We start from the raw sequence: 288358 nt of genomic DNA, 5'->3' as shown, positions 1-288358 counted from the left end.
TTCAGGATCTTGGCAATAAATCATGGGAGCTCCTGCTGATGGACTGAAGAATGTAATTAGAGGAAACAGAGTGCATTAGATCAAATTAGACTTTACGCCGGGTCAACAGGCATTCACATCGCACATATAATTTGTTGACAGATAATTTGTTTTACAGTTTCTCATCTGTCAGGTGTGATAAGTGTTGTGGACGGTCTCCTTCGGAAGTGATTAATACAGCGAGTTAATCCTTGCACTCAATAATCCTGATTTATTTCGAAAAGCTTGTTAGAGCCATTTACATTTCTAGCCTAAAAATGTTGCTGTCAGGAATTAGTTTTCCAGTCCCTCAGTACTATGATTATTAATATAAACACGAAGAAGTAAAGGTTTTTTTTAAATGTCAGTGGTGGTTTCTGCTGTTGCTGTCCAATCAGAGGCCCCTTCCTCAAACATATCAGACTGCTGGTGACATAATTAGAGAGAATAAGATTCAGAAAGCAACAAAAATGACGATTCAGGTGTTACAACCCCCACTGCCTGTCAGCCATGACATGTCAGGTGGAGATCCTCTTTGGTTTTTGAGGGCTGTCACTGGCTGTATCCTCCGGGGAGGTCCTGCCCAGCATGGCGCCATGGATGCTGGCCTTCCCCGGCCCAGCCGACCAAACTAGGGTTAAATTAGGAAAGGCCAACCCCAGAGCTGCGGCGGAGACGAGGGCGAGGTCAGACACTTTGGTCTGCTTTGATGATGGTGGAGGTTAGAGAGCTCAGCAGACAGATGCTCCTAATGTGGAGCACGGCAGATCCCGGGAGGATGGATCGAGTACCGCTCATCACTGATCCCGCTAACTCCGACTCAAAGAAAAACTGATGTACGTGTAACCGAGAAGGACTTCACATGTAAATATCTGCCTCTCCTGTTACTCTGGCATATGGCAGCATGGATGGACATAAAAGTTAACGGCTCTGAGGCCATTTGGTTTTTATTTAAGAGCATTTCACATGCACTTGTTTTAAAACTCATCCACGTGCGACATTGAAAAGTCAGCTGGAGGCAGATTTTCTCAGCCAAGTCACACACGTCGCATCAACGAACTCGCCAGCAGAAAATCTACTCGTGACAATCTTTAGTTTCAGACATCGTGGGGTTACAGCCTCTAGCAGAGATGGCTCAAATAGAACTGCACGGACAGAAACCGTTCGACTTTTCCCCCGACATTTTACTGCACATATGAAAATTTCACATTTTCAGTTGTACTTTACAATCGGGACAATTTCTCACCAGTCTGGTGCCTCTTACACCAATAAATAGGTTTAGCCCGCCGAGTTAGCGGTCTGTTGTGTAAGTAGGCAGTGTTGCCTTTGAGTGAAATCGGTCTAAATCACTGTCTGAGTCTCACCCTGTGTACGTTTGCTGTGGCAGAGGGCTTCATTTGTCAGAATCTACACCTGTACATATTATTCCTGTATGAAACATTGCTGCTTCTTGCAAACTTCCACATTGTTGTCCTGAAGGTAGGACTAGAAGTTCAGAGGACTCAGCCATCATCAAAGTTTTAAGTTGCAGATGATATGTTTTTTTTTTTTTTTTTTTAAATACACTTTTTCTCAAACCGTGGATCACATCAAACCCAGCGTCAAAAAAAAAAAAAGGTGGGGTGGGGGGGGGCGTCTCATTGGTTCCACCCGGACCATATTGTGAACATATGGTCCCAGGAGATGCTTCTACCCTGTTTGGTGAAAACATCGAGAACTGAAAGTGAGAGGGAGTACCTGAAAACCATCGGGGTGCAATAAACCGCCCAGTAAAATACTGTACCGGCGTGTTTTGAACTGTGTCACCTAACTGGAGTCGAATATCAGAGCTGGAGAACTGTACATGAATGTTTTCGTGGATAAGGAGAAGGGAGGGCCAGCAGTCGACCCGGTGTTGTTCCCACAGGACCGTGAATAGCTCTGCCTGTGTGATTAGGCCGGTTCTCACCATCATGGCCGAAGATGAACTCGCAGCAAAGAGCACATTACAAATTGTAACTGTAACTGATACAGGAGAGATTCAGATACACAACGTTTTGGAATTACTGTAATTTTTTTCCACTTAATAATTTCACAAGTGGAGAACACACTAATCTTCGGACTGTCTTAGCATGGCAGGGTGGTAATCAGCAAGTCTGTCTGCTCCTTCACAGCATTTCGAATCCTCACTAGTTATTAGTCTATAATCATCAGCTTGGTCTTCGGGTCTTTGAGCAAGACTGCTTAGACACGTTAGGCAATATTTGCATCAAAATCCGCAATATGTGTCAGAGTTAATTAGCCATGTTCAGAAATGATATTGGGAGGTGGGAGATTGGATGAAATTGCAATTAAGATAATAGTCTGAAATTCACATGGTGTTTCCCAACAATAATCCTAAAAAAGGATATAAGGAAGCTTGAACACATCAAATTTCATTAATTTGGTGTTTATTGTCGCAGTCAAAATGTCGGTTTGAGACCAAAATGTAGCCAGCTTTGATCGCTGAGCTGCTCACCACGTTGTTGCCCAACATCATCTGCAACTGGTCAGAGATGTCATGTGGGAAACCAAATATTTTTTTATAAACCACCCAGAGTTTTATTATAAACTTGTTTACTTCCTGTTTTGAGGAACATCTGCTCTCAGTACAGTGACTCGCAAATGTTTGACAGTAGAAGCTTCATTTGAATTTAACTTGGAATATATTCTAGTGTTGCTGGTTTATTTGGTTCTATTTGACAGCGAGAGGAAAAAGATCTGATGTGTCGTGTCTGTTTGTAGCTGCTCGCCATTTATAGCACAACTAATAGCGTTATGGGGATTAATAAACGTGCAACTTTCCTGCAGGGTAGCACATAATCAGCTCTTTCTCATCCTCCACAAGGAGGAAAGGATTTTAGCGTGGAGAAAGGCCACGGCGTTTGAATGTCCACGGTGAGAATTTCCCTCTTTCTCACAACAAAACTAATCTGCACCGCCAGCAGGTGAAAACAAAAACACGGAGGATTATTTGCTGCTAATGTTCAGCTCAACCCCGCTGAACTCTCGACCACACAGCCGCTATCAAAAACACTGTACTTGTCACAACAAAACACTCAATTCTCTATTTCCTGCCAAAACAAATACGAGTCTTAGTGTAATCATGCTGGCACGCTAAACAGAAAAAACTTCCCCAGAGGTGCTGATGGAGGAGTAAGGCACATTTCTGTGTTTTTTTTTTTTTTTTTTTATGGGTGGCAGAACAGTCAGTACAGCAACGAGAGGGATTTAATGCAGTAATGTGACTTTTGTTTTAGGGTTCATTTCATTTGGGCAGTTTATAACAGCAGCAAATTTTAATGAGGCAGATATTGTGTCTGAAAAACAGTTTTTTATATACAAACTATGTTCCGGAGGGGAGAAGTGCTGTTATAGCTATTTTAATATTAATGTAGCAGACACACATACTAGTCTTGCTATAATAATAACAGTAGAAATATAACAAGTGGAGGGAAATGTGAAACAGTAGGACAACAAAGCCAAGGATAAGGCAAGGTGTGTTTTTATATTATAATACCCAGAAATATATTGGGTGTTTTTCTCCTATAAATACAGTTAAATTGAGAAAGTATATAATGAATCTAGATTTGACAATACAGATAAACGTCTCTGAGTAAGACTTACCCAACCTGATCATCATATATCATTATCAATCATTATTTTTTCATACCCATAATGATGAAAAATAGTTAATTAACCTGTATATATGATAATATATCTGTTAAGGTTTGTTTCTTCACGCGGGCTTTTCTTGCACATGGTGAAGTTTATGGAACGATTGCTCTGGTTTAAAGAAAAAAAAGTGACAAAATGTTTTTCTAACATTTTCCAATTTCCAGATCTTTCTGTGGCCTGAACCAAAGAGCTTTTATCTTTCTACACCACCGCTACACTTTGTTCAGGTTAATAAAGTCGACTCAAAGAGAAAGGAAACAGCTTTCCACACCAACATGGACTCTTGAACAATGTGCCAAACGAACTGAAAGCTCAACCAGGAAACTTCTTGTTCTAAAAGCTGAGAATAGCTTTATTACTCCCCGAACAGAACAATAAGTGTTCAATATTCAGTTTCGGTTTAACCCGGCTGCGACAAAAAGGGTCAACCGACCTCCCCGCACGCTGAAAAGAAAACACATAAAACTCCTGTCTCCTCTTCCTGTAAGTTTCAGTGCGGCTTCACTCTGCGCCCCTCCGGCAGTGCCACCGTTGTTCTGCTGCAGTCTCTCCTGACGTCAGACGGTTATTTGAAAAGGGTCCGTGGCTCCTGGTCATGTTTCCCACAGGGCCGGGGCTCAGCCCATCTCCCTGACCCCCCGGGAAGCAGAGGTCATGCATGAGAGAGGGGACTGAAAAGGGCCACTCCTCTGATTTACGGCCTGACGCAGCTACAGGATACCTTCTGCTCAGGGATGGTTTTTGTTACAGAGGTGGAGGTAGACCAAAGCAGATTCCCCCACCACCTCCTGGCAGCGTTGGTGTAAGATTTCAGCCGTCCAGACGGAGAAGGCTGGTCCTCTCCGTCGAAGAGCAGCGGCTTAGAGGTGGAACCGGGAATTAAAACGGCCCTGTGGTGTGAAAGGACGACAGGGAGCTGCAACAACAGTTGTCATTTCATTTTCAATAGGTTACGTTTCCAGATGTAAGCCAGCTGTTGGATCTTGGAGCGACGTTACATAAGTGATTCCACTGCTGCAGTGTTCCAGTCATTTTTTTGGACTCGGATAAGAAGATTTTATTTTATTCAGACGTGAGCCAGTCTGTGTTGATATCGAATCAAACTGTGGGGTCGAGTCCCAGTGACCCCTGGCTCTCAGCTCAGAACCTTAACTGAGTATTACACATGAGGGCGGCAGCTTTAACTGTCTTTCCATCTCTGGTGATAAACTTTTCTGATGGTTCGGTGACATGACTTTTTTTTTTTTTTTTTTTTTAGTTGTCAAAAGAGAAAGAAAGAAACGGCAACGTGGTTCATAGATAAAGCAACGTGGCAGCTTTGGGTCAAAAGGATAGCGCACTTCAGCAGCACTTCCCACTGGAGTATAAAGTACAGTCTCTTGCTTTCATACTGTAAATTTTGAATTGTAAGAAGTCAGACATTAACATGACAGAATATATATTGAAGTTTTTTCCTCACTGGTGATTTCTTCAAAACTACTTCAAAGAATAAACATATGAGATTTCAGTAAAGAGGAGAAAACTTTAAGGAGTTTTTTTTCACACATGAAATATTAATTTGTTATTTCCTGTTTCTATTTCACATCTTTACATTTACGGCTCAGAGTGGAGCTGCTCATATGATACTTTTGGGTTTAGGGTACATTATAAAACACTATACAATGAAGCTAATGCTGCCCTGCATGCACAATGTCATCTGTGATTACGCTTGAAATGGTGATAATCAGTCGTAAGGGATCGTGACACTGCAGTTAGGTTCAGAGCCTGTAATGTTTCGGCTCCCTCTCTCAGCTCTTCCCCCAACACGACTGTTTTCAGCAACACAACTATAAAAACTACGCTCGTCACCAAATGATAGACCGAGTTATCAACTGGCTGGTGAACAGTGGAGCATTTTCTCATCATTGAACCACATAGTTCAGAAAAGTGGAGTGAAAAGGAGATTATATACTGTTATCAATGCTTTATGTAAACAGTCAGGCAGCCAGAGACACGACTCAAAAGCAAATGTTCTATCTATTTGTTCAATAGATTCACTCAGAACACGATATATCAGTGTTATAGCTTATCGGACTTCTTTTTTTCCCCACTGCTTCACATTGCTCAAAGTATTTTGACTGAAGCTTTTTTATTTTAGCTGCTTATCCACTGTGAAAGAAATCCTGTCGGAGTCGGTATGCAATCTGAAACTGGGACACAGCTCTTGCACCAGTATTCCCAGTTTCAGACCGCCGCTGTTACAACGTCCCCCGTGCTATTATCTTTTGGATATTTTCAGTTTCTGGTGAAAATGTGCCTTAGTAACAGCTGCTTATTGGCCACGATGTTTTATTCTTGTCCTGGTGGATCTGTGAGACCTGTGTGTGTGATGTGTGATGCGTGTGTGTGTGTGTGTGTGTGTGTGTGTTCAGTCTCCCTGGCCCTGAGTCATGAACCCAGCTTCTCTCATGCGTAGACATCCGCAGTCTGCTGAAGCTGCTGGCGCAGAAGAACTAGGCCAGATTTGACACACTTCACAACCCATGCTAACGCTGGCACACATTATTGCTTCTCGGAGCACAGGAAAAAAAAATAAAAAATCAAAACATTGATGCAAATGCAACGCAGTTTGAGGCCACACAAACACACAATGATATTGCCTGAGATAAGTCAATTTTAGCTGGACTTGACGTCTTATCCCAAAAGACATAAGGCAGAAACACTTTGGTTGTGACAGTCACTGCAAGTATTCTGGACCAGAATGACTTGAAAACTCTGTTATACAACATTAAATAAACCCACAAAAGCTTGTGTAAATAATACAGTGTGACTTCTCACATGTATGGCTTTTTAACTGGCTAAGAATAGTTTTGTGACGTTTGCGGAGATGCTCTATGCTTTTAAAAACTACGCACTAGCTTGTGAAGCCATAACCGGGTCAGAACTTTGCGGGATAGAAGTGTAAAACAGGCGATCCTCAGACCCCCTGTGGTAGCTTTTCTTTTTTTTTTTTAAACCACATCAGCAGCATCAAAGCCCAAAGTGGTGGACCCCTGCCCGTTTATCATCCACATTTCTAACTACCAGACGCTTTCTGGGAGCATAATGAAGCATTAAACAGGTAAACCAGCTCCACTTGTCTTCTCAAAATTTCGCTTGCTCAGCACCAGACAGGCCTAAACGTTAACCGTCAGCCCTGTAATAATAAGATCTAAGTCGTCCTCTACCAGCTGTTGTCTGTTTATTTCAAAACACGACCATATGTCTAAACCTTGTCCTATGAACCCCAAACAGGATGTCACAGCAGGCCCTCCGGTCGGACAGACTGACATAGACACAGCCACACAGGAGAGCTATTGTTTCCCTCTGCTTTGGGAAAGACAGAGAGAGGGAAGGGGAAGTTCGCTGTGGGAGAAAGAAATCAGCTGTGTGTATTTGTGTAGAGTATTGTGTGTAGTTATTATGCTCTCTGTCTGTTGCTATTTGAAACTTATTTTGACTTTAGGGCTTAAATCTGTTCTGCACTTCGTAACACAGCCCAGAAAATGTGTCAGACGTTTGTGTCCTAAATGTCCTCGAGGTTTGGGTTGTTGTTTTTTTTTTTTTTTTTTAATCTTTCCTCTGAATAAGTCATTTCATCAGCCAAACCTCAGCACTGCAGTCAGGGACAGTGAATAATGGAACAACAGCATACGCAAAGGTATGGCCACATTTTGAAACTCACTGGCCTCCTGTTTTCATTTACTTAGAGATACTTTGACATCTTGAGAAATAAAATGTCAAAGACTCAGACTCAATGCAAAACAAACCAATATCTGGTAACTAGTGAGGTTTAAAGGTGCTGGTAGGTGGACTTGGTCACCTTGGGACAGAGCCACTCCAGACCTGCTGGCTTCTGCTCTATATTTTGAGTTCTAACTTTCATCTAACTTTTCTAACTTCTTTCCCCAAACTTGAAATAGTCTTTAAAATGACTTCGGGGAGTCGGACACCAATTTTCTGGTGATAGAACAACTTGAAAATGTCTCACTTTTATATATATATATATATATTTTTTTTTTTTAGTTTTTTTTCTAGTTTAGGTTTTCTGCTCCAACATCCAGCCTGAAGGAGATGGTTGTCAGCATGAAAAGAAAAAAAAAAAGTTCTGACTTTCCCTTAACTGTTTGACTCAGTCGTGAGCTGAAGCATGAGAAAATAAGAAAGCTGACTCAGGGTTCAGGAAAAAAGAAAAGAAAAAAGAAGAGACACAGCGTGTCAGAATGAGTCTGCAGACAGGGTGGAGGATTCGCTCCTAAGACGGCGTAGACATAGCATCAGGCCGCACAGAGGATTCCTTGTCTACAAACACAACCTGTTGCAGCTCTCTGAAGAGCGTAGTATTCAGGGAATGCTAAAAGGATTAACGCTTAGCCACTTGAGATAATGTGAAAATGAGAACCGATGGGGTGAAGGCAAACAACAAAAAGTCAAGGACGAGGCGCCGTCACAACACTGACTCATTACCCTCTAAGAAGATTAGACACAGTCACGGTCGCTTCCTTTCGCCCCCCTCCCAAACATAATATTTTTATTTTAAGTGATTGCTGAATGCTACAACATTTCTGACAATTATTTATGATAGGAATATTTTTTCTTTTATTATAGGTGCTTAACAAATGTCAATACTAAAGAAAGAGTTCATATATCACACACAGAAAAGAAACCACCTTCACGTTGATATTTCTTCATTTCTGTTTATTTGTGTAAGTTATACACAAACCTCTTTGGAATAAAGTCAACATCTCTCATATGAAATAAAAAAAAATGGATTCAGAAGTTACAGAGCATGTAAACATGCAACCAAACGGTCTTTGATGGGGAGCTATAAAAGAAAACCAAACAAAAGGTCCAGTCTGAAGGATTCTCAGGAGTGTGCCATGCTCATGATAAATACAGGGAGAAAAAACAAAAACAACAAGGCTACAAATAATTGTGTTCATTAATCACATATACAAATATAGCGTGGCCTTGGGTTCAGTAATACTCAGTCTAACCTCTGCATACCTTCGCAGACCCCCCAGTTCATATTTCAGCGGTGTCCTCCGGGCCAAGCAATGGAAATGACCTTTCAGTGAGATAAAGTGACCATCACTGAAGGATGGATGAAGTGAGGTAGGATCTGTGGTTATCAGAGAGAGGAGGGCCGACTCAGCCTCCCCAGCTTGTTTTGATGGGAAACAGGCCGGGGGAGCCAGCTGGGGAGGTTAAACATCTGCACACTGCCAGATGCTAAAAGTGACACCACAGCTCTCTGTGACCACTTTCACTAGTTTATTTTTAGAGATGAATATATTCATTTAAGTTTGTCTTTATTCGTGAAGATTTTTATTTTATTTATTTTTATTTTTTTGGGGAGATTTTATACTCCGTGTGAACATATTGGCCTGCATCAGAGAGTAGCTGTACACTACACCGCTTTGAGCACAGAACAGGCATTAGCTGTGATAATCAATGAGTGTGTCACAAGTGATTATTGGACAGTGTTTACTTAATGAGCGTTGTCTCTCTGCAGAGATTTGAAAACGAGCTGGCAATGATACAATTAACAGGCCAGGCATGGCTCCTTGTCCTCCATGATGCAGATTGCTCCTTTGAATCCAGCTCAGTGTTTAAGGTTATAGGAGATGAATCTCTGTAGGAACTCAAAGCTATACCTCTATCTTTCATTTCCTCTCTCCGTGTCCAGTTCAGTGCATTAACAACCCCATAGGGGCGCCTTGCATGTTTGTTCCAACGCCTGCGTTTAAGGAGTAAAAAAAAAAAAAGCTAAACAAACAAATAAAAAAAAAAAAAAAAAACAGAAACGCACACACACGCAAACTAAACTGGGACAGAATCGAATGAGGTACTCATGGTTCACTTCACACTCACACCACAGTTTTCCAGTTCGGAAAAAAACAAACAAAACATAGCTTAGTGGTTTTCCATTTTAAATTAGTCATTAAGGGAGAGTGTTCGTGTCAAGGACGCTAAACTGTGTCCCATGACAGACATCCGCTTATGTGCCTTATCAGGCTGATTTCAGATCAGTCGTGATTCTTTATTTCTTTCTTTTTAATGATCAAAAACTGAATAGAAGCTACACATGAAGAAGACGGATGCTCCACACGCGCATACACTCAGATTCAAAACCATTTTGTGGGGAGAAATGGTTCCATTCACCAGAAAAGTCAATCAACACCCACACAATACTTTTATAGGCTCCATAAATACAACATATTAGTTTGACAGGTGATTGCTAATAGCAGTCATTAAAACTCTCACTTGAAGAAACAGTCTCTTTGGAGTCTGAAAGAACAAGGTAACTATGTGCCACGGATGCTAAGTGCAGACGTTAGCAGCTGAATCAAAACCTAAGTCACTTGTCGTCGACTCTGCACCTTTTGGCTCAAAAGTGTTCTTTGTTGCATTTGTATAAATGTGGCTGGTCAAAAACAACTTGTTCTGAAAGTTGTTCTTGAGGTTCAGTTATGATTCAATACTGGTTTATGGTTTGGAGTATATTTCAGCAGCAAATTTCTTCACAAAAAGTAAATCTCTGCAGAACTAAATGCCACACAACATGATTACAGTAAGCTGCTCCGGTACAAAGTAACAGCTGCAGATTCAAAGCTCTCCTTGACACATGGTCCCTTGTCCTTATATCAAACCGTGGACTCTTTGGGTCCCTCTCGAGCAGCGTTCTTACAACCATAAAGCCACTTGATGACGCGGGCATTTCTCTCAATGATCGACACCCCAGTAGGAAGCTGCTCGGCCAGCTCCTCTTCAAACAGGCCGTCTCCTGAGTGTCGGGAAAACTCGCTGGGCTCTGAGCCGCCACAGCCGTCCCCGCCCACGCTGCGGAGGGCCAATGAGAGTGTGTCTATGGAGCTGGCTCCGGAGAGGAAATTCTCCCGACCCAGACGCTCTATCATGTCCATATCTAGCCCGCAGAAGTCAAAGAAATGCTCCTGCTCTGATAAAGCAACAGAGCAGCGCAGGCACAGGTCTGACTTGGAGCGATGAAGCTCCCCAAACTGCCTTCTGGACACTGGCAGTGGCGACGCCCTCTTCCACGGGTCATTCTCGTCATCTTGGTTACTCGAATAGTTTCCGTTGGTGATACCATTGTTAACGCGATCACTGGTACCATTTGTTAATCCATCCTTAGTCCGTTCGAGTGTGCAGCTAAATCCAGGACTTGTGAAAGACCTCGGGCTGCGCTCTTGGTCAGTTTTACTCGATCTCCTGCTCCCTGGTCCGCCATCCACAACGTCTTTGTCATTGGTCCAGGACATGCGGGAGTCTCCATCCCGCGATGGTGCTTTTTCTTCACCGATCACCATTTTCTGAATCCTGCCTTCACCGCTGCACTTTTCTCTCATGGAGCCTTGAAAGAGGCGACGGACAAAACTGTATCCCTTTACTTCCATGTTATTGTTCTCTCCCACGGCCGCACCACCGGGGCTTTTGCACTCTTTCTTCTGTCTGTAGATGACAAGGGAGTCTGGTCTCAGCATCCGTTTCCCGGTGCTTCTTCTGAGTACTGGAGCGCTGTGCGGCGCTACCAAGGTGTTAATCCCAGGTGTCCTGGGGCTCGGAGGCGATACACTCTTCACATTGCTCCTGTTATGCGCCTCAATATCAACAGAAGTCCGTCTATTCTCCTTTCTGGAGTCGTCATTTTCATTCTCATCTCGTGATGTGAAGGAGCCAGAGAGTGTAGAGAAGGGGGTGTTTGATGAATAACGTGGGGCAAGACGAGGCGTCAGGCTCCCGGCGAGGGGAACGGCGCGCCGGGGCTGTGGCGGCGGGGTGGCACACGGCACCAGTACAGGCTCCTGTTTGGTGTTGATCACCTGCTGACTCTTAACATATTTGGCTTTATCTGCCTCCAGCCTCTCCACTGCACTGATTGAGCGTCCGTGCCCACCACCATCTATCTGCCTGCGCAGGTAGTCCGGACCCTTGTTGAGCAGCCTCAGAGGCGAGGGGGATCCAATTGGTGTTAGGGGCTTCATGTTGACTCACAGGGCTCGGAAAGACATCAAAACTGCATCCCCCTCAACGGCTCACAGTTTCCCCAGGAGAGCTGTTAAGATTTCAAACGGAGTGAAGCTGTCTGGCAGCTCTCATTCCAGTTCTTACAGCTTTTGAAACTTCCTTTTAAGGGTAATAGATAAGTAGAAATTCAAGAGACCACGGATTCAAAGTTTGTTGTTTCGTTCTCTAAAGATAGCATACAGTGTCTTTGTTGGGCAGTGTTAGTGCAAATTGATATCTCTATCCAGTATTTACTCAGGCATTCGGATCGGAAGGCAGGGCACAGGGAAGTGCTTTTTTTTGTCAGCCAAAAGCACTCCCAAATGAGACGCTCCCTGCCCACAGCGCAGCAGAAATAGCTTGCAGAGTGCACTTTGAAAGGGTTACTTTTTCCCTCCCCCACTTTTCTTCTCTCTCCACTCTTTTTTTTTTTTTTTTATTTCCCAACAACACCCTCCGCCGTTGATCTTCTATGTGACGGCTGCGTAGAGAAATGAGATATAATGGCCTCAAATATTTGCTTTGTGCGAGCTGTCGAGGGGACTCCGGGTCGGGACTTTTATTGTTTGGCGCCAGTCGTGGTTGAGGTGACCTGTGGGTGGCCGGCACCGAGGCACTTGGGTAGCTGATGGACAGATAGGGGGAGAGCTTGCAGATCTTGTCTTTGTCCTCACCTCACCTGGGTTGACCTCTGAAAAGAGACAGAGACAGAAATTGGCTTTAGTTGGAAGTGCTGGTCTCCAGAGTCGGCAGCAGAGACAGATGGCAGGAAGAACAGTGGGCCCTGCAGCTCAGCTCAGACTCTACTTATATAAAGCTGGAGGGAGTTGCATGTCTGGAATGGGCAGCAATGCAGACCTGACATCTATGTGCATTTAATGACCCTGTATCCTGCATATATATCAAGTAAAATGCGTGTGGCTATTTCTAGCCATGGCAGTCCTACCTAAGGCAAGAGTCAATGAGTTCAGCGTAGAAATAGAGAAAATTCATTAAAAAACCAGATTCTCTTTCAACATTTAACATGTGTGCTGTTGCAAGAAATTCATACAACTTAGGAAGCACACTGTTGTCGTGTTTTCAAGTGCAACGACTGCGTTTTCTTTTTCTTTCTTTCCTAAACTATTTCTGTATAATTTAATGTGAGATAAATGTTGTCTAGCCTCCATCACAGCACTCTGAAAGTAGTGGATGAAAGAACAACAGTGTTTACTCTTCAGAAAGAACGATGACAAATTGTCTTGATCCATTTTCTGTCCAGGAAGTTGGACAGACAATATCGATTTGGCTGGGCCGGGTTTGCTTGGAAAGAAATGGGAGCAGATACGACAACCTGTGTGACTGATTATCGAGAAAAACTAGCAAGGAGAGAAAGTACACGCTTCAGTGTAGCTGACCTCTTTAAAGTTTTAAACACGGCTCCACTGAAAACTGAGGCTGTCGTAATTCCACCAGCCTGTGCTGCTAAAGTAAACCAATCCACTTCTACTCTAATAACTTTTTCATAGTTGCAGTTAAACATCTTGTTTCAAATTAACAAGCCTCTACAAAAGCTTAAATGACACTATAAGGCATAAAACTGTAAAACTGATTCACCCCTTTCCCACTTATGTCTCCTCTTCTGTGCAGAAACGTTACGGATAATTTAAACTTTCATGCTATATGAAGATTTGGCGGGGGGAGCAGTTGTGCACGTGCCCATAACTGGATGAGCTCCACCAGAGAACTATTTATAGCTTAGAAGCGATCATGTGTCTGTGTACTTGTATGTGTGTGTGTGTCCATATGGTCATGGGTGTATTTGTGTGTCTGCTCGACATGTATGTATGCAGCATGAGGCAATAAGAGGGCTCGAAGCAGAGTTAGGTCACAGACAGTCAAGCTTCGGTTACTCTGTGCAGACAATGAATGCATCCATACAACCTGAAACTGTTATAAATAGCTGCAGGCACAGGTGGTGTCTGTTTTTTATTCCCTTCCCTTCAAAATGTATCAACTCCATCTGGAGAGAGAAATGCTTTTTATTCTGCGCTCAACAGGAGGATGGTGTTATTTTGTTGTGTTCAACGTTTCCTTCAGGTCTACCTCAAGTATTATCGACTGCTATTTTAGCCTTTCCTTTGCACGAGGCCAAAACAATGAGCAACCTCTTTTGGCAGGAAAAAGGATTCATGTTTCATCAGTCAGGACAAATGCTATGAACCCCTGTGTGCATGACTTCCGTCTTATATGCTCACCTGCTCTCGGTGTAGAAGACATGCAGCGTAAATCTGGTACTCGCGACAGAAAAAAAAAAAAACAAAAAAAACTTTGATCTTATTTTATCAGTGCTTGAAATATCCTGTATCCTATAACATCACATGGTCCAAGAGGCTGAAAATTTTGGCACATTTTTTTTTGTATATGTGCACAGTAGAGACAAGTCGGAGCAGTCAGCTGCACTAACGCTCTCCGTTTTCCTGCTGCGTTCACCGTAGCTAAATATATTCAACTCCTACTGCTAAACATTTCTTCTGTACGACTGTCATTTCAAAAAGTGGCCTAACATTCCTCGTTGCTCTTGATTTCAGTCAGCCGCTGCACCCCTCACACAGAACAGGCCTGTCAAATGGTATCGGACTATAAATCCACTCAGAAACAACCAGCCTGTTAGTTTTTCCAGATGTCAGAGCTCGGGAAAGTGGAACATTGTTTAGGGAGCATTCCGAGAAAAACGTCTCACAACAGGTGCGGGGGGAGGGGGGTGCGCTCACGGTGGGTATAAAACAAGAAAAATGGGTAGGGAATGAGGAGGAAGTTAGAAGAGGGGCTGCGGTGTATGGGCCGGGGGTTATAGGGTATTTATTAGACACCTTTCTTCCGGGACAATCTGTTCCCCATCTGGGCTCAGAATGGAAAAGTGGCAGGGTAATGCTATTGAAGCGTTTTTGCCGTGGGAGCCTAAACAAAGCCATTAATCCTGACGTTGGCTTTCCACTGAGGGGGATGGAGGTAAAGCGTGTTAATCATGTGATGAAAACAGGGGAGAATATCTCTGGATACAGCTCCTGTTCACCCCCGATCACCTAACCGTCATTTTGTTATTTCTGGTGCCGTCCTTCTAATACTTCTAGTGTATTTCCTTCATGCTGCTCTCAATGCGAATCTGACATTAAAATAATAATAATAATAATAATAAATAAAGGAAAACCAGCCACTTTCAAAGGTTATCTCAGAAATGTCACATGTGAAAATACTCACACACACTGAGACTGAACTGCTGACTCATTTGGAACTTGTGTGAGAACAATAGACACCATTAGGGCCGTTGACCATAATGAGCCAAATTAGTGGCCAGCACCTTCTCCTGTGATCTGCCGGCTTGTGAAAAGCGTGAGACAGCTTGAGAGTCTCTCTTGTTTTGCAAGACCGCCTTTGTTTCTCACTGCAGTTTGTCATTAACCTCTACAACCTTTCCTTCTTTCTCATCTCCATATTGAACCTACACACACACCTTCTCCTTCCTAACGCTACTTAACCTTGCGTCTCCCTCCCCTTCACTCCCCTTCTCTCTCTTCATCTCTCCACCTTGTATATGCCACAGGGCCTTCTTACCCTCTCATTTCCCTCCCTCCTCTGTCGCTCTCTTCCTGTGTACACCCTGCATCTCTTCCCTGCTCTTTGTTTCGTTTGCTCCAGTTACTGTTACTCCCTGTGTCTGACAGCAATCTTGAAAGGTTTTGTCTAGCTAGAAACAGCGCACGTTCATCCAAACACAATGTTTTATTCATGTGAATCATCTGTGCGCTCGCGCTCTTTGTCACCAACGTTTTCGTAGAAATATGTCTCGGACAGACCTGTTTCAAATTCCTGTGAAACAGACGGATGCTTTTCTACCAATATTTACTGCGTAGCTTGATGTGAGTTGCGTTACACAGAGAGTTCACGGTCAGTTTGTGGCTTTTGATGTGTGAAACCAGGTTGGGCTGACATTTGATGACATCGAATATGTTGATATTTCAGATAATGTGAAAAAAAAAAAAAGGTTTCTGTTGCAGTTTTGAAAGTTTTACATCGATGCCCAGTGTGACGTCCATTTTCACAGCTTTGCTTACTGTACATTGCACCACGGCATGTGGCAAAAATTAGTACCCACAACAACAACAACAACAACAGACCAAAAGTGATGCCAAAGCGTGCCAAGATATAGAATTTTGTACTCCTAATCAACTAAACACAGTACAGATGTAATGTATTTGAGCTGATTAACCTTCAAAGTAACTTGCTAATTCCTTCAAGATCTATGTTGCAAAAGCACCATAAATACCAAATACCAAAACACAAAGACCTAGGTTTACCAGATCACTGTGTTATGTGTGACCTCTCACACACCTTCGCTCTCTCTGCTCTTTGATAAAACCCGCCGGTCTCTCTGCGCTCCGTCTTCCTTCTCTCCCTCCCTCGTGTCCTCTCTGTGAAGCGGACGACCCAGCCTGCAGGGGAGGCTTAACAAGGCGCCCCCATACAGCTAAAGAGGAACCAGATGTTTTGTGTCATGCTACATCAAGATGCTCAGACAGGCCTGACACATGACACAAACCTGCCATGGGAAGAGACCATGTACTTCATTTTCTTCTTTTGATCATTATCACTGTTCAATCTGGTTGCATTTGACTGTGCAACTACAAGCACATCATGTTCAAGTGGAGTTTACAGACAAAAAAAATAAATAAAAATAAAAGCAGGAAGTCCTTGTTTTCTTCAGCAAAGGCCGCAGCAGAATAACTTCATCTAGACACTTCTTGCCTTGGAAGTTAAAGGAAGTTCTTCTGTGAACAAAGGACTCAGTGAGGTAAACAAAAGATAAGAGGTTCATACATTTACAAGGACCACCTTTGAAGCTCTTGGGAGCGCATTCAGTGTTTTTACCTGTCACATTAATCTGCGGACAGATGAGCGGCATCTGCTGCCATCAAGGAACCAACTGGCCACCTTTAATGTCTTTCCTCTCCCTCGCGCTGTCATCCTGCATTTCCCGCTTTCTACGCTTTAACATCTGGCACCACCACTAAGGACGACGCAGACTACCAATCATTGCTAATGGACTGCAGTGTCTACATGTTAAAACGTTAACCAAGGCTCATTCAAAGGTGTCCCGGCGAAGCATCTGTACACATCGATTCTCTACAGAGTGAATACAAAGCATCTGCTACTAATGAGCCACGTGTCAGGACTTTTTGTCACAGACACAGACCTCAAGAAGTCTGTTAGGGGGCTGGGCGAAGAAAAGGAGGTGTCTTCTTCTATTCCTCCGAACAAAGGAGGAACCGGCCTTTCTTTGCATTATTAATGGGTCAGAACAATGGCCCTCGTCCAGGTCTACAGAGATATCTTGACCCGGCTACTCTGGCTCATTAGTCAGGGAGGGAAAGGGACAAACAACATGATGACAGTAAAATGTAAGAGCTGCATCCACGGGACACGTAAACTATGACAAAGACAAAGCCTGGTAGAGAATTGTAAATCCTGTCACTATTGTGAGGCGTTCAGCACCATTAGCTGCTTGAGCTCCAGTTAAAAGGGGCTACCTAGGGGCTTTCTCCGCATTCATTTGGGGCAGCAGTGGCAGAGCTCCACCCAAACCGTAAAATGGACAAGAAGGGCTCTTAATCTGCTGACGCTCCTTTTGTCATTCAAAGCAAATGATTGCACGAACAGCTGAGGACTGGAGCCACAAACCAAAGCAGCCAGGTCTGTGCAGACTTTGAGGTGGCAGAGATAAGAAGCGTGTTAAACCACTCAGGGACACGCAGAGTGTAAGCGTGGGCACATGTCAATATTAGATGAAGGCCAAGAGTGAAATGAGGCAAATCCAAAAAGGCAGCAAGAAGCCAACGAGTTCATTCCACTTACAATAACAGAAAAACAGATTAATTCAGGCCAACTGGCTCATTAGATGACTGCAGTTAATGAAGTATTAACTAGAGTGTACCTTAACTTGTAAAGTTAAAAAAAAAGTTTCCATCATGACTGATAATAAAACACATATTAATAGGCTTTAAACAAATAAATGGAGGAAATTAGTTAAACAAATATTGCCAAGTGATTTAGTGCTATAACAATTATTGCAGTGCATGCCAGGTCTTTATCAACACTGTAACGCCAGTACAGTGCTAACACAGATAAAGTCTCCTGAGATAACATCGTCACATTTATTTTTGCTTTCATTTATCAAAAGGGTGGTCAAGTTCCTTTTTGTTCTCGGCTAATGACTCAGGAAGAGAGCTGCTACAGCCGATAAGACAGCAGTTCTGACCTATAAAGTTTTTTATCAGTCGCTGTTTCTTTTGTAAAAGCCAAACCTACCGTGGACAACCTTTGTTTAAGAAGGTCTAAGCTGAAGCAGCCAAAGTGAAACTTTACATTCAGTTTGGTTTTTCGATCATAATTGCAAAGACAAATTGAACTTAAATTTCTAAGTGAGATGATCAGAACCGCCGGGAGCTCAGCAGGAGTGATAGCAGAGAGAACACACCGTGAGCGGGCCTCCATGTCCAGGAATGTTAAGCCCGCCTGCAATACCTCAGTGAACTATGGACGGCTGAACACTTATAAGGGGGATGACGCACACCTGGATCCGTGTGTAAGCTTTATCAAAGCCAAACACCTGAGACGATCCAGCCGGTGATCCAACAGCACTGCTGCTCATTTCTCTCCTGGCCCACTTCTTTGTCACGTTTTTGATTGGTTTATAAACGCTTCCTCATGTTTGTCCTGACCAGCTAGTGATTACACGCTGGCATCACAGAAACACTGACCAAATCTCTTCCTTATCTTCCGAGGTCTCTACAACTGTACGGTGTTGTATCATCATGTGCGTATAAAATAATTAAAAATGTGGCCCCAAGTAGAAGCTCCCCATTAGAATTAAAGCTGATCATTTATATGAGCATGTGCCAAAGTGTGTCATGATTTTATTTTTAGCTAAGGCCCCTTAAATTCAAAGGTTTTTAAATTGTCTTAGTTAATTGTTTTCTCCTTAGTCATTATTCAGACGAATGCCAACTTGGGCTTTGCGATGGACGTTCTTCTGTTCGTGTCTCACATTTTATAGACAAAACAGTTTGTAGTTAATAAAATAATCACGGTTCTGTTATAAACATAAGTGTGCTGGTTGTATTGAAGTATCACAGTAGCTCGTTCTTGAGCGAAAAATAAAAGGACAGCCTGGTTGAGAACAGCCTTACTGTGCACAGTGTGCTATTTGGATGCGTGTGTGGGAGGAGGCACTGTGGTGAAAGAGGGTGTATGCAAGAGAAAGAGAGTCAGGATTGTGCACTGAGTGTTCAGATCTGAGTTACATCAGACAGACATCCCAGCTCTGGACAGCACAGTTTTGTAAATTACGGCCGCCGCTGCTGCTCCCTAAACATGCCAGCCTGGCTTATGTGACCAGCAGTGCAAACCGCAGTGACCTACTGAGCTTCTGCTACGCTGCTGGGGACCGGGAATGCACGAAACAACTCAGGACAACACAGATCACCCTCTTTCCTCCCTTCAAAAACAAAAAGGCCCGTCCTGAGGCTGTTTATACGGTATGGTACAGGGAATCTGGGCACATCCCTCAGTCTCAGAGTCTTAAATTATGAAGGCCCGTTCTCACACCGCGAACCCTCATTAAGCTCTCTGCTGGTGTGAATGCTCCGAGAGACAGCTCGGTCTGGCGAGCTGCCACATGTTTTATTTCACCAAGTCGGCACATTTTTCCCCTCTGCCAGGCATATGTCTGCTTCGACAAAGTGATGAAAGACACTTCAGTGAGCGATGCTGGTTAGACCTGCAAAGAGTAACTAAAATGTCAAAACACAGTCAGTGATGATAAATTATATACCTGCGTATCTGCATTTCAGGAGGCGGTCACACCAGTGTAGCAATAAAAAGGATGTTATAATGACGGATAAAGGCAGCAGAGAGGAGAGTTAAAATCAACTGCTAGATTAAGTCTTGAGAATGAGGACCATGAATGAAAAGCTGGCCATCTAACAGGAGATGTGGGACGTAGCCACATGTGCTCACATGTGAGTAAAGGGAGCCTCAACACAAAACAAAAGACAGACAGAGAAAGAAAACATCTGTACAGCCCCACCCTCCTCTCACTGAGACATTATTATTACTTTATTCCAAACACATGTTGCTGATGTTGGCAGTAAACAGCTCACACTAACTTGTGAGGACTTGTGACAGGGGCTGTTTGAGGTTGGTTAGGGCTTAAAGCTGCCTCCAGCTGTGCTGCGTCCCCGAACACCGGGTCATCTGTGACTGTAGTGCCCCCTCCCCAGACAAAAAGCAAACAAACAAACAAACTAACAAACCCTGCTGTATTATCACACGCTCACCAACGCTGAAGAAAGAAACCCTGACTTATTATTTATTTGAAGTCGCAGATTCACCAAATCTGCGAATCACAGGCTCATCCATTGAATATTGACTAGAACTACACAAATATGTGCGTAATCCTCTTTTATACAATTTAATCTTGCCCACTTCAAGTCAGAAACATAAGTTGGAACAAAAACGGGAACACAATACTTGAGGAATACCAAGAAAATGTCAGATGAGTCTTAAGTTTACTTTAAGCCAGAGACGCCAGAAATCAAAACACAACACTGATTTATTTTTTTTGTTGTAACATTCACAAAAACTTCAACAAAAATAAATGCCAACTTCTCCCCCCAAAAATGTAAAAATCTCCCACACAGAGACCATCAACTGAGCTCCTGTTTTTCCTTGCTGCCATCTAAGCTTAGCTGTTAACCTCCGCTGAACCTGCCAGCTGTCTGCTCTCATTACCGATCAACCGACCTGCTTCCCCGCAAACTGCCCCCCGAGTGCCACGGAAAGAGACCCTTGCGTTTCCCCTTCTTCTTGCCCCCGACCCCACTCCCTCCCCTCCCCCTCTCTCCTGTCAGAATCAGAGAACATCTGGAGGAGCCCGAAGAGTTTGTGGCGCTGGATCGACGGTCTCTCCCTCTGTCGCCTGTGTCGTCTTCCTCGGGGTTGGGCGGACACAGCGTGCCGCGGTTGAGCGTGATGGGATGTGGCAAAGCTACAGAGGCGCCCGGTCGGACTATGAACAATTACAGGGATGTAAGAGCAACGGGGAGAAGGGCTGCCCTCACAGCTGTCACCAACACACGGGGGACTGTCGGAAGATGGAGATCTGTCAGATGATGTTTCGTGATTCCACTGCCCGCAATGAATTATGAATTAAATTATGAGTCTGTGGAGACTGAAGCGATGTAACAGCAGAAACTGACTCAGAGTTTAGACAACGGCAGGGCTGATTGGGCCTGAAACTGATGTGATCATTATCTCAGAGTTGAACGTAAACATTTACTGCAATTTTTAATTTCTAAGAAAGACAAAGCATCGAGTTACGGTTTCACTTCAGAGAGCTGCGTAGCCACATCCATTTTGAAAAATACGTCTTTGCAAATTATCACTTCAGTGAATGTGATTCAACACTACTGTTTACAAAGAAGAAACGCCAGCCTGGTATATAAATGTGGGGTTTTCTCCTCGCATAAGTTTCTCCTTTGATGGAGCGTATTACTGGATTATAGATAGCCTTTCTGAAAACGCTGTTTTGTTGCCGGATGTAACTGAGAAGCGGAGACTTTTTGACAAGTTCTTCCTCTTTTTCAAACTTTTTCAAACAACTTCCTGAAAGCGGCAGACGAGGAAGTTCCCAGAGACGACTGGCACAAAGGCCCAAACAAGGCGAGAAGGAGCAATAAAGCCAAATTATAAGGCTGACGGTTTGTGAGCGTTTGAAGTCTCGCGCTGTTGTGAACGTCAAATATCAAAAACCAGCTGCTGCTCACCAACACAGTCACTCCTTCAACCGACGCCAGGGGGAAGATGATGTCATTGGCAGGGTACGTATCCCCCCTCTAATTAGAAACTTGAGCCTCCTGCCATAACTTAGGGGGTCTTTACATGCAACCATGCAACAAAATGGTGATTTAACCGAACAAATGTCCCTCTTTTTTTTTTTTTTCTCAAGTCCGTGCCCTGCAGGAAAACAATACCAGGCCTTGGGTGAGACTGTGGTACAGCCAAACTTTTAAGTGATAAGAAACACATGAGGGGTACATTGTGAACTAAAACCATTAAATATTCGGCGGTTTCTGCTCCATCTCCGCAGTCAGCACTCATGTGGCTCAAAAAAATCAGATTAGACGTATTTTGGAGCCCCAAGCAAACAAACAAACAAAAATACAGAAAAGGGAGAAGATTGGAAAATAAAAGACGAGGAGAAATCGTGATGCCCTTTAGGATATTTGTCACTTTGCGCTATGCCAGACCACAGACAGGTCAGTGATATGGCGGCCTCTTGGCTTCTGTTTAAATGGACACAGTGTGGCGAGTTTGTGAGTCCCTTTGAGTCAGTTTCGGCCATAAAACCAAACTGTCTCAGAAGTCATAAAGCGATTCTGCAGGCTCTGTCTGCAAACGGCCCCCAAGCTCTCTGAAGTGTTGCACCCACCACAAACACCTTCACCGTCGGTTTCGCTGCTGGTGCTACGAGGCACGCAGGAAGGCGAGGATGCACATTACATTAGATTTAGTCACATTAATGATGTCAGGCCTCCTGTCAACACCCCAGATAGAGACTGTAGCAGGCAGCTCTGCGCCTCTGGGCTCTCTGCTCTGTAACAGGAGGAGGCACTCTCTTCTGATCTGCCGGGATCAGCATCAAACACAGATGCAACCGTATTACCGCTGGAAAATTAGCACGCTGCCACATGAATCAGGAGAGCGAATGAGCGACTGTTTACAACTATGCCACACTGCAATTTTGCAGGTCGGTATTCGGGTGGAAAGACATTTTTCTCCTGTGTTTGAATGTGCTTAATATGAAGGATTGGTGTTGCGGCCGTGGGTGTTTTTAAAATGATCTTCTGAGTCACTGTAGCTTTTACGTAAAGACGCAGGTCAGGTCAGATTTGAAGGATTCAACTTTACGGATAAACAAAAGATGAATCAAAGAAAGGCAGGGAGGAGAACAAGCTAAAACTACCTCCTAATGATTCATAATACGTCATTCGTAGCCCTCAATAATAAAAGCTGTGAAAGTGATTGCACCCAGAACTTTGTAGGTAGGAGGTAATTAATTTCCATTACAGCAGTTTATCTTTTATATTAACATTTGCATCCTTGATGTGCTCCTAAACAAGCTTATCTTCTTTTCATCGCAGCCATTCCTTCTGCGGGGAACTGAAGGATTGCCTCTGCCGCTGGAAAAGTAAAAGTGCCAGTTCAGGGTATGCATGAAAAAGCGTGATTTAAATCTCCTGCCGCTACAAACAGGCCAAACCGACACAAGCTCACCTATGAATCTGAGGGTGAATCTGTTTGGAGGACATGTGTGGTCTGTTTAGTCTGGCTGCTTAAATTGTTTATGCTCCTGACCCCACACTGGCCAAAACAACTCTAGATGCACGAGCCCTGGATGTGCGTGCAGAAAGTAAAGTAAGGGGGCGGGAGGGTGGGTCAAGGTGGAGTTGACCCTGAGGCCATGTGATTGCCTCTTTGGAAGAAACAGCCATTACAGTCTTTTCAGCTTTAGAGTGGGTGGATTGCATAATGACCCTCTCCAGCTTACTCTTGTCCCGTCGTCAGTGTTCTCAGGTGACACCGTCTCAGAATCTGCAGTGAATATTTCATTCGTCTCTATTAATATGACTGACCACAAACGAGACACAGGTTGGCTGTAATCGAACTGACCGGTAGGCAAATGTTTGATTTTACTTTGAGATTATGAAACATTTCGTCCTTGATTAGATGTTTGGAAGCCTCATTTGTGCCTTTCCCGTGATTTCAACCAGATGTAAATATTTAGTGCTGGGCAGAGTTAAGATGGATAAACCTGCAATCCTCAGGTCAGCTGCATCTGCTTTAATCATGGCACGGTGGTCAGTCGTCTCTCATTCCTCTCTCTCCCTCTTTTTCTCTTTGCCAATCTTTCCATAGTTAAACCTGTGAGTCCACATGTGGGTTTACTGGGCAGGTGATTTATGAATTGCTGCAGTTGCCAGCTTCCCAGAAAAACATCCTTTACAGCCGTACTGCCCAGGAGAGGTTCTCTTACCGGGCAGTGGCCATAAACAGAACATAAAGAGCTCATGCTCAACTCTCAAAAAGACTACCTGGAATAATCCTGCAGTAAATTTTCCAAAGGCAGACACGTACAGCTGTATATGGCAGAGACCTGTGAACCAACTCGTGGTTAATAATAGATATTGATGGATTTTAACGCACTTTTAAGTTTGGAAAAATCCCACTGGAACTTTAAATGACAATATTCAGGTGAGACGGACGAGAGTTTATTTCCAAAGCGGTTTAAAAAGGTCATTTCAGCCCAACAGATCGCAGCAGGTCCCGTTAATACGTCAGCGATTCGTGTCAATCTTTCACTCATATAAAGCTGCAAAATAGTCTGTCCGCTTCATGAGAGCAGAGAAGGGAAAGGTAGAAAAGACGAATTCAAAACGATCAAACCCGAATCAACAAATCCAGCTAAACTTCACCCCCCCCCCCCCAAAGAAATGTGCCGAACTCCGCCAACATAAGACGAATAATAATCATTAGAATAAAATCTAGTTCCTGCTCACCTCGGTCTGTCGGTTTATCCACAATCTGATGGTCTGACAAAATCCAGTGAAGCTGGAAGTCCTCCGTCTGACAGCGGGGTCCGGATCAGCGTGCCGCCGCGCTGTGCGCTCCGAGCGGACTGACGGAGGAGCAGCAGAGGCGGAGAGGAGGGAGCCCGGCCCGAAGGGGGGGGGGGCAGAGGGGGGCAGGTATGAGCCTGTGTAAACTGACTCTTGTGTAGCCTACAGGGAGCTGAGTGGAGCTGCAGGGGGCCTGTGGATTTGGCCTGGGGAGTCCACAATGACAAACACTGCACCACAAGTAATTCATAAATGCTGCAGCAGCATATTAGTATCAGTGTTTTATCCAAATCAGGGACATATAGTTCAGCTAGAACAGCTATCTTTAAGATGTGAGCTGGAAGTAGCTGAAAATGTGGTGGAACTATCGATGTAACTGTGCTGCACATTGAAAATCTGTTACTAAACACAACTGAGCCTTGGACAACAACAGTCTGCTGGTCAGGAAGTAACACGAGCAGCTATGACCGTTTGAGATAAATACAGGTGGACCAATTTTTGTTTCCAAAGTGGAGTGGACTGGAGGCATTTAGGCTCATCCTGTGGGGAGTGCGGAAAAAAGAAATTCAAAAATCTGTTGAGGTATTTCACCCACTGAGATGTTTCAGCGAGCGGGCTGAGCTTTTTCCCTGATTTGTGGCGGCAGATGAAAAGTCAGCAGGTCACTGAAATCGCTGGGGTTCATCCTGCTTACACTTCGATTATCTGCATTACATTTCGTGGCAGTGCGTCCAAAAGACTGACTGATATTGAACGACGGCTACAAATGATCTCATCAGGGCGACAGATTTCAAATGAATTACCACATTAATGAGCCGTTAATCCAGTTAAGCAGTTTGAAAGAACTTTCATTCATTCTGATTGGTTAAGAAAATACAGTGTGTGACTGACTGATTGATTGACTGTGGTTTAATCTCTATTGTACTCTGGTTGTTGATAAACAGATCTTAATCGGTCCTCACGTTATCTCAGTGGACTTTTGACAGTTGCCACATATCACTCATAATCTGAGCAGTTAAGGATGGTTATCACCTCTGATGCTGTTAAAGTCACATGTGATGAATTAGACTAAAATAACACCAGAAAACTCTTGTGATCCGCGGAGATGATAGACTCCTCCAAAGGCTCCTGGCAGCGCTTTTTGCTGTGACTTTTTGTGATGCTTTTGTGCTTTGTTTTGTTTTTTTGCTCTTTATTTATTGCTTTCACTGTCACCACGCTGAATACCGGACTCACAGAAAAATATTTAAGCGCAGAATAAACAGCTAACTTTGCGGCTATGTGTTTCTCTTTCTCGGTCGGCCCCTGTGTTTTCTCCGCCTGCCCTTCTCCCTTAACCCTTTTTTGTCTTTAAAGGCAGCTAAACACAACTTGGCTCAGAAAGGTCTGGAGATGGGGGAGGAAGGGAGTGTATAAGTGGGATGAAGGAGTGATCCACTCATTTCAAACACACCTGTTTTTCATTGCAAAGATCATCGCTCTTGACAGGGCAGACAGGCCGGTGAGGAAGAACGGCACACCGAGAGTCACTGGAAATATTTCACAGAGAATATAAACATGTGCCATGCTGAGGTTCACATGATCCATACATGCGCACGTCATACAAACAGACACGCTCTTGTGTCCTTCTTAAGTTGTAGTTCCCCCCGCTCCGGAGAGGTGAGCTCGGCAGGTCACAGGAGGAGCGTTAAACTGATGCTTCAGCAAAGCAAAGTGTGTAAATGTGAAGCGTAAAAATAGCGAGCATGCTGAAAAAAAAAAGCCTTGAAAGAGTGCAGCTTTAGAAAAAGAGATCAGTACGCTCGATAGAGGACTTGACATTTCTCAGAATAGAAGTTCTTGTTTCTCCGAAGCTGAGCTCCAGCAGGGAGCCTCGCTGCATTCAGAGGACCTACAGACTGGAGCCGTGGTTGTCTTCTGCCACATCTGGGGGCAGTAATGTGATCTCCTGATGCTCTTCCCCCCGACCTCTGCCCTCACAGCTCCGACACACTCACACTTCCTGCTGAGCACTGTGTGCGAGGTGGCGAGCGACCTCAGGCCCGTTTCATGCCATCTTTGCCTCCGGTGGGATATTTCCTGCAAAGGTCTGCAGAGTCTCCCCGCGCTGCTATGCTGTTGGGAATCTTCAGTGGAGCAGGTGGCTAATTCCCAGCACAGCTCCTGGTGCCAGTCAGCTTTTTAAGACCCTGTTAACTTGGAGTGATAATCCTGTAAAAGCTGTCACAGATCACATACTGAGAGTTTGATGGAGACAACAGGGTTACATCAAGGATCCAAAAGGATCTATAATGTTTCCACTGTTAAGGGGCAGACTGGGAGATGTTTGGAATCCACCCTCACCCCCCTCCTAACCATCACAAGGCTTTAAGTAAACAGAAAGAAATGCAATTTCATCAGTAATTTCTCTTTTACTGAACTTGTTTCCTTAAAAAAAAAAAAAAAAGTGAAGCATCTGAAAGTGAAGAACATTTCAAAGTCTGCTTACAACATAAATGAACTTTTTAAATAAATAAATATATACAGAATATCATATTTAAATACCTCAGATTGTTCCCAGGATGGACATGATGGGGCACAAAACTGCTTTAAAAACACATTTGATTTGAAACAGATGCCATCCCATATTTTATTTTAAACACTTTGAAGCTTAAATAAAACTGAAATATGACTCTCTGAGATTTTGCCATGTACATCAGGAGTCCCTCTCAGGTTTCTAATCATTCGTCGCTTTTCCTCGAACAGTAATAACTCTGTGAGATGGCTCATAAAAGCATCAGCAGCAGTCAGTTATCCAGATTACGCGAGCGCATATCATGAGGGATTGACTGTCAGAGCGATGTCCAGTTTAAATAGATCTTCTTATTGAAATAGCACCACTTCTTTCCATAAACCAGCTCTCAACTAGTTTCCTCACGGTCCCTCCTTCCAGCTCCTGTTTACACAGCTTATTGAACAGGGTGTCACTGGATACCCATGAAAAAACAAACAAATATTACAAGTCCTGCCTGTCTGTAAAGCAGAAAGACTGACACACATACATGGTCACCGTCAGATGTGCTTGCTTGAGAATGAGATTATTGTAAAGGGTTACTTTCAGTTCCACGGACACCACAAAATTGAATTTCTTCAGCTCACTGAATAATGACATCTCAAAACCTGGGCAATCTGGAGAAGGGCCATGTGCGCCGAATTTGTGAATGAGAAAATGAACTTTTTGTAATTTTTAAATCAACTCTTCTGAAAATATGTCAAAATGTCTCCCCACAAAGATGGAAGCACCACAGCGTACATGCACACGGACCCAAAATGGAGGATTAATGGCACTTCAAAGGGATGGTGGACGGCTTCCTGTCCCGGCCCAGCTTGGACCATTTGCTGGCATCTATTTGGCCGCTGAAGGCCTTGTGAGCCATGTGGTGGCTATTTGGATCCACAGAGATAATCATCCGTGGTACCTTGTAATGTACTAGCACTTTGTCCTCTGTAAGTTAAGTTCAACAACAAGGACCTGCTGTGGTAATCCTCACACTTAATGGAGTCCATTTGTCTGAGAATAAGAATGCCTCTTGGGTTGGATTATTTACTTTTTTAATTTAATTTAATTTTTTTTTGATTTTTCACGTGGTCCCCGGAGAGATATTCCTCTTAGGCTTCTTTTTGTCACAGCCAATGTACTGTAGATTGTGGCTGTTCTTATTGCCGCCGCTTTCCTATCTGTCTGTCCCACGAAATATGTTCATATATCACAAACTCCCTGTGCCAAATTTCTGTTGGGGCAAATATAATTGCTACTCAGATTAAGTTATGTTTCTCCAAGTAGGCAGAAGATGGTCGCAGCAGATATATGAGAAGAGAAAATACGTTTTATACAAGAGACAGGGATTTGAGTCATCCGTCCTACATGTAAGGAAACCTTGCTGGTTAAATACAAACTAATCAAGACACCAATCTTTCTCTAGCGTACTTTGACTTACCTAAACACGAACATTTTTATCTTGCTTTTGGTGAAGAGATATAGTAGAGGAGGAGTCAATGAGACGGCAGCACTTTGAGCTGAATACTAACATCGGTATGATAACATGATCACTGTGACGATGCTACCATGCTCGTGCTTGGCAGGTATCTTTACCATCATTAGCATTTTAGTTTATAATGCTAATTACCATGAACCCACAGCAGGCTGAAATACGAAAATGTGAGGATAGTTAATCTAAAAATTTGTTTTTTTTTATATAAATACAATATTGTTTTTTCATAAAATACATTCTGCATATGCGTTTATATTGTATTCTATGTGTTTTCATATTTGGTATCAATATTTAGCCATGAATCTTCATTTTCCTAAAAGTTCAGGTACTCCTGACATAGTTCTGATTCACATCACAAACAGGAATCGCCTTCTTTCCTCCTGCTTACACGAGAGCAGTGACTTTAGACCTGTAACTGCTGGTTGACCTCAGCATTACACCGAAGGGCCCTTCGCCCCCTTTGCCCTCTGGTCTGACCTTTAATCACTCACACAAACCCCCTCCAAGTTACGACGCCTTTTGTTTAGAGTTTACATCTGGTAAGGAAGCGCATGTCTCTGTCTTTTTCCCCCCCTGCTCACAGTCTTTCTCAGCAAAGAACAGGTAAAGAGAAATTAAAAAAAAAAAAAAAAAAAGGTGGGGTGGGGCGTCGGCATTCAGTTAGTCCTGAACATGTCAGAACTGTTGAGCTAGCACCACAGTTGTTTGGATATACATGACGCCTTGTTTTGTTTACAGTCCAACGTGCCATGCATTTGTTTGAAGTCTGGGCTGTGTCCAAATCCCAGCGAGGTGTGAAGCCCTCTGTTGTGGATCAGAGCCAACTGCTGAGATCCCTCTACAGAGCTCGCAGTTGTATCTTACTGTCTGGTGAAGAAGGCCTCCTTCGTGAAGGGGAGCCGAAGTGTATGACAAGAATGGCAGGAATGTCATATTGTCCGATATTAAACATCAATATTGGTCCGAATACAGAGACACACAGTTATCTCGCCTCTCAGGGAGACATCGTCTGGGTATTTCCACTTGGCTTGGGGACTCATAGCCTTTGGCCAGACATCTTTCCTGTGGTGAAAGAATACTAGACATTGAAGGGCCTGGCCAGAGAAGGAGCTGGCATGACAAGAAGAAAAGCACAGTGCAGTCAAGACTCGGAGGTCAGTGAGCCAAAAGGTCTCCACAAAAACAACCAAAACCAACACATTCAGGACTGCTATGAAAACAAACGCTGGAAAGTGTGGGATTAGCTTTTTGTATGTCGGTCAGTGTCTTTCAGCTGGATGAGTGGAGAAGGTCTCGTGTCTAAATGGCAGCTTTTCCACCTGCAACAATACTCACACTGTAAAAGTTTAGTTGTTTTGAAAAAAACTGAAAATGAGGACACTGAGTGTTTGATGGTGGAAACTTAGACATTATCAAACGTAAATGTCCTACAGATCGTACACCATAATTCACGCCAGTCGTTATGAATTCTGATAAGTGTTATCACTTTTATTACTTAGATGATCTAATATAAAAAAAATCACGACTTGGCCTCAAATTATTTTACAATTCTCTATCAAACGATCCTTCAAAGATATCCAGAGAAACTCCTGACACCTCTCAGTTGTGGTTTTGCTGATATATCTGAACAGAGTGAGGAGTGATAACATGATGTACAGATAGTGTTTTTCAGCCAGATTTGAGCTTACAGGTGAGAGAGGTTTGTGTTTGGATACCCCCCCCCGCTGCAATAACGTGTCATTAATTGAATGTGGTGAAACCAACATACTAATTCAAGCTAAGCACAGATTCGGGTGCTTAGAGAGAAGAACAAACTCTGAAAACCACCGATCAACCCATCATGGGGCGAATAGTAGATTCTTGAGGCCCTTTAAATTACTTAAATTATAATTTGTTTTGCTCGTGGTGGTTTGAATGTATATGAATTATAACGTCATGTTTTCTCTTGTCGTGATTTCATCTTCAGTGAATATGCTGCGGTAGGATTTTATTTTCTGGATTGTGAAGGACATTTTTTTTTGTGAGTTTAGTTTTAAGGTGCCCAGCCCTGCTTGGAAGGATGAATTTGGACAGTCAGCGCTTACTGGAAGCAAGACAGACTTCAAAGGTCTCAATCGCAGAAGGAAGAGTCTGCCGAGCAGCCTTCGCATACGCACCAAAGGAATCTGTCAGACAGCTGGCACAGTTAACATGTGGATCTAGATCTAATCGACTCAATCGGGACCAGATACAACTCCTCTCGCATGACAGAGCGGTTCACTTGTATAAACCTGGTGAATTGAGCCACACCACCAATCGGTAGCATCATGGAGTGCTCCACATGCTAAGCATGCCACTGCCATCTCAAATGTTCCCCAACAGCAGAGCAAGCAGGTGAAATCAAAATGGTTTCCACATGTAATCCTGTTGCCTGGTGATGTATGGGTCCTGTGTGTGAGGTAACGAGCTGCACAAAGGCATTAAATGGTTTGCAGGCTGCGGCTGAATCCAACAGTTAGCTAACGAATTCAACAAAGCTCCATCTGAAGAGCGTAATGTTGTCGTTATCCACCCTCAGAAGGAGTCAGCTGAAAGAGGATGTTGTCCATCTCTCTGCCGTCCGACAGCTCTCTCTGATTTTTGCTTGTTCTACCGCAGGAAGACAAAGGTCTCATCGCCTGACCAGCTGCAGAGATGTTGAGGAGGGTAAGTGGCCCAGTGACAGGCACTATTGTCCCTCAGGCGGGGAAGTCTGGCCTTCCTTTGTGCTTGTCGCTGGAGACACAGCTCTTTTACCACGTCGGGTTTCCAGCCCGTAGGGACATGCATGGGTTCACTCTTACCTTCCACGGTGGCCTGCTTTTTGAAGAGGAAGGTGGTCGGATGTGGTTGTCAACACTTATCTTGTCCCAAAACATGAGCCTGAGTGGATGTGCCTTCTGGAGACATGAAGCGTGGTAACGTGGTGCAGTTTGCTCGGCACTTGTTTGTTCTTAATTAGAGTCTCGCATGGAGATCTATCACACATTTGATTTAAACTTTCACAGATAATTTGGAGCAGAACTCTGCATGCTCAAACGGTCTTTGGTATTAAAAGCAAGCGAGCATTATGATATAATTTGAAATGTATGGTATAGTTAAACATGGTTCAGGGTTTAAATGAATGGAATTTGGCAACTGGTTGGATCAGCCATGTGTTAAAGCCTCAGTTAATTAGCGTTGGAGTGCAGCAGCTTATTACCAAGCCAAAGACTTTGCACCCACGTGCCAAAGTGCTTGTTTTCTTTTTGACGTAGATATCAGCAGGCAAAAGGCATCTGTGCCAACATTCTTCATTCATTCATTCATCCTGTACTGCTTATCTGTTTCTGGGTCGCAGGAGGTGCTGCAGCCAATCCCAGCTCACACTGGGCGGGGGCAGGGTGCACCATGGACAGGTTGCCAGTCCATCGCAGGGCCCTGTGCCAAGATGTGAGTTGTAATTTTACCAGAGCCCAGATGACTGTGAAGCCATAAGGCCCGGATCAAAACCAAAGGTTACATACGACTCTTTAAGGCAATACTGTTCCATTTGAAATGTAATATCCACTTATCAAACAAGAAAATCTGAATTCAGAATTTTTATGATATTAGTTCCATTGGGGGTTGTCTGCTCACTACAAATGGGACACAGATTTACAGTCACTTGAAAGCTGTGTCCTCACCCAAACAAATGGTTCATGTTAACTTGTTAAGTTCAAACATGTGAGTACGGAGAAAGAAACGTTCACAGGGTCGTTGCCAGCACTGTGTGCAACTCTGCAAGAGCTCACCGAGCGCACAAATCTTTGATTCCACTCTTTGGCAAATGTCGCCTTGATGCTGGCAGACTGTGAGCTCCTACGTTTCATGGCTGTCAGTGACAGAGGTGCTCTTAGTTTTTAACCCTGAGGAGGTTTAAAGATAATGGGTTTCCCCAGTGGCATAAACCTTAATTGAAATCACATTGTCTACGGCGATTGGTCCATAGTGAAACTTGGAGTCTTATCCTGAATTTTACTTTAATTAGCCAGAGTCCTTGGATTGTGTTCCCTGCCGTCCTGCACTCTTTGATCTGCCTGAGCTCTTGCAGGAAGTTTTAATACCCCCTAATCAGCAGTTTGTGGACCAGTCCAGGCTTCCCTGAGGGGTGCAGGGTGAAGAGTGACCCACAACTTGAGCAGTAAGACTCAGACTGAGTGGTAAAAACAGGACCGCATTGGCAGACACAGTCTGGCTCCAGCCATGGATAACCTGAGGGTAGTCCCATGCCTAATGTCACACGGTCATTAAATCAGGGAGCCTCCATTAAACAGCTTTTGACACCAGCGTCTGACTCACTGACACTGGTCATTTCACCGTTACAGGGACCATTAACCAATACACAGTTGTTGACACAAAGGAGAAAGTTGACAAACCTTTAGGGTGGCGATAAATTCACATAACCAAAGCTGCTAGTGGCTTCATTTTGTAGACTGTGTGGTTGAGTGATTAGAAGAGCTGTGTCTCCTAATTATAGATTACACATAATTAAAGACGGCGCTTCTCCAAGCAGTAAATTGTACTTTCAAATTTGAAGGAACTAAATAAAGAACCAAATTAAGAACTATTCTTCATTATTATCCATCTTTTGATAAACAGATCCCTTTAAATAAGGAAACATTTAAGGACTGACAGATCCCAGTGAGGTGTAGGGATCAACACTGCCATCTCTTCCTGTGTGGCGTTTTCATGTTCTCCATGTTCCTTCTGGCTACTCTGGCATCCTTCCACTCTGTAGTCCAAAGATAACCACATTTGGTCACCCGGTGGCTCCAACGTGGCAAAAAGGTTTGATTGTGAGTGGAAATGGTTACTCTTCTCTGTGTGTCAGTTGAGTGATAGACTGTTGACCTGTCTAGTTGTGCAGCCTGCCGTCTCCATAGTGTCAATTGGGATTAGCGTCAGGCTTTCCCCGGTCATAGTAAATGGATAGCCGGGTTGCAGGGGTTAATTGGACAAAAACAATCACAGCCATTAGACTGACTTCACTGGGGATTGATGTGTGCTGATCCGAACCTTGATCTTCTGTTCCTGCAAAATCCAACGGCAAATGATTGTCTCTGAAGCAGCCTTCATGTGCTCAGAGGGACTAAATAGTCCAGGTTAGGCCTGACGCCCCTCTGCCCTCAAAACAATGGCAAATGGAGCTTGACCTCCGTTGCTGCCTTTTGGCTCAGACCTCCCACTCAGAGGTTGTTTTCAAAGGTCACAAGTCTGCTTTGTTCAGTGTCTTCTGTCATTTCATTGAGGAAGCCTTGCTCTGGTTGACCCTCCTTGTATGTCGAGCCAGAGAGGATCCTCTTTTTCTTGTTTAACGCCTTTTGAAAATATGAACATACTGTAGGGAGAAGTACAAGAGCGATATTATTAACAGTTGTGGCCATATTTCCCTGTTTTTGTTGAACCCCTCCTTGTCAGTATTTTATTGTTTTGTTATTGCTGAAAAGAGAAAACTCAAATCAAGAACACCAAACAAAACAGACACACAAACCTTTAAAAGCTGCTATTAGACAAGTAGCACCATGTTTACAGATAGTGCTACAAGATTACTGTTCTGATATCACAGCTAAAAGATTACCTGTGGCCCAAAAACCACCACTGTAACTTCAAATCAGTTTGTCCTTTTGTTATTCTTAAACCCTTTTCTGCCACTTTTATCAGCTGAAGGTTTCTGTGTTGTCTCCCGGGACAAAGCATTAACAACGAAGATGCTATAAACAGGAAAGAGGGGACCTCTCTGGTTTCGTCTCATTGCCCCCAGGAATAGACAACCCCATTTTACTGAGTGACGCAAACCAGAGCACACACAGTGACACACACACACACACACACACACGCATAACACAAACCAAAAGTCCTCAGCATCTATCAAGCACCAGGCTTTATTTACCTACTTGACACCTTAATCCTCGACGTGTCAGCACAGTGATTGGAAACTTACCTCCAGTCTCACAGTAACAGGGAATACTGAGCATGCCTGAAAAAGTCCAAGAATTCATAATCGTATTTGACAGACAGACAGACAAGCACATGAGAAGCATTTCCTGCCGTGATTGAAATTCAGAGATGTGTCAAGGAGGGGAAGAACATTGGTGGAAATATTGTGATTCCCGGGGTTGTAGCATTGCTTCACTTCCTTCAAGTTCTGATTCATGTTTGCTTTTGATTCCCTGGATCCGGGATTTTGGTACCAGGAGTAACCTGACTTTGAACAATGCCGATGAATCAATGGGAAAAACATTGTTGAAAGTACAGAAGGATTTAGGATATTTTAAGTCCTCGGTTTTGGGAAATAAACGTCACAGATTCTGGGAATGCACTTGACATGAGTAAACTTCCCACTGAATTATAACAAACGGCAGATTGAATGGCTTTCAAGCTCCTTCTCCAAAGCTTCTACCACTTGGACAAACACCCACCCACATACAGATGAGGATGATTGGAGTGGGAGTCCAACCTGACTGACTTGCAGCTGTGTCAGCAGGAGTTGAAAAAATCCAGAAAGAAGAAAAAAAAAAGGTTGAAAAGGAGATAAGAGGAGCGGAAAGTGTTTGTGTTGGCCCACCTCCTGCTCCATTCGCAGGGAATTTGCTTGTTATATGTATGTAAATTGGATATTTTTTTTGCGTTGAATGTGTTGGTGAATTCATTCATTGCTCTCTGTAACGGCACTCTGCTCTTTAATGGTCAGCTTTTGCAGGTCAGTGTTGATGAGACTGGTAATATTGAATGATGGAGAGCCTCTAACTGACTCCGGTGGGCTGATGTGAACTGGACCATCAGGCTTCGGTAAATGATGACTCGTAACTTCTCTGATCGGGTCTGACTGAAGAAAGTCTTGTGTTGGCTCTTTATCTTGCTTTTAATTTAACAAGAAAGAGTGAAAACTAGGCCAGCATTTTGAACATGGGCCTGACTTCATCACAGTTCATCACAATCACGGTGTCTGTCTGGTTTTAGCTCCGTGAGTGTTATTCATCTCTAACAGAAATGTTAGATGAATAATTAATGCTGCAAATTTGCAATTCTACATTACACAGAAAGCAAAAGCAAGACTAGAAAATAACTGAACTGCAGCTAGCTGAAAGGTGGAGAAAATATGCCGTATCTGTTTTATGTCTGGGTTAAAAAGTACCACAAACAGAAGATGCTAAATGCTACAGTTAAAATATTAAAAAGAAGCTGAGCAGCCATGAAATCTGATCATGGGACGAAATCTGGGATTTCTGTTATGTTATGCCAATAACTGCCCAGAAGACAGGTCAATAATAGTTACCTGGATCTGATCTGTATGGCCAAGCAGAGTTGGTTGGTTGGTATAAACCGGGGAAGGTTTAAAAAAAAAAAAAATCTTGTGCCAGTGATAAAACTGTAACTTTGTTTTCCAATTCAACTCAATGATCACGTGTGTTGCTATTAACCAGTTATCTGAGCTGTGTAGCTTTCAAGATACATTATGTATAGAACTGAAAGTCTTCATGATTCACTCCATTGACTAATATCCTATTTTCATTCTTCGGAGCAGATCAATATCATCATCAGTGATTATGAATCTTATACGCCTTGTGTGTTAGGGTTATAGTCTGTGTTCACACTCTGGAGGGTTCAGTGGAAAAGTTGAGAAGGTTATCATTCATTCCTGCAGGTCTAAATCAACATGGACCTGGGACTTGTTCCTGGAAGCAGGTTTACTAAATTATCATGGTACATTTGCTGAGTTCCCAGGTTTTACTCCCATGGCATGCAAACATTAACCATGTATATGGTGCCTAGTACTGACAGTATTTATTTTCAACGTTTCCAAGATGGGGTTTATATTAATATTATTATTACTATTTATTTGTATAATTTTCATATGTGGAAAAAAATATTTCTAGTTCCAAATTTAAACCCAAATAGTCAGCCTACTTTTTGTATTAAAGTTGGGTTAAAAAGTAAAACAAACAAAGAAGGAAATGCTACCTTCATTTACTTTTACTGCATCAGTTTTGATTTATCTGGTGGGAAATAGAAGCACAAGGAAATTTAATGGGGATTTTACTTTTTAAACAGGCTGATTGGGATCTTCCACAACGTCATGTATTTTATCATTCAGATCTGTGCATTGCATGTTTCATTTGTACTTTAATTTGCACGCATATTTTCTATGCTGCGATCTTAGCCAAAGGGCCTGACCCTAAATGAGTCCTTATGAATAAATGATTACTCATAGAGCTTCAATCTGGATTCAGAGCACAGCAGAACCACGCCATACACAGTATGCACCGAGGTTAGTCCATCCTTGAGTCTCAGAGACATGCAGATATTTTCTGTCTCTCACCCCTTACGTAATGCAAACATAGGCCCGTTAAAATGTGTAATTGCTGCCTTTTTTTGTCATTACTTGGCTGATATTTGTGTGTAAATGTCTGCAAGTTATCACACTCAGCCACTCCACCCAGAGATACACACACACACACACACACACACACACCACATCACAGCCCCCTTGCCTTCTTCATTATTGGGCCCTGCAGTTCAAGTTTTACCTCAAACAAGGACTATGACATGTGTCTTTGTTTCTTCATCTCAGCCCCCCGCTCCCCCATCCTGCCTTTCCTTATGATCACTGATGTGGAGACAGTCCACAATCTCTCGCTGTCTTTTTCCTCCCTTCCAAAAGCAGCACAATTGTTATTTGTTTCTGTCATATTCCTTTGTTGTTATTGTTGCTGTCGGCCAAGGCTGAGGACAATGGTTGATTCAGAAGAGGCCCTGTGAGTGTATCTTCTTGTACCAGACATAGACGATGTGGTCAAGACAAAAGAGGGGTGCCTGTGTTGCTGCAGCGGAGATTGACCACATCTGGATGAGCCGTCTAAAAAGCCTTTTTTCATTTTGTAAAACCTTTCTGAGCACCCATCCTTACTGAAATAACTTTCACACGTAGTTTGGTGATCAAGCACTTTCCACAGATTGCTGGAACTGCTGAGGAAACAAGTGTTAATCATCTACTTTCCCTATCTGGACTGAGTCAGGTGGGATCCAGTAAGTAACCTGTTTCTCCTCCGACCTTTAGGAAAAACATTTCCTCTAATTTGTACCAGACTAAGTTCCTGTCGACATTGTTTTCCACACAGATTTGCTGTAGTAGATGACATCTTTATTTGGAATCCATCAGTGGGCAGGGCTGACTACAGAGCCGTGTTTGTCTATTGTATTGTTCCCCCTGGTTGCCAACACGTCTGGCTTTCCAGTGGGCATTGTTAATGGATGTGACTCAACACTGAACTCAACACTCAACACAATGTTGTAAAAAAACAAAACAAAAACAACAACAACAACAACAAAAAAAAACAAACAGGTTTGTCATGTGCAAGTGTAGCACTTCACAATTCCTGTTGTGGTTAACAGTTGAATTTTCTGTAGTTTGGGCTTTGTATTCATGCTATCTGACTTTTTTTTTTCTTCTTCTTGTCAGTTTGTGGTAAAATAAGCCGCCGGATGTGCATCTCTCTTTTCTCATGGCTGAGGTGATGAACCTGGCAGTCTATTTTCATGTGCCCTAGTGTTATATTGGGTTTATATTTCATTTTATGAAGAATTTCAAGTTTAGTTTTTCATAGTCATTCATAGTTTTTCATTTCTGTCTTCTTTGTAATTCAGTCGCTTCTGTGTCTGAAAATCTTGTGCTGATGTTGTGTTCCCTGAAGAATTCCTAACATCTTCCTGGTTTTAATATGCAGCTCCTTATCCGGTCTCCACAATACTGCAGAGTTTAGCCCATGCCTGTTCGCTCACACCCTCCTGTTCTCTAAACACCCTGGGCTTTGTGGTTTTGGGTTCGGTCCAGAACGCTCCTCTGTGGTCAGCCGCTGCTTAGACAGGTTGAATGAAACAGGAACTCGGCTTCCGTCTTCTCAGGTTAGGTAACAGCTAACTAACGTGTTATCACATTTACACAGACTGACACACGTTGGAAAACTATGGCTCGCACTCAGCCAGGAGAAACGCTTATTAAAAATACACAGAGGAACATTCTGGTCTAACTCCATCCGCTCCACAGTGGAGCCAAGTTAAGCCGAGGAGCCGTGGTGCTTTCCCCAAGAACAAGGGGTTTGGGTGGGGCCAGAGCTGCACAGAGCCTGGGGGGTTCAGGGAGACAGCTCCAGTGACTTAATGCAATATTCAAATCAAGCCTGTGTCTGTTGTTGCAAAATGCCCCCCTGCTATAAAGCTGTCCTGTCTCATCAGCGTCCACGCTGAGTCACGCTCCCCACAGCCTCTTGACATTCTCTCTGTTTCCTCAGGGCATCAGTCACATGCGTGTGCTTCTAGACTACCATAAGCAAACATGCGCCTACCTCACGAACCAACGTTCACACACATTGAAGCACAATGCGTACGCTTCTATCACATGTATCATATATGTGCGCATTGTCATTATAAATATCTGAATAAATATATGGTAGTATGATATGATAGTAGAGTAAAAAATAGTTCCCTACTTTTCTGACCCATTTCACTGGATGTTGTCACAATGAGAGTAAAGTGTGAGTGTAGAAACACTTAATGTCATTATTTATTGTCATTGTCGTTATCACAAAGACAACCTCCACATGAAACTATCTGCTGTCACATGACAGAGGTCCTGCACACAGGTCCTGTCTGGACGCCTGAGCCATTCTGTGTGAGATGTGACCAAAGATGTCAGGGACAGCTTAGTGAGGTGATACACCAACTGCATCAGGACCTTCGTGCCCTCAAGAAACGGTAGAAAGAGTTCTACTGATGAGGAGAGGCAGTCATTGGCAGAACTGCAGAAGAATCTCATGGTGCTTCGCAGAGCAGAACGGCACAGGGGGTGGGGAAGAGAGCAGCCTTCATTTCTGACCCCTTTGGCTTTCTGAAACGACTGCTTGGAGACAGGTGCAGTGGTCATCTTGAGAGCACAACAGACAACGTGAATCGCTTTCTCTGAGACACCTTGAGTGATCCGGTGTGGGAACTAGACCTAGGCGCCAATACAGCCCCCATCAACCCCATTCCCCCAAACAGCAGAGTTCAATCAGAAGAGACCAAGTCTGAAGAAGGTCGAAGAGGTCATCAAGGCACCCCAGGCCCCAGTGGTGCATCCTACTTCGTCTATAAGTTGCTCAGAGCTTTTTCCGGCACCTATTGAAGATCTGGAAGGTCATCTGGCGAAGAGGGAGAGTTGCTGAGCAGTGAAGGTGCGCTGAGGGAGTTTTGATCCCCAAAGAGGAGAACACAAGAAACATCGACCAGATCCGGACAATCTCACTGCCGAGTGTGGAAAGGAAGGTGTTTTTCACAATCATCTTTCTGAGGACCTCAGATGACAGAAGGGCGGGATCCCTGGACCCCCGGCTGTTTGGAACACACAGGTAGTCAGGCAGCTCATATGAGAAGCAAGTCGGGGCCTGACTGGCCCTGGCTGGGTGGCCTGGACGAGGGTGTATGTTGTGAGACCCACAACACCTTATGACTCCAGGCCACAACACTGCTGATGCGTCCCAGTGCATCCTGGAGATGCTTCTTGAATGATACTCTGCTTCTCATGTAGCAACAACAGTAGATGTTTTTCTGCCTTGTACATTAAATCGACGTAATATTTTATTTAGTTTTATTCCTTAGATTTTTCCATGAAGAATTTCCAACTTTTACTGAATTCAAATGTCTGAAAACGTTTCCCGCTCTTGTTTCTCATTTGAATTTATGACCCACGTCTCTCTTCAGATCACCCCTCTCTGTCTGCTCTGTCTTAGCTTTTTTCAGCCCTTCCTCCAACCTACAAATAAGCAAACAATGTGCATTAATTGCTCCGTGGCTACTCCCGCAGAATATCTACTCAGGAAGTATAATTCCAATGCACAGTATGGATGACAGATACAGAGAGAACCAGGAAGGATGTGGCCTGCACTGTACAATGCTGGCTCACTCTTCCTGCCTCTGTTCATGTACTATATATGCTCACAGGCAAGGCAATGCCATTTTGCGTTCTCTCTATCTCATAAAACAAGCCATGATGTTGTAGCAGCTAGTCTATAAACAGTTTTCAGTCCCAATAGGTCCCATAAGTGTCTTTAGTATAAACAAGCTGTCTCCCAGGAATAGTGCCCTGCATATTTTATGAGGACCTATAGACCTATTTCTGTTGTCCCTGTGCGGAAACGGGTCGAAGACGGAGCTCTGTGGTTCTTTCTTTGCAGCGGGCTGCTCCTTTTATAGACTCACTGGTCACTGTGCTCCACTCATGTGGCTTGTCGACGGCGCACAGTGGCAGTGAACTCTGGAATTGACTCGTCACCCCAAGCTGACACAGTGGCAGTGGTTACGTGACACAAAAGTGAGAAAAGCCGGACTGATTAAAGAGAGTGACAGATTTAGCAAAGTAAATGACAGTTTATCTAAGAGGAACAGCGTTGACACAGTGATCCGAAACTGTTTGCGTAAAGGATGCACATATTGTCTCAGGAAAAGTTTCAAAACTATGGAGATTACAGCTTCCCCGCTCAGTAAGAACGCATTTCATGTTGGGCAGGACAAAAATTAAAAACAGATACAACAATAATCCAAAAACAAGCGAATACACCATCTCAGTATTTTTTTCTTTTTTTCCAAAGTAAATGTCTTCATTCGGTAAGTTGTTTGTAGTATTTTTTTTATTTGCCAGTTACTTGTTTGAACATTTCATTTGTGACAAATGACATAAAATACCATAGACTATAGTGTATTTACATTGGTCCATTCGTACTACAACTACTAGTCCAAATACAATAAATTGCACTTGAAGCATTTATTGATAATTCATTCCATCAGTGTTGGGGTCAAAGTTGTATCTATTTAGGAAAATGACTTAATTATTTAACAAAGACATATCGACACAATAACTTTAATTAAAGTATTAAAGTAACCTTTTTTTACTAAACAAATGTGTTGCAACATCAAATCAAGTTACACTTTATTTATATAGCACATTTACAGCAATCCAAGTTGACCAAAGTTCTTCAAAGGCTAAAACACAATATGATGATAACGCAGTGAAACACCAACCTAACGGTACAACAGCAAGAGCACAATGGATAAAAAAGACAAATAAAAACAAAAGGCAAATATCACGACTCATCTTGTGTTAAAGGTCGGTGCAAAGAGGTGACTTTTTAAGAGAGATTTAAAATCATCAGTGAACTGGGCAGATCTGATTTTTAAAAGTAGACTGTTCCACAGGTTGGGAACAATAGCAGCAAAGAGTGCATCTCCTCGACGTTTTATCTCCACCGTGGGGCGTCTAAAAGCATCTGGTATGTTTACCACAACACTCTGTCAGGAGTATCTGGGCACAAGAGCTGAGATAAATATGATGATTTTATTAATTATTCATCAAGTCAGAAAAACAGCATTTAATGGTGTAGTCAGTTGTCGCTGACCGATATATATTTCTAAACTAACTCTCTGAGATTTATGGTCATTTGCTTTTGATTTTGAAACCTGAATAGGCAACTAGACAGGACACACTGACTGTGTAAGTTGAGACTTTCTGCATTGTAACATTATTAGTGTATTTATCCTGTTTCACTATTCACCAACCAGAAAAGTCAACCCTGTGTGGTCATAATTGCACAGCAAACAGAGTCCAAATGATGGGTTATTCCGTTTAATAATACATGAAAGAGGAATTTCTTGCGGTGGTAAATTATACATGAATCCTGTGGTGGTGAATTACAGAGCCGCCATGTCAAGGTACATGCTGGAACATCTCCTCCTGGCTGGCTGCACCTAGCTGAGAGGATGATTTGTGTTCACGCTCAGAGATTGTGTGAGCAAAGGTTGAGTCAGAACATTGTTAAATGCTAAAAACTTACGTGAGTGGTGTAATGTGTGTGTGCGTGTTTGTGGGCAGAGTGCGGACCCGGGGAATTTGAGTAAAGCAGCAGATAATGTTCAGTTTGCATGATGATTGATCCTCATATTTGTCTTGCACTATTTATGTTCATAATTTCTGTTTCTCAGCTTGCACAGGTGCTGATATACAGCTCATATCACAAGTGGCCTTGGAAAGTGCGGTCTGAGGTAATTCACTGTCTTCTCATCCTTGGCTTTGGAGGTGAGGTCATAACTCTGGCAGACGTTTACGAGCAGATATTACTTTGAGACTAGCAGGGCCCTCTACAGGCTAAGTTATAAAAATACAAATAAAATGTTGTCAAGAGGTGGAATAAAAAAATACTATTAGCTCAAATATAGGCCCATCAATGGAATAAGTTCATATGCTCTAAATTTCGTGAAAAAATTATGGAAACACACGTAGATCACACATGTGAAATGCCTTATACCTCTCAGGTGTTCAGAGTGTGCTGATTATAATGTCATTTGTGTATACAGTGGAATACCTCATTTTCCATCCCGCTTTGAAGTTCAAAGTTACCCCCTTCCCCGACCCCTCATCTATTCTGGGTGGTGCCAGATGTGACCTGAGCAGAACCGCTGACGCGAGCGCACCTTTCACAGTAATGAGGTAAGAGTTACAGTCTGCCTCAAAGCCAAAAGGCTTGCTGGGAACACAACGAGAAGAAAACCTCTGAAACTTTGACCTGAAAGCACAGAGCAAAGTCTGGCTTTGGTGCACTGGAAGACTTTTATTAAAACAATGTGTGTGATTGAAGGGGTGGAGTAAAGCAACAGGAGATGTTCAACATGGCTGCCACCTGAAACTGATTTCAGCTGCATCCTTCCCCTGGGATTTAAACTTGTCCTGTGTGAAGTTATCACTTTTTTTTACCACCATGACGATGAAGGCTATCACTCTGAAGAGTGATTTTTGTTTTTTTTTGGGGGGGGTCAGTCTGAATAGCCCATCTATTTTTTTTTTACCATACTGTGTCCTTATGTCCCCCCGATGGACAAGTGAAGAGCTGAGCGGCTTTCAACAGCATTCTTGAAATCATGGCTCCACCTTCAGGGAGAGTCCTGTACTTGCACCTTCTTCACAGAAGCAAACAATGACATCTGGTTGACTTTGGGAGGTGGTGCTGTATTGTCTGAAGGCAGTTTGGGGCCTTCTTCCTTTTTCGGTTTTGTGACACCAAAATCTCCTTTGTCACGTATTGTGCCTTAAGGCATTAGTCACTGGAAGAAGACAAAGAAGACGGAAAAGACTAAAAGGAAATGCTTGCTGTCTACTGAATGACTTTCTGAATGACTGTTGCAGTGAGCAGGCAGCGGGTGTTAACTTAGAGTAAATAAAACAAAAAACAACGATATCACTTTCAGCACATTCATTTGGTTAATTTTGTAACTTCCTTATCAGTTTGATTTCCATATTTCCTGTCAACCGTTTTCTTCAACTTGGAATTTCACAAAACATTTCTTCATCTTTGAAAGACAAGAGTGAGGCCAATACAAATAAAAAAAAAAAAAGAAATCAATCATTTTCATCATGCAAACAAATGTTCAGAGGATACCCTTTTAGTGTCCAAATTTGCCTTTATCCAACAGAGATTAGATTTGAACATTGAATACGAAAACCAGCTGAGCGAATAAGAATTTTATTTTTTAGTGCTTCACCTAAAACTTGCTATTGAACCTCCTCCCAGCTTTTACTTGCTCTTATAGCACAGCACTACTCTGCAGAAGAGTCTCTGCTGTCTGTGGCTCCACATTATAATAACTCCTGGTTGTTTAATGATGATGATGATCGGCTACAGTATGCTGTCAGCCACAGTAAGCTTCTGAAAACACGGTACTGGTCATGCCACCGAATTACAACAGAGACATTACCGTATGTGGATTGCTGTCTGGCCCTCAGAGGTCCATGACCGCCACATGGCCATAATTATGAAAATATGCCTTTGCCTTAATCTAAGATGATTGAAATGATACCCTAAGGACACCAGTGCTCTGCAGGAGCCAATTTATGTGTGTTAAGGACGATGTGATCTGGCAGCAGTTAGAGCAGTGATATTAGCAATGGCTGACGGAAAATAGGGGTGAAGAGGTTTACAGCAAGAAATTCAATCCTGTTTAGAGAAAGAAAGAGAAACAGGCAGACAGGGGGAAAGAAAAAGAGAGAAATAAAGCTGGATATTGTCCAGATGTCAGAAATGACTGTTGGCCCAGAGAATCCTCAAATAACCACCTCTGGCCAACAGAGTGTCTTGAGTGCGATTAAAAGTGTGAAAAGTGTGAAATGTTTTTCTTCTGTCCGCGCTGACAGACATGCTGTCAGAGCTCGTCATCATTTGCAGAGCTTATACAAGGTGGCATCATGTCACCATGTGTTTTTCCAAGCCTCATCCCAGATTCATCATCACAAACCCAAGAGGTGACAGCACTGGAGTTTGTGGCAAGAGTAAAAGCCAAGTTGATACAATTCAGCGAGGGACACATCAGCAGATAAACTGCTCCTTAAATTTTGGAGGATTATTTGTGAGTTTGCTTTGAGTGTATATAACCATAACCTGACTCTGCACACTTTTAATATTAAAGGAACTTCTTTTCAGACACAAACACCAACAAAAGAAGGAGAAGAAGAAGGAGAAGAAGAAGAAGAAGAAGAAGAAGAAGAAGAAAGAAACTATAGAACTGCCAGTTGACCAGAACAGTAATATTTAAAACCAGCCTTTTTTTTGTGTAAATTCAAAGCTTTTTGGAAACAACAAATGTTTTGCTCAACATTGTGTGGTTTGTGGGAGAAGACAGTGATTAAGTCCGTGCAGATAAACACGGAAAATAGAAACTTAACTGTTTTAGGGTGGGGGAGCTGGTAGGGTTGTAAGATTTGAAATTGTGTAATTGCATAGTTTGAAAGGAAAAATGAACTTTTATCATTGAGGCCCTGCTTTCTTTAGCTTCAAGAATATGAAGGAAAGCCGCTGCAGCAGTATGAGCAAATACATTTTGGGCTGCAGACCGGGTCACTGGGGCTATATAAAACAGTTTTGGCCCAATCTTGGATGAATACAAAGCTTTCAACAAGCAGATCTTTCCCTTGAAGCTGGGGATTTATTTTGGTATAGTACAGTTTATCTTTGACCAAAGATAAATTTCAGAATTTCTGGCTTCTGCTGTAAGGAGGAGATTGGCCTTGTGTACTGCACAGAACTCACTGGGCTTTTGGTTCATGTGGCCTTCAACCACATCGTCTATTGCTATAAGTAGTCTTTGCATAAATACGTTAGCACACCATGTGCTTAGCTCTGTCCTCCTGAGTAATTTCCCTCGTGTCTGCTAACCACAGCAGCATGCCTCTTATTATTTTCTCGAAGGGCTTGATGATGTTTGGAATCACTTTGTAGAAATATGGGTACATGCAGCAAAGCTTTTGGCATCACATTTCAGACCACAACACAGCTGACGAGGTAGATGGACTGGCAAAGAACAAGAGGTTCTATGGGGTTCATTTACAAATTGTTTGGTAAACTCATGGTATAGTTCTGTGGCAAAATATGGGAAATTCAATGCAAACACTGCTGATAAATAAGCTGAACTCATATGCACCTCTGAGATAGCTAGTCTGAATCTGCACAAAAGATAAAGAACGAGAAATGTATAACAAATAAGATTAATATCAGCAACAGTGAAGACTAACATAGAGACTTCTGGATATGTTAGAAAGCCTTTTTTTTTTCTGTCTGACTTTCAGCCTTTCAGTCAGGCCAATCATATTGAATCACGAATTGTATTGATAACATAAAAGCAATATTAAAATAATATATTATAAGGATCGCTGTGCATTACACGCAATATGCATGCAAGAAAATAAAATGAGTTGTCTCTGACATCTGTTTATACCCACCACAGGAAGTAGCAAGAACCACAGTAAAGAGGCGTCGAGTTTTACCTCCAGTTGTGTTTCTGCTCACCAGTTTCTTATTTACCGTCAGGGGGGAACACTAGGGGTTTCGGGCCCCATGAAAAGAATCTTTACAATTTATAATTTATATGAGTTAGAATTTCATAAGGGCCTTCTCCTTTTTCCCCCTATTTTCTGTGCCCCAGTTTACCGTTGCTTCGATAACCCAACAGTAATTAGGGCTGTAAAGCACAAAGCACCTCCTAATCATAAAGAGTGATAAAGGCATGGTGAGAGACAGAAATGAGTAATGGTGTAGACACTTTACCGCCTGAACTCTGACTGTGATAGGGTTTTAGGTGTGTGTGTGTGTGTTGTGCACCACACTGTTGTCAGCATTGACAATACCTTATTAATGCTGACAGACTAGACATTATCTAATCTATTTTTGTTTAGCAGTTTCACCTCTGAACAATTCAGGTCTCTATAGTGTCGTATTTACTGGTTAATTTCTTGTCTAAAAGGCAAGAAAGTAGCTATTGAAACAAAAAACTATAATCAACCCATGTCTTTACATTTGTTGGTGACATGGTTTCTAAGCCCTTAAGAATACATAGCTGAAAACACGTGTCAGCATATATGATTGTAATTTCTTGCTCTTGAATCAAATCAATGGCAGGAACAAGCTGCTCATATAATATGGCATGCTGAACACTTGAATGCCCATGCATCCACTTATTTATGGTATTGTCCAATCATGTAGCAGCAGTGTTGTTCATATCAGAATGGCTAAAAAAAAACTCTGATCTCAGAGACTTTGACTGTGCCATGGTCAGCCAGACAGGCTGGTTTGAGTGTTTCTGATATTGCTCCTCTCCTGACCTGTCTCGATAGGTGTTTTTCTTTTTTTTTCTCTTCTACTGAATAGAGTGGAAAACAAGAAAAACGCCAATGAGCAGCAGCCTTTTTAATGACAACAGTCCAGTCTGCAGCTGCTGGTCTGAGGTTCTCGGATCTGTTTGCTTGGGTCTCTCAATCACTTGATTCTTCGTGGCCTTAATGGTGTGTGCATTTTGGCAGTTAATTGTTTAGTCTAGAAAATGTCAAAATTCTTCAAAATTTAAGGGAGTTTAATTTTCTATCATACGTGACAAAGAGTAGGAAAAAATCCTGACATAAGAGAAGCCGGAACGTGCAAACGTTTCCCACTTTTGTTGAAAGGATTGAAAATAGTTGCGGCTAAAAAAAAATAAAAAAAATCAAAAGGTCATTTTTTGTTCCAGATCTGGATTCTGGGTTGCCCTTTTTGACTCCAGGGTAAAGTACCAAATTGCTGGTTTGGTAAACAAGCAGGCCTGCTTAATAGGTGAATCACATGTCACCAAACCTAGAAAAAAAGGTTTGAAAAAGCTCTTGTAAACTGTTATAATTTTAGAACTTCCCCTGAGGGTCCTGGGTGGAAGCTGAAATTAACCTGGGCTATCTTAAACAATTGCTATGTCCTTAAATGACATTTAGAGTTGACTGACTGCAAATGTATTCTACCCCGTTCTTTAATCAGCATTTGTGAAAATCACAGATTATAATGCTGGGTGACACCCTGCTTGGTAAGTACTCAGATGATGGAGTGAACCAATGTCCCCTGGCACAACTCGTATCATCTGAGATTAAGAGAAAGGCATGGGCGTGATTATATTTACGTGATCGCAGTTGACTTGGGGCTTGATAGCCATTCTTAGGAAGATGTGTATAACAGGTTGCCTACAGTCTGCAAGATAACACATGATACAGGTTTTCAGTGGAGGATTCATGCCAGCAAAAGCAATCAGCGGGAGGGGGGGGGCTGGAGTTATTTAAAGCTGATGTGACAGCATAATGACAGCAAGCATCCTTGAAGGAAAGTATACCTCAAAAGGTTTGAGCAGCATGCACACTTAGTGCTTGTAAGTTGTGGAAGTGTCATCACCTCACCGTTACAAATAATTTTCCTGTGATTCTTTCAGACTGTCTTGCGACAAAGCATGTTTAAGAGCCACCCATAGATTTTCAGTGGCATTCAACTCGGGGGATTGCTCGGGCAATTCTAAAAGCTTCAATTTGTATCTCTTAAATTAGCTCATGGTGGATTTTGAGGTTTGCTTTGGATCACGTTTGTGTTATGGGTTTTCAGTTTCATGACTGACTGCAGGGCATTTACATCCAAAATGTGCTATTTTCTCCAACTCCATTCTGCTCTATCTACAGTACCAGGCGGTTGGCCACATAACGCCAAAGAAGAATATTTCCACCCGTATGGTGAACAGCTGGCAAAGTGGTGGGAGTTACAGAGTACTGCGTTATTTTGGGGCCTAAACTTCTGTTTGTACCTGACTACGGATGTTTTTTCTCCTTTATGCACAACAAGTGTGAGGTCTGTCGGTGACCTCTGACCTCCCTGACATGCAGCAGCCCTCATGGGATCAAAACAGCACCAGTCTCAACATGTGCTGTTCACCAATTGAATCGATGCTTGAGGTGGAGAAGTTGAGAAGCTACACCTCAAACCTCCGTTCCTATAGGTGTCACTGCAGTCGGCCGTCCTCCTCCTCCTGCCCCCCCCCCCCCCCCCACCTTCCACTCTCCTCCCATCCACCAAACCTCCGCGAAAGGGAGTGCGTTTTGAAGGCTGTATGAGGCTGGATCCCTCTGCAGACGGCGGAACAGTCTCCACTTGGCTGACAACCGGGAAGAGCCCCCTTTCAATCCGGAGGATCACCACATCCAGAGTCTCTGAGCTGACCCCCCCCACCACCACCACCACCCCACTCCCATCCCCCGACCAAGGCTCCTCTCCTCTCTGGAGGGAAGAAAATGCCGCATACACGGACAGTGGTGTGAAAAAAGAAAAGAAAGTTGAAATATAAGGTGGAGGAGGAGGAGGAGAGGGGCATACGGCACCATGCGATGTGTCCGCCGTGCGGCTTCTCCTCAAGGTCAGTATCAGAGCAGCGCCGCCGCCTCACCGGACGACTCAGCCCGGCTCGTCGGAGTGGGGAAGCCGCCGTGTCCTGCTGTCCTCCGGCATCAGCCGTGACTTCTTCTCCTTCCGCCGACGGCTCTGTCCGGTACTGACTCAGACACGGGGCGTCATTAGGAAGGGAACTCTTTTTAACATCACCTTGGCATTTCCTGTCCGTTTACCTGTCGACGAGCACCGGCGGCGCTAGCTAACATTAACGGTCAGAATGAGCTCCCGGCTCGGTTGAAGCTAGTCGGACCGGCCGTTGAAGTCCAGCCTGATGTCCGACCATCCGGAGCCGGTTAACCTTCACCAAGTTCTGGCTTATTCAACTTATTTGGTTCTGACGCGGACTATCTTGGACTAGTACTGTACTTTTTCCCCTTCCTTCCTCTTCCTCTACTTATTTTTTTTTTTAACTTCCCTCCCTTTAATAAAAAAAAAAAAAAAACAAAAAAACAAAAAAACGAAATGCCCACGGGGAGCGGTTGGCTCAGCCCGGCCGGCTCCGGGAGGAGTTTGCCGGGGCGGGGGCTGCTCCTCCTGACGGTCCTGGTGCTCCTGGAGGGCACCGTGTTCCGCCTCGGAGCGGCCAGCACTCCCGACGTGAGCGGCCACGACACCAAGGACCACCACAAAGCGACGGCCATCGGCCATAACAGCACCAAAAAGGCTTTTCCTGTGCTCGACCTCGACTACGGCCACATCCAGACGCCCTTTGAGATCTCACTATGGGTCCTCCTGGCCTCTCTGATGAAACTGGGTGAGCCATGCTAACCAAACACACCGCAGCTCGACACGTCAAGTTTCAGCCTCTCCAGGAAATGCTAGCGTTAGTTAGAGCGATCCGGCAGCAACACAAACAAATTATCATTTCTATTATTATTATTATTTTTTTTTTTTTTTTTTTTTGCCACTAGAAATAAATACAGAAAAGCGTCTGTCGGTCTGAATGCCCCTTTTCCAATCAAAACCCACTGATCGAATAATCGATGGTCGATAACGCAGCTGAGGCTGTGTTTACAGCCAGAAACTCACACCTGTCATTTTACAGTCACAAGATAATCCCTGACCAGCAGGCCCACCTGTCTCCCAGTGTCCTGGACAGCAATTAAGCATGCTGACATGAGTTTGTCCAGAGCAGCTCATCGCTGGTCAAGCTGGTTACTCATCAGATCTGTAAGGATCTCCTGCTGTATACATGTACTGACTTCTTGATACGGTGATGACTAAGCAGCTTGATGCAGGAGTCTGGATTTTGTATAGCAACTACTTGGCAAGTTTTCAGCTCAGAGGGACCTCCTGAAACATATTTGCACGCCAAAGCCTTGTAACCTTGTCACCAGACGCGTCTCAACAATTTCACTCGACAGTGAAATTAGAGAGGGGGCATGTAATGATTTTTAGAGTTTAATCCCAAATATAATCAGCATCATGACGCTGTCCTGCTTGGAACTTGTCTCTGCTGTTTCTGTGCCTTTCTCTTTTCTCACTTGTTAGCAGTGCCCCCCTCCACACTGCTTTGTATATCCTGATTTTGTCTATGTGATGTCCTCTGTCTTTAACGCTGTCATCTGTCCATCTGTCCTCTCCTGGTTCTGCTTTCCATATAACACTGCATTGTGCCCTGCCAGCAGTTTGCCAGTTGCCTGTGACCTCAGGGGACTGACTGAGCACCAGTCTGCAGCTAAAGAAGATACTGCCTGGGCGAGACGCCCAGTGTCTCTGCGGAGAGGGCACGCCGAGACACTGGGCTTCTTGGCTTGGATGGACTGTTCACTGTTAGGACACAGATCAAGAGTGTGGAGTGTGAATGACAGTTGAGCACAAGAAGAGAAATGAAGTTGGAGGAATTATGAAAGCAGAAGGGAGGCTTGGACCTTAAGACACAGGCTATTATAAAACAGCTGGGAAGAGGATGTGGGTAAATGCTTGTGATTGCGGCACTGCAGCACTGAGTGTAGCATTCTATCTTTTTGTACGTAATGTCATACAGGCCTAAAAGCACCAACCTAAATCCCTTTATTTCATAAGCAGCCCCACCTATGTGCTTGATATTTTTCTTAAATTGATTATACCCAGTGCAAAAGCTCATAAAACCCAAGGGATGCAATTTTACTGAGAAAATACCTGATCAGTGTTAAGATAAATGTCAAAATCGTCACCTTAATACTACATATACATACATATTGAGAAATCCTCTATTTTGGCTAATGTAATCGGTTTGTAAAAATAACTTCTTTTTTTTTTTTTAATTTATTAATTTTTTTATCAACCTCTGAACTCAAAGCTATAAATGGCACTGGAAGCCTACCATATAATTCTCCATAAACCTTTTTTTTTTCTCTTGAAGTTAATGTTTGAAAGCATCTATTATCGTGAAGAATGCATGCTTACAATGTATTATCAAAATGACCTTGTTCCACATATATAATATGTAACATGAAAGCAAGATATATTCGCCAGCAGCTATAAACAATGGAGAGCGTGCTACGATCCATACAATAGCATGCCCTCATGAAACATTCACCAGTGTCTGACTTGAACTTTAATGAGGTTAGATATGATAGCATTCACTCATTATATATGTGTGGGTAGTGGGACACACCCTTTGGTAATTGTCTTAGTGGGTGTGATCTTACTGGCTTCCCTCCTTCCTTGGAACATGTCTTACAAGTCAAGTTAGTCTCACCTTCCATTTCTAAGTAAGAGCTAATAGTTTGAGGAGAAGGCATGTGATACTTTGAAAGTCACACAGTGTTGCATACAAAGTTGTTGTTATCTTAGTATAGCATTGGTTGAAACAGGAATTGGACTGTCTTTAGATGTTGATCTCTTTTGCAGAAGTGAATGCATAATTTTGCACACTCAGAGTCTTCATTGATTGTTATTATAAACCATAGGGGTTTTGGATGTTGCTCTTATCTGATAGAATGAAAATCTCATATATGGAGTTCATGCTGAGTAGATGGCTTTATGCTGTGCAGCGCGGCAGTTTTATGTTTTCTTTTTTTTTTTTTTTTGTCTTTTTTAAACCATGGTTCCATGTCACAAAGAATTTCAACTTCAGCAGACCTGGAGAGATAATTGATTGTTAATTGTTTTACAGATCCCCACTTTTTCCTGAGAATAATGTTAAGCATTTCTATCATCTGGTTTTACTGCGGAAACCCACAGTCATATTTTGAAAGTTGTTTCAGAATTAGACATTTTCATATTTTGCCATTTCTTTTGGTTCCATCTGATTTAGCCCCAAGTAATATGCAATACTATTGTTGTATTGTTTTGTATGCATTATGCATTGACATGCATACAATTTGAGTAGTCACATAATTGCAAAAGGAGTGCAGTTGTTTAGATTGCTAAGTAAAGGGTTGTGTAAAAGCCCTGCCCATATTTAAAAGATTGCTTATCTATAGTAAACAATTGCTGAAAACGAAGTTTGGATACATTATCGGTATCACTGGATTGACCTTTGAAACACCTGCATAATCATCTTTGGAGCATATTTGTGCCTCCTAGCACCTCCTGTTACCTCCTGCTACTACAGTTCTAGCTATAATTTTAAAACCTAGGTGCTATGTTTTGTTGATGAAATTTAAAAACTGCAGCAGTCTGTCAGAAATGCCCAAGTACTGACATGTTTCCATCTTGCACTACATTTTACAACTTTGTAAAGGTTCAATTATCAAATTTTTTTCCAAAATAACAAAATATGGCAAATCTATTAAGGAAATAAGTGCTGCGATATTGTCCTTATCTGTAGCCCTTTGTGGGAAAGAGTCCTGATACATCATTATAAACCACACCTTTACCACAGCTTCAGCCAATGTGTCACAGATTATACACTGCTTATCTTCACTGTGCCATTTAGGTTATGACTTGGCCCTGAAATGTTATAACAAAGAAACGTTCCTTGTGCCTTTAATGTAGGAAATCATTTCCTTAGCAGTTAGCAAGATTCTTTGATCTCGAGGCAATATTCAGAACATTCTCATCAACAGCCATAAGAAGAGTAATGATATTGCTTGCTTTGATAGCTTGCCATTCTGTACTTGTGTCACATGGTCAAAATAGGTTATCTGTATTTTAAGGCTAAGATCATTTTAATGATTAGGCTGACTACAGGTATTGTTGTGAAAGGAGGCTTATGAAGACACTGTTTAAACTCTTTCCTTGCTTTGTCTGCATTTAAGACACCCGTCAGTGAGATTAGTAGAACCTGCAGTACAGTACAGTGTTGAAACAGACATTCGATACTATCACTGAACTGTTCTCCACTCAGTAGTTACAACACATAGTAAGGATCCAACAGAAGTGTTGCGTCGATAAGCCATCAGTTGTTCCCATAGCTTAGCTAAGCTTTTGTTTTTGTGCAGATATGGCATCAAGACATCATCCTGAAATATAAGAGCAGCAGCCCGTTATTAATAATTTACACCAACACTCGTCTTGCACATGGAACTTGAAGAGCACAATGTGCTGCATCAAACGTTGGCTCACTAAAGCTGATCTTGCTCACTGCTCTGTTTTCAGCAGCAGTGCATGCATCTCTCTGAAATAGAAATGTTTCTGGACCTCCCTGTGAACATCAAAACATTGCACTGTTTAAAAAAAAGTGGACCTGTCACTTCTAGATAATTTCAGCCAAATAAATCAAATAATCATTAAACAAAACGGTTGTTCAAATGCCTTCTTTTTAGTTAGCTCAGTTCAACAGATTTCATTGTCAGAAGTGCATGATTAGTCACCTGGCAACAGGAAACAGGCCCTGGCTTTGGAAACTTTAATGTGTAGCAAGCACCAAGCTGTGGTGACACTGAATGCACTGCACACACACATAAAAGTGTAGTTACTCATTACTGGCTTTCTATAGCCTTGTTTCCTGGAGGATCTCAGGAGAGACAAGGGTAAGGAGATAGTGTCTGCTATTATTGGGAAGTAGTCAGAATGAAAAAGTTCAAATATGTAATAATGAACACTACACAAGGATAACAAAATATCCTTGTGTAGTGTTCACCAGTGAGATAAGTGGTAATGTATCTCTCATACATGTGTATGACAACACTTAAGATGTGTGCCATGAGTGATTCTTTAATGTTCACTGCCCTCCCTCTCACTATCTTATCCCTGAGTGTATGGTTCTTTACTGCAGGAGCACTTAAGGCTGTAGATGGGGTTATGCAGTAGCAATCTAAGAATGTGTGAACTGTCACCGCTTTGTCTGGGTTGAGCGCTTCAGATCCTCTTGACCAAGTACTGACTTTCCTAGGTTTTTTCCATTTAGACGGGCCAGTATTGATGCTGAAAAGTCTATATGTCTCCTGCTGGTTCTGCAGCATGCAGTCGCCACTTTTCCCCCCTGGTCATCCATGAATGATAATGGGCCATTAGGAGTGTAATTCTTGGATCCACAATTGAGTTATGTCACTGTCACTTTAGTCTGCCCAGCCATAACCCGGCTTTTCATTAAGGAATGCCCTGCCCAGCTTTTCTGTGAAGCTTTCTTTGTGCTGCCTGAGCATAAGAAAACTTTGGAAATGTTTGCTTGAGGCATTTTGCTCCCTTGAGAATTTGGAAATGTTCCCATGAATCAGTGTGGCCTATCTATGGCCTATCTAAGCTGTAAGCTACAAGTTGGCTTAGCTTCATTTCTTAATGTGATTAATAAGAACCCTTGAAATGACGGCTAATGGGACTCTATCTTCTAATAATAGTCCAACTTGGTTTCCAAAGCCACCATCAGGGTTCAGCTATGAATTAGTTCTTTTTAGTAATGTTTTGAAGTATGGACTGCACCTTCATTGCAGCCAAACTGTTCTGTTCTTAATAGCCATTTAATACATTCTGGTGTCCCCCACACTGAACAGAGATCTTTGTAGTGCTGATGTCTCAAACACATTTAGACACACGATTCTTAATTATGTAGCAGTACCTACACAGGGTTGAGAGGTCGGGAGCATTAACATGCTAAATTATGCAGCTTATTTGGCTTTAATAGTGGTGTCTTTTTCTGCAAGCTTTGAATAGTCTCAGACCTAAGTGTGGAATTTACATCCTGCTTGCTACATCAGCCTTTACAGAGAGAGAGACACGGTTTCTGGCAGTTATCAAAGGATGTCTTTGTTAATTCGCATGGTTACTAAGCCTCTACAGAGATGTGAGTGGTGCTTGGTTTTTATTAAAGTTCATTGAAGAGAGAAGAGCACTCATTTCGCTGTGGGCAAGTGAGGCCTCCTTAGACCATTTAGAATAAAGGCTTCCTAACTTTCCTCCAACCTCCAAACCTACAGCTGCATACAACTGTGAACTCCATAGACATGTTCTTGTTCAGATTTTGTGCTGAAACACTATAAGTGTTGTCCTCAAGCTTCCCAAGTGTAAACACAAAGGGAATTCAGCTGGTCAATGTTCAGATACTTGTGAGGAAGCCATGCAACACTGAAATGATAGAAGTCCAAATATGAACCCAGCTCCTAATGTGTTGTTTATAAATCACCCATTTTCTTGTCATTATTGCATGTTAAGACCTGTCTGTTTATAAAAAAAAAAGATTAAAAAAAAAAAAAAAAAGCGATATTTCATTGATTAAATATTCCACAATGTCAATTTAAAATCGGATATTGATCAACATGACATCCTGATTTTGGCCATTGAAATTAAAGGTAGAATTGAGGATGTAGCCACGCCCCCTAATGTCACATCCCCCTGGTGTGTCAGGAGGGGTAAAAACACACACATGGTGAAGCGTGACGAATCAGTATGGTCTACTCTAACCAAATGTGCAGCCAGTTAAAGACACCATGACATCTGCTGATAAAGAAGGCACATTAACTGAACCAAGCCACTTCCTGAGATCACTGGTGTGGAAATATTTTTGCTTTCCCTCACAGTTATGTAAACAACGTATACTTCGTCAATAAGAAAACTCCAATTTGTAAGCTTTGTTGCATGGCAACACGACAAACATGGCAGACGATCTCCAATGGCATCGTGAAGATTGAGCTACTCATGAAGAACAACAGTTAGTGCAGCCAACTCTTCTGTCATCATTTATAGTTGAACTACCCCAAAATTTAACTCACACTAAAGCAATAGATCACGGAGTATTCGGAGTATTTGTAGCATCAGGCATGTCACCTCATTCAGTGGTGGAAAACCCTTTAAGGAATTAAACATTTAATTATAGTACTGGACTCACACAAAGAAATGCTAACCAGTTTGCATTTTACCACAAAGGTGTTGCCCTCTATGTACGGTAAGTTTACTAGTTAGACACGTTATTGTTACATTGTATTGTTCATAGATTATTAAAATTTCTCAATACAGCGCTTATGTGGTAAATTGCAAACAATTATTTGGTTTTATATCACTGATGACACCATGCAAACTCTCTTATAAAATAAGATTTAAAAAAATTAACTGACTTTCCATGGCATAAAACCAACGCGACTATGCTCGATTAGACTAGTCCAGTCTAAAAAAAGCTATTGTCATATGTGCTGAAAGGACAGGGAAAAACTTTTCAAAAGATTTAGAACCACATTTTCACCATAAAAATTAAACTTGAATCAAACTGAGGATTTGGAGAATGACACCCCGATTGAATGTTCACTTGGTGCCCCACCATTCCTGTTGTGCAATTGTATGCGCACTGGAACAGGCCTGAGTTGTTCACCTGCTGGCCGCTCCCATGTTTGTTGAGGAACAGTCATACTCTGCAAAACACCTGATGGAAATGCAGTGAGATTGCAAGCTGGATATCTTATTCTGGCATTCAGAAGACCTTCGTCATGACTTTTTTCAAGACCTATCAGGGATCTTATTCTTACAAAACTCTATGAAATAGCTAAGACATATTTTGTTCAAGTGGCATCATTAATTGCAGCACCTCTGGGTCGTATTTCACCCTGATCAGGGCTGTTTAATAATAAACACTGTAAAATTATCTACCCCTATAAGATTGTTTCACCTGTGTATGAGCATGTAGCCTCACCTGGTTCATATTTCTTTGTTGTCAATGCACCATTTTGTCTGCTGGTACACTGCCAGCTGGAAAAGGGCACAGCGCTGTGCCGTGTTAGTATACAGTAAATATAGCTGGGCAAAGGCGTATCATCATCATCCCTTTTTGTTCACTAGTCAAGCAGACGCTGCTTTTTTCTTGTTGCCTGAGTTTGTATGTCACCTTAAAGTTGATGAATTGATATGAAACCAGCAGTACAGGTTGATGGTTAGTTTGCCTGTTTGAGTCAGGCTTTTAGAGCCAAAAGACAGCTTTTGCTATTCATCAGAGTGTCAGTGTTAGAAAAGCCAGTCTTCAGGCTCACTGCCGAGAGAAAATGAAATCAAAAACTACAGGGAAAGAAAAGACAAATGAAAGCTGGGAGATTTTATTACCACCTTTGTTAGTCTCACCTCCTCAATATGGACTCATGGCAAATGTACTCTATTTAAATTGCTGTCTGGATTTGTTGAGTTGTTTCATGAGAACTGTCCATAATAAATGCTTATTACCCTTTTTCCTTAACCATTGTTTTAAAACCAGCAGCCACAAAGCACATGGTGCACTTGTCATGTTCAGTTTCAAGAGCTGGCTCTTTTCTGACATATTAAACACGTACGGCATGCTGAACGAATCAATAATTGTAGACAGGAAGTTGAAATAGGGAAATTAAAGGCAGCCTCTGATATTTCTGTACTATTTACATAAAAATCTTTTCCATATGGACTCATAAACCATGCAGACCATTTATTTCATTTTCACATTGATATGTCCAAGCTGTACATGCAGTAGTTGTGGGTTGTTTCTTTTTTCGTCTGTTTGTTTCTGTTTTATAATCTTGAACATAGCAGCACAGCTGCCAAATCTAAAGATGCCGTTAAAATTTGTTGTCTGGTTGGTTCTAGTTCTTAGGAAAGTGTGGCATGTAGCAGCAGATTTTCATTCCTGGAAAGATTTGGATCACATTTTGAAGTGTTTCTTTTTTATGAAGTAATACAACTTTGTGGGAATTCAAGTTGGAGTTACAAACATCTTCACTAACTTATCACTCAGACACAAACACTTAGAATTTGTGAATCCTGAAGTAAACATCCAGACTTCTTTTTCCAGTGCCATTTGATTTTATTCTTACTATGTCATCTATTTTCTCAGGCTTCCACCTGATCCCTCGTCTGTCTGGCATTGTACCAGAAAGCTGCCTGTTGATTGTGGTGGGCCTACTGGTGGGGGGGCTTATCAAAATAGCCGGAGAAAAGGTCCCACCAGTGCTCGACTCAAGATTGTTCTTCCTCTGCTTGCTGCCCCCCATCATCCTGGATGCTGGCTACTTCCTGCCCATTCGTCCTTTCATGGAGAATCTGGGCACAATCCTGATATTTGCTGTTGTGGGGACTCTGTGGAATGCCTTCTTCATCGGGGGCCTGCTGTATGCTGTGTGTCAAATCCAGACCGGCAACTCATCAGAACTCAATGGACTGGGGCTCCTGCCTTGCCTGCTCTTCGGCTCAATCATTTCAGCTGTGGATCCAGTCGCTGTGCTTGCAGTGTTCGAAGAGATCCACATCAATGAACTTTTGCACATCCTGGTGTTTGGTGAATCACTGCTTAACGACGCCGTCACTGTGGTGAGTGACATAACAAAAACAGTGCACTGTATGGTTGATACTGTATCAGACTTTATTCCTTCATTCATTGTTTTATCAATGCTTCAATTATGGTAGACTTGGAGATACGCAGCGCAGTCCTAGCTGCTAGGAGATAAGAGGAGGAGATAAATTCTTTAGTAAGAATACTGAGGATGTACCAGTACAAGGTGAACTCATAGTTGTATCCCTAAGAATTTCCTATATCATCGGTGAGGCTGATCTCCAGAAAAACAGTATTATTTCTTCATATGTACAGCATCATCAAGTCATGTCCAACTCTTTTCAGTGACACAAAGTATGGAGTTTAGCTCATCAGTCAAAACCTTAAACCTCTATCACTGGATGTTATCAGATCAGGTTGAAGAATAGCATTGTCACATTAACCTTTAACTGCATATTCATACAAAATGACCAGCACTGTGTCATCGTTGGGCACAGATTGTGTTGCGTGAAAGCTTGGGTGCGAGCCAAAGCTCATCAGCTTAGGGGCGGTTGGCAGTCGATCTGCATGAGTAGCTTGACTGGTATTGCAGGGTTGCCCATAGTGAAATTCAGAACTTCTTGGGATGTTTTTATCCATTTGGCACAAGCAAAGTTTGCTGGCCTAAATAGGTTATGAAAGAACAAATCGATTATCTTACTCTTCAAAAGCAAATCTTTGAAAATGATGTTCCACCAACATGGAACAAAAAGAACTAACAACCATTGTCACAAATTTTCAAACCAATGAAGCTCTAGTCCTTTTTTCACAAATTTTTTTTCCCTTGTCATTTTCTCCCATTCCTGCCTCTCGCAGGTGCTGTACCATCTTTTTGAGGAGTATTCAGGAGTTGGCACAGTTACGGTGATGGATGGCTTTCTTGGGATCATCTCCTTCCTGGTGGTTGCTTTAGGTGGCGTTCTAGTGGGAGCCATCTATGGTATCCTGGCTGCCTTCACATCACGCTTCACCTCCCACACACGGGTCATTGAGCCACTTTTTGTCTTTGTGTACAGCTACATAGCGTATCTGTCAGCTGAGATGTTCCACCTCTCTGGCATCATGGCGTAAGTTATTTGGATTTTATATGGATAGGCAGAGTCAGAGAACTGCAGAATAGCGCATTAACTGCTAATTCGGAAGTACTAGCATGCTAACATTGTAACCAGAGACATTTTTTGACTTGTAAACATCACAATTTTTAATGTGCATATTTTAATGCATGTTAGCATTTTGAAAATGAGCTCGTTGACTTTCTAATGTGAGCATTTAGCTCAAAACTTCAGTCTTTGTTTTACTTGTACAATATACCCACTCAGTCCTAGAATCCAAGGTTAGCTGCTTTGGTGCCTTCTTTTACCCCATGAGCAATGTATGTATGGTTTCTCTGTGGAGATTTGTTGTCACGATCTATACACAACCTTGTCACAGTGTGACCCTAACCCTGTACATCATGGTAGATTAGTCCATACAACCAGTGGGAGAATTCATTTATATGACTGAATGTCTGCTAAACCAAGATACAATGTCCCATCAGCTCCTCCAGTATTTATCAATCCATTCTCTGCCCAAGGTACTATGAATTATTCATTTTGGGATGGGAGGTGATGCTATATTAACTCCACAAACAGACTGTTGGTGCCAAGTTATAAGGGCAATCACTTTGAGCCATTTTGAGCATCACATGACAACTGACAAACGGGTTTTTCATATAATTGTTTTGAAGAAGTGAAAGAACTTCTGTCGCTGAATTGTTAATCTCTTTTTCTCTTTTTCTCTAAAACACTGAAATTTAAACCAATATTGACTTGGAGGAAATATAAGGTGTTCATCAGCTGTTGTGGTTCATGTAACTTGGATGGCCTTCGTTTTTGACAGACATACTGCATGACACAAGAATGAAAAAGAGAAGTGATTACCAGACCAGAATGGAGATATCTTTGTTTGTCTGCCATGTTTACACAATCAGTGTGGAATACAGTCTGAATGACTGAAGCACTTTTTCCATAACTCTGACATTGTTGTTGTCTCGTGGCAAGACCACCCATTCTTCTAAATTAGTTATGCCTTTCAAATGTCTAAAATAAATGTAATTTGTTTCATTTAATCACTTGTTCAACTGCTTTTTTCTTTCTTTTTTCCTCAATCTCTTCTCCTTCTAGACTCATAGCGTGTGGTGCAGTAATGCGGCCCTATGTGGAGGCCAACATTTCCCACAAATCCCACACCACCATCAAGTACTTCCTGAAAATGTGGAGCAGCGTCAGTGAGACATTAATTTTCATATTTCTGGGGGTGGCCACAGTGGATGGACCTCACTTTTGGAACTGGACCTTCGTGACTGTCACTGTCATTCTGTGTCTGGTGGCACGAGTCATAGGTTAGCTCTACTGTAGTATTTCTCTCATCATATAATTGTTAAGATTTATTATTATTGTTACATTTATTATAGTATACTTTGAAGTGCATAACAGTAACTGAGAGTTCTGTCAGGAGTAAGTGTTACCATCATGTTTCATCACAGAGCTGTTGTGTGAGATGAAAGTGCCACTGAGAATTTCTATGTTGACTTCAGGCTGTCAGAAGTCCCTCCGCTGATAATTTGTCATGGTAGTTATTCGTTTTGTTGAAGAGACTCAAAGTGAAAGACTGATGGGTTTGTTCAGTCATGCGGTCCCGAGTTGTCTTTATCTAGCTCGCTGTTCCTCAGGAACTGATGAGGCTGTCAGCAGACAAATCTGCTCAATCACTGCATTGTTGCAAATAATAATCATTACTTCCACAAAAAGTTATCATTTCTTGTGATGGAAAAACACTTTTTTTTTTTTTCCCCCTATCTTGACCTAGTTTCTAACCCTATACCTAACACAAAACACCTGAGCTTTTCACTATGTTGCCATTTCTAGGTGTGGTTGGCCTGACCTATATCATCAACAAGTTCCGAATTGTCAAGCTGACCACCAAGGACCAGTTCATCATAGCCTACGGTGGCCTGCGAGGTGCCATCGCCTTTTCCCTTGGCTTCCTGCTGAAAGAGGATCATTTTCCCGAGAGAAATATGTTCCTCACTGCAATCATCACTGTTATCTTCTTCACAGTCTTTGTTCAGGTACCACTACACTATACAGTTTGTCATAAAGTGTGTCCTGTTTTAGCCTGCATCAAATATTTGCCTTGTTGGATTTTAATATGACTGAAATTGTGTTTGCCTTTAGAGGCCTTTTAAACTTTGCAAAGAGTTTCTGCATTTTGACTCTTTGCTTAAAATCTAAATATTAAACATTAGATATTGTATTCTAGTGTGGATTTTGTTCATCTCCTCTCTACATTACCAACTCGTCTACCACCAACTACATTGGTTTGCAAATGAGTGCCTTTTTGGTGTAGTATATTTGCCTTGTAAATCTAGTTTGAATTTTCACTCACGTCTTTGTTTTAGACATATTCAGTGAAGTGTAATGAATCTTGCTGTACCTGAAGGTGCCGAGGATTGAAAATCAAAGATTAATGTTTATATACTTGTTCATGAAGGTTAGTCATCTACTTTTTGTCAAAATGGCCCTGCTTGATGTCACATCATTCCTCACCCCCAAGAAGTCATATTTTTAGTCTCCACTTTTTAGTTTGAGAAAATTTAACTCAGTGGTGTCACTTTGAAGTCTTGTGACGGGCAGGCACCTGAGATAATTCATATGGGGGAAAAAAAGCAGAGGGAACACTACACTATTAAGCACTATGCACTGTATCTGCCCAGTACTGTCAGGAGAACTAGTCTCATAACAACAGTAGAAAGATTCTTGTGAACTGGCCCCAGAATGGCAAAGAAGAGCCCTCCCTGCAGAGGCTATAATATCAACATGTTTTATTCATGCTGCTGGAAGGCGCACTGGCAGCCTGATGCTGAGGCAGATGGAGAGGAAAGTAGGAGGAGGTCCCTTTCACCTGTAATGGGGAGTAGCCAGTTGATTTCCTTCAGCAATATTTTTTGTTGTTTATTGAGAATAAGATGTATGTGATGAAACTTGCATTTGCATTCATGCCTCATAGAAATCTTTTGACATCACGTTAGAGATATTAGAGTTGACGAGATGACAAATTTAATCTCTTTAAGAAGTCGAGTTGAATGCTCTAGTCTCTAGGTGCTGCAAGGCACAAGTGTACATTCACAGATATAATAGTTATGATCCATATGTTGGGTCTCTTTAACAACTCCATAAAGACTTTGCTCTTCATAAAATGGCTTGAGGTAACTTGATTATGATTTGGTGCTTTCAAATAACTTTGATTTGATTTTAATCCAACCATAGCTGGACACCACACTGATGTTCGGGCTTGCATCTATTAAGGTCGATGCAAACTCTACCAAGATACGTTTATGTTTTGTCACAAACAGAAAGATAGCAGTGTTAAAGCTCTCATCCAAATCCATAACTGAGCTTCTCATTTTTGACGGGGTCATAAGTCTCATTGTTCTTGCAGGGCATGACCATCAAGCCTCTGGTGGAGCTGCTGGCGGTGAAGAAGAAACAGGAAGCAAAGCGCTCAATTAATGAGGAAATCCACACCCAGGTAAAATCTCTGCCTTTCAACCATCCTAAGGCTTCATCAATGGAGGCTGAAGATGTCTTGATGGGTTATACTTCTGAATGAACCAGAGTTTTTTTGTATAGAGCTGATAAATCACATATTAAAATTGTTGAAGATACTTAAAGGCCGCTCTGATCTTATTAAACTATTGTTGAGCAGTGCCTCCTTACTTCCTGGCATGTTCATATATATATATATCCTCAGCAAACCCTGAACACAAGAAGAAAAATAATAATATCCCAGTTTTAAGGAATTTACTAGACTGAAATTCAGCTGCACTTGGAACATCTCTGACAGCAATAAGCCTCTGATGCCAGTTAGTTTAACAAATTTGGATGGCTGCTTCCACCTACTGGCCATGTTATGGTACTTCACCATATATGCTGTGCAATACACTGCATGAGAACAACATAGTGTCAGTGCACAGATTTCCATCATAAAACGATCATTTCTACGACTCTGCTTTTTATTTCATTTATTTTTTCATGCAGCTGACAAAGATAATATGTGCAACAGACAGCGAAATTGGCTCTAACCCGTTATTTGCACTCAACAAGCCACCAATACACTTGTACCTTTTAATCCAATCTCAAACAGACATAAACTAGTGAAAGTAGAAACTCTCAGACGTTTGGATACTTGTATTGAAAGAAAGCATGCATCTATTACCAGGATCAACTCTATCTCTGCATTTGTTATTGAACCTTTTATCTACGTTATTTACATCTTCCAGCAGATGCTTTTTAAATGAGACTTTTTATCGCAGCACCTGCACAGTTGAAGTGTGCTTAAATGAATCAGTCACCTCTTAAAAAAAAAAAAAAAAAAAGTAAATTCTGTGGCTCTGCTTAATGACGTGTTCCCATAACAACACCGTCTGCCAGGCTGTCATTGGCAGGCTTAGTCAGAACACCAGGGCAACCTATGGGCCGGCTGCAGCGTGAACAATAAATGTAGCACAACATATCTCTGGTTCTGGGAGCAGGCGTGCTGCCACTATTAATAAATGCTCTGCAATCAATCACATGGCTGCTGCTGCTGTTACATCTGCCTCTGCTGCTGCTGCTGTTGTTGGTTTTCACCACATCTTAAAGCGTGTTGCCTGCTGATGTTGATAATGGTGTTGGCAGTCTTACCTGGGAGCTTTGTTTTAACTGTGAGGAACAGTAACAGGGAGACAAATGGTACAAGATGATGCTGAGTAATATGTGTGGGATGCGACTCCCAGTAATTGCCGTGAATAACATTGTTAATCACACTTTGTTGGTTTTTGCACGCAAAATGTATTAATCCTTCAAGAGGCATGCTGCAATACAGACATTAGAAAAAATGGAAATAGCAAGTGTTCCAAAGAAAAGAATATTTTTTTAAAGAACTAAATTCACCCTCGCCAAAAGCATTGGCTGGGATTGGCTCCAGCATCCCCCATGACCCTTACGGATAAATGGTGTAAAATGAGTGCAAGATTGAAAACTAACCAAATAGCTTTTTATGGCTTTATATCACATCAGACACGACATTAGGGAGAGTCGTTGATACTCAATTTGGGTTTGACATTTTTTTTAGAGCTTTCCTCAAGCTTTGAAATAAATGGAAACACTAATCAGTAGAGGCTGGTGCACTGGTGTAAAGTGTGTGTTTTCCATCTGTCCAACAACGTCCAAAGGGGAATCTCTGTTTTCTTATTAATCCTCAGTTCCTCGACCACCTGCTGACTGGCATCGAGGACATCTGTGGACACTATGGACACCACCACTGGAAGGACAAGTATGGATTTGACAGGGAATATCACAGCTTGTAGTCAGAGGAGGATTAGGGCGGCATTATAATTCCTTCAGTTGTTTGATTATGAAATGTCAAACAAACTGACAAATGCTCATTATAATTTACCCAGTCAAAAGTGATATCTCTTAATTAGGACCAGAAAACCAAACAAATATCTGTTATTTTTATCATTTATAAAATAATTTCTATAAAATTTTCCTTTTTTAACTCACTGAGTGAGTGAAATAATGAAATAATAACAGTCAGTGATTCATTCCCCCTTTCAGTCTGTTTTTATTTTCCAATGTAATCTAAAAGCTCCCCCCAACCTCCCTCTAGTCTCTGTGCTGTCTTTAACCTCCATGTTTCTGCTATAATATCTCTATCATGTTTTCATTTGTAATTGCTTTCCTCCCCAAGACTGAACCGCTTCAACAAGAAGTATGTGAAGAAGTGCCTAATAGCTGGTGAGCGCTCCAAGGAACCACAGCTCATTGCCTTCTATCACAAGATGGAGATGAAGCAGGCCATTCAGCTGGTGGAGAGTGGAGGGGGGGTCAAGATGCCTTCTGCTATGCCCTCCACCGTTTCCATGCAGTGAGTGATGAGCAGCCCCATACTGTACCTTTTCATCAGAAGCCCAGAGGAATTTAATTCAGCTAAAAATTAGTTTTCCACTTTGCTGTGCACATTTACGTAAATTGACTTTTGATTCAGAATACGTCAGTCCAAATAAACTTTAGCACTGACGTATTCTGTTGAATTTGAATTGAATTGAAAAAGTTTCCCTTGAGTAAGAAGCAAACAATGATGTCAAGGACCTATGCAGGCCAACGCAACAAAAACAGGTCCCATGAGCCAGAGTAGTTTCTATGAAGCAGAGAATAAACTGTAAATAAAGTGTTAACAATCAAGGTTTTCCTTTATACGTGTAGGAATATTTTGTGTTCAGAATTTAATTGGTTACCAGTGTCATCACAGCAGAAAACAAAATTTCTCTCTCCAGTCTGCAGCATCCAAACTCAAGTTTGACACAATGTGATCTGAATAAATCAGAATTTCAGCCACCCAGTTTCAGCTGGGATTGGCTCCAGCCGCCCCCACAGTAATAGCATTGACAAGGTGGTGTCTATGGATAGATATGGGATGGATGGGCAATAGCTACTCATGTGTTGATGAAAGTAAACATGTTGCCATGCCTGTAAATAATTGCCACTTCTATGATACAGAAACTCAGACATTTCTATTCCTCAGGAACATTCAGCCCAAGAAGCTTCCTCCTCCCAAGACTGTAGAGAGAGCTCTGCCTCAGCTGCCTAAAGGCCGAGAGGAGGAGATCAGGAAGATCCTGAGGAGTAACCTTCAGAGAACTCGACAGAGGGTAAAGCCAACGCTATGTGAATAGTTTGGAAGATTATCTGTGTGTCTGAGTGTTTTTACTATGTGCTTTGCATTATCTGTAAATGTCATTGAGGTACCTCTTAAAGCCACTTTACCTTATAGTGTATTGATTGTTGCTCTAGTTGTACATTAACTCATACATGTACTACTGAATTTAAACTTTAGGGAGAGTGTGAATCAATTAGAAGGGTACTTCCTTATGACTTGCACTGAAAAGAAGATTTGGTCCCTTGAAGGGATCGTTACTTAATGAACAGTGCTGCCAACCTCTTCAACAGAGTGATGCTTCTTGTCGTGTCTTTTTTACTTCTCTTTGTCTTTGGGATAAACAGAAACAAACATTCACCAAATATTTTCACATACTTAAACTTTTATTCAACAATTAAACTGTGTCCTCCATTTTCAGCTGCACTCCTACAACAGACACACTCTGGTAGCTGATCCATATGAAGATGGATTTGATAAATTCATTCTTAAGAAGCAAAAAATAATTGAGCTGGAGAATAAGGTATGAACTAATAATCATTTTTTGTTGATTATTCAAGAGAAATGTTAATATTTTATTGTACATCATAGCTGTGTGCCACAGTGGCTGTGCTGCTGTACAGGTCTAGGTCTCTTTTACATTGAAAATTGGTCTCTGACTTTTGGAGCCCCACTTTATATCGCAGCTTGTGGTAACAACTTTTCTCCACCTTCAGTCTCTTAAATAAATTTTTTTCAACACAAACAGTGACTGATTGTTTTTGCACTGTTGAGTGGCCCGAATACAAACTTCTATTTCATCAGCCTGTAATTGCATCATGAAAATGGACTCTTTTTTGGTTAAATTGAATGTGCTAGAAGCGACTGCAAGGTTGAGATGATTTCCACAGAGACCAACAAAACAACGCATCATTTCAATGAAGCTTCTCCAAGTTATTTTTTTAATGTGGAATTGCTGAGTCGTTTGTGTTTGGCTGCTGTAATCCCTAAACAAGAGAATGGGACAGAAAATATATTTCTTATCTTTTATGTCAATCCAACTCTGCATATTGGTGATAGTAAATGTTTATGGAAGGTTTTTTTTTTCCTAGATAAAAGAAATGAATAACTACCTAACTGTGCCTGCTGCTCCGACTGACTCCCCGACCATGTCTAGAGCCCGACTGGCCTCAGGTAAACGCATATTTCTCAGCTGCAGCCAAATCAAATCTTTTTAATGTCTGTCACCATTTTATTGTCAGGTGCTGTCTAAAACAATGGGAGACAGTCACTGTGTCACAGATGCTACCCACAGAAATATTTCTCACACAGCCACGTTCAGATAACAATAAACACAGTGGAAAGCACTGCCGGTGTTCACGGCTGCAGGAACAGATAATTCCCCCCTGATGGAAATATGTTTGCATGTGCAGCATGTAAACCAGTGTTTGGTTTCATTTTAGGCAAAGAAACTGATTTCAAACCTGCTCAGCAACAAAAAGAGAGCAAAATCTGTCCAGGTATGTAGTGAGTGTAGCAAAGATTTATTTTAAGTTGTGGTAACCCAGCAGCGATCCTAACATGCATGCTCCAATTATCCTGCTTGTTAACATCTTTAAAATATTCATTACTAATGAGGGAATGTCATGACATGATTGACAAAGATGCATTTAGATGATTGATTGTAGCCAAAGAACTAAGTCCTGCTGTTGACAGATTGTAGGTAAGCATGTATCTCACACAGGGGATCCTTAACTTTGTGTTTCTCATTTTCAATTTGAGCTAGAGGTGGAATTATTCCATTCTCTTCTTTCACGCTGATGAAATGAAAGATTGATAGTTGATCCACTTTTTTAAGTCCTGTGAAATCTAATGCCTTAATAATGTTCTATCCCTGTCCTGACCATAGACCCCCAAGCCTTCAGTGTGAAGCCAGATTCGGACAGTGTGCCGATCATTCAGGTAGACCTGGCCTCTCCTCAGTCTCCAGACACTGTCAATGTAATGGATGAGTTCAGACGGGCCGACCAGGAGGAGAACCAGGGCCTGATGATGAGGTGTCCCAGGGGGCCAAGTGAACCTAAAAAGTCAGAGGACACTGAAGGAGCCAGAGATCAACAGAAGCTGATGAGGTGTCTCAGTGATCCTGGTCCCAGTGCAGACGAGGATGAGGATGAACCCTTCCTGCCTTAGTGTGGAAGACCAGGCTGCATGCCCGCCTTCATTGTTTAGACAAATGCAGCCTGTTCTAAATGATCTCTTTGGTTCAACCAAACAAGCCAAAACTGCTAATACTGTACAAACCACAAACTAAAAGCAAATGCTTAGGAGGGTTGCCTAAGAAGAGAAAAAAAGAGCCATTAGTTTGTTGTTGTCATTGCTAATTATTTTTTCAGACAGGATTGGAACAGCAGCAGCAGCTGTTCTCTGGGAGATCTGGGAGAGTTTATGAATGATAGTCTGAGACATTCAGGAAAGAAATGTCAGACTGTGTCAGACTGTTGTTCTCCCTCCGTAGTTAGTAATTCCATTTTTGTTTGTGATTTTACAAGTTCTTTTCTTTTAAATTAAATGTTCTGAGAAATGCTGGTCTTTTACTCCTAAATGTAATCAGATTTGCATAGCACTTAAGTTTGTTTTTTTTGTTTTTTTTTTTTTTCGTTTTTTTATTCTGTCACTTGAATATAATTGGTATCAAACAGAGTAGCTATTTGAAAATAGTTGAATTCTTTTCTCTTGGTGCATTTTATCTTTGTCTCTTTCTTTTTTTCTTTTTTCTTTTTTTTTTTTATTTTCAGGGGTACTAGCATAGGTTTGTAATTACAATTAATTCCAGTTTTTGTTAAAGCTGGTTTTAGCTAGTCACTGTGTAAAAGAACCAATTCTTTATGGTCATGCTCACAGACCGGCAGCCTTGTCCTTTGGCTATGAAGGGAAAAAAGTTTTTGGTCTACAGATGTGGACAAGGCTGAGTGTTTGGGGAAACTTGTGATACAGGCAGTGATGCAGCACAGATGTGTCGATGTCAGCCATCATGCGTGAGTCTCCATCGAAGTCCGGTGAAGTTGAATTTGATGTTGTCATGTTTTATGTTTTTCCTCAGTTTAAAACTAACCCAGACATGGAAGAGCAGATTTATTTTGCTGTAATGAGTCTCACACTCATGCTACCCTCCGATTTTTAACAGACCACAGGAACTGCTTTTACCATATCAGATCAAAGTGCTCAGTTCTCATTATCTTGTTTTATTGGCCTTTCCAGAAAACATTTTTTCTGTTGTATACCGATGAGCATCTCACAGAAATGACAAGCAAAGGTTAGTTTGTAAATGAATCCATCTTCGCTTCCTAACCTTCGTCAAATCTAAGACTGAGGGAATATCATGGCAAAAAGGAAAGCAAGAAATTGAATTCTATGCAGCATAGATGTGTAAAATATGTAAATTAATAATATATTATGAACACCCTTTAAAACTCAAGTCTTAATCTTGTAAACATGCAAAACATTGAGACAAACTAATACTAAAGTCAAAGCTAAAATCAAATGCGGGCATTAAGAAAAACAGACATAAAAAACTGTTCACTAGAATGGTTGTATATCTGTGCAAGACTGAAAAGGTCTGCAGTTTTTTTTTCTTGTGCCTGTGTCAGTGCATGTTAGTGCTTTATTGACACTGTAAGTCCTTCTCTGCCATACTTGTACAGTCTGTGTAAAATAACATTGCATGTCTTTTTTACGCAGCTGTTCAGTCAATTGTAATACAACACACATTTACACACACAAGTTCTTGATTGTATAAGAAACATGCACTGTGCCACAACAAATAGGAAACAGCTTTTCAGCTGACAGGAAATGTCTTTTTTCTTCTCCCACACTGTTAACCTAAGCCTAATACTGCAAAAAGAGCGGAGTAAATACTCCATAAATACCCAGAGCAGCTTCTGGCTTTGAAATATTATCTCAATGATGTAGCTTGAGCGAGACACTGTTCTACTTTCTTGCCTGTTTTCTAGGTGTTAGTGACCACTGAGTTCTTCCTGATGCTCTTACATGCAGAAGGCTCACATTACAGCTGAGGGCAGACAGCAGAGGAACCTGGCAGCTTTCTTCACTTTCAGCATCTGTAGTTGCTCTGCTGTAGTTAAGAACAGTGAGTGAAACGAGATATTTTGTCTCCACACATTTGCACTCATGTCTATCTTTGTATATGCACATGAAAATCTAATCCTACCTACAATGTAGCTGAGCTTGTTTGGCTCCATTTCTTTGCCCCTGACACTTTTACCGCTTCCCAAATACTAAAAGGATCATTTCAGCTGAGACATGGGAGGGTTAAAGTTGGTTAAAGCATCTGTCTCAACTAAAGTGAATTTCCCTTTAGAAGTGTCTACGTGTGCGGTAAAGTGCTGCAAATGTCAACAAGGACAAGGTCACAGACACAAGGGTTGTTGAAAAATCCTGGAATGACTAGAGAGTGACAGGTGGTACCTTCTCCCCAACCTCAAATCTTCCTTTTATCGGTGCTTAAGGCACAGTAATGTTTATGTCGTTCTAACGTGGGGGATAAATTCAAGCTACAAAACTGTTTCCAACAAGATTTGGCCTCCATTTGAAGATAGTTTATTTTTTTATTTTTTTATTTTAACTTTCATTCTGCAGAGACCTTTCAGAAAGGTCACAACCAGTAATGCATTTCTAAACACTGTCCCACTCGGGACTTTGTGTAACTGAGAAAAAGGCAACTCCTAGACTATATTTACTTGAGAAGGGGGTTGTACTGTATTTTTCATATCAATGGATACATGAGCAACTTAATTTAACAATATTATCAAAGAGAAGGGAACCAAAAACCTCCATTTTAGATCTAAACAATCATTAATTCAAGACATATCACTAAGTACATTATTTTACTCCAAAGAAAAGAACCAATATTTTCATGCTTTCCTTTTTTTTCCTTTTTTTTATTTATTTTTTTTTAAAGACCAAATGCATCTTTTTCAGGCCAAAATTGTCACACTGCTTGGAAACAAAAACCTTAATCTGAAGCCATACAGCCTATAGAAGGAACTTATTTTGTTCTCTTCATGTATTAATGTCAAACACATTGTTACGCCTTTGTTTTGCTCAAGGCACAGAGCAAACAAATGTCTTCACATGTGTCTTCTCTTATTCTTCTTTAAATCTCAGTGGTGGTGAGTTGTTTTAAGTTGTGGCAGTTGTTTTCATTGAATGTGTTGGACTGAATTACAATGTTAACACTGTTGCCTCACCAGCATTCACTTCAGCTTTGTGATGCTCTGTTCTTTGTATTTCTGTGTGCTTTAGAAATGCTTTATGTGCTTTATTGTACATTTCAAAGACCTTTTTTTCCTTTGGCTTTATGGGGGCATGGGTTCCTTTGTTGTTGTTGTTGTTATTATTGTGATTGTTATTATAGTGTGGATGACAGAGGTGTCATGTCTGCCTGTAACAGCACTCCAGGAGCATTGTCACCCAAATTTATACTACCAGCTCAACAGAGTAGAAACAAACTGAATTTAGAGGTCTGAACTAAAATCACAAGTTATATGCTCAATTTCAGTGCTACCAAAGTCTGAGAAAAGAAAATGTAGATATTGAATACAATCTCTTGTACCAGCTGGTAAATAGTTCTTTAGCTTAAGGACCCATTGGTCTCTTTGAATGTGGTTGATTTTTGTTTTTGTGGGTTTTTCTTCACAGTCCAGGGAGCCAGTAGTTTATTTCCTCCAACATAGGACAGCTCTGTAAAGATTTAAAACCTGCTTCGTATACATCGTGAACTACAACTATTATGCCGCGCACATTTTTCTTGTATAGTAATTACAGTGTATTTTTGTGTGCACAATTTAATCCTGCAGTGCCATGCAACATTTAAGTAAATATATGCTAATGGCTGTATGAAAGGTAAAAGAAACACCCACTTTTAAACACTACAGTGCCCTTTGAAAATATTTAGTGTCGTGTTATTATGGACTAAAATATGCAGAAACGCTGGTGTGTTTTAAAGTACTGTGAATTCGGACCAACTAACATTTACAAGGCAGAAGATTACTCGACAATTATAAACGGCTGTAATCACAGTATGACGCACATGCAAGTCATCGACATGACAACGCTGTGGTAACATTACTCGATCATCCAAAGACTTATTTACCTCACCGTTTTCCAGTTTCCCTGACGCAGCCTCGTTTCACACCACACCAGGCACTTTAACAAAGCTGTACATTTATCTCCAAACACTGATGTTAGAGCAATAAGTGGCTTTACTGTAGTCCACACATCGTGTGTGGCTATCAGGTGACACACCACAGGGAAAAGGAATGTACTGTATGGTTTGGTGGGCCTTACAAGGTGACAGATTTTGTGTCTTAGTCCTCAAGTACAGAAGCTAAAATCTTTAATCCAGGTGACAGCTGTGCTACGACCAGAGGATGGATTATATTTTCTTTTCACTCATGTTTTCTTTTGTTTTTCCTTTACATTTGTTGAATTTGCCAGTCAATTAATTGCAGTTTGCAAAGTTCAACATTGCAATAATTAAATTATTATTTTTTTTAGTTTTATATACACATAACTGAGAGGATATAGAATTATATAGATATATAAATAATGAAAAAAATATTAGAAATTTATTCTAAAAATGTTCTATTCAGAATTTTTTAAATCACGTGTGCGCACTTTCTTGTTAATTAATCTTTAGCATTCCATTCCTGTATTGAACTGTAAAAACTAATAACCAGAGATGAAACTATGTCAGAAACTATATACCAAATTAAAGTTCTACTTTATAGCACTGCTGTGTCGATGTATCATGATTCCAAAAGATTTCATTTTCACAAAAGCATGTTGAACCTCGTGTGTGAAGGTGCTCATTCATCCAGATCATCTTTGTCTTGGTGTTTAGCTGGAAGCTGCTGAACTCCTCGTTTGAAGACGTTTCTCACCCAAAAGGCTTCTTCAGCACGTTGTTCTGAACGTTCTTCAGTGTGTTGAACCTCTGACGAAAATATATACAAAAAAAAAAAAAACAACTGGTCAGCACTTCAGGACCTTGTTTGACTTGTTTTCTTTACATAATAGCTCTACTTAACTCAGTGTATCAGCTGGATATGGGTGAAAAAGCTAGTGCACAGTGTAACTGAAATAAAATCATCCAGCAATGTGAAAACGGGATGAGAGCCAAAATTCAAATGTAGACATGACGATTTGAATTTGAATATCTGGACGACGTTTTGTAGCTGAATAATTCGTTGAGCCCAATGAGCTCAGGATGAGTCTTCTGCCTGGTTATCCTGTGATGGCATTACTCAGCTTGGCAGCGGTGCAGTTTGCATGGAGGATGAGAGCTATCCAGAGACAAAGCTGTGGGCCCTCTGGCTGCACTGGTTAATTTATTTCGCCTCTGTTCGCATTAAATGGAAAATTGCAGTGGTTTGTGTTTTCTTAACCAGCTTGGCCTGTTATCCGCATTCACTGTGGAATATTTTTTGGAACAGATAAGCCCTATATACGACAATCAGTTATTTCAATTGTTGCCAGTTGTTGCCTTCTATAATTCTCTAGCAGAGCCTCTGGGCGGCCAAGTTCATTTTAAAACTGAAGAGTCTCATTTGGGACTCCAATGTTGTTGAATTGTTGTTGGCTTGACGATCCTCTTTATAAGTTTAATAGCTGACACATAGCTGATACCGATCCGGTGGAATTAACAGGAAGTAAGTAAACAGCTAAATAAGATTAAATCCCCAGATCACCAACATGATGTGAAACATGTTGTGCTTGGGGTGAAGGGTTTATCTTTCCCTGATGAGTGTTTAACTGATAGTATAGATAGGATAGATGTGACATAAACTGATCCTCAAATGTTGCATTTTCAAGCAACAACAAAACCAATTCGTCGAATTTCTGGCTCTTGAGTCAAGTTGTAAATTTCATGAAAAGAGAAGTGGTTTTGTTGTTTTGTTTTTTTCCCTTCCGCAGAAAGTCATTATGACTGCACAATGTTTTGAATATGCTGCAGTTGGATGGAGTTATTTCTCACCATTGTGCAGCGTTACAGAGCTGTTTCCTGTTTTTATGCAGAACTGAGCCATCCACCTGCAGTTTGTGTGTATAAGAGTGGTATCTCTTGTGGGGGCGTGGGTTCCCTTTTTGTGATTTTCATCAACCTTATAGCAAGACAAGGAAAAAGTGTTTCTTTCAATGCAGAATTATTCCAGTGGTTCTTATCATTTTTGGTGTGTGACTCAAACAAACAAACAAACTAGCCTCCACTTCTGACCGGTTGCATGTCCAACCAAAGAGGGATGATATCTTCTTTTTTTTTTTGTGTGTGTGTTATCATCCATTTTGTTGTTACCTGACAGTTAAATTGACAGAGTGTTCAAGTTCAACCTAACACAACAGCTCTGCAGTGATGAGTTTGAATTTTACAAATCTTCTAATGTACGAGAGAAGATTTACATCATGTACCTTGTGGTTGTTGAATTTATATCGTAACGCACCATAGGTGGTGTTTCTATTTTACTGTTTACTGAGTTTAAAAAAAATTTACTTTGGACTGAAATAATTTCTCTTTTCATATTTTATCTTTTATCTTTTCTACCTTACCACTTTAGCTTTTTTTGGCAGTAAGAAATATTGCAATGTATCGTCTCCGAGGCTGCTGCAAACAAAATTTACATAATGAATACATTTTGTAAGTCATTGTGACTTTCCTGATCTGTTTTTCTCTTCTCAATAGCAAAGTAAACACACAGTAAACTCATGCCAAATATTTAATAGCCTTCCTGGGTGCTTCAAATTTACACGTGGAGTGGAAATGGGCCTGAAAGCTCTTTCAATAAATCGGTCAGAGTGTTTGTTTAGTTTTATTTAGCTGTATTTGTGTATCTCCGTCCCTCACACTGCCAACAGGGCTCCCATCACACTGGAGGGTAAATGGGTCGTATTTGCGTGAGGGCTCTTCTGTTTATTTCTCCTGATCACTCCTTTATTGTTTAGAGCAGCTGCCCTTTTTCATATAATGCTTTTTGTTTGATAAACCGGAGCAGTCTGTCCCTCAGCTGGCTCTGAAAACACGAATCGAGGATGTTGTGGTTTTTTTGGTTTTCTTTTAGCACTGCCCAGTCCAACATTTTAACCAATTTAGTGATTGAGGCCACGCTGGCTGAAATTTGAGTGCCATTCACCCTTCACCCGCTTTCTCAAAGTTGTACTTGTAATATACAAAGTGAGCAGCAGATGACGCTGTGTTGCCATAAAATTATCCAGCTCCTGAAAACAAAGTGCCATCACTGTACAAGGTTCTACTTTCTGGCCTTTAATTTCACTGTAGGACTGGTTAGTGCACTGAAAGCATGTTTAATTGCTGTGTTGGGGAGGGAGCCAGGCTGTCTGTGGCCTTGTTCCATCAGCTTAATGGTGTGTTTTGCTTTTCGCATTCACACGTTTACATGGTCTATACACCGTCTCCAATGTACGCAATAAACACCCTGAACCTCTGCGTCCATGTACCTCACAAGTGACTGGTCTGATTTCCGCTGACAGCTAATATACTGCGGAAATTTTTTGTTGCTTGTTTTGATTATTCATGTAGTGGCGTCAGGTCACCAGAGGGCCACGTATATATGGCAGTTTGCTGTTTGTCTTGTCTATAAAAGGAACAGACAAATATAACTGCAGCGAGGCAATAATGCTGAGATTATTGTTCCGCCGGTGCTATTTGCACTGATGGCTGGTCTGAGCTGTACTCTATTTATGTTGAGGAGAGAGACGAGGGTAACATGCCCATTCAGAGTCAATACTTTAAAAAAGACATTTCAGCGTGATAAAGAAAGGTAGTGAAGACGCAGCAGTGGCAATGTTGAGAAATCTGTATTTTATGTTTTATATCTCCGTTGCATTCAGACAGAAAAAGAAACGTTGTAGTTTTTACTCCACTGTATTTATTCAGCTCCCAGTTACTTTCTGATTCAGAGCTCAGAAACCAATAATTATATTATCAGGCCACTTAACTGTATATTTAAGTACAGTACATAAAGTGATTCCACCTAAACTGTGTTATTTCATTTGTTGAGGCATCTGCGACAACGGAGGCAAAATTTGCATGTTCAAGTTTGTCAAACATTTGTGGATTACACAAAAATAATAAAAAGGTTTGGAATCCAGGACTGAAAAGCAGTTTGTACACTCTGAGCACTGCAATCATTTTAGCTTTACTGAAGAAGCTTGACACTTTTTATGGCACTATAGGACGCACACAGCTCGGACAATAAAACACTAAACAGAAGTGATCCAGGCCTATCAGTATTTGGCTGCCTTGCTTGTCAGATGACCCAGAATTCATGAAGGGTTATGGCAAGGTCCCAGGCTGCAGTATGCTTTGTCAGGCCTTGTATATCTCTACCATCATGTGCCAGGGTCAGAACCCCGTCCCAAAAGGCTATCCTTGATATTTATGGCTCAACATCAAGCGTCTAGCCTAGCCATGATTTTCCAATGTCGGGGAATGCTCTGCAGCGGTGCTTAAAGAAACAAATAGCGGGCACCATGACATTATTAATCTGGACACACTGGCATGAGCCAATACATCTCTGCCAGGCGATTTGATGTATTGAAATGAGAAGAACACAGAATTGGACATCTCATTTGATGGAAAACATCAGAATGGTTTGGGACAGAAGGGAATTGTTGAACAGAAGAGGAAAAATGGTTATGGATCACAGGATATATTACAGTCTGCGAGCCTCTGCAGAAAATGTTTCAGAGATGCTTCAAGGCGTGTCACACGTGCAGAAACTTGGCGGTCATTATGGGAGTGTCTGGCGTATCGTCATTACCAGTGATTATACTGTCCTTTTCTTCTTGAGCAAAATAGTGCCTAACAGTCAATCTCTCCTCTGATCTTTATCAATTCCAATTAAGAGCAGAAGAGAGGGCACAAAATCATTGCTTCTGTTTGCTAATGTATTCTGTACATGGAACTGCCTCCCAGCTGATGAACTGTGAGTCGGTCTGATAACAAAAGCCCGAGCTGAGGGATGCGAACTACTGAACCACATGCAAAATACTTCAAATGCATTGCCCGTCGTCAACTCCATGCTTATGAATTAATGTTTGTACATGAGGGAACAGGGGCGACCTGCGTGGGAGCTCTCCGGCTTCCTCCCACAGGCCGAAGACAGGTCCGTTCAGGCTGCTCAAAGGCTCTAAATTACCTGCAGCCTTGAGTCTGAGTGCAAACTGTTGTTTTTCTCCGTACGTTCCCATATCGGCCTGGTTATAGACTGCTGACCAACCCCCTCTGACCTTGGTGGATAAACACTATAGATGGACGGATGGATGAAGTAATAGAACACCAGGCCCCTCAGGACTAAGTCAATGATGATATTATGAGAATGTTTGCATCATTGGAAATTAAATTCCTGCTGTTAAATCATTTTTTTTTTTTTTTTTTTGCGTCTAGGCAGCAGTAGTCAGCTTTAATGCAAATTATAGGAGAAATGGCCTTTTGCGGCAGCCATTTACTCATAAAACCATTTATTTTTGATGAAAAATGTCCAGGCCTTGATTTCACCTTTGCCTGTTAGTAGTGGTGAGACTGCATTGCCTTGCTCATCTATCCTGATGATAAACTGGGCTGTCACTTGCTGGTGCAGTTGCATGTCAACTCAACGACCAGACTCATGTATAACTTGGCCTTTTGAGAAACACTGACTTGATGTGTCTATTAAGTTGCTTTAAAAAAAGGCAGCACTTGGTATTTTATATAATCCACAAGAGGGAATTTATCTAATTAATTCAAAACATTAATGACTTGATATATTCAGGAGCTGTGCAACGCGTACACTCACTTTATTTGGTGCAACTCGCTGCAACAGCTCTACAATTAATCCGCCCTTCATTGTCTAAAACGTTCGATTTTTGTTTAAAATCAACAATGTGTTCATCGCTGAGTTTCAGATAAATGTGGTGTTATACTACAGATTACGTTGAGTAGTGAAGTACATAAAGTAGTTCACTGAATTAACATCTCAATGGCCACATAAATTGCAGTACATGGTGACAAAAACAACACAGTTCAAGCTTCATTGTAGACAGACGCTGAGTTTCTGACTTCAAATGTCCATCTGTCAGTGATAGAGCTCAGAAAATGCTTCATAGGTTTACCTACTCTCAGAGGAAGTGCTCTTGGATCACAAAATAAAAAGACTAATTCAACACTTCTGCCTTCTTCTCCCCCTCTGTTCTTTAAAATACAGACGACCAGTCTGATACAATTAGGGCTGCAGGGGGAGATGACTTAGCAGTGAAAACGTCGGGTCAAAGTACCTTAAAATTAGCTCATCCAATCATACGCAACTGTCACTGACAAAAAAAAAAAAAAAAAAAAAAAAAAGCTAGGAGAGTTTCATGTGTCAGATGTTAAAAAGTGCTTTTTTTCCTATGCATGCAGGGATTTTCACAGGAAATGTTAAAATCCTTGTCTACTTTTTTTCCCTTCTCCCTTTTTCCCAGAAGGAAGAGGAGGAGCCACTTTTATGTTGAAATGATCGCTCCAAAAACAGAGAAGGAGAGAAGACCGGTGCTTCAGGTGCATGGCATAAACACAACTGACATCCTGGAGGTATCACACTGACAATGACCCGCCTGACCTCTAAGGACCAGCAGGGGCCTTTTGAGGAGAAATGGTGTTGGCTACCAATTAAAGTCCAATATTGAAACAAATCAGACCTTTGTTTTCTCATTCTCGCTTTCATTAGCTGAATAGTGCTGTTCAGGCATTTCAGTAATGGCCAGCTCATGGACCCATCTGTCTTATTTAATCCTGAGAAAACACTGTGTTTACAGTTTGGCTTCCATCTTGCTTATGTAAACATTATGTACACATACTTTTCTAAAGTCCCTATTTACCAGCAAACTACAGCGAAAGTACTGATGCAACACCTTCATTCGAAGTTCTAATCTCGTGGAAAGCAAAACCTAAAATCTAAATTATGCAAATTATATGCGCCATTGACCTTCGGGAGAAAAAGTGGTTTGACATCAAGGGCTTTCAACCACATCACAGAGTCTTCAGCACCAGATGGAGTTTGCTCAGTCATGGAGACCAATATGAACAGACACTAATCTTATATGTCAACAGTGCTGTTTCCACGACAACTGAGCAAACACTTCACGGATGAAGACCACGTGATATGGATATGGTTGAAAAGGCTGATAAGTGGACTCGTAGTCTGTTCATTATTCAGTATATATTCCATATTTGAGCAGAATTGGTATTTGCAGTAATTTCTCCTTAAATTAAACGATAAGCGACAGCAGCGATGCCGGACGCATCTAAGGCGTTTAAATTGTGGTTGATTCCAATGTCCAGGACAAAAACAGGGAGAGACATTAGATAAGTGCTTCGAGTTTGAAATTTAGCATTTACTTGGATGAAAATGGATGAAGTTGAATCAGCAATGCAGCGACTCCGGCCCCTGAACCGGGCGATCCAAACCCCCCTCTGATGTCCTTTATGAACATCCAGCTGGTTCGCGCCGCTCATGAATCATCATTTTTCACAATTGAGATTTTGACATTGAAGGTTAAGTGAAAGTTAAGCAGGGGACCACAAAAAAGTCAAACTTTGACAACACTTCCCAGAGACCATGTTAACCAAACGGGGTGAAAAATGGCCTCTGTGGTGCAGAATGACAAGTGATTCTTCACCAACGTTGAACGAGGCGACTGTTTTTCTCCAGCCGTGATGGTCGTTGATATTCTATTAAAACAAATATTAAAATACAAAACCATGAAAGGCTGCTTCAGAGGGCCACACCTTTCCCCGGGAAAACGTTTGACGTCACATCCGGTGCTAAAAAAAACAAAAAACAAACATGGCTGCTCAACAGATTGATCTTGGGAGACCACTTTAGTTTGACAGGGAGGTTTTCAAGGACTCAAAGAGAGGTCTTCAAAACAAAAGTCACAGGAGGAGCTCCTTAATGTTTTTGATTTATGCTTTCTAATCTTTGACAGTTTATAGAGAACAGTGTTACTTTCAGTCAGATGAGTTGGTCCCAAACAAACAAACAAACAGACAGACGGAAACAATAAGTGTTTTATTTGTCTCCGTCTTTAACTCCGTCAGGCTGTACTCACGGTCTTTCAAAGGCTTTTTTTAGGATTAAACAAACTCCATTTCCCGGGAGGAAGAGGAGGAAAGGGGGGGGGGGGGGGCTTTCTACCGTACGGACCCATTCAGACTTCTCCGCCTTTGTCCGAGCGGCTCAAACGGCTTAACGGTGTTTTGATAAGCCGCCCTGAATATCCATCAAGAGATCCGACCAGCCCACAGACTGGATGGTGGGGCGGTGGGCCTGCCCCCCTCCCATCCATCCTCCCTCCCTCCCTCCCTCCCTGCACTATATGTTACATTTCCAGCCCCTCTCCTCTCGCCTTTTTACGCAGGCGGACGTCCGCGGCACAGCGACACCAACGCGCACTGCAGGCGGGAGGGAGCGGGGCTCGGACGGCAGGCAGGCGGGCTGGAGGACCGACGGCGGCGGCTACCGGACTGACGACACGGCGGTCTCTCCCTCTCTCCGTCTCTCTCTGTGTGTGTGTGTTTGTGTGTGTTTGTGTGTTTGTGTGTGTGTGTGTGTGTGTAGTCTTTGTCGGAGACCCGGCGGACTGGATGGTGGATTTGTTTATTCCACGGATTTGGATCGGGGGGGGGGGGGGGGCAGCTAGGATAACTTCACACGGGACAAAACCCGCCTTCTTTTTCATGCCGTCCATCGATTTGTTTCAGCCGGCGTGTTGACGCCGGTGGAGAAAAAAAAAAAAAAAAAAAAAACGGAGGCTGCCGGAGAGGAGCGCAATTGACAAACCGGGAGACATGAACACACACGCGTTTCCGTCCACCAGCTGTACTGGATAGATGCAAAACAAACAAACCAAACCAAACCAAACCAAACCAAACAAACAAACAAACAAACAAAAAAACGGCTTATGGTTTTTAAACGCGATCTCCGGAGCTGGCTGTGCAGCAGCGCGGGTCGGTGCGAACGGAGACCGGGGGAAGATGCTCTGCTGCCGCTGCTGCACGCCGGAGGTTTGTGCACCGTAGGGCAGCGTGTTATTGACGATCTGCACGGCGTGTGGATGATGCACCGAGACACAACTTTGTTCACACGGCTGACAGACTGCGAGGTGTTTGTTTGATCGACCCCCCCCCCCCCCCCCCCCTTCCCTCCTTCTCTCTCTCTTTCTCTGAAAAGTGCATTTATTATCCTCCGGTCGGACCGGAGTGCGCCGCCACAGTCATCCTGTTCTTCTTTTCTCCAATCATCAGCCCTGTGATGGTTTTAATGATAGACATTTTTAAACCCACATCCTGCAGTCTGTTGATGTCAGTGATTGTGTTATGCAGATAACACCCCCCCCCCCAGGAGTTTGTGTTTCCAGATGATTGGTAAACTGTACGTGTAGGCAGGCCTAACTCTGCCCATGCAGGTCCGATCGATGAGCAGATAAAGACGGCTCCGCTTCTGCACATCTGTGGCCACATCTAGTTTTTTCTTCTTCTTTTTTTTTTTCTTTTATTTTGTTTATTTTTTTATTTTTTTAATTTTTTTTAAATCCCACATACACCCAGCGGTTCGTATTTTTTGCCTGAAGGCAGTAGAGAGCAGACACTGTCAAACCAAAAGATACTGCAAGGGAGCGTGTCCAGAAAAAAAGTTTCAATGGTTTTCCGAAAGTTGCCCGGTGTGTCGGCGTCGGGCATGGGCCTGCGTCTGTCCCAGAAGTTCGTCTTTCTCATCTTCCTCTCCGGTTTGGTGACGCTCTGCTTCGGGGCCCTTTTCTTTTTGCCGGACTCCGTCCGACTGAAGCGCATTTTTCTGTCCAAGACGGAGACCCAGCCGGTGACGGTCGGCTCCGGGTCCGGGTCCGAGAACGATGCCCGGGAGCATTTAAAAAGACCCAAGGAGCAGGATCACCCGAGGGCCATGACCTCCACCAAGGGGGACACCAGCACCAAGCTGAAGAGCCTGAGCCGCAAGCCGGCCGTCTCCCGTGAGGCGACGGAGGAGCGGCTGGCCGGGGGCAGAGCTCAGGAGGACCTGACCCTGTCCAGGTCCAAAACGGAGTCCGCCACCGTCCCGGACAGCGATGCCAACTGGGATACTTTCAGCTACGACAAGTTCAGGCGGTGTCTGCTCAAACCCCCGCTGGGCAGAGACGGAGGGAGACCCAGCGACCCCAAGACCACCGAGCGACGGGACAAAGTCAAGGAGGTAAGGGTGTGTGTGTGTGTGTGTGTGTGTGTGTTGACATGTGTCAGCCTCCCTGATTCTGTTGTGTTAAGGGAACCAAAGGTTGGAGATTTACAGGAAAAGAAACAGGAAGTGTAGACTTTGGTGTGTTTGTCCAAAAAAAGATAAATATATCACAATAACCACATCAGCTGGTCAGGCATCGGACCAAAGACAGCCACCTTTCACATTTCTGACTTTTCAATACACATGTAAGCAAGTGTTGGCTGCACAGAAAGGCACAGCAGATGAGCAGCTGCCCTTCCTGTTCAGATGTGTGAAACAAAAATAGGAAGACGCTCTTGAAAGAAGTTATATCATCTCTTTGGTTGAATTAGTTTGTCTCAACAAAACAAGACCATCTCTCCATCCTAGCGGCAGGACAGTTGTTTGCCACGCTGCCAAAATAAATTTCATCAGCTCAGTCGCATTGCTGTCTACATTTGCACAGCTCCTTTGCCTTTTCATAGATGAACTCCTGTTAATGAAGACGACAAACAGACGACCGGAGTGTTTCAGGTGTCTGGAGCTGAAGTTTAATGCTTTTATAAAGAATATGAGGGGAGTCAGAGGAGACGCTGAGATAAAACTGTCAGTGATCTATCCGTGGGAGAATTTTACTGCTGCGGCTCAAATGCATAAACTGCACTCTTAACTGCGTCCCACTGTGTCAGTCTGAGTGATAAAATATTTTCCCTTTAAGCGGCGGCACATCTATCTCCCTCTCACATGATGTGACTGTGTGCAGTGACACTTAGGCCAGCAGCTCTTCAAGCTGTCTGCCATCCTTTGTTGAGCCCTGTGGGTCCAATAAGGGCTCCGGAGTGGGAGCTTCTGTGGATCACACATCTGTACCCACTCCAGGCAAGTGAGGCTGGTGGGGAGGAAGGGGGGGAGGGCAGGCCAGTGGCCAGCATGTGCAGATGGGTTTCATCCTCGGTGTGTGACACGGATAAGTCCTGTTGTCACTCTCACGCTGCTCACATGCCTTCCATACCTGGAGGTGAAGTGCTGCATGATAACTGAGGCATCGGAGGACGGCGGCGGTTGTTTGCCCTCCTGCACCGGCTGCTCTGACTGACTCATAGCTTCTCCTGTGACGCTCTTTCAAGTGGATGTCAATGTGACTTTGCTTGCGTGGCCTGTTCAGCTGAGCTCGGCAGAGTTCTAGCCTCGGGGGTCATGGGTGTCTGAGGGGGAAAGTCATTTTCCACCACGCCCCCTTTTTGCCTCATTATCCCTGCAGAATAATAATTCTTTCCTCGAGTGAAGGTCTCTATGAAGGCGTAAGGGAACACGCAGTCCCTGCTTACATGATTGCATGCTGCTGTTTTTGTGGCCACAGCCTATTGTGTGTTTTTGTGCGTTCTACGACTGTTGTTGCCACTGCTCCCACTGTCTCAAGCCTGTTGGCAGCACTCCAGATGGCTTGTCTTTTTTTTTTTTTTTTTTTTTTTTTATTCAGGAGCTTTGCATTCATGCTGATAATGGCGAGCCTGTGCTTTGTCCAGGAAGATGCATGCAAAACAAGAAGAGTAACCATAACAGTAAAACCGACAATACTAGCATGTTTTAATGTATGTTTCTGTCGCGTGACATTTACAGAGCAGAATTTATAGTTTGTGTTGGGGTGTACAGACACAGCAGCCCTGTAAAGTGTGTGAGGGAATGCGGGGAGAGGGTGTCATCTCCCAAAGCCAACAAAAAGGGGTCTGGTCCAGCCTGCACAGTGCCTCAATCTCCCGCCTCTGAACTGCCGTCGTTTTCCTCAACTGCCAGCAGCTAAAAAAGCAGACTCCCCACCTTGCTTGGGAACCCAGCTTGTGGTTCCCCAGAATTGCCAGCAAATACTGCCAAAGTCACCAAAATGCTGTTTACCTGTTCCAGCATCTCCCCGCTGGTAGATAGTTCATTCTCCTCCAAAAGTCCTCAGCGGGATGAAGATGGTAATTTCCTAACAGCTTTCTATTTGTAATTCTGTGATGTCATGGCTCACTGAGTTGCCTGCAATGCTATGTTGCTGCCTCATTGGCTCCAGCATAAGAGGCTGCAGGGAAGAGGGAGCAGGTGGCACGCCGCAAAAAAGTGCAACAGGAGAGGGCCATTTTTTTTGCATGCACATTGTGTTGCTGATGCCCTTTTACATGCAGGAAGGAACTTGATGTGCAGTGATTAAGTACTAATATGGAGCGCAGAAGCAGCACATCCCAGCCAACGCAACTGCAGAGCAACAAGGACACCGGAGAGCGGTGGGAGCTCTGTAGCAACCGCAGGGCTAGGCCTCCAGATCTCTCTCCTCCGTCAGTCTCTTCAGCATCACTTTAGTCAATATGAAGAGTGAGTTAAATGACGGCCTCTGTAAAACTGCTCTCTTTCATTTGCTGGATGTTGAACATAGATGTGGCGGTGTGGCTAAATGAGGTCCTTTGCTTCAGGAAATTGAAGTACAGTGTATAGTGCGACCTGTAATGCGTTCACAAGGGGAGACGGTATAGCACAGGGAGGAGATGGAGCTGACAGCTACGAGTGCTGCAGTAAGAGGACACACACACTGCAGCCTCTCGTGACAGAGCCTCCTCCAGCGGAGCAGTAAAAGTCTTCAGGGCTTCCTTGTCCTGCTTGTGTGTCTGTGTGTTGTCGTGCGTCCACTCGCCGGCCTCTCCAGACCATCAAGTGCTGGAGAGTGACTGTGGCGTTTGACTTGAAATTGGAAACGTTGTCACTGTGTTTATCTGTCCTTTTCCAGGCCTACCTGCATCACCGTGTATACTCACAACAATCAAACGCACCGCGTCTGTTATGCTTCAAACAAAGTCTATTAACCGGTCAGTGGGGTGTGTGTGTGTGTGTGTGTGTGTGTGTGTGTGTGAATGTGTGAATGTGTGTAATTCAGAATCATAAGCAGTGTTTCTTATGTATTTCCAAGGAGATCATAAAGTAGTCTAATCCATGAAGTCAATAAAACGGCATCAAAAAGTCCATAACAGTGACGAGCTTGCTTCGACCAGTCTTTGTTCGCTTCACTGACTGACTATCCACACCTCATTATCTTCGAGCTAACTGAGCAGCTGCGGGCACATTTTGCCAAAAATTGACTTCATGGTTGACAAATTTCAACTGAAATCATCTTCTTAAAAAAATATGCCACCCCCCCCCCCCCCTTTTTTTTTTTTTTTCATTTTTCCTTTTGAGGTGTCCTCCAAAAACATTCTTAGATTAATGAAAAATATCTCCGTGAAGAAATTAGACTTTATTTGGTTTGCATTTCTGACTTTGGCGGCCAATTTCCGAAGATAATTGGAGGTAAAGTTCATTCACAATAACACCGCAGGCACTGAGCAGATGTATGTGAAATACATATGTGCGTTTTGGTGACAATACCCTTCAATTTCAAGTCTGGCATTTATGAAGACTGTACCATAATTATAGGTGTTTAATGGGACAACAGTGAAATGACAGCTTTTAAAACCTTTTTCATTGTGTTGTTGAGACAGCTAGAAATTTAGTTTTTTCGAAACAGTAGAAGAGCCATTTATTTAAGTGTTCAACTCAAACATAGAAGGCTGGATAAACTAAACTCATTAACTGTGGAAAATAACAAACATGTATACACACACACACACACACACTGAACACAAAGCTTCAGAAAGGGTGATCTTGTAGCTGAACCTGAAATCCCCTTATAGCGGTAATGGCCGGTGAGCCTGGTGTCTGTGTGAATAAAATGCTGCCGTTAAGCTGGCGCTTCCTGGCTGCCTCTGAGCACCGTGACCTCTCTCTACCCCTCACTCCCCCTCCCCCACCCCTCCCCGCTTTCTCCTGCTCCAAACTAGGTATGCCAAAACAACCTTCATGTCGAGCCAGGAAAATGGCCGTTTCGCTGAGCAACAAGAAAGAATCGGAAGATGAACAAGGTCTTAAGAAAAAACAAACAAAAAAAGGCTTACACCCTCCAAGCAGTACTACAGAGCTGGAGCATTTGTGCTTTCCCTCTCCTCTGGAAGCTGGGCTAATGTCAGCGTCCGGTGTTTGGTTTGTGAATCCATAATTGTCTTTGGTCTTGTTTATGCTGAGGAATCAGGAGTGAGGCCTCCCTGATATTTGTATTCCGTGGAAGACAATGCTACCCGAGGCAGATATAATCAGCCTGTCAATGCTGCGGAGCCATGATGGAGGCCATGTCTTCGACACGATGCAGTTTACCCTTCTGATCTAATTTTTTTAAACGTTTGAGCTAATTTGTCATCGACGTGGTTGCCGTAGTAGGTTTTACTCGAGGCCAGGCACAGTAACTTCCAGTTTCCCAGCTTGTTAACGTTGCGAGAAGTCGATCCAAATAACTGAAAAGAAGGGCAGACTTTCACACCCTGTTACTGCTTTTAACACGAATAACTTGCAGACATGTAAGCTTTTTTCTCCTTCCACTTTCTCCCACTCACATTAACCAATTTTTGCTCATCCTTTTAAAGCACTTAAAATAATGCATTCCTCTCCATACTGGTAACATCTAGAGTGAACATTAAGGTACATTTTAATGTTCCCGTCATACTAAAGTATGCAGGTGGGATTCCACTTATAGACCTTTCTGTTCGACAGGAGGTGAGCTGTAACATATGGAGGCCTATGATGTAATGAAATCAACGAAAAGTCTTTCATGTGAGTGCAGTACATTTAAAGGAACTTATTGTACCTTGAAAAAGCACAGCATTAATGTACATAATTGAATTTAATGCATTATGGATGGAAACAAGTTTACTTAGTAAGCTCTCCTCACACAAACATAAGATATTTATTGTCTAATAGTTTTTAAAGTCACAGTTATTATCTTCCTTCACTGATCAGCAAGTCTCATGGGTAGATCTGTTTTTGAATCTCTTTAAGAAGAAGGACGAGTTACACAACCCCTGACTTTTTTTTTTTTTTTTTTTCACATTTGGTATTAACATTCAATACCAATTTGATGTGTTGCATGTATCAAAGCTAACCTGCCATACTATCATGCTAAAAGAGAGCTTTAGAAAAGAGAAGATCTTTTGGCTTGTTATTGACTGCTGTTATCAAAACAAAGCACTTCAGAAGGACAACACACGAAATGTGCACACACCAAACACGTCTATCTACGGTAATTGCGGTATTATACAACAGACTGACTTTTAAAACCCACACACTGTTGCTGAACATTTGAACCATTAATGGTGTTTATGGTGAGGAGTTAAAAGACAGATTCTGAGTGTTTGTCTGTTGCACGATGCTCATAGATAGTGCTCATGAGAATGATTGACACCTCAGTTACGCTCAATGTAATTGATCTTTTTATAAAATGTTCAACCTTCAAAGCTGATCTTTGGAGTCGTCTTGCAAACAGCATATGTTTATTCCTTTTTCTCAGAGGTCTAATGAACCTGCTGAGTGCAATCCACCAATCTTTGATAGGCGACTTTCATTTTCACTTCTTCTGTCCTTTCCATGAAGGGTTAGGGTTAGGGTTCTTCTCTACAATTTCTTTGCGTGATTGTGCCTCATGTTGGTGGCGGGAATGATGTGATACCTCTGGCAGGAACGTGTGTCACCTCGCTCTTGTGCGTGTGACAGGCAACAAACAAAACAACCACCCTCCTTTTAAATCGCTGATCTATAGTGTCACGACGTGTCAAAAGTTCTTCAGGGTGCCCTTGCCTCAATGCTCGCTGTCCAAACCGGTAAATGTCAGCAGGCCGGGTCCTACAGTTCTACAACCAGACAGCCTGCTGCAATGCTTGAGTGACACTCTGCTGACGTGGTGTTGACCAGTGAAAAGTTTGCTTGCTAGAAATTGCAATATTGATTTACCTCCTTTCTTTACACTCTTTGTCCCCTAAAGTCAACACACGTGCCTGATTTTGCATGGACACAGAAAAAATAAAGAAAAAAACATGGGACAGTGGGGCATTGAGGCGCTGACAGATGACCCCCCCCGAAGGTCAAAGCAGCTGCATGAAGGGAAACCTGTTTTTTCCTTTCCTGTAGAATAATACAAGCAGAAATATCAGGTAAAAACATCACAGAAAGCAGAGAAGTTTCTTCCTGAGTGGGTGATAAAAGCTGATTAAGCTATAGCATATCAGGTCCTTTCCCTCAGGCGCTGACTGCAGGAAGAAAGTGATCGGGTGAAATGGATAGAGGAAAAGGAAGGATGTGAGGTAAAAAGGAGAGATGTTAGCGAACATCCTTTTTGCACTCACGGCAGATTTCTGCCCCCATTCCCTTTGTGGTAGGACCACTAGCTTCGGGGGAAGTCTCTGTTGAGGCATGCATTTCTAGAGGTGTTGCTGTGTGCTTAAATTCCTCCTGTGCAAGTGCTTTCATAGGTCTATGTAGATATCTTCACGATGCATTTATGCATCGTTGTACAAAACAATTTTGTTTATTTTGGTGTGTGTGTGTGTGTGCAGGAGGTCAGGGTCGGAGGTGGAGGATTATATCCCATCTTGAATGAATAAACAGCTTTTCTCCCTTCAGAGGCCGTTCTCTCTGAATCTAAGGTTTATTATTGTGTGTGTGTGTGTGTGTGTGTGTGTGTGTGTGTGTGTGTGTGTGTGTGTGATGGGGCCTGTGAACAATGTAAATGTTCCTCAGCAGGTTTGAAGTCACTGGCAGCTCATAGCTTTTTCTTTTCCGGATGATGTGGCACACTCAACCATTCACAGATGTTTTTCTTTGTCATACAATAAAAATCCAGATTTTCCCTGAAACACCCTCTTGTTTGCGCATCCATCTCCATATTTGTGGACGGGTCTCGCTACTCTATTGGTTTGCTGTATTTGCTCTCCACCCTCCCTTTTCTATTTACTGTAGCCTGCAGGCATTGCCAGTAAAAGCAGTGGGTCATGTCCGGGACCACGATTTGTCCACATTTTGACCTCCTTGTCGAACAGAGAGTTTCAAAGAGCTGTGAGTGGGCAACTGTTTTTTTTTTTTGGTAAGGCGGTTGGCAGTGGTGGTGTGTTTTTTCCTTAAACGTTAGATTTCCGCTTGTCTCAGATTTCATCACCCAGACTCTCAAAAATCTTTTTCACACCGTCAGTCCCTGTTTCCACTGCTCTGATGTTGCAATATGTTCCATGGAAACCCATTTATCTGGAGTTAACAGCACTGCTGACATAATGGGGTCACTGTGTGTATACCTCTTAATCCTGGCTGCTTCTGCAGGCCTGTGATTACTGGAAAACACTCGTTCATTCCTGACTGGATCCTCTCAACTTTTTATGTTGTTGCCTCGTCGGGCGATGACTTTAATAAGGCCCGACTTACGTAGCTTTTCTCTGCCTTTTTTCTCTGGTGTGGTCATTGCCATCAGGCACAACTAAACAAGGACTAATAGGCATGTTTTCACACCATTAGCTCAACTTCTCACTGCTCTTGCTCACATTATTAGCTCCATAAAAACAAGGAAGAGAGAGGAGATAAGCAGCCGACTGTCTGCTGCTCTGTGAATGTATGTGGAAGTCCAGCATCCTACAGCAGTTTTGCCCCGCAGCACAGATTTTCACAGTTCGCAGGCTTCAGCGAGTGTATCATTGAGTGTGTGTGTGTGTGTGTGTGTGTGTTTATATACAAGAGTGTGGGCATGTGTTTGCTACACATCGAGAAAATGGAAAAGATGAAAAGGTCCAGGCATGGTCTTGTTTACTTTAGGCTCTGCTCGGACGTCCTTTGGTAGGTGCCAAATGAAATCGTCCCCATCTCTTCTACCCCCCGCCTCCTCTGTTTGGCCTCTCTGCTCGGGCAGATTCAACAAATAGGAGAGAAGAAGGGAGAGTGGCCTAGATGTAACCAGCAGTCTATCAGAGCCCCCAGCTGAGTTCCAGCCCTCCTGCCTTTGTGCCTGTCTAATTGGTCAGAAACATGCGTAGCTGTGCTCACAGGGTACTGGCAGTACATTAGTGTGGACCTGGGGGGGTCCACATGTGTTTTCTTTCGACTGTTACTGCCTGCTTTCTTTTTCTTCACTCCTTGTGACTTTTATTAAACAATTTTTTTTTTTTTTTAGGGAAAGCAATGTTGCTGACTCTGTAACTCTGCGACTCCTTCTGCTTTCGGTCTTCTGTTTGTCTTCGCCCCCATCTCGGTGATGTGTGTCCTGGGCCATGTTTATTGCCACTGCTTGGACAATTATGCTCTCCCAAGCATCACTAGAGAGCCAGCGTGAGCTGCTGTGAGATGCGATTGTGATTGGCCTGTCTGCGCTGCGGTTGTTCTCATGTTGTGACATGATTTCAGCCTCCTTCCTAGATGGATGAATAATCCTGTCAAGACTTTGACCCACAATTTGAGCAGCTCCCCAAAAGGCATCATCTTTTATGTAGTGGCCTTTGTTGGCCAGCATTGGGCTTTTCCTGAGGGTGAGACAGTGGCTTCACATGGAAAGCTTAGCAGACCGTTTTTCATGCTCCGCTCAGTGCTGTCTAGTGCTCCGTGGGTTGAGAGGAAAATGTGTCTCCCTAGTGATTTTCTCTTTCATCGGCATCAGTGGGCAAATAGCCATTAATTAGTTAAATGCTTACAAATCCATTTTAGCCAGAGCTGGGTGTATTTGTTCATTATTATCACAATTAAGTCCCTAATCAAATGGCAGCAAGGGTGCTCAGTGCTCATTAGGGAGCCATATAGATTTCTCTTTTTCCCGTCAAGGTTGGATGATGGGCTAACTAGATAATTGCGATTTTCATTCATCCACAGGCAGACGGATGTAGATGATGTCGAAAAAAAAACCCAAATAATCTGATCTGATGGTTACCCAAGTCCTGCGTGTGTTTGGAAGAAGTTTGCTGATCATTAATTTGGATTTGTTCAAAAAAGAAGCGCCTTTAAAAAACTTCTGACAGCAGCAACAAGAGCTTTAAAAATGCTGCCAAATCCTTACCTTAGTTTAGAAGGAGGATCAAATCTCTCTCAGCCTCTTTGAATATCTTGTCAACTAAAATCCCATTAATTTAAATTGCCGTCTTTACTTTAATGTCATCTCTGAACTGTGACATCAGTTTTTATTTGTAGATGTTAACAGGGAAAGGTTTGTGGTGATGGTGTGTCTCAGCAACAGGAAATGGGTGGATCTAACTGTCCACTTTCAGAAGTATGCTGTTAACCCTGAATTAAAGCTGAATTAAAGCTGAATTAAAGCTAATGAAATGTGGAAATGTGGCATCTCACTGTGTTCATGCTGAAACTGCTAATAACAGAGCTTGTAAACTTTGCTGGGTGAGAATCCAAAGAACACCCCTCCCGGCTCTTAGATTGACACTTTAGGTGTCAGTTTTACTAATCAAATAAATTGCAAGCAAATGAAACTCCAGCTAACAGATACTGATGTTATATTGGGTTTGAAAGAGACTGAAAAAAGGGGAGTGGTTTATTTCTGAATTTCAGCTCTTTCACATGGTGGTATTCTTAAAAGCAGAACTAAAAGTTTTGTTGTTTTTTTTTTTTTTCTGTCTTATGTACATGTAGATTGCTGATGCTTTTTTTTATTGTTATTAGTCATTGTTTTCAGGAAAATTGACTCTGCAGCCAACAGCTGCTTGCATTATGAATTGATAGACTGAATATTGGAAGGCGTTGTGAAGGGAAATGTTGACCTTTTAATGCAGTGTATGTGAACATGAATATAGCTGGTTGCTTGGAGCGGGCTGCTTGGTATTGCCGCTTGACTTCCTGCTAATCAAAAATGGTCGGGGAGATGAGGCGTGTGAGGAGCGGAGACCTCAGATTGGTGGTTTGCAGCATCCGTGCCCAAACCTGTCACTCAGATTAAATAAGCCTTCATAAAACATACCAAACTATGTGGATAATATGAAAAGTCACCCCCTGTCCTGAAGAGAAAATTAACTGTCCAGACTAAAATAGTTTTTCCGACTGTAAACATGTTTGATGTGTGATGTTTAGTTTCAGCACTGGAGTCGAAGTGGATTGATTAATTTTTGGACCAGTGAACTGCAGATTTTAGTATTTAAGTGACAGCTTCACTCTTCATCCCTCGTGTTACACATTTGGTAGTCTTGTTAGAAATGAATGGAAGAGTAGAAAAGGTCATTTTCATCATATTAAATCAAATATTTTTAAATTTGCTAAGGCCATATTACCAGCTTTGGCAGGTGTATCTGGTTAATATAAGAAATATTACGGACAATAGTGTCATAAAATCTGACACTAGGTTGCAGAGTCTGTACCTTTTCTGAAACAAGTCCTTTCCTTCATCCCTTGTGTTGGAACCAATGTGCTTCTGGGTCATGCAAATGATCTAATTAGGCTTTTTATGGTTCAATCCTAGTAAACGTGATCCATCTCTGAGTTAATTTGGTCCACCATTAGAGTGGAAACCGGCTGCTATCTAAAACTCCCCCAGAAGCTTTGTGGAGGGTCATCTGCTCCCTCATAATGATGTCCGCTGTGGTCCTGCGAACAACACGAGAGCCATGAAATTCACAATGGCTAACTCGTTTTTAGATGACCCAGGTCAAAGATTTTTGTCTTGTTCCTGCAATAATAAGCGTGATTGCATCAGTGATTGAGATCATGCCACTTTTAATTATCCCAGCTAGAAAGGCAAATTGAAAATGACCGAAAATTCCAACAGTATAATCGCCATTTCGTAAAAGTACCTTGAATATGACAAAGTACAGATTGTATGACCTTTGATGTTACAATGAAACACTCAACTGGACCCCAACCTGAATGTAAATAGTCCAATTAGTCTGGATGTAGGAACATTAGATTTTATTATTGCTTCCAGGAAATCTGAAAGCATAGGCGTGAAGAGGCGAGCAAAACATTACGTCACTGTACGTCACTGTAATTTATATATATAAATATATATAAGCTGCAATGGGGAAAAAGGGATGTCAATACTGTCTGAATCCCCTGTAACACTGAAGTTTCCAAGTAAAATGAGATGGATGGTTTCAATTAATTCAGAGCCCAGCAGAATCAAGCAGCGGGGGTCTGGAACATGAGAGCAATGCAGTGTGCATGTTTCTGTACGTGTGTCTGTGTGTGTCTAATGTTTTAAAGTTTGCTTGGGGACCTTTGAGTCTTCAAACAGCATGACTGTATGCTGACTAAAGTGAATGAATACTCGGAGGTCCATTCCACATCTGTTCTAGCTTCTTCCTCCTGTGTTGTATATTTTGCCTTTGTGCAAGCCATAAATGTATTATTTTAGTTTGTGGACTCATCTCCAACACAAAACACAGACATTTTGACATCTTGTTGCTTGGAACTTTTTCAGGGTAAGAAAATACAGTTATGTGGAGGCAGAGGCAATTAGGCTGTCAACCTTTGAAGACACAAAAGCTCCTGAAGCTTTTTCCTCAGGAAAACATTTCAACATGAAAATGCATTAAAATACGAAACCAATCTTGAGTTTTGTTTGATCATGTAGCATTGCTGGCTTCTTTTTTGTTGAGTGCTTCAGAGTGACACAAAAATTTGACTGGGCCTTTAAGTGCGTCTTCATTGTGGCTTTGTCGAATTCATGAATGCTGCTGGAATTGTTAACTTTTCTGCACTAATGTTATCCTCCTGGATCCGCTGGCCATACTGCTGTCTGCTTCTTTTTCTGTACATCACCCCGAATGCCACTGTAATGTATGCAGATCTTAAATCACTGATATCATTTTTGCAAATGGTTTTCTCTTTGACCCCCAGTTTGTCAGACTTGGACCATCTTCCTGTAATTGAATTAGATAGTGAGAGATTTGCTGGGGGAGGAGAGGACACGGAAATCAGCTGTACAATGGAGATTCAGGGCAAAACTCATATGTCCGTTCAAGAGTTGATACAGAAAGCCTGCTAAAAATTTCTATATTGTTTTAATAGATTTAAGGAGCAGAAAAGATATTGGACTTAAAGGATACACAGCTTTGATTGGCATGGGCATCCAATTATTTTCTGTTATCTACAGTATAGCTGGATGTCTGTGATGAAAGTGCTTTAATTACTTTAGTAAATTAAAAGCTTCCCTATCAGATTTTCTAAGCTGCCCTTTGTATGGATTGGCAACGGTGCCAGTGTGAGAGTTGAAACTAGTGAAAGACAGTGAGTTATTAGCTAATTGGGAATAGTATTTATGTATAGCCCAGGCCATTAGCAGGGTGAACACTGTCCTTCCCTCCATTATCCATACCACAGGTCCCATGTACAGAGACATATTACCACCAATTTACACTCTGCCTTCAGCCTATGGGCAGTTTATAGTCCTTGTGGGGGGGGGGGGCACAGAGGCACAGGGACAACATGCAAACTGAACCCACAACCTTTATGCATTTTTAATAGCACATCATCTGCTGCAAAGTACATAAAATTGTGAATCACAGATTCTTGTCGGCTGGGCTGATTTTGGTCTCAGGAAAAGAAAAGTAAAAAAAAAAAAAAAAAGACTAGAAGAAGGCTTGTGTCATGAAGTTTGGGCTATAATGTTACATTTTGACCTCTGTGCTCTCCAGTGGACGTTTAATGAGGAGCACCGGGATGAAAAAGCACCAAGCTTGAGGTTGTGCATTCATAAATGATAATGAATTTCTTCACCACAAGAGGAGCTTTCTTTGTGCTGAATTGACTCATCTGTGTTTTGTATTCCTTCCAGCAGCTGGCCAATATTTGAACGCATTTTTTTCCTCCACTTGGGTCTGAAGCAATGTCTGCATCTGCAGCGCTATCACACATGCAGGGGTCTGCTCGCCGCGGGGAACAGACTTATTTTAGCAGGGAAGTCGACACATGAGTGAACTTACAATGCTAACATAGCTAAAGGAGCTATCAGAGCAGAAAAGCCCCAACCAAAACAAACAAAGGGCTCTTGTTAGACACAGGCTGCCACAGGCAGACCAGGCTGACAGCGGAGGACTTGGCATTCTGACAAGAAGCACCATTCATTCATTTTAATGCAAAAACGTTTTCTTCCAAGGTTTGGTGTTATTCGCTCGCTCCCTCTAGCATCACATGCCAATCTGGCAGCCACATCCCATCAGAGCGTTTGAAAGGATGGGTGCTGCTTGAAACTCTCGAGGAGATGTTGACTCAAGTTGACATGTAGCAGGAAGTCGAACCCAAACAACTGCTCTGAGGAGGAGGTGCCACCACAGAGTTCGACACTGTTAAACAGTTATTCTAATCTGAGATCTGATTATGTCCTTAATTTATTGTTTCATTAATAAAAAAAAGGCAGGGTGACAGTTGCAAACTGATAAAACAAACTTCAGGGATTTTATTCACTGATATGTAAAACAGGGAAGCGATGAATCATCCCAACTGGGAAGAGCGTTTGGCCCAAAAAAAAGCCAAAAACCCAGAAAGCGTCATTGATTGCGATAAGCCATGAGCCTCGGCTGAACTGTGGTTTTTATCAGTGCCTGCCCACTTGGGACCAGTCCATTTTTGGAGGTTATCTGGAGGGACTAACACTGAGCATTTTATCTCCCCCTCCCCGTGCTCTGAACTCATTTGTTCAGTGCAGACATTAATAATTTATAGAGAGCGGGAACGAGGGGGAGCCTCGGCTTTCTGGCTGTCGGGCTGCTCTTCTTCAATCTCCTCCTTCAGCCTTCCAGCTCGGTTGCATTTCTACTCTATCACTGTTTTATATGAATTTCACATTGTGCGCTCTCTCTCTCACTCTCCCTCCGTCTCTCACTTTCTTACCCTCCTCATCTGTCTTTTTCAATCTCACTCTGTTGCTCCGGTTTCGTCATGTTGTTTAGACGGTCCTACTGTATTGGAAACACTGAGCTCCTGAAACACAGCACTTGACCTGGCGAGAGAGAGGGATAATTTTCTTTCATTTCTGCCCGAATCCCGCCATCCTGCCATGGGAAACAAATGGATCCCCTGGCAAACGGTGCTCATTTTAGGATATACTATTGGCCTTACAGGTTAGAGGCCTCATTGATTCACTCACTGTCTTCTGTGGATTTTATTAAAAGTGCCTTTAATACTGCAGTAATTCAGTTGGGGACTGAAGGGAGTCCAACATTCAGCGGCCGTAAATTATAAAATCCTGAAGGTGAAATATTGAATGAGCTACATCAATACCTCAATAAAAACCTCAGAAATATATTAAACCCATAATATACCGTAGAGAAAAAACAAAAGGGGGATTGCAGCATATACTGAGCTGAGACATTACCCCCGCCTGAAATGCTGCAAGAAATGTTCTCACCTGACGTAGCATGGACGCTACATGACCTCTTAAGGTGTCTTTTGGAATCTGGGACTAAGACGTAAGCAGCAGATCCTTTAAGTTGGAGGTAGAGCTGCTGCAGGTCAGACTTGGTCCTGCAGATCCCCCCAAAATCCTGTTTTTATCAGTTGTCTGGACGTAATGATCGGGCTGCTGCATCCCACAGACTGTGTTAATGCACCACAGACCTTGATTTATAATTACTTGGTTTATCTGTGAGTGGTAATAATGTGTTGGCTCACTGGTGTATTTTCAACGGCACCTTCTTCCACTTCATAAATTTGTGTCTGTGCCATCTGCTTGCAGCAGTTTTTATTCTATTCTATTTTTTGTCTCACCACTCTCGGCCCAGCCGCAGCGGCGTGAGCAGAGCCCATCTTGTACTGAAACCGCACTTTCTTTCTGCCTGCCAACACCGTACAATTCAATAACTTCCTCAACCCGAAATTCGCAGGTTTTAACTCCATCTGTAATCCCATGCCAACAAGTAGGAAGCTGCACAACGGCTCGGAGAAGGTAGCTGGCTGCTGATTAGTAAGCTCTTCCACTCCCACGCCATTGAAGGCTGAAATATACAGACTGAGAATTACTGAATAAAAACCTGGTCTAAACATAGGCCCCCCCAAGTCCTTGTTGCCATGGGCTTTGCACATATTCTTCTTCTTTTTTTTTTTTTTTCCCCCCAAGAAATAGCTATATCTAATTAAGTGTCCCTAACACTTAAGCCCTTACAATATATCACAAGCTATCCTTTCTTTACAACCTCTTTAGATTGTCCCGCTCTTAATATAGTGTAGCATACCGCCCCATGTGATTAAAATAATGGTAAAAGGTCAAGTGTGCCTGCAGCCTTCAGAGGCGCCACAAAGATTAAATACTTATTAACTGTTGTCAAGATCATGACGAGGCTAAAGGTAGAAAAGCACCCATCCTGATTTTATATTTACTTATTCATTCACTGTTTTAGAACAGAGATGGTGCAAAGTAATAAATATCAGTGTATATTTTCAAGCTTTCTGCAGATGTAGTTAAAAGGAAATGGAAAACATTTGCAAATGTGGAAATATAAAAATGATGCCACCTTCTTCTTTTGCGTTTCCAATTTCATCTAGTTAAAATGGATGAATGAGATGGTGCATGAGAATTACACCACTGAGCTGCTGGGACAAGAATTTTAAGTAACTAGAGAGGCAATCCAGTGTTTTACCAAAAAAACAAAAAACAAAACAAATAACAAAAAAAAAAAATATATAGAATCCTCCAAATGGATAAATCTCTTCAGGATCCAGGTATCATGAAAATACAGCAATGAAGTACTGCAACACAGGAATATTTTTACTATTAACAACACTCCTGTCTTTACCAAGCCAAGAGTCGGGCATACTGCTCAGACCAAGCCAATCATCTCTTTGTCAAATCAGGCAGGTGGGGAGCAGCCTGAGATATGATGGCAGGTACAGGCAGGCAGAGCGGACCTGACGCAGGAATAATAAAGTCTCCGTTAAAGACGTGGCACGCTCTAACTGATTCCTACCATCTCTGTATGCCGTGTATTAGGAATGAATTAGGAATGAGCAGCAGCCAGCTGGGCCGACGGCCGGTCAGTCTTCACTGCTGATGGGCAAAAAAAAGTTTAGAAGTGTGTGCACAATGCAGTTTCATTAGATAGACTTGAGTTTGTGTGGAGAAAGACGGAGCAGCTGTCTCCACCGCGGGCGCACTTATTTATAATCTTTTTCTTCCCCCCTTTCATGGCTTCGGCCTTATTCTGAGGTAGATGCACGTAGGTGAGATTATTCCGTATTTATTTTTCTCTGACTACTTCTCAAATATCTCCTTTCCACTTCTGCCCCCTCCAGTACTATTAATGCTGAATCATCCCTTTTTTTTCATCCACTTAACATTTGAACATGGATGTTATTGCCACCGCCTCAGGGTGCCCGCAGTCTCCTGACGTGCATTAGCATAAACTGAGTAGCTTCTATAATTCTCCTGTGGCCCGGAGACAGCCTTGTGTTTTGTTTTGTTTTTTCTGTCTTTCTTTTTTTAGTGTTTAAATCGGTTCATTTCTCATGTGACTTTGATTCTACATTTCTACATGCACGTTGTAGCGCCCAGCTCGTCCTCTGCACACACACACACGCTGACTGAAGAAGTTCATTAACCCCCCTCCTTCCCCAAGTTAATGTGCTCATGTTTTGGCTTTTTGCTTGATCTGCACTATTGCACAGTATATGTTTCTTTATATCTCATATCAGAACACATGTTTTGTCCTAGCTCATGGCCCACCTCCCTGCAGACTTAATATGAATAATTACATGCCTGTCCAGAATATATTTGCACCCCACAGTGTCGTACATCAGATTCCACTTCATCATGCTATTTCTGATTGGTCTTAGTGATTCATCTGCCTGACATATGGGGGGCCATCAGTGAATCTTGGTGCTTTTAACTCCTGACTGACAGTTAAAAGTGTCTGAACAGCAGGAAACAATGCTTGAAGAGCATTCACAGGCCTGAAGCAGGAAACAGGAAGATGACGCCTCAGAAACTGTGTGGTCTTAATGAGATAAGATCACTTTCAGTTGGCTGTCTGTCCTCTTTTTTTTGTCTTCTGCTTGTTCATACATATCAGGGTCTGAGGTCCCCTTGCACTCATCCACACCAACAAAACCAGTGCAGGAATCAGGGATAAGAATTTCCTGCAGTCCGTTATTGACGCCTAAAAGGTCCAGGAGAGCAGCTTTTGGAAAGTGCCCTTTCAGCACTTTGTAGTCAGCAGCCCCCGGCCTGCCAGGAGTGCTGCCTTATTTTATTGGACAACACAAGGAAAACAACTGAGATTTATGAGTCATGTGGTCGGGTGCACTAACATTCTGCTTTCCCAGCTAAAGGCGAGCCGTAAGTTGCCGTTCTTTCACTCCTCCCTTCATCATTCACTCTTACCTCATAATCCCTCAGCCCTCATCCTCTGTCCCCCCCATGTACCTCCTTCTGGCTTTCTGTCGATCGTTTGAGGTGCTTCGGAGGTCTTATTGGTCCTCGGGGGTCAACTATTGCCTGACAATCCCACAAGGTGCCTGGTTTTATTTTAGTTTCTGTCAGTCAAAGGATGTGTGTATGTTTTAAAATGAAAACAAACAAACAAACAAACCCAAAACTTAAATCGAGGCAACCATTTTGTTCCATACCTCTGAACCACTTTAGGTTATTTAGTTCGCATTTAACAAGAATTACGATAATTTCTTTCTTTAAAATTAAAAATTACACGACTCCCAATTCTTATATTTATGACAGCCACTTGGCTAGGTTATAAATATTAGGTCTTTGTGCCGTAGTAACATCACAGCTCTGCAGAGAAGCTGAAGCAATACAAACTTACCAAGCCAACCCTCAGTTTTGTATTTACACCTTTTCTTGGCACAGCCAAGGATAAAAGGGCAAAGTCACAGCACTTTCATACACAGCCCCCTTTAACCGCCCTCATTTCCAACTCTGGTGTTTTCCCCTCGACATGTGTTAAAATGGTTGTTCTTTCTTTCCCGCTGAGCCAAAACTTGAGCTCTGTTATCCCAAACACGCCAATGAGCACCGCTCAACCTTTTCCTCAAACATTTAGAGATGAAAAAGAGAAATGGGCTGTAATTTTTAGGCGGACAGGAGCGCAACAGTCAGCACCCACAACTCATTCCTCTCTCTGACGCGCTGACACTTAGGCCTCATAAACAGGAGCTTATGCTGCAAAAAAAGAAAAAGGGCAGGGCAGGAAGAAAAGATTTTTCAACGAGGAAGTTAGTGGTGAAGGAGAGCAAAGCAAAGAAGCTGAAGCAGGGATTTGTGTTGTATGCTATGACGCTCTTCCTCTGAGGTGTGTTGAACAGTGCCCCGGAGCTAACAGCGTTAGGAGAGGACTGAAGAGTTTTTCTGTTGTTTTTCCTCCCCCCTGGGGGTCTCCTCTACATTCCAGCTAAACATGCTAAACGGAAAAGGAAGAAAGTGCATGTCTGCTTTTGTTTAGGATGGATCTGATTTGGGTAGAGGAATGTATTTCCCAGAGACAGCTCACTAAGTCATGCGTGCTCTTTCCCCATTTTCACTTCCATGGGAAGCGAGTATTTGGCAGAAACAATTTCCCATGTGCCCCAGCAGTATCGAAGGAAAGTGACTCAACATAACCATGTAATCTTCCTCTTCCCAGTGAAGCTTTTTGGCCAAACACAAGCACCCATATAGACACACATGCAAAGACTTATTCCGGTACAGTTTCCCCTACAGTACCTCTGGAAAGCCCGATGCTATGGGTCCCAGGTAGAAAAGGCCAGGCTGGAAAATCACTGTGGGGATCAATAAGGCAATTTGCTGTCAGGTCAGCGACTGCCACTTAGGTTATTTACTCTGTGGGGGCAGTGCCGGGGATAGGTAGTGGCAGCGTGCGCATTGGTCGACATATTGCCTTGCTTACCTAATCTCTCTCTGAACACTTTGATCATGACAAACAGCTCCTGCAACGTCCTCGAACAGTCAGGAGATACAACCCATCACGCTTTCGCTCAGCATTCGGCCTGTTTTCTGTTACTGGGCAGCCAAGATAAATTTCCGTTGCATGTGTTTTAGTTCCGTATATTTATAAGGAGAATATCAGCGAGATTTTTGGTGGATCCCTGAATGTATTTCAATTTGTTTTTGTTTGAATTTTTCTAACTCATCAAGGGACACTTTTTAGCAAGGTTGCACAACTCCATTTTGACAACGCACCAGCATGAAAAAGAATTGATTCTTCTGGTTTCCGGTTACTTTTCCTGCGGCATCATGAGCCAGATGTGGGTACCAATACTGGCACTTGACACAGCCTCAGCGTTACGCCTGCTTGCAAAGTAAAGCTAACTGCATTACCTCATGTAAGAGAAATGCAAAGTGTCCTGAGATGATTTGTGACCATTTATAATAAATAATGAATGAAACTTGACTTGGCCGGACCAGAGCTGAAATAATAAGTAAAATTAATAAGTCAATCTGCAATCATTTGTAATGGAAAATGGCACATTTCTAAGGGTTTTTGTTTGTTTGTTTGTTTTTGTTTGTCTCTTTGGATTTAAGACCATAATGTGGACAAAACAGATGATTCGTGCATGAAAACTTTGGCTCTTGCAAGTAATGCTGTTCATGTTGTCCGAGGTGCAGCCCTATATGGATGGGTGGGATACATGATAGATGGACGTTCCACTTTTTTGGAATGTTTTTGAAACCATTTGAGTAAAAAAAAAAAAAATATCTGCAGATTAAGCCATGATGAAACAGTGTATTGAATATGATCCTGACTGATTCAATCTGACATCCATATTTTTCCATTCGGTCGAAAAAATGTTGATCAGTAGCGAAAAATGTCCCATAGCCTGAAGTATCGTTTGTCAGATGTCTGATCAATGGACCAAAAACTAAACATACTGAGTTTGATATCACGTCAGTAATGAAAAACATAAATTCCTCCCATCCGAAAAAGTAGAACCTGCCAATATTTTTGTTCAGTAAATGACTGGAATGATAATTCAGATCCATTTTCTGAATCGATCAGTGAATCGTTCCACCTTCAATGGAACCATAACAGCGTCCAAACAGCGTTTGAGCAATCTTGCACTTTGCGCAATCCATTTTTAAATCTTTTTATATTTTTCTTGACTTGCATCTTCGTCTTCAGTAGTTAATCTCCAATCAACATGTAAGAGACAGCCTCAGCGCCACAAAGGCCGTCCATTTCACACGTACATTTATTGAAAGATTTCCATTTTCGGTTAGCATATTAATGAAGAGATTCCTGTAGACAAGCCTTGAGCAGGATGAGGCAGCTGGCGAGGGGGGTCAGCCAGAGGAATCTTAACAACGCAAACACGATGTGGCTGAAACTGAAAATTCCTCTGTGTGCTGTCTGAAAGTCTCCAGGGATTAGCCAAGGAATTCACAGCTATGATCTATGAGGGGGTCTAACGTTGCTGAAGTGGCTGCAGCATCTGCGATGAAAACCATGCACTTTCTCACTTCCTGCATTTTTCTAATGACACCCCTGAACCCGAACCCTACCCCCCCCCCCCCCCCCCCACACACACACACACACACACACACACACACACACACAAGTGGAATAACAGAAATCCCAGAGGAGATGGGAGTTCAGAAGATTTATGAACAGATCCTATATTTTCAGACCCTAAGATTGATTACTTTTGAATCTTAGCAGCAAAAGACATGGCAGAATATCTCTATCACAGAGATCTGTGGTGAAACATTGAGGTTTAAATTTCCACAAAAAGGTCCATCATGCAAATGAGTGACATTAGTGGCCTTTTTATTCTCGCAGAATTAAATGGGTTTTTATTTTATACATATGTCTTCGTAACAAATTATGATGATGTATTCAAGGTAAAATGGAAACCTGAGATATTCACACTAAAGACAAGAATCAAATCTGTTACACTGGTGGACATTTTCCAAAACTGCTTAGTCACTCTTGCTGTCTCATGAAAGATGGTTACACGCAAAGAGAAACAAATGCACACAACAATTACAGCATTCAGATATGTTGATTATTTATGTGAATTATATGAAGGTCTATACGTTTGGTTGCAGTTTGTCACAGCCTGCCAAACATCAGGGACTATTTTCTCCAAGAGCTGATAGCTGGGACTGCAGATGAGCTGAGAGCGCCCTGAGGAGGGTTCACGTACATCATCTCACTTCAGGGACTTGAGCTGAACCAGCAGCAGCAGGTGCCAAATAGGAGGCTGCATGTAAATTGTCTGCAGAATAGACTCCGGATATATCAGTAAACCATCCAATTTGACTGCCATGCCTAGGCGACATGTTCGCAGAGCACAGGTCCATCTTCTTTCCAATTACAGCAGCAGTGCTGGTAGAGTGGCCTATTTCCCAGTCAAACAGCGAGCAGGCCATGCTTGGCTAGCTGAGGTGCCTGGCAGCGAGGACGGAGGAGATGGAAAGACAGCTTTACATCGATGCAGATGCTCCGTCTGGTCGCATGGCAAGCACAGTCAAATTCACTAATGGATGCTGTCGGTCTCAGTTCATGCTGGTTAGCCAAAGTTATCGCTCCCCGCCCCAACAGAGTCAGCTGACTGAAATACTGAGCACGTTTGGCTCATTAAGTGTAACAGCAGACGTTTATAAACCTACTTCGACTGAGTGGAAGCTGGCCTTATTTCTTTTTTTTTTTTTTTTTTTTTTTGCTGTCTGTTTGGTTTAGTTTGCATTTGCATGTACAACACCAACTGTGCCATTTCCCCTCCATCTTTTTTTCCCTTTTCTTTTGAGGCCTTGGCACTAAAAAGCACAGTGAGTAATGGTGCATTTCTGAGTGTAATTAGGTTTTTGATGAGTTGGTTTTATCGTTTCATTCTTAATAATGCACATAGCCTCTTTTGGTGTAATTTTTACTTAGACAGTGTTGTATTGGGACAAAAGTAGCTCAACTCTCTGTGGATTTGATCGCGTTTATGGGCGCTTGTATGAACCGCTCATAATAATCTGGATCCCTCAAAAGCAGGGAGTCTAATTCATGTGCGAGTGCATTTGTTCCGTTTACAGTATGTCTTCCATAAATAACAGCCCTGTGTTTTTTCCGGCAGGGATGAGGTCACTAAAAATACCCTACTCAGAATAAATGATGGAAAACTAGATTACCAGCCAATCATGTTCAAGGAATCATTAGTTCTGTTATGTATGCCCAGTAAACAGGAGTTTTACTCAAGCGCTGTGTCCATATTTTCTAAAATATAAAAAGGGACCCTGGTATTAGAAAACGCGTTTCCATTCATATGTTGTGATTTTCATTTACATACAGATTTAAGTTCAAGATAAATCCAAAACTAACCATCCTTGCTTGTCTAGCATCCCCAATCCCTTGTTAATTCACGAGCACACAGTATAATAAACACCTTCAGCCTTCAAGGCTGCACAATCCACTATCATATTACCACCAATGTTTATTTTCTGTGTGTGTAAATCTTCTAAGAGTGTTTTATATTCGTTGCTTAACCCCTAACCTCCGTGCCAAAGTAAGATAGAGAGGCCAAATTGCTTTAATGGAAAAGGCATCTTTCTGAGAGAGAGATAAACGTACTCGTATCAAGAGACGGAGCGATAATAGGGACTTGAGCGGATAAGAAAACGTTTGTGAGCCAACAGAAGACTTTGGTGGTCAGGGGAGGGAGGAACAGGCGGCGATACCCAGCCCTGTCTGTGTCTTTCACAAAGCACAGCATTGCTTTGCCTGCTTTGTGCCACTCCAAAGACATCCCTAGCTGGCACAGACGTGAATGAGGAGAGGCTGCACTTGTTCCTGTCCAACTGCGAGACAGAGTCCTCGCCTCCTCCAGCTCACGCCCCGGTACCCAACCCCCTGTTGATGAAAAGTGGAGAGAGAAAACAAAGAGCAGCATTGTTTCCACCGTCTGGTTTGTGTGCGCGTGTAAAAAGGAGGAGGAGTGGGGGGGGGGGCACTAACATGGCATGTACCTCAAAAACAGAGGGAGGCCCCTGCATAGTCCTAACACCTAATGTGGTGAGTGACAACCCACTTATTACAGCCAGGAATTTTGGGGATTGGGGGAATGAGAGCAATTTATGGACAGCCTTGACCAGAGAGCCTCTTAAAATGGGGACATTGTCATTCTTTGTCCCAGCTGAGGTTGTGGACGCATTCAGGGCTTCACTTGCTGCTGAGACATTGTATTGAAAGATAAGGAGGGGGCCGGTATACTTGCACTTGCTTATCCAGGGTTGGGCCCCCCCCCCCGGACCGCCACGGAGCCCCCCGTGGCCTTGGAGTGACATCACCGCAGCTTTTGTCTCTCTCCCCGCTGAGCACCAATTAGCCTGTCGCTGCCTGATAGTGGAGAGAAGGATTTTGTGCTCCACAGACGAGCAGCCGCCACATTTTTCCTCGTTGGTCTGTGGTTTGCTCTGCTTGTCATCCAGTCAGGAAACAGGATGCCGTGGTGGCCAGTGATAGCATGCCTAAGCTGTCACATGTTATTGACTATATATAAGTGACATCTTGTGCTTAGTGTGCTGTGTCCATACTGAGACCGGCCGTGTTCCTGCTAGCTCCTCCCGTTCTTCCTGTTGGTGTTCGGTGGGACAGAAAGGCAGATATAGTGGGGATCAATAAATGGCATTTGCTAAGAAGTGAAAATACAGCTGAATATCTTTTAATCCTACTTTTTTAAACTTACACATGTAAATTAAGGTGGTAGGCTTAATTCGGGAAGGTTTGGGATTTTGTAACCATTCATTTTTTATCAAGTTTGTGTGTTTAGGATCCTGGCTTGCCAGCTTACTTTTACAAGTTGTGACAGGTAGGATTTTTTTCAAGGTGAGATTTGGTGCTTTTTCAAGAAAACAAAGGATTTACGAGAGAGGATTCCGGACGTTTGACTTTTGACAAAGCACTTTGCTTGGGCGTGCAATGAGGGTGTAATTAAATAATGGCTCAATCGAACCGGGTGAAAGCACATCAATATATAATGTGAAAATCTGTACAAACTCAAATCAGAGTTTATTGGTTGGAAACCTGTTCAAGCAACACCACTGTAAGATCGCATTTAGAAACCTGGATTTTTGAGCACACTTTTTAACTGATATTACAACATAATGACATTGTGGAGTACATGGAAACCAAAGTATGTGTTTGCTCTTGTGAATGAGTAACTTACGCAGTCTGATCCTTCATTGTCGTTTCTAGTCACATCTGACTTTGGCAAATCTGGGGATTGACGGTGACTCATTCAAAGGACTTTTACAATGCCAGCTCTTGGCAGGATTATGAAGGATGTGAGAGCACACAGCTGAATAAGGGCTGGCTGTAGATGTTGATCCAGCTCCCTTCCTTTAGCTTGTCAAGTCTTCCGATCACTGTCAGTACGTGGCATCTCTGGTTTTTGTCATGGCATGGCTGTGACACCCGACACAAGAACAACTTTGTTTGTACTTTGCATCTGTATCTCCTTTCACCTTTGCTCCATTACCTCAGAATGTGCCTCTTACTGCGGATAAAGACAAAAGCCATTTAGCTGATTAACTGTGTCATTCTACAGTGTTGTAATTGGCTTCCTTCTCTTACCTTAGCCTTGATGACAGTACTAAAATTGAGGTTCAGTGGCCTCGTACCACCCGTGGCAACTGTGAATCATTCACAGAGCTTAAACTTAACCTCTTCACCCTGCTCGGAGTTTGATCGTCGGAAGTTTTACCACGTTGGCGTGAAACAAGGGTCAAAAGGAAGCCGGGCCTTTGGAGTTTCCAGTTATTTTTCTTATTCCCAAAGAGCGTGTGGGTTTAAAACACCATGTGAAATGACGTGCACATGAGTCAGGAAACTTGCTGCCCAACCTCTTGCTTTTCAGAAAGAGAATCTAAAAACATCTCTGCTATCACTTGACTGACTGTATATTCTGCTCGTCTTGTGTTGTATCCTTGACCTACTTGCACAGTCAACTTTTATTCATGACTAGCTTTACTAACCACTTAGAGCTCAGCTCAAGGCTAAATCCCTTTCTTTGGGGGTGCTCATGAAAACTTAAAGTAATAGTTGCATGTTTGTTTTATATCTCCACGCGAAAGCTTGCGTGTTTATTTTTTTTCCCAGAGTGCTTTTTCAAGCTGCTCCCCCTTTGTAACGTTTTCTAGCTGTGCTGCATCTGAACATAAAAGATGATAATAGTGTGGGAAAGTCTTTGTGTCATGAATTTATACCCCCCCCCACAAAAAAAAAACAGAACATTGGAGATAAAAGCAAGAAGGAAAAAAAAAATGCTTTGCTGTAAAGTATCAGTATAACTAGCAGCACAATCTATCTCATCTGTCTTACACAGTCCTGCTTTTGTCTGATTGCACGCTGCAGTTTTTAACAACAGTCTGTTGTGTGTGGCATAGTGCAGCTATCGGTTACAAGTCTACTTTATAAGACTGAGTAGTACGATTTGCTTATAGGGGGATTTTCCGCTTGTCCCTATCCTCGAATGCGCTCTGCGTTGGCAGTATTGGAGCTCCAAATTTTGTGATCTGTCGTGAAATGACATTTATAGCAGACACGCTTTGCATGCAGCGTCAGTAGAAGCTCCCGTATCTACAATATAATTGCTGATCGTAGCAGTTTGATTTGTTATGCCATCTCACTGGTGCAGTAACACCTCCAGCCTACAGCCAGCCACGACTAACAATCTTCATTTTCACTTAGCACTTCACCCTCATGTCACATTTTTCCTGAGAGCGCTTCGCTCGTGCGCCCAGATGCCGTTGTGCTGCTGAGTGGCGCACTCTGGGATCAGTAGATGACTGCTCCCATGGTGGAGCAAAGTTTGACTATCGATTGAGATCTTATTATTATAGGGAGCTGCTATGGTCTGACAGGCCAAGTAATTAATCAAGGCAACACATCTGAAAGTTTGTTATAGTGTCGAGGGTTATGGTCAGTTTCGTGGAGACCAGACTTTGAGACTGAGGTAAACAGACTGTGATTTCTCTTGCTTATGACAGGACAGAATTCAAGTCTTCTGCATTAATGATTGTTAATCAGACACGTCACATGAGATTAAATCATCCCACTGCAACTGTCAGATAAGACAAAATTCACTTTTTGAGGAGAGGATACTCGCCTTAACTGTTAGTCCGCCGGGGGTTCTCCCTGGCCACAGGCCTTTTTTCTGCATGATGTGATAACAGTTGTTTTCTGGTTTAACTGCCATCCTCCAGCTACCTTTTCTTCTTTTTTTTTTTTTTTTGTTTTGTTTTACAGCCGTGTAATTCAGTTTGCTTTTTACTTTCCTAGCATGTCTCATACACCCCAACTCCAAGCCCTAATTACGAAGTGGAGGTTTTCCTCCGAGGCAGAAATATATGTATGTTGGTCTGATCGAGTGTGTGTGTGTGTGTGTGTGTGTGTGTGTGTGTGTGAGAATGTATGTATTAGGGATTCTGAGAAAGCAGCAGAGGAGTCGGGGCCTGTGCTCCAGGAACAGAATACGGAAACTGTCTGAGCAACAAGGGTTTAAATAGGACCTGACACATAATCTCCGATCCTCGTGTTGCCCCTTCTTTTTGCTTATGATGAAGCGCAGTCAAGATGTTACACTGAATTTACTGCACATGCACAGTGACCATCTTAATGGGAGTGATGCTGCTTTATTTGACAATCTGATTGTCACGTGTGATGAAATATTCACTGACGTACAGAAACACTTCTCACCCATCACTGAGCGTCAACCACCTGAGCAAGTTTAAATAATGTTGGTCATTCCTCACTGTATCGTCAGCATTTCTTCATCACTCTGCTGATTATTGTCCTTATGGTTGTTTTTGTTTTATTTTTTTGTTTTTTTAATTGTCTGTTAGGACGACAGAAAAATCTGAAAGGTAATAAGACGCATCTAAAGTGGCATCGAATGTCTGCCTTGTTTGCTAACCCAAGTAAAAGATACGTTTGGCATACATGACGAATAAAAGTCTTTCTTTTTGGATCAAGCTAATATTCACACGTTTATATGTAATAGCCCCCCCCTCCCACTCACTCACACACACCACCCTTTATCATTCTATTACCCCAATTAACTGCAGCCTGCAGCTTCAGTGGTATTGTGTCTGTGATGAGACGACTCTATCTGTCTTGCTTGGCCACAGCTCCGCACACAAAGCATGACAAATGAGTGAGGCCTCTACCTCATTACCTGAACTGTAATCACTGTGTTGCCTGATAAGATAACTGTCACACTGCATGCTCGGCTATTGACAACATTAGCAATCCCAATCAACTATCTGTGCCATCTATACATGTGTGGTGAAATGGAACAAATGGCAAATGTGATTGATCGCTGCACTTTTGCCCTTTGCTGAATTTTGATCGACTGTGCGAGCTGTTGGCCTTGGAAAAGGTTAGCCAGCAAAAAAAAAAAAAAAAAAAAAGTGACACAGGCGCACGTAGTGGTTATGTGCATGCAAATGTACACAAATGCCCCATGTTTCCCCTCACTCTGTAGTCATCAATCACATTTCTACCAGACCAGCTGGCATGCACCGCAGCCAACATGGTAAAAGTGACTTTTCTGGTAATCATGCCAATTCATAGAAAGGGGGCCAGTCCTCCCCTCTCAGCCCAGGCTTCCCAGGGGGAGCCCCGGGCTACAGTGAGATAAGATGACTACTGAGGAGGCAGTTCTGGCCTTGGCTCACTGGTTTTGTCCCCTGCGCTCCCCCCACAGGTCTGTTTGAGTCCGGCTGCTTGAATGAGCCTCAGTGGGATCAGACGGAGAGAGGACGAATGAAATTGGACACAAATCTGAATGAAAGCAGCTATGAGCGACTTAGCAACCACTGTATTTGGCCAAAATAGGCTAATTGCCATGATTTGGACTTTTGAAGCTCTCTCTGGAAGTCCGTTTTAACCACATCAGGAAACGTCATACGTCAAAAAAATAGGCATTTGGCTTTCAACTGACCACTCGTGGAACAGATAAATGTTCCCTTGATCTTTTAAGTGTTTGCCGTATAATTGTAACTGCATCCTGGGCAGCGATCAGAGGAGAACATGTACTTTTCTGTTCCTGAGCGTGCCTTTGTTCACTGTCGTGTGCAGGTATTGAGCTGTGTTGGTTGGAGGCTTGCCCACTTACAGTTATTAGTCATACTGACAGATGTGGTCTGCAGGCCACATTGCGTAATTTGGCCCAGATGTAGGTGGGAACTTTGCAGCCAAATGCTGAGCTTGAGGCTTTTACTCCCTGATTCCCTCACCGCCATTGTCTTTCCTTTGTCCTCAGCTCAGCGATTTCCCATTAAAAAATGTTTTTCAAATGATTAGTGGTCTGGAGTGTTTTCGTAGACCTGTCCAAACCAGAGAGACTTGTAGGACGGTCCAGAGACGTGCATACTGTTTGGCCTTTTAATTCCCTTGATGTCATCCTCTAGTCTGTGTTTTCCAGTTTACCTCAGATTTTTTATTATCATTATTATTATCATTATTATTATTATTACATCCATTTCCATCCGGTTAATAATGCACAGTGCCTGCAAAAACACACACGCACACACAAAAAAAAAGTGGAACAAAATGATAAAGGAGAACCTAAATGATGAACATGGCTTCAAACTGTGACTCAACTGTGCTGGGGCTTTGAAAAACAACAGTCCCAGGTTTTGACATTGTCGTTATCATCTGAGTGCCGTCTCACCCTGCCTCTCACTGCTTTAAAAAGCTGCTTTTCTTTGCTTCTCCTCTCCCCCTTGTGAAGCTAAACGTGTTTGGCGGGAGCAAAAGGCAGGCGAGCGTGAATGTCAACAACCGATTAAGTGCAGTTCGGTTTGCGGAGACTGAATCACCTATTCTGTTCATTTGTGTTGCCGGTTTATGTACTTGTGTTGACTGAAAAAAATGCATAAGCACTTTTAATTGCACATTATCGACCACATCTAATTTGTGTCATTTCTTGAGAAAGGAGTTGATTGAGGTCACTCTTCACATTTGAACACCAACCTTGCTGCAGTGTTTGTCCTTACTCTTTAGAAAAGAACAAGGCCCTGCACAGAATTTTGCTTAGTTTATTGCTAGAATATGTCTCTTTCCTTTGTGAATATTTAATAGGAAAATACTCAGGAAAGCAAGTTGATTTGCATATATGCATTGATATGCAATTCCCTTGAAACTTTTGCCTTTCATGTGACCTACTTGTGTTACACCGGCGAGGTATGATCCTCTGCTGGTATAACTTGCATACTGCCTGCTCTTTTCTGATAAAAGCTTATCGTCAATTGATTTGTACGCTCCGTACGTGACTGGTCAGCTGCAATCTTAATCTACCACACCAAGTGTTTCCCAGTCTCAGTGTTGGCAAAACGGTGTGGTATTTGTCACCCATGGGCCATCAGTTGTGTGCAGAAATTAAGAGCTAGCCTGAGAGATGGGTACAAAATTGGAGCAGATATGATGCAGGCAGGAAAATGAAGGTGCAATCCTGAGCATCCTGGAGGATGAAGGCCGGTGCAGATGATTAAGTATCTACCAACAGCTCTGTAAACAAACTTAAACTGCAGCCACACTCCAGTAGCCGCAGCAGCATCATTTTAATCACCGTTTTATATCAGCCATATGTCTGAATTAACATGTATTAAGTGTTGGCCATCAATTAGCATGGGCTGCAGCTGACTCACATTACCCAGCCGCCGTCTTTACTTCACATCAGTGCCACAAACCTGCAGAGAGTGACCAATAACGTATGGCTCACTGGTGTATATAAGGGGTGGCAAACCCTCTTTGCTTCAGTGGCACTTTTAGTGTAGAGCCGAGCCTCTGTGTATTGGAGATGAGCAGATGCTAACAATAATTTGTGGCTGTCTCATTGCAATAAATGAGCTGTGCCCTGCGCTGAAGTTCAAATTACTGCCACACAGCTACGAATTTGTGTCCTGTCTAAAAATCAGTGGCCACACACAGCAACCTCTCCTGTAGTAATCATTATCATCTCTGTCAGGTTCTTGTTAAAGGTGAGCTCGTAGCCTGAGCTCTCTGTCTTTGAGGCAACCACTGTGCCGCCTGTCAGCCTCAGACAGATCATTTAACACTGGAATCAAAACGCCTTTTAGCCTGCTCAGGACAAACGGACCAGTCAAAGGTCCAAAAACTGAGTTACTTAATTCACACACATTCATAGGACACACATGCATAGGATACACAACCACAACAACAAGGTAAGGATGGTTTATCTGAAGACGCACTTTTTCAAATTTCACGAATAAATCTTTAATTTAGCAGACAAGCTAAGTCCAAAAACACAACCCAGTTCCCACTCTGCTTCACGCCAGAACCTTGTTTTGACAGGGAGCCTGGCTGGATCAGATATTTCGGGGAGAAGACGCAGTCCACAGAGGTTTTAAGCTTTAAACTAAAACATCACTGCATCAAAAAACAACTCAGAAACACAACAGAGCGCACACACACGCTCAAACTCATTCCACACTCAATTTGATCAGTTTAGGCCTTTTTCGTTTTCCACAGGTAGCAGACACAATAACACATATAATTTATTGCAATACAACAACAACATTGCAGAAAACGTTTCATCAAGTAGGAGGCTGGTGTAGCCTGAGGATACCAAAACATTCAGACTTCTTCACTTTGCACAACACCAGCAGCAAAGTAATGGGGTGTGTGGAAGAGGAAGTGGAGTGGAGAGGAAACGGTCACGCTGCCGGTGCGGTAAACCTTGAAATGATTAACCTCTTCCCTGGAGGGACTGAAGGTCGACCTCTGACCCACCAACACCCGACCTCTGGCTCCACACTTGATGCCTTCAATGACTCAAAACACAACAAACTAGATTTCTGCTAGAGTGTCATCCTCCCGTGGCGTGAGCCGCTTGCCTTGAGGCGGGAACGATAACATGTTTGTGTGACTTTTAAGATATGTATGGATTTGAGTGAGCGTGTGCGCATATTTTCTGGCTGCTGCCTGACTCTGCATCAGTATTTCAGTCCATCTGTACCTCAGTATGTGTTCTACCCCACGACTCTCCGTTCCACTTCTCTCCCTTTCCCTCTCCTCCGTTCCCCAGAGGGGATATGTGTGCGTTTTTTAGGGAGTGTGCCTTTCTTTCTTCGACGTGCAAAAATAAGGGAACAGTCTTCTTGTCTTTCTCAGATCATATTCTCAAGCAGTTTGATAAGATGAGATAAATGAATAGCTTAAAAGATTGGAGACAAGCAGATGCTGCTGATGTCTGTAGAAATGTGGCCGTTGCCTTAACATAAAAACAGTAATTCAAAAGCATCTTCGAAGCTTGCAAACAATGCAAAAGCCTGGAAAGCAAGTATTTTACGCTTGTCAGATTTTGTTATTCTTTGACAAAGCAACCTGTTTTCCTCATTCTACATTCCTTATGTTAAGCTAAGCTAACCAGCGGCAGCCTTCAGCCATAGAGAACATCTTGCAGATGTGAGCGTGGTATAAATCTTCTCCTCTGCTCTTTGCCAGCAAACAAATACGCAGGGTTACCGAAATGCTTCCTTTGAACTGCGGCTTCAGATGCAGTTGTTACTTCTAAGAAACACTTAGTAAGACCACATGATTGTGTCCTCTGCAAAGCATTACTCATAAGTAAGAGATCCAGCAAATATGGAAACCCTTAATGAAACAGTGGCATCAGTTAAAAACCCTTCGTGTCTACCAGCAGTCTGACTGGTTGAGAAATGTGAACTGAAGAGCAGTTGGCAAATCTGATTAACAAGGACCTAACGAAAGTCCCTATGATGTCAGTGTGGGATGACTCTGTGTGTGTGTGTGTGTGTGTGTGTGTGCGTGTCATGACAACTAATCATCTGTTGGCTGTGGTATCTTAGACCAGCGTGCTGAGCTTGGTCATATGTCTCGCAGCTATGAGTCAGAGATGGCAGTGTGAGTCCTGCTGCCTGTCTGAACCTTCTCGGTCCAGCTCCAGGGCAGCGCTGAGCTCCCGCTGTGCCAAGTCTCCGCCGATCTCTGAAGGTGCTCTCCCATGAGCTGGAGTGGGTCAGACCTCCCTCTCACCCAGCAGCTTTAATAGCGTAATGGAGGTCCTCGTTGGGGGTAATTTTGTGTGCGTGCTGGCAGATTTTTTATGTATGGAAGGAGCATATGTGCTTGTTTGTGTGTGTGTTTGCACCATCTAATGTACATAGACATTTTGGAACCGTTGCCTCAAATAATTAAGACACAAAGCGGTTAGATAGAACAGGACTGAGCCTCGTGATCGCTGTAGCAGCATGTACATTACTATTATTAAAAGGAGTGTTTTCATTACATTGATTATGGTCCACATGATCTTGCATGATCTGTCCAATTAGTCATTGATCTTACATAAAGTAAAATGTAAAATTTCAAAGCGAGTGTTGTGCGTTACGATGCAGCCAATATGTACACATACAGATATACAGCAGCAATAGTACAAATTAATTTCTAATGTTTGGACCCCGCTGTATCTAATTCAAATTCCTTTATTTGTCTCACAGTGGGGAAACTGCAAAGAGGTAATCTAGATGCCCTCATTTAATTGGATACTGTGACACGATTTTATTGCATCTTTCAGCACGACAGCGCCACACAGGAGGTGGTGTGCTGTTTGTCTGTAATGGACTCCGGCCTCCTGGCTGGCTTCCTGCCTTTTGTTCCTAAAGGAGCTTTAAAATGGGATATTCGAAAGCAGACAGTAAATAACGGGAAGATTTCCAATTTAAGATATGAAAAGATTTCCCACGCAGACTTCCACAGTCCGCGCCCGTGTCTGCTCCTGCAGCGAGATTTCTAGGAGGTAAAGAGCCGAGTCGATAACTGGAGGAGGGTTGCTGGTACAATTGCAGGCTGTTATTACATCAGTGGTCCATTAGATTCCCGGCCGAACTTCCCTTGAGTGAGGTATTGAATCTTAACATGCTCCAAGGGTGTTTCATTGTAGAAGATCTTCTGCTCTTAACTCTTAACTCTTAACTCTAAATCAACGGGGAGCGTGCCGTTAGTGTATCACTTCGTCAGATATGCAGGAATAAAGTGTATGAAAATATCTGTTGGATTAGGTCTATTTTTTCTCGTCAGTCTAAGTGGAAATATTATCACATACTTTTGCGTTTGAGGAAATCTCTGCTTTTAAGGCGTCCTTCTGGCAGAGGATAGATATAGCTTTCCACTCTGCCAGTCACTCTGTCACACGGCTGCCATTTTCTCCTCAGGGTCTCCTCTCTTGAGAGCCGACCTGTCAGCCGGAGACTGTCTGGTGTTGAAGGGTTAGAGGTGTCAGATTTGACTGGGATATGGAGGAGATGGAGGTGAGAGAAAGGGCCATTCAGAGGTTATCAGCTAAAATGAGAAATGATTACCCTGCTGTGGGACATGAGGTTATTTTTCTTTTTGTTTTGTTTTGTTTTTCTTTTTTTCTTTAATATCTCTGGGCAGCTTGGAATGAATTGTTTTTGTTAATGGAAGTCTGCTGGCCTTTATTGTGAGCGGAGCATACTATGGAAGTCCGCCTATTTAACTTGTGCCAGCTGTGAGTCTGCGTGATGAACCCTGAAGTTGTGCGGCGGCAGCTCTCTGGAGCATTATCGTTATTGTCCTCACACAACGTATCGACTCCTGCTGGGATGGGAAGAACGTGTTTTGCACGACTTGAGCTCTCTTTAGCCCGAACTCACACATTCACACTCTGCCTGCTCCGCCCACGCCACTATAAACAATCATGACTGTGGCAGTCTATTTAGCTGATGGATACGGTATTGACTTTATGGCCTCTTGCTCCATCTGCAAGGAGACTGACATAGTAGGTTTCCTGCATTTGGAGTGAGTAAGCTGATGTGGATGGATTGACTTGCGTATCAATAACTCTCTCTTCGCGTCTTTGGGCGGATGTTTTATGGCTGCAGGAGGTTAGAGAGGAGAGGACCTGGCACGGATATCGAGGGCTTTATTGGTTTGAGAAGTTTCCTCTCTTAGTGGAAGATGATGAGCAGACTTCGCGAGTTGGAAAAAGGAACCAGAAACAAATCAGTCATCTTGGTGGCGTGTTTTTCACATCTCTCACTTTTTACAGGTGCTCTGAATATTCACATGGAGATGAGATTAAGCTAAAATGAAACTTCAATGATGTTTTCGAGCAGTTTTGGTGATGCTAACTTATGAATACTCATCAGTGTGTTTCTGGCCAGTGTCTTCTGTTTTCCTGTCATCACTTAAAATTGTGCTTTTATGGTAACAGTTTGAATCTTTAATGGCTGATGGCTTCCTTGATTCAGGCTGTGCAGGCTTTCCAGACACTCCACCCCCTGCTATCTGTTTTGAAATATAATTGGGTGGAGAGAAAGAAGAAGAAACAGAAGATGACGTGACACTGACAGCGCGTCTGTTGGCTTCAGGAGGTTGTGCAACAGACAAGCTGTATTGCTTTTGAACTAATCCTGTTTGAGAAAACGTCCCACTTTTTTTGTACTTTTTGGACTCAACTTTTGGCTGAAAAGTGGAGCCGTTTTTCTCATCATCATTTTTTGCTTCTGTTGTTGATTTTTTTTGGTCTCGCTTTGCTAAAAACTTCACTAGTCGGTGCTTTTGTGAAAACGCTCCAGTGCTGGCTAAGGACTGTTTTAATGGCGCGATCAGTGGCTATGCATTTATCTGAATTCCACGTTGTCTCTTAGTGCAGGTTATTGATGAACACAGGGTGAGTCGCTGCAGTGTTGGCTTTTGTTTTCCCATTTCACACAAACTCTTAATAGCCTTATTGGATCAATTAGAGCCCCTTCTATAAAGGTGCTCAGTAACTCATGATTTAGCCAGCCCTCATTAGCTTATTGGTGTTGTTAATAGGCTTAGTCTGTGGCTGTGTATGGGCTTACTGGGATTAAATGTGACATTTCTTATCTTTTCTGCTGTTTATCTTATTGACCTTTTAGTTTCCTGCGATTGACTTAAACTTAAAGTTTGGACAAGGGGGAAATACTTCTTCCGTGATGGGAAAATATGGAAATCTACTCTGTGAGTTTGCAAAGACCGAGTTACTGTTTCTCAAGTCATCAATGTAATAATTTTAACATAAAAAAGGTATCAGCAATGTCAAATCTATTCTGCAGGTGAAATGATAGTATAGCATAGTGGTTATCGTTGTTGCCCCACAACAGGCCTGGGGCCTTTCTGTGCGGCGCGTACATGTTCTCTCCGTGCCTGCGGTTTCCGGTTTCCTCCCACCATACTAAGACATCATGTTTGGGTAAATTATTGACAGTAAATTGTCCATAGGTCTGAGTGTGAGTGTCAGTGGTTGTTGGTCTCTGTTTGTCTCTGTGTGTTGGACTGGTGACCTGTCCAGGGCGAGCTGGGATTGGCTCCAGCAACCCCGCGACCTGGAAACAGATAAGCGGAAGAAGATGAATGAATGAATGTGGCCACGTAGAATCATCCACCGACTTTGATAGCCATCTGGGCTCAGATGTACACACACAGCACACACATAAGCACAACCTCACATGAAAGAAGCCGGGACAGAAACACATGTACAACACACTGCACATGCTCACACACTTGGAAAAAGAAACAGAGCGTGAAGCAATCTCTGTGTGCTCACACGCAGAACGGTTTACTGATGGGAACCTTTTTCCAAATGATGCTCTGCTCTTATCCTCACTTCCTCACCTCCCTCTACAGAATGAAAGGCTTTTATAAAATAAAAAATATGTGGACCATTATGACCTGGAAATTGATGAGTTGCAGCAAAAAAACATTTTATTGAAAGAGTAGTGAAAAAGAGAAGGAGACCTTCATCTACTTATCTAATAATAACTTATGAGTGTTTCATTATGAACATCAAATTGATTTGTCCAGAAAAGTTACAAAATTATTACGAAGCTGTCAATACAGTATAATTCTCAGAAAGAAATCAGGAGATAAGACTTTTTATTGAAAAGTAAAAAATTCTAATCAGCTAAGAAATTTGCCATTGGTATTTTGGCATGTCGAAATAAACCAAGCTAAGCTAGCTAACTGTTTATCTTACTGCACAGAGTTGATGGAGTTTGTTTCTATCTTCAATCTTTGGCTCATAGAAATTCTTTTCACAATTTTTTTTATTCTGCCAGTTCTTTCTTCAATTATTTATTTATTTATTTTTTTTTCTGTAAAATGTGGTACGGTGTTCTCAACCACATGTAAATTAATGTCATATTTATGAATATGGTATCTTTCACGGGCATAGAGGTCTGCTGCACACATTTTTTTAATTTATCGGTCATTATGGTCTCCACCAAATACTTTGTTTGGGTTAACTAGTCTCTGGTTGTTTTTCCTTGCTGTCAGGAACAGCAGGCTAATGAAATAAGATATGCATTATCATATAACCAATGTTTTGTTATTTTCCTCGTCACTGTTTAGAAACAGCAGGTTTTGGCTCCAGAAATACCTTTGAGGTTATTATGAGCATGGGCTCAAACGAGTAAAAGTCATGGCAAACAAGTGGTCTGCGATAATGAACTAGAGAACCGAAGACATCTGTTTCTTTTCCATTTTAAACACGAAACAGGCATTTCCTTACAGCTAAAGATGTTACAGTGAGGATTAAATCAAATCTCTGTCTGAAGCTGGTTGCTCACTCAGAGTGTCTCTACTAATTTGCAAAGACTTTTTTCATTATGTATGCAGTCTCAAGCACTACCATCAGGTGCTCACATCATGCTTCTCATCACCAGCTTTCATCAAAAACCCTTCTCCATGACAGCTGGGTGCGTTTGTTGCCTGTACTTCATTTAATCTGAGAGCACACTTTTGGCACCATGCAGAATGACAAAACTTTTAACAGTAATTTTCACACGATTTGTCGAAAATTGTTGCACAATTGAACGGCATTAACCAGCTTAGGCTCCTTGATTGGGTTCTTCGGTACAGTGCGGTACTTTGCAGTGATTGTCACGTCTTGGAGCTGCGTTTATCTCATCTCTCTGCACTAAAAGAGTTAGCTTGAATTTGCCAGATCTAAGATGACAGGCCTATTATCAGACTCAAGCTTCTCTGCTCCTGCTGTAAAAAAAAAAAAAAGAAAAGAAAAGAAGAAATCCCAGATATTGTTGGAGGCGTATTTGGGCAGCCTTTCTGCGTCTAGTTTATACAGCAGTAAAAAAAACATAAAACAAAAAACACAGAAGCTGCCCAGCCCCTCATGTCAATCACATCTGCACTCTTTGACTGGCTTTCATCTGAATCTTTTATAGCACAGCCAACATCAAAGATTCACACGAATGGTAAGTGCTGCTGTGGCCGTTCAGGTCCGCAGGAGAGTGAAACATTTGTGACAGTCAGGGAGTCGTTCATACAACCAGCTTACATGTGTCCCTTCGCCGATACATCTGCAGTTCAGTCAAGGTAAAACGAGGCTAGAGGGAAGAGGCATGTATCTGTGCAACAACACGAAGAGACATCAGTTTTATGCAGAGGCTGAGAGTGTCTGTATGTTTGGAGTTGGTTGTAAAGGCTGCTGAGTTGGTGTGCATGTGTCATACTAGCGGGGAAAATGAGATGAAGACAATTCGAAAAGAGCTTGTTTTATTGTGTGTAACCTCCAAACCACGCCACCCCTGCACCTCGTAGCATAGAGGCTTTTCATATCCATTTGTAGGATTTGTAGTATGAAATTGTACTGAGAATTAGCACTCTTTCAGTTATTGCATAAAACACTCATTTACTGGGATCTTGCCTTTTTTTTTTTCTCATTTGCCTTTTATTTGAAAAGTTCCACCACTTTTTTTTTGTAAAAGGGAGTAATTTCCTGTCTGAGTGTTTTGGCATAAAGAAACAGAAGCAACACGCAAACAAAGTGCAGCCGGATTAGACATTGATGTCAAAGCGCCCAGTTACTTACTGCATTTGGGTTATTGCTGTTCTTCCATACTTCCATCCTCTACCACTTCCATCACTCTCCAAATGTTGGCAATTTGTCCAGGGCTGCCTCTCCGATTCAGAAAAGCCTCCATCCCACTCTGTTTACCTTCAGCCAAATCAGTCTCTGATGGAGAGAAAGAGAGGCCTGAGACAAACAGTTTGCAGTTTGTTAGTTTGAGGGCACTCACGTTCGCCCAGGCAGGAGCTTTGAGAGATGTCCAGCCCTCTGCAAAAGCACCGGCACCGAAACATTTTGATGAGCAGCAGAGTCGAAGGCACGAGGGCGCTCATGTGTTTTCATCTCTCATCAGGCCTTCAGGCCCTACAATCCAGGACAAACACACATCCAGCAAGAGACCAAGGGATTGGAATTAATATGACTCATCAACAACATTTGCGAATCTACCTATTGGCCCAAGTCTTTATCGGGTTCTTCATCGATTCCTGATTAGTTTTCTGTGTGGGGGTGGGGGTGGGGGGGGGGCAGGGGATGTAGGCATAAACAGGCATTAACCATCAGCACAACAGTTTGCTTACCATTTTTTGTCTGAACACAGTGTAAAAAAAAAAAAAAAAAAAACTCCACAGTTAAGCTGCTGTAATATGACACCGTTAAAAGTCTTCAGTGGCTGGAAGCTGATAAGTGAGCCGAGCTGGCTGCAGCCTGAGGACTAGCTGCAGCAACAGTATGTCTGTCATCATCTGAAATAGATGGAAATGAGAGAATGTACAGTGTTCACTTTCATTTAGATTTTCTTAGTCAAAGGGGGAAAAAATACTGCTCAGCCTACACACATTAATATTTAGCAGTAACGGATATGCTGCTGTGTTGGGGAGCAGCGCCGCTGTTTCCACCTTTGCTTTAAATTACAGACATTAGAAATAGCACAGTTGTAATCTTCCTTCCTCTGCACAATGACTCTGTTTCTGTAGCAGAGACGCACGCGTTTCATGTTTTGCAATGTGCAACTGGCAGGACAAAAAAAAAAAAAAAAAAAAGACATGCCAGCATTAATAAAAGGAATTGATGAGCTCGGAGCCATGTGTCAGATGATTTGGACGACCCCACCCCTGCAAGAGACAAGCCCCCAAGCTCAATTTAGTATCCATGGTGCGCTTTATTTTTACACATGCAGGCTTTTGCTCAGAGTCTCAATGTGTGATCACGTGTGTATGTTTTTAATGTATTTTCTTTTAAAGTTCTGAGGCTGCACGTGTCCAATCACGCCCAAAGTCACAGGAAGGAGTCTATTTGATGTGTTCAAACCAGCAACACATTCATGCACTGTGTTTGAATTAGCAGAGCCCTTTTAGAGCAGAGAAACAGAAATGCATTGAAATGCATCCTGCTATGGTCCTTTGGTATTTCCCTCTGATCTGGGGCCTGTGTTGACTTTGCAAACAGCAGGTATCAGCCCGTGTGTTTGTGCGACACCTTTCCGGACTGTATACTCCATGAGTGCAAACAACTTCGATGTGCTTCAGAAGAAGAGAAAGCTGAGTGAATGGAGAAGCTGATAGGGACAGAGAAGGAGAAGCACATACCGTTAGAGCTCATTAAGCGAATGGTCCATTAATCTTGACCTGCATGGAAAATATGAATCTCATATTTCGAATAATAAAGAGTTGAGTTGTGAGTAAAAATTCCCTTCAAGGAATTTAGATTAACGGACGAGAAGAAGAAGCATGTGTTTATTTCATCGATAGGCCATATCAACATGGTGCGTCCATATTCATCCATGTCAATATGATTTCACACCACATAACTCTGCTGGCAGCCGCCAATAAAACAAAGCACCTCCAGCTGAATAATCAATAATATGCTAATTAATGCTATATCAAGCGATCTGCTATGCCCCTCTAATGTTTTTAATGCATGCCTGTGTATAAATTAGATGGGTGATATATCTGCTATTTACTGAAGAATGGCATTTGGAGCCATGCAGCAGCACAACAATGCATCTCAGGAGAAATGGAAATGCGCAGTTTTGGTTTCAAGTACCACTTGCTTTTAATTGTGAATAAGTGCTAACCTGTGCTTTTTTTTTTCTCTCTCTCTCTCTTCTCTGTTTCTCCACATTTGCTGTTGCGGGGATTGCTCGTTCTGCGGTGCCTTTTCAACAGGTAATGTGCCCCTCCCCCACATCCCCTCTCTCCTCTCTCTTTTCTTATCAGTCTTATCTGTGTAATTCCTTGCTGCTCTGGCCTGCAAATAACAGTATCAGAGACATCAGTAATGGCAGTTATTTAATAAATATGACCTAACTAAGGCTGGAAAAATATGGGTCTTATTCCGCATAATGTCCAGCTGGAGAGCTGCACTTCAATTGGCTCCTGCTTTCCACAGACCAAGGGGAAGAAACATTGGAGAATATCCTTGTGGCTTTCTGTTTTTATTTGGGGGTGGATTTGAAACAACAGAAATGCGACTCTGTGACACTGGAGTGGTATAAACTCAGCATTACTGAGGCATACTTTCGGAGTGACCGTTCTGAAACCAAGCATTAAAATAAAAAAAGAATACGATAAAGCAAAAAACATCTGACTGGGAATACAACAGTAGCTTGGAGTTGAGGAGAGGCTCTGGGGGTGGATCTGCCTGGTTCAGTGAGGACGAATAACCTCTCATTAATCCCTGGAGGCCCATCTGGTGTGTGTGTGTGTGTGTGTGTGTGTATATCTCCATGAGCGTATGTGCGTAGATGCCACGCTGCCCTCATTCACAACTGTCCATATTTCAAATCCTCTGCAGGGCTTCTGTGCCAGCTTGCCCCCAGTGCTCAACCCCAGCGTCGTTGCTTGATGTTTTCCTCGCTCTCCCTTGCCCTCGCTCCTCCTCCACTGACATTTTCTAATCCGCCAATTTCATTGTCTTAAAGCCGAGCGCTTGTAAGTTGTCCTTCTACTATAACACTTGTTTCTCTTGACCCTGTTTCTGTTCTACCACATCCCCCCCCCCCCCCCCCCCCCACCTCCCTGCTGCTCTGGTCCCACCTCTCCACCTGACGCTCAGTTTTTTTCCCATAATGCTCCTTTTGCGTCACAGTGAAAAAAACTGAAAAGATCGTCCAGATTTTTTTTTTTTTTCACTCTGTCAGGTGGCGTTGTTGAGGGGTGTGGTACGTAACTGTGTCAAAGGTCATGACATGATGGCGACATCATATGGAGGGTAGTGCCAGATGATACGCCGCCGCCAAAGGCTGCCTTCCAGCTTGTCCATCTGTCTGTACAGTGTGTGTATGTGTGTTACTAACACAGTGCGTGTGTGTCTGCTGTTTGGTGTCTAAATCATGGCTCCTTTGTCATGACTGACATTCATTCTTATTGTAGTTGTGTACTGGTTATTTAGACATTAGATTTGTATAGTTTCTGCACATTTTTATGTCTCATGTCTTTTTCCCCCATGTCTGCTCTCAGCCATCATTTTTGTCCTGTGCTCATGTTTTTGTTGTTACTGCGCCACAAATGCCCTCAGGAGACTGTTAATGCACTCCAAATGTCATAGTGCGTCAGACCCTGTTATCCAAAATGACTATCTGGTGCTAATGTCTAATGCATTACAAAGTAGATGTGCGCTCAGGGATATTGTGTTTGTGTTTATTTCTGTCTGTGTTGTCTTAACGTACAAACGTCATCTGGATCAGGGTTCCGTCCTCGCACCAAGTCCGACCAAGTGGTAGCTGGTTTCTGTCACGACTGAGTGTTTAAACGGAGGGTGGAGATTATGAACTGATTAATTTGCAGGGGAAGATTTCGGGGGGCCAAAGGAGACATGATGGCAGTGATCTAAGCATCTGGGATTATCCAGATTTAATGGGGGGAATAAAGCAGCCTATGGGTGGCAATCCGCTTTCTCTCCGCGCAGATTTCCGTCACATTGACGTGTGATGTCGTGCTGGAAAAACCCCGCAGCGCAGACGGAGGCACTTTGCTCGCCGCGCCACTAGACGGCCACGTCCTCGGTTTCAGTTGTTTACTTAGAGAAGCAATAGACTTTTTTTGTTGAATTCCCTTGAAACTCACCAGAAGATATTGGAATTCTCAGCTATGACTTTAACTTTAAAAACATCGCAGTCGGCTTGTGAAACCTTCAGGGGCAGAGCTGTATTTGCTAGACGGTCGCATTTTAGCTTGAAAAGGGAACCCATCAGAGAAAGGCCGGACAATTCATTGCTACAAAATGATGTGAGAGGAATCTGTTGTTGTATTTAATATTTCACATTTTAAAAAATTGTTTTAACATGTCCAGCAAAAATAATAGCAATTGATAGAGTTTCCTTACGTAAATTTAACAATGTGAAAATGTTTTATTTTATTCGAACTGGAATTTTTTTAACACAGAAATCGAGTTGGACAATGTTTTTGTGTAGGATTTCATAGAAGACTCCATTAACTACTTGGTTAGCGTTAGGATGTGAGAGAAAAAGGGGACACAGTATCTTTCAGCAGCGCTTATCTGGTATTTTAATTCATTATGTGTCTTCCACTGAGGAGTGTCACCGGCAACTGTCACTATTCATTTTTATAAACCTAATCCACGCAGACTGCCTCACTGCAGATATGCCATATCAGAAAAAAAGTTTTTGAAGTGAACTGGAAGACAGCAGGGTCTGATGAAACTTTTCAGATGTGTGTGGAGCAGGAGATGGAGCTTCAGTCTGGAGAAAATTGACTGTCCCATCAGGGTTGTGCATTGGGTTCAGTGATAAGCCGCCTTTGCTATACACAACACAATGTTCGCAGCATAAAGTAAATAATAAAAAACACATAGGAGGAATTCAGTCAGAGCAATAGTCAGACCAAGTTTGGTTTGAGCTTATCGTCCGGATCTTGTAGTTGCCGATTCTGCTCTGCGACAGTTATTTTTTGGCAAAGCCCTCTGTGCTGACAAGGTCTCGGTGACTGGTGGAAGAGCGGAGTGTGTCAGGATGATTAGTGTTTATATCCGAGTGACTCAGTCACACATTTCAGCCTCAGTCACACCCAAGACTGAGAAGCAGTTTGTTTTACACAAAAACTGGCAATTAGCAGAACGGTCAGCATCTTTTGCTCCTGTTGTTTGTTATCTTGTTACTGGCAGTGGCATAGTGACATAATATCAGCGCTTGTGTGCAAACTCTGGCTCTCTGCTGCACCGAGAAGGTTTACAGCTTTATTTTACCCCACAAGTTGGTGGAGTCTGTCCCTCCCCTTTCATGCACGAATCCCAGATTGAGTCCAGTTTTATGTGACTGTCACAGTGGAAACACTGACATTTTATTTCAGACATATTTAGACTTATGATTTATTACATTTAAAAAATCATATTAACATGTTAACAATGTTAAAACCTCAATTTTCGTTGTGTGGGGGGGTTTAAATTTACTAAAATTTTACATTTGGAAACAATTTCAAGTGACAAGTAACTTTTGTTGTGTAATGTGTTACCAGGCCAAACATCAGGCCCATAAATCACTCCCAATCATCAGTCAAATTAGACAGAGGTCATCCTGTGCGTTGTCTTTATTATACAACAGGAAGACACCTTGATGAATGGACTTGGACTCCAGATTGATAGGTGCTAATAAGTCAAAGTAGATTGCTGACCTCATCCTCCAACGTCACTGCCATGCTTTGTGTGTGTCCTGAGATCAGAATATACGAACAATTGATGGGTGGTTTATGTTAAATTTTCTCTTTTTTTTTCTGAAGATGTCTGTGGGTGATTTTAACTTTTGTGTTTGTGAGCATGTGAGTGTGGGTGGCTTTTTTTTTTTTTTTATATCCATATTGCACAACACTGTGTGTGTGTGTGTGTCATCTGATAAGCAGCTGGCTCATGCATGGACACCCCTAGGCCAAGGAATCCAAAGCAATCCATCGTTTTAATCCACAGTACGCTGTATGCTCTGCTAAATCCACTATTGAAAGATTTATGATATTTACGCTCCACCTATAGATAATGATGGATACCCTGAAGGCACAATGCAGCAAGCGGTTGCCCACATCCTTACTTGGTGCAGCATCAAGCAAAACATGTTGTTGAGTGTCTCAGGTGAGGAGCAATCCAGATGTGCTGCCCAATTACTGTATGTCAAGCATCACCTTTTTGTCACTGATGTCATGTCCGCTCATCTGTTATATAAATGTGTGTGTGTGTGTGCGTGTGTGTGTGTGTGTGTGTGTGTGTGTGTGTGTGTGTGTGTATAACAGAGGTGGACAGAGTACACAACTTCACTACTTGAGTAAAAGTACAGCTACTCCTTGTCAAATATTACTCCAATACAAGCAAAAGTAGCTTTGTCAAAATATTACTGAAGTAAAAGTATAAAAAAAAATACCTCCTGAAATACAGGAAAGTAGCTTTAGTGTCATTATACAACACACTGATGTGATTCTGCTACAGACATGTTTATAGCTCAAGAATACCTTCAGTTAAAGAGACCCTACAAGAACCGGTCTGTGGAGGGATCCGGTCCAGTCTCTGTCTCTGGAGTGGTTTGGTTCGGTCTCTGTCTCTGGTGGGGTTTGGTCCGGTCTCTGTCTCTGGAGTGATTTGATTCGGTCTCTGTCTCTGGAGGGGTTTGGTCCGGTCTCTAGTCTCTGGAGGGGTTTGGTCCGGTCTCTGTCTCTGGTGGGGTTTGGTGCAGTCTCTAGTCTCTGGAGTGGTTTGGTCCGGTCTCTGTGTCTGGAGGGGTCCAGTCCAGTCCAGAGGTCTCCAGCTCCGGTCCTGGAGGGCCACTGTCCTGCATGTTTTAGCTGTTTCTGCTCCAACACACCTGATTTAAATGATCAGCTCAGCATCAAGCTCTCCAGTCCGTGGGGGTCTGTGGGGGTCCGGTCTCTGCTGGCTGTGCTGTGTTACCTCCTGTTGCTGTCTCTGCTGTTCACCTTGATTAATAGACTGTCCTGTGTACATGTCTAGTTCCTCCTCTGCCTCCTTTTATGATCGTACTTCTTGTCATAGATTCAGGATGACGGCAGAAATGAAGCTGAGAATTAGTGAGTTAGAGTTGCAGCACTTTAGCTAGCTCATCTTATGCTAGTGTAGCTAGCTATAAAGCTGAGTCTGTTTGACCTTAGCTTGGCTCGTTGATGCTGGTAACCATGGTAACTAACACACATAGAAGAGGAGCGATGGAGTAGTTGGACACACGTACCGGCTTTATTCAAACATCACAACACAGGACTTTTATGAGTTTCGTCACACTGACTGAGCTTACAGCGGCTACAGCTGGCATTACTTCTCACACCATTCACCGGAGAGAGGGACACACAACACAACACAACAACGTGGCTACGTGCTGACTACGTCACACATTACACACAAGCCCACCTGCTTAAAGGGGAACGCTCTGGCCGGTCGCACTGCTCAGCGGCTATGAGAAAAGTGAACGAGAGACTCAGGACCAAAGACCTGGAGTCGGATCCCCTGAAGTGGAGCTGTGTGGATATTAACCAGCTGTGCCACAAGTATCAACGTACATTTCTATATAGTTCCCCATTGCTGAGTCTGTTTTGTGTATGCAAATCTTTCATTGTCTAATCTCTACAAAAACAAGCTGTGTGTCTGTCATGTTGGGAAGTTAAGCACATTGCAGCGTGAAGGTGAGGCAGCATGTCTCTGTATGTCTTAGTGTTGGTCTGTTGTGTGCATGCACCCAGCATGTTAGGTAGAAAATGTGACCCAGCACACTTGGTCAATGTTTTTACTCAACAATGGGTAGAAACTACCCATGAAAATAGAATACTGCACCTGTAAATGAACTGGGATTTAAATGAAAAATACAGAAAAATACAGATGGAGGATGCTGATCTATCGAGTTTTTTCATTTAAAACTTGAGCAGCACGGAGGCAAAGTGGTTAGCTGAGGCCCCGCAGGAGGGCAGGGTTCAATTCCCGGTGTGGGCACCTGAACATCTCTAGGTTAATTGGTTAATAGGTTACGAGTAATGGACTGGGCTAATGGAAGATACACCCCCCCCCGGGACCAGACCGGACCAGACCAGACTGGTGACGGCACCCTTACAGAGACCGGACCAGACCAGAGAATATGTGCACATGCACAGACCAGGTTAAAAAACTGGTTCAGTTCCCGGTGTGGGCACCTGAACAAGTCCAGGTGGGGGGCTCCAGCTGCAGACAGGTAACAGAGAGAGTGACACGGGAGGGCAGAGGAATTTTTTTTAAGTTGTTGGCGTTATTTTCGCACAAATTTAGAAGAAGTACTCCACCGCTGATGAGGAGTTGGACCGCGTTGTCAGTGATGTCCGCAGAAGACATCCAAACTCCGGCTACAAGCTAATGTGTGTTCCAGTTCCAATTCCAAACAATTACAATTAAAAACAATGAAGAGTAATGTTAGACTAGTGCAAAAGGAGCAAGTAAGGAGAGCATCAATAGAAATGTAGTGGAGTAAAAAGGGCAATATTTGTCCTTCCAATGTAGTGAAGTGAAGGTAAAAGTATCCTCAAAAATAATACAAGTACAAGTACAAGTACACAAACTCAAAAATGTACTTGTCCACCCCTGGTGTATATACACACACACACACACACTGCGCTCAGCATTTTTCCAAGAAGCCGTGGACACCAAACAGCTGGCTGGGGAGGAAAGTGCAGACTACATTTCCCAGGTGTCTCTTTGTTTCCACAAAGAGCAACCTGATCTTTCAGAGAGGAGGAGAGCTGCTCTGTCTTTCACTGCTCACTACCTGCAATTATTTTTAGTCTATCATTTCCTTTCTTTTACTTTTTTTATGTTTTTGACCTCGGATACAGAACATGCTCTGAATTCTTTCAATATCATTTGTGTTTTGATGGCCTAGATTTATGACTGCACACAAAGATGTCCAATTTCAGCTTGAATCGTTTCGCCGGAGTTCAGCCTGAGTTAGCACGATCCTTTACTTTTGGCTTGGATTTTATTCGTCGCTGTTTTCCAAACGCTCTTTTCCGAAGAACACTTTACCACATGAATAAGTTTTTCACTAATCCTTACAATAAGTTTTCCACTAATCCTTTTAAAAGGTTCCCCTCCTTTCACTACCCCACACAAGCTTCCTCTAATGTGAGGACTTTCAAAAATTCCTTTTCTTTAATGAAGCTCAATAATCTTGGCAGAAACAATGGCGGTGTTGGTGGGATCATATCCCTCCGCCTTCTCCTCTCCCTCGACAATCAGTTAACAGTCTTATCACGATGACTGCCCTCTCAAAAAATCACTGTGGTCTTTCACTTCACAGCCCCTCTTCGCCTCAGAGCTTCTTTTTTTTCCGTACAAAAAGGGATTGTCATCTTTGGGGAATTCGCTTCAACAGCAGGCGGAAAACTTTCCACAAGCACAACTCTCCTTGACTATAGTTGATTAGGAAGAGGGAGATTACATGGCAAATTTAATGAAGTGAAGTGTGTAATCTTGGTGTGTGTGTGTGTGTGTGTGTGTGTTGTTTTGGAGATATGAGAACAATCCCCAGCGTAAGTGTTGATAACTATACCTGAGCACCTTCCACACAGTCAGGTTTTCAGAACATATTTATCAGGTTTATGGCGGAGGTATTGTGATTATCACATGCTGCTGAAATTCAGTATCTCCCTGCTTATTTGGCATTTTCTGCTCTAACTTATGATTATTTTTGCTATCATTTAATTGTTTCCTTGAGTAATTGTTTGGTCTATGAAATGTCAGAAGGGGGGGAAAAAAAAAAGGTTGTGAGTTTGCTTGAGAACAGAGAACAGCGGCACATTTTTAAAGATGGAACAAGAAAATGTTTGAGCTTTGGAAGTTGCTGATTCTATTCCTGTCAATCAACTAATCAGTTAATTAAGTCATAATTCAAGCTTGATTCTTGGCATTCAACTGAATCTTTTCTTCTGCAAGGTGAACTCCAAACCACAGCAGATTGACACGTGGCGTGGGGAAAAAAATAATAATTGAATTGCCTGATACAGCACAATGTTAAAAGGAGACATTATCCTGCTTTGCACTGGTAATAACCCTTTTCATTATTTGCTGTGGCTGCCAAAATAATTAGTCTTACTTGGTCATCCAATAAGGAATGACATGCTCTTTTAAATAAATTTGTGAGTTGAATTCGGTGCACAGGAAAAGCTTGCTGCAGCCACATTTGAAATACATATAATTGTTTTTGTTTTATTTTGAAACACCGTGAGACATCTTATTTCTTAAGTTCAAGATCCAAATCGAACAAATAGATTTACATGGCATTATTTAATGTAGTCATTAAATGTAGGCAAAGTATATAAAAGTAGCGAGTGCTGTTGTCGTCTTTGCTTTGTGTTGGCACTGTCGTGTTGCGTGGTGTGATGGAGCAGTAAATGATGCTGCAGAGTGGCGTCTGCATTGGGGGTTGCAGGGGTTAAGAACCAATGAGCTCAAGTCAGTAATGGGATTGGCCTGCTGGGGGTGGGTTGGCGTAGGGGTTTATGTGTGTGTGTGTGTGTGTGTGTGTTTGTAGGCACGTACAGTTTGTCACAAAAAGTGATTGCAGAGGCTGACTGATGAGGTTTTGGAGGCTGTGTGTGTGTGTGTGTGTGTGTCATGATGAAAGATGATGACAGGGGGAGGCCATGACATGCACACCGAGGTTTGCTGCGAAAGAATCAATACAGTGATTGAATGACTGACTGTCATCTCTCCCTGTCCCTCCTGAGGTGTAATTACTGAGGTGGAATATCCGTGTTCCTACAGGTCATAGATCCCAATCGCACTGCCCAGTGACAGCGATGGTGACTAAAGCCACTGGAGCATGTCCTCTCCGCCGCACACTGCAGCTCATGGAGCAACTTTCATGAATTTAAATGAAATCCTGATCCCTTCCTGCCTTCTATTTGTGACTTGTGTTTGGTTGATTTAAAACAGGATGGATAATTGCAGCGACTTTATTGTGCAGCTATAATAATGGAGTCGAGCACACGGAAAGTGTCCTCATTAACTGAAACCAGTGTGTCATGTTATCACCTTTAGCCGTTCACTGCTCCTGTCACATTAGCTGGAAGTTGCTTGGCATGAAATGGATGAGTCAACCAAATCAATGCAATATACAGTTTTATTCAACTTCCGGAGAATCTTATCTCATATGAAGTCTCGTGCTTGAGTCACACTTTAATGCTCTAAGGTGTTTAAAACATCATGTTTGTGATCGTATATATTCCACATTAGGCATACCACAGCGCAAATACATGCCACCGCGGCCGTTATCAAAGCTTTAGTGCTGTCAGACTGTCTCAGGCTGTGTTCATCTGGAGAGGATTTGAAGATAAGAGATAAGCCCTTATTGTTATTATACAGGCGTCTCCACAACCAAACTGGAGTAGACACATCTGAAGGTGCATTGCTGTATACACACACTTCTCTTTTTTATTGCTGTTGACAATTGAGAGAGCATTACCTCACCAGCAAAGGACAAATAAGTTATCCTCGCTGTGTGAAGTTTTCATAAGGGTCAGATTCGTCTGCGTTTTCGAACTGCTCTTTTTCTCGCCAGTAGTTTCTTTGTACGATTATTCAAAGACTACCTCTGCTGGCCTACAGAGGCTGCGTGTTGTTGTTGTTGTTTGTTTGCTGCACGCTCTGCCCAAGGTCTCGAATGAAGGAGATGCTTTACCTTGAGCCGCCATACATAAGGAACTGTGGTAGCAGTGACACGAACACGAACCGGCTGGCGTGTCGTGAAGTCACGGCTTGGATTTGCATTTAATACAGCGATTCTCTCCACGACGTTCGGGTGGAGCAGGTGGGATTCTTGTCGAGTCAACGTGGCTTCAACCACCATCTACAGCAGTATTGCGTTATAAGATCCCTGCTGTGTCCCTTCTTACTGTTTGTTTTCGATCAGCGCATAATGCATTTAGATCAGCGTGAGTCTACGCTCTCTTGAGACTCTCTGCATATGTATGAGTGGGAAGCTAAGCAGAGGCGACCCTGTGTTTGCATACGGTTTCCTGTAGCTCACTTGTACACTCTCCTCACCCTGTTTACAGTACGCACCGCTCTCTTTTCCTTACTCCCTCCATCTCCCTCCTCTTGAGCGTGATCAGTATTCAGCCTGTGGAGGAGAAAATGTCATAGATTGTCTCGGAGCTCAGTTTGGTTTACGACGACGAGTGGCTTGTTTCCCCTGACTTAAAAATCTGTGTGCATTGACACTGCCAGAGCTCTACCAGTGTATGTAAAATACATATAAATATGTCTGTGTGGGTGTGTGCGTGTGTTTACTGGTTGCTCTGACACGTGTCCTGTCATCGCAACCTATTTTGCTGTGCCTCCGTGTGTGTGTGTGTGTTTGAAGATTACGGCAACACCACATGTCTTTATATCCCATTGATTCTGCTGCTGGAGCGCTAAAGTAGGCAGCAGGGGACATCAGTGACCTGCTTCGTTTCAAAAACTCGCACCGTCAGTCAAAGCTTGTCTACCTCAAATGGCACCTGGGTATTGCAGAAACTGAATTGGTTTGACTTTTACAGCTCGAGCCAGTATTTGGACCATTTGAGGAGTTATCTTTACACAATACGTATGTCTGCCATTTGATGTGAGGAAAAAAGTAGAGTAAAGGACAGCAAGGATTTCTTCCAGATACAACATTTTCTGTGTTCTGCCTTCAAGTCTGGAGCGAAACATCCCACTGCTGGATAAATATCCTGAGGAGGATAATTATTAGTAATTACAATTACAATTACATTACTCTCAAAAACAAACATTAGAAGGTGATATTTGGGGTTTATTTACATGCGGCTATATGAGCTACTTCTCTGCCGTCAGTGTATTTCCTGCAGTAGATTTGGATCAGGCTGCTTCCAGTTTGGAGGAGCAGCTGGAAGCATCTGCTCAGAGGCCATGGCCAATCTTAAACTCCATTTAAAAATGTCCACATTTTGAAAGACTAACATCAGTTTAAGTGTACTTTACAAGACAAAACATAAATGTACTTCTGCTAGTTCAACTGGTGAAAAATGTAGTTTTGAGAGAAGACTGCTTCTGCTGCTTCAAAATGGGCAGCAGGCAGACTCTACTGTAGGAAAAGCACCGACTATACATCGATGCCTCACACAACCTTACGTTAAATGTCCAATAATAATCAATTTAAAATATGAGTCCCACCACTCTTGTCCTCGTCAGGAGAGTGACACCCTCTTGTTCTTCTTGACTTTGAATTAGCTTATAGTCACTCTGACAATCAGAGGACAATCAGATTGTGTAGTTGGGCTGATACTGAACCCACATCACATTTACATTTACATTACATTACTGCATATTTATTCATAAAGCACTGTCATGGTGGGGCCTGAGTGGAATGACAGATTGACCTAATGCATTTTACTCAGAGATGGATGGAGGTGCAGAATCAATAGGATCTGCCGGGCTTTCACTTCGTGCAAAGGAGGTATCGGGATGCGAAAGGCATGGTGGAAGAAAGGGCTTCAAAGTCAGAAGGAGCCGAAATGTCTTCTGTTGGCCTTTGATTGAATAATTGACAGTCACACACTGATATGCTTTGACCGTATGTTGGATGACGGATCGTGCTTGATGCATATTTGATAAGTATTGTCACTGTCAGTCAGAGCCTCCATGTCCTGCTCGATGAGTAAAGGGCAGCAGCAGGCATGTGTGGGCTTATTGCTCAGACAGGCGTGATGTTCTCTGATGTTCCCTCCTGTCACTTCACCAGACTGGGTCATCGAGGGCTGATGTGGATTCTGCCAAAAGCTATAAGGGGCATGATTCCGGTTGCAGAAAAGCAGAGCTCCTATAGATTTCTATCAAAATGAAAATAAGAAGGGGGACTGCTGGGTTATCGCTCCTTCAGGTCAAATTGTTCCAGCAATTAAGGAACTTGGGGATCTAAATTCAGAAAGAAAAAGTGTTTTAAATGCAACTGAAGACCAATAAAAGAGCTTTTTGGTTGAGATATAACTAGTATGCCTGTTTGGGGATGGAGCTACGCAGATGTGAAAAGGCAGCTTTTTAAAAAGCATAAAAAGGCCAGACTCCCCCCCCCCTCCTTCACTACAGCAGTGATGATCTGCCTTTTTTTCCTGCTTCATCACATAACATAACAGTATCGATTGATTTCTCAATGCAATCATTCTCATTAGTTCAGTCTCTCTTTATATTTGTTCTACTCTTGTGTTCGCTTCATCTGTTCCAAACTTACCTGAATGTCAGAGAGTTTACAGTAGTTTTACTTGCATCCATTCCCAGGTTATGGTAAAGAGACTAGTAGAGATCTGAAAACTTTGACCAATCAAGCTATATAACATGATGCATAAAGAAAGCAGTGTAATGTGATATGATGGAGAGTCTCACATGGCCATACTCCATCATTCATTTTCACTTTTGACCTTCATGGGGAAATGGTTTTCCCTCCCCTCTAACAACTAGTGTGGCCACTCAGGCTTTTGCACCTCTTGTCAGTTTATGGTCTCGCTGCAGGCTATGTGCAGTGGCTTAGCTGACCCCCACTGTGATAGAGGTCTTTTCATGCCTTAAGCATCCCTTTGCCAGCCATAAAGACAACACAAAAACTCAGAAATACAGACGTGATCTTGTATGTGCTCATCACTCATCGGACTGCAAGTCATAGTGGTGGACAAGTGTGGGAGGGCAGAGCTGTAAGCACCTTATGCATTAAAGATGGATTGTGTTTTCGAAGCAGGTATTTATTTTGCCTCTTTTTATGGCACTGTGGAGACTTTTGGTCTCTGCTTGGGTGTTTGTTCATCAGCCTCAGGGTTAAAGTGGTAGATATATGTGTGTATTCTTATATTTATGAGTCATGAAATGCGTTGCCCCTCGCCCTCACTCCCCCCTTCAAACCCCACAACAGGTAGCCTGCACATAACATCCACATACAGTCTGTATTTAAATTCTGTAGCGTATCCACAGAGCATATTAATGAAGAAATGAAGGATGTAATATAACAATGATTACAAAAAATATAAAGATGATATAGGAAGCCCACTTTTGTCTTCCCCCTTAATATTTTTCCTTGTGGTGCCAAATCCACGTCCATCCACTGCAGCCCATTAAATATGCCTTTAGTCTATTAAATATGCCTTTCATTGACTTTCTCGACTCTTTAACAAACTGAGGTCCCCAGGGCACAATTTAATCTAGCCTCCTCCACAATTTTCTCTCTTCCTTTCCTTAAATTACCTCGAGTGCCCAGAACAGTACGTGTACAGGTGAGACACCCTCCCTTCCCTGTTGATGAGAGCCGCCCCCCCACAAATACAGTCTTGCTGTATGACTCTTTCCGACTTCTTTATCGCACTCACATCAAATTGTCACAAAATCAAATTCTGTCATCATTTTATGCGCTTTCTTTATTCTATTCAAGCAGTTCATTTATAGGTGTTATATGGATTTTTCCACCTGGCATTACGTTCACTTTTTACTCTGGTTGTGTTAAGTCAGTGTTTTCTGTAATAATAATAGCACATTTTTACACGTGTCTGTTGTTCCACAATACTACCTACCTTTTTTTTTTTTTTTTTTTTTGAGAACAACACATTTATAGTACTTTCAGATTTTAGCCACATTTAGATTTTATTCATGCTCAAGATCCTTCTGTTTTCAAGGACCACCCTGTTGGGGGAAAAAGAAAGTGTTTCCCTTCGATATTTGGGTTATTTTTCTTCCGAGGATCTGTGGAAGTTTCCCCGGTATCATCCTGTTGCCTCTGCAGTCTGCTCTAATCTCTCTCTCTAAATAAAAGTAACAGAAAAGGCTAAGGAAAACAGCCCGGGTATGCAAAGAAGAAAAAAAAAAGATGAATGGGAAGCAGACAGAGAAGCTCCGAGCTTCCATCCTTCGCTAACACATCTTACCCCATCTTAACACTAGAAGCTAACAGCGATAAACACTCCTTTCAGGCTTTAGTTTGGATTCAGAGAGCATTTGTGTTCAAAGCAACCGGGGCCCCTGAGGATTTCTCTTTCACTCTCTCTCTCTTTCCTGCCTCTCCTATTTCCTCTTTTGTCCTTTTCCTGTTACTGTGTATCCTCTGCACTCTCCTCCAGTTTCTCTTGATATTCAGGCCTTCTTTTGACTCCTTCCCCTGTTGTCCATTAACCCATCTTTGTCTTTATTCTCTCTGCCTATCTGTTTTTTCCTGGGGTAACTATTAGTTCGGGAAAAAAAAAAATAATAATTGTTCAGTGTTACTCCTTGTGGACACCTGTTAAAAAACAAAGGGATGACTTTGTACCAGGACAAAATCCTCTCAGGCCTTTGTCAGTATGTTTCTTCAGAGGATGAGATCAATGCTAACGTCATCCCCCCACCCGCGCCAAAGAGAGTCTGATAGGAATCAAGATGCTCTCATATGACTGAAGGCGAGGAAGGACAAATGAAGCAACCTCAGCCATGGGTTAAGATGGCGATTCGTTTTGCCATTATGAACCACCGTAATTGGCTGGAAATACACAGCAGTGGTCGGGTTACTCTTGTGACCAAGACCAAGACCAAGATAACAACCATTTGTAGACAACTGCTGTTTAAAGGTTTAAGTAGACATGCTGAACTGACAAAGCAGGCAAATGCTGCGGAGCTCCAGTGCCTAATGTGGGTCATTTAATCATAGTAACGGTATAAATGCCTGTTGAGCTTATTTAATGTGTTTAAGAGAAGAGCACTTTGTCTTTATCGTTTTTATTTAGATAAGACAAACATAATATGTTAATCGCTGAGCTTCAGCGCTGCTTTCAGGTAGATTTGTTACCTTTTGCTGACAACCAGACTGGTAGGTTCCTAAAAAGGCAGTATTCTACCTGCGGGTCGGAAAAATGTCTAAAGCACACTCTATTATGTAATTTTATAAAGATGGCATGTACAAACATGATGAACAGTTGGGGGTAAATTGGAGCTCGGAGCTCACTTTTTGCCCCGGCACTCGTACTGAGCCCTGAACATTTTGAAAACAAGAGGTGGAGGGGGTGCAACGGCAGAGATTGAGGTTTAAAGGTTTTCAGCTACATTGAAAGGACGGTGCCACTGTAGTCTTCAGGCTGAAACCACATATTGACCAGTTCTGGATCAGGCTTCTAATCAATGTCTGCTCAGTGATAACCAACTCTCTGGAACAGTGTGTCCACTAGGTTTGTATTTGACCCTAATAACCATTGATAAACATGGGGCAAGAAGCTAAATCACAAGGGAGGGATGTGGGAAATGAAAATTCTAATAGAATTTGAATGTATGTGTGTGTGTGTGTGTGTGTGTGTGTGCGTGTTTGTGTGTAATGGCATGTTGCCACATCTGCATGTTTGCTTGCATCATCCTGCTAACATCCGTTTCAAGCTCATTTTAGGAAACTGGCTTTCAGGCATTTATTGTTCATATCTCCCTCAGTGCTGCTGATAGTCAGGAGCTAATACACTTTATCATCTCTGCCGCATACATTCACAGCACACGGCAAGGGATATAACAGGGTAAATATTTATCAGGCCCATATTTACAATCTCCAATAAACTGTGTTACTTTAGCATCAGCTACCTGCAGCTGTCACCGCCTCACTCAGCCGCCAGAGTAAATAGTGCGAGCGGAGAAGCGGACACCTGCCTTAAACAACCTCAGAGCAGATTAGCAACAGGCACTCCTGAAACCTTCCCACCATTTCCTCACATTTCCAATGAGATTTGGGACTTCCTCTCCTTCTCTTTGGTTTCTTTCTGTGTCTGTCATCAGACACACGCGTGTACTTACATGCAAACGTACACACACACCACTGTAATAAAACAATAAAAGCCCCAGGGTATGATCACAAAAGGTGTGAAAGAGAAAGCAGGGTGTAATAGTGTGAGTCTTTCTGGGGCTTATCAGCGTTTTACACAGACAGTGAAACAGGAGGGGAAAAGAAACTTGAATCCTAGCATGCTGGCCAATTATCAGACTCAACAGTATCTGTTGATTAAAGAAGCTAGTAGTAGCTGAAAAATCCCCCATTAATCCTGTGGTACTCTTGCTATACAAACCACTGAATGGCCATATGTGGTTTATACAACCACAGCAAGTGTTTGTCTTCCTGAGTCAGAGCAACTGCCCATCTGTAGTAAGTCATTCATGCAGACGACAGATGGCGAGTTACAGGTCTCTGGTGGGGAGTTTATATGGACAACTATTACCGACCTAATGAAAATTTATTTTCCATTTTCTGTACAGTGTAACCACTTCACCAGCTATTCAGATAAACCAAAATAGAAGTTGGGAGAGCGGAGATGAGATGAGTGGGGGAGAGTGAGGCACAAAATGGAAGAGGAGGTGGAAAAAACGGACGGTGAGAATAAAAAATAAAAAAAAGTCGGCACAGGCTGGTACAGGCAAGTTAAGGGAAAACGAGTGAAAGAATAGAAAACAATAAAAATAGAAAGGATCAAGAGGTGAGACTATAATGTCCAACAAAAAAGCCAGTTCATTTGAGTTGCTCGCTCCGTCTCTGTGGTCTGTCTGTAATGGCCATGCTCAGAAAAGCAAGACATTGCACAGACTTGTTTCTCTCACTCCCAGGACACATTTTAAGGGGTAAAATGGATTTAAACTTGACCACAGAAAACTTTTAGGAGCCACAGAACTACTTTAAAACCGTGTGGTGGTGGTGGTGGAATAACTCAGGGGACCAGCAACCCCTGAATGTGGCAGAAACTCTCTCTGGGCTTGCTCAACAGAAAGATTAGGCTGATTTAAATCATGATTCTGCTGTGTAAAATATGTGTGGCAATTGAAATCACATTAAATATACGACAGCTATGCATGAACAGGCTTTTAATTCAGTCCTTACTCTGCATCCACTTCCTGGCCTGGTTGGTTCAGAGGGAGTGGAGCTGCTTTATACACAGACACACATTTCACATTCAATTATTTATGCATCTTTTCTGCCACATTATGGCGCCATAAGTTACATACTTCCATCTGGTTCAAGTATTTCTATTTGTTAGATGTGGAATGCATCTTCGTCGAGCTGCATTAACAGCGGTTTCGCAGTCAAACAACTGTATGACTGCCACCTCCCTGGGATTGAGTAGGTGTGAGAAGCACAGCAGGGGGTTTCTGAGCTCATGAATAACCATATATTTTCTGACTTTAGAAGACGATGGCTCGAACTTGAAACTGAATTATGTGATGATTTGAATGGATGTAATTCAGTGCAGAAAATTCTTACAGATGTCTTTCCATGCATGTTATCCAGTATATTTGTTATCATAATATAATTACAATGGCTTACATTTCGTAGGAAAAAAAAAAGAAAGGATATTTTTTGGTAAAGGTGCCATTGACACATAGTTTGCGTGGGAGTATCTAGATTTAAAAAAAATGAAAGCAGCAGTTGCTACAGCAATTACTTGTAGCGCTTTGTAAAAATTTCACAACAAATTTTCCCATTTTCAAGTCAAGTGTAGAAACACCTGGAAGAGGAAGGAGAGGTTGCGTATGATTGCAGAGTTGTTAGCAACAGGTGGCTTGCTGTGTCAAAGGAAAGAGGTAAAATCATAATGGAACTGCAGTTTTCTCTTACGGAGTAAAAATATCATTCTTTGTAGCTGTGAACACATTATTCTTGAGGTCTCTTATAATATGTAGTACACGTGTGTGTGTTTTTATCTTCTCTCTTTGAGGCTCTTAGTTTTCTGAACTGGAAGAGAAACTTTATCTCTACTGTTTCAACAGGCTCCCTCCGATATTGTGTCTATTTTAACTTTGTGTTTTGATTTTTTTTATATCTATGCTTGCTTTTTTATGGCAGTCGTTTGGTCTCTACTTTGGTTTTGTGCTTAATTAATTTGCTCTGACATGTGTTACGTATGTTGAGCTGTGCTTCGTACTGAATGAGCTGCAGTCCTCTTTATCTGTTAAAGAAAATAATCCCCGCATGCTCCAGAGAATAGTTTAATCCCAGTTTATACAAAAGGATGTTTGTTTATGCCTTTTGCACTCGGTAAAAGCACTGGGTGATAGAAAATCCCCCTGCCATGCTCGCCAGGGCAATGCTGGAGAATTGTGACTCTTCACTTTGTGTTGAAATTGCTGTCCTCGATAAAATATAAAAACAAACACAAACCTATCAGGTCTAGAATGAGATCTCTATGACACCGTGTCCCTTTAAATCGCCAGAAATCTCTGTTCAAATATTTCAACAATGACCTTTTTGGATTTTATCGCCATCTTCACATTGCTCCACTTCTGTGCGTGTTGTGTGTACATGATGTTTACTCAAACATCACAAGATGACCAGAGCACACCACCGCACTCAAGAATCAGGTAGCACTTATTAGAAAACATGCTCCCCATAACCTTTGTCACCTCATCTCTCAACACCATCCCAGAGTCTTCTCTGACATCTGTGGCGGAGTAATAGGTGTTATCTGAGGGGCCGGGGGGTGATGGGATTGGGCGCGGCTTTCACTATAAGGAAAATTGGACTATTCCAGGGGCTCCAAAGCTGCTTATGATCGCCTGCTGGGTCACCTTCAGCGGCTGTGCTCACTGTCTATATTTTAAACTTGAGATGTAATTGTTCTGCAGCTGAACTGCTTCTTGCCTCTTAGCTATGAGCTCTCTCAAACCAAGGATACCCAAGCACAATGTGGCTTATCTATAGAGCAGCTGGACCTGGCTCATGTATGATTGCTAATCAATTTGAAGTGGATCGACAGCTTAGCTATTGTTGTTATTCCGTCACACCAATGCCCCTCCGCTTGCAGCATTAGAGCGCCTCAGACGACAGTCTGATAGAGCTCTTGGACATTTCTGTGGAGTGGATCAGAATGTTTATTTGATATTTGGTTGACTCTACAAAGAACTTGAATGCTTTGATGTTACATCATTTTAGAATTTCTCCTCTTTAAGGATATTATTCATATTCAAAGTTCATTTCACTACAAAAGGTGATGTAGATGATATCTGGATACACATGCAGCATTAAATCATGTCAGTCTTTATATATTTACCCAAAATGTCATGACTCCAGATGTCTAAGCAGTCGCAAGCCTGGGTTGAAATTAGCTCGAATCACTGATATCAGGGGGGAAACAGTTATGCTGGGTGGGTTTGTCTTAACTGTTTACTCTGTGGCAAAGCCACAGTGACCGAGAAAAATAAGTCTGAACAAACTGGGAGAAAAAGAAGCTTAAAAAAAAAAAAAAGCTTGTGTTTATAAAATCCTGATATTTACTGTGTCCATTGCGCCGTCAAGTTCAAAAGTCCCAGCATCAGTTATGCTATAGTCTCAGCGGAGGTGGTTTAATAGCCGTCAGTGACAGAATCGTCATCATTATCACACATTTGCATGTCAAAAGGACACCTGTACATGTATTGTATTGCACATGGAAAGCTCATAATATCTAAAAAATGTCCTGCTTTCCTATATTAGCAATACAATGTGTTTTTATTCTGACCTTAATCTCTTATAACGTATTCACAAAGTGATTATCGGTTTCTTTAGCCGGATGTCAGCGAGCCATACGTCACTGTGGGCTTTCTCAATATTCCACAGAGATCTATTGATGTGTTAATATTGCCATGATCCGCTCAAAAGCTTATGCGTCCATTGTTTTTAATTGAAGATGATATTTTAGGGATTTACTGGGTGCACGTGGAGGCAGGGACATGCTTAGTCTGCTGTGTGTAAACGTGGTGGAGGATCAGGTATTGGCAGGTTTATTGTCTGAGTATTGAAATTGGCTCCTTTCTAAGGTGGGATTTCATTAAAGTTAGAAAATAGGGCTGTCAAACAGTTCTGCCAAGGTGACTGATGTCTCCCTGCCAGCGCAAAGGCAAAGTAAAGGAATATATAACTTTCCACAATCTGCATTCATAGCTCAGCGGAAATGCATCGTGCATTTTAAATTGCTGGTTTCTGAAAGTGGTAATAAATTAGAGAACTGTTCCTCCAAGAGGTTACTCTGCTTGTGTGCACATGTAGGTACCATCTGCAGGCCTGTTATTAAATTAGAATTTAGGGAGTCTGTTGGTTTCTTTTCTTCTTAATGGAAGGGAGAGCCTGGTTCTTTTATTAAGTGCTTCTTTTATGATTTATGATTTAAATGAGGTCAGGAAAGCATTGGTGTCGGTTTATGGTTTCACTTCAGGAAATAGACAGCCGGCACTTTTTTGTTTGGGAAATAATGAATTTCAGCAACGAATTATCAAATTACAAATGTTACAAATGTTTGTAAGATTTACTGCAACAAATAGATCTGCTGGTTTCGCTGCGGTTTACTCTGGTGAAAACATGCCTGAAGTCTAACTCCCCACTGACATTTTGTATCCAAATACTTTTTTCTTTCTCGTTCTGAGACGTCAAATTTAGGATGAAAGCATTTCCTGGGTCAGAATTACTCCTGCCACCTAGGAGTTAAAAGCTTCCTCTGAATATTTGAAGAATCATATGGGAAAGGAAATGGGTTTCCAAAGCTGCCAAACTGTATAGAAACTGAGTTTCAAACTTTGTCTCAGGCTCTGTAAGCATGATGAGCCGTTATACAGTCTGTTTTGGGAATAATTATTTCCATTTTTAACAAGGCAAAGAGAGATTTTACACTTGCGACTCATTTCTAATTAGAATTTTAATTTTATTACATATTAATTTTTTTACCGAAGGAGTTTTAAATTGGTACTACTAGCCAGTGTGAAATGTAGAAATTATATTATTATTATCCGCTGCTGTAAAAGTCTGCAGGATGATATTCTGTGTCCATATTAGTATTGCCAACAATTTTCTTGAAAAATAAACAAAAGCTCCTCACCATTTCCTTACCTCCTAAAGTACCTGCACTTCCTGTCATTTCAATCCTAAAGATACAAATACACAATACAAAAAAACAAACAAAAATCTCTTGCAGCCCAAAATTTACTTTTAACATTGTTAAATTTGTCCAATTTCCCTGAAGTAGCCAATGTTATCTCCATTTCCAAAGAGATTTACTTCTTGTTTGATTTGTTGGCCAAATGAAGAGCTGCCGCTCATCAGTTTCATTCATCACCTTGAGGGTGTTGTTTGATCAATTCCTTTTCAAGCACAAATTCCCTTCATCTTCATCTCCTACCGCTTATCTGTTTCCGGGTCGCAGGGGGGGTGCTGGAGCTGATCCCAGCTCCCATTTGGTGAGGGCGGTGTCACCCTGGACAGGTGACCAGTCTACCACAGGGCCAACACACAGAGACAGGCAGAGACCAACAACCACCCACGCTCACACTCAGACCTACAGACAGTTTAGAGTCACCAGTTAACCCAAACATGATGACGGTGGGAGGAAACCCACACAGACATGGGGAGAACAAACGCAAATGCAAACATGCAAACCAGGAACCGAACCCGCAACCTTCTTGTTGTGGGGCAGCAGCGCTAACCACTATACAAATTCCTATTCAAGCAAATCATTGAGAAGTCAGGTCTGGTTCTGTTGTCTTCTCTCCGCAGCAGTGGTGGAGACTTTTCTCTGATCAAGTGTAGCACTGCTGCGAAATCTCACGATAACAGTAGAACACAGCACTGTCCATCACTATTCACCACTGCCAGACATTTTCAGGAGATACTGTGTTATCTTTGTTCGTGCAAGCAGATTTTACCTCCATCTAACACACTCTGTGCTCCTATCTGCCGGTTGTGGAAACAGTCATTTCTCATTTGTACGTAATGATGGTTGATAGGTTTTCCCTATCAGGAAGAAAAAGTGATCTGAAGATGGCGTCTGGGAGTTAAACACCATTATAAAAAAACAAAAAAAAACAAAAAACAGGCCTGAGCTCTCACTTCATCAGAGACTTTTGTCAAAATCCAGCTCGCCTCATCTTACCTTGATAAATTAATGGTGCTCCCTTTTTGTCTCCCTGGTGTATTAGGCCTCGACCTGATGTGCTTGTCTTACCTTCGTCTCAAAATAACTCCCGGTGAAAGTCTTCCACCTTCGCTGGAGCTCATCAAAAACACCTGCAGAGGCGTTCTTTGAAGTTTCCTACGGGGGAGACCTCGTGGATTTATTTCTAATAAGAATACCAGACTCACCAACGTGAGCCTCACAAGTTACTGAGTGGTTCCCAAAGAGAAAGGCAGCCCACTCAAATTAGCAATTTCTTGCAGACAGATTACTTCCTACTCTTCAGCGTGTCCTCCCCTCTCTACCCTTTCTCTTATTCTTCCATCTGTGCCCTTGCTGTTTCTAATGATACTGTAAAAGCCCGACCAACCTCTCATTTCCTGCTGCATCCCTGCCATTTCACCACTACCTCGTCCCCTTTTCTTTTTTTTCTTTTTTGTTTTCCTTAAGAGAGAGCTGCTGTTTGTATGTTAGCTTGGAATCTCTGGGATTTCACTGTGCACATTATCTGTTGTGAAAGTTAACTGTCGCTCAGCTGAATTCGGAGACCACGTGGTGCTCGACTCCTTCAGATTCCATCAACTCTTTGGGCAATGTGTATCGATTGGGCCAGCTTGTTCATCTGAGGACTGTTAAGGGATGGAAAGCTGTTTGACTGGAGTCTTGGTTGCTCTTGGTAGCTCTCTGCAAAAAAAAAAAAAAAAAAAAAAAACTAAACTAAAAGAAAAACTGCAGAATACTTGACTGAAAAAGCAGTTGAGTTGAAACAAGTTTTAATTCAGTGTTTCAGTCAAGTTTAGACTGAACACTTATTGCTGTTGAGACTCCGACTAGGTAGCCATTTTCTTCACAACATGCACACCGTTTGCGGCTACACATTGTTATCTAATGTTGACATCTTTTCTTTACACTAAGATAACTTTGCATTGAATTTTTTCATAAAACATGCTGTAAAACCTGCTGGAAAATTTGTGTTCTTGCACTTTCTGCTTTGGCTTTCATCCATGTTCATACTAGAAACAGCCATCACAGCTTTATGCTTAAACCTGCTGACAATGAAACAGCTTGACAGGATCACAACATTTTGACAAGAACACAAACAAACAGCCTTTTTACATATCAAACGGGCACACAGCAACACTCAAATACATTTGAACTTGCGTATGCATCCACAGAGGGACTATAAATCCAATAGCCATCCTTCTTTTCTCTCAATCTACTCTCCCAGGAGGAGGTGGAGCTACCGAGTTAATGAGAGTAAACAAAACATCGTGTTTTCAGCGTATGAGGCTGTAAAAACACAACAATTAGGTGAAATGCTGACAGAGTAGGGGGAATCATTTTCTGCAGGTTTATTAACCCAATCCAACACATTTAATATCATAATGCTGTGAATAAAAAAAACTTACCATTTTCCCTGCTGTGATGTTAGCGAGTATATTTATTTATTTTTTGTATTCTTTTCGCTCCAGCTTGGTGCTCCGAGTTGTCAGTCAGCCACGCTGTGCCTCTCATTGTTGCACTGTGCCACCGCACTCACATCCCTTCCTCTTCTAAGCTGGTTTATTGTTGGTGTTGCCACATGCTTGTTTACCAGCCGGCAGCTTTAACAACAGCTACTGGACTTTTCAGGGTTGTGTTGCCTTCGTCCTCACGGCTTGACTCCGAGGGACAGAAGGTCACCCCAACAGCACGCAGACACTACTGCTTTTTTAAAATGTGAATGCATGCCGTGAACATTCAAAACTCAGAGACAACTCTGACTTTAACTTTCTTGAGGGTCACTCTAAAGCCAGAGTTTGATTTATTAGTGGCTCTTTTCCTCCTCACTGCTCGTCATCTGCAGGCTCTGTTGGGGCCGTTTACACACATTAATACTTCAGCCCCCCCCCCCAACAATTCAGAACCCGAATCCAGACGTTTTAATGAGCTCCTTGTGGTGATCGTCTCTCTCTCTTGGCTTGAATCTTTTATGCCACTTTGGATTTCGCAACCCACTGGAAGGAAACACTCAGGAGAGGACTTGGCACTGACCACCTAACTCTCCTAATGATCAGTTTGGGAAAACCTGCCAGCTGCCAGAGACAGAGACAGAGAGGGATACAGACAAATACATATGTACAAACAGTCAGGTGGAGTTACTGTGTGAAGATGTTGATTAACCCCAACTCCATTGGGATTTACCTCCACCAAAAGTTCTGCATATACTTTGACAATTTTTTTATTTATTTTTTCCTTCTTTGTCTTTGCCTTTAAAATAATCCACCAAAATTCACATTAAGCAAAAACCGCGGAAACTAATTTTCCTGGTGTTATCTGCCAAAAGTGTAGATCTGAAGCTTACAGTTGAAACTCAGGTTTTTGCATCAGCTGTAACAGCGATTTGCTCAAATGATGGCTCTTGCCTGTGGGTGTGCACATTTATTAGTGCACCAAGACATTCTCCCTCAATTATTCTCAATTACAAGGACATATTCTGATCAGTAATCTGTAGTTGGTTCTGACACGCAGTTGCTTTGCATATTTTGTAACTTTTGTAAATGAGCTTCCAAAGTGACTAAGCTGTGACTCTTTGAGCAAACGAAGGAGCTTTATTTCGAGCTAATAACTCGTGTTTTCGCAACACCTTTCCTTGAAATATGTACAATCAGCTGATGTTGATGCCAGACATTCATTAATTCCACACGTGAATGGTCTGCGGCTCAGTCTTGCCATCCAGCTTCCTTTGTAATTGACCACAGCGGTGTGCTGACTCAGTATGAGACCTCATCGGTCTTCTGAGACCCACAAGGCTCCATCTCTGCTTGCTATGAATGTGGCTTTAATAGGCAGGAAATGGCTGCACTCCAGAACGGGTTTAATACTGAAACTAGGAGGAAGTGTGTGCGTGCGTGTGTTAAGGTGGAAGTTCTGCAGGAAATAGTGGGGGAAAGCTGATTCTGAGTTTTCTCTGCCAAAGGTCCCCTGGGTTTCAGGTGATGATGACACAGCATCTTGTTAACGCAGCACTGTCTTGGAGGTGCCACGCCACGGTGCAGGGGTGATTGATTATCCCCGATGCACCCAAAGCCACCTCAGATTAAAGGGGAACCTCGCTGGAGGAACCAAAATATCTACACATTAGAGAAACATGCATGGTGGAAAAGTGTCGGGCAAGTCAAACATATTCAGAGGATCCTCGTTCATTGTTGTCCGAAATGATCCGTGCTGTTGTAGCTCAGAGGGAGATGCAGCCGTCAGCACAGTTTTCATTGGGCTCTGTCAGTTTTCTGCAGTCATTTGTATTCCAGGAAGTGAATCACAGTCACAGCGATTAAAAGACGTTGAAGAATGGACTGCCATAATTGTTCTCATGGCTCATTAACAAACAAACATGAGTTGCCTGCCGTCTCGTCCGTCTTGAGCTGTGCTTCTTTCATTGTTTTTCTTCTCCGTTTGCTCTTATGGATTGCAGCTTGCTGGCATATGAGAGAGATGTCATTCTCTTCTCTCCTACCTTTAAGGTGGATGAGCTCTGTCCCTGTCAAGTAAGAAACAAATATTCTCACCCAAGTGTCTGAGTTTGAGAGCAACTAGAAACCAAACTGACTGACTGAAAGCACCACACAAATGCGAATCTCACCACTGATGACAGATGCTTTCATTCAGTGATATCATCAGACTGGATGTGACTGGGACTGTTTCTAAGTAACTGTCTCGCTGTGTTGTAGTAGAGTTTGTTCGCGGCGTTACAATGTGCCGATAAAATTAGATTTCTTCTGCTTTTGCTGTTGGCACGTAGAGATGCTCTGTGCTGCCAACTTTTTCCCCTCACTTTACTTTTCAGCGTTTATCAACAGGGATATTTTATAATTTTTCAGTATTTGTTAAAAAAAGAAAACATACATGATATATACCTATCTGATAAAGCTATTGTTCTTTTGTTAACCACTTAATTATATTGTAAATGAATACTTTAATACTAAAGGTAACCTAATATTTAACATTTTTGTATATATTGATTTACATCAGTGCATTAGCACATTAGCAAACAATTGAAATGTTTAATTATGCTTAGTTGCATTGAAGCTGTGGATTAATCACAATTAATCACCACTCCTAACTATGGCTGAAAGATACACATAGGGGCACAATAACAATGTAAAGCTGTTCTCTGACAAAATTGGAGCATGCAATCAATTTTTACATTTTAAAACATGCATAACACGTTCATTCCTCCCTTTTAACTGATTGCTACTCCCCTAATTTAAACACATTAGGACTGAACTGATTTAAGATTGCAAAATAAAATTAATGTGACACATATTTGTCATTCAATCATAAATGAATCATGTAAAAATTTAAGAGTACTTTTCATGTCAGTGTGTTTATAAATACTTAATAACCAGTTTTATGCCACATAAACCTACTCACTTGTTTTATTCATTAGATTTACCGGTTTATTGAGTGGACAGACAGCTTATATGTAATTAAAATGCACACAAATCAAACGGTGAGTTCAATATTTTCACGAGTGTACTCTCCGTGAGGGCCCCAGCAGAGTTCTTTAAAGAAACCCACAGAGCTCCAGATTGCGACGAAGTCAGCGGGGAAGAGGGAACGACTGCTGCTGTGCCTCCAGCAGAAGATCGGCTCTAATTAGGTGTCCAGAATAAGCTCCAAATTGTGCAGCTCACGAGTTAATCTACTTCTCCTGGGTGACGTCGGGGCCTGTCAGTGCAATGTTTACTATGAGGCAGCGTGGTGATCTTCAGCAGTGGAGCTCCAGCGTCTGCCCACATTGTTAGCTAATTAGCCATCACCATGGTTAACGTGGGTTGTCATGGAAATATACCATAGCAACACAAGTTCATTAAATGTAGTCATTTTCTTCTCTTTTTCCTGCAAAAAATATATTCTGCTCTTAGCCGTAAACCAATTTATCCACAATATTGCAAAGCTCATGAAAACCGCAGCTGAAAGAAACGATACGACAGTACAAAGCAGTTTCAACATAAAAGCTTGAGGAGATCGAGCTTTAAGCGATGACCTTGATGGTCATCACAGGAAGCCCATCCTGATTGGCCAGTGGAACACATGCTGAGATGTTGTCTTTACAGTAATTTCATTTAGTTAGCAGATACTTTAAGCTATTTTTAGCACAGCTATTTAAATATTAGCACAGAGCTACCATAAAATTTATTATTTGCTCGTCTAAACTCCAAAATAAGACCTTGCTATGTGGCAACAGCTCATTATAGCATCCATCCTCCTGGAACTGAGAATATATATATATATATATATATATATATATATATATATTGTTCAGAGAAACCTCAGTTCACACTGTCTGTCATGTGTGCCAAATGGTTCTTTACCTCTGTGTTTGCTTTTGAATCCTTTAAACATGGACCTCATGTGAGCGCTTTTATCTTTGCAGCGAGACCCCCCAGTGTCTGTGCAGTCTGTTACTGTGAATCCAGAGTCATCATTTAAGTGATTTGAACTCAACCAAAATCGAACAACTGCCCCCCTCCCGCACACCTCCACCCATTCTTCCATGACTTTTCAGACTCCCAAATTTGCATATCACCCCCTTTCCAGTCATTTGCAATCTGTGATTATGCACCTTTGGAGAGTTTCTGTTTGTGCTAATAGGAGGTAGCAGATGTGCATCCATCAGACTGAGAAATACAAAGACTGCTTGATGGTAGCCTTGAGTTTTGAAAATGCACGGACATTTTGTCCTCAGAGTCAACAAAAGGCAGAATCACACATTCAGCCAAATAAAACCATGCTGTGCAAAGCCGATGCAGAAGACTGTTAAAATGTTCCTGTTGTCTGAAGAACATATACAGATTTAATGTTTCTTCTTCTTTCTTTTTTTTTCTTTCTTGTGTGCTGTTCCTGCCTGTGTGACATGAATCAGGACTTTTAAACATTAAGTTACTCCTCTGGTCTTTCATGTTGGTGCAACAGATGGTCAAGGTCGTTTTTCCTGCGGCTTTGAGTTCATTGAGCCTTACTGTTGCTCTGAACAGTGTGGGGGCAACAAGAGCACTTTGGGGTAGATGCCGGTGAGGATAGAGGAAACTACCAACTTCTGGGAGTGTAATGACCTACGGAGGAAAACGACAGGATAGTTTTCCGAATGACCAATGAGTCACTAATATCTAATAAGTCTTTTTACCTGTTAGACACCAGACAGATTTTCTCAGGCCCTTCCTTCATTTCGTCGTAGACATGTTGAAAATTGTCATCTTAAATCTGTATTATTGATAACCATATGTGTCACTTTTATAATCCGGTTGATATTGTGTGACCAACAGTGCAGGACTCTCACTGCATCTCTGGTCAATCCCCCATTCATTTTAATCTCGGGCCCCGTGTTCAGTTATCGATCTCCTCTGCCAAACAACCAACCAATTAGTTTTACCAGAGAGCGATCAGTAGCCTGTCAGATTGCGTCTGCTTCTTGTGCCCCTGGAAACAAATCATTCATCCGTTTTCCCTCTTGGAGAAGCCGCTTTGAGGGTGGCATGCTTGGCTACAGCTGCACCTATTGATTAACGCTGTGTGCGTTGTGGTGATGGGTTGTTACACCAGCAATCCTATGGCTTTATGAAGCTCGGTCCTCCCACGCTTTGACCCTCCTTGGTGTGCGCACACACAGCAGTGACGTGAAAACACAATGCGAGCTGCCTGTTTCCCTCCGGTGGAATGAAACATCCTCTGGTTTTCATGGCAGGAAAGTGAGCCAAATGATCTCATGTTGTGTGAGTTTCATTCTGTCTGCTTCTTGGCAAGAAACAACAAAGCTTTTTCTTGGAGTGGACTTATTTGTAGACCATGTAAATTGCTCTGTCGTGATATATTTTTTGTTTGACAACTTGTGAAATTGAATTATCATGCCATTTATTTGTTTATTTGACCATCAGAATTTACTCTTTCACCAGCACATTATAGAATGAAATACACACAAAAAAACTACTTCCAGTGACAAAGAAATAGAAATTGATTAGCAAATTTATTTTCAGTGATTTGTATTTATTTATTTTGTTTTTTTTACTAATTAATAAGTGCCATACTCTTTTTTTCATCAGTAGTTCCTTCATTTGTGTTCAGTGTAGTCAAAAACACCTTTTTGGTGACTCCTGGGTTTAATGAAAAATTCACTGTTTTCAGCTTTTCAGATGTGAAGAGTTAATGTTTTGGGGGCTTATTTGGTGGGCGGTGGGTTAACAGACGTGGTGGCAGCATACTGTTTTTAACGTCCCTCAAGAGGAAAACCGAATCCCAACATTTACCAAAAATCTCATGTTTAGTGAAAAGCCTTTTTCTTATTACTTCTGTTCTTTGGCTTGTAAAGCCACCAGAGGAGAGAGACAGGCTGACAATATAAAAGATGGAGGGCGTTTCAAATAAAACTTGAGATATTAGCTGGTTTTCATTCTGAGAGGCAGAATGTTCCGTCAGGACGGAGGGCGGCAGTGACTATTTTTGTTCTTTCAACACTTCCTGAGGAAAACGATTGCCTTTGTGAACATATTTCATTCATAAGATTCAGCACTGTGATTCCCTTTAATCGTACCTTGTGATTGTTTTTCACAGTCTCTGAGATTTCTTCCGCATACCCGGTTAGTATTTGTTCGTCTAAAGGGATAAAAGCACTGTTTGAAATACTGCAGTCTCAGATTTGATGCCGTATTTCAGTTAAAAAAACAACAAAGAAAACAACAAAGATGACCCTGATGCAGATTAGTTGTCTCTTCTGATCTCCAGAGCTTTAATATATATTGTAGCACAAATCTCAAATTAAACTGGCCTCAAAATAATTTAATGGCACATAATTCACCTGAAATCGATCTCAGCTTCCTGACACAGAGTCGCTAGATATGACGGCTTAAACATTTTTTTAAACAAAAGAGTCTTTCAAGGGAGCGGGGGTTGTTTTGGAGAGTGAAATGGCTGGAGCAAGGTATTCTTCAAGGGGTCTATAATGAGCTTTTTGGTGGTGGGGGGGGATTTTCAGCCGGAGGCCTTGTCGGAGGTTACTGAATTCATGTTGCATGTTTCTCACGGGCTTATCTGAGCCCGCCCTGCAGAGCCAAGAGTCTTTTGTAGTATTGATAAAGAGATGGCATCGTGTCAGTGCGGAATCAAGGGACAGGAAAAATCTAGTTCTGATCTTGGATTGCACAGAGAGGATCAACTTCGACAGTGATTGTTAAAGATAAAGTGCAGATGGTGGCGTCTCTTTGTGTCTTTTTTGTCTCAAATAAAATCGCCAAATTTTCCCATTCTTGGTCAAAAAGAGACACAGTTGATGTGACAGCTGTATGTGCTCTGTTATTTAGCCAATTCAGGCGTAACAGTTTTAGTTCATCCACCACTTTGTACAGATATTCATGGTCCCCAGAGATTTATTTCATTACATGTACATTAGGAATCATAAATGAGGCTGATTTGAAACCCTGAAGACAGAAGTAGTGCTTTTACTCCCATTCTCAGAAAATCAGCGTTGTGCATTAATCAAAATGATAATCCATTAACACTGTAGTTCCATCCATCCACTCAGAGCGCCATGTGGGGAGGAAGCAAAGCATAATAATGGAACATAAAATGTTATATGTAAATTATATGACATGCGATTGCCTGACTTTCAGCAGACTGGCTAATGCAGTGCTTGATGGTGCTGTTTCCTGACAGTGGCTGTTAAAGGCTAAAGTGCTGCAGGAAGCACTCATCTCTGGATGAAGCCTTTTTCTGCCTTCTAATTCGTAGTTATGAATTGATCGGATTAATATAAACAAACTTGACTGTACATGCTGCAGAGTTAATTGTCCCTACAGGCAGAGATGCATCACTTAGGTCTTGATGTTGCAGCTTTTCTTCCTCCTGCACTTCCTGTCTTGTTCTCTTGTCTTTTGTGTGTGTGTGTGTGTGTGTGTGTGTGTGTGTGTATCCAAGCCAATTTCCTTCTTTGCACATCACTTTTTTTTTTCTCTAGCATGCGGGGAGGAGTACAAGGCATCAATGTCAAAAACCCTTTCTTCTTTATGATGTGTTTGCATCTATTAAACTCGCCTTTCATCTTCTGAAATCATTAAATTTTTACTTTAGGAGGAGGAGAAGGTGCAGGGGAAATGTAAGTCTTTTTGTTTATGTGTGATAATTGTATGCTTCTCCTTAATTCTGTCATGATCAATAAGATATCGCTCCCTTCGCTTTGAGCTTTAATTAGGTGTGGGCATGGAGGAGTGCTGGGGTGCTGTCAGTCCAGTGACCGGGACGTCTTTCTTTTGTTTATGCTGCAGATGATGAAGTTTGCCTGGGACAACTACAAGCGTTACGCCTGGGGCAAGAACGAGCTGCGGCCTCTGACGAGAAACGGGCATATCGGCAACATGTTTGGTGAGTGTCGCTTTAATGCCAAGATGGTTATCCAGCATATTTAGTTTTTCTTGTGTTTTGTTTTTTTTTTTTTGTTTTGTTTTGTTTTTTTTGGTGTGTGTGTGGGCCACACCACTTTGTTATTGAGTCACCCCGTTATATACAAATCTATGTACTTTTACTCTTTACCTTCTGTGTACATATTTCAGAGAAGTTCCTTTGTTGAGGAAATAGTTTGACAGGAATTTGACAACTGCAGCTTTTTCCAAATAACTCAAAAGGAAGGAAACAAGGAAACAAACAAGGAAGAAGCTGAGAGAAAGTTGGGAACATTTGACACACAAAAACTAAATTGAGGCTGAGGATAGATCTGACATAAAGTAAGCCTCCCCCCTCAAGGTGAACATAAAGATGCTGTCTTCCTTATTACTTTGAATCTTTATTTATTTGAGATGGTTTTGCACCAAAAGCAACAGAGAGGCCGCGCGGCAGACAAGAATATGGTTAGCCACATATTGTGTCCTACTTGCACTCAGTAGAATTTATATTTTCTCGAAAATACTTAATTATCTCGGTTTCACCCTTTTGTGCAGTTGTTTTAAATTTGAGCTTGTTTTGGCCCACTTGGCTCTGTTGGCTTACAACAGAACTATTTTGATATCAAATAATCACACATATATATATATTTTGGCTTTTCCTTTCCTTTTTTTTGTCCTAACAGCCCAACTGAAAATGCACCATAATGAAATTTTACGTGCTTTGGGCTTGCCATGTGATAGGTAACAGGAAGTACCATTCTGTGCCTGAGTGAGCTTTTGTCACAATATCTTTCTTACCGCTCACTCTGTGCAGGAAACCTTACAACCTGCCAGGGGTGTCACATTTTCCGACATCCTCTAATTGGAACCAGATCTGGAGGGGTCCTCGGGTCCTCTCCAGTGGAGCATATCAGTCACTTCACACTGCTGAGCCAGAGGGAAAAGCCACAATAAAGCACTACATAAAAGGCAGATCAGCTTTTAATAAGCCTTGGATGGTAATGCCTGACTCGGTACTGTCTTTCTTACCTGAGGTCCATCACATCTGTCGTGAATGGCTATAATCAAGGTGATGATGCAAGCTTTGGTGAAATACTTTGCGTTCCCTTTACTGCTGCCCTTCTCCCGTGGCTGCTGAGTTCATATTTAAGAGGAGTTCCTTTCGAACACAGTGTATCGGCGTTATATTTCAAAGCAATCTCGGCAGGGTTAACAGCAGATCTGCTAGTTTTACCTCAGGCAATATGAGTCGTTGAGTCAGTTTCTGCTTACTACATTTGTGATTTGAAGCATTCTTAGGAGTAAATAACAGTCAAGGACACAGGAGGCTAATGGACTCCTGTACCGCTGTCAATATTAAATCTGGCCTGTGATAGAGATGTTGATTTTTTTCAGTTAAAGCGGCATTAGGTTCTATCTGTCTTCTGAAGGAAATAAAGTAGACTCATAATAAGCCTTGATATCAACTCATCAAACTATTATGTCACATTATAATATTAGCAAAGCATCACTGTCTATTACATACCGATCAAGCTCCAACAGCTTGTGTGTTAGCTTTGCTCTGAACCATTAAAACTGGATTTATCTAAGGCCAAGAGGTAAATGGCTGTTGTGCCACACGCACTCCAACTGAAGGTTTTGATTTATAGATCAGTGTCAGATTTCAGCTGCTGATATCGCCACCGTGGCTCCCGACAGATGCAGCGTACGTGATCAGGCTGTGTCCTGCTTTAATCATGTTTTTCATAGTAATCGCATTCTTTCATTAACTTCAGGATTTGGAGTGATGATAGGATTTTTCTTGTCCCATCAACGAAGCTGAGAGACGGAGAGGAGCTTTTCCTCAGCTTTCTTGATGACTTTTAGGAGAAATCAGAAACCCTGTGTGTAGCCAAATCACATTTTCTTTACTTTTCCCTGGCTCTTGGGGTAAAGCGAATTGAGGTTGTGTGTGTCAGGATGGGATCTAATGTAAATTTTAAAGCCATATGTCACACTTTTTGATGTTTTATTCATATGTCATTATTCATTTAAAGATACATTTGAGTTGCAAGTGACAAAGACCATCTCAAAGGAGTATTACACTTCATCACACAAGTCAGTATCTAATCCTCTCTGATGACTAACTGACTGATTACTGACTGTAATCTGTAATCTGACTGACTGTTTCAAGTGATAATACAAAGGTGTAGAAGATAGAAGATATATATTCAGATATTCACGTGTCCTGGGGGTGGGGGGTGCATGCTGTGGGTACATATACTGACCTCACAAAGTTATGGAAGATCTGACGGCTCATTTCAAGATTCAGTTTTTAACCGCAGGCTCCATTTTCTTCATGGAGTGCGCACTTTGATACTTTTGCAGTATGTATATATATACGACCTCAGCCTGCCTTATAAAATAAAACTTTCTACATTTAACAGTGTTACTTGGTGGTGTGCCAAAGCTTTGCAATGCGTTACCCCAGAGAACAGGTTGATCTGTTTTTTTTCTGGAGGCTTCGTGGCCTCAGAGAAAGCTTCAACAGTTTAGCTACTTTCTATGTGCATGTATTTGCGTTCATGAATGAATTTGTAACATAAAGTGTTGCGCCCCCCCACCCCCCACCGTGAATGTCTCACATTGAGGCCACCCTTCTCTGCTGTTGGGGGCAAATGGTTTCTCATAATGGATAATGTGGTCTTCTATTGCTGGCAGATAATTGCCATTTTTATCCTGTGCAATGCAGCTACCCACTAAGCAGTGCATCTTAATGTAGATCAAACCGATGAGCAAAGAAACAACAAAAAAAAAAAAAAACTTGGAAAGAAATTGCTATTAGTCTCTGGCAGTGAGGCAGACGAAAAGTTGTCTCTCCAAAGTGACAGGGGAGGGGGACAACTTCCTTTAAATCAATATGGTTAATCCCATAAGCAAATATATATCCATTTTGTGTAAATCAGGCATAATTGCCCTACTTTCATCCTTGTTTGCGAGACGGCGTGTTGTCTAAAAGCAGTGAGAGAGAAAGATGGAGTCAGGGAGAGGAGGCGAGAAAGGGCATCATGGTTGCGTGTAAATGTCACATCGTGAAGAGTGGTGCGGGAAGCCAGGTATGAAATTGGATGCTGTGTTCTTTAATTTAATCCCCAGAGTAAACAAAGATGTGATAAGATTGGATCTACGTCAAAAGCTTGTCAATGTGCCGAGAGTCGCCAGAACATCCCTGCTGCACTCCGCTCAAAAAAAAACAAAAAGAAAAGCTCAAGCTCAACCACAGAGAGGCAGAGCAAGCCATTTTCCTCCCCGCACAGCTTCTCTGGCACACTTTCACTTTACTATAATCTTCCTCTGAGTCTTTCTCTCAACCCCCCATTCCTTTCTATTTTTACTGTAATCCCTCTCCTCTTTCTTTTGTCATGACCCTCAAGGCTGTAAGCAGCTCTCTCTCCTCTAAACCATAGTTTGTTCTGACACCGTTTTTCTTCATATTATCCTTTTGTCATTTCAAATCCAGCATGTATTTAGACCTTTTGTAAAAGTATCTTTTGCCTCTGGCAATTAGAAAGAGAAAATTAAGGCAATTAACCGAAATCCTTGTAAGGTCAGGTGGAAGTTCCTACATCCAATCCATGTGAAATTGTGAATATGTGCATTACTCTTCTATTTTCCTCAAGAGAAACAGGTAAATAAGGTAAATAATTGTTGCCTGAAGGTGAAGTCTTGTTTTTTAATTAATGTTATCTTTTCAGAAGAACAAAGTGATGGCATCAAAGTCAGACTTTAGTTAAGTCCGACGGATGAAAACATTTGTACGATTTGCTTTATCCCATTTTAACGTATGCTCATTAATATTAATATAAAATATTGTGGAAATACATTAATTCAAAGCCAAAGATGAACAATGATGTTTTTGCTGTCCAAAATATCCCAAGAGGTGCCTTGTGGAGGTTTTGTGTTGGGGAAGTTAAACTGTGCGACTTACATTGTACCTGCAGATGAATGCGGATGTAATTTATTATGTATTTATTATATATTATATATAAAGATTACAAAGCAGAAGGAAATCGGATCAAACAATCAGAACGCACTAATTCCTAATGAAAATAATTGCACTCAGGCACATTACAATTTAAAGGTTTTAAAAGCATATTCCAAAAATGTCCTGGTGTTTTCAGTCACTTTGTTAAGTTACTGGGTTCATCCGGAGGGTTTTCATCAATTTATTCAGATTTGAGATTGGAGGTGAACTCGACAGTGACCCAGATGGATTTTGTCTCTGCACAGTCCAGGATTCATTATTTTATACTTACATGTGTAAATAAATCCAGGGATTATCTTTAATATTCAGTGCTGATATTATCAACTGTTTCCAGCATGACTGACAGAAATCACTGGCGAAGGTCAATTGGATGATCTTGTGTGCGGCAACCGACTCTCAGCAAGGAGCAAATCTCTGAGCTTAAGGTGTTCAGTAGTGTTAAAGCTGTGATGGTTTTCTTGTTTGTCTTGAAGCGTAGGGGCTCTAATGCAGCCTTAGATCTCAAATGCCCTCATGAAAGGGTCAAGTATTTTATTTAATTTTATTTATTTATTTATTTATTTTTTGAAGCCAAATTTGTTTTAGTTAGCAGAGTTCCTTCAGTCATTACAGTCCGTCCAACATCACTAATTGGAAATTGTGTTTCTATTCTAACCCCATATTCATGACTTTTTAGTTCTTCTTTTGTCCAACTCCAGGGGGAGATACAGTATCTGGCCCTGAAAATAAATGCTCCACCTGCTGGTCACTGTCTGTGTGTGTTTGTTGTTGGGCCCTGTGCAGGTGGTTTACAGAGAGAGTGAACCTAAACAGCAGGTTTTAGCTCTCCAGGTGTCCCCTCTCACATTGTCCCACGATACATCAATATGAAAATATTGATTATGGCAGTTTAAACTATAAGAGCTTTGGTGCTGTGAAGATGATGGGCATAAATCTGGATGGTAAAGTTTCCATGAAAGCAATTCTGTAAAACTTACCAACTAAACAGTTGTACTTCATTTTTCATTTTATGTATTTATTTTTTTTTTTTTGTTCAACCCGTCATCCTGCTTCTTTATGAAATGTATTTTCTATTATTGTTTTCACTCCCCCTTTTTTTCCCGCTCTACTGAAAAATTCTCTGCCAACAAGATAAAGAGAGGTGAGCTTTTGCCATCATGGATCAGCTCATATGGCGACAGATGATAAGCAGTGGGGTGTAACGGAGTCAGGAAAGGCCCCTTTAGGAGGAAGAGTCAGCTACCTTAGAGCAAAGGAAGAGGTGATGATAGTTAGCAGCTTTTTCAGACTTTAGGCTTTTGCAAAAGACTTAACTCCCATATGTATGAACAGATTCACAGATTTAAAGGAGTGTGGGAAAGTGGTGCTGAGTCATTTTGGGACACTTGTTAAATGTGGAAGTCTTGCAAACCAAAAAGCCTCGGTGGAGTGAATTATTTTCAGTGTTTGGCTCCCAGAGCTCTTGTGACCTACTTTTATGTTGGAGAGCTTTAACCGAAAGTGTCAGCTGTGATGGTGCTGTGTTTCCAACTCGTCTCAGAGCAGGACCGGCTGAAGCCCTCAGCCATGCCCCGACTTCCTTTAAATGGCATTAAACACAAACAGGGCAGCTAATATGTGCCATGTGGTGATAATATCTGTAAACCTTTTACTCCAGGCCCAGCGAAGAAGTAGAAGACCAAAAACAGATCTGCTGTTTTGTGGTTGTGAGTCACTACTACACTTGTGAGATGATGACATTATTCGCTCGTTCCTGGTGCACGGCGGCATTGTGGTTAGAACTGCCGACCCACAACAAGAAGGTCGTAGGTTCGGTTCCGGGCCTGGGGCCTTTCTGTGTGGAGGGTTAACTGGTGACTCTAAATGTCCATAGGTGTGCGTGTGAGTGGTTGTTGGTCTCTGTGTGTCTCTGTGTGTCAGCCCTGTATTGGACTGGTGACCTGTCCAGCGTGACCCCGCCCCTCACCCAGAGCGAGCTGGGATTGGCTCCAGCAGCCCCCGTAGCGGTAGAAGCTCTTTCTTTTAGTGTACATGTAATTGAGTCCTTTTTTTGTTTTCATGGATTTACATGCGTTATTCCCCAGCAGATATTAACATTCACCACTCATCAGACTGGACAGATTGTTTATCTTATACATTTTTCATCGACGGAGCCCGATAAACGAGGCTCTTCTGATTTCAGGAGAAAGACGATTCAGGAGAGCCCTGCTGTGTCGGAAGAGGAGCGTCTACAGCTCCTGGAAAGTGTCTCGGACACATAACTCTTCTTCTTGGTCCTTTGTCACCAGTGTGAGAAAGAAAATCTTGTGAAAGGGTCCCTCAGGTCCATTCTGTCAGCCATTTCGAGTCCTTGAGAACTTAGATGTATTTTCTCTTTTGGCTGCAACAGAGATGGTGGACGGGGATTAATTTCTTTTCTATGCTAACCTCCTCTAAAGTGGATAGTTAGGAATGAGTCTATGAGTATGAGTAGCACCACAAAAAAAAAAATAAATAAAAGAAGAAGAAGAAGACGAAATTAGGCAAATAGACCAAAAAACATCATAGCTGTTAATTTTTAGAAAATGCTGTTTACTTTGAACGGAGATTACATTTTTCTTCAAGTGTTAAATGAGACAATTGGTCTGTTGAATAGGAAGCTACAGCCAAAGACAAAGCATCCACCAGATAAACCCCACAGACCAGACTGTTCGAGTCTGGTAGGTGGATTTTGTTTCAGCCTGTTCACATCTGTTTTCTGTCATTTTGCTAAGCTAACAGTTTACTGGTGGTGTTTCATATTTAGCACTCCTCTCCAACCCATTGTTGAGAGAGTACTCACCAAATCACTTCTATAAGCAGATTACCAACCTCAGTAGAATGAGTAAGCTGCAGTTTTTGTCAATCACATGCTTTTTATCATTTTGACCTTGAGACCAAAATGATAGAAATCAAAGTCATCGCTACTGTTTCAGTTTTAGTAAAAGCACTGAGGCATCTCACGCTCATTTCTCCCTTCAGCTAACTAGTTCTCCTGATAGCTTCTTAGAGGTCTCATGTGCTATATCCCTTTCTCCAGCTGCTGGGGGATCTCACCCGATCTCAAATAAAGAATTACAGAGATATTCATCCTTCTGTGAGCGTCATTACTCCCGTGCCCACACACGTGGGTCACTAACTGTAGCGTACGCCACATTAAATGCCAACCCAAGACCGTAGCCGAACAGATGCTGTGGACAAGGCTTTTGGTTGTAATTAAAAAAGAGAGAACATTTAATTTGGCGATACAGCTGCCCGTCCCTCACTCCAGAGATTTTTCATCAACAATAGATGCCCGATTGTTGTTAAAGGAATCGGCTGCGACGAATGAAGGAGTCCCTTTTACACGGATATTTTTGCCTACCTTTATCTTATCTTTGTGTAATCTGCTCCTTCTGCCTTTTTGGATCCATCTCCGCCAGTTTGCCCTCATTTCTTCCTTTTCTCACTTTCATCCCAAGAGGGGCAATTAAAGAGCATAAGGTCATTGGTTTTTGCTGAGAGTTGTCCTGGAATACGAAATTAGCTCTTTCCAGCAGTACAGTCTGAACCCATCACCTTTCCTCTCATGGTATGCCTGGGGACCATTTAAAACTAGTGGTGTGTATTAGAAAATCCCGAGGGCTCTTCAGATGATGTTAAGTGCTGCCAGTTGCTCTTACATGATGGAGAACAGAGGAGGAGCGAAGAGATGATATTAAAACTTGATTTAGCTTGGATCGATGGCCAAAGTGAAAACTTTTATATGTTATTTATTTATTTATTTATTTATTTGCCTTCTGGCTGGAGGGACAATTGAACAGCAAAATAAATTCTTGATAGCGCGCTGGGGCACTTGGAGCCGCTTCGATTTTCAGCAGTTGTGATCATTAGTATTATAATCTTGAAGATCGAGCAACGCATTGACCGATCTTCCGAAGATCTCCACTGATAGTGGACTCAGACATGCAAACATGCATGCGTGTAGACAAACAAACTTGCATACTGGGGTTTTGACTGAGTGAGACTCAAGCTTGAGCAGCTCTCATGGGTAAACACTTCGTTTTCCTTTCAAAAGAATATGATTATGAAAATAACATTCAGCAGGCAAACACTTCCCCTAACAACTGTTCACTCTCTTCTCCACCCACATGTTAGGCAGAGCAAAGATGTTTTTCCTTCCCTTGCAATTACCACCCAGCGTGCCTTGTGCCTGGTCTTCAGGGGGGGGGGAGGGTCGTTGTGAAGGTTTTTTTGAGAGAACAGGAGGAGGAGGGAGCGACAACCTCTCTGATCATCTGGGTGAAACAAAGGGCTGTGTGAATGGTGCCTATCACCTGCCGTCCCATTAGAGTCACATCCAGAGTGACGAGTTGTCATCCTTTCACCCACTCTCCATTTCGACATCCCATGGGCTCCATCATGGTGCGGTAAAAATCATCCGTCACCATAGCAACCGGCGCCAGGTGACAAATCAGGATCTGGTCCCTCCCTCCTCTGGGGGATCATCCCAACCCCCCCCCTCCTCCATTCCATCTTATTTGTTCTGGAGCCAGTAAGGCCCCAGACTGGAACTGCCGTCTGGACAAGTCACACATCATCATAATTGTTGGAGGTAAAACGTTCTCATCAAGGTGGAAATATAGAGCTACAGCTGGGGATGGGAGACGACAAAGACCTGCCAAAAATGTTCTCACACACATGAATAAATATGCTGTTAAAGTGCTGCAGACATGTAAAATATGTTTTACTCTAGTTTTTTATTTTAACAACAACGTCCACATCTATGACAGCATGTCAATGATCAGCTGATATCAGATAATGATATTGGCCTACGAGGGTATTAATCAGACTAGTGCGTGCTCTGGTTTCTCAATAGTCCAAGTGGATTATGTTGTTGTTGTTGTTGTTTTTCAATGAAGGTGTATATTAAGTCTTCACAAGCAAACATAAATCTGAAGGCAGCCTTAAGATTTTTTCATAAATCCCACAGACAATACAAGTTGTTATATATTGAGATTATCTTGGAATTCTTGACATTTTTGCTCAGCACATTGTTCTAAGTTTTATATCTGCTCACCAAAGATTGTGAAGCCTGAGCCTTACTGTGGGCACCTCCTATGACGATTGCACCGTCGACGCTGTGGTTCGCAGCTGACTCGAAAACGTTGCATGGCCTGTCGATGTTGAGCCAAAATGTACGCACAGTGCTGGCTAGGAACGGTTAGTGATTTAAGCTGCTTGTCCCAGTTAACATTTACAAAGACCCCATTACCACTTAAAGTTATTCCACTCAGGGCTGTTTAGCCTGCCAGCGTTGGTGCAGGCTAACACAAGACGTTTCTTCTTTTCCGCACAGACTGAGTCATCAACACTTGCTGTTCAGTCAATGCTGTGTTCTTCCAGTCTTACAGAAAAAGAAGGCATCTAACTAGCGTTTGTTATTTTTCTTACCAAACGACCAAACTCAGCCAAGACGCATAAAAAACCCCTCTACAGTAAGTTTCTGTCTGAAAGGTGACGATAACGCCACCACCGGCTGGGCGCCTGTGCTGTCATATGATTTGATGTAATATTATGATTTACTGTCAGTCCCCTCCCACACAGATAATGTGCCAGTCGGGACAAAATATTAACACAGCAAACAAACGAAAGGGTTAAACAAAATATGAATGCATCTTTCCTGAAATTAAATTATCTTGAATATTCATGGAGGGAATGTGCTACTTTAAACATTTGTACTGCAGGTCACAATTATAAATCAATCTTTGGAAGAATATCTTAGCACGTAGAGGGGCTGACAACAGCAACATATAGCAGAATGTGAAGACTCTTTAATAAACTTTTAGTCGGTATAAGTTACTTAAATGAATTAAATGAGCGCTTTAAAACCTAGAGATGAGAAGAGGAGAGGGAATAAGGAGCATTTAAAGTTCAGGCAGATGAGGAACTTGACAGCAGACCTCTGATAATACACTCTGGGGGCAAACGTCCTGTCAAAGCAGGTTTTGTCCCACTGCAGGTAATGACAGTGTTGGCTGCACAGCAATGCATCTGCCAGTACCGAAGCAACAACTACCACCAGGAGATCATAGCACGCCCGCACTGAGCTCAGAGCCAGAAGGCTGAGTTAGTGACAGGGTTATACAAACATGGCTGTTTCGAGATCGTGGGTGGTTTCATAAGGAAAAATAGTTCCTGTAGCCCAGAGGAATAAAGGGCTCAGAAAGATAGAGTTTAAATATCAAGTTAAAGAGGTAGAGTTCATGATCTCAGCCAGCTCGTAATGTTTCACCAAACGGATGTGCTGTAAGGCTTTTTCGTGTTGATATGTCACTTGTTGTATAGAAAGTTCTTGCATATTGATGCGGTTGAGGCGAACCGGCTTCCTTATTCCTCACAATCCAAACTATCAGCAGCCAACAGAGAAAGTAATTTAACTGTAGAAGAAAGACGGACAGGACATTAAAATAGAGCCGTCTTTTGTTATCACAACCGCCAAATTTTCTCCTCTTCCTATCTTGGATTAGAACAAGTCCCCCCTCAGTGAACACAAACACATCACCAAGCGTCTGCACAAGGATTATGGCCAAGATGATGAAAAATTGGTTGCAAAATGTATGACGAAGCAGGAGGATTATAAGGGATTGTACTCCATTCTAATGTAACGATTCAATCGCAGAGGGTGAGGGGTCAGATGTGCTGCATTCAGATGAAGCTTGCGAACTGTCTCAGCATTTATTGCTGATTCTAAAACTGCAATCGCCGATCAGCCTGCAGTGACGTAGAGCCGGAGTCACTCTAACGATGACGTCTCTGCAACCTGAGACATGCCGCTTGGTGGGTAGTAATCAGTGTTTGGCAGTTTTAATCACTTGTCTTCTGCCAAGCTCTTAAGCTCGTGGTGGCATTAGGGAGGGGTACAGATTTTGCTTCATTCACTTCTTTAGGAACTATTAATATAAAGGGTTTTTAATTTTTTTCTTAGCTTTGCTTCATTGCAGCCTGTCACCACTCTCAGCCTTAATATTTCAGAGTCTCACAATAACTCCTCCTCGAAGTGCTAACACGTCCACCCATCTTTTCATTCATCATCTCGGAAACAGTCCACTGTGGCTCATCAGACTTCCAATCTTCTCAGTGACAAGTCCCCTGGTTTAAATTCCCCTCAGACCCCCACATGTCAGGAGGGTTTCATTTTGGTCTCCATGCTCATTCATCATTTGGCACCAGCTCTACTGATATTGCCCTTTGTTGTGTTTACTTTTCACAGTATCTTCTGTCTGCTTTCCTCTCTCCCAGCTTCTAGCGTCTGCTCCTTCACATGCCGGCAACCCACAGAGCAGAAATCCTATCTGTTCCTGAAGTGAGCATCATAGCTCGGACAGTTTGAGCTGGTTTCAGAAGAATGTGTTGACCTTTGCGGTCATATGCACATGCATGTGCACTTTAACCCCCCCCCTTTTTTTTTTTTTTCCTTTTAATGGCTCCTGCACTTTCTCTGTGGAAAAAAAGAAGCTTTATTTAGGCTTCATTGCCAGGCAGCCATAGCATATCATAACAAGGTGGTTGAGGTTCTCTGTGAGTACTCTTGTGGTGAGTGGAGGAAAGTTGGGGTATAATAAATAAGTAAAATTACATGAAATAAATTCCCACCGTTGTTGTACCATGCCGTGAGGATTTGAAGAACTTTAAAACTGAACCTGTTAGTCTACCTGGGCCATCCTTCAGAGGTGGCAGTCTGGTGGGGGGGGGGGAGGAGGTTGAATGGTGTTAATGGCCTTTAGCATCCTGAAAACAGAAGAGGGTTACACTGAAATAAACAGAGAAACGGGCGGTGTGGTGAAACAGAAATTGATACTGAGTAATGGGGACAAGTGTTTGAAGTTGTTTAACTTGAATTCCTTTCGGAAATATTGGTGGGAAGTTTGCATTCCTGCTGTAATTGAGTGTGAAATTGAAGGTGAGCTAGCAGCCGCAGTACCTAACAATGCACAGACAGCTGCTTAAATTGACTTTACACAGGTTGATTAAAATGTGAAAAGTTCATGTTCCTTAATTAAAATCTTTTTTTATATATATATTTATAATCCTGCAGTTTCATGTTATATAAATTTCAGAAGGTTCAATTTCTTTTGCTACGTGATAAAAACCTGATCGAGTTGCGCTGTCCTCCGCAGGAATCAGATCTCTGTGTGCAAAAGAGCACATACATGTGAGCAGAAACGGTAGACATGCACACTCACCTCACCAACTCCAGGTTCCTCCTTTACCCTTAAATACCTGCGGGGTGGCACAAATGATGCGGAGCGGCTGCTCTTTTAAGATGGCTGGTTTAATTTCTCCATCTGACGGGTGCTCTTTGTCAACAGGTTATTATATCTCCGACATTGGTTGGGCTGTGCATTTTTCAGTGCACAACCAGTGAGCTAAAACACTCTATCAGATGAGATAAAGTCTGGTAGAGTGGATAGGAAGCAACAGCTTTTTTTTTTTTTTTTTTTACTCTTCAGAGGAAATCAGAGATTAAACACAAAAGGTGCATTTCTAGGTTACATGCAAAAACCTGAGATGGAAAAAAAATCATGTATTGTTCATTCTGCTCACTCGTACTGCAAAAGAAGAAGGCTTTATTGATGGAGACTTTTTTTTTTTCTTTCAATTTGTTAACTTCCTTGAAGTTAACAAATTGAAGTTGGCTGACATTATGACTGGCTGGATTGTCGCTATGGTGCCAAGACTTGAGTGTCTTTATCAACTACCTAATCAGAGCCTTTAGCTTCAGCTGTCATCTCCAATCTGGTTTTGCGGGAAGACGGCACATCAGATCTATGATAGCCCCCCTCTCCCACTGTGCTGGCATGTCTGTTGATCAATGCAGGAGAGAGGCTTTTGGGAGAGGGAGGAGGCCAGGGGTTCAGTAACACTGTGTGGGGTGTGTAATCTCATCTGAGAGGCTGTCATCTCAGACAGGGCTGCTGCACTGACACGCCACGCTCTCCCAGAGTGGCAAATTACATTGCTGCAATTAGATTGACGCGTGTACCGTTGGAAGTCTGGAGCCTCTGTAATCATGTCTGGACAGTGTGCGTTTGGTATTTGTCTCTGATTAAATTAACATGTGCAATGGTGGTGATTGGCTGATTAGTCTCTGACTTTGTTGTATTGATAATTGTCAGTAGCAGCCAGTCAAATATGAAACCCTTTTGGCATATGGTAACAAACAACTGGCTGACTCTTTTAAGCTTTTAAACAACACTCCTGCTCCTGAATCTGCCTGTGAATCAGTCACAGTAAGATAGCTGCACACACCTGTTACTACCAGTAATTATTGTTATTAAATTACCCACAATATATCCAAAAAATGTATTGTGAAAATGTTCTTTGCAAGTAACTCAAAAATTGTGCGATTGTCTCCAAGCCACCAATGATGGAAAACTAATCATGTTTTCCAATTTTGCTACGAATCTTGAAAATTACTGGGGACAGGAGGAGGAGGAATTCAAATCAGCTCTCATTAAAGCTTATAAATTAATATATTATAGTGAGTGATGCAGATTGATGAAGTCTCCCTCTGACAAGTATCCATCAGCCACCTGATGCAACATGCAGAGACTAAATGCTAAATGCTTTAAAATAAAGGATTCCTGCTGGTTGTGGTTTCAGCTCAAGGCCTCCTCCTCTGCAGACCGCATTATGGAACGAATTTACTTTGACTCTGGCTTTAATGTGCCTTGATCTATCAGCTCCCTGTCCTTTCCTTTGTCTTGCCAAGTGAGGGCTATCGGCTGGCAGACACAAAGCATCATTTTAGATGCAAGTCCTTTTGCGGGCAATTCAACTGTGTGATTATCATAATGGTGGAAATGGAGGGACACAGTGCTGTGTGGGATGAGATGGGATGCAATCAGGAGTCATTGCCTTCCGTTTGGTCAATGTGCTCTATTTTGGGGAGCATGTGGTTGTGTGGGTACTGCAGGGAAGTGTGATTTAATTTTTTTTTTTATTTATTTTTTTGGTAGTGTATGATCGCACATGCTGAGCAGGAGATTGATATGCACAGTACTGGTAGCCATAGCAGCTCTGCAGTCACACAAGATGTATCCACAGAACAAAGGAGGAGTGAACTTTCTCAGACTCGCTGCTAATTTTACAAAATGCAGTTGTCAAATAGTCGACGCAGATCTTCCCAGTGGTACTAGGCACCACGAGGGAATAAGGCAGAAAAAGGCAGACAGAAAATGGTTTTCAGGTATGAGACCATGTCATGACTGAAGAGGTAGATAGATAGATGGAAATAAAGTCTGAGTAATGGAAGTGATGGTGTCTTGGATGCTACACATAAATCCTCTGATGGTCTTTATTATATTTTATTCATCAGGGACAATCTTGCTTACAGTATGATTTCAAGGAAGGCTACAGGTCACTGACATCAGCTATCTGACGTGGTTTCTCTTCTCTGACAGCCGGGCTGTTTTCGGAGCCGCTCCACCTCCCTTCATCTTCCACTGCTTTCCTCTGAACAAGGGGTGCTACATCAATGTCTCACTTGCAGCACAGCTCTGCATATTCCTTGAGGTGGGGTCATCTTTCCTTAGCCTCGTGATTCAAACAGTTCGTCTCAGGAAACAGACCTCTCCAAACAGCTCTGTCCTCTTGGCTGACACCTGCTCACGCAGGCACGCTATAAGTATGCCGCTTTTCAGAAAGGTTTCAGGACCAGGTGATGAGTGATATGTGGCAAACCTATCAAAATTCATTGTGCTCTTGGTAACTGCATGCTGTGTCTTCAGTATCGCTTCAGGCTCAATCTTCTCAGCAGCTGATTGTAGGATGCAAACTACATTGCCAGCACAATTTGTCCAGTAGAGAGAACAGATGCACAGCCTTGAAGGAAAAGATTTAATTGAACATGTCTAATCATTTCTAATGAGCCCCATGTATGCACTCCTGTACTCTGAACTAACTGCTAGAAGAGTCTTTGCAATGATAATCAGAGGTATTAGTTTCTTTCACTCACATCTCGTAGTGAGAGCAGGATAGGATCTGAAAGTAAGGGTCTTATATTTGCGGCTGCATAAGGAGGTCTTAGTGCAACTTCTCTTTGATAGTGGGACTGTTAGTTTCTGCTGGCTTATCTTTGGAAGGCAGCCAAGCTGTTTGTGCCCTGCAGCGTGCAACACTTTAGGATACCTACAAACACCAGCAGCCAAAACTCTGTATGGACATATCAAAGTGGAAACCGAAGCAAACCAAACCAATTACCTCAGCCAAAATACATTTCCGCTAAATTGTGTCAAAATTTAATAAACCGGCGGATTTCTTTTTACCTGCTGATGATAAAAACTGGATTTCCATACATACATAGTTTCACCTCCACACGTGAAGGCAGAATTACCTTATTTGTCTTGTTCTTCCAAATTCTTCAAAATTTCTACTTTTTTAAGGTTATGGGACAGTATATTTATTCATTTTTTTGAATAGGATCAGAGGACCACTGTGAAACCAACACTGATGGTCATGGGAAGCAAATTTACGGCTGCTGTGGCTAATTGTTTATTGAGCCAACTCCTTCTTCCACTCTAATCAAACTTGTGGGGTTCCTGACTTCGTGATACTACTTATTTCCCTTCACTTCTGCTGAACAAGAGGAGAGTCATTAATGTAAATGTGTTGTTTGGGGGCACTGGTGCTGTTTCTTCTTGGAAGTACGCTCTGTGCTAATCAAGTGAACCCAAACCTTTCTTCCTCTGAATACATTCACGTCGGCTCTGTGAGCTCAGTAATGGCATCACTATGGAGGGAACAGCGTGCAGGTAGCAGGATTTGCCTTGCACCTCAAGACCTGGCTGATGTGAGCAAATGTTACGCATCATTAGTTGGAGTACATCCAGTCCAGCCTCCCTTCCGACCTATTATTGATATGATCTGCCTAATCTGCTGTCTGCTCTTTAAGCAGACTTGAGTGAGGCGGTGGAGTAGTTGTAGACACACCGAAAGACTTTTCTCACTCTCCACTTTTCCCTGCATTTCTGATACTCAACTCACTGACCTTACGTAATCCCACTTCTTCCAAACTTTCTTCTGCCTCTCCGTTGCTCTGCTGCTGCTGCTCTCAGTCCACTCACCTACAGTGACATCTCCCTCATGCACCTTATCTGTGGAGCTCGCCATGTGCCCCGAATAGCAAACAGCTAGATATCATTAATGTCACACAGACACATAGGCCTCCAAACCCTGTCTCTCCGGTGCCAGGTAGCATTAGTGCTAACAAGATGCTCATTGCCCTGGCAATTGATAATTGGATACAGGCAACCGGTGGTAACATGCCAAAGCAATTAATGTGAATCTCAATGCCTGCATCAATTAGCTTCACTTTGATGATCTTAACAACACAACCTACTGACCACATCTTTAATATTTTATCCCTTTGTCTGTTTGTGCCGTGACACACAACCTGAAAATGAGAGACATACTGCGTAGCTCTGGTTCCACTCCAGCTCTCCCATGGGTGCATTAAAACGATCCATCTCTGAAAGCGGGTTATGTTTTAGCATATATTTTCCATGCATCGCATACTGCATGCTGGTTAAATTGTTTCCTCTTAAGCATCTGATGAGGGGATTAAATAAAGGAGTCGCACACACATATATATATATACATATATGTGTGTGCGACTCCTGTGTGACATGTGTGTGACATACACACGTTTTATTGGAAAATTATGCATCACATTGACTAAAGTGTTGGTGAGATAAAACGCTGCGATTAGAGCCATCAGTAAATTAAAAGTGAGAATATTTTACAGGGTGCAACATTTAATTTTGGGGGCTTATAATTTTACTTTACGCTGAACTTAAATTGTTTAAATGAATGATAAAGTCGTATTTAATCAAATTTCCATGACATACACACACACACACACACACACACATATATATATATATATATATATATATGTGTGTGTATGTGTACATTTAGAGGAAAAAGAGAGAGAACAGCAAGAAAAAGAGAAAGTGAAGTCAGTAATAACACAATGCACAAACAGCTCACAGTGAGTAATTGATCACATGGACTTTGGCTGTCTAATGCAGCCCCACTGACCGACACTGACTGACCTGTGACAGCCATGATGAATGAACGTCCACTGGCCAAAGTCTCGCTAATGGCTTTCCGTGCACTTGACTACACGCACGCACACTCACATTGTTGTGTACACTTCTTGCTTGCACACGCACTCACAGCTCTTTCCTTTTAATACTGGTGGTCAAAAAAAATGAGGATATTGTTGTCGCTAGAATATAATGATAATTTAGCAAATGAATGTCATGACTCATCCAACATGGGAGCAAAAAAAATTGATTACAGGCTGATTAACAGAAACACAAATTTAACAGTATTAATAATAGATTTATCAATTGAGTCATGTGTAAAGGAAATTAGTTAATTCAGTTTATTAAAAGAAGATTTCTTTTAATAAACTTTTAATTTAGAACTTTTATATTTTATAGACTGACCAATAAACTTATAAATCAGGCAAAAAATTTATGTAACAATTACCATTTGCCATTGTCATCTATAGATCTTCTCTCTGTTTTACTGCAGACTTATTGGCTACAACATCGGCTGTATTTACCTTTCAGGGACCAATCAAGGGCAAATGGCTCTCAACTGGGCTGTTGAGTAATGAGTGTGTCACCTCTAACACCCTATTTAGCTCAAAGTAAGCAGCTCTGCTTTTCTGGAGCAATACTAAATTCACGTGGCTTTATGGAAATTTGATTAAATACGACTTTATCATTCATTTAAACAATTTAAGTTCAGCGTAAAGTAAAATTATAAGCCCCCAAAATAAAATGCTGCACCCTGTAAAATATTCTCACTTTTAATTTACTGATGGCTCTAATCGCAGCGTTTTATCTCACCAACACTTTAGTCAATGTGATGCATAATTTTCCAATAAAACGTGTCGCTCCATATTCATTCTTATTAGTTCTGCCATTATATTGAGATTTTGTTGACTGTTTATCTTTCTGCTTTGCTGCACATGCTTCGATGACATTGTCATGCATAAAATGTCATACTGAGAGGTCCTGTGTTGTCATGACTGTCTGCATGCCTGCATAAATACGCAATTGAGCACAGTTATTGCCGCCGTCTTCACGCGATCCCCAAGACACCTTCCATTTGTGGCAAGGGGCTACAGAAATAAATAGGGTCTTAGACAATGGAAGCCGAAGAGTCTACCATGATGGATCGATCTGCTCCGTCTATCCTCAGAGTCAATCAATCATTCCAGCTTTGGCGCCGTTTTCAATAGGAATCTTCCGCACGCGTCTGCCTCGCCTAAAGCCAAAGTGAACTGCGCTAGAAGCTAACCAGAGGGCATTAGATATCTGATTACACCCATCTTCTCAGATCCACCATCACTATTCATCATTTAATGGAGAAAAGGCAGCTCAGTAAGCAAACTCTCTCTACGTAATCGAGCCCAAGTTTGAGTTACATCTAAAATATGATGGATTTCCGTATTCTGTAACACAAGTGGAATCTCCCCTAACATGCTTCTGACACCGCGTATGTCCTAGAACATGAGGTATGCAGATTACACATGTCTCGCTTCAGGCCAGCGCTGCCCTCTCACTGACAGGATGAGGTGATTTGCCAGCAGGCAAAAACCCTGGTAGCTGTATTCCCCAATACACATACAGCTTAAAGTGCACTTTTTCTACCTCTGCTGCTTGAGATGGTTCTGGATTTATGGCAAAGCAAATGGCACCTGCCACTCAGTCAAGCTAAGTCATTGATCTCTGTCCCCCATGCTGTTCAACAGTCCGACTGACCTCATCAGATAATCCATAACGCTATGGAGAGGATGTTAAATTTCGAGGGGGGGGGGTTTCTCTCAGCCCAGCTCGTCGAGTGGACACCGATTGCAAATGCAAAACTATGAGAGGACAATTAGAGCCGAGTTAAACAAACATGTTGACAGTGAATGAGCTTGACGTCTGCTCCATATCTAAAATGTCACCTCTTGAGTTATCGCCTGAGGGATTCAGTGAAGGAGTGGTGGCTTTTTTCTCGTGCACATATGTTAGTGACTTATGTGTGTCTTTCTCATTTATGTGCTCCTTTTGTTTGCTTTACACTATCGTCTCTTTGCGATTTGTATAATTTGCTGGACAAAACAAGCTAATTGAAGATGTCACCTTGGAGCCTCGTTTATATATTTGAACCACTTTGGGACAACTGAAAGAAGCTATCAACACACAGCATTAACGTATGATCACCATGTAAAGATAATATGGTTGGTCCTGCTGAGCCATTTCCATTTGGATTGGAGATGTGTTCCAAGTTACCCAAGGACCAAACTGGTGGTATTCACTTTTACTTTAACTGTTCTTTGCCTTCACAAACTCCTGAAATATGTGCTGTCTTGCTGCTAAAAGTTCATCGGCTAGAGACCATCTGACAGCCATGTGATGCTGGTGAGGGAGTGTACAATCAAATTTTATAGCTTTTTTGCTTGAGAAGAGTAACCTGCTGTGTCTGTAAAAGGCGCTGTGAGATAGAAACAATGACGTTAGCCCCACTCAAAAGGTTCAGAAATCCTCTGTGCAGCAGAAAATGCAGAGTTTGCAATAATCCTCCAGTGACAAAAACAAAAAATATATCAGCTGAATAATAAATGCAGCAGAGAGCAACACTTCACAGAAAAAAATGCAAAAGGGACGAGTTTCACTTCAACGTTTTGTGTTTTGCTGCCCAAAGGTCTGGTTATCATCTGCATGTGCGGTGAGCTTTAACATTAACGTCTGATAAAAACCAAAAACTTTGATGTGCTGTGTTGCCGTGAGGTTGCATCAGATCAATCTAGCCTTCTACTGCAGGGTAGGTTCTTCTCAGGGATGAATATAAAAACTTTTCATCACTTTTCTCATTTAACCAGGTCAGTTTCCACACTGTTGTATTTTTTTTTTTTTCTAAGTAATCTGCGACGAGAGCCCTCAAGCACTTTGACTCTATTTAGTCACAGTTCACTGTTATTAAACTTCCAAACTATAATTTGCCCTTCAACTCTTTTACAGTAATTCATTAAGGATAATGTTTATTTTTCCTTTGCGCCGAGCTGTCTCTGTGATATTCATTTGCATATTATTTGGTCATATAAGAATGAAAATAGGCTGTGCAATCTCTCATAAGGCCACCAAGATGGAAGAAACACCCCAGAGCATTTCTCATTTAGTTTGTGAAATGAATGGCTTCAAATGGGATTTCTGAAGAGAAACACACACACAGGCAGATTTCGCACACTCACCTGTAGACAGTTAACCAGGGGAACACAAACAGCGACTGTATTGCAAGAGCAGCTGTTAAACGTTTGCTATAATCAATGTATCGGTTCCTTTCATTTCCCTCATCTGGTTGATTCCTAAAAGACGCGATTTTCGTGTTGCGTTCGCTGTCGCTTTGACTCTCTGAGGGAAGATGCTTTTCATCTTAACCACACAAAGCCATTTTACTATTATCATTTGACACCACTGCAGCAATTACAGAAGCTCAGCATGTGAGGGACTTTTATCTTTTACTTTTTTTTATCGCAGACCCTGCCCTGGCTATTGTTGCTAATCAAAATTTTAATTTAATCTGAACAGTTGTTTTCTCACCAGGAACTGAGTTTACATAACAGCCTGTTGGCCACTGTACTCCCTCGTTGCCCTGTTTTATTAAGTGTTGGGGGTTTTTTTTATATATTTTCAGCAGAGCCTGGTTCTTTATTATATGAAACATTGAGGCTACAGCACCTGGATGGGTTCCCTCACTGCCACAGGAATTAGGGGTGAAAGTATTATTGGGCATCAAGATGCTCCACTGTTGTAACAAAAACTCTTCACTTTCAAAAAACCTCCTCAAGACATGTCAAGTTGTGAATGACCGTTCAAATCGGTCAAAAAATAAGCTTATGGCACAGATGAGCGGTGGTTGTCAGTTTCCTCTCAAATTTAAAAATGTTAAATAAATCCTAATCCCCTTCATCACTTGTTTTAACCTTCACCATGACTGGTGTGTTTAAAAATACTAAATAAATGATTTACATCACTACATTATTTACATGCTACACTCCCCAACAGTTAATCTTTAATGCTATTAAACACAAGTCCTTTCATCCCTAAGCCACATATCATGATATATATAGGCCGATGTGTTGAAGTGCAGAGAAAACTTTATATGCCTGCATGCGATATTAAATGTGAACTTGATTGATGTGGTCTGTAAAGTCATATGCGCAAATTTGTTTGCGAAACGTTTTGATGTCTTCTGTATTTTCAGCTGAATAAGGTCAATTAAAGCACACTTCAAATGTTCCCAAGCTTGTTTAAACTTTCTCCATATTTTTTGAGAAAAATATGACATTGAGATTTGATATTTTTGTGCGACTGTGTTTTCAGGTACTAACTGAGTGCTATCACATTTTGCAGGCGGCCTGAGAGGAGCATCCATTATTGACTCACTGGACACGCTGTACATAATGGGCCTGATGGATGAATACAATGATGCCAAGCAGTGGGTGCAGAGCAGCCTGGACCTGAACTCGGTAAGGCACTCCTTCTACTCGTCTAACTGAAAACTCGATTTTAACCATTTTGTTTGGTCTATAATTAACTTTAAAGTCCCATTTAACCCATGTGCGACCCCCGACCGACCATCAGACTCACCAGCGCTCTTCAACTCCATCAACATTAAGTTTTCAGCAGTGACTGAGCATGCTGGGTCGGCTTTGAGCGCTGCTTTTGTGCTTGAGTGCATTTTTTTTTTTTTTTTTTTCCTGCCGAGTTTGACAGTTTTCCAAAGCTGAAGAGATTCCAGGCGGAATCAAAAGCTTCCTGTGTGGCCATTGGCCACGCCGTGTTACAGACTGATGGGATTCTCTGCCTCTCTGAATGGTCTCCGTGGGGCAGAAAATGTGATAAATAAATAAGAGGGAGAGGAGAGGAGGCATCCAAGGGGTGTTTTAGATAGAAAAACTGAGGGATAGAAGAGGCAAAAAGAGGCCTCAGTCCTTTCATTGAGTCTGTAATGATGGTGTCTGGAGCTGCTGAAGGCTCCCACTTCTGATATATGTGGGGATTGTGTGGATTGTGAAAACAAACAGGACAGATCTTTGTGTGATTTGCTGCAACAGTCAAGCGTAGGTCAGTTTGTTCGTGGTTTTGTTCGCTTTGTAAATGAGAGCGGCCATTTCTCAACTTTTTCACCACGTGTAATAAAAAAGCAGTTTATTTAATAATGTGTAATTATATAGAGTTTACCGGCTCAGATATTTCATTATGACTGTGAGCGTTGAGGCAATAATTAAACCTCTTCACAGCTTGTTATGACAGGGTGTCAGATGTGTCAGCTTTGGGACGCTTTGTTTGCTGACTAAAATTTGTTTCAGTTAGCATTAAAAAAAAAAAATAACTTGTTTATTTCAAAGATTCTCGCTAACAAAAAAAGAAAAACAAATCCTGATTATATCAGATGCGTGTGGCGTAGCGCACATGATGCCAACGCCACGTCTGAATTGTGTAGGAATAGATAATCTCAAGCCAGGGCACCCACACGCGTGTTTATTCCACTCGGGAGCGGTCCCAGTTTGTAGGGTTAGACAACACAATAGGAGTGTGTTTATCATTTGAATCTATGCTGTGGAGCTCAGTGCTGTCACTGCCAGTTTCCAGGTTATAAAGAAATGCGCAGTGAGTGTTAATTTAAACCCCACCTCGTGGAAAACCTTCAGTCTTTATGCCAGTGTGCTGGCAGCAGCTGTGACCAGGGGCTTTGTGTTTTCAGGATGTCTGCTCAGTCTGTCTCCTCGTAGTTTGCACTCTCTCAGCAGCACCGTGAAGGAATGTCTTTAAACTTGGACCCAAGGATGAAATGATTTGAATTTGTTGCTGTGTGACCTTCCAAAACATGTTTTTGCCCAGGGTTTAAGAATGCATACACTAATTATGACACAATTGAACACAGATGTCTAATAGCACGATATGATAACATGTTGCATCCAAAGAGACAAAGGTCAACTTCATTAGCATGTCTACGGTCATTATTCAAGACTGCAGCTGCAGGATTGTGAAAACAATGAGGCAATAATTCTTACAAGTCAGTGATATGAATAATAGACCTGAGATGTACAATATACAGACACACTTATAGTTACTGGCATCTGTCATTAGGTATTACTAAACCATCTAAACCGTCACACTGAATCCCAAAACTCCTAAACCTAAACTTGATTTTTAACCCTAAATCTAAATACCAAACAATGATTGAAGCCCACACACTACACAAAGACACACACTCAGATTAAGAGTCTCCCTGCATTCAGTCTGACGATAAACTTTGAGAGGAACTGTATCTGCTAGCTGCAGCAGCCTTCTGAGAGCCAGTAATGGCAGCCGCTGGCGGACCGCCACACGGTCACCAATCATACAGACAACCAACACAGATTTACGCTTCACACTGCACTTTGTCACAGGAGTGATCTGCCACAATCCATCAGCCTCCCTTCATAGTTTTCTTGTGTGTGTGTGTGTGTGTGTGTGTGTGTGTGTGTCGGGTGGGGGGGTCAGTCATTTACATGTTTTGAGTAAAAGCAGAATTCAATTCTTAGAAAAAAAGGCCATACAGCTTTTTTTTTTTTCCATTTCACCCACTCACATTTATGGATTTGATGGGATAATTTTACACCTGCACGGTAAACACAGGCTTCGTTAGGTCACGCAGAGAAAGTGATGGTTTTAAATTTCAAATCAAATCACTGTCACTCCTCAGTGCGTCTGCTGCACAATGTCCAGGTCCGTCAGCCATACTTGGGTACAGCTCAGCAGCCTTTCCGACGATTTTCTGATGTCCTCATCTCAAAAATACCACTTAAGGAAATCAAAATACTGCAGCTCCTAGGAAGATTTTCAGTTTGTCACAGATATTTACAATATATACATTTATATGTTTGTTTCTCTAATAAGCACAAAAGATGCATTTTTGTGTCTATGATAATTTGGTCAGTGTTGATGATTATGTAGAAGAAATCCTGTCTCTGGCCTCTGACCTTTAATGTTTTAAAACTCCTTACTTGCCACACACAAGGTAAACGAGGAACTCCTGTATAATTACATTTTTCTTTTAATTCAATTCATGACTGTCACTTTAGTCCTCTTTAATAATCACTGCCTCATACAATATTTGCCACAAAGACGTAGAGAGAACTAAAAATGTTGCAGGTTGCAATGTTGCAGAGAGATAATCTCTCGTTTCCTCTCCTGATGTGTTGTTTTATGCCTGATTCTATGCAAAGGCACAATAGCATGTGGACAAAGGAAAGGACAGAGACACATGCACACACAGTTGTTTTCATAAACGCACTTTTCTTAGTTACATTACAATGTCACCAGACACAATCACTCATGCTGCAAACCAAAGCAGCTTGTTAGATTAATCTGTTCAGCCCTGTCTGTCAACCAGAGCTCAACACATAGTGACAGCCGGTCCATAACGTGTTAGCAGAGAAACAAAAGGCGGAGAGACAAGGACAGCATTACAGTATTACAGACATGACAGCAATTTGCAATATGTCTCAGTCTTGTCTCTCCCTTCCAGGAGGCTTGGACATCCGCCGCCAATCATTGCATTCGGTTTTTAGAGAATTAGTTCTTTCTGTTGGAAAGAAACCAAAGCCAGTTGCTGAATTCGCCACCTTTTGATTTCAACTCTGGGGTTTTGCAAGGCAGAGGGAACAGATTTCAAATCTCCATGCCAACTGAGCAAATTCAATTCTTTGAAATGCATCTAGACCTTACTACTTTGAAACGAACAACAAGCTCCAGATTCAGATCCCAACGAGCGGCTCAGCGGACAGAGTGAAGCCAATTATCAAGACAAAAGAAGCTCCAGAAAGTTTCTGCCAATCGTAGCTTTTGCCATTTTTTTCCACAAGCTATTACGTAAACCATGAATTGAAATGGTTGGCATTGCTGCTGCCAGTTAGCGTTGCAGGGGGTTCTTGAGTCTGACAGCTCTGTCCAGCTCCCATTTCTTCTGCCTTTTAGGGCTTTCACCCACAGCTTTTTATTTACTTGTTTAGATACACACACAGGCTTGGCTGCATCATTATCTCTTTGTAAAACCAAAACAAAGAAACAGATAGAGTTGTAAGTGGGTGATTCATTGGATATGGTACGCCTTGCAGGGGGCGGGGGATTATTTTGCAGGGGTCCATGCTCACCATTGAGATTATTGTCCTCATATAAGGTTTTTATTTTTATTTGCACTTGCAAATAATTTGTAATAAGAGCTTTTACTGGATATATGGACCATGTGTGGTGAAAACTGGGCCTGTTCAGACACCTTACAAGCTTTGTTCTGAAAAAATTGATTGGAGGATTTGAACACATTTGGCAGCTTTCGTCAATAATCAGAGAATTGTCAAAAATCGACAGGCTTAGCGTGGATGTGGAATATATATAAACTGCTCACTGAACAAAGAAAGTCATCCGTGTGAAGTCATATGTGAACTTTATGTGAAGCCTGTAAGGTAACTTCAGGCTCTGTCTCCTCAGCCGGAACAAGAGGAATAACACACATGAGTGAAGTCTCATTCATGCTGGTATTGAAATTGTTGCTGTCTATAGATTAAAGTGTCTCCCTGTGTGTTTGTTGATGATTCCCATGAAGCCTCTAAAGCGTAACTTGCAAAATGCGCTGGCAATAACTCTTGCTACACAATAGAGAAAATCTCCAGAGCAAAACCAGGAAGGCAAAGTGACTGGATAATTAGCACATTCAGGCCTGTAATTCTACATCTCAAATGACACTTAAGTAAGTGTGAAGTCTCGTGGGTGAACGAAGAAAACAAGTGTTTTGTTTTTTTTTTTTTCCTGTCATGTTGCATGCTGCGTTTTTCCTCCCTGGAGCAGTTTGGGAGCGCAGATGTTGGCATGTGCAAGCAAAATGTCACTAGACAGCAGAGTGGGAGAGGTTAGACTTTGCCATTATATCTGAAGGATTGTGCCCGATGCAGTGTGCACAGGTGAGAGGTCAGTGACTTCAAAAAGGTGACAGTGGATGAAATGTGTGGGAGGTGTTAACAGTCCAGCCATGTGATGTGCTAAGGCATCACATGGGATACTTGGGTGTATTTGCAGGTGTATTGTGTAAGATATAAACCTCCATTTTCATATAAGTGCAGTAAAAACTTTCCTCCTGCTAAAAGCTTTGATTTTCCAGCTGTAAACGGTCTTTAATCACAGTGAAAGCGTGTCTCTAGTGATGGCAATGTCAGCCTGTTGGTCCAGTGCTTTTCTCCAAACTGAAATATCTCAACAGCTGTTAAATTTCCACCCATCCACCCATCTTCCACCGGGTCATGGGGGGTAACAGCTTTAGCTGACAGCTGACTTTGATGATCCCCGAACTTTTCGTGTAGCGCCACAAGCAGGTTAAAGATCTCACTCGTCAAAGAAGCAAGTCTACATCAAATAAATGTGTTGGCACAAGATATTCATTGTTGCCTCGTGATGAAGCCTCACGATTTCACGTGGCCTCCTTTCCTCCGACACAGCAATGAGGTCAACATGTGGTATAGAGGGAAATTTCTGAAAAGGTTTGTGAAATTAGGTTCTCATGTTGAAATAGAACAACATTTCACATCGCTGAATGTTTTGGTTTTGTGACCAAATACCTGCGACAAAATGGCAACCAGTTCATTCTCAGCTCTACATTGTATTTTGTGCTCATTAGCAAATGTGGGCATGCTAACATGCTAAGCTAATCTGATAAGATAATTATTCTTTGCTCGTCCTTCATTGGGATAATTTGCTTGTTCCAGCAATATCAGGCATATAAGAAAAATAAAAAAAACAGAAGAATAAGCTAGATAAGATAGAAAGAATGTCTAAATGACATACAAAAGGAAAGATTCACTCGTGAGCCAGAGCTGCTGTAACAGGCTGCCACAGGTGAACAAACAGTTTAACCTGCTTAACACCAGGATAGCTGTCGTCTTTGTGGCTTTTTTAACATTTTAGTGGCACAGCATTGCAGAGCTGCAAACCTGCCTGTAGACTATTTGTGTTTTTTATGAGGTTGTTGTTTTGCCCTCGCCTTATTGTTGTGGTTGTCATAAAATGCGAAGGAAAGCGTGGCGTGGTATGGGTGCCGTTTCAGCAGCAATGAAACAGAAATGGTGGTGGAAGCTGTGCTCTGTGAGAAGCACATCTCCCGAACATCATCCTTGAACAAAAACCATCCCATCTCCCCGAAGTTAGTGTCTGCTTTAGCTTGAGGTCTCGATTTCATCACCTTCAAAATCATCTTTGCAGCATCATAAAGCAGATTGAAAATGGCTCAAGTGTATATGTCACTGTTGTATAATCAAGATGTAATTGACTTTCTTGGAGAGGTTGCCCAGATGCATTGCTTATTGTTGTTGTTAATCTGTTCAACCTTAAAGAAAATACCAGGCCCAGAAGCGGGAAAGCGGGAAATGGTTTGAGCTGCCAGTCTAACATAAGACACACGAGACAGAAAGGTGCTGAGGCAGTTGAGGATTCACAGATTTAATCTGTGAACTAATATATATATATATATATATATATATATAAGCAGCCGAATTTATTCTGACTATATTTCCAAGACTGAGGTTTTAAACTTGGAAATGTCATCATGTTGACTCTGTGATTCACTCTTTGCCCGTCCTCATCCACATTATGTGCCTCGTCGTGCAATTAAGCCCATTTTTAATCAGTTGTTAATAAGCTGTTTTCTGAATGTACGCTTACGTTTGACTTTAAAAGTGACAGCTGGTAACGAGGAGACCCAGAGAAAGGTTGTTGTTTACCTTCTGCAGATGTGTTTTTTGACCCCTAATAACCTCCTGTCTGCGATAAATGGAGATCCAGACAGTTCCCAGTCTGAGGAAAGACAGCGTCATTTACAGCACCTGGAGATGGTTCAGTCAGGACGCCTTGCCCCCCCCCCACCTCCCCGAGCTGAGGTCAAGCTGAATTGACATTCTGTCTCGGCATGCGTAGGGCAAAGGACATTTTGTGTGGGTGTTTCATCATTAGGGATATTTACCAACATCGTTTGTATCGGTTATGCACTTTCTTTTCCACCGACTCATTTGGCAGAGGTAATTGCTGAGATGGGAGAGCGGACCTGATTAAGATTCAGAATTAATACTTAGGTAGTCTCTCAAAAATATAAATGATCTATGGATTTCAAATGTGGAAAATATGCAGCAATGACAGCACAGTACAAAACACACACAGTTAGAACCTCGGAACAAAAAGGAGAACGGCAATCAGATTTACATTTTCAAGGTTGTCAGTGAGCCACTTTCCTTTTCTGAGAATGCAAAAAAAATCAGGTTCAGCACAAAACAACACATCATCTCTTCTAATATATAGTAAAATTTAATTTTCAAATAATATTCTACAACATAATTTAAGATAAATGGCAAGATTTTTGATAACTGACAAATCATTTGTCAAAAAAGCCAGCTTCCAGCAAAATTGAGCTGTTTTTCACAACTGTGTGACATTTCCAGGATTCAATTATTAATTGACTTATGGGAAAATAACGCCTTACAGATAAATTCGTAATGCTCTTCCATGAAACAGTAACTCTAAAAGGATATTAAAAGAACTCCACAGCTTCATCACAAGAACCCCTTCTGTTAAGAAAATGACCACATTAGATTTTGAGCCATGTTTTAGACATAAAACTCCAAATTAATTGGAAGAAACTGATTTTTTTGAAGCAACTATAAGTAATTTAGTTTCATTCAAATATGACTGAAGCCGAGAAGGCAAGTATATTGAAACAGAAATGTTTATAGCGGTTGCATTAATTAGCTCAGTTAACGGCCTAATCGACACAGCTGGGTGTTTTAATACATCAACGTGAATACTGTGGAACGTTAAGCAGCACAAGTGCCTCTTGGTTTTTTCTTTCTCTCTTCCTTTTATTTATTTATTTTTTTCCTTGTTAGCAGTTTGGGAGCAAGTGCTGCCGAGACAAACTGAAAGATGGGGCTCAGTCAGCAAGGCCAAATGCGGTGGGAGGCATATGATGAGAGACAGAGGCAGACGGCAACACACAGAGTCAGGAAGAGGGAAGATGGACTGCAGCGGGGTGAATAATAGCAGCAGAGTGGGAGCGTAGCAAAATCCCACGAGACGGGAGCATCATCATAAAGGACTCGGCGGGGGAGCCGCTGCATCCCCCGGGAGAGCACACAGACCTGTGCACACAATGCCGCTTGCCTGAGTCGTCTGTATTTGTGTCTGCCAATGTAGAGAGAGAGAGCGCACCAACAGATAATGATGAACTCCCGAAATAGACCCATGCAGATTGACAAATATTTCAGGAAGCAGAGGATCTGAAAGAAAAATATGAAAGGGTAATGGGATGGGTTGTAATTCAGCTATAATTTATCACGCTGGCAGTGTTTGATTAATAATTTACCAGGCTGTTAATTTACGATGCAAGAGATTTAAAGGAGAATGTTTATGATGTGAAATACATTCTCTCCTTTGTGTCTTCGTGTCTATATATGGGGATGTTTAGGGAGACGTTACCACCATGATTAATTATCATATTCTACGAGGCAAGTGTTTTCAACGAAATAAAATAAATCATACCTAAGGAGAGCCGAACCATTATCCTGCAGTTTATCTTAATACCGCTCTGCTCGGACCATTTAATCAGCCTTTATTTGCCCACGATGAAAAAAAAGGAAGCATCTCCTCCCCAGTTAGACGTAAAAACATCATGTGACTGATCTAGCCATTACCGTCCGATGTCAGAGAAAATGTGTGAAAAAATCCAAAACAGATATTTTCAATTTCAAACCAGCACCATGAATAATGGCTTCAGAATGATCCATTACTTCCTGACATTTTCATTGTAGCTGAAAAATTTAAAGGCTCATCTCACTCAAGCAAAAATAAGCTCTTTTTCATTACGTTGTTGTAATTAGGTGCATTATTTATTTCGTATGTGATTAGGTTGGGTTCAAACTAGAACCCCGCACTGAGTAATAAAATACTAATAATATAGTGTAATGATAGATGTCCATTGAAGGGAAAGCAAACTTTCATTAACAACATTAGACAATCCTCTTTAGCAGCAGTCGTGGCTGTTTTAAAGCAATTTTGAAAAAGCATACATCTATAAACAAAATGAGCTTGTGCGTCCTCGCACTCACTGTGCTGTTGTCTGTTTGAAATCTGTTGGAACAATTTGAAAACAATCATTTCAACACTCTCCATCCTTTCTCTGAATGCTCCAGAGGTCGGATCGTTGACATCAACATCACCACTCTCTCAGGTTGGACGTTTATCATAGCCTTAATTACTGAAAATAAGAAAATAGACGAAAGAAGCCTCAGCTTTTTGGTCTTTAAAAAAAGCGAGGCGGAGACCGGCGACCTTGGGAAACTCGTTTCAGCAGCAGCAGCAGCAGCGTTCAGTGTGCAGCATGCTTAGACAGACAGAGATTAGAGTAGCAGGATCTAATTGGTCTTTCATGATTTCTCCATGTTAATTAGTGATGTTCAGTTAAATCACAGCCACTAAGTGTGACTCACCAGCTCTAGTAGAAGAGGCAATCATCTGCTTAATTTTTATCGTGGGCTCATTGGGTAATTTTTTTCTGTCACATCAGTCTAATTTGGCTTTGAAATGTCGGGAAGTGGAAACCTGGATTGCAGCGATGCCAGGAGTCATCTGCCCGGTGATAACGATGCCTCTTTATTAGCAGTAAATCATTACATTAGCATCCGAGCAAGACACACCACTAGGCAACAGTCTCGTCAGCATTTTGGCACGCGGCGGTGCGGCGGCGCGGCGGCCATACCAATCAGGCTCACGTCCCAGGCAAATGTGGGCTGAATCTGACGACAACCTCTGCCATGCCTGCTGAATCCTCATCAACAGAGGAACCGGCATTAAACACTGTCAGCAACATTGTATGGCGCTCCTGAAGCAGACACCCTACAAGCTAAGGCAGTGATGTACCCAGCGACTCATTACACCCATTAATTAATTTTCCTTTTTGCCATAGCTCCTCCTGCACAACAATCATGTGTTATACAGTAATTCATTATGCGGAACTATTAATATGCAAATTTTTCCTAGACTCTCATGCATGTTTTATACATTTTTTATATATATATATATATATATATATATCTGTATCCATTTCTCTGTTTTCATTGATCTATGTAATTTATTGATGACACAGGATGCTTAGACACCCGTACTTTGGTTAATTTGGTCCAGAGTCAGGGAAATAAATGATTTCTGTTAAATGGTGACCTGAGGTGGAGGGTGCATAACAGTGTTTATGAAGTTGGGACCTCTAGAGGCAAATTTAACGACTGTCTATTTGTCTTGTTTTCATGTGTTAAACACAAATGATGCATCGGGTGGTTGTGGACGATTTGGAGTTGTTTCTTTGAAGAGTGCGACGGTTAAGGAACAAACATTAAGCAGCAGTCAGAAAAAACCCAGTTGTAGCCATAGCTGGCCAAATTTTTCATCAATTATATCAATGACATAAATGCAGCCATTGAACAGTAGGTAGATTCATTCGTATTTTTGGTTTATTTATTGTTAGAGAGATAAACAATCCCGTAGTTGGTCCCTTTTCTTTGCACCTCGAAGTGGGCTGAGTTTTGCCTCTTCAAGCGGTCTTGATCTGCTTGTTTAGTCCACACCAGGTTTGGATTTACTACTTTTAACACCCAAACTAACCCAACAAACACGCCAGTCTTCAATGACTCTAATTGAACATGTCAGGTGAGACTGTACAACGGAGGGATACTCAATCAAAGCCTTTACAGCGTATTTCCCCTTATTTTTTACTCAGCACCAGGAAGTGTCTTGTCCAATATGTTTGCACAAGAGGTTTTTGTTTTAAAGCCGCAGCGTTTCAGAGCAGATTTGTTGTTGCTGTTCATTGATTAGCCAGCTGGCTGGGGAATTAAAGTCGACAGAAAAAACTTGGTGCCGAGTTTCATCTGGGCGGCAGAGGAGGTGAGAGCTTCTGTTTACTGTGTTTTCTCCTTCTGAGGTCTTCGGCTGGAGCACTCGGGGAGAAACAAAGGTAAAAAAGGGTGTTATTGCCTTTACCTGATCTGCTTGTCATGCTGGCAGGAGACTGCTTACGCGTGCTGCACCGTGTATAAGCATTGCCACGAGGAGCTGCAGCACAGTTAAATTGAACCCATTTTATACCTTGCCATCTGTGGTTGACTTTTACAATTGTTTTTTAATTAATAATCACTTATTTGCAAACGTGGCAACACTGAAGCTATACAAAATTGTGTCAAACTGGGATAACACCATCACATTCAGACTGTTGGCTGCATGAAGCTGTGTGATTTATGGTGATATTTACTGTAATTGTTTTTTGATCTGGCGAACATTAATATATATTTTTTCTCTACCATGAAAAGTACATTTGAAACTGAAATCACTCTCTTTTTTTTCTCCCCAAATTTGTTTGAATTATGGAAAGAAAAGGCAATATTTTTACATTTATTTTATCCCCATCATCCAAATAAGTTTGTTAAATTAACAGCTGTAGTGCACTGGCCTGATAGCTTTGTAATGGTGTTGATCAGAAAATTAATCTAGATAAAAATACAGCAATTTGCTGGTTTGGACAAATTAAAATATAAAGCCGGAGAAATCAATTCGGATCTAACCAGTTCTACTGTGAGCCAGTCTGCTTTGTTGATATTTACCTTTTGTACAGTTACAATGAATGCCAAAGCAGGCTCTCAGAGGATTTGACTTTTAATCTTTCTTGATATCTTGATTATGACCTGATGATTTCATAGATTTATGTCGACATAAGATGTCGAGCCTCAGGGTTTGAGTTTTTTTTTTTTGTTTGTTTGTTTGTTTGTTTGTTTCTTTATATTGCAAGCGGATTTAACTGAGATGTAAATCTGAATTTTATCAGGTATGGTGCCTGCAGACGTGTGTTTTTTCTCTGAATGCCGTTTGTTGGATCTTCAAAACAGTATGAGTGGAAGTCTTAAACTGGTGATTGATTTTTTTTTTTTTTTTTTTTTACGGGGGCCTGTGGGAAGTAAAAGTTTGATTAGCTAAATTTTTGTCGGTATTGTTCTCCCTCACTGCACTTCCCGTGATAAATAGACACTTGGTTCCTAATCACTGCCACCGTAGTACCATTACTGAACGGACCGCTCATTTCAGGGTTGGCAAGACAGCTGAGCTCGGCCACGCTGCCAGAAGTGTCAGTGCTTTGTCTCATGAAATGTCACCAGTGTGCTGACTTCAGAAATGGATCCAGCACCTTGGTTATACAACATCTCTGCTCTGCTCCTATTACCTGAATCGCAGAGCTGCATAATACACAAGGACACTGTATGTCAGAGGATTGGCTTGAGATTCTGCCAAAGGTTACGTGAGAAAACTGATCCCACTGTCTGCACCTTGAAGCTAGCAGTCGCTCATCTTAGTGAGCAAAATCTGCCTGCAAGCACCTCTGAAGGTGACTGATTAACACATTTCGTTGTGCGTGTTTAATCCACACACTCAGGTGTAAAAACAATGTCTGACAAAATTCCTTATGAGAACACAGTTTGTCCGAAATGCAACTGTTGCCAATTTCAAGTCAGCTTTTCACTGGCAGCATCGAAGACACAGATTAAGCGCCCAAACATATCAAATTATCATCAATGCCAATTATTGATCTGCGTTGAATGTAATTATGTCAAACTGTATTAAGAGTATAAACATTTTAAAGTGAACACATATATGGAGATAAATGACTGCGTTGAACAGACCCCAGTGACTTCTCATCTCCGTACTGTTCCTCAGAGTGGAGCTAATTGCTCTCTCCGGCACGCAATTATGGTTTCCTTATCATGCACACTTGAGATAGCAATTTCCTTCTCAATAGGTCTCCAAGTCAATGAGTGCCAGTCTGCTTCAACCTTCGACTTGTGTAAGAGGCAATAATTATGGTGGCACATTGGGACACATGCAGTGTTACCTCTTATGCCATATTTCACGAAGAAAAAGAAGTAGATCAATTACTTGTAATGTTGGCAAACAAACAGCAACAGTGCAGTTTCACAGCTTATTGCAGTTTTTCATGTCCTTTTTTTTTTTGCCCATTTTTCGCCCTGGATAGGCATTAATCTGTGCTCAACCAGTAAATTCAGCATAATGTCCAACTCCACAGCAATAATTCCATTTAAGACAAACTTGGTACATTTTTGTTCAACACCAATTGTGAATTGATGAAAGAAATTGTGAATGAATGCAAAGAAAAGCGCAAAATTTTCTATTACTCTCTTTTTTGCTTTGCATTTGGCCGCTCAAACTCAACATTTCGATTTTTTTTTTTTTTTTTCGAACACTTGAATATATCAGAGAATTTTGGGTATCACTGTTATGAGAAAAGAGGAATGTTGGACTGATACAGAACCGGATCCAGTGTAAAAGTCAACTGAGGGGGCTGGATAAAACTGACCTGGAGTCTGTAAACGAGACAAAACTTTCTGACTTTCTGTCCTGACTCTCACTGTTGGCTTCTTTAGAGAGGAAACCTCCATTTCAACAGGTCTGCATAGAAGAGACAATAGAACTGCAGCCTGGTTATGAGAGAGAGCATCATAAGCAGGTTCTTTACTCTTTATTCGGAGGTTTATAGTGGTGGAATATAACGAAGTACAAGTATTTCATTGCTGTACTTAAGCACGCTTTTCATGTATCTGTACTTTACTTAAGTAGATTTATTTGTGGATAGTTTTGACTTTTACTTTGCTACATTTTACAGATCTATACTTTCTACTCCACTACAGTTGTACAATTCGTTGTGGGACACGTTACAGTCGCATTGCAGGTTTTATTGTTTGTTTGTCTTATTTTAAGGTATTACACAGAACACTGCAGAGAATTCTATTGAATTGAACGATCCATCCACCCATCCGATGTTTCTTACAACGACCGCTGCCATTAGCAAGGGGTTTTGTGCTTCGGATTCACACCCTTCATATCGTTCCACAAGTAGTCTGTTCACTTATTGTAACAGAGATTCATGGTCATTTGTATCTAACATGTAGCTACACAACACCTGCAACTTTAAAAGTTACTAGAAATACAACAGAAACCATGAAAATCTGGGCTTGAATGTGCGTAACAGTTTCGCATTCGATGGCTGTTTTTATAGTAAAATTAAACTTTTTGAAGGTGTAACCAGTCTTCTTTGTTAATGGCATTGACCTCTGCAGGTCACCCCTAAAATAATAATAATAATGCAAACGCAAAGGATCATAAGTCCAAGTGCAAACTGTGTCACAGAGGGTAAACACAATAAGAACAATAACCTTTCAGGTAATTGATATGAAATTTATTCCAGTGTTGTCTGTAGCATCATTGATTAAAATGGCACAGCCCATACACAGCTGATGTGTGAAAATATACATACAATCAGCACACTTAATGATATCAGACCGCTGCATTAGGTAATACATTCAGCAAGTACTCTAACCCTAACCCACTTTGAGTGTATATAAAAGCAAGTACTTACTCAAGTAAAATGGTTAATGTGGTACTTTTACTTGTCAGTTTATTTATACTTTTACTGAAGTACAGTGTTTGAGTACTTCCTCAACCACCAGACCATCTGTTCCTAGATGCCCAAGAGAAAGACGCACAAGTAAAAAAAATAAATAAATAAATAAAATAAAATAAAAAGCAGAATGTGAAATGAAATATAGGAATTCATATTTATAACCACTCACCTCAACCATTCTGTGTTTAGGGATGGTGATCAGGCAATGAGCAGTTAATGTTTTTATAAAGTTGCGCTTTGCTGGCTTGAAATCGTCGCTGTGTTGGATCTTCAGTCTCCTGAATACATCAGCAGTTTTCTGAAGACCGATAACGAGGTTAATCAATCAGTCACTCAGGAAAGATTTTGTAGTTCTGTCACATCACCTGCTAGAAACCACATCTACTGTTGCCATGGAGATTCAATGAAAAACAGCCTTTGTGTACCAATTCCAACAATGAGGACACAGCACGGACTTTTGTGTATCTGTAATTGTTACTGAGTAAAAGTTTGAAGAGGATTTTTTTTTTTTTTTTTTTTCCAATCTTGTCATATTCTACCTTTTTATTATTGTCAAGGTGAAATATCACACTATTACATAATATTTACATTACAGGTCACAAAAAGAAACTTTGACTGTGATACCACATTATTGACTGGCTGAGGCCATGGCTGAATATGACATTTGATAATTTGATCTCTCTCCCTTTTGGTCCGACAGAACGGTGAAGCATCGCTCTTTGAGGTGAACATCCGTTATGTCGGCGGGTTGCTGTCGGCGTACTACCTGACAGGAGAGGAGGTAAGGTTAATACATGTCTGTTATCCCCCCTTCACTGGTGAGAACTGCTGCTTCCTTTATCCCCCAACAAGCCCTGCAGTTTGACTGATGTGCAGTCTACTTCTGAGTCTGACTGTATTTGTATACGTCAGAGGCTTTCTGTGTGTGTTTTGTGATATTATGAAAGTTTACTCAGATTTTTTTGGTTGCTGAAGAGTATTGGTCGTCCTATCAGAATCCATAAAACATATTGCTTTGAGTTTTTCACTGGGTTGGATTGTCAAGTTTGGGTTCTGTTTCAAACAGAACATACATAGATTCATACATACATAGATACATTCTGTTTCAAACACGTTACACATATTTTTTGTCCTCATTTGTCTAGATATTGTTGTTCACTGCATAAACTACTCAATAGGGCCCCGTTGTAGCAGCCAAATCTGCTGTGCTATAAATCATTAAAACACAGTCAGTTTTCTGATCTATTTATCCATCCATTTTCTACCGCTTTTCCGGTTCTGGGTCGGCGGAGCTACTGGAGCTGATCCCAGCTCACACTGGGCGAGGGCGGGGTTCATCCTGGACAGGTCGCCAGTCCATCATAGGGCTAGTTTTCCCATATTAATTATTAAATTGCTAACTTTCAGCGGTCCATTACTTGGCAATTTGCGAGTTGGCTTGCTCGCTGACTCACCAGCACTTTAATGCAGCGTCTCAGTCGCTCTACATCGAGTTGATAGACTGGACCTGGATGCTTCACCTTGTCGCAGAGGCTGGAGGAGTGGGGAGGCTCTTAACTATTCCCTACAGAGGAGAACGCTCACCTCCTGGTAACGCAGAGGATTTCTTTGTGATGTGCTGTGTATTTTCTCAGCTAGCCTGCTGAAATTAGTCACCGGCTAGCTCACGTTCAGAAATGAGCTTATTTTACAGCTGGAGTTTATTTCAGGGTAATCACATGGGCTAATGGTTGATGGCTGGCTGGTTGTGAAGCCATAATGCAGTGTGTGCACAATGCAGGACTATTGAGCTATTGAAGCCTTTGCATGTATCATTTTCTCCCACTCAGTGATTCTTTTTTTTTTTTTTTTTTTGGTAGAAATCATAATTCTATAGCCTCATATTACATGTGTTGCATTATTGTCGCAGTATAAGAACATTATATGGTTAAATTTGGAATGAGATTTTTTATTGCCCTGCCTGAAGAGCTACCACAGATGTGTCCTTCAGGAATCTGCGGTCTCCAGATGTAACAGGTTGAAGTTACGATGGACAGCATCCAGGTGTGAAGCGTTGAAACTTTATGAGTGTGAAGCACGGCCTTGCCAGAAGTTTCAAGGCTCTGTAAACCTTGGATGGATAAATAAAGGCTTAAAAAATTGCCCACAACAACCACCGGCACGGAGAGGTCAGTTCATTATCACTGTATTGTGAAGTCACTGGAGGTCAGCATGTCACCATAATGATCATCTGCCCGTAGCAGCCTCCGGGAGCATTCACACAACACGCTTGGTGGTAGCCTTTTTTTTTTTTTTTTTTTTTTTTTGGATACCTCTCGGTAGTCTAGGCTGAAGTCTGTGCAGAAGTAGGATTAATGGATAGTATCCAGTGACATATGAACACTGAAGTTGGTTTAATGGACATTGATTTTCAGGCCAAGCGAGTTGAACAGAGAGCAGCATAAGAATTGTTCACCATCACTGGATGAGGGAAATTAATGAATATATTGCCAGGACACACTACATCAGTGAATCCATTATTCCACATTTGCATGCCAAACAATGTTCCGCTTTTTTATTCACTGGTCCATGGAAAATTCTCTATATGGCTTCGATAATGACATTATCTAATATGAGTATGTGGATGTGTAAAGAAAAAATAGGATATTACTTATGCTCTGAACTGGCTCAGCCACACAAGGACGACTATACTAACCACTTAGTCCAATCTGTAAAAACAAAGTACATAACTTCAATACTTGAGTAAAAGTACAGATACTCCTTGTCATATTACTCCGATACAAGTAAAAGTAGCTTTGTCAAAATATTACTGAAGTACAAAAGTATTTGTTTAAAAAATTACTTGAGTAAAATTATAAAAAAAAAATACCTCAGGAGATACAGGAAAGGAAAGTAGCTTTATTGTCATTATACAATACACTGATGTGGGGAGGGGTTTGGTCCGGCCCAGTGGTCTCCAGCTCCGGTCCTGGAGGGGTTTGGTCCAGTCCAGTGGTCTCCAGCTCCGGTCCTGGAGGGGTTTGGTCCAGTCCAGAGGTCTCCAGCTCCGGTCCTTGAGGGCCACTGTCCTTCATGTTTTAGATGTTTCCTGCTCCAACACACCTGATTTAAATGATCAGCTCAGCATCAAGTTCTGCTGAAGTCTGATCAGGAGTCACTCATTGGAATCAGGAAACATCCAGGACCGGATTGGAGACCTCTGGTCTGGTCTCTAGTCTGTACAAAACATATTTTATATGGACATAATAAACAGTCTCAAACTCCGGGGGGTCTGTGGGGGTCCGGTCTCTGCTGGCTGTGCTGTGTTACCTCCTGTTGCTGTCTCTGCTGTTCACCTTGATTAATAGACTGTCCTGTGTACATGTCTAGTTCCTCCTCTGCCTCCTTTTATGATCGTACTTCTTGTCATAGATTCAGGATGACGGCAGAAATGGAGCTGAGAATTAGTGAGTTAGAGTTGCGGCTCTTCACTTTAGTTAGCTCAGCTTACGCTAGTGTAGCTAGCTATAAAGCTTGATGCTGGTAACCATGGTAACTAGCGCACACAGAAGAGGAGAGGTGGAGGAGCTGAACACATGGACCGGCATTATTCTATATTATTAATATTATTTATTTTATTAGAGACGCAGGACAGAAGACCGGAGTCGGATCCCCTAAAATGGAGCTGTGTGGATATTAACCAGCTGTTTTAGCACAACAGCTTATGTGCCACAAGTATCAACATACATTCGAATATAGTTCCCCATTGCTGAGCCTATTTTGTGTATGTTCTTTCATCATTCAATCTCTACAAAAAAGAGCTGCTGGTCTGTTGTGTGTGTGTGAATTTATTTAAGTTGTTGCCGTTATTTCTGCACAAATTTAGAAGTACTCCACCGCTGATGAGGAATTCGACCGTGTTGTAAGTGATGTCCACAGAAAACATCCGAACTCTGGCTACAAGCTAATGCGTGGTCATCTGAATGGTCATCTGAATGCAGGAGGTGTGCTGTTCCAGGTAATAATGCAGCCACGATGTATAATGTAGAATGAGCCGATCGTTGTGGAGAAATAATCCAGGTAGGATGAGGATTATACATCATGGCCATGTTCTTACCTGGAACACGCACAGAGGTGTGCAAGTTACAAAAACAATTACAATTAAAAACAATGAAGAGTAATGTTAGACTAGTGCCAAAGTAGTGAGTAACGAGAGCATCAGTAGTAGAAATGTAGTGGAGTAAAAAGGACAATATTTGTCCTTCAAATCTAGTGAAGTGAAGGTAAAAGTATCCCCCAAAAATAATGCTTAAGTAACGCACAGATACTCAAAAACTGTACTTAAGTACAGTACTCGAGTAAATTTACTTTGTTACTGTCCACCCCTGGTTTTGTTGAGACAACTCCTTTTTCCACGCTCTGTTCTGTGCATTTGTTTGTACCATTTACCGAACGCCATAATTCTCTTGAGATGAAGCGCGCCTTCTTAGTTTCCTGACAGACGTATCAATACTTTCTGCAATGGCACACTTATCCATCACACGTCTCGCTCGTGTGCTGTCTGTGTCCCTGAGAGTGAGATTTATAGTTACCTGATCCCCCCCGCCACCCCTCGATTCCCGCATTAGGTTTTGTTGCTCTGCGTCTGCTGTTCTAGCCGAATGATGAAACCGGCAGTTTGAAGGTCTGTCACCGGTGCCAAGACTTAAATCACCGGAGATACAGTGTGAGTGACTATCATGAGCCTGTAGATCCAGTTTGACCAGAGGACATTGGGCAGCTGGTGCTGCTGTAAATGATTGCTTGGGTGCAGATGATGATTATGGCTCCTTGCGGGATGCAGTTTGAAGGAGAAGCGCCTGGAGCTGGACTGGAAAAGCACATGAGCATTAATAATCTCCTGTTGTTTTGATCTCGTGCGTCTGCTGGTTTATGTGTGTGTTTTCTCGTGTCCCCCTGAAGGACAATGCTAAGTCTTTATGGAAGTGGTCCCCAGGTTAAACGTCTTGTTCAAATGCGTCCGTTCATCATTCACAGTTACACACATTTAGCCAGGCCAAACTGCTCTGTCAGAGGTGGATGTCACTGTAAATATCAGAGGTTTTGCTTTGCTGGACAGACTGAAGTCTTTAACGTGAGGATACAACAATTATTATAATTATTATTAATTTCACTGATATTGTTAATTTTGTTACATCCACCAAATTTTGGACCAAGCAAGTGCACCCCAAAATTGCCCATTCATATATAAATGTTTAAAATATCTGATATGTTTTGTTTCGCTCTTATGTCTTCATGTAGACTTTGTGTCTACCAGATAAATTACAGTACAGTACCTACGATGGGGGACTGAACAGGCTGGATTGCAATCATTTTGATCACAGTAGCAGGTGGCACAGTGGAAACTCATTTATATATTTTTGGGAAACCTGTGGTCCTACAAACACGATGAACAAACGCAGCGTTAAGCTGGCATGGTAGTACTTCATATTTTCTCTGTAATGTCACATTTACATTCTCCTGCCATTTAGTACTTGGCAGTCCACGTTATGTTATTCAAATGTTATTAGTGAATGGTCAAAGCTCTTGACTGTCGAGGTTACTTCAAGACAGAAATAAAAGGCCTGTACAGCTCTGTTAGCTTCCTCCATCAAAGCGCAATAACTTATAAAACAGCAGGCCGCATTTTAGTGCCACCTTGTGTACTTTATACATTTCTTAAATGACTTCTAAACCATCAAAACAGTTGTCAGTAAATTTTCTATTGGTGAGTAAAACATCTTTCCTAAAAAATTAACTTTACATATATATCTCCCTCTTTATCTCAATATAAGCTTCTGGATGTCCAAGTTCAAGGGAATGTCCTTGGATGAATTTGTATGCAGTCCTTTGTTTACCCCCCCCCCGAGTGGGACATTTCAGGTACTTGTGTGTCTTCACCTCCATATATGACCATTCATGTTGGCATGTTAATGCAACTTCAGTTCATCCATTGCCTACACACAGCCCTTGTGTGTCTGCTGTGTGTGCTTCATTTGTCATTGTCCACTTATATGCATAGAAATGTGTGTGTGGTGTTAAGACCTTGTTGTCTCATCCTCTACCTTTTGCAAGAGCAGAGAACGGTGAAGGGAAAAGAGCGAGAAGGGCGGGAGGGGGTGAATGAATTCAATCAGCCTTGTGGGAAAATTGCCCACGGGCGGAGCCGAAGCAGCAGGGACGGAGGGAGGCAGCAGTCGGCAGAGGAAAAGAAAGACGTGTTCATATGTTCATCAGCAAGAGGAGAGAAGGGATGAAGCGAAAGGGGAGGAAGGAGAGGGACGGTTTTCATACGCTGATCAACAAACATGAGTGCATGTAAAGGTGATGTGGAGAGGCAAAGAAAGTAGATGGGAGGACAAAGAGAGAATATAAAAGAAAGAAATAAAGGAAGATGTCATCAGCAGTATATTAAAGGAGGGTAAGAGGAGTTTAGTGCCTCTAAACTAATTTAACCACTTTAATCGTATGTTATATAATACTATGGCCACCATCTGAAAGGGTGTTTTCTTCAGTTGAATTACACTATAAAAAACATGAATAAATAAACTGACTCATTCCTTTTCTACAGCTTACCCATCAGGGTGATGGTGGGTGACCCTGGACAGGTCGCCAGTCCATCACAGGGCCGACAGACAGAGACAGACAGAGACCAACAACCACTCACACTCAGACCCACAGACAATTTAGCGCCACAAATGAACCCAAACATGATGAGAACGCCACTCTAAATAAACATGAACTGGCACTTGTCACTGAATGAACAGTTGCTTTACTCTGAGTGAAGACAAATCAAAGGTTTTAAAGTTTATGGCATCATTGGATTCTTCAGGCAATTTGGCCACATAGCAGCCCGACGGCTAAGAGTCTTCCTGATTGAAGTCTTAGCTGAAACAAGAAATCTCTCAGCCAGTAATTTAGTCGACAGCCTTAAGAGCATGAAGAAGAAGTTGTAGCTCAGCAGGTAGAGTTGGACGTCCGCTAATCAGTTCAAAAATGCTGAATCCCAAACTGCTCCAGATGTTCAGGTCCGAGCCTTTCGTGGTATCTGGCTGCTGCTCGTGTGTCATTGTGTGTGTGTGTGTGTGTGTGTGTGTGTGAATCGATGGAGATGTGAAAAGCTTTTCTTCGTCTGTTAAAAGAGAATTTATCATAAAGCTGAAAATACTGGAGGGGTAAAAATTCAGAATTTATTGCAAACCTTTTCAAAAGATGGAGAACACGGACTGGATTTTTATAGCGGCAGAGTTCCCCCTACAGACTGCTGGCTGTTTAGCCTGTGACAATCCATCAGCCAGGTTTGAATATTGATTTCTCTCCATCTCGTGGAGTTTTCCACTGCAGTTCTCCTGCTGTTTAGTGAAGTTGAATCCGACTGCACAGCAGATGATGATAGACAGCTGTCGCTCCATTTGTTTATGATAGAAGGGTTGGTGCATATGCTCATGATTTATTTATGAAGTTGAACAGCTTGAGACTGGCTACATCTCTTGCTACATATTTTGTATACCTCTCGAGTTGTTGCACAAAAAATAGAGATAAGCATAATTTCTAATATGATGATAGTAAGCATGCATCTTATTAAATTGTCATCCGAGCCAGAAAAAGTATAAATTTTCCGATTTTCCATTTTTGTGGTCAAGCGAACACCATGGCAATTCAAGTGAAAATTAAGAAATGTGTTATTAAAAATTCCAGGGCCACTAAACTCTGCGTGTCATTGGCCCTTTCCCATGTTTGACTATTTCTGCCCACAACTGATGCAAAGAACCAGAGACACACTGGTGGGCAGGAGAGTCGAGGGGTAAATAGACAAAGTCGGAAGGCAAACAAGACAAAAGGAAGAGAAGAAAGGGAAATAAAAAGACAGAGGAATACTGGGTGAAATGAAAGAAAGAGAGGAATAAACAGACAGGGGCGAGGGGGGGCTTCGATTTTTCTGCTGTAGGCAGGTAGGGATTAGGAGTCAGACATTACAATCATTGGTTGCAGCCACATTACGAAACCTCATTTATCCTGCAAAATCCTGTCAAGCCAACAAATAAAGGTCAAAGCGCTCATTCTAAAAATAAGATTTCTGCAAGACTAGAGAGAGCTACTGATATCAGGGCATTATGTTTTGTAAGAACCAAAATGATGCCGTCGTTCTTCCTGCGTGGAAAAATAAAATGCTTTTCTTATCTAAATAGCTGCTTATTCCCATTCTGGGTATATCACACGATCACATACAAGCCCCTGCGACCCAGCAACGGATAAGTGGCTGAGGATGAATGAATGAATGAACGTACAAGCCTTCAACATCACTGCTTTTCGTCTGTCCTCCTCTTTTACATGTCTGTGGGAGAACAGGGAGAAAATGCCAGACTTACAAATCGAATCTTTTCTTCTCTGGAGCACTACAAGCTAAACATTGAGTTCCGGTGTGATGTGAGGCGTTGTTTTCTTTCTCTTCTGAAGTTCGTGGTTAAGTTCAAGTTCAAGATGTTCCATTGCAGGGAAATGTGGTGTTTTAGGGGGATAATATTTGCATTAGTCCATGTTGTTTTCATTCTCATTGCGGGTGATCCACTTCTGTCTCCGAATATGACTTTTTATGGGTCGTAACACAGGAGAGTACACACACACACACACACACACACACACACAAAAACACATACAGACAATATAAATATGACACACTTCACTTTGGGAATGCCGTAAATTGTAAATTACTTTGAGAGATGGTGATTTGTTTTTCCCTATTTTAGTTTTTTTCTCCGTCACAGCCTCATTAAGTCGCATCATTAAGCGCTGAGAGAAACTCGATGTGTCACTTAGGCTTGCAGTGTGTCCTGTGTGTATTAACAGATGAATAAAGTTTGCCTCCAGAATGAATGACTTGACCTTTAGTCGGCCGCTTGAGAAGATCATGGACTGCAAATTGATATTCACAACACGGCGTATGTTTACCAGTATGTCTTAAAACTCAATCTCAACCTGAGACACTGGAGGAATATGAAGAGGACCCACCTCTGTACATCTGTCAGCGTGTCTTCTGTTCCTCTCAGTCTTACAGCGCCTCCAGAAAATTTGCAACTCCCCTGACATGTTCATGCTGTGATGCAGCTGAATCCAAAATGGGTTTTATTGCTATATGCTTATTTTTCATAATTCATGCGTTTTTATTATGAAAATGAAACATGCTGTAAACATTTTATGATTTCATAGAGTGAAATCTTGAGTATTCAGCCCTATGGCTGTAGTTCCATTATAAATCACACTGGGGCCGGCTGTGTGCTGCTGAAGATGCGTCTGTGTCAGACACACCCAGGTTACTTCTCACCTATATCTGTACGCTGAAAATTATCAGCCTACAGTACTACGCTGAAGTGGAAGGAGCGAGGCAGCCGAGATTTCAGTGCCTTTGTGATGTCAAAGATAACACAGCAGCACGACAGCAAAATGAAATTTTGTGTTTGTGTTGGCTGTGTGCTGTGGCACACCCTTGTGCCATCCTCCCCAGATTAAACAAACAGTGTGCACGTGAACATGTCTTATTCAAGAGCTCACAAAATGTTTCTTGGTGATATGTTTGTTGAGCCTGAATAGAGATGAGTGCCTTGTTTGCAATATGAATTATAGTGAGCCTGTTATCATATTCAAAGGTGCACTCGTGGTACTTCCTTTAAATCTATGTCCTAGTAATTCTGTTTATATAATAATTTGTAACGACAAATACACAATCAAGGAAGCAGTTCCATTTTCCATCACACTATTATTGGAAAACAAACTGGTTTCAAATAGTCCTTCATTTCTGGGAGTCACGCTTCTTCTATGGATGGTGACGATTGACAGAGAGGTGGTAAAACAGTCCTGTTGTCCAGTTTGAGTCAACACATTAAGTCTGTAACACTTTTTATTATTTTACATTAAACATTTCACTTCACCAGAACGATATCAAACATTTCCTAGAAGCCAATTAATGTTGTGGTAATCGGTGGTGATTCAGTGCCTCCCACTCAGGGGCATCAAAGTGCTGCAACACAAACTGTGCGATGCAGCGTCATGGCCAACGTCAGCACTGCCACACCTCCTGGTAATGTTTTCTTCTAATTTGACCTCATTTCCAAAAACAGTGCAGTTGCGCCGCTCGCCCCTGGTCAGATGTTACCCAAATGTCAGCTGTCGGGCCATATGCACCTGCACCACGTAGCACTGACCCTGGGCTTTCAACTCCATGGCACTAATTCACAAACATAATGTGAGCTGAATACAATTTTTCGCAGAGGGAGCAGGGCACAATGACATCGCTCTTCATCAGTTCTTTATCTGTATTGTTGAAGATTTGCCCACTGCTCTATCCAGAGTAGATGCAACTGAAATACATGTTGCTGGTGCCCAAGATAAAAGAGATCTATTCCTTTGTAAATGTGGTTTAATCTTTCCCCTGGGATTAAATCAGAAGCAACAGTCCCGGGCATTATTTGAGATTCTCAATAATATATGGCTAATCACATTAAGAGCTTGTTAATAATAATAAAAAAAAAAAACTTCTCATCAGAGAGAAAGTATGATTGCTCCTATTCCATCGAGATGCTAAAAAGCAAATTTGCTTTTTATATTCTAATGGATTTATTCAGCGCTGGTATCACTGGTTACCCAGAGCAGTTGTTTGAAAACCTTTTTTTTTGCACTAGTTTAGGCTACATTCCTGGCTCCCTCTATGTTTTAGAATATATTTGAAGTTCTTTATAAATGTCTTCTGGTTTGAAATCAGCTTTGCAGGTCTTTCTTGTTTTGTAATAAACTACTGACAGTTTTATGCACAAGGTATAAAACTCAGTTGCAACTTTTTGCAACTTTGCTGCAAAACTATGAAATATCCTGGTGAGTCCTGTGAGAGATGCAGGCTCTGTTGAATATTTCTATTTACTCCATTTGGCATTTAATTTGGTTTCTGTTTTTGTTTTCATTTAAATGTTTCATCATTCCCTGCCTTTCTATCATCGCATTTCATTGCCCTTCTGTTCACCTTGGTTTTATTGTACTGTTTAAGATTTTATTGCAATGCGCTGTACCAAAAGTGCTCTAGAAGTGAAAGTTTGACTTTCTGTCAATGAATTGACTTATCACTGCATCTCTATGATGACATTACTGTACAATGAGCTGATATTTATTGTCATTATAACATAAATACATAAATATTGGAAATGGAAATGGACACACTGCAGTGCAGATATATTTACGTCAGATGACCTTTTTTTTTTTACAGTACAGTTGCTGCATTGGGGTCATATGAGTCAGTTGAATGAATCTGAGCCTCATGGGTCAAAGACTGATAATATTCATCACAGTCTGCCTGATGCCCGGATCACCTTTCAGCTGTCCTTTAGGGAGCGACGGGGACATCCCATCCCCCATCACAAATCACAGCTCTTATATAAGCTGTGCTGAGAGGCAAAGAAAAGCGGGGAAGTGGGAAGTCTGGATGAAATGAGAGATATTGCTTACAGCTAGTCAATGCAGGTGGGGATGATTATAGATGATTTATGGTGCAGATGATGCTGAGTGATACTGAGTCTGTGGTAGTGCTGAAGAAGATTAGTGCTTCTCCTGATTTAAGAGATAGTGTAGCATAACTGAGTTCACATAACGTCAGTATATTTTTGGCCGTAGACATTTTATACCAGCCCCACCATCAGGTAAAAAAAAAACTTCTTCTATTCCCCTCCATCACAGCTGCACTTTGCTTAAATGAGCATATTAGCAGTTGAAGATCTTCTTTCACAAATGACACATGTGTTCATGTAACTGAGTAAGGGATGCAATGATAAGTCGACTTATTGACTGAGAGAAAGCTCCTTTCAAAGCTCGAGGCCGCTTCCAGCTTTTCCTTGTGTATGTTAGGAAAGTGACTATCCTTAGATTTATGGAGTCACTTTAGACCTAAAAACTTGATTGAATTGACAGAAATCTTTTCACCCACTAATTGGAAATGAAAATTGCAAAAAGTTGCATTCCTGGTCTTAGTCTGTGGCCTTTTTCAGCACTGGTTCCTGAGGAAGTGGTAGGAATGAGTATTTGGTTCCCTTCTGCTAGCATTAGCTAAATTACGAATTTTTGCCTTTGCAAAATAAAAATTGGGAGAAATGCCCAGCACTTTATAATTCTGACATTACAGTAAGATAGTGTCTGCCATAGTACGTGTAAATGAGCGCGGGCACACACGTATATATTTGCACACAGCAGCGTACTCGGCTGTGTATTTGATGTATTAGCCGCCTTTTTTGCTGAGGAGCTTAAATTTGGTCTTGATGGAAATTTCATTTCCTCAGATCAAAGTGAATCATCGTAATCACGCAGTGACCTGCTGTGCTCCACAGTCCCCGCCGCAGGCTCAGCTGTGAAACGAAAAGTCCTGTCCCCAACCTTTATTCTGCTCTGTGTACCAACACCTAATCCCATTTGTGCAGCGTTAAAATAACTGCTGCGCTCCACTCTTACATCTTTTGGTGGTATTATACTTATTAAGGGGCACCAGAGTGTCATCTTATTTAATATTTTTTTAGGTGTGGTACAGTTGGCCAGTAATAAATCTGCCACTCGGCAATAAGCGAGCAGCTCAGCTTTTTGCAAGAACTGCAGCCAAACTCAGCTTCCAAGGAGACGATCTCATGGTTGCTTCAGTTTACAATTAACAACCGCGAATAGTGTGTTTAAGATACCGGACTACATAAGATCTGTATCTTATCGGCCTCCCTATTGTTGCCCTTCATTTGTCCCCGACCTTCTCTGCAATGGCCTGTTGGTTTCCTTTTCGTAGAAATCGTTCAATTAATCTATTTAGCAGTACGTAACGTTCTTGCTGAAGTAATTGGACTCAGCCTGGGAGAGCTTTGTCACCAGCCCAAATGAGCCCAAACCTCAATCGAAGTCCTGTTGAGAGACTGATGATTTTTTTTTTTTTTCTTTTTTCCATTCCAGTCAGAAATTACGCGACATAGGCCAAACAAATCAAATCCTGGGGATCGTTAGGTTGTTCCTAATGATCTCAGGCTTGTAGCATCCAGTTCTTTTCATTCAGAGTTTGCATAGCTGAGCCTTATTTACAGGCTTCAGTGCACCTCGCCGTGCATCACTAATTAAAGGAGAGAAAAAGCATGTTCATACTTTTGGGGATGAGCTGAAGCTGTTTAGGCAAAGTCTAAGTATGCAGTATTTAACCTTCACGGTGGCAGAAAGAAGGAAGGTGTACTTTCCACCGCAGGGAAAGATCGCTTTGGATATAAAGACAAAAGATTTTGGTGAAGCTGAAGGGGCCAATTATTGTCACAGTACACTATGAAGCATTACTTAAAGGATCAACAGGGACGGCTTTTAACAGCAAAAGTATTGATCCTGGTGGCTTTTGATGCAGTCAAGGCCTTCCAAGTTAGGACAGGTGACTTGAGTAGTTGAAAGACTACTCAAGTCCACGAAGAAAAACAAAACAAATTAGCAACCATTAGCAACCAGAGATCATAAAATAATCATATGAGTGACCTTAGATTTGTGTTTTCTTCCTTTTTTCCCGCCTTATTTGTGAATTCATTATGAATTGTGACGAGAAAAGCAGTGACATCCAGTTAGGATATGACAAACAGCCACGGCCAAACTGACAGCACATTAAAGTCCTGCCAAAAGCATTGTCTGCGGTTTTGTTGAGGATGAAAGCAAGCAAAGACATTTGAATTGATAGCATGTTGTTTTTCAAGCCTGAACACACACAATGGCCCACACTGCCAGGAAGGTGTTTTTATTCACACAGTGTCGGTAACCACTTTTTATTTGAAACAAGACCACATGGAGATTGGTTTGGGTGGCAGCCTCTCTAAACATGAGCTATAGCGATAAACACATGTGCCAGTGACTTTGTGCATCTTTGTGCCTACAAAACAATAACTCCATCACCAAATAAGAAATGTGCAGCGAATCGAATGCCCCATTCTCAGGCATGTTGCACAGTGTCACCAACAGAACAGCACTGGAGAAGCGCAGCGGAGATTGTTGACGGCTAAACTGCTGGAAAGTTGATTTGGGGTCAAGAGGAAAACTTCTAATATTTCCACAGAGGCAGTGTGACAACAATATGAAAAATCATCCAATTAGGTGGAGAAGACAGTCTGTCTTATTGAATTCCATTTCGGCTGATTAATGTCTCTGTTCTGTCCCAAGCACAGCAATACAGAACAAACTGCCACCGCTTTTCAATTCCAAATGTAATTGAGTGTGTGTATTTCATGAAGCTGCAGTGGTCATTAATTAGACACATAAACAGCAAATTAATTGTGGGATAGGTTAGAAAGCCTACTTCCAGTAATCAATTAGATGATAAATAATGAATGAAATCTACCCATTTGTAGCCTGGGGAACTTCAATTATTTACCAGGAAGCTGCACGTCTGTGTAACAGCCCAGGTCTTAACCACAGACGACTGAGGCTTTGGCTGTGCAACGCTGCAATTTTTACAATAACACGTACGACAACCATGCTCGCACATCCAATAAGACGCATATTTCTGTATTTCCATCCCAGTCGGAGATAGCAATTGATCTGTTTCTTCGTATTTGGTGTAACGTGATAAGCTAATGGACCGGGCCTCTTAGTAATCATGTAATCGGAGATTTGGAAGCACTCCCCTCAGACTTGATGATTGGCCGTCCAGTTTCAGGCTGATGGGTCCTTCCTCCTCCTCACCAGACAAATGCCCCCTTCCCGGCTTAAATGCATCATTACGGCTGCAGTGCGTGTCCCTTTCACTTTCTGTATGGGTAATAGGCCTCAGTCTTGCTGCTGCCTGCTGAGACATCCTTCAGCTGTCAATCAAAAGGATGCACCCAGACAGCAGGTCCAGAGAGATGCAATGATGATATACAGTCCAGCGGAAAATATATATAATATATTATTGAGTTTGCCCCCAAAGTTGCACCAACTTGACGTGCGGCATTAAGTAAGGCTTTGCTTGAGCTGTTTTCGCCTCCATATTTTCTTTTCTTCTGTTTAAAGCCTATTTCTGTCCCATTTTCTTCCTCCCCTCGGCCTTATCTTCTCCATCTTGCTTGTAACATTACTCCATGTCTCTGCCAGCTGAGTGCGTCCCTCCCTCCTCATTGTAACCTCCAGGAAAGGTGCAAGTCACACAGAGTGAGATTGCTCTGCGATAAGGCATACAGCTCACAAACTCCACCCGAGGTAGTTACGCTTCACTGTGCGTCTGAGGAAAGAGGGGAACGTAAACGGAGTGTCCCCCCAAGGCGTGTGGGGGAGTCGGTGTTCGCAGCACGCCTTCAGCCCCTTGAGCTCATACATCTCAGTGCTTGGGTGAGCTCTTTCTCTCGATCTCTCACTCTTTCTTTGGCCCGTGCAAGGCGATTTAAGGACACCTGCAGCACAGCACCGATCAAAAACAATATGTCTGATGAACCAAGCAGATCAAATGGGTGCCCTCTTTGAAACCTTTGCTCCCCTGACACCTTTCCAGTGACAATTTCCATTATATCTCTTGAATCTGAGTTCATGGCCCTTCAAGCCTGCATGAGGCTTAACCATCCGCACATGGACTCGCTGGGGCTTATTCAAAGAAAGCTTCCATCTGTACACCCACCATGAATTGTAAACTTGTTTCTGCTCTGAAAAGGAAATGTTGTTTCTTCCCAACTCTTTTTATCTGTTCATGTGAATCTCTTTGTTATTTTTTTCTTTCATCTCAGTTATCTGCTGCAGTTCATCTGGATGAAGGGATGAGATTAAAGAATAGACTATTTGTCTGTGATTTCCCATGATTGATCGCTCTCAAGCCTTAGGCAGTTGGAATTATAAATCCTACCGCAAATTTATCCGCTTGATTTGATTCCCTGCACAAAATGCTTTCAATCCCATGGCGCAATTTTTGTCTTTATGAGCAACAAGGCAGAGTATGGCCATCAGATGACTGATGCCTTGCCGCTGCTGTTCGCTGCTATAAACATTCAGCTCGTGTCACACAGCTCAAGATCAGCCTGTATAAATGTGCTCTCCAGTCTGTGTCATCACTGTAGGTGGGCTGATTGAAGTCAAGAAACATGTTTAGTTATGGTAAGCACAGATGACGCTTTGATAACAGCCAAAAAAAACAACCCCTTTCTCAGCAAAACAAACACTCAATAAATAAATCCTGCGCGTTTGTACATCAGTGCTGCCCAACAGGATTTCACCGAGCAGTCACAACCCAAGTTCTGTCTGCCGCGGGCACACATACTCACACAGCTTGTGATGTTAGACATATTTCACATCGTAAATGACATGCAACAACTAAACACAGTGTTGAAAGGAAACACGAGCCGCTTTGTTTTGAAACTGTGAATCATACAATGTCAGTGTTTCGTAAACTTTAGTAGTACTTTCTGAAGGTTTGTGTAGGAGGACAATAAGTTTCAGGTAGAAACAATTGATCCATCAATTAGACAAAACATGGAAGAATTGTTGACAGTATAATGTTTGTTGTCATTTCAACATGATTTTTGAAACTAGACTCGACTAGACTCAACTGATTAGAAATGAGGCTGCGCCTAATAAATAATTTTATTGATTAATCTGCTGGTTATATTCTTCACTGATACTTTGGTCTGTAAAATGCTTTTAAATACCTTGGCTTGTCATATTAGATTACATTGTATGCGTCTGTTGTTTCCATCCATTCAATATTTTTTTTGCTGTGTGGTTTGATTAGCAAACCCATAAAATACTTTTTCATTTGTCTCTCTGTAACTGCTGTGAAACACTTACTGTGTGATGCAGAAATATAGAAATTGATCATACTCAGCCTTGACACATCAACAGTATCTAGTGAGCGCTCATGCAGAAATTGCTTGTTTAATGTTTACATAGCACTCATTTATCCCTTTCTTGTTTACCTGCGATAAATCTTTCTCTCTTTTGCTTTGTACATATATAATTTCCCCATATGGATCATTAGTTTGAGCTTTTATTCACAGTAGCTCTCCAAGCCTGTTTTATCCAAGTGGGCAGTATGAATCTTGTAAAAGAACATTTCCAATAATAATTATTTTCAGTTAAGCCAGCGCATTAGTCACCTACTGTACTGTCTGTGCTTAGACTTTTTCTTCAGCTGGTCCTGGATTCCTTACTTCCATTAGAAAAGTGCCACCGTACACTGTATGTGCTTCACAGTCACGTCAGTTTACGTTCTGCGTAATGTACAGGTGACGATGACTGCTGACGTTACAAAAGGATATGTATTCACGCTTTCTCGTGGCTCTGCGTTAGTGAACATGTCACTCTGAGTGAGTTAGAAATAGGATTATTGCGCATTCTGACATTCGGGGGTGAAAAAAGAGTTTGATACATCGGTTAATATGCATGCAAGCTTAAGCCCACAGTTCTGGGCCCGTTCCCGAGTGGAGAGGTGTGTAAATCAGGCATTAACTCTGCTGAGAGACCAGAACTGGTCCTTTCTGGAAAGTAGGACAACTGTCATCTTATGGGGAAGGTATTTTATCACCAGGTGACAGTTCCCAGGTGGTAGATGTCACGTTCAGTGGATACAAATGTGGTACAAATGAATAAAATGTCAATCTGTGGGGGCTTAGATTTAGGCATTTAGATGCACGCTGACGTGCCTATATATAAACTTAATCCACACCGGCAGAAACACACAAAGCATTAAAACGTCTCATACAAAAGGTCCAATGTGTGGGAAGAAAGGAGGAAGTGAAAAATCAATTATTTGTGTCCCATCTGTATTTCTTAGCTCCTCCACTGTATATTCACACGTCCCTACCTCCCTCTGTTCTCTTTCTATCTATTGGGTCACATAAACAAAAGCACCATCAAATGAGTGAACCTGAAGGAGTTTGTTGTTGGCCAACACTCAGATTAAGCATCTGTGCACCTTTTAATCTTATCAGTTCTTCTCTCTTTCACACTTTTCACCTCCAAAAGCTTCAGCTTGTGGCGGAGAGAGCTGTCTCTGTGCGTTTACCTGTTTATTCCATCAGAGTTTACCAATGTGAGATTTAATGATTAAGGAGTCAGGAAACTATATCTGCTTTACAAACTGAGCCTTCACCTGCATTCAGAAGGTGAATGAATAGAAGCGACTAGGGGAGGATGTGGCAGTGCAAGAAGTGGAGGTTAGACTTGTCTGCGCAGTCTTAAGGTGTTTCGCAAACTTTCAGAGACAAGAGGTGAAGCAGAGGGACTGAGGAGGAAATGAACTGGATTTCCTGGTGGTGAAGCAAATAAACACAGACGGCATAAACAGTCCCGCAGTCGATTTATTTATTTATTTTTTAAGAATAACACTACGGAGTAGTTGGCTTCACGTTATGTCTCTAAGCAATCTTTAAGTTTGAAGCAGCAACAGAAAGTTCATTAGTGAGACAAGCAGAGAAGATAAGTGAATTTAGCTCCCCTTCCTGTTTAACATTTCAGCTTTTGGAAGCTGCAGAAATTAAAGAAAACCTTTTCATTCCAGTCATCTTATTTGCAAGTGATACACTGAGAACTGGCACCAGGTATCAGTAAGAACCTACATCAGTGAGCATGAATGCAGTTTGTCACTTCCCCCTCTCTGTCATTTCCTCCAGATTGATCTTGAATTTGTTTTTGAGTTGATGGGGATCTGAGTAAACCAGGAAATGGGCCTTTGTATCAATCACTCCATTAGTGGCAGACGGAGATGCCGACACTCACCACTCTACCATTACATGCTGTCATGAGTTACTCCCATTTTCAGCATTTTTCGGTCGCTATTGTGGTGATGCAGCTGTTTAGCCTGGTAGAGCAATTTTCTATTTGTATTCTCAAAACCACAGACCTATAATCATGCACAGCTTATGATTATTATATTTGTTTGTTTTTATGGTCACTTTTTTCCATTTTATGATCCAAACGATTAATTAAGAGAGAAGTCAAGCAATTGCCAACACTCATTCTTCTGCTTTTCCGCACACTCTTGCTGGTGACACGAGCTTGTAAATGGAGATGGCAGGTGTCAGTCAAATGGTCTTAGCAAGATGGGAATGATGAGTTTGTGAAACAGGAAGAGCTGTTTGACAGTTTAACTATATCGTTGCAAATTCATTTTTGAACGTGAGACATGGTCTGACCTGAGAAGGTATATGCAGAACATAAATGTTCACCTTCTGCTCTGGAGCCAAAATTTTAAAATTAATTTCTTCAGCTGTCATGAAAAATAACTGAGAATAGCGTAGCTATAGTGACAGTCTGTATTTTGATGATAAGTGCAGCAAAGGTTTGCATCATAGCTGTTCTCATAAGAAACAACTCTTTTTCCCAGCAGCCCCTTCACTTTCCCTTCTCTCCCACCTACTCTGACGTTTCAAAAAAAGCATCAATCATCCCAAATGAGAATGCATTCGCTTCATCACTGGGCTCTCCTGTACAAGGTCAGACTCTGTGCTCTTTGATGTCACATTCTGATTTGTTGATTTCCTTGAAATATGAATCGTGCAGCTTCTTTAAGTAATATAAGATCTGTAGATGTGTATGTGAGCTCAGTGTGGACAGTGCAGAATCTCCCTGTGCACAAAAGATGTGTGGAAGAACTGCTCCTGAAGACGAGCCCAGCTGTATGTTCCCCAATTTAAACCAATATTATTGTAGTTTTTAAAATGTAACAAAGTTTATTATTGTGCCTCAAAACTTATTTATCCTTCAAAAGCGTGTGGTTTTGGAAAGCAGAGGCAAATTATGCTTGCAGAAAATTCTTCTGTGACTTGGCCAAATGAAGTATTTTGTTTGGAGGGTGTTTCTTTTTACCAGATGCATTGCTAATCTTTCCTTTTTTTTTTTTGCTCTTGTAAAATAGTAATTTTAGTTTCATAAGAAATGAAAAATTAATCTTCAACTTCTCATATACAAGTTCTGCAGAGAGGTGGCACGACAGTGTGTGGGATTCTTTTTTACCATTCACAAGTACAAGTAAGAACGTAATGCTGCGCAGCTTTCAGTAAGACTTAACAGTATAAAAAACATTCAAGTCATTGAAAAAAATCAAAATGAGCGAAAAGCCAGGAAAAAATTCAGCCAAGTGAAATGATTCAGAATCTCCTGCAATGTGATAATTTTATCAACCTGGATTTGCACCCGAGAAAACAACCGGAAACATCACCGTCCCTCCTGACTCCACCTCCCTGCTCCACATCATTGCTTCAAAATGAATCCAGTGCACATCAATTCTCTGTGGCCACTTCCACCTCCGTTTCTGCTTCCCTTGAGCTCATTTGCCACCAATTCCTCTTCCACCATTCAAACCGTTGTTGGGAGCCGAGATTGGGCCAATTCCAGGAAGCACAACATTTCATTACAGCCAAGAATTGAACACATGGTGACCTCCGCCCAGCTCCCGGCTCCCACATCAGGTTGAGGCTTCTTTTCTCTTCCTGACAGAAAGTTTTGGGTTTTTTTTTGTCTGCCTGACTGTTTAAGAGCTGTGGCTGCACAATCACCACTCTCATAATGATATCAATCTGAGCCAATCAGGATGCTCCCCTCGAAAGTGGCTCACTAATTTGACCCATAATGAACCTCATCACAGTATGATTCTGTCAGCAACTCTACGATTGCATTGATCAGGTTAACCTGCGCGGCCCCTCAGCGGGGGGCACCGTGTCTTGATTTTCCTGTCAGTGTCAGACGTCCGTGGGGAGAAAATGTCCTCGCAGCTTCAGAGTGGAGAAGCTGGCTAAAACCAGCGACTGGGCAGACAGCCAGCATAGTGGGACGGGAAAATGCTTTCTCTATTCGTGCCAAAACGTGTTTTGGCAAAGTCCACATCCTCACACTCTGCCCATGGAGCACGGACATCAAGTCTGGCATTTGCTCAAAGTATTGAACCAAGGCGGGAAAAAGCTCTCTTTTCTTTGGCTGCCAAACTTTTTCGACCCCCCTCCTCACTTCTTCTTTGGCTCATGTGATGACAGCAGTGATGAAAAACATATCCCTATGCCTTAATGAAGTAAAGCGGCAGTGCCGCAGGGAGGTGTGTATATGTATTGTCCCACATTTTCATATCCGTAAGTGTCAAGAGATCATTGTTAGTATTATCATTTTATATATGTTACCCTGCTGAATGTCAACAAAGACAGTTTAATGTCTCTGCTGATCAAGAGTAAACAAAAAATGTTTCTATGCATTTTAGGGCTTTTATTACTTGATTCCAATGACAGTAAGTGGCAGAGAGGCAGACAGGCAGCTGAAAAATCACACTCACCACTCAACCAGCCGCACTGGTGATCCTACAAAACATAACTTTTTAATAAATGACTCCTTCGTCTGTCTGAAAATAATCACATTAATTATCTGCTGTGACATTGAATACATGTCAGATATTACCAAAACCGATACAGAGTTGTGTGTGAAAGCTGATTCTTTACTTTGGGGGTAATAGTTTGACAAATGGATCTCATCTTTGAGCCACGTCTTCATCTCATAGTCTTCATCAGTGGTTTAAAAAAAAAAAAGATGTGTTCAAATAACGGAATTTCTTCAATGATTGACTGAAAGTAAGATGGTGATTAATTCATTAAGTATTATAAAGTATTTAGGGATTCATGTAACTAATTTAACTTCAAATTTCACATATATATGTAAAAAAAACAAAACACAATCACTCCCCCTACAACCTATAATGGAAAAATGTTATTAAGTCTCTACACCTCAAAGCTGAACTTTCCCCTCTGGTTAGCCAGTTTTGTTGGTTCCATGAAAACTGAATAAAAAAAAATGCTTCTGCTGTGAGAAGTTTAAAATAAATAAATAAATAAATAAATAATTAGAAGGGAAATGAAACATTTTGGGAGCAGTTTGAAATGTGAGGCTTCTGGGTGTGACGGTGTAATTGTGAAGCAGAGCACTCTGTGCCAGACTCTCAGGCCCTTTTAATTGCCATCCACAGGTAGAAAACAACTTCTCGTCTCAACACGCTGAACTGAATCCAAATGGCGTATTTCATGTTTTTAATACACTGACTTTTTAAAAAGTGAGTGAACAGTGAAGTTGTTTCTGCGGCTCTCTGCTAATTGGGATGTTTTTAGGCGATGGCAAATTGGCAAATGGGTTGTCTAAGAAGCTGTGCTGAGGCGGGAGGCACAAAGAGCGAAAGAGGAGGCGAGTGACAAACGGAGCCGTGGCGAGATGCTCCGCGGCTGCCAAGGAGGTAGCTGCCCTCACAATGTGGCGCATCTGCCACCTCAGACGAGTTGCACACAGGAGCTGGCAGCTACCACTGCTCCTGCTTTTTCTCTCTCCTACAAAGACAAGTGAGCTCTTCTCACATGCCACCGCGGTTTGAAATAAGCCGTAGTGGTGCCAGGTGCTGCTGAGAAGAAAGACAAGAAAAAGAAATGTTCAGCCTCCTCTGTGGCCATTACTGTGGCAGGAATGACAGCATGCCTGCCCAGGAGACACCTTGGCTCTGCTGTTGTCACCATTGTGGACACAGCGAGTCCCCCCAGTCCACTGAAATTAATACAAGCTGACGGGCAGCCTGCTATCTCAGGCTGGACGGGGACGACCGGCTCATTCAGGGTGACAGAACCTGCGACTTGTCCCAGCAAAGCCCGGGTGTTCTGACCGGCTCGGACACTAACAAACACCGCTCAGCGTGACGCACTCTCCCGATCACGGCTGACTTTGGCTCAGATAAGCGAAATATCAACAACAAGGCGACTTTCACAGAGCAGGGGATGAGCACTTACCCTTTATTAGCTCAGCAGTTCAAAGCATGAGCGCAGCCGAACCAGCAAACTTTCATTCTCATCAGTGCTCCGTTGTTACGAATCGACTAATAATTGGTAATGTACCGCCAAAGTAAGTTTTCCATGGATCAATGAATAGCATTTAACCGTCTGAGTCACAACCCTGGGCCAACCGCTGACTAACATAACTACGCTGGCACTCGGGTGTGACAAATCTTGTCAAAGAATATGCACAAGCTCTGACAAGAGAGACACACACACACACACACGCACACACTGGAGACCAGAGTCAAACCAAAGCTGTTTATGCAGCTCGGTTTGTTCTGCTGGCTCATTGACTGAAGACCTCCTGATGCGATCAGCAGCTGACGGCTCCCTGGTGTTGTCCTGCCTTAGTGTTGCCTGTCAGGGTCAGCCCTCCATCACATTCCTTCTTCATGTTCACATTGCTACATCCAGCTGACAGCAGTCGTACTCCTCACAGACGGGTGGGTGGCGATGAGTGATGATGCGTGTGTTGCTGTAATTTGAGGTCAAAAAGTTTGTACCTGAAATAACTTGGTAGAAGTGGATGATCAGCAGTGTGTCGTGCTTTCCAGTTAAAATTGCACACTTGTTTGCAAACATTTGCTTGTTCAACATTAGCTGACTTTAACAGTCCTGATTTGTCCGAATGTGGCAGCACGGCGACAAAGTGGTTAACGCTGCAGAGGTTCGATCCCGGCCTGGGGCCTTTCTGCATATTTCCTCTGTGTACTCCGGTTTCCTCCCACCATCCAAAGACATCATGTTTTGGTTAATGAGTGACTCTAAATAGTCCGTAGCTCTGAGTGTGAGTGGCTGAACGTCGGCATACTTTCATCCGACGTTCTCTGTCTCTTAGTTCTGTTCTTGGCCTCCTTCTACAATATATCTGACTACCTGTGTCTGTCTAATGTTTGGTGCTAACTTATTATTCAGTGCACTTTTGTTTTTTTTTTTCAATGAAAAAATGTGTGGCTGAAAACGACACTATGAGAACGGAAAGACTGAAACAGAACTGTGAATTTATGAACCAGGCAGCTGAAACTCCCTGTAAAGTGCTACTAAAGCCCAGGTGTCACATCGTTTTCACATTCTCATCTGATGTATTGCTATTGGAAAATACTGGTTGTAGCTGTGAGCATTTTCCTTTCCTGTAGTCTGATCAGCCAGAACAGCTCACTGCCAGAAAAAAAAAACCCAACAACAACAACAACAACAACAAAAAAGAAAACAGGATAGTTGTATATTTTGTGAACAGCATTTCTGAACAGGTTGATAAATAGGCTGCGTTTCAGAGAGCGTATTGATTTAGTGCATCACACTCAAATGTGGCTTTCTGAACAACTTGGCTGTCTTGTATTTGTCATGTTGCGCTACCATCAGTCATCCCTCTTTCACTCCACCCCCCCCCCCCCCCCCCCCCATTCTGGGTGCTGGCGGAGCACAAACTCTGCATAGATTCAAATTAAAAAGTGGAAATTAAATTTGCCCGTCTTTCTTTTCTATTTGTGGATGTAGATGCCTTTTTAACGAGTTCTGTTTGCGTCAATCGTGCCAATTGAACGATTTCCTTACAATGGAAGGATCCACATGCATAGTCGTGGCCATTTATAGTGTCTGTGCCATCTTTTATCAGATGGACCTGGAAACCAGCATTGACGGTATGGCTTGAGTTATTATGATTAAACAGCAGGAGGTTCAGTATTGTTTCAGTTTTACAGAGTGGTGGCCTCGGAGAGCATGTCAGGTCAGATCCGGTCATGAACATGTTTATCATCTCAGTTTGTTTTTTCACTCCTCTTCTCCTTTACACTCCTTTCCCTCCGTTCTGCTCTTCTTCTTCTTTAACTTGGCACTTGGTGAGCAGTAACATTTAATTAGCATCAAAAGCCCGTGAACTATCTACGAGCTCTGACATTTGTGGCAAGACAGGGATTCCTCAGATGACCTCGGGGGCGGGGGCCTCGCTCGTCGAGGGGTCTGGGGAATATCAGATACTATTACTCACCATCTTGTTAGAAAATGAAGCCCAGAAATATTCCAGTTCTTGTGACAGGTCAAAACTCGGAGCGCTCCAGTCATAAAGAAGAATGTCGGACTGATTCACGGTTGTTTATACCGTTCCTCGTGCCTGCGGTGGTTTTTCTTTTCTTTTCTTTTCAGCTGGTGCAGACTAATTTCTTTTCTAGTTAGAAGTGTGACCACATCTTTTTTCCTTCATTTGACCGAATTGTTAATACCTAATTTACATTTTAACAAAGTCAACAAGACACTGAGGAAAAAAAAAACAAAACAAAACAGCAACAACATTTTGGGATGTTCCAGCAGAAATGGCTGAGGGCCGGTGGCCACAGTTTTACTGTCGCTAATCTCAAGTGGAAACGCTACAAGCCTGATGCCCTGAACTGTGGCCCGGCTGTAGCGCTGCCTCAGTGGGCACAGTCAGTGCAGCACCACTGTTACCTGGACTGCCCATGTTTACCTTCCTATTTTCTGATATGGTCAAACTTATTCAGTCAGTACATGTTCAGACTGCCAAATTCAACAGATAAAGAGAATGTTGAGATGGATAAAAGGAAACATGGGGCTTTGGAACATGCAGCAGCTTCGTAGTTTAATTATCAAATTAAGATGATTGAAGACTTTGATTACTGATTGACCTTTAAGTTCTACTGTAATTATTTGTTCTCGTCACTCTCTGCGCTCAGGTTTCCTAACATTATTTACCCTTAAATTGATGAAGCATGCCCATCCCCCAACAAAAATCCTCTTTACTGTTGAGCTGCGTGTCTGAAATAGAGTCAGGAATCGTGTTGTTGTGTGACAGCGAAGAGACAGAGGAATGGCAACAGGATGGATGCCATCCCCCCGCTGTGAAAATGAGAGGAATCACAGCATTTTCCACCCAGCTGACACCCAAGACAGATGGAGCTAACGAACACTGCGGCGCAGCCTCAGCCGAGACCATGGCAACAGCGTGCACACAGCAATGGGAAAGCTGCGAAGCCAATCAGAGAGAAGAAAGCACTGCCATCTAAGTAGTTCCCTGAGGTGGACTTACAGAGGATGATAGCCTAACGGATGGAGGTTGGTGCCGAAAGAATCAAGAAGATCCATCATTCCACTCGTGGAAGTGTAACACCATATGCTTCGTATCCTAGAGGGATGATTTGATATAGGCAGCAACAACTATCATTTTAGATCACAGGCAAAATGGCATGTCATCAGCAATGCCTCTGCCCCTTACTGCTACAGCCACGACAATGGTTTATGTCACACACAGTTAGTTATGTGAAAGGGCCACCTCCCTAAAAATCACAATTCACCTAATTGTCCCTTCTGTTGGTGTATTTTCTTTGTATTGTCGCCCCACAGGGAGTGTGTTGTTTCACTTTGCTCCTCAGAACAGATAACCAGCCGCACAGCAGCAACCTTAAAACTGACAGATTCTGTGTCCCACTCAAGGACACCTGAGTGGGCTTGACCCCAGGTCCTGTCGATGAATGAGCCCGACTTCCCCACTCGCAGTAAAACGCGTTGTTGACCAAGCAGCTTGTTGCTGAAAGGTGACTTTTTTTTTTTTTTTTAACTTTACAATTCACTTAAACATTTACAGCATTACAGGATTGACGTGAAAGAGGCTCTTAGTTTGATGAATGTTATTTTATTTTCTGAGGTGAAAACCTAACGCTTCCAGAATTATCAGACCACATATACATCAACTGGAAAGGCACACAGTGCAAGACTGGAGGCCAAGGTAATGTCAGAAAACACATTCTTATTGCACAGGTAGGGAAAAAGAAAATAAGATTGCAGCACATTTACTTTAAGTAAAGCTGCTCTTTCAATACAATTTGTGTTTATTGAGAACCATCAGTTTTCCCATGAAATTTTAAGTGTCATTGCCTTCTACTGAAACTAAATGTGAACTTCACATGACCTCGATCTGAAATTCTCACATAAATTATGGCTGCCACATTTTCTGACACTTCCTCCTGCTGGCGGTGTTAAATTTCTGAGTGCCAGAAAAACACCATAGACTCGTCATTTCCAGCAGAGCTCTGCAGCACTGTGACACCTTTGTTTCTACTCCCACTGTGTGAGAAAACATCAATAAAAATACAGTTTAATTGTTGATATTACCATTTCAAATCGTTTTCACTTCTCTCTCTTTTTTTTTTTATCGAGCAGAATCCAGTTTGACCTTGTGTGCATGTCTTTTTTTTTTTTTTTTCTTACCTTGAAATACATGGCATTGGCGCTTGCTAATGAAATGTCCATCATTATAAGGAGTGAGCCGCTCTCTTTGCACGTACCCATGTTTGAAGAACTTAAGAAATTGAGTTTCTAGAGTGTCTCACTCGTTTCAATTTTTGAGGAAGCAGTGAAAATTTGTGGGTCTAAGCGGTGGTTATCTCTGCCACGCAGCCTGTGCACTGTGTTAAACTGAATTGCCTTTTATTTTCAGACTTCATGGAGGCTTGGTGATTATGTAGGCTGGGTTTTTGGTTTTTTTGTCTTTTTTAAGAGGGATAGATAACATAGAGTTTTTGTCACTCAGGGCAACGTCTTCACTCCAAAGACATCACACTTCAGAGGAACAGTGGAGTTAAATGACTGTGTGTGCTGCTCGGGCTGACATAAGTGACAGCATGTCCCTGGTTTCATCCCAAGTGCACCCCTCTTACAACATTGTATCTCTGCACCATCTTCCTATTCACTGCAGGCAGCTGACAACAATAATACCACTGAATTCACGCCATAAACATTCATCCCTGGCACGCATGCTGTGTGGCGTCTTAATCTACAAACACAACAGAACATAAACAATTTTTCAGCCCAACATCTGTCGCTTTCTGCAGCTACCGCACATCCATCCTCGCTCTCCCACACATATGGCATTGCAGTGGCAATATCCCTCGCAGAGTTGAGCCTTTGATGAGGCAGTCGATGCTTTGAAGCCCAGTTCTGCCATCAGCAGCTTTTAAAGAAGCCCCATGCTTCTCTCTAACACACACACACACACACACACACACAACTTGGTCCTATCATAACCAGAGTTTCCACACTAGGCCACACAGATAACCCAAATCTGATCTTCGCTTCGCCTCCTCCCATCCCCGTCAAAGATTCACACCCGAAACCTCCCACATTCCCCCTCTGTGTGTCTCCCATCGAGCTCAGCTCAGTGTGTACTTTATCTTGTACACTTCATCCTCACCCCCTCATGGCGTTGTGTTCCTCCATTCTCATTAGCACCCTCATGCAGTCCGCTGGCTCTTTTCACACAAATTATGTTTATCTCTTTCTCAGAAAAACAGCAGGTATTTGCAGTGTTTCATTGTCCAGCATTCAGAGATATCTGGGAGAGATCTTGTTTCTTTTTTATAAACCTTTTTTTAAGGTACAAAACATGAACATATATATAGGCAACACTTTGACTAAAGAATTGCACTGGTTCAATGCCATCTCTTATTTTTTGCACTGCTACAGGAGCACAGGAGCAGCCTGAGAATGATTTCCATCATCATCTTTCCACGAGCACAGCTCCAGGAATTAACGAAGCCGCTGTGGTCAAGTCACCACTTTGATTCAAACTGAAATCTCTCCCTGCAATGATAACTTTTTGATCCTTCAGAGGACCAGGAATGTCCATCCTCCTGGTTACTATCGATCCAAAAGCAGGTTACATTTGTCAGCTATTCAGTGAAATTTTTCAAAAACTACGAAGTGGATTTGAATTAGAAACGGATATGTCACCATCACCATGTCTGCTTAACATTACAGAATTAGCTTAAAGCCCCACAGGGTGAAAGTGCACTTTGTAGTGTGGATAAGGAATATTTTCTCCGTCAAACGTTGTAGATATGTGGTATGCCTGACGTTGAGGCTACCAGGTCTCCCTGATATCTTTATCTATAAATGAAATTCACAGTACTTATTCCTAAATATCTAAGATGACTTTTGACTTCCTGGTCCGTTGCTGTCAGGATATAGTGAGAAGTGTGTGTGTGTGTGTGTGTGTGTGTGTGTATGTGCGTGTGCGTGTGTGCGTGTGAGAACTTTAATCCATCTCCCACACAGTCTTGCAACATCTCAGCCATTTGCATGTAACTGACAGACCGTCTCAGACAGTTTTTATCTCTTCGACTTTAAGAAGATCTCTCAGATTTCTTCCCGTTTCATGGGGATTATTGTCTGGTTGTGGCTGTGCCCACACAGGAAGGTAGCTAGTAGCTCTTCTGTCTGGCTGAGTGGGCCACGAGGTGTCTGTTGTCCTCCTACACCAGGCCTGGGAGACTCTGCTCAGGGTCCTAATGAGAAGTGGACCTGACATCTCCTCCAACCAATGCTGCTCTCAGCGTCCTATCAGCCCCCGCTTCTTCCATATATTTTCCCTCAGTAATGATGCCGAAGAGGTTGTGGCGCTGGGCAAATAGCAGGATGAATTATTGATGGGTCCTGTCTGGTGCTACAGGGTGAGCTGATTGTGCATGACATCTGTCAGATCATAAACAGCTAAAAGTGTGTTGTTATTTGACAGAAAAGCTCTTTTTTTTTTTTTTTTTGGTAAGCCCATCAATGCTGTTTCTCAAGGCGGCAAATTTGCTCAGATAGCTGTTCAGTCCCCATATACTGCTGTAACAGTTGCACATTGTTGTTATTTACGTCTCCCTCTGGATTTCCTCCTCTATCATTTCATGCATGGTATTGCAATAACATTGCATGCAACCATCAGCTTTAGAAAACAGTTCCAGCTGATTTCCCAATGAAAAGCTGAGGCGTACACTGCCACTCGGTGGCTACCCAGTAATATGAAAAGTCAGTACCGAAGCCCAAACAGCCCAACAAGGACCACTTGTGTTTCTAACAGTCAATCAGCCACATCTTGAAAAGCATCCTTAATCCCCTACAACAGGATTTTTTTACCCACCTTTGAGATATAAACAACGACATATTCTTAATAATTAGAGTAACATGGAAACACGAAGCGAGGCAGGATGTGTGTGTGTGCACAATAATCGTATGTCTGAATGGAGAGAAATAACAGCAACTGCTGTATTAATAGCAGCAGTCAGCAAACTGTGAAATCATTTGTATAATCCCAGTTTAGTGGGTCAAAAGGAGGGGTAAGTAAGTGGTAGGAGCAGGAGGAGGGTGAGAGTAGGTGGGCGGCACATGCATTGAGAGCAGAACATTTAGGATTATGAACATTGCTTGACAACATAGCTCTAATGTGGACTAATTTAGAGCTGCTCTTTTCCAGCAGGGGCTTGATTGAGCAGCCGCCACTAGTTTGTTTTCCAGTTTGGGCTTTGGTGGGTACTTGCATTTAACCACAGCATTTGTTCGCTGGGAAGTCCTAATGTCTAATTTATTGGATCTGTCGTGGCATGTTCACCTACTTGCTCTCGGGCGACGCCGTTCTATGCTGCGTAAATTATGCAGACTACTTTCCGACATCAGGGGTGAGCGGCTGATTTGGGACTGAGTGCTGTAATTTAGCAGACGTCCATGTCAGTCTGCCATCTTTGCAGATTGAGACGTGGGAACATGTGACACAGGCAGAAAATTACGGCCTTATTTAATAAAAGCAGAAGGTGACAGTGAAATCATTGCTAAGGAGGCCAATAAAAATAACATATCTTTTTTTAAGATTTTCAACACTGCTTTTGTTTTGGTTTGCAAGGGAGCACACAGAATAAGAGACAGCTGGGCCGTCTGTCATCCTACACTTTTGACCTTCAATATTTCATGTGAATTTTACTCACTGCTAATGCAGCTCAATCTAGCCGCCTATCTGCAGCAGAATATTCTGCTCAGGGTTGAAACTGGCTCAAAGGCAGTAACGCTGATCGTACTCAGCCTCAGACTTGTTGAGCTGCGGTCAAGCGATGGAGCTGCGACCTGTGGGCTCCTCTGCTTCACATTCAGTGCACACCGGCGGGTTGCGAAATGAAGAACGAAATCAATGTGCAAGAAAAGGTCTTCTCCCATCAGTCTTGTCAGATGGAGCTGAAAGTGTAGAAATATTAGGGCAGGGGATTGATGCCAAGACGTCCTTGAAATCATAATGACTGAACCCAATGACTGAGATCCCAGAGGAGTATCTGTTTTTTCATGAGTGTCGCTGTGACCCCCCCCCCCCGCATTTGCTTCATAAAAAGCAAATGAGCTTTTCTATAATAGCTTCAGCAGAATGAGATCTGCCAGCAGTGCTCGTGACACATTTTATTGTTTCTGTGCAGGCAAGTTTTCAACTCAAACCAAAAAAAGAAAAATGAAAACAGAATGAAACACTTTTTCTTCCTCACATTTTCTGTGAAGAATCTCCCATGCTCACAACAAATGAACGCCGCTGAAGGCCACTGTTCAAACATCCTATCCTGATTTGTTTCAGGGCGTTAGGGTTCATCTCTAAAGGAAGAAGCACACTGAGCGAAGACAGAAATGAAGTGGCACTCACTCTGCATGTGCTCTGGTCTCAGCACTGGAGGACAAAAGCCTAAAACCAGGTCGATGATTTGAAGTTTTCAGACGTTGAACATTTGTTTACAACTTTGACAATACTTGGAGCAAACGTTCATCAGCACCTCATCTTATTCATATTACTATTGTTAGTATTCTACTGTATTCTAGGATTTGCCTATTTCCTCTTTCTAATGTGATGTAAACTTCAGTATTAGTTTGTTGGGTTGACAAATATAATGACCAATGTCCTTCAATTATTATTATTATAATTATTCATCGACAGTCCAAAGATAATGGCCTCTTTTTCTGTGAGGCAACAGACGAAGATTCTGAAAATGTCATCCAGTGAGTTTTTAGATTTGCTCTTTATTTATGGAAGAGAGGAACCTGAAGTGCCTTCCAGTCAATTCTTCAACCACTTGCATGAAAATAACCATGACTGTGGACTTATGACTGGACTTATCAAGACAATATTATGCATGCGCTCTTGTGTTGTGGTGTCAGGACTTGAGGACAGAATCAAGGGAACCACAAACGGTCTTCTGAAGTGGAGATAAAATGTGCCTTCAAACATCAGCCCCCCCCCCCATGACAGTGCTGCTTACTGCCCATTTCTCACCCTCAGCAGATCAGGTTTCCTGCTCCTACAGCTTTGTAATGTGAAGAAAGAGGAGGTGATAGCGGCTGTGAAACAGACAGGGCTTTGTTCTAACATGACTACTCAGTATGAGGCACAAGCTCCTCGCTGGCTGCTTCAACACATCAGCACTCTGTTAATCGTTTTATTGCCACATTATATTTTCATTATGTCTAATCAAACATGAGGTTTGAACCTTCATGAGGCTCAGGTCTCAGTTTAAGTTTTGTTGGACCTGTTTTAGAGATTAGTCGCTCTAACTGTGTTTTGGAGGCTACAGTTTGTGGTGCTGTAATACTTAATGTATTGTCTCTATTACTTTGTCGTTATATCAGTGAGAGTGAACTAAAATACAGAAATACATCTGAAACACAAATTTTGGACCTGAGTGTGTATTGGGTTGAAACACGCTGATGGCAACATTACCACTTTGTATTGGCATCATATTTTTCATTCATTCATTCATTCATTCATCTTCAACCGCTTATCTGTTTCTGGGGTGCTGGATCCAATCCCAGCTCGCCCTGTGTGAGGGCGGGCTGCACTCAGACCAGTGAAACTTCTGACAAACTAACCTGATTCTGTTGGGTTTTCATTTCCCGTAAAATATCACCAAATAATAAACAATACAATCTGCAATTTTGTCCCAACGTGACAGCTAGTGACACTACGGTCTACTGTACCCAGCTGGTTTAGGACTTTGTGTAGATTTCAGTGGGAAAGTAATCACACCAATAATGCACATATTATCGTGGTGGCAGATTACAGCGGTTACTGTTGCCAAGAGACAAAACATTTCATAAACATCATTAATTTGCATTAATATTATTAACATTAGCCCTTTTCATAGGATTTGTATAGAAAGTAAATACATAAAATATAAATAAAGTCAGAAGAGAATTATTCAGATATTGCTTTAAGCCTTCAGACAGCTCAGTAAGACTTAAAGAGAGGTAGAATTGCCAACGTTTGGTTGGTATGGATGAGTGCAAAAGCCCATTCTCTCATGTACCTCGTTCCCCCGACGTAAAGACTGACAGGTTTTATTGGTAAACTTGAAGTGACAGACTGGTGAAAGTTTCACTCTGTCGGGTTCTGATGATGTTTGCTGGGAGAGATGACTGCATGTCTGACGTATGTCCTGAAAGGTTAAGGGCTGATAGAAAAGCTGCTTGAGCCCAGCCTGTTAGCTGCCATCCCGCTGAGACTTCCAACTCAAAGGGAAGTCGGACGTCACGCTGGATCGATGGTTGTTCTTTGTTGTTCCACCATCCTATCCGTCAGGTATAGAACGGATAAATAGATAAAAAAGATGTGAACAGCACCGACCCTGGAATGTACTGAAAGCTGTGCATTAGTGGATGGATGGGTGGGTGGTGCAAACACACAAAGTGTAATTACAGTGGTGCTTCAGTAATGAAGCTCGCAGGCTGCTGGTGTCTCCGAGTGCGGCGAAAAGAGACCAGCAGCATCCAGTGTAGACAGATTTATGAACATGGCCTGTAATTTAGTTTGTGTGCTGTGTACAGTAAATCACAGAGCAGATGTCTGCCAAAAGGGTTTTTACTGTAATTAATCAAGTAATTTATAAACAAGCAAACAGCAGTAAAAGAGTGCTTTATAATCAGCCGCCCCTGCCTCATGCATGTCTGCTGCTTAAAACGTGACATTTAGCAAACCCTGTTAATAATGACGCTGCTGGGCACTGTTAAATGAATTTCATAGGTAGATGTGAGTAAGCATCCTGTTCAGGGGCCAAACTGTGGCACACTGAGCTGGGCTGACCGGCTGCAGGATGATGGATTACATCATTATATCTCAGACTACAGTTTCTGTTTGTCTTTATGGCTATGACACAGTGCTAAAACATAGCGTGTCAACAAGTCTGGAAATGTAAGACTATAGTTTGATTCAAGCGAGTCTGTGCTGGAACTCAGTTATTTGTTGATGTTAGCGGACTCCATTTCTAAGTCAATGGTCGTAACTCTTACACACTTCATGCTGCAGTGGAGGAGGAGAGAGTTGAGTACTGATGCCACTAAAAGACCCTTACAGAGAAATTGTTGCCTGGTGACCAACAATAAAGTTGTGTGCATTTTCTCTCTGGTTCATTAAATTGTGCATGACAACATAAATAAAAGTACTTTTTTGTTGTGAAATTTTAAATGATGCAAACACAAAAGTCAAATGAGGGTGAGTCTGTTTGCGTTTGTGTGTATCTGCTTTGAGTGCATTTGTGTGTGTTTCTGTGTTTGCTTTGAATTGTGAGTGTGTGCCTGTGGGCTTCTGGTTTATTTGAGCAGCAGTGGTGGTAGAGAGGACCGATGAAGAGAGATTAGACCAGTTGGAGAATCATTAGTGCTCTCTTTGACAGAATAGAGAGCCTGAGGCCTCGAGAGAGAGAGAGAGAGAGAGAGAGAGAGAGAGAGAGAGAGAGAGAGAGAGAGAGAGAGAGCATACCACAAACACAAACACAGCAGAATTAACAAGTGTTCAATGCCACATTGTTCCCGTCCCACGACTGGATCACAGCAGTGTGTAAGCAGATTAATGGAAGCTCCAGATAGAGACAAAAATGTATAAAACGAACACAATAAACTCTGAGGCTGACATTCAAGGAATGTTTTTTAATGAACTCTCACTTTTCCTGCTGAAGATGAAGTCAAACTTCTTCGATGTACCACAATTGTCTCAATTCAAATCAGTGACGCCAACATGAATTAACAGTCTGGTCATGGTCAGCTGCGTGAGATGATTGTCTTCTCGATTAGTTTGATTTACAAACATGTAACATGTCATTCGTTTAGCCAACATTAAGGTCTCAGGAGATGTTCCATTTCTAATGACTTAAAACGAGTACAGCAAAATTATGCTAGTTTATCCGTTTTCTGTTTCTGTTTGAAAAGTGACTGAATATCATTCACATGAAATTAGTTGATTCATTTTCCTTAGTTCTATAACTGTTGGAGCAATAGTCTGTCCATTAATCTGATAATATTTGATCAGGCCACGCGCTGCAGTGCTAGCTTTGGTGAGAGGTGGTTTCAATACTTGGTGCTGGTTTTGATGGTTTTGATGCTCTAAAGCTGCTGAGAGGTTCAGCACCGAGCCGACTGTTTGGATTTAATGAACGATCATTCCAATATGCTGCTTTCGTAGGAGGCGCTCTTTCTGTGCAACAACAAACATCCTGCAAACGGCATCTGTGCCAAATATCTTATTAAGATCACTGCATGAAACACAACAGTCAGGCTATTGCCACTTAGAAATTGCAGTTTCCAATTCCATTGCACTTAGTCTGTTTGTTCATTTATTCAGCCATCCATGAATTAATATATTTAATTTTTTAACCCCCAGCAGTGAGAGAGTCTGCAGTTCTGTTTTTATGAAGCTGCAAATATCCCACAGGGATCTTCTGAGCAGCCGTAATATTCACGAGGGGTTGCACAAAGGCTCATGCATAAGTTTAAAGAGGGCACTGAAGCTGTGGGCTGTGAAATTAGCAGGGGATGTAAAGGACTTCTGAATCGTGTATATAATTTATTTATGTCTTTAACATGCGCAAAACAATGAGAAAAGGCTTCTCTTACATAAAGGCAAACATACTGTGGGGTGGGTAGTGAGAAGGGACAGATGCATGCAGGTGGAAAAAAAACCAACTAGAACCTCACTAATTATGGTAGTTTGTCTCAGTGTTATCAACACAATCAGCAGTTTGAGCAGCAGCTCTGACACACAGCTAATTAAGATGAAGGTGCTTTACACTGGCACCAATTTGCAGCTGCAGTAACAACTCAGCAAAACCTGAACGCACAAATGATGGCACACACATTTTAATATTCAGATGCCTCAATATGTTCGTTTTCATTTTCAAGAGCCAATGAATGTTAACCATAATAAGATCATTTAAAAAAAGAACTGATCACTTTTTGAGGTTGACTTTGGCGTCAGAGTGTCTGTACATCTCTGGGTACAGTGTAAGCAGGATGTGCGAGTGCATGTTGTGGTGCAAAGGTGCACAGATGATGACATTATTAGAAAACGTAGGCTTTGATTATCTACCAGACTTACTTGATTTATCTTCTGTATTCTAATAGACAATAAACAGAAGTATCTGTTTCACTTTGCATAACATAAAATCATTCAGGTGCATTATTCTGGAAAAGTCTTCACGGTGATGGACGCTGGTTTCCAGTTTTCTTTCTCCAGTTTCTCTTCATCCTGCTCAGTTTTTCTGCAGACTCACTGTTTTCTGACTGCTCTTCCACTTGGTCCAGACTGTATTTTCTCTGTCTGTCTCTTCTCGATCACTCCCCCTGCTCTGTCTTATCTCCAAGGCTTCCTGTCTCTGCTGTGAATCTTTCCTTTTCTTTTCGCCTCTGAGATGCAACCTTGACTCTTTTTTCTCTCTTGTGAGAATTTCAGCATCTTTTTTCATCCTTGAGCATTGTTCCCACTGGCCAAAAGCGATACATGACTGATAATCCAGCTCATAAGACGGCACATAAACATTGCCTCAGGCTCAGAGAGTCAGGAAGTGCGGTTTTAAATCGACTGTTGTCTGTACATCAATGAGATTGCTTTTACTTTGCTGGAGCTCTGTCATATCACACCTTCTGTTTCACATTATTAGCTCTGGAGGGTGTGCAGGGAATTGGAGTTGAGATATATATATTTCTAATTATTCATGCCATCGCAGGCAAGTTGTATGTGTATTGTTTGTGAGTCTGCCGGGTTTTAAAAAGTTATCCTCTTCTATGTTTTCCTTCCAGCTATTCAAGACTAAAGCAGTGGAGCTCGGAGAGAAGCTCCTGCCTGCCTTCAACACGCCGACAGGAATTCCCAGAGGAGTCATCAACTTGGGGAGGTGAGTCTCAGCACCTTCTCCTCCAGCCGCCTCCTTCCACACCTGATAAAAGATGATATATGGTTGGGTGGCATCTGGCTGGACTACAGTCCTTCACCTTCGAGGCCAGAGGGAGAGGTTGATTAAAGAAGCGTGACCCACGTTTGGCCTGCAGGTTATCAACAAGTGGGAAAAAACACTAAAATTGTAGAGCTCAGTCAATCTTTGCATTTCAACCTTCAGCTCTGCCTTAGGACACTTTATCAGATTAAAGTAAATCCACAAGTTTTAATGAAGCCAGGAAGAAGATTCAAGTCTCATGGATTAGCAGGAATGATGCAGTGATAGTCCACAACATCAAGTGACTAAAAAAAAAACAAAAAAAAAACAAAACCTCTGTTTAGTCAGACAAACTGCCGTCGGCTGAGCTGTGTAAGGACAATGACATTTGGACAAGAATGAATCTGTGTCAGAAGATCATATAAACAATATTTGTGTGTTTTTAATGAGCTGTTAATTTTTAATCTGTTCCAAACCATTACCTTTCTAATTTAAAATCTTTATTGACATGATCCTGTTAACACCACAGTCATGGAAAACAACTGCAAGCTATTTTCATTATCAGAGCGATCTGACCGTGTTGAGATTTGGCTTTGGCCCCTTCGAGTGAGAATAACAAATGTGCCTTTTGTTTGTTTTTGTTTTTGTTTTTTTTTTACAATTTTACACTTAGACTGAAATAAGAGTTAAAAAGGATTACAGTAAAAATATCAGACAACCTGATGAATGCAGATAACAGCTGAGCGTCTATGATAGTGAAATGATCGTCACAGGCCGAAGTACTCGCAGACAGATTTCAAGTCTGCTGGGCTGCTGTTTGCATAAACAACAGGGCAAAAAAATGTATGTGGGAGTCACTGAAATGTTCAGTGAAACTATATCTAAAACATAACATATAACAAAAACAGGTGAGATCACAGAAAGTTATTTAGCAACATTTTACTTGAAACTTTATCCTAAATCCAGGATAATGCTACTAATTCACAATCCTACGGTAAACCATCATCTTCCTAATTCCAAAAGATGCTTCCTGGCACCTCTGTCATCCACCTGCTACCAGTTAACCCAGCAGCCAAACCCGACAGCTGGTGGCAGATTTAATTAGCTTATTCTACAGTTAATTTCTGCTACATCACAAACATGGGTCTCTGGTACAGATGGGCAGGAGGAACCAAGCTGCCCATAGTGTTGTCATGTGGTGGGTCTGGAGTGACGCATAAACAAGTCTATCAACACGATCAGCGTGTGCGCACACACACACACACACACACACACACACACATACGCATTACTTTGGAGAACATATGCAACGTGCAACTGTATGTAAGCATTCAATGAGTGTGCGCACAAAGAAATGTAGTTCTACTGCACAGTCTGACAAAGTGTAGGGAAGTTTTTGTTGTTTTGATTTTTTTTTTCATACCAGGTGAAAGTGATGAACTGTTGTTTGGTGTTAGGGTTAGTTTTTCATACACAACAACCTGCCGACGTTGCCGTATCATACGTCGAAAACAACAGTTCAGATCTCACTGCACGCAGAGCAGATGAGCAGATTCCTCATGCAAGAGCTGAAACAGCCAAACATTTTCAGGCATTTTTTAGTCCTGCAATTTGTACATTTTGTGCTGAGATTTGATCATCAAATTATCAGTGCTCCATGAAAATGAAAATAATAGTGTAGACATACTCTGAAATATGATTATGTATGACATATAATGTGCGCATTTTAGCCATTTTCCTACGCCCAGTTTTTATTTCTGATCGCTGGAGAATGAGACAGCGTTTGTTAAACTGGGTGAAAAGATTAGTACTGTTGTGTCCCAGGCAGCAGTGATGCTCTGCTCACTCACAAACTCACCTACTGTACCGCCATCCTGCACCTCAACTTTGATGCTCCAGTTGATTCGCCTTGAGGGAGGAATCAGATGTGACATGAGCCAGAGCTACTAATGATGCAGCCCCCAAACTTTTAATGGATGCATTCACCAGTGGTAAACTTTTTGATTCCCATCTGCCCTTGTGCGCCAGACATAACCCACCCCACCTTATCCCCTTCGCACAAATTCAGTTCAGTTAATTACCGGATATCTTATCTCCCTCAGTATCCTTTAGACGATATGTAAAGTCACTCTTGGAACACAAGCTGCCTTCACTAATCATGGGTGAACAGTAGTATGCTACATATTCAGTGAGAATCTAATTCTCACTGAATACCCCCCCCCCCGACCGAGGAGGAGAGCCTGATAGGTTCCCTTTATGTTTCAGGGGTTTTGGCTCATTTTTCCAGGCTGTTACTACAGAATGAATGCACATAACTTGGCTTCAAGCTTCAAGTTGAGGTTAAAGAAAATTAACATGCCCATCAATCAAGGCACCAATGAATTCATTTTGTGGCAAATGATGACCAAGGTTATTTCATAGACTGATGAGTTTATTTTGAGCAGACAGAAATCTAATTATCCTGACATTCTGTAATTCAGGTTTTATGCCAAGTCAACTTAATAAATAATCAGATCAAAACATCTACAAACATTAAGTCCTTTACAAGCAACCAATTTATTATACGCTTTGACCCACAATTTCATGCAGAGATGTGACGTGAAAGTGAAAAAAGCCCAAACACGAGCATGCCTGATTTCTGCATCAAGTAGCCAGTATCATCACGTTTTGTTGTAATGTATCACACAAACCTTGACATTAAATGTTCCTGGTAATTTGTTGCCATGTTATTTCCTTACATCAGCTGGTTGTCTTAATGACTGTATCTTTTCCTCATTATAAACTTGACATGATGTCATCAGTATTTCAACAGTTCTTGCAAGAATTTGGCCACAGAAAGATTAAGAACTTTGAACTTTGAACTTTGAACTTTATTCAACTCGTGCCACTGTTACTATTGTTGGAACCAGTTCCAGATAGTTTTTATTATCAGTTGATCTCGATGAACAGTTTGAGCTGTGAGAGGGGTTTTCAGTGTCTGACGCTGGAGGGCACATGACGGCAACGTAGCACCATTAAAGGTATGAATAAATTAGTGATGAGAAGTTTCCTTTTTGCCGTATACCCATGAGTGTACAGATGACTATCACTATGATACTTAAGACTCTCAATTCTCAGGCAAGTTCATGCAAGACTTTCTGTCATTTCCATGCAATTGCACTGATAACATTGTCCTTGGAAAATATCTAAGAATATCTGCATTCATTTTAGTCACAATTTGTGGCAATAAAGTAGCTGCATTCAAACATATGATAAAGAAAATCTTGAAATTTTAGAAGCAGGGACCAACAAATGGTATGGTATTTTTTCTTGCTGATTCATTTTCCCTGTTTTGGTTCAGCCCAAGTGTGTGTGGTGTTTTTGAAGTGTATACAGTCTGTCTCTATGAGGAATTTAAAATTCACAGGCTGAAAACCATGGATGACAATATTTAAATGTTTAAATTGATGAATGAACTGTGCCTAGTGATTTGCAGAGACTATTGGGTACAAATATAAATGGCTATTGATTTCCGACTGAAAAAGAAATAAAAAATGAGGCCCAAGTGTGTCTGAGAGTTTGAGTACAAAAGGCCAGCAGATCCATCAGGGACTGAGTCGCTTGCTCTCTCTAGCTTTGTTCCGCTGCAGCATGTTCTGAATGTGATATGGTGAATCAACACTAAAAGAGACCGTGGAAGAAGTGCAACAAGTATCTCAACACTTTTTAAGTAATACTCTTGGAGAGATAGCAGGATCTTGTGAGGCCAGAGTCGACAGTAAAACTTTGCATCTCAACCTTCAATCACCATGGAGACGCAAAGTGATTGTTGTGTATGATGCAACACCCAACAACGTGAGTCCCACTACTTAAATCTGACAACCGCCCCAAATCAAACAAAATGCCTTTTGGAAGAAAAAAAAAAACAGTTAACAATGGCTCTGGCTGGAAAAACCTTACTTGTACTGTGAATTCCTCCATGTGATATTTAGTTTACCTGCTCTGGATGTTGTCTCTGCTGCAGTGGAACCAGTTGGAGCTGGGGCTGGGCCTCAGCCGGGAGCAGCATCCTGGCTGAGTTTGGGACTCTTCACCTGGAGTTTGTCCATCTGACAGAGCTCTCCAGCAATCCCATCTATACAGAAAAGGTTTGAAATATGAATAGCATTCTAGTTTTGCTCTGCTTTCACAGTTTTCTATTATTTTACTGTAAGTTTTCATTTCCCAGCTGGCTTTTCAGCCTTGAGCGGTGGAATAGTAATCCATTTGTATCGCGGTGTCTTTACAGGTCATGAACATCAGAAAACTTCTGAACAAGATTGAAAAACCCCACGGCCTATATCCCAACTTCCTCAGTCCGGTCAGCGGCAACTGGGTCCAGCGTAAGTGCTCTAACTACATTTTTGCTGATTCAGCATCTGTGAAGTTGCAGTGTGGTTGCATGTATATTTGAGTTAGAGAGGAACATGTTGAACTATTTTGATCGGTGATGAAGGACAAGGTCAGGGGCTTACCTGCACGATTACAAAACATGCACGTTACATCTCAATAATAATATATTCATGGTACCTGCTAACCATTGCACGAATTTATCCCATGCGTGTCAAGATAGTGGATAGTGGAGGTTCGCTGAATGTCAGTTTTTCCTTTATCCCGAGCTTTCACACTGACAGACCTTGAGTCACCTCACGTGTCCAAGCTCTTTTAGCTGCTCATCTGTGTCATCCATCCAGCCATCCTTCTATTTCCTTTCATTTTTAATATCAGGCTCATAGCAAGAGCCATGTGACTCCCATTGCTCTGAGTTATTAAAATGATAATGAATTCAATTACTTTAGGAAATTGGATCTTTTGGGTTTACCTAAAAGAAGGTGGGAAAAAATTATCAGTATAAAATGACAAAGGAACTGAAAAGGTGGTAATCTGGATGATTACAGAGGGTAATAGTTGTGGGTGAGCTTGTGGAGAAGCAAAACTGTCTATATTTATTGCCACCAAGGGAAAAGACACTTCACAGCTCTCCCTCATTTGTCTGTGTCAAGGACACACACAGCAACTGCACTGTGACAACCTTGTGGGGGAGTTAGCAAAGGTGTGTGTGCGTTCAACAAGCGGTGTGTGGATAGAAGAAGACTCAGGTTTGCCTCCACTGTAATATCATATTAGCCTACATGAATTTGACTGCGGACTAACAGGAGTGAACAGGAAGAAATTCAACAGCCACTTGTTTCGATTTTCCCTCACAGGAGTGAAGCATGTTACATAATGTCGTTTTTAACTTTTAAATAAAGTATTTAGTGAACGGAGGGCTTGTGGTTTCAGCATTGTATGAGGACATGACCATGCATGCCACATATTAATCAGAAAAACCAAGAGTGCTGACAAAAAGACAAAATGAAGCTGCATATTTTAGATGTTCCATCAAAGGAGAAATGATTCTGCACCGTTGTGGTTCCAGAAAGTCATTTCAGTTTCTGTAACACTTGAGTTTCTCTGATCAACAGGGAAGCTAAATGTAACTCTATTTTAAGACCTAAGACTGGAATTTAATGCCTGTTTCACAGTCATGCTGTACAGAACAAATTATGAAGATAGAAGTAGAAATAGAATTGTTGACTATTACAGTTTATGACATTTTTCCACTGCTTCCCAGCAGAGTATAACAATGGTGCTGACTTAAACTCCACAGAGCAGTGTAATCAATTATCACAACAATGTCTTGTTTAGTTTAAAAGTTCCCCCCCGAAACTGTATTTGGACACAAAAATGATTTCAACCTAATATCATTGCTTACAGCAGGCAAAGGAAGATGTGGAACCTGGATTCAGCGGTTCTTACCACTTTGTGTGTGCCAACCAGCAGATTATGATCATAAAACCTCGTTTCCTTCCTCTTCCTCCTTGTAGATCACGTTTCCATTGGTGGCCTCGGGGACAGTTTTTATGAGTACCTCATCAAATCATATTTGATGTCAGACAAGACAGATGACGATGCAAAGATGATGTACTACAGCGCACTGGAGGTGAGGAAATTTCAACCTTTGGTTATACACATGGGTCCATTCAAGCACAGATCAGTTAGAGACAAACAAAAGAATGTTGAAAACTAAATCACAAAACAATAACAGGTAGCATAAATATTGAAAGGCCAAAGTAGCTGAAAGGTCCCGACGACCCGGACAGATAAGTGGTCGAAAATGAGAGAGAGACAGAGAGAGTAGCTGAAAGCTGATGGACGGATACAACATTTGTATCCGACCCGGGAAATGGAGTATTGATCTTTTGGACTTTTCGTTATTCAGACAAGACAGCACGTTTATGGAAAGAACTACAGGGTGCTGCAAACTATATTTTGGATAAAAGAAAAGAGTCAAATTAATACCGAATAAAATTAAGGAGGTAAGACAAGAATGCAATTTATCCAGCCAGCGAGGTGCATTAAACATGGATTTGAATTATTATTTTCTAACATAATCTTTAATTAATTCATAAGCTATGCATCAAATGTCTTTTGTGGCTTTGCACCATGCTGCAGGTTTTATGTAATGTATGTAAATGTACCAAAATGCAGATCTGGCCTGGTAAGTTTTCTACCAGGTTTGTCAAGTTTTTAAACTGGTGGGTTTATAGTGCAGAGCAGAATTTTCTTTTATCAGTCAGAAGAAGGCTTTTTATGCATGAATGTAAAATTGAAATTCAGTGAAGAGTTGTAATGGATGCTTTTACTCAAAGTGCAATACAATGATTATATGCAGCACAAACATCATTGAAATACAAATGCTCTTGGTGGTCATGGGTGAAGGAAATTGATATAATACAGAGAGGGAAAGGTTCCTGGGGCTGCATAATACGATTAGAGCTGTGATTAGATGACTTTATATACTCTGATGTAAAACAGGTTCCTCCCACAATTCGCTCAAAAATGTCTGTGAACGTGAACCCACAGCAGAGTACACATATGCAGAAAAATGTATCAGAAGCTGGCTGTTTTTCTCTTTAATTGAGATACTGTCAGAGTAAAGCAAATTCCCTCTGGCTACAATTACTATATTACAGACAATGACTTTAAACTGCCATTGAGATTTCCTCAGTTCTCATCAGAGGGTCAAGCCAGAGGCAGAACCATTAATTATAGACTCCCCATCTCCCGTGAGAGTTGGTATTTAAATGGCCAAGGACCCCAACACCATCAGATTAAGTTACAGACTCTATGTTTATGCAGAGATCTAAGGTGAAAGCACGGCACAACTCATTATCTTTGGCATTCAGATAAAACTAGATTGCTAATTAAAGACAACATTTTCCAATTATATAACAGCTAATTAGTAAAAAAAAAATAATAAATTTGTCTCATCCCTCTGAGAACACAATATATTTATGAGCTTTCATACTACACACCTTGTTTCATCTCATGTTATTGCAGGTGTCATTTTTATTAACCCCATTATAGCATGAAAGGTTTCTCCTACAGTGTATAGCAGTGGTTGGAGAGAAGGCCTGAGAAGAGAGGAAAACGAATGATTGAATGATTGCATCTGGAATTCATCAGGGAGTTTACATTTAATCATAAGCCCTTTCTAGGGTTTTGCTGCAGAAGATCACAAACCTGCATTTGAATGCAACACGAGCAGCAAGCCAGACAGAATGGATGAGGGGAACATGAGAGTGAGAGAAAATGACGAGTCATTCAGAAATGATCTTGTGGGATGCCCTTCCATTTTCTGTCTTGTAAGACAAAAAGCACTCAAAACAAACAGCTCCGAAGAGACAAACGTGAAAAACCTAAATTATTAGATTTCTCAAAGACAGGAGAGATTTTAATGTCACAAAGTCATCGATGACAGCATTTTCGCGTCCTTTTCATTCTGTTTTCATTCTCAGTATGAACATAATTTCAGACACGGGATGAAAAACAGACTAATTTCCCTCAGCATGATTTGTATCGGACCAGTTTCTTGCAGGGTATCAGATGGATTTTCATGGAGGTCTGGCTTCCATCAGAACAGAGCAGCACAGCATTATACCAAACATACATAATTTAACATGTAAATGCATTCGTTTACAGCACGGCAGCAGCTGGATTCATCTCTCATGTGAGCGCTGACTACACACATACACATGGTGTGCAGTGTAGACACCCCCTAATGGGACTCTTTGAAGCTGCGTGCTTCTGCCTGACTGTTCCAGCTGGTTCCTTAAATTATCTCTAGCATATCCAAAATAGTTTGTGTTTAGAGGTTTCAGGGAGGTTGTGGATTAAGCTTCCTGCCCGGGTCAGTCTAATGCTGTAGGTAACAAAGTAAAAGTACAAACAAACATTCAGTTCAGATGAGAGCAAATCCCTCACACTATGTCCTGTTTAAAATGATCTCCTTCCAACATTCATGTTCTTGTAGTTATTTTAATTTTGATATGTAGAAAAACGTTACAAACTGTGAACAGCTCAGTTTAAGTGGATAATTTTAACATACACAGACAGTAGACACGTGAAAAATACTCAATGTGTCTTAATGAAGAGTGACCACCACAGAGGTTGTTGTAGCTTCAGATGTCCTTTTCAGGAAGTCATTTTGTAGGAGATCTGCTGTAATTGTTTGTGTCTAAAGCTGGATTAGATTTTGGCACAAAGAGGAAGAGGGCACTGATGTATACCTGAGAGTCGAGGCCATAACTACACAACCAATTGTCTTTGAAGGTGGGAGGTTTATCCACATCTCAGCTGAAACACAACCCCCCACCCCCCCCATGTCTGCGTAGAGCTACAGAATTTAAGTGCAGAAACAGAAAAAACTAGTTTTGATCATTTTTACATGAAGAAATCAAAATTACATACAAATAAAATAACTGTGACAACACATTTCTCTGCAGGCTATTGAAGCTAACCTGGTGCAGAAGTCGCCTGGTGGCCTCACCTACATGGCTGAATGGAGAGGCGGGATCCTGGATCACAAGATGGGCCACCTGGCCTGCTTCTCTGGAGGAATGATCGGCATTGGGGCCGATGACGGAGCCCCGGAGAAGAGGCAACACTACCTGGACCTGGCTGCTGAAATCACGCACACGTGTCATGAGAGCTACACGCGCTCAGGTGAGTGGAAATGTCAGCGATGTCCAGGAAGGACAGAGGTCGGCAATACTTCGGTTCAGGAGTCTGTGTCAAGCCTGACTAAATTTCCTTCATCTATATAATCTGTTTTTCACTTGGAGGGGGTCTTTTTTTTTTAACATATTACTTGCTGGGGTCATTTGTTGTTTGTTTGCTTTCTGGAGTTTGTGTAAATCCTTTTTCTTTGTTTGTTTGTTTTTAAACCATTGCACACTCCCTTTTAAAACAGGAAAAACATAATACAAAATGCTAGCACAGAATAGACAAAAAACTATTAAAAACATTCTCAGCATTAAAAAGCATAAAAGACTAATTAAGTGCTCATACATAAATACAGTATGCTGGTTAAAAATGCTCACTGTCAACACAAAGGACTGGTTATACCTCGTGGTCCTAATTTTCTTCTGTAGGTTTCTGCCACTCGACCTGTTACTTCTTAGGAAGTTCAGATGGAGAGGGTGGGTTTTTTCCCATGTAGTTGCTGTTAAGATCCTTTAGTCTGGACCAGCTGAACCGACTGACCGTGCAGCTAGCATGGCTAAAAAGCTTAATTTGTTGTATTTCAGTATTTTTTTAATTATAGAATATGGCATACTATGGTTCATTACTATGGGGGTAAACACTATGTGGCCTGTTAAAATTGGTTATGGTCGCATTCAGAGGAAGATTAGCAGTCTAGGAGAAAAGCATATAGAAAATTAAAATGGCCTGAGGCATTTTTAATTTTGCCCATGTCGAAGAGAGGAATTCCTCTGCTCTTTCTTCAACGAAACAACAGGGACCACAGGTCTAATGAGGAGCAGTACAGAATTAAAAATCCCGTTTATTGTCTATCGTCTCACAGCTGTAAGCAGCAGATGTGGAAGTGCCTCTGAGTGTGGTGGATGCTAGTAATCATATTGTTCTAATTTAGGAGAAAGAATTAAAAGGGGGATTGAGTAGGGAAGAAGGAATTTACTGCAGTTCCAACCTTATTCATGAGGAAGTGAAGACATGGCTACGCTCAAGGGCTGCAGATATACTCGGGAGAAAAAAAGGGATGAATATTTGAGTAAGGCTACACACATTTTTCTCTCATGTCTGATCCTTTCTCTCTCTTGGCATCTGTTTTGGCCCTGACAATAATCTTCTCTGCAAATTTCGAGCTTTAATTGTCCCCATCACTGCTGGATGGGCTCTCAAGATTCATCCACAAGACTGTTTTTCTGCCTTTGCATTTTCAACAGACTGATGTGAGGACCTGTGATACATTTGGAATACTTTTTGATCTGGAGGCCCAAAAGGCTCCTCTGTGTTTCTCTTTCATGGTTTACCTCCACTCATTAAAGGAAGTGGATGGTACTCTCCTGCATTAGCCGTCCACGGGAGGAAGAAAGGTGTGAGAGTTCCTTTTGTATGTGATGCTTTTCAGTCTTTAAATACTGATACCATGAAGACTGTCTTTCTGCTGCTTCTCTGGATCTCCACCTTTCTGACAGAAAGAAACACAGATGCAGGCTAGAACCCCGCGCAAAGAGTTGGTTTTAGAGAAGAAGTGGTAGTAGTCTTTTTGTTACCGCTGAGGTGTAGGAACTACTGTGCAGACGAGCCACTTGACTGCAGGCTCTTCCTACTACCAAATGTAAGAAATAAAATCTGATCTGTAATCACGGATGTTGAGGAGCTGGAAAAAAAAAACAGAAGACAGGCAGAGTTTCTCTTCACCTGAAATTTCCTCCTGAGCAGCCGCTGTTTGCCCCGGTTCTACAAAAGTGAAATATTCCTTTCACAGCTCTCGGTGGCTGAGCAGCTACAGTATTTACTGTGAGCCCATGCTGAGTCTTGAGCAGGAGGTCCACAGCTCAACTCCCTTTACTCAAACCCCCAACCCTTTTAAATGTGTCAATCCCTCACGCTCTCTCCTGGATTCCCTGCCTCTTCTCACTTTCCTTATTAAATATTAAAGGAATAAAATAGAACAGAAGAAAAGTAAAAAAACAAAACATTTTTGTTTGAAAGAGAAGTAGAAGTGTGAGTATGCTATAATATAGCAGACTGTGAAATCAGTACAGAGTAAATATACCACCCGAGATGTTCCGGTAGGGAAGGTAGAGAGGTTTATTCATGCCAGCCTTCGTAGGAGAACTAAAAGCTTTTATTAATTGCAGAGGGAGAACTGCATGAAGCTCACACAGAAATATGCATATCATCATTGCAGCCAATTAACCTTCTAAAATAAACCATTCCACCCACGGGACACTTCTCCCTTGGTTTCACCACTTAAGGCCTATTTTGGTCCATACTGGACTCAGAATTCACACAAATTACTCATTGTTTAAAAACAATAAATCTCCAGATTCTAACCCTGTATGACTGCAGCCTGACTCACAGATGGTTCAGACTTGCAGATTCAAAGTGTTTTTGACAGGTAAAATAAGATTACAGGCTTTTTATTTCCTCTTTGTGCCAAAAAAAAAAAATCTCCTGAGGTTATGACTGTATCATTAATCATCTGTCATTAACATTAACCTTTTACATTTTGAGTACAAAGAAATGTGGTTCTCAGCGCTATGTCCCCTACTCTTTATGTGGAATTGCTATTAATAATCTCTGGTCGGTAAAAAGATAAAAAATGAATTTTGGTGTCAACAAAGGCCACAATTCAAGTGGTGCAGAGACGAGTGCGTAAAACAGATCCTGAGACGTCCTTCTTTATGCACATTTATTATTCATCCGATAAACTTGCAGAAAAATCAATTGTGTTGCTTGTCCTCCTGAGTTACTGATGATTCTCCATTAGCAGTTTTAGCATTCCAGTCACCAGCCTGTCATGAGACAGGGTGTGGAGTCTACAGGTTGAAAACAAGGATGAAGAATTAAGATATATCCCTTGACTTGTTTGTAAACTGTTGGGGACAAACAGTTGCCAAAAAAACTAAATACTGGGTCATTGTTGTGGTTATTTGTTGTTGTCTCTGATGCATTCTACTAAATTTTTCATGACGCAGATTTTTTTAAGCTCTCATGAACACAGTGCTTCTCAAAGTGTGGGGCCTGAAAATCCCCACTTGTTTAAAGCGGGGAATGACCAAAAAAGTTTGAGAACCACTGAATTAACACAACAGCAAGTCTGAAAACAGAATTACTCTTTTTCATTCATTCATTCATCTTCTAACACTTAGCTGTTTCTGGGTCATGAGGGATGCCGGAGCCAATCCCAGCTCACATTGGGCGAGGGTGGGGTCACCCTGGACAGGTCAGCACTCCATCAGAGACCAACAACCACTCACACTCAGAGTCACCAGTTAACCCAAACATGATGTCTTTGGATGGTGGGAGGAAACAAGCACAGGGAGAACATGTAAACTCCTCACAGAAAGGCCCCAGGTCCGGGACCTTCTTATTGTGGGGCGACAGACAGTGTGCGAATTGGACAATGACAATTTGGGGAGTCAACATTTTCTTTAGGGTGTGAAGGGAACCCATGTTTCAACCCCCCCAATCTGTTATTTGCAACTCTTTTATTGGGGGAGGAAGCCATAATTAGGAGGTCAAACCCTCCTGTAATTCGCACTATGGCGACAGCGATAACCACTAAGCCGCTGTGCCGCCCACAATTTCTTTTTTCCGAAAATAAATCAAATCAAATCAGATTTATTTGCATAGCGCCAAATCCTAACAAAGTTACATCAAGGCACTTTACATATAGAGCAGGTATAGACCAAACTCTTCATAAAATGAAATGTTCTAGTAATAAAATTTTGTGTTTATAGAGGAGCAGATGTGTATTCATTTGAATATGACAAAGATTAATGTAAGTTTAAAGAAGTGGATGAAATGCAGTGACAGCAGAGAATAAACCTTCTCCAGCAGGTCTTTCCACAGTTAGGCAGATCCGACTACAAAGGTGTAGTTTTCAGTCTTGAGGGAGGAATCATTAAAACAAATATTTACCTGAAGATATCAATCAGACATGTATGATTTTAGCAAATCAGAATATGTCACACAAAACAGAGTCAGTCTACTCTGTATAAATAATATAGATATCCTGTTTTATATCTGGTGTCCTGGTTTCCTCAGTTTTCCAAGACAAGCATGCAAATGCCTTCAAGCTGCTGTCGGCCCAACTGTCTCTGGTCACAAGCTAATCAACGGATCTCTTCAGCCACTTCAGACTAACAGCTCATTTTGTTTTCAGCTGGATGAAGCCACTCAAACCCTCACTGGCTTCAAATAACTTGCTTTTCTCAACCACGGTACAATTTTCCAAGCAGCCAGTGGTTTGCTAAAATCACACACATTGTGTCCAAGAAAAAGAAAAGGTTGAACCTCAGCAGGCAGAGAAACGATTTCAAAGTGATCTTTCATGTCATAATGTCACTTCAATCTAAAAATGGTTCTAAATTTAAGCTGCTGTGCTGATGCTCTTGTTCTTGACGTTCTGACCCTGACAAAAAGAAATTTCTTTGTGCTTTATCATGAATAAGATCTCTTTTCTTTCAGTCAAAATGGTTGTAGATGTAAAAAATTGAATTGAGGGAACGAAAGGCACAGACCATCTGGACATCTGGTCCTTTATTTACAGAGAACGAAAACACACTCACTGTGTGAGGATTTTAGGAATGGAAATTTGCTGACAAACACATCATTTTTGTCCACTTGTCTTTAATTCTTGTCACTTGTCAGCCACCAAACTCGGACCTGAGGCGTTCAGATTCGACAGTGGAGCTGAAGCCACAGCAACGAGACTGAGCGACAGATATTACATCCTACGACCAGAAGTCATCGAGAGCTACATGTACATGTGGAGACTCACCCACGACCCCAAGTACAGAGAGTGGGGCTGGGAGGCCGTCGAGGTAAAATACAAAATACAGTGGTGACATTTCGCTTACCGGCCCAAATATCAGAGGAGCCCCATTTCCCTTCTGTGCAATAAGACCTTTAAAACAGACATGTCTTCTGGGAAACACTGATACTTGTAGATAACTTAGTCTTCATCTCTTTTTCTTTTCTTTGCACATTCAATTTAAAGGAATAATTTGACATTTGGGAAATATTCCATTTCTCTTTCTTGTCAAGTTTGACGAGAAGACTGATAACTTTGTCATATCTAACAAAAACAGTAGAAGCAGTGTTTGCTGTGTATGAATATTTCTTAGCTTGAAGAAACTCACCTATCTGGCAATATTTTTTCTTTATGCAACACATGATGTAACGGCTATCTGTTCAGGCCAAGTCATGACTAAAAATACATTGAAAAAATAATTTGATGTTATATTTAAGTTGGAACTATGCAGTATATTGTACCTGGTAGTTGTCTTTTAGCAGCAGCTCTGACTCTGATTGTATAAGTTGTAGTTACCTATCATGTCAAGCCCCTTTAGCACCGTTAATTACCCTCATCCAGCTTCCTCAATATTGTGTGGCGCGATACATTAGCTTGTAGATCAAGCAACCCCGCCAGCAGGAGGTGAAGATTGCGTAGCAAGCACCATTACTAATGCAGCCACAGACAGGACATCAGCTGCGGTAAAGTGTAGAGGGCTGGCACGAAAGATCTAGCATTAATTTAGTGCGCACAGAAGAGGAGAGATCAGGCTGACGAGTTTGACAGGCCTTTAATTATCACAAGCACAAAGGTTGAAAGCAGTGCACAACACTTCTCTTCATGGACCCCGAGCTTTAACACGTTGGGGTCTTTGTTAATTAGCCAGGCCTTTGTAGCCCGGGTAATAATGTGCTAATCCGCTTGGTTAGCTCAGCCACTCTCTATTAGCCTTTGTCAGCTTTAGCATTGCTTGGGCTTCAATTGTGTTGCAACCTGAAGGGCTTGACATACGCCACCATTTACAGTTTCTTTGGATGTATGTTGGGCACGAGTTATTTTCCTTTTACACCGTAGTGTATCAACGAGACGGCCTGTGATTTGTCATAAAATATTTGTTGCTGTCACAAAGCAGAAGCGGAAAGGCCGCTCAGTGAGGACTGAACAAATTCATGCTAATTTGCTCAATTTGTAAGCTCAAGCACGCAAGTGCAAAAAGTGGTCTTTGCCGTGTTTCAGAGATAAAGGTGCACATTTAAACCTGTTCTCTCCATTTGCTGTCAGGCCCTCGAGGAGCACTGCAGAGTGGAGTCTGGCTTTTCTGGGATCCGAGACGTTTACACCATGACAGTCAGCCACGATAACATGCAGCAGAGCTTTTTCCTCTCCGAGACACTTAAGTAAGTCCTATTCCCCGCTTAAAGGATGTATTCTGCATTCATAAAGATTTATTGATATTCAAAGTAATACACCGAAAAGCTTCGGAGTCGTCTATGCCTATTATCTGTTCTATCCATGAAGTGTGCTCCCTTCGTCAGACAGACACAATCACTCGTTCAGTGTTCAGGAGTCATCTGAGGTGTTTCCAATCACTCTTGGAAAGTGAGTTTTTCTTTGTACTTGTAAAAGGAGTGTGAATGACGGCAAGATGGTGTGCTGTTAAACGGCTCAATTTTACCTGCACTTATTTTTGGGTCATTAAGCAACACCAACTATCCAGGGTGCTGCAGCGTCTTGGCAAAGAGCCGACAAGATGACAGACACTGCTTTTGTGTCACTCTGTGTAACGCAATTTTTTTTTTTTTTTTTAAATATATGCCTTCACTTAAAAATTCATTCACCGTATTCTAGATAGAGTTTGTGTCAAATTGTTGCATCACAAATCATGCTGAAGTCGCAATTAACTAAATTGGAGCGAATTTTGAGACGGAGCCATATGAGCAACTGCTAGCATAAGTTCACATTTTATAATCTAAAGCTAATTTGCGGCTTCGACTGTCTGGGTTACAGTTATATTATGTGAGTTCAAAGTTATTGCCTTTCTTTGACAAGTTCCCCTCTACGTGCCTCTTGCCGTGTGTGTAGCCATAGTTTCTTTTCATCCCACTTCTTTGCTGCCACAGTGATATTTTATTTGTCTGAAGTCAGCTGTACTCATACATTTCACAGACCTGGCTATGGGCACATGCAGCAAAGCGATCTACTCGCTGCTGTTACAGAGTTGAAAAACTGTTCCCTTTCCTGACAATAATTAGATAGGAAGATCAATAGGACTCACGTCTGTGCAGCAAAATCTGACAAGAGACAAGAGAAAATCAGCTCACCTGGATCTTTCCAAAAGCAAAGTTTTCTAGCACGTCTAAAGCTCAGCCATTAACACATCACCTCATTTGTCTCATTCGCACAAATACCAAAGTGGGAAACATGACAGGACTATTTCTTGACTGCACTCACTGACTTCCTGTCATCTCAGCATGGAGGTGGTGACTTTCCCCGGTCAAAATATAATCCAGCTCAAAACACCAATACTTCTGACTTCTTGACTGATTAAACACGAGGTGTAATCTAGCAGTCAGTGAACTTTAGACACACTAGTTGATTAATTTACAGCAGAATGAAGTTTTACCCATTTAAAGTATTAATGAAGTATGTAAAGTACTTTAGGTTCATTATGAAACTGTGGCAGGAGTCATTAGGCCTTAACGGGTCTGGCCAAATGTGGTCCGAGTGATCAGAGCTCCAATTCACCTTGGGTGTCTAAGCATGGCCTAAAAGCCCACTAGACAAGTTGAAGTAGTTCTTCTGGTGGGCTAACAGAGGGCCCTCTTAAAATTCAGGTTTGACCTTGATCTGTAAACTAAGCTATCAAATAAAAATAGATCACACTTGCAAGCAAAGTGAGTGAGGGAGTTTGTTGAAGTTCTACACCACAGATGAGGTTTTGTTGACTTTGTAAAATACAGCTTCCTACAGCAATAACAACAAACGTGAAGACTAGCCGTAGTCATTCAAGTGAGGCAGCCAAAGCGCCAGAAATGAGTAGAGCCACATCAAATATTCAATCTTGTCTGTCTGCCAAAGCCGCCTCACATCTATTCATAGGTGCTCGGAAAAGAGATAGCAGAGGTATTCGCTGAGGCCACATTTTGACTGAACCAAATGGATCTTCTGTTTGTTTGTTCAGGTATCTGTACCTGCTTTTCTCTGATGATGACCTTCTCCCGCTGGAGGACTGGGTGTTCAATACGGAGGCCCACCCGCTGCCCATCATCCGTAAGAGCTGCCTGCAGGACGAAGCGACACAGGACAAGACAGTCTCTGAATAAGACAGAGGACGACCCAACAGTCATGTGCACACGGTCACACTAATACAAACACCAATTCAGTGCAGGTTCGGTCTTTTCAGGAGCGCGTGACGGACTTGTAATTCCTTTCCAGTAAAGGATGTTGTCGTTTCATGCTGTGATTGTATATCCTTTTTGCCCGGGTTACTTCCTGTTGGCACTTCTTTTTTGTGGACAATCAAGACAAACATGACTTTCATGAAAAGAGCACCTTTTTTCTTTCCTTCTTTCCTCTGTGAGGAAACCAGTGTAACTTACAGACCCAGATGTTTGGGAGGAGGGGTGAACTATGGGCCGTGATGTTCGAACAAGAAAAACATATAGAAAACCACTTGAGTTTTGCTCTTTGATTTCATTGTTTCATTAATCTTCAGTGATGAACGATCCTCCGATCTCGTCATTGCGTTTTTTCCTTTGTGAGTATGCTCTTTGACCAAAGGTTTCTTTGCATTTTGATTTTCCTTCCTTTCCAGTAATGTGTTTTTGGTGAGATTTGACAGAAAGTGAGGTTTACTAATAGGATTGAATTGTAATGAATATTAATTAATGTACAGACAAACATGAAAATCCCCCTGCAAACTAATGTTGATGTCATGTTTCTTACTGAAACGAGCTTGAATTATTTTTTTTTTTAAAGCCAGGAGGTGTCAGGAAGGGTGGCATTGTCTTCTGCATCCAGGGACCATTTTTCAGAAAAAAAAAAAAAAAAAAAAAAAAAAGGTTGGGTTGTGTTTCCACTGTATGCTTGGGTTACTTTTTGAACAGAACAATGCTTTCTCAGTCCTCTCAGCCTTTCAAATCAGAGTAACAAATGGAGTTCTGTCACCTCGGTGACTGTAATACAAGCATAAAGGAAAAAGAAGGCATTGCCTGCTGACTCCAAATGGGTTTTCCTTTTTCTGTTGTTGTTTTTCTGCTTCACTCTGCCTTTACATGCGAATTCCATAAAGCTGCCAATACTGATGTTAAAGGCTGTTAGACTGCGGAGAAAACTTTTCATTTCCATCACTGCTATCCTGCACAGTTATAGAGTGAATGTGCTGTACATACAGACGAAGTGAGTGACCCCTGTATGAACTTGTCTTGACTTTATTTTGTGATTTCATTTTTATTTATTTTATTTTTTTTTCACTTTCTAAAATTCAGTGGGTATTCTTTTTTTCTGGGTTCTCTTTTAATTTGCTTCCCTCAGGTGTTTCAGTAAAAAAGAAAAAAAAAAAACTTCAGATTTTAGGTCTAGTTATTGCTGATATTAATTATTGTTATTAGTTATTCTTACTGTTTGATTTAACTTTCATTGTTGAATATTTTCAAATACTGATAAAAAAAAGACCTGTGCAACTTTGTACATTTAAAACAATTACAGTTGTTGTGTCTTTTTTACTGGCCTCTTTGTTTACTTGTTTTACTCAAAAATACGTGTCCTAGCTGCTGTGGTATTAATTTTGCCGTCTGATTGGTACAAGTTGTTTCAGAGGAATCAACCTGCAGCGACTAACAAAAAGGAAGGAAGCTGGACTCATTTGGTGCTTACCTTTGTTTTAGTTTTTGCTGCCAGGAAATTCATTACAGATTTAATTAAAGGTGGATGTCTCGGGGTTGTGTAAAGTTCTAGCTATCACAACAAGAATATGACTAATGGGGTTTAAACATTCCACCTCTGTCATGTTGATAGGCCAACAAAGGAAGATTTAATATCATCCTCCCCAAATGATTCAGCTCTACCTGTTGTCATCTGAGTCCTAATTTAAGTCTAATTGCTTTAAATGGAATCAGCATGCATTAACTGACATGATTGACATTTAATACCAATTTTGAAAAATGGTCCTCAAATGCCACAGATTTATTGACATGATCTCACCAACAGCTTAAAAAGGGAACCGTGTCTGTGAATTTGAATATTAAGTGTAAATATTATCTTGGTTGCAGCCTGAAGGACCGTTATTCATCCCAGCTAAGGAATGATAACGGAAAGAGGGACAAACGTGTAGGCCACATTTGTACATTTGTGCTCGTCTAGTGTTGCCCCGGGGATATAAATGTGAGAATCGCTGTCCATTTAAATGCACCTGAGACTGATAGTGAAGGACAAACGCTACAAATAACTGCCCCCCCTTCCTTTTCCTTCCTCTTTTACTGCACGGCAGCAGAAAATGAAATGTCACGACTCGCCGTTTGACTTTGCAAGACCTGCCGTTGATGTGCAACAAAGGGGAGGAAGAGCCGTCGCTCTCTCACGGCTGCAGTTGTCATTCAGCTGGGCCAACCAGGACCGGCATTTTTACACAGAAGAACCAGAATATCTGCAGACATCAGCTTAAATCTGATTGGATTTCACAACACTGTCAACTCCATATAGTCACATTTTCAACTCCCCAGCAATTCAAGACAGAAGAAGAAAAACAAGCCGATACAGAGTAACTGGAAAATCAGCAGGGATCAGCTTAAACATGATTCGATTTCAAAACACTGTCAACTCCATGTAGTCATATTTTAAACTCCACAGAGATTCGAGACAAAGAGACTAACAAAAGCAAGCCAACCAAAGAAAAAGAGCAGTGCAAAGATTGCACTGTGATATATGATTTCCTCTCTTGACCTTCTGTAAGGTTTAATTAAATAACACGCTGAAATTGTGACTATGATTTGCATTAATTACAGGCTAGTGGCGAGACGCTGCGGATGACGCGACCTAATGCTGTACATTATCTGTGAGTTACAGCGCACCTTATATTTGTATATTATCCCTCCAGGAAAAAGCCAGTGATATACCAGATAAAGGTAGAATACAATCCAACTTTGCTTGCCCTGCAGCTGCCACTGTAAATTGCTTGTCGAGCACTTGAACACAAACGTCAAGCATCTTCAGACGTTACACTTGAACTGATATTTGACCCCAGTCCCACCTTTCACTCAACTTTCAGTTCAACTATTCTTGAAACACTTGCACTTGAGCTGACACTTCACCTTCTACACATCAACTGACATTTGAGCTGCTTTTATCGAAAACTTAAAATGAAAACACAACTGCTTTCAACACTTCGACAACTGACACTGTGGCTCCTTTCAGTGACCTCATTTGAACTTCTGCTTGAAAGCCCATTAGGATTCAGGTGACACTTCAGTATTCCTGTTGTACATTTACAGCAGCTCACCCAAAGCTTAGCCTTCGCTGTAATTTGTCAACTTTTTTGATTGACCAAACGAGAAAAGGGTTAGGGTTAAATCCCACAAATCCCACTGTAATTAGATTATCTGCAGGGCAATTGTCGATTGTCGATTTCTTAGTGTATTTTAAAGGTTTTTGAACATTCACCTAAAATAATTCACAAATATGCATACTTGCACTTGTTGTTTTGACCACATGCATGCATTTGAACTGATAAATACAGCAAAATACAGTATCCTGTAAGTACCCAGATGCACTAAAACGGTCAAAAAGTTTAGTGCAAAATGATAAAAAATATACAATAGTATAGTAAGTGAAGATATTAAGTACTTTTACACCCGCCGTTGTATGTCTTCTTAGGATTCAACAGATCTGCAGACAAAGCTGTCCAGGTATGACACTTTAAACACCATTAAGTCAGTGTAAGTGAGGCTGAAAATGGATGCTGAATTGGAGTAAAAGGAGCTCAATGCTGCACAATTTCCTACTTGCCTCATTGTTATTTCCCTGCATGTGTCTCCCGTCGGTGCATTGTAGCTGTACACTGAAATCTCTCTACAGGGGTCCAAGGACAGACAGATGAATTTGTTCCTCACAATAAACTGAAAATAGAATTCTTTTTATTAATCTCTATTCAGGGACTCATTCATGAATTGTGTGTGTCTATGTTTCCTGGGAAATGACAGCCGGAGGGTTGTTTTGGAACAAACTAAAATAGCCCTCTTAGATGCTGACAAATTGGTGGTAGTGGTGGGACGGGGGCAGAAAGTAGCACATTAGTTAGTGGAGAGATACTGTATTCAGCATGAGAGACTCTTAGTCAGTGTTTGGTTTCCCCGCAGCATCCTTGACTTTGGAAAGTTTACACACTGAAGAGTAAGTTGGCTGTAATATTCTCTTATTACTTGAACAGATTGTTTGAGGACAAGGACTGATGTCTGCATAGCACTAATCCAGGCAATATGCAGACCTCACCCCTGTCATTAACCAAATTTATGATTTTTAAAACTTTAATGTAATTATTAACTAGACTGATTTGGGGAAATGCTATTTAGTCCAGACACGTTATCATTTAATATTCATATTCAATTACACATTCTAATTAGATAACTAATAGTCACGCTAGAAGCTGATCTTTCCAGTCATGAATTTGGACAGTGGAAATTTTACTATAAATTCTGAGTGACTGATTCAGCGACTCGGTCTATGAAGTATGCAAAGTTCAGCGTGACTGGCTCTGCCGTGAAAGTGTGTATAGTGTGTGTTTCCACAAATAGATTCATCCTTGATGCACTGAGCAGATGTCTCAGCCCTCAGACACTGCAGTGTGTAGCTCGTATGCGTTTGTGAGAACATCCTGTGAGCTGCCAACACTTGAAGGTCCGCCAGGCCGGCCTCATCTGTTGCCCCAACACCTTGTTAGTGCCTGGAGGTGAATACAACTGCATAATCAGCTGCTAATGTGCACTTCTAAAAATAACTCAGGGGTCGGACGGAGGAGAATCAGGTGCACGGAGCGTCCGTCCATAAACGTATAATAATTTTTTATTAAGGTCAAATCATAATACTAACAGGAGCTGGTGAAGCTGCAACGCACAATTGGTGTCATCGTTTCGGTTAAGTCATTCAGTTTATGAAATACCAAAGTCATATTTTCAAATGTTTTCACAATTTAAGAAAAAACTTCATTTAGTTTTTATTATTTTGGTTTATAAAACACTGAAATATGTATATGGAACCAGAGAAATTGGCAGTTTTTTCACAATTTGAAAAAAATGACCAAAATTATTCAAATATCTAAATAATTTATGATGAATCCACCATGTCACAACAATTACATGTAAACATTTACACACAGCTGGCTATATTCTTTAAATGCTAAAGAATGGTGTTTGATTGCTTCTTTCTTTCTTTCTTTTTTTTTTATTCATCTTTAGCTCAAGGTGAAGAATGCTGTCCCATATTTCTGAGCAGCTTCAACATTTAAAGGGCCAGATCATTCATGTCAACAGCATACACCACCGTATAATAATGCAGCCTGATCTAAGTGCACCATGGTATCCAAGCACCATGGCTGTCCTATCTGTTCACCTCTTGACCCCGCGATGTTTTCCATCAACGACAAGATTTCATCGCAATCCAGCTGATACTGTTTCAGTCTGGGCCAAAGCAGCTGAGAATACACCCAGTCTTTACTGTTCCGATCACAAGTTTGAGCTGCAACAATAGAATTGGAAAGGGTTTTCTGTTTTTGCCTAAATAATTACACGGTCTAAGAAGCGGCCGCAGCCTCTGTGGTGGATCTCAGTGACGAGCACCAGCTGACATCACGCATGACGGCATACGAGCTCCAGCTGCAGATAATTACTGTCCCTAACAATCTCTCCCTCCGAAACGTAGTTTTCATCCTGCGGGCTGAAGTCGGATTTCCAACCGTACCGCTCCAACTTGCTCACATGCAAACTAAATAAGTTTGATGTACAAAGGAAACAGAGAAGCAGCTTACAGCTGGGGAAAGTTAAATCAAATGGCAGATGGTGGAGAGTCAGCTTAAGAAAATTCTTCCAAAAACAAAACAAAACAAAACAAAAAAAAAAAAGGCAGTTGGGGGGGAAATGATTTCTCTCATGCTGATCCTGTTTATCTAGATGTACCTTTTCAGCTCCCACAAACTATGAAATGATAAATATTCTCCTGTATATTATAAAATTGTTCTTTAAAGTAGAAAATATGGTAAAGTCACGCCACGAATACCCGATAAAACTTGTGATAGTCATGCATTCCTTTGTGTATCTAAAAATGCCCGTGATGACTTTGCCATCTCTTTTGTGAGATTGTTTTATAGCGGCCCATCCTCCTTGTCAGTTAAGTGTTTTACTGTTCAGAGGCTTTGAGGAGCCTCGTGAGTGGAGCGATTTAACCCAGAATCCTGATGAAAGCTAATGCTAATTGTTATGGTTCTCACTATCATAAATATTCATTTGTGGACACAGTCTAGCATCTGTGACACATCACTTACTGTACTGCTCTCTGCAGAGATTTACGGCTTTGAAGATGCCAGGAGCTCCACTTTCCTGTTTGAGTTGGTGAAAAATTGAGAAGTGTACTTTCATCTTTCTCGCTGAGGTAAGTTAATTATCTAACTAGATATAAATGCTTGGCTGCTTTTATTGTGGCCACTCTTACATTCATTTTATTTGTACTTTTCTTTCAATGCAGCTTAAAACAAACAAAATAAAACGTACAGTGAGGTTTCTGAGTATCTGGGACTTCATTCCAGAAAGTCAAACTGTAGTGTAGAGTTTTTCAAATTCAATTTCCTTTTTTTTCCTTTTTTTTTTTAATCCTTTGAGCTCTGAAACGGAAATGTCATTCTTCTCCATTGTGCTGAAGTGACAGCACAAGCCTCAGCTGTGGAAATCTCAAAACCTTAGATAATATGATCTATGTGCACGGCTTGATACCATCAGGACAGGAAAATGGGAAATACTCTGCTCAAAATTGTTTTTGATCGTTTAATCATCTGAAATCGTTAAATTCAACTCTCAGCTTGAGTACTCAAGTTTTATGCAACCTAATGTTTCGCTCAAATAAATTTCATTTTTCATTTTTTGGCAGTTGCAGAAATTAGTTCCTTTATACGTAATGTTTTTAAAGCCGTTGTGAATTTAAAATTCAACATATTGATGTACAAACGAAATTAAATTAATTAGTAAAATTTAACTTTATTGCAGGGAACATGGTTATTGTACTAAATAATGAGTGACGCAACAAATTAATTTAGTCATAAGCATATAACACTGCCCAAAAATTGGACTGTCACAAACATAATGTAAGAATAAAAGCAGTTATAGTGCCTGGCAAAAGCCAGTGAAATACTTTCAAAGTAAAACACTTGCCTCGGGAGGATAAGTTCATCTAAGAACCTAACGACAGGAACAAAACCGAAGTGTGTTCCAAAGAGGAGAGCCAAACTTTAAATGGGCACTATGTGAGTTTGAGGTGGAAACAATGCTGGTGATACCGTGAAGTGTATTTCTGCTGGTAAAGTTCCAGCGGGCAAAGTTTTCATCATCTATGATTTGTTACAGCACAAGGGGAAGATACTGGTTAACAGAGCAGCATAGGTGTGCTGCTGTAGTTTCTGAGGCAGAAGGACGTTTGTTTAGCTTATGTGATTTTGAAGCAAGTCCATCTGTTGTTCAGGAACCTGCATTTATGATTTTGACTGCATCTCAAATACATCTGTTTTGATTCCCAAGAGACAGAGATCCTCAGATTTTACACTGTCTTGAATAGAAAAGCTGTTTACGTGATATTGAATTCAGATGTCAATCAACATGAAAAAGAAGATAATGAACTGTTTTTCACTTTCTTCATATTTTAGAAGTGTACTTTTAAGCACCAATTCAAGCAAAGCCTCTAATATGATTCTATCTTTTCTCCTCCAAAAAAATTCTAATTCGAAATCCAACTCTTCTCCACTTTCAACTGCTTGCTTTTCCTGTGTATACTTTGTTCTTTTAGCTTTTATTAAAACGTTTTTTTCTTTTTATTTACACCTACATTTTACTGGCAGGCACACCGACACCAGGGAGCTTCTTAAAAGAGCAAGAAGTTTTTTACGTTTGGACATAAAACAGCTCCGGTGGAACAGCTGTAAAGTCATGGAAAGGACATCTGTCTGTTTTGAATATAAAATGTATCCTGTGGACATAAAGGTGATCAAACAAGTTGATCCTGTTCCTCAGCTCATCCTTGCAGCTACAAGAGGGCTCAAAGTCTTTACAGAAGTGCGAGGGCAGGTTGGCAGGTGCCAGGACCACACCGCCTATGCCCAGTTTGGCACACGTGTGATGGGCATGACGCCAAGCCCAACTGCGCTGCCAAGCTGTCTGCACTCCCTCATGATGAAAGAAATACATTTACATTAATCACGTAGCGGCGCTTCTCCGAGGACTCACCCTTTCTGCTGCCCTTCTCTCCATAACAAAAAAATCACTAATTAGGCAAAGGAATGTTTCTAACGTGTGAACACGTTCAACAGGAGCTGTTATAAAGTGGCTGTAATAAGCTCCACAGATCAACAACTGTGGGTGATTAGATTCAGCCAGAGACACGAATAAGAGCAGCAGCAGCACCAGGTGCCACACTATGAGCGGCTATCACAGCATCACAAGTCAGAAGGTCAGACGTTATGACCAAATGTCACTTTTTTAAGTTTGGAAATAATAATTCTTAATTGTTTTTGTTCATTCATCTTCCACCGCTTGTCCGTTTCGGGGTCGCAGGGGTTGCTGGAGCCAATCCCAGCTCACGTTGGGGCGAGGGTGGGGTCAGCCTGGACAGGACACCAGTCCATCACAGCGCCAACACACAGAGACAGGCAGAGACCAACAACCACTCACACTCAGAGTCACCCATTAACCCAAACATGATTTTGGACGGCAGGAGGAGAGCTAATTGTTTTTAATTACTGACTTAAGTGAAAAGTCAATAATGACAATAGTTAATGAATGGTTTTGTTCATAAGGTCCAGTTCTTTAAGAACGTTGACAGAATTCTCTGATACAAAAGTTTACTTTTTTTTTGCATTTATTCTTTTATGCTCAAGCTGTGACAATACGTTTGGTTTCGTCTGGATTGCTTGCTTATGTACTTTGAGCTTATTGCAGTGCTGTATCATTTATTAATTAGAGCCACTGCATTCATGGGGGGGTGTGCTAATTTCACACTGTGAGACGGTGGGCAGACGATTTACATAGAGACTGTGGACTGTGTAAAATAAAGCAACATGTGAAACTTATCTTGTCCACACAAGAAACAGACATTATTGGTTTTTAATGCTGGTATAATCACTTGATCATTAACACAACAGCATCAGTGTAATGGGGAGTTTATCCCACTTTGGAGTGGAAGTCACAGCTGTGATTTGATATTTGTCTATGATTTTTTTTTTCCCCCCTCTTAAGATCACTATGGCTGATCCCTGGACACTCTCAGCTACAGCAGATCATACAGCTGGTTACCACGGGAAGACAGAGCTAATGTTTGCATATGTTCTTTGCTTCAACTGCAAGTGTGCACAAACATTGTGGGGCTTGAAATGCAGGATTTAAGATTTTAGGATTTAAACAATCTAACACAAAAACAATGGCACAGCACTCGTCTTTCTTTGCACTATTTAAAGGTAGAGCATAACATTGAACTAACAGAGAACAAATCAAAAACCACAACAGTAAACCTCGGCCCATCTAACGTCCATTTGAAATGAAGCATTATCTCCATCTTTCAATTTGTTATGACGACTCATACCTGCTTCACAGTAAAGATATTTCAAAGATCAGCAAGCTCTCCACTCTCACTGGGTTAATGTGAAAACAAGCTGCACATACATCACTGTATCACTTTGCACAGTGAGTGTTATGGCTCACACTGCGGGGAGCAGCTCAAATCAGGACGGAGGGGTTGGGTTTTATCAGAGCTTTGATCTGTACAGCTGCGCCGCAGAGGTCATTTAATGGTAATAGTAATGGTTTATGTTCTTTCCTGTTGTCTTAACGAGTCAGGTCAGCTTGTTTGTCTTCACTAAAGTCAAATTCCCATACCACACAGCAGTATTAAAAAAACATCACGCTCTCCGTAAGGCAGACAAAATGAAAAAACAACAGTAGTACAGAACAAACCAGGTGAGTGGATTATACTGTGGGAGGAATGTCAACGGATATTGTGAACAAGACAATGAATTTGTTCATTGGCATGAAAAATATCAGATCTGCTTCTACCTTGAATGTGAGGCTTTTTTTGTTGCTACTCTTTTTGATTGAATATTATTCAGGGGGACAAAATAGACATGACAGAGTCTGCACAGCATTTTGTAGAATTTGTCAATACCATATGAATCACAAAAATAACAAACTAAATCCAAAAAAATCTGTTAAATGAAAGGCAGTAAACTCACACTACATATTAGCAGTGAAGGGGCTGTTTAATCTTTGCCAAACAGATTCAGCCATAGCAAACGGTAATTTTCAGACCTGGACTTGAGTGGAGGAACAACTTGGCTGTGTTGGTCTTCACACTAGATGTGACTGAAGTCCTAAGTGCATTTAAAACATGTTATCAGTGAGAGAAGCAGGCAGCCAGCTGGCTCTATCCACACAAGATTTAATACCGCAGACATTATAAAGAGATTAAATTATTGATCTGACCATTAGAGGCAGATGATCATCTTGGTGTCCGCTTAGACTAAAGCACATTTAGAAAATAAACGACATACCAGTGTGGGAAGAGTTATAGGGCCCGCCGACTTATGACGACCATCCAGTTACACAACCGCATCAACCACTTCTGTGTAGTTTGCAATCTTCTGGCTCTATCACAAAAAGAGAGAGATACAACGTCAGATTCAAAGATGAAAATGAGCACAGTCAGCAGATATAAGTAATTGCATTTTTGCAGTTTATCTTGAAAAGCTACACTTAGATTGATTTTAATGCCCAGGTGACCACAAAACGAGCTTTATGATAAACAGCAAAAACCAAATAACATCTGCCAAACATAACTACATTTTAGTATTATGTTTTCTGATTATTTTTTGCTATTGTGTTATTTAATTATCCAACTGTCTCTTATCTGTTGAATTTCCACATTTTAACTAACACGTTGATGCTTGGTGTGAAAAACATGATTAATATTTCAGGCCTGTAGGTCAGAGGTGGACATGCGCCTCTTCAGGGAGCTCGGATCAATATCCTTTTCTTCACTAACACACACACACACACACTAAACAAATGTAATTATTCATGTCTGCAAAGAGCCGACAATGACACTGCACTTTCCTATAAATTTAGGGGGAAGGCAAAAACGTCACTGTTTACTTGGACAACCCATGCTCACATCTTGCTAATTGCCCATGAAGGCATTACCATAAATAATAGCTCCTGTTCATTATAAAGGCCCCATCTGTCACACACGAGTAATCAAATGAGCATAGTGACTGTGAGTAATGGCACCTACAGGCTTATACTGGAACGTTCCCAATCATGACGAATGAAGTTCAGCTTGTAAATCTGCCGAAATGTTCACTTTAAACATCAAGATAGAGAACATGATTTTCAGACGCCTAGGCAGAACTTTTGTGATGGTGTTGTCACTCACTTTTAGTCTACACTGAAATATCTCAATAACTGGATTCTTTGCCTCATCCTTTTGTGTAGACATTCATGGCCCCCAGAGGATGAATCCAGCTGACTCTGGTGGCCCCCTGACTTTTTCTCTACAGTGACAAACAGTTCAAAGCTCTGACTTTTACTGAACCATCTCAATATGAACTAAATGGATTTTGAACAAAATATTATAAGGACATAAAAAAGACAAAGTCTCCTCTTGTGTCACTGAAGGTTCACACGTGATGGAGTGAAATATCCCAACTACCAGATTTCCAGTAACTCTAGTAAAGCTATTCATGACTCCGTCAGCAAGAATTATCACAAATTACAACTTTTCATTAAGTGATAAGATTTAAAATGAAAATAAGAAACTTTGGTTTCTGTCATTTTCATTCACTAATCTGCTGCTCGGTTTTTTGACTAACACAAAGAGACATACAGAGACCAACAACCACTCACACCTACGGTGAGTTTAGAGTCACCAGTTAACCCAAACACGATGTCTTTGGATGGTAGGAGGAAACCCACGCAGGCACGGGGAGAACATGCAAACTCCACACAGAAAAGGCCCAGCCTGGGAACCAACCCTGCAACCTTCTTGTTGTGGGGCACCAGCACTAACCACTATGCCGCAATTGTTTATTCAGATAAACAATTCATTTAATGTTGCATATACCAAGGTGACAATTTACATTTTGTTTTTGGAACCAGAACAAACTTTCATAATCAAATCATATTCAGTGAATGATTATACTATGAATTAGCTTTTGTAGCGAGTTCACAGCATGTGATTAATTATTATGCAACAAAGAAAAGCATGAGTTCTCATATTTGAGAAGCTGGAAACAGAAATAATTTACATTGCTATAATGATAAATGGCTGCTCCAAAGATAAATTGCCCTATTCTGTCAACAAACATGATAATTAAAAGAGCGATAGTTGCAGCTCTGTTATAAATACTGTGTCTGCAAAAATACAAACATTCTCATCACCCTCGGCTGCATTTAGTGCGTTCACATAGAGCATGCTGATGTTACCAGTTGGCCCAAAGTGTCACTGTGCACAAGTACAACTTCACAAAGCCAAAAGCGATGTGCAGGCTGGTCTTTTTTTTTTTCTCTACAGATTCAGATTCTTTTATTTGCTACTTCAAAGGAAGAGAATGAAACATTTTAAAGTTAAAAAAATAGCCTCAACTGCATGGCAACCTAAATTTCCATTTTTCCTTTTCTCCTGAGAACGTGGCATAAAATACGGAGGTGGCGGCCCTGGGTCCCAGTTGATGTTGAGAAAGTGTTTGTCAGCATAGCGTGCATGATGATCATACAGTAGTACATCATACACCTTCCTCTAATTAAACAGACCTGGGCCAACAAAGCAGATACTGTATCCAGAATTCCACATAAGACTCAACAGTAGTTGCAAAAAAGTTGAAAACTGCTATGTGTCTACAACTTTACTTATCGAGATACCATAAGTTCTGTGTCTAGGAAAGTTCATTTAGACGGTCTTAACGATGACAATTAGCTGAGTCAATTAAGCAATCATATGCTCCATTTGACTGAAAACTGTAATGTCCCCTGCTGGTTTCTGCTTCACTACCTGCTGTTTCTCGCCTATCTTCATAGAGTAGTTGATAAATATTCGTGAACTGATTAGTAAATGTTCTCAGTATCAGTACAAAGCATTTTCAAGTTGAGATAATGGCCTATTTGAATTTCTTCACTCTAAACAAAACACATTAAAGGAACTGACAATTAAGAAAATCTTAAGTATCTGAAAGACTGAAAACATTTAAACTCTTTGCAGTAGTTCATCAGTTTACCCTCATATTAAGTAGAACTGGATTCAGTTGATAATCTCAACATTCTCAGAGGGTTTTAAAAGATAAGGATGTAAAAGCTTGACTTGTCATCATTTCTTCGGCATCCATTTGAAGCCTTTATTGCTCATTTTACTCTGGTGATAGCCCTTGTTAATTAGAGTGTAATATGTTAGGAGTGTAAAGCTTTCAAAAAAGTGTTTGAAGAAGCCAAAGAAAGAAAGAGAGAGAGCGAAAAGAGGGTTTGGGGTCCTTATGGCAAATAATTTTGACTCATTTTGTGGATGTCCAGTGTTCTCTCCTGAGGTTTGTGACACTGTCGGCTGCCTAATGGAGTTTAAAACATGTGATGTGGTGATTTAACTTACATGAGATGCTTCCTTGAGTCAAGAGATATTTAATTGCAGGTACATAAGCAAATCAAGTTCAAATATTGGTCCCTGATGATGAGCACTTGGTAATCAAATCACTGAAGTGGCTCGTGATGTGTTCTACTGCAAGTAGCTTTCAGCTTTGACTTCACCTACAGTGCATCCTAAACTATATTTAACCTTAGATCGTCTCAAATGATGGAAAATCGCTTTTTAAACAGAATATAAATGGCATCCGTCATCACAGCTAGCAAAAGTACTTTTACTTCATCTTGTTTGCCTGCTTAGAGTTTCATCAGTCACTTCTCTTAGTATTGAATCTGAGTTGGCTGAATAATAGAACTAAAAAACAGATGACCAAAGGAAGAAATTATAAACTGATAAATGATGTATTTATCAACTTTAAAATGAGAGCACTTTATTGCCAAAAAGTCTGAAATGGATTATTTTGTCAAAATACATTTTGGAGAATTAACACATATGATGGGTGATATGAACACTCATCCACCTGGTTTCCACCATCACTGCTCAAAAACTGAAAATGAATTTCCCCAAAACAAAACTGGAATGATTGATTGGAATGAAGTGTGAATAGTAGACGTCAGGCTACAGCATCTGCCTCCTCAGCTGTCCACACAGATCTGATGCTTTTGGCTGCCAGAATTTTCCTTCTCTTCACTCGAACGTTTCAGTTCAACAAGTTTGAGTGAGTGAAATGGACCAAGAACCTGATGGTCACTCTGGCTGAGCTCCAGAGTTCCTGTGTCAAGATAGGAAACACTTCCACAAGGATAACCATCAGTGCAGTACTCCACAGATCTAACAACGTGGACAAACTGAAGCCCCTCCTCAGTGAAGGACACACAACAGCTGCTGGGAAATGTGAAAAATCCACTGGAAAGACTCCCAGATTGTGAGAAATAAGATTCTCTGGTCTGATGAAACCAAGATTGAACTGTTTTGTACGGTTCAAGCATCATATCTGGAGGAAACCAGACATTGCTCATAACCTGCCCAGCACCATCCAAGAGGTGACGCATGGTGCTGACAGCTTCACGCCGTGAGGATGCCTTTCAGCAGCAGGGATAAGAAGACTGCTCAGAGGTGAGATTCAAACACAGAGACATCCAAAGTGAAAACCTGCTCCAAAGCGTTCACAACCTCAAACTGGACCCGAGATACAGCGTCAAACCAGAACAAGGCAAAAGGATGAGCAGCACTGCCAGAGCCCTGACTTGACCCAATCAAACATCTCAGCAGAAAACTGAAAACAATCCAGCAACAGTCCCCATCTGAGCTGAAAGAGCTTAAGAGGATCTGCTAAAGAGCATGACAGAAAATCCTCAAATGAATATGCTGCATCGACCCATCGTACCCAGGATGACTTTAGGCTGTTACTGCTGATATGGAAGAAACTTTAGCACTGAGAAAAGTCTGAAACAATCTGATAGTTAAGGGTTTTTTCCTTCTGTAAATTATGGGAAAGTACGCAAAAATAAGTTTACATAAGTTCACATAACTCAGACCACGTGGTTGTTCCGTGAACAGGAAGACGAAAAAGTGTGAGTGAGCAATCGAGTCAAAAGTTAATGTTAGTGTTGATATTGTTTCTTCTCGGCTGTCGGAGATTGATGGCAGCCTTAACCTTGACGTTTCATCAATCACCCGTGATAGTGTGGAGATTACTGGCCTTTGTGAGTTCTGGCTTAGAAGAGAATGTGAAGGCAACAACCCTCCATCAGAGTAATGAAGGAGATCCAAGATTAAAAAAAAAAAAATATATGGGGATGAGTGATTGAGTCTACCCTTTGCTGTAATCATCCCAAAGGGTGTTTACCTTCACCACAAGGATCAATGTTTCAATCCCCACTGGCCTTTGTAAGGGCGAAATGATGATTAATGGAGTCGTTTGAAAACATTGCAGTGTCCAGTGTCAGTAGACTATGTTGGCGTAATCTATACTGATCTCTGTCCTCTGTTCGTTCCTGTTTTCTTTCCGAAGTTTAAGTGAAGAAATACATTTTTCTTTATGATTTATCAGCATTACAAGTTGCCCGAGCGAAAAACATTTCAATGTAGTTTTATTTACAATTGTCCTTCGTAACCTGGTTGGTCGGCTTTAACTGCTGCTGTTTGTTTTGTTTTGTTCTTCTTTCTTCCTTCTTCTTGGAATATTTTTGTTGTTCCAGTTGGTTGTCACTGATATTTAAGCTATCATTTTCAACACTGATTTACATGTTGATTGTTTTATTGCAGGACAGTGTATCCAAGTCTTTGGCCTCGATTTGCATAATGAATTTTGTCAATTTTTCTTAGGCTATAACTAACAATAACTTTCAATTTAGCTGATTAATTAGAACAAAAGCTTTTACATTTCCTAAAACCGAAGACAAGGAAAAAAAACAAAGCTGAACATTCAAAGAGCTGAGATTTTTGCTTAAAAAATAATGAAAATAATTAATGAATTATCAATATAGCTACTGATTAATTTTCTGTACATATAGTCATCAGCTTTTTGTTTAGTTTTATTTTTATCTGTGATCTGTGTTTATGTATTTATATATTTATATATTAAGTATGTATTTATGTTTATCTGTGTTTTTAATGCACTTCTTTTAGTTTTACTCAAATGTTTTTTCTCTGTCTTTGCAGACATAAAAATAGAAATAAATGCAAACAGGCCTGTTAGGGTATTTATTCAGACAAACGGCACAAGCTAGGCCAGACTTATCGAGACGTTAACATCATACATACAACGCTGGATAGCAATTTGTAATCAGGAGAGCTCACTGAGTATAAATAACTAGGTCACAAAACTTGTCTCCCACGTAACATAGTGCAAAAAACAATCATACAACATAATGAGTAATATATGGGTAATGTGCAATCAGATTCTTCCGACAAAGCTCTGATTTCCCCTGGACGTGTGCCTTTTGGGAAAAAAACACGGTGAAATGGCGAGAGACAGATCGCCAAGACCAAAAATTTACCACCAAGGGACGAGATGAAAAGGCGTGCAGGAAGCAGCTGGATTGTACTTTTGCTTCTATTTCTTCTATTTCTCTTTCCTCTATACTTCTCATCTATATCTTCCTCTACTGATCTCGCTGCAGCTCCCACATTATTATCCAGTGGGGTCTCCTTCTACTGGGTTTTTCTCTTTGTGTATTTTTTGGTTGCCTGTCTCTGAGGTTATACATATTAAATAGATATTACAGCTGAAACAAACTGTTTCATTAAATATTAATAAATTAATAAATTAATTATTCCTTTAATAAATCTGTAAAACATCAGAAAATACTGTATACAGCTCATCCAAGCGTCTCTCATCTGAAGGTGAATTCCTCTTCATTTCAGACTCTGGAATGAGCAAATTTTTTTTATTTCTGCTTCACGGATTACTGAAATAAATTATCAGTTAAAAACATTTGAAATGAATTCTTACCCCTCACCTCATCAAATAAAATGACTGAACACCGCCCAATCTCTGAGCTCCATGATGGAAGAACAGGCGGGTTTATTGTTTATTATAGAATGCTAACACAGCTACAAAAACCTCATTAATATACAAATATATACAGCTCACTGACAGGCAGAAATAGAAACAAGTTTCTCTTTATTTGTCTTGTTTTGGTGTGAATCTAAGTTTCTTCTATGCATTGTTGTTGAGCTGAGCTATATTATTTTAGCATCAGAAACTTTTTGAAGTTTGAATCTAGCCCGAGACACAAAAAGGTCTGAGGTTGGGAGCAAATATTCACATATGGTCAAACTCATACAGTATGAATAAAGAGAGGCAGCGGATGAATGGACACATCGTTATTAAAATGCTGAATGCCACGTCTGCTGCTACAATTAACAATATAACCTGTCAAAACAGATGGATTGGGAATACCTGCCAGGGGGTGACGTTCCATGGATTCATGTTCATGCTCCTTCAGTGATTCACGTTTGTTTGCTCTGTCAAAACAGCCTGAAGACACCCGAGAAGAACAAGACTATCATAAGCACAGTCTGTTGTTGTTCTGTGCACAACATCTGTAGCTCATTAAGTGAAATGTGAAGCAACTTTGAGTCAAAATGCTTCAGTCAGTGTGCATGTATTTATTTTAGCACTATCCACTATCCAAATATAAACCCCAACTCCAAAAAAGTTACACCACTCTGTAAATTGGGGAAAAAAAATACTTTTCAACCTAAATTCATTTGGATAAAACACAAAGACTAGATATTTAATCACCAGGCGTCTTTTGCACTAAATAATGTGGCAAACATTTTCAATTGGAGACAGGCCCAGACTGCAGACAGGCCTATCTAGCTCTTTTACGGCGCCTCTTTTACTAAAACCTATTTGAAATGCGGACTCATTTTTTGGGCAGTCCCTCTCAGATGAGCTCTGGCTAAGCGGAGCCAGCAGCATGTGTGGATGTTTTTGATATTTGACTTTCACTTGCTCGGTAGAGTCTTAACTTACATTTGTAGATGCAGCGTTGCACTGGTTTTTTTGAAGATTTCAAATAAATCAGGACCTCATTAACACAGTTAAAGGTGGGATAACTGCATGATTGTGTACTGGACTACATTTCTTTACTCTAGGTGTCCCTAATAAACTGACGACTGAGAGCAGTGCAGTGATGTCTCAGGCTTTGATCAAAGAAAGCTGATTTTTTAAGATATTCTTCAGTCTAACACTACATCACCCCATCAGGCATAATAAAAAAGAGGACATATCTGTACCATCAGTCAGTTTTGACAGTTCACTCATCTTTCTTTTTTAATCAGTACAACTTGTCTGCTTTTCAAAGTAGCTGTTTTGTCATCTGGTGGATGACAGGTGAGCAGAGAATTCATTTCAGCAGGAAGTGACTGCATAACAGCAGATGAGCTGCCAGCTTCCATTACACAAACTATGTCACCAAGTATTTACAATATTTGCACTGTCATTCAGAATTTAGAGCACACACGGTCGGCGGCAGCATCTTAGAAACTGCGTTCCTTCCAATTAAGAAGTGAATAAAATGATGGAGGGGTGTCTACACTACACAGGACTTCATTGGAATTTTTTATTGCTTCTGTCAAGTATTTCCTTCAATCTTCACACTGCCATTCACAGATCAACACACCATTAACGTGTAATATATCATTAATATATTATTTATATATCCTTCAATATTCCAACAGTGATTCAGTCTATCACCTTATTTGTTTGTTCTTTTCATGCTTATATGCCATCTGTCCATTAGTTATTTTACTAAGACTACTAAGTTAATGAATAGTAATAGTCTTAAGTTTTATATGGGTGGTTAACAAAATGATTTACTGTCATGGTTACAATGTACCAGGAGCTTTGTCATGATATTCTGAGAAGTGTTATTGTTTACTTAACCAATTGCCTGACAACAGGCAGTGGAATGGGATTGTTATATTACAGACAAGGGGTGTTGTTCATCCCAAGTAGAGGGCTGGTAATCCCTTTATGTGATATAATAAGCTGTCGTTGTGAGCTATTGCTTATATATATGCTTGCCATTATTATTTTAAGATATATATCATAAAAGAATAACAATACAGGGAAGGAAAGAAATAAAACATCCATCCCAGAGCTCTTCGCATCTATTCAGTAATTTATTTTTATTTATTTTAAAGACAACAGACAAAAACTTTTGTCTGCAGGCTTATTGTGGCACAAACATTCACAATTCATTTATATAAAAACTTTAAATGTAAATGAAATGTAGTTAAGATGTAATTTACACATAAGTAATGAATGCTTTTAAATTATATTGCATCATAGAAATTGGTAGCGTAGCTTCATTTATTTGAATAGGCTGAATACAATAATGGGAACACATGTAAGTATAACATATTACAAATTCATCAACAGCAGAATGATTACACAGGGTCAAAACTGAACACAGTATAAAGCAATTACGAGGTGTGGCAAGAACTTATGGTTATCTTATGCTTTGATATCGTTTTTGATCCATACAAAAAACCAGTTCCACCTGACTTTGTGCACATATGCTCGGCGGTTCCTTTGCAACAGATAAACAAGTAACATTTCATCACTTGGGCTTTTTACAGTTCTCTATGTGTCCTTTCATCTTTATTCTTATCCTGGGTTTCTATTGTTGTTTGTTTTTCTTTCTGTTACTATGTTTCTTGTCAGTCAGAGTGATACGGATAGGGGTGAAAGGTCATTTGATGTTATAGCTGTAAATTATTATACAATACCTGTGAGTCAATCAGGGCGCGTGATTTGAACTTTTATAATGTTAAAAAAAGTCCACTGAGCAGGTTATTTCCTCACAGAGGTCCTTTATTTGACATCATTTTTCAGGGAGCAAACAAACCAGACAACCTTCACTTTACCCATTCATTATGTTAGTCACAGAATCAACAATATTTAGCAAAACCCGATATGAGCTTCTATTTTAACTGGGAAAAGTGACAACTAACAGCGGATTAAGATGAGTAGCTGCTACCTGGATGTTTTGCCAGTGAGAGAAAACAGATTAGTTTGGAGTCACAGCTTAAAGATTTCATGTCCTTTGCCAATTTGGATGTCAGAATTCAGAGCACCCCACATGAGAGTAAAATTCTCCTCTGTGTGAGAGCGAAGCAGTAAAAGACAGAAGGGCAGAGAGAAGGAGGGACCTTATGTAACCTTTAAAATATGCCCAGAAAAGGCCTGATATACTCAGGACATCTCTCCAGATCGTGTTTTACAGCCAACCGGCTGTAGTGAGTCTTCACCCAATCAACACATATCACAGCTGAAAAATAAAAAAGAAAAAGGCACAGCGAGGGATTTGAAGTATTCCAGGAGTTATAGTAGGAGCTCATAATGAAGTGTTGTAATTTATTTCCTCTCCCTTATCACCCCACATTTACCGCCTTGCTGCATCATACCACATTAGTGATTGACTGCATCTCCCAGACGGACCTTTTAAGACTCTGAGGAGAATTATACATCGTTGGTACTTCTCATTTCTCTTATTTCACATCTCTCACAACCTCCCGTCTCATGTGACCTGGAAATTGATTGAGGTTTTCCATCATTAAGGTCAGTTCAGTTCACTTAGCAACGCTTGAAGTAGCGAAGAGGAGGTTCAAGTGAACCAAGCAAGGACACAAATAAACTGGGATGGATGACATGGCTAAAATCAATACTGAGATACAGACCAGTAAGAGACACCACACTTAGTTTCACCATAGATCCACATTATACTGTATAGCAGTGACTCCCAACCGCTGTGTCACCAGAAACCACCAGGTGCGCTGTGGATACAGTATAGAATACAGGTTTTGGGCTCCACTTTCAGTCATTTGTATCGCCAGTCTACAGTTCAAACTTTGGGACTGGGGTGTTTCTGTATTTGTCTGTATTTGCCTCTGTGGGACCCCCTTAGCGCTCCAAATCCCCTCCGCCACTCCACAGCCCAGGGACATGCATGTTAGGGTTGAACTGGGCTTCCAAAGTGCTGGTAGGTGTGTATGTGAGTGCAGGGCGTACTCTGCCGTCACCCAGTGCCAGCTGGGATTGGCTCCAGCTTTCTATGTGACCATCCAAGGTTAAGCAGCGTGGATAACCGTTTGATACATTTTGTAGAACTGAACAACAGAGACAATAAGATTATCAGCCGTGATTGAGTGTATACATTAGACTTAATCTTACTTTCTGCCCATCCCTGGTGAAGTTCTGAACAAAAACGCGTCAGAGACAAGTTTATTATTCATTCAGAACTTTCAGATACAACAAGATTCTGTTTTCTTCCTTCACATGAACAGTCTCCTCACTCATCCATGAAAAGTTCAAACATCAATAACCACACTATGTGTATACACATGCATGCCCTCAAAAAAAACTCATAGGAGGACCCTGCCCTTGGGAAAAGGTTGTTTGTTTGTTTTTTTTTTTAACCTCAGAAATGGTAAGGAAAAGACTATTGCCAGTGCTGCCTGGAGAGCTCTTCAGCAAGCCTCCCGTCATGTGCAGCTTCAAAGGCAGCTCGCAGTTCTCCACACAAGCTCAGAAACAGAATCTGCAACCCCCTCATAAAAAAAAAGGGTGAATAATGTTTTTATTTTCAAAAGGACAAGATTCTGTTCTGTATCAAGCTCAATGTCAGATCAAACTAACTTCCAGCCTAATTATGATGTAAAAGAAGAAACTGTTTGGAGAAAGAGGCCAATCCACACATTACGTACTCGGCTTCTTGACCTGCTCACTGATGTGACTTAAAGGTAAAGTGACTTAATAAGTGGGCTATTACACTATAATATATTATAACTCTATATTTTAAGAGTGTTTCAAGCTCTGTACTAATTCCAGCTCTTTCACAAAAATGGTTCCAAAGAAAAAAAAACGAAACATGTCACAATGCCTCCCAAAACAATGAGGAAATGTTGACACAGTGCAGCTGTAATTGACGTGTATTCATAACGGTGCTGTGCTGTGATGGAAATAGAGAATGCTTTGACATGCTGCCAGACAAGAAAAAGATGTCTTTCTAAAGCAAAATGACTGGTGGCTTCAATGGGAGGCGGGCATGTGACAGTCACAGAGATATTAGACAAGAGAATATTATAGCCCAGAGTAGGTGGTGTTACAATGCTGGGGTCCAACAGAGCATGATACTGGACAACCTGCATAAACAGCCTGAGGCACTTTATGTAAGAGAATTGTTGTCTACGCTATAAAAGATGTCAATACAAATCCGAAAACAAAGCGCTACTAAAGTGCCAAGCCATTATAAACATGGGGTGGTGAACTGAATATGGATTCTGGTATAGGTTTGACTTGGTTATACATCTTGTTGAGATTAATTTCTGCATATTTAAATCCCAAAATGAAAGCATTCAGATCATGATAGATATTTCAGGTCAAATGATAACAAAGAAAAGAGGCGAAGACAGACTCTCTTAAATAACTTACATATGCCTTTTATGAACAGATCTGGTCCCAGCTATGGTGTTGTTTGAGGTTTTGTATTCTACACAAAACCAAGATGTTGACATTTTCTAACTTATTCTGGTCTTCAGACTAAAGCATTCGACCAAGAACAAAGATCACAATTAAATGTTCATATGTAAAAATTAAGACTTCACAGATCTTATATTTAAATTATAAACTTCTGACAGAAACTGATGTGGGATAGAAGTTGAGCAACAGTCAAACGCTTTTCTATCTTGTCTGAATATGAAAGAAAAACTTATGATTACAAGTTTTTATGATGTTTTTTTCATACAAATGCAATAAAGTCAAAGTGCCTCAAAAACATTAATGTGAAAAAGTGAAAGCCCAAAAGCCTGAAGTCAGCTTCATCTTAATCTAAGGAAAAGGCTGCCGTGGTGTCGACAGCAGCCTAACTACTGTTACTGTTGCTCATCGTATGATGCAGCAAGAATCGGACATAATTGGAATGAGACCCCACTGAAACTGCAGCAGTGCTTCATAGGAACCATTTTCTTGGCAGCTGAAATACATGTTTTTATTATTAATATATAGCAGCATGCTCATGTGTATGAATTATTCATTTACAGAGAGATAAGTCTTATTTGTTAGTGTTTGTATACGCAACATCTGATACAGCCACACGCTGGTCTGAGTCATGTGTGATCCAATCATCCAGATAGTAATGGGATGCAGTGAATAGTATAAAATCCCACTAAATGGTTGAATTACTTTCATATTTGGAATTTCATGAAAATCTAAACAATCTTGTTTATTTTTGTTTATTTATTCAGCTTATTCCTCAAGTGATTTCATCTACAGAACAAAGTAGATGTGTGGGAAGACGCACACATCCAATGTGTGATGTGTCATTTTCACCAATTCCTCTGGTTTCAAAAACTCTTATCAGAGGGTTTAGATGATTCAAAATATCAACTTTGTTTTATTTACTTTTCAAAAAAAAAAAAAAAAAAAAAAGATTTAAAATCTCACTACCACTGGGCTGTATCTCAGAAAACAGTTTTGACCCAGTTTCAGAGTTATTTCCACACGCATGATGACATTTCAAAGCTACACTGATCATAATTTCATACAAACACCACATGAACAGGGTCAGGTTGGGTAACACGTATAGATACAAGCGTTTAATATGGGGATAAGTGTTACATTTTACTGCACCCGCATTGCAACAGAATCAAACAAAACCGGTTTTTCATAACTCAACTTGAAAACCGAGAGGGATTGATGAAACTAATTCATATATAAATAATACACTCAATTAACACAGGTATTGCTCAGTGTAATGCTTTGATGTGATGTATTTATCTGTTCCCTGGAGGCCATCATGCCCCTGTACATTTGCAGAATGGTTGTACTAGCTGCCTTCGGCAATGCTCCAAGGAGAAATCCCTGTATTTTCATCTGATTGATTAAATTTGTCTGTATAAACCTTATTTCCTTTGGGTATTTTAGTCTATTAAAACCGTGGTAGTGCCAGTGTGGACTGGTGATACACTGAGACCCAAAAAAAAAAAAATCACAGCTCTATTCTTCCTCCTGTTACTCACAAACCTCTCAGTTTCCCCCATCTCTCTGCTCGCCACAGATAATAAGGAAGCCAAACAAATCTTCTCCTTTGTGAGTCTCTTCTGTGGCCAAAGTAGACACTGTTTTCTAGAAAACTTCCTCTTCTCCTCCCTGAAAGGACTCAGATTTTCCTGAGTGCAGAGCTGTGATGAACCTGAGAGTGAAGACTGAACTTATTTTTTTTTACTTTTTAATAGCTTTGATCAAACAGAGGACTTTTAACTTCTGCAATCTGACACACTGCCATCACATTCATAGCCTGTGCTCCACTGAGTGAGAGCAACTCTATTATTTGTTCCATATGAGGGTTGTGTCAAGAGGGAGGTGAGTTAGACTGTGAGAGACAACAGGGTTTCTGGATGGCGTCCCTGCCAGGGCCATCTGTGCCGTCGGAGCAGCTTTCTCTTTTTAAGCAGTCGGATGGGCATCTACATCTGTTTGTGAATTCTTTTGCATTGTTGGCACGACACGTGTGTTTCCTCTTGTATTTTTGTGAGAATCGCCGTTTTCAGATTCTCACTTGTGAGATGAGGACATCTGGGCCAAGTATGGGATCAATATGGCCATTTCTCACCATGACATGAGGACTGGATTTATACTTATACTTACTTTTATATTTAAGTGAAAATTAAGACTGAGGCATTTAGTGCTGAGCCAGTTAGTAAATTTTATTTCATGAAGTAATTACTTTATTCATGCCGAGCAAATGGCCGTAGAAGTTCTTGTAGAAGGCCTACTGCACAAAAAACAAACCCACAATCTTAACTTTGTTCAAAAGAGACAAGATAAGGAGAAGCAATCTGCTTGCAAAACGACAGTTCTTGCCAAATTCTATCTCTGTACATCCACTGTTCCAGCAGGTGCATGTTGGTGGCAGTGATAAATACAAGCAGCTTTAAATCTGAATATCTTAGTCGCAGCTAACTAACTATAAGATGCATCTATATCCAAGATTATTGAGAATGTCGTATTAAATCAACTCAACAACTTAACAAAAGCAATAATATAAATTTCAATCAGGCTTCCATCCTTAGCACAGCACTGAAACAGCGCTTTTCAGTTTGTGAACTGAACTGCTTCTGGCCATGTATCAGTCCTGGTTTTACAAGATCTCAGTGCTGCATTTGACTCTGTAGATCACAGAATCCTGCTGCACAGGTTGGAGAGTTGGGTCAGACTTTCTGGAGTGGTTCTTAATTGCTTCAGATCTTATTTAGAAGGCCAGAGTTATTCTGTTACGATTGGCAGCTATCAGTCTGAATGATCAGCTATGACTTGTGGAATCCCCCAGGGGTCAGTTCCTCCAACTCCTTCTGTTCAACCTGTATTTGCTCCCTCTGGGTTACAGAGGTGTTACAGAGGTGTTACAGAACTTTAATATCAATTATCACAGTTACGTAGCTGACACACAGCTTTATGTGTGTCTGCCACCAGATGACTGCAGCCCCTTAGACTAACTGTGTCACTGCCTGGAGCAAATAAACAACTGGATGAGGCAGAATTTTCTTCAATTAAATAAGGATAAAACAAAGATTATTCTGTTTGGCAACAATGAAAAGTGGGTCAGCATAAGTAAATATCTTGAGTCTCAATCTCTAAAAACCACAGACGGAGTTTGTAACCTCGGTGTGTTAATTGATTCAGATCTGACTTTCACATCAAAGCTGTAATGGTTGCTGCAATGGTTTTCTGACCAGACTCCCCAAAAGGAGCATTAAGTGGCTGCAGCTCATCCAGAAGACTGCTGCAAGGGGATCACAGCAGTTTTTAGACCAGTTTTAAAATCTCTACACTGGCTCCCAGTCAGTTACAGGACACATTTTAAAACCCTGCTGCTAGCTTACAAATCACAGAACGGTTTGGGACCAGAATACCTCTTCGACATGTTCACAGAGAGGAAACGTAAAAGGACTCTTAGATCCATGGACTCAGGACAGCTAGTGCAGACCAGAGTCCTGACTAAACATGGAGAAGCAGCATTGAGCTTTTATGCTGCAAATAAGTGGAACAAACTGCCAGTGGAGATTAAATCAGCAAATCCAGGTTAAAAACATTTCTTTACTCATGCGCTTATACATGAAACCTGCACTGTATTTTTCTAAACTATTCCAAACTGGTGCATATTCTTTTAATAATTTTAATTATTTAATGATTTGATGACTTTGATTTAATGCGTGACACCGTTCTTACTTTTGTCTGTATGTTCTCTGTATGTATGTAAAGCACATTGCATTGCCTTATGAAAAGTGCGACAAAAATAAACTGGCCTTGCCTTGCCTTTTTGATGCAATGAAAACTTCATCCTTCGAGATAAACCATCTGATGGATAAGCTCACAGCTAGAAGTGGCTCTATGTGGTTTAGCAGTCCTGCGCCAGACCAGGACACCATTTGGTCCGTGGCTCACCCTGCTGGGTAATAATGCTATTCACGTCGCTGCTCCTGCGCCCCCACCATCTGGGGCTTTAATGAGCCCAGAAAGGTGTGATGGATGCCAACCAATTGCAGAGCTCACACCCTCCGCTCCAGGTTGGTCGCACCATGAGTCTATAGATTTGTGGGACCACGGAAATGGATCACATACAGAGAGTTCAAGTGAGGTCCTGCATGACGTGCATACCAGCAGAGAGCTGTTCATACACCAATACACACTTATATATACACACATACATCACACATCACTAATCTACAACGGAATGATGAAGGTAATCTAGTCTGACAGAAATTGTTCACACATGACTGGACAGCAGGCTTAATAGTGTTGCCTTATCTTACTTAAACATCTGTAATTAGCACATCACACTGTTTGACTTTTCATTAAATCTTTGAAATTCTCTGGTGTCTAATTCCAAATTCTCCATAATTGAGTGAAGTTGTTTTTCTGAAAAGTCCCATTTCCATACAAGGACATCTGATAAGACCTGAAGAAGAAGGGAGAGGCACGGGCAAGCTTTTCGGAGGCAGCTTACGGCTCCAAGTTGAGCTGAACTTTTTTTCTCCCCCCCCCCACAGTATGAAGCAAAAACATCAATACCGCGTGTTGCACATGTTGTGCCCTGCAGGGCTTTGAGTGGTGTCGTTTTGACATAGTAGCAGCCCGAGCCGCTGATTCACAGCGCTTTAATGGTGGTGAAATCCTCCCTACGATCGAGGACTTTAAAGTGGCACAGCTCTCCCAAAAGGCCCGAGCGGGTCTCTGTCAAAGGATTCTGAAGCTGTTCTCCAGGCATGCAGAGCCAGCAGGGATTTCAAGCTATATGCATTTAGTTATTGAAAAACCACGGTACAGTAAAGGCAACTGTCCTTTTGTATTATTCTTATGCAATGCCAGGCCTTGTGGACACTTTTTAAATGCATTTCATTCAGTATGGACCTCGTTTAATATATATCAGAGCTTTTACTGTTTTGCAGAGGTTGCTGATTCATTGACAACTGAAATATTTTTTCACAAAAATCCCAAAAACCTTTCCTGATTCCAACTTATCAAATGTGACAAATGAACCATTTTCCCTGTTTATGAAAGCAAACGAACTGTTCAGAGGGTTTCAATTATTAGAAATCGTTGATACCAGTGTAGCTGAACCAAAACCCTGTCAAACTGTAAACAGAAAAAAGCTGTGACACACTCTTCATCAAATCGAGGACCATCTGGTGCACTCTTGTTAATTCATATATGCTGATTCTAACATTTGCTTGGGCCAACATTGGTTTTATGGGATATCGTCAAACTCCTTAGAGCCAAATTAGAGCTTAGAATTTTTTGAAGCCCGTCCAAAATAGCACAGTATGAATCATCCTGAGTAAAAAGTGACAGGAGAAACAAACCGCATGTTTAGAACAGTACACCAAATGGCAAACAGTTAGCAGCAGTTCATAGTTGAAATGGCACCAGCCTTCTGTTCTTTCAGCCACAATTTTCATACATACTGATCTAACCCTTTTCTATTCAAGCCATGTATTTGTTCTTATGAGAAGATTTTTGCTGCTTTGAGCTGCAAGGAAACAGGAAGCACAAATGTGAGGTGAATCAAAGCGCTTCGTCAAGAATGTGCAGTCCAATGTTACAGCCAGGGAGGAACTAATTAACTTTTTGTTCTGTTTCTCTAAACTGACATGAGACAGATAAAAGTGACTTTGTTGGCGTCTCAGTCATCTCTTTTGACCAAGACAACTTTGTCAATATAATTAAATGACTTCTTCATTGGTTGCGTGGAGCAATTAATGGTTTTATTGTTGTTCACCATTTTATATGCCTTTAATTGTGTTGTTCACTTTGTGTCACTTGCTAGTTATGGCCTGCAGTTACAAATAAGTAATGGGGGTGGGGTGGGGTTTATTTGCTCCTGCAGCTTTTTTCTAACACACCGTCGCTGCAACATGACTTGTCTTCTCCTCTCTCAGCTCACATAATGTACCCCTTAGGAGACCCTAAAACAGTGCTTCACAATTTGAACTTCTCCGTCTGCAGATCTTCCCAGCTGAGACTGTAATTAACTTGCACTGATTGAACCATCAAGCCCACTCAACATGCACTCCCATTCCTTTGAATCCCACAAACGAACCAACGGGAACTAGAAAGAGTACCACTGTTTGCTTGATGACAGCAGTGTTGTTTACATGTGAAATTGTTTTCATATTTTTTTCTCGACGATTTCTTTTATATCCAAATTAGGTGAATAAACCAGAATCCATAAAGAGACAGAGATGAGGTTCCTCGCCGTTATACATTTGCTTACATACAATTTATGGTTTAATCCAAAGAGTTTATTGGTAATAATTCTCAATTATCTCTGTAAAGCCCCACAGGCCTGGCTCTGCGTAAGGCATACCAGTCTATAGACAATTTGGCCTCCCAAATGGGCTAAATTGTTAGAGCTCTTCAAAGGCTTTGCAACTGACTCCTACAGCCCACAAGAGCTCATTTCCATTCATGGGATTTGTCTGCAGTAAGATGGGGATTTTAAGAATTGTTGCTGGGGCAATTATGTGCTGAAAACAAGCTGCGATTATTGCCCCACAGGGACACGGCTACAGTACACTTAACAGTTAGTGAAGCCCTGTCGAGTGCATCTAAATGTCCTAAATCTGAGGTTACGAAGATTGACTGTTTTTATTAGAACAGTTGCATTAGTTTAACTCCTCCAGATATATGAAATGGCATTTGAAACTTTCCACAGACTGCACGTCACCATTACTGGACTTCACTAACAGTCATTATCTGAATGGTTGAAAGCTCTCAATGGACTGTATCTTACTTAATGCATCTTACTGGTCTGAAAATTTGTCTCTAATGACTTGTTTTTCACAAATCGAGACAGATTTTACTCTTAGGGCTAAAAAAAACTCACATTAGGAAAGACTACGTGATACTTAACTGAAGCTAGGGACAAACCAAAAAGACTGTGTCAATCTAATTTTCAAATGTTCAGCAACACTAGATGAGGTATGCCTGGATAAGAGCTTTACACAATGTGTTAAAATGTGGACACACATTACAGTTAGGAAGTTTTTCTAAAATTGCATTCAACCCATTCTGCTGATGTGTTCCCTTATGCTGTGAACATCCTCAGCAGAAGACGCCCTGGGCTCCAGTGAGCACTCCTCTCAGTCGTTTCAACTGTGATCAGCATTTACAAACACTCCATTGTTTCAGCCATTGTAAACAACTCAGCATGAGCAGCAATGTCCATAATTCACCAACAATTACTCCTCTAATGCAGCCATTAATACAGGCCCTGTACATATCACATTCCGCTGCTTTGGAGACAAAAATCAGATTGTTACTCTGCACAGAGAAACAGAGCGTTATGGCTGTACTCCCACTAGCAAATGTAAACGGCGGCGCAGTGGTTCAGTGGCCGGCACCGTTGCCTCACAGCAAGGACCCCTTTCAAGTAGGTTTTCCTAATAAACTGCACACTGAGTCTAAATTGTGTATGTTGAAAACCTATGGTGACAAAGACAGGAAATGTCACAAAAAAAGCTCATTACATGAACATCAGCATCCCATAAAGCATGCAAATGCAAGCAATTAAAGTGTCTGGTACCAGCAATTATACCCATCCACCGAAACAAGCTGTACAACATTATCTCGACACATCACATTCACTGTTCCTTTTTTTTATACTCTGAAATATATCGTCAGCTATAAACACCCTTGCTCCAAAATTGTCTTACTCCAAAAGTGTGAATGATAGGGGTGTGCCAAAAAATCGATTCATGTAAGAATCGCGCGATACTCATTTACTACGATTCAGAATCGATTAAAAACGCCCCAAAATCTAAAAAAACAAAAACAAATTTTGTATACAGGATTTCCTGACGTCACCAGAGAGCCGGTTCTGGAACATATGCATGCCCAGTAAGCACCAAAACAAGAAGGAAACCACAATAATGGAGGAAAGAGACATTCAACCGGCCCCGTCCTCATTCAAGGCAACGAGTTGGACTCATTTTGTTTTTTTCCCATATTTTCCCTTTTTTTTCCCAGTTTTTAATTTTTGAGAATTCTGTTTTTAGCATTTTATGCTAATTTAACCCTGAGACAGTGTTTTAAATAATGAAATATGTCAGTTTCTTCAGTTATAACTGAAAACTTTAATGCTTCCACACATTTAAGCAAAAACATAACAATAAAACAATGAAACCCCCTCGAGAGATACCTTCCTTTTTATTCAGAAAAAAAAAAAAAAAATAAAAAAAAAAAATGCAGGGGTCCACTCTCTCGTCTCCTCTTGTCTCTAGTCTGTGTAGGGGTCTGTTCTAGTCTTTGGTGGGGGTGTGTCGTCTTCTCTGATCTGGTCTAGTCTTTAGAGAGGTCCTGTCTCTGGAGGGGTGCCGTCACCGGTCTAGTCTTGTCTGTTCTGTTCTAGGAGCGTACCTTACATTAGCCCAGTCCATTGCTCGTCACCAAGTAACCAATTAACTTAGACATGTTCAGGTGCCTTTTTGTAACTTAAGCAATGTCATATTGCTTTTATGCAACAATTCCATCAAAGCATGGATAAATGCTTCAGACTTAATAAATGTGAAAAAGACACTTTAATGTCACCATTTGTCATTCTGTCTTGCAAAGCAGACTGGAGTAGATCATGAGGATCCTTTGCACACCTATAGACTGAAGCAGAAATCATTAGGAATCAAATCGTGTTGAAGCCCCAAAAATCAAATCAAATCGAATCGTGAGATAGTAAAAGATTCCCATCCTGCAGTCACCATATCTGTTTTCTTACAGAATAAACAGTAATCATTATTTTGTTGCAATATTGAATACATTTTATTTTTGGATTACAAATTTAAAATTATTTTCCAGGTGCGACTTGTACCATATTGAGCCATTTTTCAGTTTCCAAATCCACCACTGCCAAGATCAGATAACAAATTAATAGCATTTTTCCACCAGATGATACTGACCCAATTTCTCTTGCTTTTATTACCAAGTACTCCTTTTTCTAACCCCGGAATGGATCATCGTTGCTATAGAGATGAAACACACAGCTATTGCAATCTCACATTCAACGTTAGATGCCACTTTCTGCACCTCCTCATTTAGCCATGGTGTGGTTTTACACCTTGTTTTCAGCCACCTTTTGGGCTTTGCATCATCACAACTGGAACTTCCAGGTTCTGGAAGTTCCCAGGTACCGTCTAGATAACTGTGATCTGACTATGTAGCCACAATATTTGACTGATAGAGACCAAAATGTACTTGCAGCGAAAGAGGATCGTCAAAGAAGAAAAACAAGACAAGGACTCTATCTGCATGTAGAATGAATGTGACGGCACATTGTGGCTCTATTGTCTCAGACGTTTTTTGGCGTTTTTTTTGTTTTCCCCCCTTCAGTTTGTCACCCATCTGCATATCATTGCATATATCAAACACATTAAAAATTGGCTTGCATGACAACTCCTGTAAAAACAGATGAAATCTTTCATCAACGTGTCACTCCTCAGCTTTGCTTCCAAGTGAATGTCATCCATATTTATCAAACACGACATTTCTCCCCACCAAAGCATCACTTTTATAGTTAAATGAAAACATGTTGTCAGCTGTGCTGGCGTGTCCAACAGAGAACATAAATTAAACACTACAGATACTGTATCTCCCACATAAAAATCAACATGCATGGTCTAGTGTTGTTAGCAGGAGACATAGGAGCAGAATCTTAAGATTCTAGGCATTGTTTGGGAAACAGCCTTGAATGAAATTAGGACAGACAGCAGTGAAATGAATCCCGGTTGGTCTCTCGCTCCAGCTAATCAGATAAAAACAAAAGGCAGCAGAGCATGGGGAGAATGTGTCAGTGGGAAGTTACATTCCTGAAACTCCAGAAGAGGAGCAAAGAAATAGAGTGAGTACAGAGGAAACGTATTTGACTGGGGATGAAAGAGTGCCAGGGGTTCCTCATAGAGCCCCACATCCAATAGCTTCTGTTTGGGATGCACCAGCAGGTGTCAGCAAAGCAAATGCTAACTAGGGCAAACCAAATGAATTATTCACCCCGAGTATAATGATTTGTTAGGCAAAACTGGAGTGTGGGACCATGAATATTGATTTAATAATTAATCAGTTTATAAAGTAATTGACAGGACTGACAGTCAGTTACAGCTCAAAAAATAAGGACATTTTTAAAGTGGGAAAACAAAATCACTACAAGGTCAAATCAGCTTTCAATCTTACAACTTGACGTTCATTCACAGATGGTGTTGAGGCAGATGTTACGGAAATGTACGTGTTCGAAATGTGGTGTGGGAACACTATGAGACCATATCAATTCCTTTCTAACGTCAAAATCATTTGCAATAACTTGCAGTGTCACAAGTGCATACCTGACAGTATACCCATCGCCCTACTCCTAATTCGTAATAGTTGTGGCTGCAGAAAGCAGTTATTATGGATGGTCTCTCATGTAGGTTTAAGCTGGAGGACACGTCTATTTGCATTTCCACACAGCCTTAGGTCTACTTTTAGCCAGTAGCTGTCTGTCATATGTCAGCTCGAGTCCTAATTGTTTTAGTTTCCCTCCCATGTGTATTCACGCACCCTTTTGAGATTCCCAGTCTTGGTCTTCCTCAACTCTAGCTCCTTCTTCTGAGTGTCAAAATGAAGAAAAATATGATGCATGCCTTAAATTGTCATACCATGAGCATGCACTGACTATTTATACACATAAAGGAAATATCATATTGACGGTTTTGGTTCACCTTAACTCATTCAAGTCATTATAACCTGTAGGACAAATCCTTCTGTCTACCCTCTGTGCTTCCTTTATTCCTCTCTAATGTTGTGTTTTGTGAGGTTGGCACATCATAAAAAGGGTTTCAAATCATTGTCAGCCTTGACCTTTACTTAAAAAATTGGCCCACATATGCAGCATATATTGTAGAGTGTGTATGTGTTTCAGTGCATATTTGTGTGTTAATACTGCAGCATTGCTCCATGGCTGCAAATAAAAAAATAAATAAACTACCATCATCAGAATGCCACAGTCATTATATTTCATTTCTCCAAGAAGAAGGAGCAAATTTACAAAAAATCTATCTGCAAAAGGTCACAACATGCAGTCCAGAACTCGGCTATTTCATTTTCTAGCACCCGGATCTCCTCTCCACATCTTTCCTCCACCACTATCTCCCTGTGCCGTCTGTCTTCCTCCAGAGCATTTTTTCATCAGACAAACAGAGCTTGTCTTGCTTTCCAAGGAAGCCACAGCCAGCAGCTATCAGCCTGTCACATCTTATCTGTGGATTTTTGCCCTCCTTCCAGAGAGAGGAGACAGAGCTCCAGTGGAATCACAGCCCCGTAGATTCTCAAACATTAAATAATAATCATGAAAAAAACTAAACAAAATAAGCCTAATCTCCTTTCCACTGTTCCGCACGTTGGGGAGTATTCTGCTTGCTGATGGAATTCATGAATTTCAGTTAAAGGGGCCTTGAAGTTTTTTCTGGGTCATTTTTAAACTTGATTTGTGGTCCAGAAAGACACATCCTCTGATGGCAGCACTCAGTTCTCAATGAAAGGCGCATTGTAATGGTTTGTTTTACAAGACAGAAGCTAATAACACTGACAAAGATCAGTTATATTCCCTTGGATCTATTTTATTTTTCCATGTGGCTAGTTTTGTTAAATGCTTTTGTTTGATAGATGTTATAGCTACAAATTGACATATTTAACTCCACTGGTGCATTTTATTACAATGCTTGATGTAAATAAATTTGTCCTGTACTGCTAGAAGCACATTTAGTAGTCATTGATGCAATGGAAGTTGGCTTTTGAGCAACTTTTATTTCACGAGTTTGAGAATACATTAAAAAGAAAATCGTTTCGTTGTGCTTTCATAGTCTGTGCTTAGTATCGTATGTTATATCTTTGCATTACTGAGCACATTCAGGTTTTATAGGAACACAATATCCATCACAGATCCCAGAGGTAGTGGCCAGAAAGCTGTTTTAACATTCAGAAACAGGAACTGACACTGTCGCCAGTTTCCAGCTGGATATTTGAGAAGAGAGAATGGCTGTTTGAAAATTGAGAGATAACCTTGAGCACTGTATACCATATTTGTATGGCCTAGAGCCCCTGTTGAAGATGAAAGTAGAGATTTACATAGAATTTTTCAGCATTCATCTAACACAACATAACATCTAACACACTTAATAACTTGAAATCCTCAAGGTGGCTACAGTTTCAACACCCATATGTACCAAGGTCACTGCAGCTGAACCCAGGAAATAAAAGATTATCTTACTATTCATAAAATGTATAGTTAATTTGATCATCCAAAGCAAGCAAGCATCTGACAGCAAGAAAGAAGCTAAAAGGCAAAACAAAGAGACTGCTTGAAAAACGGTGGCAATTACTTTACCCAGAAGGTCAATGGAATATGGCCCTCTAACCAGAAATATGAAATGGGGTGAATGGAAACCGATACTATAAATCTTTGATAGCCTAAGTCTCATTTATTTATAATCTCCCTCTCTGTTAATTAGCTGATTCAAAAGAAGGATATGACAAAAACTTTCAGAGCTCATTTGAGTTTTTACACTTTTATTCCCAAAGAACTTGACTGTGTTCCAAACTCTAATAATTGTTTCCTCAACTTTTGGGTTTTATGTATATTTGCTCATTAGTTTCAGCAGTTTTATCTATTTTCTTCCTCTTTTTGATGACAGTTTTTTATCCCCAGGACCATCTGAATTTGGCATTTTACTCAGACAGAAGAGACCTGCATAGTAGACCTGAGGAGAAACCTTGATCCCCCACCACCCATGTCCTTGTGAGTCCAGTGTGGTGTAGAAATGTCACACTTCAGTCACAAAACTGGAATTACCTCGCAGTTTCAAGCCTCCAGCAGGCAATCATGATCTTCCCTCCTGAGCATTATTCAATAATATAACAGAACTGAACTGAAGTGTTGTGCAGGACATTACGATGTCACGGAAAAGTTCACCTTTGAGCCATAATTGATAGAAAATGTCATTAATTTATTTCATTCTATTAAACACTTGTGTTCAATTAGACTATGAAGTTGTGAGCATGACGAAATGTGCTTTGTGAGGTCAGAGTGACCTTTGGATCATTCTTGACTCCCCTAAAGGTGCTCTCAAAACGCTGCATGCATGACGACAGGACAGACAGACAACCAGTAAACATATTACATGAGCTGCTGCTCATGCAGAGGCATAAAAAAGTGGTTCTGCCTTTAAAGCATAATCCTGGCAGTGATTAAATTTGACCCAACAAAGTAATTGGGAAACCAGTTTAATAGCATATAAACATAATTTCCCCGAGACAGCTGCCTTTCCAAGTTGGCAAGACCACAGTTGGACACTTAAATCACAATTAAGAAATTAATTTATGCAAGAATATAGCTGCCGTGGCCTCAAAGCACTGAATCAGAATCAAATAGAGAGAGGAAGAGACTGATTGAATGTTTACAAGTACCCTGCCTTCTACTGGCTTCCTCTGTGTGAGTGTTTCAGGTTTGATTATCCTAGAGCACTTTACCTGAAGATGATATCTTTCTTTTCATTTAGAGAAATCAGTCTTTTCTTGATTCATTTCTGAGCAAGTTTTAGACATTTTCCTCCAACAAGGTAGCCCATTTCCATGAACAATATCTAAATGGCACAAATATGCTTTTTATTTGCTAACTCTGTGTTTCATTTTAAAGACTCAACACAAGAAAGGGAAAAACAGAGGGGTTCTTTTTGCTCTTATAATGCATTAAAAGTGCATTATTAATCATATGAGTTAATGAACCCTTCTCTTAAGGATAGAGTCCCATGCTGGAGCTAACTGTGAACAAAATACTTCCATTCAAGGGCATTTAGCACCGAGGGACACCATGCAGGCAAACAAGTACATAGTATGTACAGTACTTTTTAGAAAATTTGATAATTTCTGAAAAATGTATTGCGAATGATTCTTTTATCTTTTTCGTCTCAGACTTCTAGATCAGACACATGAAAATTAAACTTCTAAAACCTCCCCACAGATCATTGCTTGAGGCCATGGAGATATATATATAAATATATATGTGTGTGTGTGTGTGTGTGTTATGTCTTCAAAGTGAACTCCTGGTGACTTGCTAATGTCTGTCCTGTGTCTCTCTTCTCACTCAAGACTTAATCAAACCTTCAGAGAATGGCATAACAGAGGAAAAAGAGCGAGGATGCGAGAGCTCAAGGTACCTAAGGAGGATAACTGCCTTTTAGGGATGAGAAAAATGAGAAAAGGGATGAGAAGATGAAAGAAAAAATAAGGCAGCATCAACAGATCTGACAGCAACCAAAGTCAGAACAAAGCATGGCACAACATCAATATTTTCCACTAATCCCCGAGCTTTAATCACAATTACTGGAATTATTCTGCAGATTTGCAGTAAATAAGTTTATGAATTGAATTTGTAGGATATATATGAACATGGCCTTCATCAAGATTAAACTCAAAAAGATTATAACCTATTCTTAGATAAATTGCATCATAAATAATTTGATGTCGGTAGATAAGGGGACAGGATCATTTGGCAAACCGTGATCCAGGGAGGTTATGAAACCTTTTGTTATTGAATGAAGTCATTTAAAATCTAGACGTGGCATTTAGTAAGATATTTTCACTGCAGTGACCTTACAGTGTGGCAGCTATTCAATAATGAGCTAAACTGCCATTAGACAGATTTTAGAGCAAATATGGTCTTTCATTATTAGCGAACGGTGACTTTTTCCAAAGACACTGGCACATTTTGAAATGATATTTCAAATATTTCAAATAAAATGAACAAAAAAAACAAGCCAATGTATGACTCAATAGTGTCAATAAAAAGTCAATAAAAAAATAAACATGAAGTAAATCAGTGTAGATGTTTATTTTATGAATAACAGCACAATGAATTCTTGAGTGCATTAAATCTTTGGCTTTATACATATTTGCTTTTACCATGTAAATTAAATTGTCTACTATGCAATGTATTGTGTATTGACAAATTTTTTAACTATCCAAGATCCATTTTCTGCCCAACAACCCAACAACAACACAAAGAATTTATTATTCAATAAACATAAGCTGTGCGACTTTGTCATACAGCAACACATTGGTCCATAAATGTCAGAGAGAGAAATGTATAATTCAACTGAATCCATGCTTAATTATTCATAAGCACACAGTTCAATGAATCATAAGCTGTTTATTTTTGCTATGAGTTATCTACGTGATCAAAAATTATACGAGCCATATTCACCATAGCTGTAAGTCGGCAGCTGATGAAGTAATTGACTCAAATCGCACTACTGCTACCTTAAATGTTTTACACATTCTCCAGCTTTTGGTGCCAAAATCTCTGGAAACACAGGAGTAAATCAACTTTCGCCACAACAGAACCTAAAATCTGTCTACGCAGATGCTCTATGATCTTTATGTTTGTCTTCGTGTTTCTATGTTGAAAATGGAATGGAAAACGCTTGTTGCTTCTTTTTTAACCAGTGACTTCACTTTTTATTGTTCCATCTCTTCACCCATCAGTCCTTACATTAGTCTCTGCTTTTTAAAACCAATTTAACTGAGAGTCCATCGCTGCCGTTTCCAAAATGGATTACTTTCATTCAACTGTATTCGCTCATCAGCCAGTTGGAACCTTTTGTTCTATTCTGTATCTTTCATTTAATTTCATTTCAGCGTTGACTGATTTTGAAGGATGGTGTTATGTGCTTTGGCTTAAAGTCTCCAATGTCAGAATGGGTAAGCAGCTTTCTAAATGTTAGAGAAACCCATGGGACTATACCACACACAAAATGTCACTACCATGCAGAACAATCTTGGTGCTGAAAGGCTTAGTGAGTGTAGTTTAATTGAGGAGACGATACTCTGTAAACAAGGACATGCAAGCTCTCTTCTAACCCCCCCCAGAAAAAAAGAGGGCTACTGCTAAAGGGATGAAAGGAACACGCAGCATTCCTAGATTTTGTTGTGATGTGAAAATATTATAGATTTCAAGCTTCCTCAAAGATTCAAACATCCATCCATCTTCTACTATTTTCTGTTTCAGGGGTCCTAGGGGGTGATGGAGCCAATCCCAGCTCACTCTGGGTGAGGGTGGGGTCACCCTGGACAGGTCGGCAGTCCACAGGGCCAACACAGAGAGAGAAACAGAGATCCAGTCACACCAATTAACCAAAACATGTCGTCTTTGGACGGTGGGAGGAAAGCCATGCAGACACGGGGAGAACATGCAAACTCCGCACAGGAATAAATATAAATACAATCTGCTTTAGTCACGGTGGTGAACCGAGCTTGAAGGTGGGGGAATTAAAAAAAGGTGCTCTGCCAGTCAATTCATTCTGTACGAGCAGGTCAAGTTTGTATTGGCATGTTCCTTTTTTTTTTTTTCTTAAATCAAGAATGTAAAATAAAAATAAATGCACAGACAGAAAACTGTGCATGGCCTTTAAAATCAAAGATATACTCAAGACGCACACATCAGAGATGTCTGATTCAATGACATTACATCTTGGCTTTAGACGTTTTATTGATGTTTTTACTCACACTGATGCACAGTAAGTAAGCCAGATCAATGTTTTTTCAGCACTGATAATGTTTTTAATTATAGTTTTCTGCCTCTGGGAAACACTCTCTTCCCCAGAGGGACTGTAGGCTTTTTTTTAAATCTATACATTTAGTTCAGAGACCCTTTTCTGATCAATAAAAGGAAAAAAAGGGCACAGTTTTCCAACCTATAGACTTTTACCCTAGTGCACTCTCTACAAGACTATTCACTCATGGTTTTCACTCACTGTTTTGCAATGGAACTTGATTAAAGTCAATGTTTGATGAAATAAAAAATTAAAGTTCATTGGAGTTGGGGCAGCTTTTTATTAGAAAAACTGAAAATAAAAAAAAAAAGTTAAGTTAAAGCAATAGTGTGGAAGGTGCAGACAGGCATCCTCTTATCCGTTTCCTGGGTCATGGGGGTTGCTGGAGCCAATCCCAGCTCACAGTGGACAGGTCGCCTGTCCATTACAGGGCCAACACACAGAGACAAACAACCACTCACACTCAAACTCTCAGACCTACGGACAATTTAGAGTTAACCCAAACATGATGTCTTTGGACGGTGGGAGGAAACCAGAGTACTATGTAGGCAGTCTTCTAGGTGAATAATCAAGCAAAAATTTAATATACAGGCCACCAGAAGGGCTGAATGTGTTTTGCAGACACGCAAATTGTGGACCAAGTAAGAGGAGGATAAAAAAAAAAAACCTTACTTTGCTAGTGTTCTGTCACAATAGCACTGGTCTATTTTTTGGTCCAAATAGACTTTCATCTGTTCAGGGTTGGTTGAAAGGTTTGAAAAGTGGGCAATTGCACACTGACTATCTGGCTCTTTTGGTAGCATTACAGCCATGGATTGGCGGTGCGCTTTTCAAACGTTTTCAAAGTTATTGATCCAAAAGCTAATTTTAGAAATTGCTTGCAAAGCCAAGTCATTCAGTTCTTAACTCCAAAATGTGCCCCAACTGTTGCATTATTTGGAGACAAACTTTGAAATGAATATGTGCTGCATTTTGCTCATGTGACAAAGCTCCATTCTGTCATTTATTAATTTTGCACATTAAACATTTGAATGGTTCAGAATAATCCTCATGTGAAATTAGTTTTTCCACCACCAGGACTTTTTGTTACTGAAAGTAGAAGTAAGAGTTAATTGATAACAAATATCAAGACATAAGATATTGCATTTGCTGGTTTTTTCGTGATGTTATTCTGATAGATAATCACTGTTGTGAAACAGTGCATCATCTGGAGTAGTATGTTGTCAGGCATCACCAAGAACTCTCAGCAGGGCGGTGATTAAAGATATGTTGTTGATGGTTATTGTTTCTTTAAAAAAAAGGGAACTATATCATCATTTGTAGCTTTGCCACATGTTTTGAGAGACAAGTCTCCACGCAATGCAAACAACTTCAACAAGACAATGCTAACATTTGAGCACAAGAAAACCAACCATGAATCTGAAATCATGAAACCAACTGAATCCAGAGGCCTGTTTGAAAATGCAATAATATGGACAAATGGATGTGTGACTTGAAGGACACCTTATTACTTTTGGAGGACACATTTATGACTCCTTTATAATTCAGTTCCCAAGGTGAAGTGTGGATCAGTAAAATATCACACAGGCTAGAGGGCAGGGATTGGTTTGTGCCTCTGAATTGTCACATTTTGATTTGTGAATCCAGAGACGCCCGGAGGGTACTTGCGTTCATTTATGCATTTTTTTCTGTTGTGATGTGTTTTGTCTTTTATCCCCCACATGAAATGTCCAATATGCCTGCTTTCCTGGGAGGGAATGATGGATAATGGTTGTCAAACCAGGCTGACACATGAGGCCTGGGGTAAACTGTCACTATAGCCGGCATCATCCTCGGCTCTCCAAGGTGGCCCGCTGCAGATTCACATCACTCACGAATGTTGAGTTAAAAATGACAAGGCTGCCATTAAAACCCTCACAGCTATGTTTGTTGAATATCGGCTATATGTCAGGATCAATGATTTACTCAAGGCCTTAACATATTAAAGTTTGATCCAACAAGCAGGAACTGGAGCTGTAGTACATTTAAATTTAAGAGAGCCACAGCAATTTAAAAAGAGAAAACAGCTTAGACTCAATGGCCCAGATCCATATTCTTAATCTAGAAAATGGTTTACATCTTTGCCCGTATTTCGTCTGGGGGTGTTGGTTAGATGACCTGGATTAAGGCCTAGTATAGTAAAACAAAAAAGGCAATTGTTTCACATTTTATGTGTCAAAAAGTCGTGAAGCCTTTTTTGATTGATTAAAAGTTTCAAAAAAGCACTTGCTACCAAGAGGCTAAAAGAAACAACAGGGGGAATGAACACCAAAAATAATTTTTACATTGTCAGCCTTTACAGCCTCTTTGTGTAAACTGGTATGCTGCTTCAAACTGTTCCAAATCTTCTGAGAGGAAAGGCTTTTGTTGGAAAAAGTACATGTGAAACTAAATGACAAGTTGAAAGGTTAGTGGTAAAGTGGTTGAAGTCATGTGACTGTAATCTGGTTCATATACAGCATTATTAGCATTAGAATTTAAATTCTAGTAATCTTGGCTTCAAAAATCATAGCAGAAACTTTTGTTTTTCTGCAACAATCCAAAAAAATCTCAGTGTTTTTGTCAAAGGACAAAAGTGATATTAACCTAAATTTAAAATTGAACATCTAATAACCATTGATTTAATAATATCTATACCTTCATTTCTTGATCTAAAATATGTTGCTCAAGTTCACTCAATCGATTTTGATTTGGGCTAACTGGCTAATCCTCCCTGTCATATCAGCTTAACCATGAGGTCGTCAGCAGAGCAGTATCGCAGGAGGCATTATACGCGTGGACATCACTAACTAAAATCACTGTTTTTATTTTGTACTCGTCAGTTCTTGGACTAACGTCAGTACTGAGCTCCCCATCAAGCAAGCCATTTTGAGCAAACCAGACATATTGGAAAGATCTGATGTGCTTCAAAGCACCTTCATAAATATGTTCCTTCCACATGCAGCGTTTCCAATAAATTGAAAATGCTTTACTTCCAGATGTACCCTTTTTGTTTAAAGTCGAATCTGTGGCCAAACACACTGACTCTGTCACAAGCTCCAGTGCATTTTCTTTTCTTTCTGGGCCCATTAATCAATTCCAGGCTTTCAACAAGGTGCTATAAACAGAGAGTGAATGACCGTCTTACCCAGGCCTGTTTTTAGCCTTTCATAGCAGTTGGAAAGGTTGGTGCATTGGTAAAGAATCAAACACAGGAATTGAGCATGCCATTTTAAGCTGATGCAGTATTAATCTGTGGCGATAGAATGGACCGGAGGCATGAGCTGCTCATTTCGTTAGAATAGACACACATCTCGTACTGCTGGTTGTGATACTGTGGCGCCCTGGGCAGAGCTACTTTTTTTATCTCCATATTTTGGATACAACAAAAATATCCCTACTTTGGCAAGCTAAACATAGCATGCTAGGGCGCTGTCAAGTCATTGTTGAATTTTGGCAGCAGCTTACTCCAGGAACATGAATTTATCAGGCATCGCTCTGACCTTAGCCCTTTGTCTGTGAGACCAGTTCAACAACATTTTGCACGAGTGAAAATTAAGCTAGAAAAACACTGATGTACCCACAAAAACAAATGGTGAGCTGTGTTATTCCAGTTGCATGGAGACTCACAAAAAGGCATCTTAATGATGCAACTAAATAAACTTTCAGTGCCATTCTGCATCTGGCCATAGCTGCAAAAGCCTTCACCGAAGCCACAGCCCTTTCTATTTTCCTTCCAAGTTTGTGGTTTGCTCATATCCTTGGTTTGATCTCAATCTCACTCACTAAAATGGTCCCATAAAAACTATCAAATCTACCATCAAATCAAAGTTACCAATCCCCCCCCCCCAAAAAAAAACATATATATAATATAGATGTTTGCCTAACCTTTGCAAGACGTGACAAATGAGCCATTGCTTTAAGTAGAAACGAGCCAAAAAGGATGGAAACCACTATGTCAATTGATCAATAACATCTTATGGCATGGCTATCATCTTTGGAACTAATTAAAGCAGTTAACTAGAATTATCTCTCATGTTTCTTGACATGCCTTTTTAATTGGAAACTGCAAACTGACCTGAAACAAGACAGATTAATTCATATCAAGAGATACAGACCCAGGTACACGTCAACGATCCAAAGTTTGAATAAGACTCAGACACTCAGTGCTCAAGATGTAGATCAGCCAGAGCCTGTATCTTTCATTAACACCATACTTCCTTATCCAAATAAATAATGCTGCTGTCCCATCAGTCAGCTTATCAGATTCTGACTCACTTCCTCCATAAGCACCTCCACCCCCTGCTAAAATTATAATGATCTGGTGTTGTGTTAATGGATGAGCTTGGATAATACCATGGCATAAGGTCAGGCATGCACTAGACAAATCACAGTACAACTCAGACAAAGAGTCTCAGCTTGAAGACACTTGGTAGATGAGTTTTACAGGAAAAAAAATCATTCCTCATTAATTTATGAAAAGGGCATATCTCACATCATTATTTGGCCTTTAGTGAACATGCTGTTCAGTAGAATCAATCTGTTTTGTACGATACTTGTTCGTAACACAAAGTGCTTGTCTCTTTAAAACCATTCCTGTTGTGGTTAATAAAGCTGTTGAGATTTCTTTGTCATGGGTTCCCACTGAGGCATTAATTCATTAAGAGCCTAATGTATTTAAAAGTTTTAATAGTAAAAGCAGTTTTGTTCTGGTAAATTCCCTGCATTGTCTTGAAGGGCAGGATATGTTGGTGTGGTTATCTCGTTCTCATTCTGCCTGGCCGTAAACTAATCAGCCAATCTGTTTGCCTGTCTCTCTGTTGGTCTACTTGTTTGTTTGTTTCTCATCAGTCTGTCAGTGCTCCCTCAGACGCCATGTGAAGCAAAACCTCCCTGCTCTACATCTTCTTTTTTTTTATCTCAACTTTGATTGGAAATACAGTAAGCATTCTTCAGAACCAGAATTACCTTTAATGGCCAGGTTTGTGCATATAAACAAGGAATGTCACTGCGGTTCACGTTGCTCTTGCATTTCAATCAGAACTATAAAGATGAACAACAATGACAAGCAAAAATATTAAAATATGTTGTTGCAGAAAAAGTGTTTAAAAAAAACTATAAAAAACTAAAAGCACAATGAAAGGTACAACAAAGTACAACCTTGGAAAAACTTAATTATTGATTTTAACAGACTGAATAGTGCAAAATGTACGTAAGTGCATATGATCTGAATTAAATAAGACTGGGTTATTTCAGAGTCAATGTAAAGCAGCAGTTCAATCACGAGTGTAATCACAAATTCCTAGATCCAGTTTTTCTTTTTTAGAAGAGGTATTTTCAGCTGAATGTACTTGAGATATCAAAAGCTCTACACAGCCAAGGAACTCACTGTGACTATAACAATATTTTTCAACATGATGAAGGCATCAGCTGGACTGGTGTTTTTACTTTACACACTACATTGCAATTTAATGATACAGCTGAGGGGTCAAGAGACAAATAAGGGCAGAGGAAAGTAAAGAAAAAAGTGGAGCCACCATTTTTCCTAAAGCTTTTTGACCTTTTTTTTCTTTC

General features: G+C 41.4%; 3 protein-coding genes across 4 annotated transcripts; 2 read left to right on the top strand and 1 right to left on the bottom strand.

Moving 5' to 3' along the window:
• Nucleotides 1-9547: 9547 nt before the first annotated feature.
• fam110d (family with sequence similarity 110 member D) lies at nt 9548-24535 on the bottom strand. The gene is made up of 2 exons (XM_029504814.1): nt 24417-24535; nt 9548-12451 (listed from the first exon to the last, which is right to left on the bottom strand). The coding sequence occupies exon 2, from the start codon at nt 11736-11738 to the stop codon at nt 10380-10382; it is 1359 nt and encodes a 452-aa protein (XP_029360674.1). The 5' UTR covers nt 11739-12451; nt 24417-24535; the 3' UTR covers nt 9548-10379.
• A 24482-nt stretch (nt 24536-49017) lies between these two features.
• Nucleotides 49018-69333, top strand: slc9a1a (solute carrier family 9 member A1a). 2 transcript variants are annotated; one of them, XM_029503745.1, is made up of 13 exons: nt 49807-50098; nt 58493-58965; nt 59783-60033; nt 61129-61346; nt 61873-62075; nt 63446-63535; nt 65250-65320; nt 65738-65914; nt 66572-66698; nt 67125-67226; nt 67795-67876; nt 68146-68202; nt 68592-69333. In XM_029503745.1, the coding sequence occupies exons 1-13, from the start codon at nt 49807-49809 to the stop codon at nt 68873-68875; spliced, it is 2427 nt and encodes an 808-aa protein (XP_029359605.1). In that variant the 3' UTR covers nt 68876-69333. The 2 variants fall into 2 exon arrangements, with proteins under 2 accessions (XP_029359606.1, XP_029359605.1); XM_029503746.1 differs by lacking the exon at nt 68146-68202 and having other exon boundaries at nt 49018-50098.
• An 11816-nt stretch (nt 69334-81149) lies between these two features.
• LOC115045427 (mannosyl-oligosaccharide 1,2-alpha-mannosidase IA) lies at nt 81150-244319 on the top strand. Its single transcript, XM_029505102.1, has 12 exons — nt 81150-82989; nt 153770-153866; nt 175385-175500; nt 190270-190350; nt 226232-226326; nt 230369-230492; nt 230633-230726; nt 232251-232366; nt 235212-235431; nt 240115-240287; nt 241541-241656; nt 243441-244319. The coding sequence occupies exons 1-12, from the start codon at nt 82438-82440 to the stop codon at nt 243580-243582; spliced, it is 1926 nt and encodes a 641-aa protein (XP_029360962.1). The 5' UTR covers nt 81150-82437; the 3' UTR covers nt 243583-244319.
• Nucleotides 244320-288358: the final 44039 nt, after the last annotated feature.

Source organism: Echeneis naucrates, chromosome 6 (assembly GCF_900963305.1).
Source record: "Echeneis naucrates chromosome 6, fEcheNa1.1, whole genome shotgun sequence".
NCBI classification, from domain to species: Eukaryota; Metazoa; Chordata; class Actinopteri; order Carangiformes; family Echeneidae; genus Echeneis; species Echeneis naucrates.
The sequence above is the reverse complement of the archived record's forward strand: the minus strand, read 5'-3'. Positions and strand labels throughout refer to the sequence as shown.

Coding starts and splice junctions, on each gene's coding strand:
- LOC115045427 (XM_029505102.1), top strand. CDS start 82,438: ATGGTTTTCCGAAAGTTGCCCGGTGTGTCGGCGTCGGGCATGGGCCTG. Junction 175,501..190,269: donor GCAGCCTGGACCTGAACTCG/GTAAGGCACTCC, acceptor TTGGTCCGACAG/AACGGTGAAGCATCGCTCTT. Junction 232,367..235,211: donor TGTACTACAGCGCACTGGAG/GTGAGGAAATTT, acceptor ATTTCTCTGCAG/GCTATTGAAGCTAACCTGGT.
- slc9a1a (XM_029503745.1), top strand. CDS start 49,807: ATGCCCACGGGGAGCGGTTGGCTCAGCCCGGCCGGCTCCGGGAGGAGT. Junction 61,347..61,872: donor TCTGGTGGCACGAGTCATAG/GTTAGCTCTACT, acceptor TGCCATTTCTAG/GTGTGGTTGGCCTGACCTAT. Junction 67,877..68,145: donor TAGAGCCCGACTGGCCTCAG/GTAAACGCATAT, acceptor GTTTCATTTTAG/GCAAAGAAACTGATTTCAAA.
- fam110d (XM_029504814.1), bottom strand. CDS start 11,738: ATGAAGCCCCTAACACCAATTGGATCCCCCTCGCCTCTGAGGCTGCTC.